Source organism: Dendrobates tinctorius, unplaced genomic scaffold (genome assembly GCF_039654945.1).
Source record: "Dendrobates tinctorius isolate UK_male_01 unplaced genomic scaffold, ASM3965494v1 ptg000089l, whole genome shotgun sequence".
NCBI lineage: Eukaryota > Metazoa > Chordata > Amphibia > Anura > Dendrobatidae > Dendrobates > Dendrobates tinctorius.
Window position 1 is genome coordinate 12,524,801 of NW_027361757.1, and position 243,228 is coordinate 12,768,028.

Below are 243,228 nucleotides of genomic sequence, written 5' to 3' on the forward strand. Positions count from 1 at the left end.
AACTGACAGTCTGCCCTCACACGGAGCATGATCTAACAAGATTGAGAGCGCCTTGTGTTCTGGATGTCATCATAATGACAACGGGTCACAATGGCAATGATCGGATCCCTACGATGAAGTCACATAGGTGCCGATTAGATGGGCAGAGGGGACTTCCTCTCTGCCTCCCTCTTAAATGCTGTGATCGCTAGCCTAATGTTCTGTTTCGCTTTCATCGAGAGCTCCTTTGACTGCATATTGTGGGTTCACAGCAACAGTTTCCAAATACAAAAGTCACACCTGGAATCAGCTTCAGACATTTTACCCACACAGCCTATTAGACCTTTTGACATAACTGTCCACTTACTTTTGGTACCTTTAAAAAGAAGCAACTACACAAGGCTCAGTGGTTAGTACTGCAGCCTTGCAGCACTGGGATCCTGGGTTCAAATCCCACCAAAGACAACATCTGCAAGGAGTTTGTATGTTCTCCCTGTGTTTGCGTGGTTTTCCTCCTACATTCCAAAGACATACTGATAAGGAATCTAGATTGTACCGATAATGTATGTAAAGCACTGTGGAATTATTGGCGCTAAATAAATGGGTAAAATAAAAATATATTAAGTACTGTAGCTGTAATTCCTAAAACCTTACTCCAATTAGGTTGTGAATATTCTCAAATTAAAAGCGGAGAGTCTGCACTTTATGCCTATATTAACTATATCTTGATTATGTTTTGGTAAACAGTTAAAATGCCAAAACTTGAGTTACTGTCAAAATATTTCTGGACCTACAGTTGTGTGAAAAAGTGTTTGCCACTTTATGATTTCTATTCGTTTGCATGTTTGGCACATGTGTTTCAGATTTACCTACAGGGACCAGAGTGAAAACTTAATCCCCCAAAACATAAATTTACTAGTTTATCACATATTTGGGAAGCAGTGTTCAAATTTCTTTAGCCACACCCAGGCCTGATTACTGCCACAACTTTTCTCAATCAAGAAATCACTTAAAAGGGACCTGCCTGACAAAGAAATTCTGGAACAAATGAGAAACAAAGTAATTGAAATCTATCAGTCTGGAAAAGGTTATAAAGCTATTTCTAAAGCTTTAGGACTCCATCGAACCACAGTGACAGCCATTATCCACAAATGGTGAAAACAGAACAGTGGTGAATCTTTCCAGGATTGGACAGCCTACCAAAATTACCCCAAGAGTGCAGCGACGACTCATACCAGAGGTCACAAAAGACGCCACAACAACATCCAAGAGAACTGCAGGCCTCACTTCCAGTCAGTGCTCATGACTCCACCATAAGAAAGACTGTGCAAAAATTGCCTGCATGGCAGAGTTTCAAGACAAAAACCACTGCTGAGCAATAAGAACAAATGCTCATCTCAATTTTGTCTGAAAACATGTTGATGGTCCTCAAGACTTTTGGAAGAATACTCTGCGGATTGACGAGACAAATGTTTAACTTTTTGGAAGGAGTATGTCACATTACCTTGTCTTAGGGCAATTCCACTGAGGTTTGATCAGCCTGTAATTTGCTTTTCTATTTTGATTTTGAGCATCATTCCAAATCCATTTTGATTTACATTGATAATTTTTTATGTTTTATTGCTCTCAACACATTCCACTATGTAATGAATAAAGATTTACAACTGGAATATTTCAGTAATATCTACGATGTGGCATTTTAGTGTTCCATTTTTTGAGCAGTGTAATATATACACATATACATATACACACACACGCACACACATACATACACACATATACACACTGCTCAAAAAATAAATGGAACACAAACAGAATATAACTACAAGTAAACCACACTTCAGTGAAATCAAACTGTCCACTTAGGAAGCAACACTGACAATCAATTTCACATGCTGTTGTGCAAATGGAATAGACAACAGATGGAAATTATTGGCAATTATCAAGACACCCTCAATAAAGGAGTGGTTCTGCAGGTGGGGACCACAGAACACATCTCAGTACCAATGCTTTCTGGCTGATGTTTTGGTCACTTTTGAATGTTGACTGTGCTTTCACACTCGTGGTAGCATGAGACACTCTACAACCCACACAAGTGGCTCAGGTAGTGCAGCTCATACAGGATGGCACATCAATGCGAACTGTGGCAAGAAGGTTTGCTGTGTGTCAGCGTAGTGACCAGAGGCTGGAGCCGCTACCAGGAGACAGGCCATTACACCAAGAGATGTGGAGGGGGCCGTAGGAGGGCAATAACCCAGCAGCTCTGGAAAAGATCAGTAGTTCTTTTTTAGGCCTTTTCTTCAGCAATGGTTTCTTCCTTGAACTTCGCCCATAAAGCTCTGCATGGTTTAGTGTGCTGCGTATGGTACTTAATGAAAGTCTTAGTTACTCACCGGTTAACGGTATTTTTCGGAGTCCATGACAGCACCACCTGAGAGAGGGGATCCGCCCATCAGGAACAGGAAACCTACAGATACAAAAGGGCAGAACCTCTCCCACACATCAGTTGGATTACAGAGCACAAGAGGACCTCCAAGGTTAATTCATGATTTATGTACAGTACTATTACCTAATTATTTATCACCAGTGGACATATACAAGGGGAAGAAGTGCACACCCAAATTAAACTAAAGGGAGGGACTATACGGGTGCTGTCTTGGACTCCGAAAGTCTTACTCACCGGTTAACGGTATTTTTCGGAGTCCATGACAGCACCACCTGAGAGAGGGGATCCGCCCTTTAGGAACAGGAAACCTACAGATACAAAAGGGTGGCACCTCTCCCACGCATCAGTTGGATTACAGAGCACAAGAGGACTTCCAAGGTTAATGCATGATTTATGTACAGTATTGTTTACAATTATAAACTTTTATCACCAGTGAGCATATACAAGAAATAGACGTGCACACCCCAATTAAACTAAAGGGAGGGAATATACGGGTGCTGTCATGGACTCCGAAAAATACCGTTAACCGGTGAGTAACTAAGACTTTATTCGGTCGTCCATGACAGCACCACCTGAGAGATTTACAGAGAGTAATATCAGCTTTAGGGAGGGACTACAGCCTGCAGCACCCTTATACCAAAAGAGAGGTCTGTGGAAGCACCCAGGTCTAGCCTATAATGACTATAAAAGGTGCTCGGAGAGGACCAAGTAGCCGCCTTACATATCTGGTCAATGGAGACTTCTGATCTTTCGGCCCATTGAGGTGTATGCTATTGAAATCGCCTCTCTAATCCATCTGGCTAGTGTATTTTTTGATGCTCTACAACCTTTTCTGGGGCCTTGATGAGAGATAAATAGGGCATTATCTTTCTTCCAGGGATTGGTGACTGTCAGATATTCTATGAGGCCTCTCCTGACATCCAGGGTGTGTAGTTTCTTTTCCTTCTCGTTAGTTGGATTAGGGAGGAAGGATGGAAGAACTATTTCCTGTGTCCTATGGAAACTAGAAACTACCTTCGGCAAGTACGCTGGATCAGGTCTAAGTATTACCCTATCCTCTTTGAACTGTAAATAAGGAGGACACCTAGATAAAGCCTGGATATCGCTTATTCTGGGGGCTGATGTTAGAGCTACCAGGAAGGCTACCTTGAGGGACAGGTTTTTAAGGGAAGCCGACGAGATAGGTTCGAATGGGGTCTTTGTCATAGCAGTAAGGACTAGGTTCAAGTCCCACGGCATGAATCTATCCTTCATTATTGGCCTGGATCTACCTGCCGCCTTAATGAATCTGCTTACCCAATAATTACCAGCGATGTTACAGCTAAACAGGGCCCCCAAGGCTGACACTTGTACTTTAAGGGTACTGGTAGAGAGCCCCATGTCCAGACCTTTTTGTAGGAATTCTAATATCTGCATTATAGGCGCTGAATCCCCAGCGACTACTCCTGAGTTCTGAAGGAATTTTTTCCAAATTCTGACAAATTTTTGTGGTAATGATTTTTCTACTCTTAAGTAGGGTGTTAATTAGGTCTGCGGAGAAGCCCTTCTCTTCTAATAACGACCGTTCAAACTCCACGCCGTCAGATGAAGGCCAGCCACCTGAGGATGGAAGACTGGGCCCTGGGACAGGAGATCCGGGATGTCCGGCAGAACCCAAGGATCGGATACAGACATGGTCCTGAGGCATGAGAACCATGCTCTCCTGGGCCAAAATGGAGCGATGACTATAACCCTCACTCTGTCTTTCCTGATTTTCCTCATCACCAGGGGTAGAAGAGATAGGGGAGGGAAGGCGTAGGCTAGTTTGAAGTCCCACTTTATCAGGAAGGCATCTACCGCCAGAGGATTCTCTCTGGGATTTAGGGAGCAGAATTGTTTCAATTGCCTGTTGTCTCTGGTGGCGAAGAGGTCTACCTCTGGATATCCCCACTTTTGAACAATCAGATTGAATATGGAGGTGTTTAGGGACCATTCCCCTTGCTTTAGCTGATTGCAGCTTAAAAAGTCTGCCGTGATGTTGTCTCTTCCTTTTATATGCAACGCTGTTAAAGATAGAAAGTATTGTTCTGCTAGATGGAACAACCGCTCTGCTACAATCATCAGGGGTCTGGAACGGGTCCCGCCTTGGTGATTGATATATGCCACGGTGACCTGATTGTCGGAGAACACTCGCACGTGATGGCCCTGTAGATACACAAGGAGCTTTTTAGCCGCCTGTTCTACTGCTGTCAATTCTTTTAGGTTAGATGACATTCCTAACTGATCATGTTGCCATTGGTCCTGGACTAATATTTCACCCATATGAGCTCCCCAACCGTAAGGACTAGCATCCGTGGTGACTATGCGGGTTACGTTATACTCCCAGGGTACCCCTTTAGACAAGTTATCCCTGTCTAACCACCACTCTAGGGACTCCCTTGTGTTACGGGACAAGGTTAGCTGACCCTCCAAGTAACCCCCAAGGACTTTTTGATGTAATAAGACCTCGCTCTGTAGTTTCCTTGCATGAAACTGGGCCCACTGGACTGCCGGGATACAGGCCGAAAGAGAGCCTAGAAGGGACATGGCTTTCCTGAGGGACATGGTGGGGTTATTGGAGGCGTTCAGGATTTGATAATGGAGGCGAACAAGCTTCTCCGGAGGCAGACGGCATTCCTGTTTTTCAGAATCCAGGGTTAGGCCCAAGAATTGTTGGACTTTCATTGGTTGCAACCGAGACTTTTTGACGTTCAGCAACCATCCTAACCGTTCTAGGGCAGACATTGTCTTTTGTAGCTGTTGTAAACAATGATTCGCCGTTTTACCTACAATAAGAAAATCATCCAGGTAGGGGATCACCAGAATGTTCGATTCACGTAGATGGGCCATGACCTCCGCTATTACTTTAGTAAACACTCGGGGAGCGACAGCCACTCCAAAGGGGAGGGCCGCATATTGGAAATGTCGAATTGACCCATCCAACTGAACCGCCACTCTGAGAAACCGCTGATGGCCTGCATGGATGGGTATATGGTAGTATGCGTCTTTTAGATCTAACACCACCATAAAGCAGTTTTGGAACAGCAATTTTATTGCAGATTTAATTGTTTCCATTTTAAACGGACGTATGACCAAAAACTTGTTGAGGGCCTTAAGGTTAATTATTGTACTAAAGGAGCTGTCTGGTTTGCGGACCAGGAACAGAGGGGAGTAGAATCCCTTCCCCCATTCTCCCTCTAGAACCTCTATCAGGACTTTCTTGGCGCACAGGTCATGAACCTCGGCCTCCAGGGCAGCTTGTTCTGAAGCAGACGACCTGAGTGGGGTGATTTTAAATTGATCAAGGGGAACCCTAGAAAACTAGTCGTAGTCCCACAGCTATTATCCACAATATCCAGCTGCTATTAGAGATCAGAGACCAGGATGGGTAGAAGGCAGCTAGTCTCCCTCCTACCGGGGCAACTAGTCATTGGGGCGGCTTTTTCGTATCCCGAGCTGGACCTTCCTGGCGCCCCCCTCCAAACATGAATCCTGTACCTTTCCTTTTTTTCTCATCCCATCTGCCCTGATCTCTGGACAGCCTTCTCCGGAAAAAACCTTTCCTGGTAAAGGGACGTCTGTAAGAGGGGTTCGGGAGACTGGGAAATTTCTTTTTGTCATCTCCAGCTTTCTCTAACAATTCATCCAAGACGGGGCCGAATAGGTACTCCCCCTCGCAGGGAATGGAACAGAGACGGGACCGGGCTTGAATATCTCCTGGCCAGCATTTTAACCAGAGCGCTCTTCGCGCTGCATTAGATAGACCCGCGGCTTTAGCCGCCATTCTTGCAAAGTCTGCAGAAGCATCGGCTAAAAACGCCGCGGCATTCTGAATGATCGGCAAACTTTTCCGAATAGATGATCTTGAAGCTCCGTCTTTTAGCTCGGAATCCAGCTGATCTAGCCAGACCATCATGGATCTGGCTGTACAGGTGGCAGCTACCGCTGGTCTTAATGCGCCTGCTGACATCTCCCATGTCCCTTTAAGAAAAGAATCCGCTTTTTTATCTAGCGGATCTTTCAAGGAGGCCATATCGTCGAATGGTATTGCGGGTTTTTTAGATGCTTTGGCTACTGCTGTGTCTAGTTTCGGGGCTTTATCCCATCTCTTAACTACCGGGTTATCAAAGGGGTATCTCCACTTAAAGGCTGGTGGCATGGAGCCCCTTTTTTCCGGTCTCTTCCATTCTCTGTCAATTAGGCTCTGAACCTTATCGTTTAATGGAAAAGCTCTGCGTTTTTTGGGGTCTAGACCCCTGAACATTATGTCCTGTGCTGAGAGTTCCCGTTTTTTGTCCGCTACCCCCATGGTGGACCGTATTGCTTTCACTAATCTGTCCATCTGGTCTAAGGGGAAGCAGAACCGGCTAGAGTCTTCATCCGAGGAAGACGACGAGGAGGCCGAGGAGTCCGAGGAGTTGTCACCTTTCCTAGGGGCGACTGAGGTCTCCGAGCCTGAACCACTAGCCTCTCTTCTCCTAGAAGGTTCTCTTTGAGGTAAGACTTTCATTTCTGCCCTGATCATCTCTCTCAGGTTTGAAGTGAAGTCAGGTGTCTCTTCCGCTACCTGCATAAACGGGGGAGAGTATAAGGGCCTGACAATCTACCCCTGGACTCCCTGTCTTTAATAACCCCTACCGTTTGCCGAATGCATGGTTGGCATAATTTTTTTAGGGTGGCCATCTGGTAGGGGGGAACTACAGAGGGCACATTCCCTGTGCTTCTGTTTTCCCGTAGCCTTCTTCCCCTGAAAAAAAGAAAACATAAGGGAACACTGCATCAGGGTACATTCACGGAGATCTCTTACCCATGCAGATAAAGCAGGTACCGGATCACGGAGGGAGGCAGGGGGATCCTTTCTGGAGGAACTTTCGCGGCTCTGGTCGCTAGTTCGTCTCTGTTTCTTCTGCTGGCCACTCGTATGGGGTTTTGTCGTGGCCTGTTTTTGCGGGCGCTCCTGCGCCTCGTCCTGCTGGTCTAAGGGGGCTTCCATTGTATCCATTGCTGAGGCCTTCAGAAGCACCCCAGCGGCGTCCCCATCTGCCTTATATGGCCTCCTGGTGTCCGGGTCAGCAGGTATCCTGCCATAGCACCACCCACCCGGCCTTTCGCGCTCCCTCCCCCATGCTCCGGCCCCCCTCGCCTTACCCGGGTCGCCGCGCGACCCCCGGACGGGCATGCACCCGCGGCGCGCGCCGGAGGCCGGCCGGCACCCGACTTCCGGTATCAGCGCTATCGCTCCGCCCCTTCCGCCGCGTCACTTCCGCCGCTCATCAGAGCCCTGCGGGAGCGCGCGCGAAGGAGCCGCGCAGCGCCTCCTGACCGGAATGCCCCCCAGCCACCCCGCGCACGCCGCCATGAGCCCGCCAGGGGCCAGCACTGACCGGGAGGACCGGGCCTGGGGAAGCGCAGCAGGACCGGGGCATACATACCAGGCGCTGGCGTTTTGGAGACGGCATCCACCGGACCCCTGCTCCACCTGCTCCGTCCACTGCCGTGGTGACCTACCCGGCCCCACCGTGGCGCTTCCAGGGACCCCGCACTGACCGAGGTAGGAGACCCCCTCGCTACCTGGGTCGGTCAGCCGGCCTGGGTACTCAACGACGACTCCATGACGGACGATCTGTAGAGAGTCCTGTCCTCTAGGAACAGGAAACCAACTGATGCGTGGGAGAGGTGCCACCCTTTTGTATCTGTAGGTTTCCTGTTCCTAAAGGGCGGATCCCCTCTCTCAGGTGGTGCTGTCATGGACGACCGAATAAAAATACCGTTAACCGGTGAGTAACTAAGACTTTATTCGGTCGTCCATGACAGCACCACCTGAGAGAATTACAGAACGTAATAACTACTTTAGGGAGGGACTACAGCCTGCAGTACCCTTACACCAAAAGGAGAGGTCTGCGGAAGCACCCAGGTCTAGCCTATAATGACTATAAAAGGTGCTCGGAAAGGACCAAGTAGCCGCCTTACATATCTGGTCAATGGAGACTTCTGATCTCTCAGCCTACGAGGTCGCCATGGCTCTGGTGGAATGCGCCCTCAGCTTCCCAGGTGCCGACCTGCCTTTTGAGGTGTATGCTATTGAAATCGCCTCTCTAATCCACCTGGCAAGTGTATTTTTTGACGCTCTAAAACCTTTCCTAGGGCCTTGATGGGAGACAAACAAGGCATTATCTTTCTTCCAGGGATCAGTAACTGCCAGATATTCTATGAGGCATCTCCTAACATCTAGGGTGTGTAGTTTCTCTTCCTTCTCGTTAGCTGGATTAGGGAGGAAGGATGGAAGGACTATTTCCTGTGTCCTATGAAAGCTAGAAACTACCTTGGGTAAGTACGCTGGATCAGGCCTAAGTATTACCCTATCGTCTTTAAACTGTATATAAGGAGGACGCCTAGATAATGCCTGGATGTCGCTTACTCTACGAGCTGACGTCAGAGCTACCAGGAAGGCTATTTTGAGGGACAGGTTTTTTATGGAGGCTGATGAGATAGGTTCAAATGGAGCTTCCGTCATAGCCGTGAGGACTAGGTTCAAGTCCCACGGCATGAATCTATCCTTCACTACTGGCCTGGATCTACCTGCTGCCTTAATGAATCTACTGACCCAGTAATTACCCGCGATGTTGCAGCTAAAGAGGGCCTCCAAGGCTGATACTTGTACTTTAAGGGTACTGGTGGAAAACCCCATGTCCAGACCTTTCTGTAGAAACTCTAAGATTTGAATTATAGGCGCTGAATTCCCCAGCGACTACTCCTGAGTTCTGAAGGAATTTTTTCCAAATTCTGACGTAAATTTTGGTAGCAATGATTTTTCTACTTTTAAGTAGGGTGTTAATCAGGTCTGGGGAGAAACCTTTATCTTTTAGCAGGGACCGCTCAAACTCCACGCCGTCAGATGTAGGCCAGCCACCTGAGGATAGAAAACTGGGCCCTGGGATAGGAGATCCGGGATGTCCGGAAGAACCCAAGCATCGGACACCGACATGGTCCTGAGGCATGAGAACCATGCCCTTCTGGGCCAAAATGAAGCGATAACTATAACCCTTGCTCTGTCTTTTCTGATTTTCCTCATCACCAGGGGTAGTAGAGATAGGGGAGGGAAGGCATAGGCTAGCCTGAAGTCCCACTTTATCAGAAAGGCATCTACCGCCAGAGGATTTTCTCTGGGATTTAGGGAGCAGAATTGTCTTAATTTCCGGTTTTCGTTGGTGGCGAAGAGATCCACCTCTGGTTGTCCCCACTTTTGTACAATCAGGTTGAAGATAGAGGTTTTTAGGGACCATTCTCCTTGCTTTAGCAGATTGCGGCTTAAGAAGTCTACCGTGATGTTTTCTTTCCCTTTTATATGTAGAGCTGTCAAAGATAGAAAATGCTGCTCTGCTAGATGGAACAAACGCTCTGCCACATTCATTAGAGGCTTGGAACGGGTCCCGCCTTGGTGGTTGATATAAGCCACGGTGACCTGATTGTCGGAGAACACTCGTACGTGATGGCCCTGTAGATACACAAGGAGCTTTTTAGCCACCTGCTCCACTGCTGTCAATTCTTTCAGGTTAGATGACATTTCCATCTGATGATGCTCCCATAGGCCCTGGAACAGAATCTCACCCATATGAGCCTCCCAACCGGAAGGGCTAGCATCCGTGGTAACTATGCGGGTTATGTTATACTCCCAGGGTACCCCTCTGGATAAATTATCCTTGTCTAGCCACCACTCTAGGGACTCCCTTGTGTTTCGGGACAAAGTTAGCTGACCCTCCAAGTAACCCCCAAGGACTCTTTGATGTAATAAAACCTCGCCCTGTAGTTTTCTTGCATGAAACTGGGCCCACTGGACTGCCGGGATACAGGACGAGAGAGAACCTAGAAGGGACATGGCTTTCCTGAGGGACATGGTGGGGTTTTTGGAAGCGTTCAGGACCTGGTAGTGGAGGCGAACAAGCTTCTCCGGAGGCAGACGGCATTCCTGTTTCTCAGGATCAAGGATTAGCCCCAAGAATTGCTGGACTCTCATCGGCTGCAACCGAGATTTTTTGATGTTCAGCAACCATCCTAACCGCTCTAGGGCAGACATTGCCCTCTGTAGCTGTTCCAAACAATGATCCGCCATTTTGCCAACAATAAGGAAGTCATCCAAGTAGGGGACTACTAGAATGTCTGATTCACGTAGATGGGCCATCACTTCCGCTACCACTTTAGTAAACACCCGGGGAGCGACTGCCACCCCAAAGGGGAGGGCCGCATATTGGAAATGCCGAACTGACCCATCTAACTGAACAGCCACAATGAGGAAACGCTGATGAGCTGCATGAATGGGTATATGGTAGTAGGCGTCTTTTAAATCTATCACCACCATAAAGCAGTTTTGAAACAGCAATTTTATTGTTGAATTGTTTCCATTTTGAATGGACGTATGACTAGAAACTCGTTGAGGGCCTTAAGATTTATTATAGTCCTAAAGGAGCTGTCTGGCTTGCGGACCAGGAACAGAGGGGAGTAGAAACCTTTCCCCCTTTCTTCCTCTGGAACGTCTGTTAGGACCTTCTTGCCGCATAGGTCACGAACTTCGGCTTCCAGGGCAGCTTGTTCTGATGTGGAAGACCTGAGTGGGGTGACCTTAAATCGATCTTGGGGAACCCAGGAGAATTCTAGTCGTAGTCCCGCAGCTATTACCCCCAGTATCCAGTTGCTATTAGAGATCAGCGACCAGGCTGGGTAGAAGGCAGCTAGTCTCCCTCCTACCGGGTCAACTAGTCATTGGGGCGGCTTTTTAGTGTCGCGTGCTGGACCATCCTGGCGCCCCCCTCCTCCAAACATAAATCCTGTACCTTTTCTTTTCTCATCCCATCTGCCCTGATCTCTGGACAGCCTTCTACAGAAATATCCTTTCCTGGTAAAGGGACGTCTATAAGAAGGGTTCGGCAGACTGGGGAATTTCTTTTTATCATCCCCAGCTTTTTCTAATATTTCGTCCAGAACGGGGCCGAATAATTATTCCCCCTCACACGGGATGGAACAGAGTTGAGATCTGGCCTGAATATCTCCCGACCAGCATTTTAACCAGAGCGCCCTTCGAGCTGCATTAGACAATCCCGCGGTCCTAGCCGCCATCCTTGCAAAGTCCGCCGAAGCATCGGTTAAAAAAGCATTGGCATTCTGGATGATCGGCAGAGTTTTACGAATGGATGCTCTCGAGGCTCCGTCTTTCAGCTGAGAATCCAGTTGATCTAGACAGACCATCATGGATCTGGCTGTACATGTGGCAGCTATCGCTGGTCTTAGGGCGCCCGCTGACATCTCCCATGTTCCCTTTAGAAAAGAATCCGCTTTTTCATCCAGCGGATCTTTTAAGGAGGCCATGTCATCAAAAGGTATGGAGGATTTTTTGGAGGCTTTGGCTACTGCCGTGTCCAGCTTAGGGGCCTTATCCCATCTGCTTACCACTGGGTCATCAAAAGGGTACCTCCGCATGAAGGCTGGTGGCAAGGTGCCCCTTTTTTCAGGCCTCTTCCATTCTCTATCAGACTCTGGACTTTATCATTTAATGGAAAAGCTCTGCGCTTCCTGGGACCTAGACCCCCGAACATCATGTCCTGTGCTGAGAGTTCCGGCTTTGTGTCTGCTACCCCCATGGTAGACATTATTGCTTTGACTAGCCTATCCATTTGGTCTAAGGGGAAGCAGAACCTTCTAGAGTCTTCATGCGAAGAAGACGAGGAGGAGGCCGGGGAGTCTGAGGAGTTATCTTTCCTAGGGGGGACCGAGGACTCAGAGTGAAAAACTAGCCTCTCTTCTCCTAGAAGATTCCCCTTGAGATCGGGCTTTCATCTCTGTCCTGATTATCTCCCTCAGGCTTGTAGTGAAGTCAGGCGTCTCCTCCGCTACCTGTATAAACGGGGGGAGAGTGTAAGGGCCAATCTACCCATGGGCTATCGTTCCCTACCAACCCCTACCGTCTGTCGCACGCATGGCTGACATAACTTTTTAGGGTGGCCATCTGGCAAGGGGCAACTACAGAGGGCACATTCCCTGTGCTTCTGTTTTCCCGTAGCTTTCCTCCCCTGCAAAAAAACATAAGGGAACACTGCATCAGGGCACATTCACGGAGATCTCTTACCCATGCAGATGAAGTAGGTACCGGATCACGGAGGGAGGCAGGGGGATCCTTTAGTCTGGAGGAACTTCAGAGGCTCTGTCTGCTCGTTCGTCTTTGCTTTTTTTGCTGGCCACTCGTATGAGGCTTTGCTGTGGCCTGTTTCTGCGGGCGCTCCTGCGCCTCGTCCTGCTGGTCTATGGGGGCTTCCGTCGTATCTATCGCTGGGCCTTCGTAAGCACCCCAGCAGCGTCCCCCCTGCCTTATAAGGCCTCCTGATGTCCGGGTCAGCAGGGTTCTGGCCGTGGCACCTCCCACCCGGGACCCTCCCCCAACCCCTGCCCCAGCTGCCACCCACCACCCAGGACAGGCGCGCATCTGCAGCGCACACCGGAAGCCGGCCAGCACCCGACTTCCGGTTTTGGCGTTCCCGGCCCCGCCCCTTCCGCCACGTCACTCCCGCCGCTCATCTGAGACAGCGGGAGCGCGTGGAAAGGAGCCGGCACGGTGCCCCCGGCCCGGAATGCCTCCAGCCCCCACATGTGCCGCCCCACACCGGCTGACCGGGCGCCAACGACGGCCCGGGCGAGGAGAGGACCGTACCCCGGGGGGAATGCACAGGAGGGGCCCTGGGCATACATACCTAGTGCTGGCACTCTGGAGACGGCTGTCCACCGGACCCCTTGCTCCACCCACTGCCGTGGCGACCTACCTGGCCCCACCGTGGCGCTTCCAGGGACCCCGCGCTGACCGAGGTAGAACCCCCCCGCTACCTGGGTCGGTCAGCCGGCCTGGGAATCCTCGACGATCCATGACAGACGATCTGTAGGAAGTCCTGTCCTCTAGGAACAGGAAAACCAACTGATGCGTGGGAGAGGCGCCGCCCTTTTGTATCTGTAGGTTTCCTGTTCCTGAAGGGCGGATCCCCCCTCTCAGTTGGTGATGTCATGGACGACCGAATAAACCCTGACCCGATACTGTTCAAGGTTGCCCTTCAGGTCTTTGAATGTTTGATGTGGTGTTTTTTTCCCCATCATTCGCACCGTCCAGGGAGGTTCTTGACGGTATCCTGCATGGCAAACTTCCTAACATTGAGCACTGTTGAAACTGGGATACCAAGGATGACCTTATACCCTTTGGTAGTCTTGTATTTGCTAATAGCAGTTCTGATGTCCTTAAACAGCTCCTTTGTCTTCACCATTGTTACAAAGGAACAGGGCTTACCATGTGACTTTTTAAAAACACTGAAGTCATCATTCATTGGCCAATTCATGACACATGGGCAATGACAATTAATCACAGGTGATTCTCATTTGTGATTTACCACAGATAAATTAGTATGGAAACACGTTTTGATTTAAGTGCCAATACCAGTTATCACTACCATTGTTTTTAGTTTTAAATTGTTTATCATTTGCTCTTTTGCATTTGAGTGCTCGATACAAAAAAAAATTGTTTCACTTGATTATTTTTTTTTTTTCAGGAGATATTCCACATTATGTACTTAATGGGTGCCAATAATGATAAGCAGCACTGTATACACACATTTATAATGTCCAATCCTAGCAATATCTTTGGCCGCTATAATTTTAAGAAACACAGAAGACTTTTTTTTTTCAGAAATGTATTTAGGGGAAGGATGCAGTGCACAACAATATAAAGATCGCCATTGGAACAGAAATAAGCATGTTTTAACCTGCTCATACATAGTTATCTAAATATAAAACACTTCACATTCCAGGACCCCAAAGACGTACAAAAAGATCATTTAAAAGGGTTATAAATAGGTAAATTTTGCCACAAAAATAGATTTGGAAGTACAAAAACTACAGGAACATTACTGTAGCTGGCGACAATGTCACGTTTATGAAGGTAAAGACCAAATGGGAAGATAAACTTAAATTGGCAGATGCATGGAAGAAAAATTTAAATTTTGGCACAATTTTAACACTGTTCCTTAGGCTGGTATATGGGAAGCTAAGGCACTGACTTGTTACTGGCTTTGCTGTTCTGTGACTACAGTAATACCTGCATTATTACATTGAATACATGTCACAATCACACACCAATGCCAGAGGGGAGAGGGCACTTTAGCAGAGTAAAATATATTTTTTTTAATGCTCCTTATTTCAGCAGCATAGTGTGACAACTTCTCCAGCACAATTCTGCTTTGTTACACTAGGATATATAAAAAAGGAGCACTGATCATTGGACTTTTGGCACCTGAACTTTGATACTAATAGTAAGGCCAAAAAGATATCATGAACCTATACCAACACAATACCCTCGCCTTTAAAAAGTAACATTCTAATTAAATTCATGAATATTTCACATGAAAATAAGCAACTTTGTAAAATATCTTCAGAGATATTTTCTTCTTTTTCCTGGACTGATCTTTCCCTCTTAGGCCGGTTTCACATTTGCGTTAAAGGCTGCAGCGTCGGCCTGCGCACGGCCGCCGCTAAGCCCCGCACCCTGCCGTGCCTCCGCCGGTAGCTCCGCCTCCGGGCGCATGACGCTGCATGCGTCCCCCATCTTTATCACCGAGGACGCAGGCAGTGCGCAGTATGTTTTGGCGGCGCCTGCGTCCTTTTGACGGTGCGCCGACCAGCGCCAAACGCAACCTGTTGCAATTTGGTTGCGCTCGGTGCACCGTCAAAAGGACGCAGGCGCCGCCAAACGCATACTGCGCACGGCCTGCGTCCTCAGTGATAAAGATAGGGGACGCATGACGCATGCAGAGTCATGCGCCCGGAGGCGGAGCTACCTGCGGAGGCGCGGCAGGGGGCGGGGCTTTGCGGTGGCCGTGCACAGGCCGACACTGCGGCCTTTAGCGCAAATGTGAAACCGGCCTTACGTGATGGTTAAAATCTGTATTCAGTAAAGACAAATTATCCCACTTCTGAGAGGACAGTTGGGGTTTTAAAAATTCAAAGAATCAAAAGGAGAAAGAGGCCAAAGAATGGAGAATGAGCTAGAAGCAAACACCAACATCCTGATGCATGTTCTCCTGAAAAGTCAGTTACAGTTCTCCACAGAACTTGGAGACCTGTCATTTTCTGTCTCCGTAATGGGGAAAATCTGTATTCAATTAAAGCAGATTTTTACTTGTGAATGAACTTTGTCAAATAGGTTATTACAAAAGTTACTCATTTTCACATGTACGCAAAAAATAAATATATCAAAAAGCAATGGTTACTCTAAGGCTGCACTCACACAAGGAAACCTGTCCAAACGTGTTAAAACTCAAATCAAAATAATTTTAATGCATCTTGTTAAGGTCTAAAAGCCATTAAAGTAGTTTAATTTGTTCACTTTTGCCTTAATATTTGGATACCAACAGTACCCACACAAATACAGCAGTAAAAGTTTACATACCCCGGCAAAATTTTTGCTTTCTTGGCCTTTTTCAGAGAATATGAATTAAAAACTTTCTCCACTCATGGTTAGGCTAAGTGCACACGTTGCAGAAAATTTCTGCTCAAAAACCTGAATCCCTTCCCAGAAACCGCACCTATTTTTCCACGGCGGTTTTTGCGCGGTTTAGCGTTTTTTCCGCAGCGGTTTCAAACCGCATGGAAGCCAAAACTGCGGAAAAATCCGCAAAATTAATGAGCATGCTGCGTTTTTTACCGCGATGCGGTTTTTTCGCGGTAAAGAACGCATCAATGTGCAAAATGCATAGAAATGACTGGGAAGCTTATTTTTAGCGGTTTTATAGTGAAAACCGCGGTAAAAACCGCTAAAAAAACGCTGTGTGTGAACACAGTCTTAGTGGTTGGGCGAAGCCATTTATTGTCAGACTACTGTGTTTTCATTTTTAAGCCATGACAGCCCAAAACATCCAAATGACCCTGTTCAAAAATTCACATACCCTGGTGCTTTTGGCCTGATAACATGCACAGAAGTTGACACAAATGGGTTTGAATGGCTACTAAAGGTAACATCCCCACGTGTGGCCTGTATGCTTGTAATCAATGTGTGTGCATAAAAGCGTAGTGAGTTTCTGGGATCCAGACAGACTCTTTGCTTCGTTCATCCAGCCACTCACGTTTCTAGATTGTGAGTCATTAGGAAAACAAAAGGATTGGCAACGGATCTACGGGAAAAGTTAGTCGAACTGTATAAAACAGGAAAAGGATACAAAAAGATATCCAAGGAATTGATAATGCCAGTCAACAGCGTTCAAACTGTGATTAAAAAACGGAAAATCAGGGGCTCTGAAAAACAAAACCACGGTCAGGTAGACCAACAAAAATTTCATCCACAGCTGCCAGGAAAATTGTTTGGGATGCAAAAAAACCCCACAAATAACATCATAACATCAGCTGAAATACGGGACTCTGAAAACTAGCAGTGTGGCTGTTTTAAGATGCACAATAAGGCAGCACTTGAAGAAAAATGGGCTGCAGAAGTTGGCAGAAGAAAGTGCAAATGCCACAAAGTATCTTGCATACAATACACAAAACAGCAGAGACAAGCCTCAAAACTTCTGGAACAAGGTAATTTGGAGTGATGAGACCAAAATTAAACTTTCTGGCCACAACCATAAACGTTACATTTGGAGAGAGGTCAACAAGGCCTATGATGAAATGAACACCATTCCTACTGTAAAGCACAGAGGTGGATTGCTGGTGTTTTGGGGATGTGTGAGCTACAAAAGGCACAGTAAACTTGGTCAAACTTGAATGAAAGATGAATGCAGCACATTATCAGCAAATACTGGAGGCAAATTTGAAATCATCAGCCCAGAAGCTGCGCATGGGACGTATGTGGACGTTCCAACAAAATGATCCAAAACACAAAGCCAAGTCGACCTGTCAATGGCTACAGCCATCAGTCTCCTGACCTCAATCTCATTAAGCCACTCTGGGGAGATCTCAAGCAGACAATTCATGCTATACAGCCCAGGAATTTATAGGAATTGGAGGCTTTTTGCTAAGAAGAGTGGGCAGCGTTACCATTTGAGAAAACAAAGAACCTCATCCACAACTACCACAAAAGCCTTCAAGCTGTCATTGGTGTTAGAGGGGGCAATACACGATATTAAGAAATGGGGTATGTGAACTTTTGATCAGGGTCATTTGGATGTTTTGGTTTGTCACTATGATTTAAAAAGAGAAAACACAGTAAGTCTGACTATAAATGGCTTCACCCAACCACTAACCACGAGTGGAGAAAAAGGTTTGGTGTTACCATTCATATTCTCTGAAAAATAGCCAAAAACGCAAATCTAGTATGTAAACTTTTGAGCACAACTGTATAGCAATGAGAAAAGGTGCTTCTATATCAGTATAGTTACATATCTGATCTGTGGGGAAATTCCTGGACAGATGAAGTTTCAGCTCAAGGGTAAAAGTAGCAAAAAGTGTTAGAAGTCATTTTAACCCAGCCAACAAATATGTCACAGTACAAGTAACGTTTACCATGGATCTGCAAGAAATACAGTTGATGCATATGGATTTGTGTCTGAACTTTCAAACGATATGCAGCAATTTGTAGTAAACCACGTTTTTTTTTTCCTCCATGACACACTATTACCCTTGCCTGATAGGAGTATATGGATGTAGCGCTTAAGGAGAAGAACATGTCTATTTATTTGAAATGTTACTGAATCTCTTTAATGGACCTCTGTGTGTCCCCCATGAGTTCTAAGGGAGTACTAATAATACTTAGAGTGGAAGAGGCTTACTTAATGTAACTAAAAATGTTATTTAAAAAGGGAACCTGTCACCAAGTTTTTCCCCATGTAAAAGTAGGGCCAGCACCTCTAAGCCCTCATATACAGCACACCAGAATGCAGTATGCAAGTCCCCAATGTGCTGTACACAACACAAATGAGTTTCTAATATACCGTACTCACCTATGGCCAAATAGAAGGTGCTGGTCTTGATCCGGGGTCTCCTCTCTTCTTGCTTCAAGTGGATGACACATCCTACGCGACCCACAAAGAGTCCTCACTCGTGCTCATGCGCAGTTGTACTTCTCTGTCCTGCAGTGAGCAAAGCAAAGTATTGTAATGCGCATATGCAGGCAAAGGCCAAGAAGCGCCATTGTAGGTGCATGAATACTTTGCTCAACCCTCGGCAGGGGAGAAAAGAGAAGTACAACTGCGCAGGAGCGCAATGGAGGACACATCAACCACACAATGCAAGAAGGACAATAGTGAACGCAATAAGAACACCAGCAACACCTATCAGACCAGACCGTAGTTGAGTATAATAAAAGCTATTTTTTGTCTTATGCAGACTGCATTGGGGACTTCTATATAGCATTCTAGAATGTTATGTAGGGCTTACAGATACTGGCACAACTTTGTATGGGAAAAAACCTGGTGACAGGTGCCCACTAATTATTCAATAAGTAAAAAAAAAGTTATGCATTTTTCTAATATTGCAAAATACTTCATTACTGTATTTTGCTTCCTTTTCTTCGCCACACTATGCACAATGCTGTTTCAAGACCCAATTATTTATTCTTTTTAGAAGCTCCTTACAAGTGCTGCTTGGTAAGATCCATAAACCATGTTCAGGATACAGGAAATTCTCAGTCAGAGTAAGCGGGTGTGGAGAAGAGAAGCTCAGGCATGGAGAGTCCTTATTCACAGACTGAATATAGTATAGGGATCTTACAGAGCAGCAGATGAAAGCATCTTCTAAAGGAGTTTGAACTGGGAATTGAAATACAGGTCCAGCACAATGTTTGGGAGAGAAGGAAGCAAAATAAGGTAAAGTACATTGCAAAAGTTCATTACTTTGCAATGTACAGAGAATAATAAAAAACATGTATGGTTCTTCATTGTATTTAAAAGATCTTCAAAACTGTGAAAGCAAAGTTTACTGAATCATTTCTAACTGGTATCTGGATTTGGGATATTTTAAATCTACATTTAATTGCTAGCTTGCTTTAGTCAAATATTAAATGTAACAATTTTCAAGGAGAAATTAAAAAAAAAAAAAAAAAAAATCAGTATACTTCATGGCTGTATCACAAATTTTACCTACATGTCAAATTTTATAAAAAGGGGGAAAAAAAAAAAACCCACGAAACCCTGCACCAAACATGTGGTCAATAAACATTTCAGTAAGATTATTATTTTCTTGGGATCACCAGATCAGAGAGGTGAGGAGTTTGGGGCAGGTAAAGATCCACCTTCTGTCTTGGAATTGTGTTGCGTGGCTCCAGTTGTAATCAATGCATACTAGCAATTTGTGCAGATTTTCCACCTCTTAAGGATTTAATACAAACAATGAAGAGTGTCCTCCACAAATGATCCTTCTCCCCGAGATTTCTGGGACTACAACTTTACAGTTCATTGCTAGCAAACTGGGCAAAGCACAGTCTGGAAAGCTTTGTGGCTGAGACATGTTCCTATTTCACATAACGTAGGTTTGGATCATTCCAATTCAGACAGTTTACACGGCCTTCGGAATTCCTGCCCTCGCTCGTGGATCCATTTATTCGATACTGAAATATAAAGAAATTTGTGATTATAGATTACGATCAACCAAAGCAAAGTGTCACATTTTTATTTACAATTTTGTTTCTCCATAAATCAATAGAAACTATTTTTAATAGCTTATTACAAAAAAAATAAAACGCCTTTTTCCCCCCACACAAACTTTTTTTTTGTAACCCCTTAGCAACACACAACATACTAATACGTCAGCTCCAACCTCTGACAGCCACGAGTGAAACGACGCTCCGCCTGCGGCTGTTAGACGTTGACAGGAACATTTAACAAGCTAACTGCTACATTTACAGCGCATTGCCCGGGGCGGAGCACTGTTCTAACCACCCATTGGAACCCAAGTTACTCAATCACGGGATGCCGGTGGGTTGCCATGAAGGCCAAAGATCTGCTGAAGACCCGAATGTCTGTCATGACAGTGCGCCTATGAAAACTCATTTACATGCAAGAAAAACATGGATTTATGTGGAATAAGACATTGGGTCGCAGATATCAAGGTAACAGTTTCTACAACTTCCTAAGACCTATATGCCCATATTGACGGCTTAGGATTATCATAAAAGTACTGACCTAATGTAGGATGTTATTTTTATTTATTTATTTTTACTGACGAATTATGCAAAAACAAAACTCAAACAGCGGCAAAATAGTTTTTTTTCTCCCCACTTTTTTCACTGCTTTTGCAATTTTTTTAATCCAGATTTTAGTGAATGAAATGGTAAAAATGGAACGTGTCACTTAAAACTGCACCTTGTGCTACAAAAAAAAAAAACAAAACCAAGTGGCTATATTGATAGAAAAGTTTATATGTATAAAAAATGTGGAATTTGCTCCTAAGATCTTGTGGGGGCATCACAACACATTAGGAGACCCCAATCAGAGGACAATAAAACATCCGGACTCCTTATCTATGAACTGGTCCAATATTTATGTTTCTCCCTCTCCTATAATCCTAATTCTGCTTCACGTCACTTGTCTTGTCTATTGCATTATTTCTGTGCTGTATTGTGCATAAATATGTGACTCTTCAGATGTTGTATTAGTCTATGCCTGATGAAGAGACCTGAGTAGTCTCGAAAGCTTGCAATGTGTTACCATCTTTTCAGTTAGCCATTAAAAAGGTATCAACCACTGAGGACTCTCAATTCTGAATATTTTTCTATGTATATAAAAAAAAAAAATTAAAAAAATGAAACAGGTAATACAATGGTAAACGTTTAATAAGGTGTTTTATTTTTCAACTGGGACAACAAAAACACATACCTGCTGTCAATTAAAACAATACTCTCCAGACATATGTGGTCCATACTCACCCCATTTACTGCCAACTAAAACTGGGCACGCTGCATGCCTTGTGCTGTAATCTCCTTCTCCACTTTCAAAGAGGTTATACCAGAAAACTGCTGTTCCCTGGAAAGAAACATTTACTGGAAGGGTTATTATTTTGGATATGGCTCATACATGCAATAATTAAATTTAAAGCCTTATTTCAATCAATAATACATGTGAAAACGTGCAACTTTATCCTCTTCTTTCCTCAGCCAGGACTGATGAACATTTATGAAATGCTCAATTTTCAGGTAAAATCTGTATTCAGTGAACAACGATTATGACTTTACTGAGATAGCAGGAGATGACTGTTACTTCTGCTCTCTCAGTAATGTCGTAATCGGTCTACACTGAATAAAGTTTACCCGTAAATTTACTTTTTTTTTTTTTTTTTTTTTAAGTTATCATTCCTTGCAGATTTTTCTCATAATATAAACATTACAAAGTTTCTGATCCTCATGTGCACTATAGATTTATGAAATAAAAATGTGCTGTGATACTAAGATGCCTCGGTAGCATGAAATATAGCTTTTCCTTAACAATGATGTGTAATCCTTAGTGAAATGCACAGACACTAAAGTATTCATGGCCCAGTCAAAAACCGTATACCTTTTTAGGGTAGACTGCAGCTCCTACTTCTGGAAAGACTGTGGCGCCACCTGCCGCCACGTCACTCATCTGCAAAAGTCAAATATCGGATTTTAGAATACTTCAGTGCATTTTATGAACAGATAATACATATGGAAAGGTTTTACAGGTGAAAAGAAAATTTGAGAAAAAGACAAAACACAATGACCATATGTCCGCTTGGCTGTATCATGTGCTTGGGGATATACTTTAAAGCAAACCTGTCAGCTGTTTTGGACAAAATAAGATGCAGCCACCCCCTTTCAGGGCTTATCTACAGTATTCTATAGTGCCGTAGATAAGCCCCCGATCCGACCTGCAAGATAAGAAAAATAATTTATTATACTCACCCGGGGGGGGCGGTCCGGTCTGATGGGTGTCGCAGGTCTTGGGTCCGGCACCTCCCATCTTCTTATGATTGTCACTCTCCTGCTTGCTTCATGGTCCACGGCATAGCGCTCCTGAGCAGGCATAATTATCTGCCCTGTTGAGGGAAGAGCAAAGTACTGCATTGTGCAGGCACCAGGAAAGGTCAGAGGCCCAGCGCCTGCGCACTGCAGTACTTTGGTCTGCCCTCAACAGGGCAGAGAAGTACGCCTGCGCATGAGCTCGATGCCGGGGAGCGATGAAGCAACATGAGGGCGGCATTGCAAGAAGATGGGAGGTGCCGGACCTGGACTTATGACACCCACCGGACCGCCCCCCCCAGGTGAGTATAATAAAACTTATTTTTTTTATCTTTCAGGTCAGATCGGGGGCTTATCTACAGTGTTATAGAATGCTGTAGATAAGCCCTGAAAGGCAGTGGCTGCATCTTAAGACCCATTTAGCCGCGCCTATATATATATCCACAGGGCAATTATTGGCCTATTCACACAAGCAGAAAAGAAGAAATGTCCAGGTTTGAGAGCAATGTCTGCAGTTACTCTATGTGACTGCAGCTTTCTAAATTGTGAAAGTGTGCTCTGATTCGAAACCCCTATATCAGTAGTGCAAGAGGGTAGTAACATGACTGCATGAATGTGATATGGGGTCATGTGTTGACTAGACGTGTTCGAATTCTCTCAATTCACTTCTATTGAGAGAAGTTGGATGAGACAAGACGGCGCATGATCACAGATATAAATCACATCCATGTGGTCATGTAACAGCTCACACCGGCAATACTGAGAAATCGAGAGTGTGCACTGCGTGTGTTCACGATTCAGAAGTCTACATTCACACTGTATGACTGCAGATCTTGCACTCAATTTTAGACAACTCCTTAACCCCTTCATGACCTATGTTGACCTTAATGAGAAAATGGAAAATGGTCTTAGGAGCGCAGGAAAGAGACTCAGACAAGAGATGGGTTTAAACCACAATGCGTTTCGACGGAGGATCCGTCTTCATCAGGTGGAAGCCTATTTTGACCTTAATGACCTGGCCATTTTTTGCAATTCTGGCCAGTGTCCCTTTATGAGGTAATAACTCAGGAACTCTTCAACGCATCCTAGCGATTCAGAGATTGTTTTTTCGTGACATATTGGGCAAGTGGTAAATTTAGGTCGATAATTTTTGCGTTTATTTGTGAAAAACACTGAAATTGAGAAAATTTCGCAATTTTAAAATTTTTATTCTGTTAAACCAGAGAGTTATGTGACACAAAATAGTTAATAAATAACATTTCCCACATGTCTACTTTACATCAGCACAAATTTGGAAACAACATTTTTTTTGTTAGGAAGTTATAAGGGTTAAAAGTTGACCAGCGATTTCTCATTTTTACAACAAAATTTGCAAAACCATTTTTTTTTTTTTAGGGACCACCTTACATTTGAAGTCACTTTGAGGGGTCTATATGGCAGAAAATACCCTAAAGTGACACCATTCTAAAAACTGCACCCCTCAAGCTACTCAAAACTACATTCAAGAAGATTATTAACCCTTCAGGTGCTTCACAGGAACAAAAGCAACGTGGAAGAAAAAAATGGACATTTTAATTTTTCCAACACAAATTTTCTTTTAGCATCAGTTTTTTCATTTTCACATGGGTAACAGGATAAAATGGATACTAAAATTTGTTGGGCAATTTCTCCAACGTACACCGATACCTCATATGTGGTCATAAACCACTGTTTGGGCGCATGACAGGGCCTGGAAGGGAAGGAGCGCCATTTGACTTTTTGATTGGAAAATTAGCTCCAATCATTAGCGGACAGTACGTCGCGTTTGGAGAGCCCCCTGTGTGCCTAAACTTTGGAGCTCCCCAACAAGTGACCCCATTTTGGAAACTAGAACCCCCAAGGAGCTTGTAGTGAGCACTCTGAACCCCCAAGTGCGTCACAGAAGTTTATAAAGCAGAGCTGTGAAATTAAAAAGTTTTTTTTCCTCAAAAAGTGATTTGTAGCCCACCATTTTGTATTTTCACAAGGGTAACAGGATAAATTTGACCCCAAAAGTTGTTGTCCAGTTTGTCCGGAGTACACTGGTACTCCATATGTGGGGGGGAGACACCACTGTTTGGGCACACGTTGGGGCTTGGAAGGGAAGTAGTGACGTTTTGAAATGCCGACTTGATGGAATGGTCTGCGGGAGTCATGTTACGTTTGCAGAGCCCCTGATGTACCTAAACAGTGGAAACCCCCCACAAGTGACCCCATTGTGGAAACTAGCCACCCAAGGAACTAATCTAGATGCTTGGTGAGCACTTTGAACCCCCAAGTGCTTCACAGAAGTTTAGAAAGCAGAGCCATGAAAATAAAAAATATATTTTTTTTCCCCCCCACAAAAATAATTTTTTTAGCCCCCAATTTTTTATTTTCCCAAGGGTAACAGGAGAAATTAGACCCCAAAGTTGTGCAATTTTTCGTGAGTACGCTGAAACCCCATATGTGGGGGTAAACCACTGTTTGGGCACAAGTCGGGGCTCGAAATTGAGGGAGCACTGACTTTTTGGCTAAAATAAATGGTGGGGCCATGTCGCGTTTGGAGATCCCGTGATGTGCCTAAACAGTGGAAACCCCTCAATTCTATCTCCAACCCAAACCCCAACACACCCCTAACCCTAATGCCAACCCTAATCATAACCCTATCCCCAACACACCCCTAACCCTAATGCCAACCCTAATCATAACCCTAACCACAGCACAACCCTAACCACAAGCCTTACCGTAATCCCAACCCACCCCTAACCCTAATCCCAATCCTAATTACAACTCTAACCCTAATCTCAACCCTATTTCCATCCCTAAACATAACTCCAACCCTAACCCTAATTCCAACCCTAACTGTTATGATTGGGTCACCGAGGAGGATAGCAGGCCCAGGCTAAGCCACAGAAAACCAGAGAGGTTGGTAACTAAGCGGATTGCAGAACCCTGATCCTATCCACACAACTAGCAGTAGCCGAGGAGCGTGCCTACGATGATCCTAGATGCCTCGGCACAGCCAGAGAGCTAACTAAGCCTAAAGCAAGAAAGGGAAAATCTAAACTGCACCAGAGCAGACCCCAAAGGAATAGATAGCCCCCAAACATATTGTCGGTGAGACAAGATGAAAACACAAACGCAGGCAGGAAAATAGACTGAGCAAATGATGGGGCCCACACTGACTAGACAGAACAGGAAAGGAAAGACAATGTCTGCATTCACGCAAAAAACCCTGTAAAAAAAAAAGTCCAACACGTCTGATGCAAAAAATACTGAAGACACACAACTTCGCCCACTATATCAGCACTCTGTTTTTGTCCCTTATTAGATTGGCCTCTTTTTGCTCTGCTTTCAGAATATACCAAACAGGCACAAGCAGTAACATATGGATGGTGATTCAGCACAGCCCCAGCCAGAGCTGGCTGATCATAAAAAAACAGAGACAAAACCAGATCAAATGTAAACAGAATAGCAAATGAACACTTAGCTGAACATGCAGGGACAGAGCTGGAAACTAAGACATCAGGAGGCAGGAAGAAAATCACCAGCAGGGATAGAGGGAGTCGGCTGTCTTAAATCCCAATCTGAAACTCCAGATCTCCAACAGTCGTCCTCATTATCAGGTGGCAAGCCTCTGTTAATCAGATCAGCTCCATTACCTCCAATAACCACCAGAGTGAGCCCAGAAAGAGAACTCGCAACCCCTCTGTCAATTTGACCAGCTCCACTACCTTCAGTAGTAACCAGAGGGAGGCCAGAAAGCGAATTCACAACACCTAACCCCAATTCCAACCCTAACCCCAATTCCAACCCTAATAGAAAAATAAAAATATTTTCTTTATTTTATTATATGTCCCTACCTATGGGGGGTGATAAGGGGGGCAGTGATTTACTTTTTTTTTTATTTTGATCACTGTGAAAGTTATCATAGTGATCAAAATAAATGAATGAATCTGCAGCGTTGCATGTTCGACAGGCGCACTGCGCATGCGCCCACCATTTTCTAAGATGGGGGCACCCATGATCCGGGAAGGCCAGAGGGACGACAGATTACGACAGCGGCTGCCGATCGGCGCCGTCAGTTGGTGGAGGAGGGGGCGGTTCGATGTCTCCAGCCATGCACGATGCCATTTCAGCATAGGCCATGGCTGGATTGTAATATTTCACCAAATTTCATTGGTTAAATATTACAATCACTCTGATTGGCTGTTAAAAGTGAAACAGCCAATTAGAGCGATCGTAGGCATGTGGGGGCTAAGCCACGCCCCCTGGGGTTAACTATGAAGTGTCGTGTGTGCGGGTCGGGTGACCTTTCAGTGAGTCCGGTCACCCGACCCGCAGGAGGACAATTAATTCATGACGCCACAAGCATCCATGACGCCATGGGTCGCATTGGCACGACTTTTCAAGACGCCTATGTGGCGTCAATGGTCGGGAAGGGGTTAAACAATCAACTTTTCAACAGATATCTATCAGATGTGGGCTGTAATATAAAGGCAATAGTCACGCAACACAATTTTGTCAATTTGCAAGTAGTAACTGGGTTTAAAAAAAAAAAAAAAAAACCACACAAAGAGGCCCAAAAGGAGCATGCAGTATGGTGTCATGGCACATGTCATAACTGGCACTTGGCGAGCTAAATAATGGATAAACTGAGACTAGTAACTTACATAAAACAACCATGTGGCAATTCTGTTGCCTGTGCCAAGCTCTTTAAAAGCATCCGGTTCGTCTTTCTGTGGAACACACAAGAATAGGTTAGTGGACCATCAGCTTTTTAAGGAGTGTTACGAGCAACATGCACTCACTGTATCATTGGAAAATATGAAGAATGATTCAGCATCCAGGATGTACGAACATATGGTTTATACAGTCATTGGGTTACAATCTCCACAGTAATCAGGTTACGGACATTCAGATACATGCTCAGACAAAACACTTTATACATTAATTATGGATTAGCATCAATGCACTACGTCCAAACAGAAGAAATCTAAATTCCGACTGATCTATTGTTCACAAAATCTAATCCCATGCTAGAAAACCACCCGGAGTTCAATCAAGAAAAAATTAATGGCTACAAATGCATTTTTCCCAATGCAACAACCATAAAGGCTTTGTAAGCATTTTGAGTATTATTTATCCATTTTGTTCTTGGTGGTTTTATAAATTGCTCTACAGAGACAGATTAAATGACCAATATTAAGAATTACGCTGACACACAAGTATGGTGGCATCACTGAAACCAGCAGTTCCATCGGCTTCAGCTCAGCAGTGAATACTACAAGTTATAGCAGTAATAAGAGCCCGCAGATGGAAGTGCAGCTTGCAGGACCCCAGAGCGTTACTTGCCCGTGCAAAGTCAAAGTGGGGTTCATATTGTCCTCCCATGCCATAATTTGCCACCTGAAAGATAAAGAAAACAATACATGGGAATATTTATCTGTTCTCTAAAAGATACACTTACCCTTCCAAAATCAAAGTGGGGCTCATATTGGCCTCCAACGCCATAGTTGGCCACCTATGAGAAGAACACAGTGACTAATGAGAATGGATAGACATTTTTGTTACAGTCCCCACGTTGAATCTTTAGGAACAGTTCTGAACATGGAATTCAGCAGGAGGCGACTATAAGTAACATGCAGAACGGTGAAAGGTCTTTTACAGGTTAGTCAGAGATATGGGGGGCCTTGGATCTTCAGCAATCACAGAACTGTCCATAGCCATCAAATTGATCCTCTACCCTAAATCTGATTAGGTGTGAAACAAACCTGAGAGAAATATCAGAAAGTAGTTTATATGTCCCCCACCCACCAATAAATATGCAATTTCCCACCATATACTAATACTGGCTCTATTGTTCATAGAAGCGATTCTATTGAAAGCAGAACCAAGTAGTAATTGTTAGGGATGAACAAACCAGTTTGGGGTTTACACAAGACATCTAGGGTCCAATGCCGAACACAAACTTTCCCGGAAGTCAAATGCCAGGAAAATTGTTCAGGATGCAAAGAAAAACCCAAAAATAACAGCTGAAATACTGGACTCTCTGAAAACAAGTGGTCTGGCTGTTTCAAGATGCACAATAAGGAGGCACTTGAAAAATGGGCTGCATGGTCAAGTCGCCAGGAGAAAGCCAAATGACCCTGATCAAACGTTCACATACCCCATTTCTTAATACCGTGTATTGCCCCCTCTAACATCAATGACAGCTTGAAGTCAATTGTGATAGTTGTGGATGAGGTTCAGAGGGTAAAGCTGCCCACTCTTCTAGGCAAAAAGCCTCCAGTTCCTGTAAATTCTTGTGCTGTCTAGCATGAACTGCGCACTTGAGATCTTCCCAGAGTGTTTCAAGGATAATGACGTCAGGAGACTGATGGCCCCTCCAGAACCTCCACTTTGTTCTGCTGTAACCACTGACAGGTCGATTTGGCCTTGTGTTTTGGATCATTGTCATGTTGGAACGTCCAAGTACGTCCCATGCGCAACTTCCATGCTGATTGCAAATTTGCTTCCAATATTTGCTGATAACGTGCTGCATTCATCTTTCCTTCAACTTTGACCAAGTTTCCTGTGCCTTTGTAGCTCACACATCCCCAGAACATCAGCGATCCACCTCCGTGCTTTACAGTAGGAATGGTGAACCTTTCATCATAGGCCTTGTTGACCTCTCTCCAAATGTAACGTTTATGGTTGTGGCCAAAAAGTTCAATTTTGGTCTCATCACGCCAAATTACCTTGTTCCAGAAATTTTGAGGCTTCTCTCTGTGCTGTTTTGTGTATTGTAGGCAAGATACTTTGTGGCATTTGCGCAGTAATGGCTTTCTTCTAGCGACTCGACCATACAGCCCATTTTTCTTCAAGTGCCTCCTTATAGTACATCTTGAAATAGCCACACCGCTAGTTTTCAGAGAGTCCAGTATTTCAGCTGATGTTATTTGTGGGTTTTTCTTTGCATCCCGAACAATTTGACTGGCATTTGTCACAGGTGCCATCAGGCCAAAATCACCAGGGTATGTAAACTTTTGATCAGGGTCATTTGGATGTTTTGGATTGTCATTAGGATTTAAAAAGAGAAAACACAGTAGTTTGACAAATGGCTTCACCCAACCACTAACCATGAGTGGAGAAAAAGTTTTGGTGTTATTCATATTCTCTGAAAACTGGCCAAGAATGCAAAAATTCACAGGGGTATGTAAACTTTTGAGCACAACTGTAGAACAAACAATGCGGTGGAGTATAACAATAGCTGGATGCGGCTGGTAAACTTCTTTAGTCAGCCAAAGGTACGTCCAAATCCTGTGGGCCCCATGCCTGGTTCATTTTAATTAATGTGAGTAACGCCCATTCAGACTCTTCCTCTTTCACCTCCACTTGACCTCTGCCTCCTGGTTCCAGATTATAAATCTTTTATTCCATGTTATTTTAAGTCATTTCACTATCCACATTTATTTGATTGGCAATTTTCCTGCTCTTACCCCCATTTTGCTTCCCCCTAGCCCTTACTAAGACCATTTTACAGCACTAACGTTCGAGTACCCATAGATTTCTACTGGGTTCTTAGTCAAATTCTGATACCTGAACAAAACTTTGGACTACAGTTCGTCCAAACCCAAACATGCACTGGTCCAATCATCCTTAGTAATTGTACAACTATGCATATGAAGGGACAGCACAGAAATCTTTCTAATGATCATTTCACACCTAGGCCTGCAACAATGACACGGGGCATCCTCTACATAGAGAGGAAAGGTGGCGAACCTTTACTGTGCGAGCACAGAGACAAAAATCTGCAGTTACACTGAAAAACTGCGAAAAAAAAAAGAATTAGTCTTACCGGTAATTCGGTTTCTAGGAACCTTCCACGACAGCAGGATCGGAGGATGTCTCCCCGCCCTAATAGGGGACAGGAAATGCACAAGAGGTTAAATAACCCTCCCCTTCCTATTACCTCCAGTGTTTTTTCTGTACACGCTAGCATGTATAGTTACCACCAAGGTGCAGGAATCATCCGGTAGAGCATCAGGTAGGGAGGGAAATTAGTGCTGTCGTGGAAGGTTCCTAGAAACCGAATTACCGGTAAGACCAATTCTATTTTCTCTAGTCACCTTCCACGACAGTAGTATCGGAGAAATACAAAACAACTAATTTCTTAGGGAGGGACAACAGCCTGCAGAACACGTCTGCCAAACGTTAAATGCCTGTTGAAGTTTAGTCTATAGTGTCTGGTGAATGTGTGGACAGACGACCAGGTGGCGGCTCTGCATATCTGCTCTGTAGATGCGTCCCCTCTTCCTGCCCACGAAGTTGCTACAGAACGAGTAGAGTGGGCTTTTAATGATGTAGGAGGGGAAACGTTCTGTGACGAGTAGGCGAGGCTGATCACTTGCTTGATCCAATTGGCGATTGTATTTTTTGCCGCCTTTTTGCCTCTATTTCGGCCTGAAATCTGAACGAATAGGTTCTGATCAATCCTCCAACTTGCCGTCTGCTGTAGGTAGAAGAGGACTACTCTGCGTACATTGAGGGTATGGAACCCTTCTTTCGCGTTGGTGGGACTTGGACAGAAGGAGGGTAATACGATGTCCTGGCTCCTATGAAAGTTCGAGACTACCTTAGGCATAAAGGAGGGATCTAATCTTAGGATGATGCTATCCTCCATGATGGTTAAGTATGGCTCCTGTATCGAAAGGGCCTGCGGTAGTGATTGCCACCAGGAACACAGTTTTTAGTGTCAAGTTTTTCAACGTCGTGGAAGCCAGAGGTTCAAACGGTTCAGCCGTCAAGCTTTTGAGAACCAGGTTCAAGTCCCAGGGGGGAATCTGGCTACGGAGTCTGGGACAGATCCTAGACGCCGAGGTCATGAAGCGTTTAATCCATCGATGGCTCGCCAAGTCCTGATCGTAGAATGAGCTAAGGGCTGACACTTGTACCTTTAAGGTACTGGGTGTGAGACCCAGATCTAGGCCATCCTGGAGGAACTCTAAAGATCTGTGCAATCTTGGGACGGAAGGGATCCGGAAGATTTGGGAAGCACCAGGACGAGAACTTCTTCCAAACTTTCCCGTAAATGGCGTTCGTCACTGGTTTCCTACTTCTTTGTAGGGTTTGGATTACCTTGATGGATAAGCCCTTGGCTTTTAGAATTCTGGCTTCAGTAGCCAGGCCGCCAGGTTCAGCTTGCACGGATCTGGGCGCAGTAGAGGGCCCTGGCGAAGGAGATTGTCCCTCTGGGGCAGGAGTATTGGACCATCCTGAGCCATGTTTTGCAGGGCTCCGTACCAGCTCCTTCCCGGCCACAAGGGAGCCATGAAGACTGTAGTGACTCGTTCTGCCTGTACCTTCTGTAGTGTTCTCGCTATCATAGGGATTGGAGGGAAGGCGTAGGCTAGGTTGAAGTGCCACGGGTGGGAGAAGGCGTCTACTTCCCACGCTCCGTCGGCGGGGCTGAGGGAGAAATATGTTCCCACCTTCGCATTCTGACCACTGGCAAACAGGTCCACCTCGGGATATCCCCATCTTGAGACCAGCGATGAAAATACTGACTGGTCCAGGCTCCATTCCCCAGGATGAACGTCCCTCCTGCTGAGGAAGTCCGCTTCCACATTGTCTACTGCCCTTAGATGCACTGCCGATATGGACAGTAGATGTTTCTCTGACCAGGAGAAGATCTTCGCAGCCAACCGCTTTAGGTTGAAGAATTTTGTGCCTCCCTGGTGGTGGATGTAGGACACCGTAGTCATATTGTCTGAGTACACACGTACGTGATGGTTTTGGACGAGGGTCGCTGCTGCCTTTAGTGCCTCCTCTACTGCTATTAGTTCCCTTGTATTTGAGGAGCTGGAACTGACTTCTGGGCCCCATAACCCCTGGAAGTGTGATTTTCCCACTGTCGCGCCCCAGCCTCGCTGACGGGCATCCGTGGTGATGATCTTCAGGGGCAGCTGATCCCAGCTGACCCCCCGCTGAAGGTTCTGGCAGTTCAGCCACCATAGAAGAGAGGCTTTCACATGACCTGGAAGAGTTCTCCTGGTCAATATATTCTGGTGCTTCCTTGGACCATGCAGTCCTACGTTCTTCGGTGTTCGAGTATGGGCTTGGGCCCAGGAGACAGCCTGGATACATGCAGTCAATGATCCCAGCATGGACATTGAGTCTCTCAGGGTCAGTGCTCTTTGGTCCCTGAACTTGGAGATCCTCTAAACCAGGTCGAGTTGCCGTTCCCTGGGTAAAAAGGATGTTCGCTCTCCTGAGTCCAGGAGAATCCCTAGGAACTTTTTCCTTGTTGAGGGATGAAGGTTTGACTTCTCTAGGTTGGGGAGACAACCCAAGGATTTCAGAATCTCTAGAGATTTGTCTACGTCCTGGTTCAGGCGAGGCCTGGATGGAACTACTATTAGAAGGTCGTCCAGATATGGGACGATGCAGATCCCCTGTTGGCGAATGAAGATTATTGCCTCCGCCATCACCTTGGTAAATACCCGAGGGGCCGATGATACTTCAAACAGCAGGACGTTGAATTGGTAGTGCCTGACCTGGGACCCCTGAGATACCGCAAACCTGAGGAATCTTCTGTGGTCTGGATGGATCGGGACGTGATAATAGGCGTCCCTTAGGTCTATTGTAGCCATCACCCAATTCTGTCATATAAGAGGGATTGCAGTCTTGACCGACTCCATCTTGAATCGCCTGTATTTCACCACTTGGTTCAACGGTTTCAAGTTTATAATGACCCTGTGTTTCCCTGAGGGTTTTACCACTACGAAAATAGTGGCCTTTACCCATTTCTTGTTGTGGAACCGGGGAGATTGCTCTTGCTTGCAGGAGTGTTTTTATATCTGACAGCAAGGATCTTTGGAGGTGCGCTTGCAGGGAGGTTATTCTCAGGCATTGAGGGGGAGGACTCTCGAATTCCTATCTCAGTCCGTCGCAAATAGTATGAAGAACCCACTGGTTTGATGTTATGGACTGCCATTGCTCAATGAAATTCGAGAGTCGGCCCCCGACCGGAATGCCGTCATTGCTTCTGTGGGGTTTTGTTGTTGCTGGGACTCGGAGGCCAGAATATTTCTGCCTCTTCCTCCCTTCGGATAGATCCACCTGTCAGTTTTACCCTTCCCTTTGAACTCTCTCTGGGAGGGTTGGTCACGGGTGGGGGAGGAACAAAAAAGAAAAAAAACTGTCTTCTAGGTTTCCGCTGTTCCGGTAGTGACTTCTTTTTATCTGTGGCCTTCTCCAGGATATCATCCAGGGCTGGGCCAAATACGTACTTAACCTGGAAGGGAATTGCACAAAGTTTTGACTTTGATGTGATGTCTCCTCCCCACGATTTCAGCCACAGCATCCTTCTGGCTGAGTTGGAGAGGACTGCCGATTTTGCTGCTACCCGAATGGACTCTGCAGAGGCATCGGCTAGGAACCCTGTTGCTTTTTGCAATAGCGGCAGGGAATCGAGGATCTGTTCCCTGGAGGTTCCTTGAGAGAGGTGGTCCTCCAGTGTACGCAGCCAGCGAAATAAGGACCTTGCCACACATGTAGAGGCTATATTAGCCTTGAGCAGGGTTGTGGAGGCATCCCATGATTTCCCAAGTAGGCTTTCTGTTTTACGATCCATAGGATCCTTGAGTTGAGACGAGTCTTCGAAGGGAAGAGCCGTCCTTTTCGTCACTATGGATACCTGCATGTCTACTTTGGGGATCTCCCATAGGGAGCAATCCCCCTCCAAAGTAAATCTGTTCCTCATATCTGATGGGGTAGTGAGCCTTTTTTCAGGAAAGGCCCATTCTTGCATAACTAAATTTCAGATGTTCTCATGGATGGGGAACCCCTTTTGGTCTTTGGGTCTCAATCCCCCAAACATTTCATCCTGAACCGAGTATTCTACCTCCGTCTCCTCTAATCCCATGGTGCCCCTTACCATGCTAACCAAGTCCCCCATGTCTCCCGATGAAAAGTAATATTTTTTTGTTATCGGGCCTCGGGGCAGAAGTGGAACTCTCGTTTTCCCATGCATCCTCAGAGGCAGCAATTTCACCCGAATCTGAGTCCGACTCCTGCCAGGGTCTTAAAAAGCCGAGGCTCCACAGCGTCTTCCGTGCTCCTCCCCTGGTCCACAGGTGGGGGTAATCGTGCTTACCCCTCCTCACGGCTACTTCCCAGCTGTCCACTGTCATCCTGGGGACGTCACTCCGCCCCCTCGAACTCCCAGCCACCGCCCGATGCTGCCCCTGTATCATCTTAGCCCCCCTCAGTGCCCATCACTTCAGGTAAGTGGGCAGGTGGGCGGTGAACAGGCTGCGAGTGGGCTGCGACAGGCGGGTGGATAGCGTCAGGCAGGTGGTCGGGCAAAGAGGCGCAGCTCTCACCTTCCCCGAGACGCCGCTCGCGTTCCCTGGAGGCCGCCATGCTGCCGCCCTGAAACCTGAAGTACGGTGCCGTGTCACTTCTGATGCACCGCCGTTATGGGGAGGAGGACGCCGGGGAACTCCATGAGGACCCCAGCTGCACATCGCCGCCTTACTTAACCCTGCGGAGGGGGCGCAGAAAAGGCGGGTACGGGGTCCCGAGTTGCGCCTGCAGGCGGAGACGGGAGCGGCCAGATCCAAGGAGGGAGGAACGGATTCCCTGACCATCGGCCGCCCGGCTCCAGGTAAGAGATGGGGTGCTCCGGTCGCCGGCCATGGCAGCACCATCGGACTTCTCATGCCCCCATAGTGGACAGGAAAAACACTGGAGGTAATAGGAAGGGGAGGGTTATTTAACCTCTTGTGCATTTCCTGTCCCCTATTAGGGCGGGGAGACATCCTCCGATATTGCTGTCGTGGAAGGTGACTAGAGAAAGCATCCTTAAAAATGAGGAAGATAAAAGACCATTTAGCATTTTTAGTTTGTTCTTAACCCCATTGTTTGGTTAGAACATGCACCACATGTCGCATACGTAATGAACGCCAAGATATACACAGTACAAAATCTTGTGTGTGCACCTGCAGTTACAAGACTGTGTGTGAATGTGTTTGTGGCAATTTCTGAACAAACACATTGCACAACAGAGGGATAATTGGGAACAATATCTGATTGAACAGCTGCAGGAAGCTTGCACAAGCCAAGGGTACATTTTTTTTTTTTTTTTTACAATTTTTCTTCTTTATCACAGTAAATCTCTTTAAACATTTTCATCAACATACCTGTAGTTCCTCCGCAGTGGACATATCTAGACCTGTTAATTCTTGTATTCTTGAATTAATGCGAGCAATGACAGGATCCTCATAGCTGGACAGCCAAGCACTGGTGTAAATGGAAGCACAGGGGCACGGATTAGTGTTCTAGTCAGATAAAAGAGCTGTACAACTTGTCTCTAAAGTTTAGCCTCATTGAACATGCACAGCGCTAGCGTTTTAGACAGGTCAGCAGTGCTGCTCTGCATACACAGGACAGTATACGAATAGTCTGGTTACTACGCGTTAGAGAACAGTGAACCGCAGCACGCATGGCCGAACCATGGGATGCCAAGAGCCTACAATAATGGAAGCATACAGTATCCATGGGACGATCTCCCAATGAGCAGCTAACAATTATGGCTTATTGCAGTAAACCTAATGATCTAAACAGAAGTTGATAAAAGTGATACATCCCGCCACAATGAAGTTTGTATTTTGTATTCAATTGCTTATGCTTATTACCGGCCTCAAAAAAAAAAAAGAAAGTGCAATACATGTGGTTACATACATGTGCTGGTTAAAAAGCAACCGTGCACAACCTGTACAGACCCAACTATCAGGACACAGACATTCTGGTCTTGGTTTTCATCTTTCATGAATAACATCCTGCGGACTAGTTATCCTAGGGCATTCTCCCCTTTACTACAATATAAATAAACAAATAAATTTTAAACAATATATCACTCATCTGTTTCTAGGACTCGCACAAACCAGAATTAAGATATTCATGTACATGGCCAACCACCTTGTTGCCCCTCTTCTAGAGCGCCAAACAGAAGATGACATCTCAATTTTCCTGGTAAATGGGAGGCACAGAATTTGAACCCCAGCTTAGAGACATTTCGGGCTGATACGGTCACAAGTTTTATTCTGGCCCTGAGAACTTTACAGTACGATCATTGACCAAGAAAGGTTGTGCGTCCCTAGTTCAGAGGGTTTTGACAGACTAATGTCTTCTACATTGAAAAGTTAAAACATTTCCCAATTTAAGTAATTGTTGAAGCACATTTCAGAAAAACCCTCTGTGCCGGCAGCCTTACTGCTGGTGCTCCCAGAGCTTTGAGCGACCGGGCTATGTTGACGTCGTGAGTCGCTGAGCTCTCCAATTGGCTGCAGTGCTATCAATGCGATCTCAGCACTGCAGACAAACACCAGGTGCAGCTCCAAAGATCGCGCTGGACCCGGGAAAGGTGAGCAAAGGGGTTCGTTTATTAACCCAAACTGCACAGGTTGTGAAGGGATTTTAAAATCAGAAAACCCCTTTGACCTTCATTGCACATGGAGGAAAACTTGCCAACTGTCAGATTTTCACACATTATTCCGGCAAACCCTGCATTCCAGGGCTAAGAGGTGCAGGGTGGATGTAGTGGGCACACCAGGACATCGGCTGGCCCAGGTGCGGGGATCATCAGAGATAAAGAGCTACCTGTGTCTCCATTATTTGGCCAGATTTTCTTTTCACTTTTATTCTTTATTGATTAGAAATTAAAAAAAAGTAAAAAGGTGTTTTGATTAATTCAAGGCGAGATCAAGAATACTATGAGAAGTTGATACAGAAAGAACAGAATAGTAGAAAATAGTTGAATTTATATTTTACAAAATTTATTTTTATTTGCTGGAAGTGCAATACCTTATTAATTCTGGATCGATTAACTGCCATCTATATAGAACTAAAATGTCTGTGTCCTTACACAGCCAAACCAGAGACCACTGTGTAGACAGCACAGTTCCCCTCCCCCCTTCTTCCCTGTTTTTCTGCATAGACCAAGGTTACAGAATGGACCAAGATAAAAATATCCTTTTGTACAGTCATAAAAATACAGTGATCCTTCTGGAAAGTCAGAATTCCTCAAGTGCCAGCAGTTCTGTCTTTTCTGCACATGACACATCAGAGGCTGCCCTGGCACATTAAGAATAAGCTTGGTGGATATTGGATATAAGCCATCGTGAATTGCCACGTAATTGCAGAAAGCACAGTAAGTTGCAAACAAGGGTGTATTTGTCATTCACAGACTTGGCTGTCGTCAGGAATGTCAAAAAAAAAAAAAATGGAAATAAAAAAACCTCTGTAAGAAACTACATGCAGATCATTACTTTGTATGATACAGCACACATTCCTATGACTTCAGAGCAATGCCTGCAATAAGATTGGCCATTACATCATCACACGGCAGAAGGCTCTGGAGAATATCACGCAAGATGCTCTGACAAGTTTATAAAATATGGAAACTGAATGTAATCAATGTTATACGGTCCTAATGGCGGCTCCCTTGACGACCCCTGACGAAGTTGCAAAGATGCTTTTTCTGCTCGGCTTCTTCTACTCCCACCCGTACCCCGTTTGCATCTTAGGATAAGTACTCTTATTTATGACAAAGCACGTCTGATATAGGCTTATACTTCCTTATGGTTCCATCCATTTAGCTCTACAGCTGTTGTAATATCTACAGTTTCACTTTAGTGGCACATTTGTTAATAGATGATCTAGGGCACACAAGTAAAGCTCTGGCCTGCAGGGTGGGAATATTTGGCCCGATGTATGGCGGGTCCCCAGAGTATATTTGGACCATGATGCAGGGCGGGTCCCACACCAGGCTATGTCAGCATCCTGGACCCCGCACAGTTGAAACTGACGCCCAATCATTCCCCCTCTGTGTTTGACACCTCAGCACAGTGGGTGCCATAAAGTCATTGCAACATGCCCACTGTACAGAGGATCTGAAGACACCATCAAGAGACCGGTGCTGCACTTTATGTACATGCTCAGCAGTGATTTCAGTGCTGTGGAGTAGAGGTCAGGGAAATTGAGTTGTCGCAGGTTTGGCTTATGGACTCCTCACAGCTTACTGCTCCATACAGTCTAATGCAGGGCTGTATGTGGGGTCCATTATACAGTATGGAGCACTATGTGGGACCATTATACTACACAGTACTATATAAGGACATTATACTGTATGAGGCACTATGTGGGGCAATGCAGGGCTCCGTTATACTGTATGGAGGACTATGTGGGACCCATTATGTTGTATGGAGGACTAGGTGGGGTTCATTATACTATATGGAGCACTTTTTGTTCCAATTATACTGTACGTAGGGCTGTGTGGGGTTACAGTTAAGAACCTTACTGTGATGGTGTCTCCATACAGTGTCTGTGGAGGAATTCACTGTGGGGGTATCGTACTATGTTTTTTTTTTATTCTTTGTTATTACATATTTAAATTTAGACCATGTGCTTTTTACTACTCTTACATAACATTTTAAATTATAATATTTTATTCTAAGATCTATTAAAGTGTACTTTGTTCGTTGGACAACCCTTTTAAGTTTTTTTCCCATATGAAAAAGTTTCACAGAAGTAAAATCACAATGAGATACAGAACAGAAACTATAAGACAGACACATGCCACATTCAATAACTGAACATACCAGGAATTGTATAACAGTAATATCTGCATATCTATAATGGAGATATCTAGTAAGGATATATCTAGATCCTGATGTCCATCAAGCTGAACGGTAATATAGCACAGGCAAGGGATGGATTACTATAGTGTAATGGTAAAGACACCTATGGAATATACCATAAACACCATAGTAGGAATGGCACAATAAAAGCGCATGTAGTCATACATCCATTGGGAAGTCAAACAATTACCTGTAGCCATAGTAGCAGGGTATTTAGTCTTGCGTACACGCACCTTGGTGTGCGTTTCACCGCCTATGGAGCGGTGTTGGGAGGTAGATGCTATATTGATATTACCGATATAATTCCTGGTATGTTCAATTATTGAATGTGGCATGTGTGTTTTCTAGCGTCTGTTCTCCATGTCTCATTGTGATTTTACTTCTGTGTCAAATTATATTGATTGTTCATTATAAATATCTACATAGATTTGTTATATTATATTATCGTTGATCATTTCTTCCTTCACCATCGCTATTGGTTTTTATGGTTTATATATGAAGGGATCATTGCATTTTCTTTATAGCCTTATTGGGGGGCACAGATTACCATAGGGTGTATGCTGCTGCTGCTGCTAGGAGGTTGACACTATGCAAAAACAAGAAAATTGGCTCCTCCGCGGCAGTATACACCCACCGACAGATACCAAGTACCTCAGTTTGTGCTTAGTGTCTGTAGGAGGCGGACCGGGATCTCCCCAGATCCGCAGTTAACATTTTTTCCCCTTAGGCTTTCTAGTAGAACATTTTAATTCTTTGTCTTTTGTTTTTCAGATTCAAGTCGGGAAACAGGGTGTAAGTTTCACCCTGCTTTCCCATATCAGGCAGCTGAGCGAGCAGTGTGGCGTACCCCACATCGCAACTCTCAGTACCGCTGGTAGGACTTTTTCCCTATCAACTTCTGGTGCTATGGGTTGTGGACAGGTGGCTGGTCCTTGCCAAATCCCCCTCCTCACCCCTCTCTCGGGACAGGGCTGAGAGGAAGACGGCGATCGCAAGTAGTGCATCCTTCCCATCCAACAAGAGGTTAACGCCGTCTTCTGCAGGATGCGGGTAACAGAGGACATTTCCCAGCGGCTTGCCTTATGCTCGTGGGCCCCTGTGATCATCCTCTTCACGGACGTCAGGTAAGATTCTGAACGATCCCTTTAGCCCCGCATGTCTCAGGAAGCAGAAATGGATTTTTAAATTTCCCGCCCCTCCTCCTCCACTAGTCGCGCACCTCACAATCTCAGCCGCGCTCCTTTGATACAGGGGCAGGAGCTGATGATCAGTCACCGGGGGTCTACCTAGACATAAGGGGGTCCTTTTTTCATAGTGGGGTAGCGCAGACTTACTTTTAATCAGCGGCGCCGCCGCGGGCATCAGTATACAAGTTTGGGCACGGAGGGAGACCGCTTCACTTTCGTTTTCAGTTGCGCTCCTCCCCTCTCTGAACACGCTCTTTTTCTCATTGGGCGCGCTTTTACTCGCGCCCATTCCAGCCCATCACGGGATGTCTCTTTTTAGGGAAGGCAACCCCCTTTTTTACCGCGCCCCTCCGCTGCCTTTGCCCAATCACGTCCCGGCGCCAGGGCCTGCCCACCGAGTTCTCTGCCAGCTTCCTCCTGCAATTTCACTGGCTTCCTGCGCTGCTTGGGGGACACTCTCAGGGTCCTGCTGCTCGTCTGAATTTCGGTAGGTTCGACGCTTAATGGCAAATTGGCTCCCCTCTGCAGTTCCTTTCTGTTTGCTGCGGTCATAAGGCTTAACTTACCTATGCTCAACCCTTCAACGGCGCTTTCCTTCAAGCCTACCGTTACCCACTATGCCTGTGCACGCTGTAAAAAGAAGTGGGCGTCGGGTCAGTCGTCTCCCCTCTGTCCGTCCTGCAGTCATTCAACTATGTCGGCCTCGCAGGAGCACACCAATGCCCGGGATGAGGGTACTTCTCTCCCAGAGTGGGCTGTTGCAATGTCTCAGTCGGTCTCTGATCTGACTAAAGTCTCTCAGTCCCTGGTCCAGGTCCTAGAACGTTTGCCTCAGCTATCTACAGCCACCTGTGCACCGACCGCCTCACATGGTGAGTCGTCCGCACCTGACCGCGACCTACAGAGGGACAGGCCGAGTAGGATTTCTAGAAAGCACATTCTGTCTGGCTCGTCTTCCAGTTCGCTAGGCCCATCTGCTTCTCCCAGGTGTCCTTCTACTTCAGAGGATGACTCTAGGTCAGACGACGAACTCCAATCGGGATCTAGTTCAGAAGCAGATAACATATCTAAAACACGGGATATGGTCGATAGTCTCCTTTCTGCCATCTTCCAAACCCTGGAAATTAAGCAGGACAAGCCCCCGCCTCAGGAATGTGCAGTTCCATTTAAACGAGATAGGCCTCCATCCTGAACCTTTCCAAACCACAAAGAGTTTGATACTACACTAACCAAACATTGGGAGCACCCTGAGCAACGCTTCTCAGGCTGCAGGTACTTAGATGTCCTGTACCCCTTTGATGTAGATTTACTCACAAAATGGACCAAAGCCCCTGAAGTGGATCCTCCAGTCTCTCGCATAGCCTCTAAGACGTTTCTATCCCTCCCGGATGGGGCATCACTTAAGGATCCAACAGACAGGCAAATAGAATCTCTAGCGAAATCAATTTTTGAGGCATTTGGCGCATCCCTCTGTCCGATTTTCGTGTCTGCCTGGGTGGCAAAAGTCATCTCGGCTTGGGCAAAAATTCTTCGCAGGGGCATCTTAGCGGCAGCTCCTCAGGACGAGTTGGCAGATCTCGCAGATCAAATTAATCATGCGGATAAATACCTTTTGGCCACCTCCTTGGATGCGGCAGTGTGTGTAGCAAGGGCTAACAGCAACATAGTAGCCGTACGCCGAGTCCTTTGGCTAAAGTCATGGAATGCGGATACCACCTCTAAAAAGTCACTTACCAATCTGCCTTTCCATGGCTCTAGGCTCTTTGGAGCCAAGCTGGATCAATTAATATCAGATGCTACCGGTGGTAAAAGCACTTCCCTTCCCCAGTCTCTACCAAAACGCTTTTTCAACAGAAAGGGTTTCCGGCCATTTAGGCCTTTTCGTCCCTTCTCATCCACAGACAGATCTGCCCGGCAAGATCGTCCTTCCGCCTCTAGGGAACGAGTGCAGAAAAAAACCATCTTACAAACCCGCTCCCCGCTGGAGATCTAGAGGACAATACCACAGGTCTTCAGGCGCCCGTTACGGTAGGTTTTCCTCCAAGTGACGGGTCGCCCCCACCTGGAAGTTCTTTCAGGGTGGGAGGCAGGCTTTCCTTTTTCGTGAACGCTTGGGTCAGGGAAATCATCGCGTCCGGATACAAGATCGAATTTGCTTCCCCACCAAACAGACGTTTTTTCCTGTCTCGACCTCCAAGACAGTGGTCTCACATTCCAGGGTTCTATCAAGCCGTTTCCTCCCATCTTTCCGCTGGAGTGATTGTTCCCGTTCCCACAAACGAACGGTTTTCAGGGTTCTACTCAAATCTCTTCATAGTTCCGAAGAAAGACTATACCTTTTGGCCGATCCTGAACCTCAAATTGCTCAACCGCCACGTGAAGGTTCTCCACTTCAAAATGGAGTCTCTTCGGTCGGTGATAGCCTCAATGAAACCCGGAGAATTTCTCTGCTCTGTGGACATACGGGATGCCCATCTTCACATCCCTGTTTGTTTACAACATCAGAAATATCTTCGTTTTGCGATCCAGGGAAATCACTACCAGTTCACGGCTCTTCCCTTCGGCCTGGCCTCCGCCCCCCGTGTTTTCACGAAGGTGATGGCGACAGTCATGGCCATCCTTCGCTTCAGGGGGATCCTCATCATCCCTTATCTGAACGATCTCTTGATCAAGGGCTCGTCCAGCCTAGACTGTCTTCAGATAACCCTGGATACTCGATACTCTGCAGTCTCAGATGGATAGTCAAAAGGAGAAGTCCATTTTGAGCCCCACTCAGCGTCTGACCTTTCTGGGCATGAATTCGACACGAATCAAGCCCGTGTGTTTCTTCCGAGGGAAAAATATGCGGCTCTTTCCAAGGGAATTCGAACTCTAAAACGTCCAACGCCCGTTCCCCTTCGTTCCTGCATGAAGGTCCTGGGGAAGATGGTAGCTTCCATGGAAGCCGTGCCCTTCGCACAATTTCATCTTCGCCCCCTCCAGCTGGCTCTTCTCTCAGCCTGGGACAAGACCACGCGGTCTTTGGACTGCCCCATTCTCCTCCCTCTCAGGGTGAGGCAATCCCTGACTTGGTGGGCAATGCCACAGTCAGTCCTTCAAGGGAGGTCTTTTCTCCCGCTTCAGTGGCAAGTTATCACCACCGATGCCAGCCTCCTGGGATGGGGAGCGGTGTTCCATCAGAAAACGGCCCAAGGCCGCTGGAACCCACAGGAGGCTCTGCTCCCTATCAATCTTTTGGAGATCAGAGCCATTTTCCTGGCAGCCTCTCCTCGTCGGCAAGCCGGTCCGCATTCAGTCGGACAACGCCACGGCTGTGGCATACATAAACCATCAGGGGGCACACGCAATCAAGTAATGGCAGAAGTGGCCAAGATACTGCGCTGGGCAGAACGTTACGTTTCAGCAATCTCCACCGTTCACATTCCAGGGGTGGAGAATTGGGCAGCTGACTTTGAGTCGTCAAGGCCTAGCATCAAGCGAATGGGCCCTTCATCCCTGTCTTCGATCAGATATGCCACCGCTGGGGCTCTCCGGATGTCGATCTCATGGCATCGCGGATGAATCACAAAGTTCCGCACTTCGTAGCCAGGTCCAGGGACCCTCTAGCCGTCGCTTGCGACGCTCTAGTAATTCCGTGGGCCCAGTTCCAACTTCCTTACCTGTCCTGCCTCTTGCCTTGATCGCAAGAGTGGTCAAGAAGATCAAATCAGAAGGCGTACCAGTGATTCTAGTGGCTCCAGACTGGCCAAGACGGCCTTGGTACGCGGAGCTGGTGAACATGATCGTGGACGCTCCCTGGAGGCTTCCAGACCATCCAGATCTTCTCTCGCAAGGCCCCCTTTACCACGAGAATTCTCAGTCTCTGAGTTTGACGGCATGGCCATTGAGGCAACGATCCTAAGAGAATCAGGCTTGTCCGACCAGGTTATTCAGACTATGATCAAAGCCAGAAAACCGGCCTCTTCCCGCATTTACCATAGGAACTGGAAGGCTTTTTTCCATTGGTGCGACAATAAAAAAAGTTTTTCCGATGGCTTTTTCCATTCCATCCGTACTTGGTTTTCTCCAGTCCGGATTAGATGCGGGTCTGTCCCTCAGTACTCTCAAGGGCCAGGTTTCAACCCTGTCTATCCTCTTCCAAAAAGAGCTCGCTTCCTTATCGCAGGTTAAGACATTTCTCCAAGGGGTCGCCCATGTGGCTCCGCCTTGTCATTCGCCAATAGATCTGTGGGATCTTAATCTCATCCTTAGCGCTCTCCAAAAGGCGCCGTTCGAGCCTATCCAGGACATTCCTTTATCCATTCTCTCATGGAAGGTAACTTTTTTGATTGCCATTACATCTATCAGAAGAGTTTGCGTTGGCGGCCTTGTCATGTCATCCCCTTACCTGGTTCTCCATCAGGATAAGGTCGTCCTCAGGCCCGTTCCTTTTCTTCCTAAAGTGGTATCCTCTTTCCATATCAATGCGGATATCGTTCTCCCATCTTTTTGTCCTGCTCCTTCTCACCCTCTTGAGAAGTCCCTCCACAAACTGGATGTAGTCAGAGCCTTGCGGGTCTCTCTCGACAGGACCGCTTCATTTCGTCAATCCGATTCCTTGCTGGTCATCTCTGAAGGTCGCCGGAAAGGGCTTCCGGCATCCAAATCCACGATCGCTCGCTGGATTCGTTCTACCATTCTGGAAGCGTACCGACTTCAGGAAAAACGGCCCCCTCCGGGAGTGAGCGCTCACTCCACCCGGGCTGTGGCTGCTTCGTGGGCCACTCGTCACCAGGCTTCGGCTTTACAAATTTGCAGGGCCGCGACCTGGTCGTCCTTACACACTTTTGCGAGGTTCTACAGGGTTCATACCCAGGCCTCGTCTGATGCAGTTGTTGGTAGGAAGGTTCTGCAGGCGGCGGTGGCGCACCGACCAACCTAAGCCCTTCCTGTTCTTTCGTTCCTTATTGCTGTTCCCGCCCTTGGGACTGCTTTGGAACGTCCCATGGTAATCTGTGTCTCCCCAAAAAGGCGATAAAGATAGATAGATTTTTGGTTCTTACCGTAAAATCTTTCTTGGAGCCTTCATTGGGGGACACAGCACCCTCCCTGTTTAAGTTGTACCGTGTTGGGCTTTGAGCCCCTTGTTGGGTTGGTACGTGTTTTTAAAGTTCCGTGGCTTCTCCTACTGCTTTCTCACTAACTGAGGCACTTGGTATCTGTCGGTGGGTGTATACTGCCGGGGAGGAGCCAATTTTCTTGTTTTTGCATAGTGTCAGCCTCCTAGCAGCATACACCCCATGGTAATCTGTGTCCACCAATGAAGGCTCCAAGAAAGATTTTACGGTAAGAACCAAAAATCTATCCTTTTTGTGAGGAATTCTATTGGTTCTATTTCCATGTGTATGGTCAACCTACAGCTCCCTTCCCTCTACACCAAACTTCAAACATGCAATTTATTTTAGTAAAACATGGATTGACATGTGGTTGCCAGATTTATTTGGCATCACTTATCTTTAGACATAAACAATAGTCCCATCTGATCTGTGTCCTGTTTTGCATAGTTTAATCAGACACCTTTATTAACTGCGAGAAACTTTGGCAACACAATTCATATAATAGCAATATGAACTAGAAAAAAAAAACCTCATATCTAGAACTGAATACTAAACATAAATTTAGCTCTATGTCTACATGAACTCAGGACAAGATAAATATACAAACTAAAGTAATTTACGTTAGTTTGGGGATGTAAAATAATTTCTGTAAGGTAGTATTAGGAATTTAAGAAAGACCTAGTGCTTTCCAAAAATATCAATTACATATACAGTGGGGAAAATAAGTATTTGATACGACGATTTTGCAAGTTTGCCACCTACAAAACAGTGGAAAGGTCTAATTTTTATTGTAGATACATTACATATGAGACAATTTAAAAAAAAAAAAAAAATTGTAAGATTTTTACATAATGCATTTGCTTTTTTTATTGCATGAAATAAGCATTTTTGATTCAATAGAAAAACCAGACCTTAATATTTGGTACAGAAACCACTGTTTGCAATTACAGAGGTCAGATGTTTCCTGTAGTTCTTCACCAAGTTTGCACACACTGCAGCAGGGATTTTGGCCCACTCCTCAATACAGATCTTTCAGGTTTTGGGACTGTTAAAAACATTGCATTTCAGCTCCCTCCAAAAATTTTCTATTAGGTTCAAGTCTGGAGACCTGCCATGCTACTCCAGGACATTGAAATGCTTCTTATGGAGCCATTCCTTAGTTCCCTGGCTGTGTGTTTCAGATCAGGCTGGAAGACCCAACCACGACCCATCTTCAATGCTCTTACTGAGGGAAGGAAGTTGTTGGCCAAAATGTCATGCTACATGATCCCATCCTTCCTCCCTTCAATACCGTACAGTCATCCTGTCCCCTTTGCAGACAAGCACCCCCAAAGTATGAGGGTACCCCCACCATGCTTCACGGCTGGGGCAGTGTTCTTGGGAATGTGCTCATCCCTCTTCGTCCAAACATGACAAGTGGAGTTTATACCAAAAGTTCTATGTGACCCTGTATTGACCCTCTTCACCTACAGTACAGACCAAATGTTTGGACACACCTCATTCAAAGAGTTTTCTTTATTTTCATGACTGTGAAAATTGTAGATTCACTCTGAAGGCATCAAAACTATGAATTAACACATGTGGAATTATATAATTAGCAAAAAAGTGTGAAACAACTGAAAATATGTCTTATATTCTAGGTTCTTCAAAGTAGCCACCTTTGCTTTGATTACTGCTTTGCACACTCTTGGCATTCTCTTGATGAGCTCTTTATGTCTCTTCATTCTGGTTGGACTCAATCCATCTTGCTCTGGAAGCTTTCGACGGACTGCCATCTTCTGTGATCATTTAGAATATTAGCCAAGCTTCCGCAGAACGCTAACAGTCTATTCTAGACCTGGAATGTGCTTTACATCTATAAGGTCTTGCTTAAACTGAAACTTTACCAGTGTGTATCTAATACAGATTCAAACTCTTGCCTTTTGTCCCTTGACTAGATTATCTCTATGGGGTGTTACCTCTTGCCGGGTAACACCCTTTACTGTTCTAAAGATTTCCGTCCCTAGGATCCTAGTGTACAGTGTGCATTACTGTAAAGGGCAGTTTCAAATTTGTTCCTGAATTATTAAATATATTTGGCATCTCTAAAGTCTTAATAGTTTCCTTTATAGGACATATGACCCAATTTGAGGAACAAACCATGGACCTCACTCAGATTTAAGTTTATTCTGCCCCCATGTTGTGACATCCTTTCTCCTGTCTCATTATAGGGACTCATTCCCAACAAGATGCATGGTATCTGTTACATCCTATCATTCTTATGGTAGTTCAAGTCTTTTTTGCCATTTATTGTGTTATTCGGCATCTGGGCTATAGGGGTGTGATTGCTTCGTACCTCAAACCCATTATGGATTAGATATCATAGTTGTCACCTGTAAATGCATCTTCTAATATTCTTTGCCTTACACCAGTGCTCAATCCAATATACTAGCCTTGGTTTCCAATGTCATTACCTTCATTTAGCGGATATGTATATATCTGCTGGTCACGTTGGACAAACCATTACATAGTCTTGGCTTGACTGGGAATCCATAACATCGCTGGATTCCCCACCCCCACATTGTGATACCCTAGCTTTACTGAGTCCATACCATTGTCACTGGACCTCCCCTTTGTTCATGCTATTGCTTCAGGTGCTGAGCCATGATTTTATTTTTTTTAAAAAACCATTATATTGCCATCGGACTTAATTGTCTATAGAAACATATATTCTGACTTTCCTTTGCCCCAATGAGGTTTTTCTATCACTATAGCATAGTTCTTAGTTTCTTCATGCATGATCACTCACCCTGCCATTCGCACTGAGGAGAGTGGCCATTCTTGGATGTGATGTATTTATGCCTTCGGTCTCCGATGCCGGACACCAGCCTTAACCTCATTTTTTTGCAGCGGCAGCATATGGGGGCATATTCTATGGGGCAGCACATGGGGGCATAATCTATGGAGCAGCACATGGGGGCATAATCTATGGAGCATCTTATGGGGGCATAATCTATGGAGCATCTTATGGGGGCATAATCTATGGAGCATCTTATGGAGCCATAACCTTTATGGGGCATATTATTCTATGGAACATCTTGTGGGGGCCTTACTAACCTTTGTGCAGCATTATATGGGGTGTATTTTGTATAGAGCATCTTATGGGGCCATCATGAACTGTATAGAGCATCATATGGGGCTCCTGATTCAATATGGATATTCAAAAACATTTAACCTACTGATGTTTCAATTAGTTTTACTTTTATTGGTATCTATTTTTATCTTTGAAATTTACCAGTAGCTGCTGCATTTTCCACCCTAGGCTTATTGACTCGCGTATAAGTTCTCCCAGTTTTTTGTAGCAAAATTGGGGGGAGTGGGGGTCGGCTTATACACGAGTATATATGGTAGCTAGACATATAGGAGCGTAGCGGTATCTTATGGTTAGTACTCATATGAAGATATAGGCTCTTGGACAAACCGTTACAAACACAGTGGCCCAGAAATTAGTATTTGATAACTAGGCTACAGGAACTAAAGTGTACCGCCAGTGCAAAACAAAAATGTCAGTGCTCTTAGATCCTCATAGAAACTTTATTAAATCATTCCTGTCAATGCTCAGATGTTCGTCCTCTAGACCGCTCCTTCCTAATGTACTAACAGGAAGTCATTACAGATCTGCAGCCCGGATACTGTCATGGCTTCTACATGCCATCTACCTCAGAATACACTTCTCTTTCCTTACAGGGGTTATCCAAGACATTGTTTATTTACCTAATAGGGCCAAGTACTTGCAAGCAGCTAGTAGTTGCCAACTACCTGCCTGCTCTGCCCGGCACTGATCTCTGGCGACTCAGAGCAGTCACAGACAAGTTTGCAGCTTCTTCTCTTCCTTGGTCGACAAGAGCGTCAGTGCTGACATAATGCAAATTAACAGCTGGGTAACCTAACTGCAGGGAGCCAAATGTCAATCAGCATGACATCGGCACCGACGACAGAATAATACAGAAGAGGAAGAGCTGCTGCTCTGTGGACGTGAGGTCAAATGAAGTCTGTAACAGCTCTGAAGTCAGCAGAGATAGATGCCAGGCCAAAGATGAAGGTAATTAGCAACTAACAGCCTGTAAGTCCTTAGCCTTATACAGAGGAAGAAGAAAAGTCCCAGACAACCCATTTAAATTTATCAGTTCCTTGATTAAAGAAGAAATGTTCCTTTTTGTAACATGACAAAAGTTTGGATATCTGTTGTCCCCCAAGAATCGACTCTACATTCCCACAGGGCTTTCCCTTACCTCTTAGAAACTCTGTATTGTGCAGTGGTCAACTGTCCTGTCAGAGGGTCATGCACTGTAGCCCGTCTCAGCTACAAAAAGAGAAAGGACTATGGTTTAATTTGGGAGCAGGCATGATACGTGCCGTGCTGGGGTTCTGATTGGTCTGGGTGAATTCAGTCTTGACTAAGCAGCCATTCTTATAAATTCAGTAATACTATCCAGCAGCAATGATTCAATCTACAACTACACGTCCTTTCACTTTTTAATCAGACACCGGAAATGATCACTTCGTGGTGCAGAGTTGTAGACCAATCCTTTTAATATCAAAAGTTTACTTTTCATTTTTTAATAAAGGTTACTGAGAATGTGTTTGGGATAACCATAAAGCAGGCTGTATGATGAAAGCCTTCTAATAATTAACAATATAGTAGCATGTCACCAGAACAGAAGAGATTCCAACTACAAGGTTGGATAACTCTGCACCAGCTGTGACGCAAGATCAAACTGATCTATCTGGAAAGCAATCCTGATACTTCAGTTCCTTTGCACAGAAAACAGCACCTAAGCCCAAGAAATGGATTGTAACATAGGGATATGAAACACTTATGACTTACCTTTTACTAATTCTGTAGTGAGCAGTTTCCAGGATTCCTGTGATAGGGTTGGAGATGGTGGCTCGCCTCAACTGTGAAGCCAACCAATCACAAGAGTTGTAAAAACAAACTAAAATTCACCCAACCAATCAGAAGCCCTTTGGATGCAAGTCATGTTGTAAGCACAGGAAACGTTAATGTCCCATATTTTATATCTCCATTAAGGCTTGTATTTTTGCCATTGACCTATGCGAGGTGAAATACCAATAACCACTTACTACAACTGCACTCAGCGAATGAGTCTTCTGTGAGGGACCAGAACCACGAGACATTTTGGAGACTGCAGACCGAAGAGGCCTGGTCACCACAATTTATAATTATTTTGAAACCCCACATCAGTATGGCAAAAGGTTTCCACAATCACCAAAAATGGGAGATGTAAAAATCATGACCAAAGCTCCTTATTTAAAAGGAACCTGTTAGACGCATGCTGCCCAAACCACAAGCCGCATGAATCAGAACCTGTCTGCACAATTGCAGCTACGTGTCCTTCTCTGGAACACCACAGCATTTCAAAACACACAGCAGGAGACTGTAGGGAGAGACTGACTGCCTTCTCCCCAGTACGCTACATTTGATTGACAGGTCGCTCCCACGTGTATACATAGGGAGAGATCCGGTCAGTCAACTGAAACGGTGTGGGGAGAAGTCTGCTGGGGTTTGCACTGGACTAGTCTCATCTATCCCTATGGTCCCCGGCCAACTTTTCAAACTAGGTTCTCTCTGAAACACCAAAGCATTTCACGGAAAGACATACCTGGCTCCGAGTCATGCTGCTCGTGGTTCAGGCAGCACAAATATAGCCTCGAGTTCCCTTTAAAATAATAGGAAGACAGGAATTTATAGCAACTAATAGGTCAAATGCCACAAATTAGTTTCCCAATTAAAATAATTAGCACCTGAAATCTAGTTTTAGGGATATTGCCACACACAATGGTAATTGGATGATGCAATGGCTGCCACACTGCTGTTTTCCACTTCCCATTCTACTACACTGATGTGAATGGGAGAAGAAAAGCCACATAGTCATAATGTGACCGGGGTGAGAAAAATAGTGCAGTGGTCAAACAAGCTCCAGTGTGTGAACAGACTCTTGCAGTATCTAATGGGTTATAGCAAGTATAATTATGCGTCCTCTGTGCCATCCACTCTTCTTCTTCAAAAAAAAAAAAAAAAAATTAGCAATCAAAGAATTAAAATAAAAAAGCGCCTTTGGAACAAATCAGCAAAAAGTCATTTCAAACAGGTGAGTCACAGAAACAGACTATTACAGCCTCCACGTCACCTGTGGGTGAAGTTGCCATGTTGCTGACTTAATAGAATTATTAATTTCTATGAAAAAAACAAAACCCAAAACTAAATTTTGGTGCTAGGTGATGAAGCACAAAGGTGCAACAAATGCCTACAAGCAAATACCACAGTGAAATAGAAAGTGGTTCAGAGAGAAGCAATGACGACTCACTCGGGGTTTTGCAAGCTGCTTCACTTTCTCAATCTCCAGATCTGAAATGATATCGTGGTATCGCACAATGTGAGGTTTGTCCCATTCATCTTCTAGCTTTGTAGGAGACAGAATGTAGACTGGACTCTTATTTCCATTGTCGTATCGGCAGAACAGCTTCTTCTGTCTGCGGGGAGTCTGGGCAAGGGAGATAAAAATGAGGATTATGTGACATATTTCACACAAAAGGCGTGCAAGGGAAATTAGACGTTACACATATACATCTCCAAGTGTACCCCATATATAGAGCACTTACCATTTTAACACCCTCTCCACGGCACAGCATCTCATACTTCTGCCTCTCCGGTAAATGATCCTTGGGGCGACCCTTCTTTGTTTTTGGCACTACAGGTTCAGAATCAGAGGTGCTTGACTTATTGTCCTCCTTTGTCATGATATATTCAAAATATCTTAGATTTCCATTTCCTCTTTGATGTTCAGGATCTATAATGAAGAGCGTGGGATCAGTTAGTGCTGCAAACCTGCAGTGTACAACTACATTGAGTACCAGATAAGTTGACCTCTATTTGACAATTTCTCATAGCAGTTTCTGGAAGATATACTGTTGTGGCCAAAAGTATTGACACCCCTGCAATTCTGTCAGATAATACTCAGTTTCTTCCTGAAAATGATTGCAAACACATTCTTTGGTATTATCTTCTTTTAATTTGTCTTAAATTAAAAAACAAAGAATTGTCCTAAAGCCAAATTGGATATAATTCCACACCAAACATAAAAAAGAGGGTGGACAAAAGTAATGGCACTGTTCGAAAAATCATGTGATGCTTCTCTAATTTGTGTAATTAACAGCACCTGTAACTTACCTGTGGCACCTAACAGGTGTTGGCAATAACTAAATCACACTTGCAGCCAGATGACATGGATTAAAGTTGACTCAACCTCTGTCCTGTGTCCTTGTGTGTACCACATTGAGCATGGAGAAAAGAAAGAAGATCAAAGAACTGTCTGAGGACTTGAGAAACCAAATTGTGAGGAAGCATGAGCAATCTCAAGGCTACAAGTCCATCTCCAAAGACCTGAATGTTCCTGTGTCTACCATGCGCAGTGTCATCAAGAAGTCTAAAGCCCATGGCACTGTGGCTAACCTCCGTAGATGTGGACGGAAAAGAAAACTTGACAAGCGATTTCAACGCAAGATTGTGCGGATGTTGGATAAAGAACCTCGACTAACATCCAAACAAGTTCAAGCTGCCCTGCAGTCCGAGGGTACAACGATGTCAACCCGTACTATCCGTCAGCGTCTGAATGAAAAGGGACTGTATGGTAGGAGACCCAGGAAGGCCCCACTTCTTACCCAGAGACATAAAAAAGCCAGGCTGGAGTTTGCCAAAACTTTACCTCAAAAAGCCTAAAACGTTTTGGAAGAATGTTCTCTGGTCAGATGAGACAAAAGTAGAGCTTTTTGGGCAAAGGCATCAACAGAGTTTACAGGAGAAAAAAAGAGGCATGCAAAGAAAATAACACGGTCCCTACAGTCAAACATGGCGGAGGTTCCCTGATGTTTTGGGGTTGCTTTGCTGCCTCTGGCACTGGACTGCTTGACCGTGTGCATGGCATTATGAAGTCTGAAGACTACCAACAAATTTTGCAGCATAATGTAGGGCCCAGTGTGAGAAAGCTGGGTCTCCCTCAGAGGTCATGGGTCTTCCAGCAGGACAATGACCCAAAACACACTTCAAAAAGCACTAGAAAATGGTTTGAGAGAAAGCACTGGAGACTTCTAAAGGTGGCCAGCAATGAGTCCAGACCTGAATCCCATAGAACACCTGTGGAGAGATCTAAAAATGGCAGTTTGGAGAAGGCACCCTTCAAATATCAGGGACCTGGAGCAGTTTGCCAAAGAAGAATGGTCTAAAATTCCAGCAGAGCATTGTAAGAAACTCATTGATGGTTACCGGAAGCGGTTGGTCGCAGTTATTTTGGCTAAAGGTTGTGCAACCAAGTATTAGGCTGAGGTTGCCAATACTTTTGTCTGGCCCATTTTTGGAGTTTTGTGTGAAATTATCAATGTTTGCTTTTTGCGTCATTCTCCTTTGTGTTTTTTTTCATTTAAGACAAAATAAATGAAGATAATAATACCAAAGAATTTGTGTTTGCAATCATTTTCAGGAAGAAACTGAGTATTATCTGACAGAATTGCAGGGGTGTCAATACTTTTGGCCACAACTGTATGACAACCAATACGACCAGCAATTTGGAGTCATGTTCACATTGTCACAACTACACACAAGACTTGTGCCAAAAACATCCCTGGGTGTCCTGTATTGGCTTTTTTTTTTTTTTTTTTAAGAAAAAAAGGGGTTCGCTTGGAATCTAAAAAAAAAAACAAAAGAAAAAAAACAAGACCAGAAAACCCACACCCTAACATAACGATTATAAATTACTTCCTAAATGCCTATAATTAGCAAGCAACATATGTTTTGTCTGTGGAGGTAATCACTATAGCATTAAAATTCCTGCAGTCTTGTTACACTGACAAACCTAGAGCATCCTTAGAACAGGCGCCTGCCACCATGTACAGCAGAAAGTCCTCTGTCGTGATCTGCGATAACCTACTGTATGTAACATGTATAATTTATCTACAGACTGTCTAGCAATCTCCAGATCACAGCAGCTTCTTACCTCAGCAGTATGAGAAGATTCTCAGCATGGGGGACAGGAGTGTGAGCAGCCTCTTCTACAAATATTTGATCGAATACTATAGATACCAGGAATGCTGAGGTAAGAAGAGGCTGCTCACACTGCTGTCCACCCCATTTGATCTACTACTGTAGATACCATTGGTACTGAGATAAGAAGAGGATGCTCACACTGGTGTCCACCCTGTCTCTGATCCAATACTGGAGATTCCAGGGATGCAGAGGTACGAAGAGGCTGCTCACACTGCCATTTTCCATGTCTATCTGATCGAATACTGAGGATACCAGAAAATGTATCTAAAAACATGCTTTACTTTTTTTCTATTGACATAAAATCCTTTAAGTTGCATAGTATACCATAGTCTAATACACCATGAGAGTCAATGATTGACATATGCAACTATAATATATACTGGTACATATAGCAGGTATATACAATCCTAGACAGGATCACAGACAAATGCCAACAAGAGTAATCAGTCAGCTTCCCCAGACTTATAACCGGCAAGTTTACTTTATTGTAGCATAGGATGTACTTCACTTCTATAGTTCTTATATGGATACACCAGTCACTGTTGTCTGACAACCCCCTATAGCAGCTACAGTGCGCTGGCTGTCAATTACCACTGTACACCTGAATAGAAACTGTAAGGTGACAGTACAAGACACCAACTCACAGAATTGGGACATACATTTGGGTTCTAATTGGGAGGGGGGGGGGCGCACAATTCATAAAGAGTTAGAATTGCAAGAAGAGACGTTAATTTAAATCAGTGGTTTTACTTGGAGATCTAATGCAGCATGTAGCTTCCTGAGTAATTTTGACACAAACCACAAGTTTTCTACCAAAATTCTGCATGCCTAAAATTACAAGTCTAGTTCCAACAAAGAGTGGATCTATGAATACATAATATGTGCCCATAAGAGGGATAAACTACTCCCCCATCCCCTCAACCAAAAGAGAAAAACAGAGCCCCTTCAATTAGTTAAAATTATTAGATCTGTGCTCATTTATTAGCAGCACAACATGAATGTATGGAGACATAACATCATCAAGAACGTGGCCAGCTTGTAATTAACGGTGACGGCTCATATTCCTGCAATGGAGCCGCTTTTCCCCACAGGTAGCACAAGTTATTATAAGAAGCTGTCGGATCAGAGCAGGGTTCATGTTAAATAGGATGAACTAGTTATGGATTTATCAGTTTATCCTCAGAGCTCACAAGGATTGTACGGCTCAAAAATCACACTGAAATATTTATATATTTTGAGGCCATGTTAAAATGAGCAGTTGCGTAATACTGCAGGATACAAGGGGCTAAAAATGCTTTCCCCTAGGTGCTGATCTTGGGGACTGCTGCTGTACCAGAGACATAAATAATTAAAAGGGTTAATCCCCATCTCCAAGATCCTATCCCAATATATAGTAGATAATATTTACTACTATCATAATCAACAACTACCTCCAATTATAGATGCATAGTTTTTCTGATTCGCCATTTCTCTTTCCTTATGTGCAGGCATTTCAGGACCTTAGGTATCCATGGTTACATCCACTAGCAACCAGCTAACTGTCGCTAGATAAGTCGTTGCATCCATGGATACCTGAGGTCCTGTAATCCCTGCACATGGGGTAAGATGGCAAATCAGAAAAACTATACTACATTTATAATTGGAGGTATATTACAACATTAACACACCTACTAAATAGTGGGATAGGATCTTGGAGATGGGAATACCTATAATGCCCTCCCTGCAGCAGTACATGCACAACCCCCCCCCAGCCAAAAATGTGTATAGATATATTAGTTCTATCCGCAGGACACCATGAACAGCTATTGAGGCTTACCTAGCTCCAGCAACCTTTTGGTTAACATTAAGGCCTTTTCCAAGTCTCCCTGTTGGTATACAGCGTAGCTGAGGTAATCTAGAACCAAGACCTTATCAATAGTGGATTTCTCTCCTGCATCCAGCTGCCGCAGAGCTTGCTCCATCCATAGCTCTGTGTGGTAATAGTCTGCTTCCGTATATGCAATTTTCCCCAATTCATAGCAGTCTTCAGCTGTCAGCGTTGCTTTGTTGTTTACACCTATAACCAACAGGTTAGAGACCCTTATAAAGTGAATTCTTTATTTTATAGGGTTTCTCTTCATTATTTTTAAAAAGGCAATCTTTCAAGAGATTTAGGGTTACCGACCTAATTATATTGCTGGATAGAATATCAAAGGGCATTCTGAAAACACCCCTTACCAGCTGGAAACGGATTTTGCAGTACAGAGAAAAATCAACTTCAATTTTTATGCAAATGATCCTACAATAGCACTGAGGGCGCAGAGGATCACGTGGCTGGCACAGCCCCCATGTACTTCATGGGTGTCAATTCAGCACAGCTAATTGCAGACATCATTCAAGCAAATGACTGTTGTGCTGGTAGAGAGTAATGCAGAGAAGGAGTAAATTTAACCCCTTCACGTCATGCGCATGCAGTGTTCCTCCCTTTCCCGGGACATATCAACTGTTTTAATCAGTTCACATGTGCCCCTTACAGCCACGGGTGGAATCACGATCCACCCGCGACTGTCAACACGTTCAATGCCGCTGTCAATCTTGGGCAGCGGCTTTTAATGTGATTGCGCCGGAAGCGCGATACTAATTCTGACTCATGTCACATGACCATGAGTTGCCGATGGGTTGGCATGACAACCCAGGGTCTGCAGCAGACCTCTGGTTGTCACTGCCGGAATGCTATGAGCACCGCCCGGTGTGGTCTGCGCTCATAGCAAAGGAGCATTTGGATGTATTAAAAATGTTCCTGTGCTGAGATAATCTTTAAATGTGCCCCTGATCTGTACTGTGTAATGGCTGCGTCTGACCGTACAGGGACATGGTCTGATCATACCACAGCTCCTGGGCAGAGGAGGAAGCAAAAGGGTATTCAGACAGGACAGCATGGGATCACAAATCATTTTACAGCCTGTTTTATTAAGCAATGTTTTACCTGAAAGAAAGATTCAGCTGTGATCCCATCCTGTCCTGTTTGTATACTCTTTTGCTTCCTCCCCTGCCCAGGAGCTGTGGTATGATCAGACCATGATCCTGTACTGTCAGACACAGACATTACACAGTACACAGCGGGGGCACATTTATAAGATTATGGGTCCCGTTACACTTAGCGATGCACCAGCGATCCCGACAACGATATGGATCGCTGGTGCATCGCTAAGTGGTCGTTAGTGAGCTGCCACACAGGCAGATCTCATCAGCGACATTGCAGAGGTCGGGGGTCGCTACATACCTGTCAGACGAGGCGATCCGGACGTCCTCCCGCCCACGTGTCGCTCGTCGGCGCCACAGGAAGCGCCCGACGAGAAATGGTCCAGGACGTTCTAGCGCGATCAACGATAACCAGCGGGGGAGCCGGTCGGAGGTAAGTATCACATGTAGCGATATCACTAGCAATATCGCTGCTACGTCACAAAATCGGTGACGTTACAGCGATATTGCTAGCGATATCACTATGTGTAACGGGCCCCTATCTCAACACAGGAACATTTTACTTAAACACATCAAATTGAGGAAATTATTATTCAAAGATCTATTGATTACAATAAACTTTGTGGGAAAACACCCTTTAAGTTTATTTTGTCAATGATGGAAAAATCTAATTGTAGTCAGGAAATTATGACCTCAAAGCACTTGACAACCTGCATTTCAAGGTCATTTAAAACCAGTGTAAATGTAGCTGTCACTACATTACCTGGCAAGTTTCCTCTGGAAATGGTTTCTGTGTCCAGGTTATAAGTGTCCTGTAAGCGAATCAAAGCCTTGGCCGCACCAGTCTGATCCTCATCATTAGGAAAGTACTGACGCTGGATTGTCAAGTTGGAAATGAATCCTTTCAAGAAAAATAATAGGTGGGGGTGTTGTTACTTATATGTTTTCTTTTTTGAAAATATGCAATAAAAATTTATTGAAGAAAAATAGGTGAAAAAATAAAAAGGGACAATGTCCTCAAAAATAGGAGCACAGAAAATAAATGGGAAATATTTAAATCAGTTTTACACACCCACTGCGAGCTAGCCATACCGTACAGAAATAAAAGGGCTAGGAGCAGGAGAACACCAATGTGGGTAAATAAGGATGTAAAAAGGGCAATAAATAACAAGAACAAGGCATTTAAGAAGCTAAAACAAGAAGGCAATATAAAAGCATTAAAAAGTTATAGAGGAAAAAATAAAATGTGTAAAAAACAAATACATAAATGTATTTTTTTTTTTTTTTTTTTTTTTTTTTTTACACATTTTATTTTTACACATTTTATTTTTTTCTCTATAACTTTTTAATGCTTCTTTCCTTAGCAAGGAGTCTCTCAGTTTCCACTTTTGCTAAATTTAGCAAAAGTGGATCTGAGAGACTCCTTGCTAAGGAAAGTAAAACAAACCCCAAACTATTCTTTAATTATATAAACAGAAAAAAGATTAAAATTGATGGTGTCGGCCCTTTAAAGAACAAGGAGGGTGAAATTATAGAGAGTGATGTGGGAAAAGCAAATGTTTTAAATACTTTTTTCTCAACAGTGCTCACACAGGAAAAGGATTTGCCAGGGGAAATGCAGAGTGATAATGTAAACTCCACATTAAGTATTACCTGCCTAACCCAGGAAGAAGTGCAGAACCGCCTTAGTAAGATTAAAATTGACAAATCACCAGGCCCTGATGGCATTCACCCTCGGGTATTAAGGGAGTTAAGGTACTGTCACACTTGACGATGTACCAGCGATCCCGACCAGCGATATGACGCGGTCAGGATCGCTGGTACATCGCTAAGTGGTCACTAGTGAGCTGCCACACAGGCAGATCTCACCAACGACATTGCAGGGGTCGGGGGTCGCTACTTACCTGTCAGACGAGGCGATCCCGACGTCCTCCCGCCCGCGTCGCTCGTCGTCACAGCAGGAAGCTGACGACGAGAAACGGTCCTGGACGTTCTCGCGCGATCAGCGATAACCAGCGGGAGAGCGGTCGGAGGTATCAGACATAGCGATATCACTATAACGTCACAAAAACCAGTGACGTTATAGCGATATCGCTTAGTGTGACAGGCCCTTTAAGTAATGTGATAGACAGACCTCTATTCCTTAAAGACTCTATAGAAACAGGGTCTGTTCCTTTTGATTGGCGGCAAGCAAATGTGGCACCAATATTCAAAAAGGGGTGTAAAAGGGAACCTGGAAACTATAGGCCGGTAAGCTTAACATCTGTTGTGGGTAAAATTTTTGAAGGGTTTCTAAGGGATACCATTATGGAATATCTCAATGTTAATAAATGTTTAACTCCATATCAACATGGATTTATGAAGGATCGCTCCTGTCAAACTAACCTGATCAGCTTCTTTGAGGATGTAAGCTCTCAAATGGACCAAGGAGAATCATTGGATGTCATTTATCTCGACTTCTCTAAAGCATTTGACACTGTCCCACATAAAAGATTGGTAAGCAAGATGAGAAAGCTTGGGCTAGGGGAAAATGTGTGTAGATGGGTAGGTAGCTGGCTTAGTGATAGAAAACAAAGAGTGGTTATTAATGGGGCATACTCAGATTGGGCCAGGGTTACTAGTGGGGTACCACAGGGTTCTGTATTGGGCCCCCTACTATTTAATATATTTATTAATGATCTAGTGGATGGCTTACACAGTAAAATATCAGTATTTGCAGATGATACAAAACTATGTGAGGTAGTTAACACAAAGGAGGACAGTTTGCAACTACAGACAGATTTGAGTAAATTTGAGAATTGTGCTGAAAAATGGCAAATGAGGTTTAGCACAGATAAGTGTAAGGTTATGCACATGGGAAGGAGAAACAGATGCTACAATTACTTACTAAATGGGAAACTGCTGGGGAAATCAGACATGGAAAAAGACTTCATCTTAGTCAATAAGAAGCTAAATTGGAGTGCCCAGTGTCAGGCATCTGCCACCAAAGCAAATAGGGTCATGGGATGCATTAGAAGAGGTCTGGGGACACGAGATGAAAACATAATTCTCCCTCTGTACAAATCACTTGTCAGACCACACTTGGAGTATTGTGTGCAATTTTGGATGCTGGTGCTCAAGAAAGACATTACTGAACTTGAAAGGGTTCAAAGGCGGGCTACTAAAATGATAAATGGAGTTGGTTCACTACAATACCCAGAAAGGTTATCAAAATTAGGTCTATTTACTCTAGAAAAGAGAAGACTTAGGGGAGGCCTAATATATATGTACAAGTATATCAGAGGGCAATACAGAGATCTCTCCAATGAACTGTTTGTACCAAGGACTGTGACAAGAACAAGGGGGCATTCTCTTAGTTTGGCAGACAGACAATTTCTGCACCAGCATAGAAGAGGGTTCTTCACGGTAAGAGCAGTGAGGTTCTGGAATTCAATTCCTGAGGAAGTGGTGATGGCCAACTCACTGAATGAATTTAAGAAAGGAATGGATGCTTTTCTTGTGAGTAACAGTATAGAAAGTTACGAATAACAGAATATTATAGGTAGATGGTTGACCCAGCTTAGGGAAAGGAATTTTTTTCCCTATGGAGAAAATTGGCTTCTACTCTGTGGGTTTTTTGCCTTCCCCAGGAACAACAATGCAGAACAGCTGCACTAAAAATAGGCTGAACTAGATGGACATAAGGTCTTCCTTCAGCCTTCAAAACTATGTTACTATGACATGGGTATTCCATTAATGTTTAATCAGTACCAAAGACATCCACTAAACAGAAAACAAACTATGTTATCTATGCCTTGTGAAGTCAGATGAAAGATAGCCCGTGTCATTTGTAGCTGAATCAGGTTCTCACCATCTGACATATCCTTCAGCACAAGATTCTCCAGTTCCAGCCACTCGGTATTGAGCCTCTTCATTAATTTGAAAGCGTTGACTGGGTGACCCAAGAAGTCCTCTGGGTCCTTTGTAGCAGCTTCTGACAGTGAATCAAATTTCTCTGCCCATCTTGGAAAAAATAAATAAATAAAATGTGATTTTTACAAGCTAGCAACTGCAGCAGAATCAGAGTTATTACCAGAGAGGAAATTTCATTAGCTTAAGCGCTAATAAAAAGGAAACAGAGGTCAGCAAACTCCATCCCAAAAGGTGCGTGCACGATGTACAAGACAAGTGCATTTAATTAATGAAAGGGATTAAACTAAACAAAGGAACAGTAATCCATCCTGCCAAAAGGAAGCATTTCTAGCCCATAGCAATGGAAGGAAAATATTTACAATGCAAACAAGTTATGCACAATAAAGGCAAAACTCCATTGTTTCTTTCCTTTTATTTCAGTGCGGGCGCAGTGCTATTAATGCAAGTTCCCTGCATCTAGCGTCATACTCGCCTGTCACGGTCTTCGGCTCTTCCCAGTGCTACTCCGCCATCTTATGACCCCAACTTCTGACTGACCAGAAGTCAGAGGCAACGGTCACACGCGCTCAGTGTAAGTCTATGAGAGCCTCATTGTGGCCTGGTTCTGGACCTCATAGATTTACATTGAATAGTGACCTCCAGCTCATCGAGCCAACACTAGAGCGATCCGGAAGATTACACAACAGAAGACTACTGGAGCTGCGTCGAGAGACAACAACTGGTGAGCAGAACACCAAGTGCAGGGACCTTACATTAGTAAGCACCACTCCAGAGCTGCAATAAAAAAAAAAAACTGATGGAGTGGTGCTTTAATAAGAAATCTAGTAGATTCATTATGACAAAATCATTCCAATCTCAGACCAGATATATGGCGTAACTAGTATATAACATGACCACTAAGGAAATCAAAGTCTCCACTTAAGACGCTTGTTATCTGAATGGTCATTTGGTTGGTCCACAGCTCCCTCCAAGTCCCCCAAACACGGGAGCGTTTTGCGGAGCATTCCTGTGTGGTCCATCAGAGACTCCTCCGGCAGTAGTTTATCTCCACCCCAAAAAGAAGGAGTTGCTGAAATTCAATGTGCTGGGTCCTTCCCTCCCCTGACCATCTTGGGAGGCACAATACACATTTGGAGAATGGCCAACACATCTGAAATAGTGTATGGTCTTCATGTACATCCACACGGCATGTAAATAAAAATCCCATGTGGAAACCTGCACGAGTTCCTTTGGGATTTGTTGCAGACTTTAAATTTGCGATTTGTACAGTCAAGTAATCGCGGAATATCGTCAGGATTGTGCTCCAAACCTTACATGTCTCCACTGAATGAACGATTCAGTGGGTGAAGATATAAACCAATTTATAGTCGTTAAAGGTAAGTGCACACGTTGCGGATTGTGCTGCGGATTTGGCAAAATCCGCAGGTAAACCCACAGGTCAAAAGATCTGCGGTTTATCTGCGGCTTGACACCTGTACAATCGAGAAGGTGTGAAACCGCTGCGGATTCCGCACAAAGAATTGACATGCTGCGGATTTGAAACCGCAGCAAATCCACACGGAAAAATCCGCAGCATGTGCACGTTTTTTGTTTTTCATTGATTTTAATGGTACTGTACAACGCGGCAGAAACTGCTGCGGATCCGCAGGGACAAATCCGCTGTGGATCCTCAGCGTGTGCACATACCCTAAAGAAAGCTAATTAATTTAAGTATTACGACTCTTTGGACCGCCACTACATCAGCCAACAGCTGCAGAGGCCCAATTAGTGCCACTTATTAGTACAACACGCTAAGGGGCCATTCCCATCTTTAGAGGTTGTCTATCAAGTGCTTGGGCTTTTTCCATCAGTCTTAAAAGAGAATGCTACATGTCCTGACACCACTTCATTGAGACAGGGCATTTCAATGCCCCATTTTATAGATTTGTAGCGCTTCCATGGGTTGCCCTCCCTCCAGTCAGCTGTTTATAATGCATCCTATTGATTAGTGATACCTTCCAAAGATTTGACAAACCCTTTAAATAGAATCCGTCAGCAGGGTTTTGCCAAGGAATCTGAAAGTTAGGCCCGAGAGCCTGATTTCAGTGATGTATCACTTTCTGGGCTGCTTGGTGCAATTTCCCCATTTTCTCAGCTGTATCCTGTAGATGTAGCAGTGCTATGAACGCTGTGCTGTCCTGATTGCACAGTGTGCACAGGAGGCTGCCAGTCACTAAACTGACCATCCGTGGTAAGGGCGGGGTTACACAGATTAGCGCTTCTAGCAAGCAGAGACCCCTAGTCCTGCAGTGATAATATTCTTCTGATAAAACACTCATTGAATGGAAACTGCTGCTGATAGATTCCTTCTAAAAAGGTCCATCCAGTGATACACTTCTTGCAGAGCATAGGCTCAACTTTAGTGAATGAATACTAGGATCCACATTATAAATAAATCAGACGTGAGCTTGGCATGGACTCACTGTTTAATCTGCTGCAATTTCAGCTCTTCAGCCTTTATGTACTCTTTTAGTGACGTTAAGAGATCCTTTTCGGTGTACAGCAAGTCGGTCATGTGACCTGCAATAAAAAGTGTAAAAGCTGAATATACCTGCATAGAATATATAACAGGATTTACCAGAAATTTTTATATACTTTAGTGATGTTTAAAAGTAAGTAAAACAAACGAGAATAGAGGATTCTACAAAGAAGGGTGAAAAAACACCCAACAAACATTTAATACATAATTAGCGTGATAGTGAAGGCGCAACACCCCTTTATAATACATTTCTAGTCAATTTTGGATGTTAAAAGTTGTATTGCATTAATGCAAATGAATAATATCCAAGTGCTCATGGTTTATTTTATTCAGATCCTGAACCACTTCCTCCATAAGGAAAACACAGAGGTGCTTAGACACAAGCTTACCAATTGAAGTAAAGAAGTCTTTATGTGCTTGGCACAAGGAAAATAGCACCAATAGTGGCAAAACCTTGAGGATCTGCATGGCCATTACTGGATGAGTGCCTGCAAAGAAAGTAAAAGGAGTAAAAAGGAGGTCGATTTGAACTTTTACACTTTTCACAGAATTTGTTAGTCCCCCAAGGGAACTAAACCTGCGATCACCTGATGGCGTTGCTGTATATAGTAAATCACGGTCTCCTATAAACACCAGTTGTTTTTTTTTTTTATTTAAAGTGATGACAGACACAGGAGTCTTCATCTTCAGCAGACCCCTGGCTGTCATGGTAACACATTGGCACGTAAGCGCTGATGATGGGATAGAACGGCACGCCAACCTGCCGTTGCGCTGTTAGTGCTGCTTGCACAGATCGCCCATAGCGGTTAGGGCATGTTCCCATGGTCAGTAAACACTGCGGGGTCCAGCTGTTACAGCACAGTGAGTGGGATTTCAAGAAATCCCATGCCCACTATGCATGTACCGGCACCCGCGGCTTACCTGCGGAGCCGGATATGCGGTGAATCTTTCCAGACCGCAGCATGTCTATTTTGCAAAGACACGAGTCTCCACAAGATAAATTTCACCTGTCCAATGTAATGGATGCGGTGATCCCGCATGGTTCTGAACATCTGCGTTCAAGAGTCGGCAGCGCTTTAGACGGAGCGGACATGTGCTGCCTAACACTGAACGTGTGCACCTACCCTTAGAGGCAGATGATGGCTGGCATTGGCTTGCATCAAAGGCACTGAGACTACTTATGACGGACATAGCACGTCACAAGCCATTAAGGAGGTTAGACGTCCCTCCCTATTTTACAAAAGGTTTTCTGGTTCCGGAAGACTGTTCTCCAGCTGTAAGTTTTTTTGTTTTTTTTTTTAATTAAATACAAAAACCTTGCACTTTACTCATAGTCACTGGTTCCAGCACTGAGTCTATCCTGTTGCCCCTAGTGTGTGATTGTCTGCAGTGGTGAAGTCTCGCTGATCGCACTGCAACCAGGAAACTCAACGTCTCTGCCCAAGTTGATGGCATGAACCCTTCAGAGTCACTGAGCTCACCAACTGGTTGCAGCGCCATCATCAGGACGTCAGTAATGCAGACAATGACATACACTAGGAGCAGTGGCAGCAACGGACCTGGGAAGGTGAAGTTAATCCCTTTATTTAACCATTTGCAGACAAACAGCAGTTGTGGAACAGGGGTTTTCTAAACACAAAAACCCTTTCAAAGCCAAAATTTACAGCCAGATACAATTGGTTTAAACCAACTGCAAGACATGTAAAATATACACATTCAGATAAAAAGTTATAGGTTCTATCCATAACATGCCAATATGTTTTACACAATAGGACAGTTTCCAAGAAAATAAAAAACATTATTCATGACTAGCACTTGGCAGAAATTCAAGCCCATAGCGAAAAAAAAAAAAAAGGATTCTCAGGAATATATCAAGGATAAGCCAAGAGCATTTGTTCTTTTAATGTAGACACTGATAGAAAAAGAAGAAAAAAAAGAAAACTCATGTATGTCACCTGAGCCTGACAGCAGCATAAGGTAAAGACATATAGCTGTAATCAGGGTTTCTATCGTTGAGTGCACTGGGTGCAGTAGTTAATCACAATTTTTTCTGATACAGATTTAGCAGAACTGAGTTTTTAAGCCCAGTGTTCTCCCGCCCACACCACAGCTTTCTGTGCACAATGTCCAGCGACTGAGCTGCTAATCGTTGCTGGGGTTGGACTAGGAGTCACAAGGTCAGTTGTCCTGCAATGAAAATCTCCTGCTGATATAACACTGACTGTACTCCCGCTTTTTTACCCTATGTCTGTCCTCTGCATAATATAGAGGATACTTCCTCTCTTGAATACCTTGTTGGCGTTCGCCATATGGCTACTGTTATTGTCTACCATGGTATGTTTGATTAACTGATAGATGGTTGTATTCTCATTTTTGAATACTAGATATTTTCTATGATTCTATATATTATCTGTTTACATATAATATATTCTTTGTTTGTAAAATGCTCAATAAAATAGATTGAACATAACACTGACTGTACTGAAACAGGCAACCACAGCCTAGTAAGTGACACATTGCTTTAATCAGGGTCTCCTCCCTTACAACACGCTGCTCTCAGTTTACATTGTGAACTACTTCCCTTTAAAAGAGCTATCAATTATAAAGTGGCCCATAGCTTAGCTAACTCCCTTCTGCTACTCCCTTCTGAGTAGTCTGGAAAGCTTGCAATGTATTACCATCTTTTCAGTTAGCCATTAAAAGGTATCAACTACTGAGGACTCTCAATCCTGAATATTTTTCTGCTACATTAGACACTGAGGATGATTTATGTGCATTTGACTTCTAATGGAGAACAAAAGCCGTCCTTCCCCACAAGCCCATTATATTTGATGGCTTAGTAAGGCTGTACCTGTATGCTTTATACCAGGAGGAGGAACACAAGAACTAGACTATCCAATCACTTCAGCCAGTGCTGAAAAAAGAAAAAAAAAAAAAAAATATAGCTGACTTTGTGCCATCCTCCCTGAGCTGTGCGATTATACTTTGGCCCTTGTTAATTAACAGCAAATCAATTAAAGCAGAGTTTCTAACAGTAATGATTTATTCAAGTGCCATTCGGACAGACAGGTGGTGCGATGTTTTTTGTTTTTTCTGTTCAGACAAAACCAGTGTTTAGAAAGTACTATATTTATATGCATTACTTTTATATATAGCAGGGCATATATTCCTTTTTGCCGTCTTCGGTGAGCAGCTCTCACAGACAGGTCGTGCTGGGGTGTCTTTTATAGATCTTCCTGCTATTAGGGAGGATAGCACATTGTATAGAATCAGCAAATCACAGCCTAGTAAGTGTCATCATTGTAATCAGGGTCTCTGCCCCTACATTATGCTGCTCTGCTGCTGACAGATTCCATTTAAAGGAGTTATCCACTAAACATTGCACAGATCTGTGGGATCACTGCGTACATGATTCCATCCAGCCACTGACCGTGGGGGTGCCACACTCCCACTGATCTGGATGGCCAATCCAAGCACAGGTCATCAGTACGACAAAAAAATATCTAATCATTACAGAATGGTAAAATTGCAAAGTACTTGTAAAAACCAGCAACTTTGTAATATACCTCTTGGTAACCTGGGCAAGGAGCACGTGTGTTCTCAAGTTCTGTGCCTTAGAGCCTTGCAAGTGCTGCTCTGAAGTGGGCTCCATCACTGGCTCCGACGCCTCTACGCTTCTCCCACGCTGCTTCCGGTAGAGGGCTCAGTTCACACCAACACTGTCTGACTCCGGAACACACTGACCCTGGCAAACGAAAATACAGGCGGTTGGGGAGCAGTGTGCTCCTGAAGATAGGAGACAAACCCTTTAGGAAATGTTCCCACATCTAAAAATTGCTATTTTTTATTTTTTTTGCAGAGGTCTAGACAAAAGTATGTGATGCAGCAATTTGCTCTGATTATCGTGTTTTTGTCACACTCTCCTTTTTATGCAGATTAAGGAGTTTTTTCGCTTTGTTTTTAAACACCGGCTACCCAGAGTAATATAAGCCCATGTTCCCACGTAGCTACCCAGAGTGATATAAGCCCATGTTCCCACATAGCGTGAACACTGATTTTTATTGCAGAGTGTGTCCTGTGTCTAAAGGCCATGTCACACTAAGCGAGATCGCTCGCGATATCGCTAAAGCGACATCGATTTTATGACAATCACAAAGCCAGAGCTGCGACATCAACAGTCATGCCATACCGTGCCATATAGTGACGACCAATCTGTGTTGAGGGGAGTGGAAAATGATGCGCTCAATTACGCCTATCTAGGTCGGGGTCTTTTAACAATACATGCTGTGTGACAGGTCCCAACGACCGCCGAGGTAGTTATACAGATCGCTGATGTGTCGTTTATGAGATCTTCCTGTTTGGAAGCTAACTAACGATCATATCGCGATGTTCTAACGATCTCTCCCAGGTCGTGTCGTTGTCGTGATCGCTGGTGCGATCGTTTAGTGTGACAGTACCTTAACAGGCCTTGAAAAGTGGATGTGATTTCAGGAATTCAGGCCTGCTGTTTGTTTAAAGATGCCGTTGAACAATGGTTTGTTTTTATCGTGCATCCCCCACCTGCACTACTGGCTTCTTTGGGGACCCAGAAAAAAACCCTGGTGACAAATTCCCTTTAATAATCACACTTTATTGTGCAATATCCAGAAGCCCAGATTAAACAATAGGGTGTAAGCTGATGACTGCTGGCTTGCATAGGTACATTTGTTAGGGTCTTCTATGCCTGATGGCCATGTATTCTAACTGCATTTCATGGCCAATAAGTGCACCATTACATAGAGCAGAGAAGTAGGTTATTTGCACCATGGCCAAGTAGCTGACAGTTTTCTTGGAGTATATAAATTTTGAACAAACTGTACCGGTAAATCCTCTGCTCTCGGATTTGGACACTGCCCAAGATTTTTTCTTACTTAAATCTGTAAAATGTCAGGCTTCCAAATATTTTAGGAACTCTGAAGTCTGTTTGCTACTATAATGGAAGGCTTCACAGATTATTTTCATCTGGAGCCAGACGCACCAATGCACATCAGCCAATGGTCTATTTACTACTCATCAATAAACTTCTGTACAAAGTACCTTAGACACTTCTAGCTATATTTTGTACTACCAAAAGGTTTTCCCCCCATCACCTCCAGCCCTCTCCTTTTCTATATGTTGTAATAGAAGCCCCCCCCCCCCCCCACTAATCTCTGCCTGGTGTCACTTTGAGGCCCAATGGCCGAAACTGCTGAGTACTGCTCAGTGGTGGCAGGCTCTACTGCCCACCTTATCGGAGGTGCGAGAACGGCCATCTTTGCTTTGGATAGTTTGATTGTCCGGGTGTATGATATTGTTGAGCCCAGGATAGGCCAGGTATTGCAAATCAATGGGTGTCCAACATGTAGCCCCCTCACTCATCAGCTGTTTCCAGCTTAATTCAATAAGAGTAGTGATGCGGTTTGACACTGGCCACTACCAAGAGAATAGAGCTCAGCTTTGTCAACTGCTTACATCCAGTCTCCGTCAGAGCAGATACAGCTGATGGTGTTCGTGTGAAGTGTGCCCCCCACACCAAATACAGATGACCGATCCTTAGGTTAGGTCCTCAGTATCATAAGCTCAGACAACCCCCCTTGGAGGTGATCAAACACTAAGAAACCTGAAGGCGGAACACTTGTTTTGCCAAAAGACATTTCTTTTGACTTCATTGTACAAGAACACAAATACTGCATATATTCTCAAAAGCGAGAGGGGAAAGGGCCACTGCCAGACTCAGTGGCAGTTTATTTTCTGTGGGAAAGTTTTCGGCATGTTAAAACTGAACAGGTCCTATTCTTTGCCTAGTATTCCACAGACGTACATAAAACATTAAAAATATACCACTTTGTGCTATGTTTTGATGAATCCGCACCAAGACCTTAACAGTGCCATAAATAACTGACAGTCCTGCCAGAGACCTTAATGTGGCAATATTGGCTAAGTGTGATACCATCACAGGACAGACATTTCAGTCCATATGCATCAACCACCATGTGGCCCTAATCTCATCGCAACAAAGCGACACTTACAATACTAATGACTAAATGGTCTGTGAATAAAAAGTGCTGATAGCGTCAGGATAGCAAAATGTGTCACTTTGCTTTTGACATAGTGGAATGATTTGCGCGTTGTACAACCCCAAATCCAAACAAAGCTGAGACGCTGCGCAAAAATATAAAGAAAAAAAAAAAAAAATGCACTGGTCTGGAAATCTTACAGCCATATTTTATTCACAACAAAACCAAAGATCACAGATCAGAAAGTAAACTGTAGACATTTTTTCATTTCATTTACAAATTGTTGGCAGCAACATTTCAAACGTCGAGACAGGGTCATGTCCACCATTGTGTATCATCCCGTCTTTGTAAATGTCAGGGGAGTAAAACAGATTGCTGGAGTTTTGGGAGAGGAATGTTGTCCCATCCTTGTCTGATGTAGGATTCCAGCAGCTCACCAGCTTGGGATTTTTATAGTTTCATAATGGGCCAAATGTTTCCTATTGGTGGAAGGTCTGGACTGCAGGTGACCAGTTCATCATCTGAAGGCTTCTTCTATGAAACCAGGCTGCTGTGATGGATGCAGTATGTGGTTTAGCGTTGTCTTGCTAAACATATGCAAGATTTTCCTGAAACAGACATTGCCTGAACGGGCGCTTCTGTTCTAAAACCTCTACATAACGCTGAGCATTGATGGTGCCTTCAAGATATGCAAGCTGCCAATGCATCTCATCAGAGATGGAGGCTTCTGAAGAGTGCGCCGTTAACAAGTTTGATGGTCCATCCCTCTGGAGTCTGCAGGACACAGAATCTCTTTTTGGTTCATCACTACAACAGTGTTCCCATTTAACCACAGTCCAATTTAAAGCTTTGGCCAGGTAAGACTGAAGCATTTCTGAATTGTGTTGCTATATAGCTGCTGCTTTACATGATAGAATTTTAACTCGGATCTGTAGATTGCACAGAACTATGCTCACAGAATGATATTTGCAAGCATTCCCGAGCACATGCAATGGATTTGCACAACTAACTCGTGAGTTTTTAATGCAGTGGTGCCGGCAGGGCTGTGGAGTTGGAGTGGGCGTCCATTTCAGTGGAGTTGGTATAAAATGGACTGTCTCCGACAATAGAGTGGGTACAGTAGTTCAGTGTAGGATGTGCTGGAAATGTTTTCATAAGAATTTGGGAAAGTTGAGACGTTCTATAAACGTCTGTTCTATTCCTGATCTTGGCTTTTAGTTGAAATGAATCTGTGCTGTACTCCATGTACATGCTCATTAGTGAGACAGTGCTGTGGATTCGGAAGTCAGGGAAATTGAGGATTTGGAGTCAGAGTTAGTGGTTTGGCTTAAGGGCCTGTCACACTAAGCGATATCTCTAGCAATATCGCTATAACTTGTGACGTTCGTCAGCTTCCTACGACGCTTCCTGTGGAGAGACGAGCATGGACGCGGGCAGGAGGACGCAGGATCGCCTAGTGTGACAGGTAAGTAGCGACCCCCGTTCCCAGCGATGTCGCTGGTGAGATCTGCCTGTGTGGCAGCTCACTAGCGACCACTTAGCGATGCACCAGCGATCCTGACCGCGTCATATCGCTGGTGCATCGCTAAGTGTGACAGTACCTTTACAGACTCCACAACCATGGTTGCCCGAGGGCCTGTAGATCACAAGCATCCAATATGGACTGTTGAAATTGGATGGATATCTCCAGAATCCCTGAATATCAAATCTAACATCAAAACATTCAGAGTCTTTGCAATTTTACATTGAAGAAAAAAATTTCTGAAACTGTTCCACAGTTTTTAGACGCAGATTTTCAGATTTGTGAACCTCTGACCATCTTTGCTTCTGAGAGACTCTGCCTCTCTAACATGCTCTTTTTATACACATTTACTACTTGGTTGTAAATGGTCCCTCCTTTTCTTTTTCATTAGTACCATTTTTTTCCAGTCTTTTGATTACTCTTTCCAACCTTTTTTTGAGAAGTGTTGCTGCCATCATTTCCTAAAAGACATTTTTCCATTTCACTAGAAAAAAAAATAACTCCTAACTTTCAAGTTCTGATCTATGCTCTAGGATGGCTAGAAGACATTCCCAAACCATTGCATTTGTGTTCTCTACATTTTAAAGTATAAAATTTGGGGGGAGAAATAAGAGTTGTAAAAAAAATATAAATAAATTACTGTACAATAAAATAAAAAAATATCTCACATGCAGAATGACAGGGAAAGCCATGTTTACAGTAGCTATATGCTTTTGGCAAGGTTATAACCTCTTCCACAAAGAACATGGAAATCTGTATTCTAACAGCATTATGCACACTAACATTCAAAGTGACCTCCTGTCAGAATACAGGTTGTTGTAATCAGAAAAACAACAATATCTGCAGGTGCCCAGAAATACATAAAGACAAGACAAAGAATGCTTGGCTGGAGTCCTACAGTGTGTCAGATGTGGCTCACTACACAGAGGCAACATTTTCACATATCATCGGAAATATTTTAGTGTTGAAAAAGGTTTCCATTAAAAACTCTATGAAGAGTGTCAAAGGGGTTTACGCTTGTTGAATCTGGAGTTCAGTCGTGAACAGAGATATCTAAAGTATTATACAGTAAGTGTGATTACTTCTGTCTGGTTGTTGTGATGCCAATTTTCTGGCGATTTTACTAAACTGAAAGCAAATGGTTGTCAGCTATAAGGATGAAAACTGAACTTGACATTGTTTTATCCCTTTGTGTGTTAGTTTTCAGCAAAAGCCAAAAAGATTTCGCTATGGAATTCAACTGCTCTCTCAGAGTCAAGTGTCACGTATAATAAAGAAAGAAAGTGAAGGTTATGTAACAGCTGACAAACACAGAAATGGATGACCACAGAAAACTTCCTACAAAGTTGATCACATTATTAATGAAAAAAAAAATCAGTGTCTGATGTCCATCAAAGTGCTGTACAGATTCCGTACGAAATGAAAGAAGAATATGGGGTCAAAGTGAATCGCGAAACTGGTGCGACGGCTAAAACAGTAGGGTTGAATGCACAAGTTACAGTCAAGACGACTTTCATCTCAGCAAAGAACCGGAAGGTCCAACTTGAATTTGCCAAACACAGCCAACGGAAAGAGTAAGATTGGTCTAAAGTTTTGCGGTAAGATGAATCCAAGTTCAATCTCTTTGGTAGTGATGGCAAGCACTAATAGATATATATATATATCTATCTCTATCTCTCTCTATCTATATATACACACATAATGATGTAAGATACCAAACACCTACAGTGAAACATGGTGGTGGCAATGTCATGGTTTTGAGGTTGCTTTTCTGCATTGCATCTGCCCTCTGCATAGAATTGCTGGAAATATGAATGCTACCATGTACAAGGATATACTGGAGAGTGTAATGCTACCACATGGTAATGCCAAAGTAGAAAGGGGCTGGAAATTTCAGCAAGAAAATAATTTTAAAAACACATCCAATTAAGTAAAAAAAAAATTGGTTAGTAAAGAAAAAATGTTCGCCTGTTGCAATGGCCAAGCCAATCACCTGATTTATACCCTATAGAGCACCTTTAGGATGAGTTAGGGTGACAAGACGGGGACCGAACCTATAGCAATAAACATGAATGGTTTGCAGATTTGCAAATTGAATAGAGCAAGATCCCTCATGATGTCATGAATCCCCTTGTGGCTTCAATGCCCTATCGGTGTGGTGCAGTAATTAAACTAAGAGGTTATGCTACAAAATACTAAGTTATGACATTGTAAACAATGAATTACTCTCTATGTTGTGATCAATAAATAGTATATAAAAAACTTCTGGCAGTCAGTTTTCTTTAATTAAATGACCATACCTATATTCTAAAGCATGTTGGTTAAAATTAAGGTCTTGCCTCAAGACAACTTCATGCATTTTCTATTCATCGCCAGGAAAATGGCATCACAACAACCAGACAGAAGCAATCACACAAAAGGAAAAAAAAAAGTTAAGCTTTTGGTCTTCATTATATATGCAATAAATGGATTGTCTGGTCATAAATTGTTGCTGGGTTAAGCGCCAACAGTCAAGATACATAGGGAACTTTTATCCTCATTGGATTAGAATGGCAGTGTCTAATTCAACCATGCCTTCATTAATTGCCGGATGTGGCAAGACATTGAGGCCGATGTGCAGTACCCTGCAGAAGTCGGAGCAGCTCTGCAGCTACAATTAAAGGGAATCTGTCACCCCATTTTTCGAGTATCAGCTGCCGGCACCGCCATCAGGGGCTTATCTACAGCATTCTGTAATGCTGTAGATAAGCCCCCCCCCCCCCCCGATGTAACCTGAAAGATAAGAAAAATGAGTTAGATTATACTCACCGGGGGGCGATCCGGTCTTGGTCCGATGCCTCCCATCTTCTAACGGTGACGTCCTCTTTGCTGCCTGTCGTGGCTCCTGCGCAGGCGCACTGCTTTGCCCTGTTGAGGGCAGAGCAGAATACTGCAGTGCACAGGCGCCGGATCTCTCCCGGCGCCTGCACACTGCAGGACTCTGCTCTGCCCTCAACAGGGCAGAGCAGTGCGCCTGCGCAGGAGCCACGACAGGCAGTAAAGAAGAGGATGTCACCGTTAGAAGATGGGAGGTGCCGGACCGGACGGCGACACCCATCGGACCGGACCGAACGCCGGGGTGAGTATAATCTGACTCATTTTTCTTCTTTCAGGTTACATCGGGGGGGGGGGCTTATCTACAGCATTATAGAATGCTGTAGATAAGCCCCTGATGGCGGTGCCGGCAGCTGATACTCGAAAAATGGGGTGACAGATTCCCATTAAGCAGTTCCATCCGGCGGCCACCGCCGACAGCGAGAGCAGCTGGATATCAGACCCTGACTGATCAGACATTGATGACCCATTATAAGGACAGGTCATCAAGGATAAAATAGTGGCAAAACTAAGATTAAAAATATTGATGGAACTGCCTCTTTAAACCCTTAACAACCGCTGATGTACTACTGCGTCAGCAACCGGTATCCCCCGCTTTGAGGTTGGCCCACCTCAAAGCCGCAACGTCAGCTGTTCTCAACAGCTGACATGTGCCCGCAATAGGAGCGAGTTAAAAACTAGTTAAATCCCGCTGTCTCCTCTCCTCCGGACCGTGGGTACCATCCGCAATTGTTCTGCTTACTTTTCGCATGGTGTGCACAGCCACATGCGGGAAGCAAGCGGAACAATGCATTCCTATGGGTGCGGGATCGCCGCGATTCCGCAAAGTTAATGAGCATGCTGCGTTTTTTACCGCAAAGCGATTCCGTCACAGTAAAAACCGCAGCATTAGCACAGCATTGCTGAATCCCATAGGAATGCATGGGATGCTTATTTTTCGTGGCAAAACCGCCGCGGAAACGCGAAAAAAAAAACGCCACGTGTGAACTCAGCCTTACAAGTATGTCATTTTGGGTCTGCAGACATTTTTTGAAGAAATCCAAGACAATATGGGACTTACATGATGTGCAACGGAGTCTCATTTATAAAATGACACCTGGATATCTGCAACCTGATGTCTTATTCCAGAGAAAGACACTTTTTTCACAAAATGTAAATGAGCCATTAAGATCTATGGGCCGGACATAGATCTGAGTGAAAATCTGCCTCCAGGGCTTATTTTAAAACGGAAGTGAGCACTCCTAGTGCGAGACATGTAATGACCGACAGACTGCTCTCTTGACCTACATGTCTCATACTGGTAACACCCCCTTTTCAGTTAAAATAATCTCTGGAGACAGGTTATCAGGGGAGATCCATATCCAACTCAGAGCTCTTAATAGCTCATTTACATTTTAAGAAAAATGAGAATTTCTCTGGAATAACACAATAGATCGTGGCCATCAAGGAATCATTTTATTTGACTATGATCTGCATGCCCATATAGACAGCTTAAAAGGTTTGATCTTACTGATAGATTCCCTTTAATGCACAATCTAGACTGATGGCATGAAATTGATAATTTACCAGTAATTGGCTTTTCCAGACCCACAACAGCACCATGGAGAGAGAGAGGACCCACCCCAAGGACTTGAAACCTACAGATTTAAATGGCATATTCCCTCTATGCACATTAGTGAATGACGCAGTTTAGTTTATTAAACACAAATATACATGTTTAGCAATATAGATATACTCATGTATAATTTACCACCATTTCTCCATATGCATACAAGTCCTTTTTTTGAGACACTGACTCAAATGTGTAACACCACCACAAAAAAAAAAAAAAATGTAAGCGATCTAAGGCTAGTTTCACACTAGCATTTTTGCGCTGCGCCTCGTGCGCATACCAAACGCATGCAAAACACGCATCATGCAAAATTTTAGGCAAACATGTTAAAAGGTGTGAAGCTGAAGTTGGTTTCTTAAACTTCAGCATCGTTTAAAAAGTAAGGATTATAAGATCATCTCCAAAGAGCTTGATGTTCCCGTTACTATAGTTGAACATATTATTCAGAAATTTAACCCCTTAATGACCGTCAACACGTCTTTTAACTGACCTGAGATATAAGAGAATAGCCTCCACATACCGGTGACAATCCAGCAGCTGTCGACTGTACACTATAGCTGACAACTTTCTGTATCACAAATGATCAGTGTTGACACCGTTCATATCTGTTTAACCCCTTAGATGCTGCTGTCCATAATAAATATATCATATAAATGGTTATAAGAGTGTGGGGGCTTCCTCTTTACCAGCTTTTCCAATCTCTGCTCTGAATCCACTCCTGTGTCTCCATTCAATGTCAGCAAGCAGTTAATCCTGAATGCTATCTCTGTGTTTTCAACTCTGCAAACTTATATCTGGTATATAGTTTTTTTCAACTTACTCTGCTTGTCCCCTTATGTTGTGAGGTCAAGAAACTTTTCAAAGTGCTTTATGATCCATGTAGTGCTGGACATGTGTTTATTTGACCACAACATTTTATTGGGTCCTGGTGTCTTAATTTAGTGTGATTGATTAATGAGAAGAGAGAGAGCCCAAAAAAAAAAAAAAAAAAGTTCTAAGTCTTATCCTCCTATATATTCAGACATAGCTTGGGGATAGCATTTATGCAGGGGGCATTTATGCACACTTTATCCAAGTACAGTTTATCAAAGTACTGGCAGTTATAACATGGCAGTTAGACAAGGCAGGAGACAGGTAAGACATTTATATACATCTACTCCCTGTACATTAGGAGTACAACAAATATATACCATATGCATTTGTGTAATTTATATCCTGGCCGCTGCATTCACACACATCCACCGCCCTGGCATTAACTCTCTACACTCCATCCACATTGGCCCCTCGCTTCTTTCCTCTCCTATGTATAGCACTCATGCTCTTTTCACGTCGTTAAACTGCACAGATCCAGTCAGTCCCACCATTCAACATCAGAGACGCTCTCACAAATCACTTAACCATCTGCTCACTCTTTCTATCCTCCTTCTCCTAGTCGCAGGAGACATTGCTCCCAACCCTGGTCCCCCATGTTATAGAAAGTCAAACCTCCCGACTGCTACACTCAGAAACCCCTCTAATCTTATTAATATTCCCTGCATGCCATCTGTCTCTCTTAATTGTGCACTTTGGAATTCTCGCTCAGTGTGTAACAAACTCTCCTTCATTCATGACTTTTTCCTTTCTAATTCTCTTAACCTCCTGGCTCTTACTGAAACCTGGATCCAGCAGTCAGACACTACCGCTGCTGCTGCTCTTTCATACGGGGGGCTTCACTTCTCTCATACCCCAAGATCAGACAATAGAGCTGGTGGAGGCATTGGTCTGCTCCTATCACCAAAATGTACCTTTCAGGTTATCCCTCAAGTACCCTCACTTGTCTTCCCTTCTTTTGAGGTCCATGCCGTCAGACTCTACACCCCCTTCTCCATGCGAGTGGCGGTGGTGTATCGTCCTCCCGGCCCCTCCCATCAGTTCCTGGATCATTTTGCCACTTGGCTTCCACATTTTCTCTCCTGTGACATCCCTACCCTCATCATGGGTGATTTCAACATCCCCATTGCTCTTCCCTTCTCCCCATCTGCTACTCACCTTTTATCTCTAACCTCCTCATTTGGCCTTTCGCAGCTTACTAATTCTCCAACGCATGAAGACGGAAACTCCCTCGACTTGGTCTTCTCTCGGCTTTGTGCAGTGGATGATTTTGCAAACTCCCCTCTCCCGCTCTCTGACCATAATCTTCTTTCATTCTCTATCAAGAACTGCCATGCTGCTCAGGTCACCCCCACTGTCCATACTTATAGAAACATACAGGCCATTAACACCCAGAAACTTATGAAGAACTTGCAGTCTTCATTGGCCCCTATCTCCTCCCTCTCCTGTCCTGATTCTGCATTGAAGCATTACAATGAAACACTTCAAAGTGCCCTGGATGAATTTGCACCCCCTATAAATAGAACACCACAACGCAGACGGCGACAACCCTGGCACACGGTGCAAACACGTTTCCTGCAGCGGTGCTCCAGGTGCGCCGAACGTCTGTGGAGAAAATCCAATCTACACGAAGATTTTATCCATTTTAAGTTTATGCTTAGAACATACAACACTGCCCTTCACCTCTCCAAACAAACCTATTTCAACACCCTCATCACCTCACTGTCCAATAACCCGAAACGTCTCTTTGACACTTTTCATTCTCTACTCAATCCAAGAGTACAGGCCCCAACCACGGAGCTCCGAGCTGACGATCTGGCCAATTACTTCAAAGAAAAAATTGACCAGATCCGACAGGAAATTATCTCCCAATCACCTCATACCATGCACTGTCCTCCCTCCCCCACTGCATCAAACTCACTCTCTGATTTTGAACCAGTCACAGAAGAAGAAGTAAGCAGGCTCCTTGCATCTTCTCGCCCAACTACTTGCACCAGTGACCCATTTCCGTCACAGCTCCTTCAGTCCCTTTCCCCTGCTGTCACCCCTCACCTAACTAAAATATTTAACCTCTCTCTCTCTTCTGGTATTTTTCCCTTCTCATTTAAGCATGCCATCATACATCCACTACTTAAAAAAACCATCCCTCGACCAAAACTGTGCCGCTAACTATAGACCTGTCTCTAATCTTCCCTTCATCTCGAAACTCCTGGAACGCCTGGTCCACTCCCGTCTTATCCGCTATCTCTCAGAAAACCCTCTTCTCGACCCTCTCCAATCCGGTTTCCGCTCTTTACACTCCACTGAAACTGCCCTCACTAAAGTCTCTAATGATCTGCTAACAGCTAAATCAAATGGTCACTACTCCACGCTAATTCTCTTGGATCTCTCTGCAGCATTCGACACTGTGGATCATCAGCTCCTCCTCACTATGCTCCGTTCCATTGGCCTCAAGGATACCATTCTCTCCTGGTTCTCCTCCTATCTCTCCGACCGCTCCTTTACTGTATCTTTTGCCAGTTCCTCCTCCTCTCATCTTCCCCTTACTGTTGGGGTCCCCCAAGGATCGGTTCTAGGTCCCCTCCTCTTCTCCTTGTACACTGCCCCTATTGGTCAAACAATCAGTAGATTTGATTTCCAGTACCATCTCTATGCTGATGACACCCAATTATACGCTTCTTCTCCTGACATCACGCCAGCCTTTCTAGAAAACACCGGCGATTGTCTAAACGCTGTGTCTAATATCATGTCCTCACTATATCTGAAACTGAACCTGTCAAAGACTGAACTCCTGGTGTTTCCTCCCTCTACTAATGTACCTATACCCGACATTGCCATTTCTGTGTGTGGTTCCACTATTACTCCCCAGCAACAGGCCCGCTGTCTTGGGGTCATACTTGATTCCGAGCTTTCCTTTGCCCCCCACATTCGATCACTGGCTCGCTCTTGTCATCTGCACCTCAAAAAGATTTCTAGAATTCGACCTTTTCTTACCTTTGACTCTGCAAAAACTCTTACTGTTTCTCTTATTCATTCTCGTCTCGACTATTGTAACTCTCTTCTAATCGGTCTCCCTCTTACCAAACTCTCCCCCCTCCAATCTGTCTTGAATGCTGCAGCCAGGATCATATTCCTCACCAATCGTTACACCGATGCCTCTACCTTGTGCCAGTCATTACACTGGCTACCCATCCACTCCAGAATTCAGTATAAACTTATTACCCTCACTCACAAAGCCCTCCATGGCTCAGCACCACCCTACATCTCCTCCCTTGTTTCAGTATACCACCCTACCCGCGCCCTCCGTTCTGCTGATGACCTGAGATTAGCATCCTCAATAGTCAGAACCTCCCACTCCCGTCTCCAAGACTTTACACGTGCCGCGCCAATTCTTTGGAATGCACTTCCCAGGTCAATACGATTAGTCCCCAATCCCCACAATTTTAAGCGTGTCCTGAAATCGCATTTATTCAGACTGGCCTACCACCCCAACACATTAACCTAATCTATCCCTGTGTGGCAGAGCCAAAAGTTTTACCATAACCAGGTTCCCCGCATCATGTTCCCACATGCTTTATGCCTCCATTAGCCCTCTGTGTCTGTACTGTTACACACTTAACATTATGACTGGTCCATACAATCAGGGTAACTGTTACCACCCACCTTTCGTGTCTCCCTCTTTCCTCATAGACTGTAAGCTTGCGAGCAGGGCCCTCACTCCTCTTGGTATTTGTTATAATCTACTGTATGTGATTATTGTTATGCTGTAATGTCTATTGTCTGTACAAATTCCCTCTGAAATGTAAAGTGCTGCGGAATATGTCGGCGCTATAAAAATAAAATTTATTATTATTATTATTTATCCCCATTGGCACCCTAAGATCATGATTGTGTGTGGTCCTGATGTTTGCAATGGTAATTCACGGCCAAATAGCAGCCTTAGAGGCTGCCGGCTACAGTAACCTGTTCAAAAGTTACCAACATTTAGGTGGTAATCACATTTTCATTCCTTATCATGCCACTTTGTATGAATTCCTGAAAAGAGCCTGAAGGGTTAATAAGCTACCTGATAGCAGTTTTCTGTATGTCAGGCGGTTTAAAATGGTATAACTTTTGGGGTTTTTCCAATATATAGGACCCTTAAAGTCACTTCAAACCTGGATAGGTCCCTAAAACAAAATACATTTTGTAAGTTTCTATGAAAAATTACTGCTACATTCTTAAACCGCCTAAAATGCTAAAAACATAAAATAACATTTTACAAATGGCGTTATTTAAAGTAGGCACGAGAGAAATGTTATTTATTTATTAATGTTTTTGTGTGGATGATTATCTGGATTAAAAGGAATAATGAAAGTTTGAAAATTGCATTTTTTTTTTACATTTTTGTCAAATTTCTGATATTTTTTATAATATAAATAAACACAAAACATATTGACCTAAATTTACCATTATCACAAAGTATAATGTGCCACGAAAAAACAATTTCAAAGTCACTGGGAAGCATTCTAGAGTTATTACTACATAAAGTGACACTGGTCAGATTTTAAAAATTTGGCCCAGTCACTAAGGGGTTAATGTCTAAGGGACCGTAGCAACCCTCCGTGGACTAGGTCACAAGAGCAAAATTGAAGCAACAGGTAATACAAATGGCAGCCAAAGAGCCAAGAGGTAAACACCAAGCTTAAGGTACATCACACCATCCACTGCTGTCTTGGTCAAAGTAAACTTCATAAAATACAAAGGAAAACCCACCTTATACGATTGAAACCAAATCATAAAAATTGAGACTGGCATTTGTAAATTCTATTTTGATTATGTCCTTTGAAGACAGGAGACAAAACTGGAGCTTTTTGTCAAGTCTAAAAACAGCTCTATGTTCACAGACAAAAATAAAGCATAGAATGAAATGAACATTATACCTACTGTTAAACATGGAGGCAGCTTAGATATGTCATGGGGCTGCTTTGCTGCATCTGGCAAAGGGGAGTCTTGAGTCTGTGCAGGGTACAATTAAATCTCAAGACTATCAAGGTATCCTGGAGTGAAATGTTCTGCCCAGTGTTAATAAACTAGGTCTGAATCATAGGTCATGGGATAATGGCCCAAAACAACAAGCATCCAAGATTGGTTAAGAGCAAAACATTGGATTCTCCTGAAGAGACCTTCCAGAAGCATTGATGTAAAATCCTACTGAACATCTGTGGAAGGAGCATAAACATGCAGTCTTGAGAAGGCACCCTTTAAACCTGAGATAGCTGGAGCAGTTTACTTACAAGGAGTGAGACAAAACACCTGTGATTACCCCCAAATATTATGCAAAAAAATTACATTTAAAAAGGTACCATCATTTTTGCCTAAGCCATTTTCATTATTTTTTTTTCTGTTGAGGCACAATTTAAAAGCAATGTCTGACTAACGAGTTGACATTCAGTAAATTTAATTTGAATATTACTTTTGACAGTTAAAAAGTTATTTCAGTTTTTTGTTTTGTTTTTTTTAAAATTTAACAGAAGCATTCCAGCAATTTTGTCCATGTCCAAAAGCTAACTAATTGATGTCTTGACAAGGGGCAGGGTGGAGTGCGAGGTGCCCGAATCACCAAGAGGTGCATGCCTCGCCACAAATTTTACTCCAGCCAGGCAAAAATTATGCTATTACTCTTCATGAGTCCTAGCTCCACCTAATTTGCAAGAGATGATCAAAAATGAGGCCAAAATTATTTTCTGCAGAACCCCAAACAAATCCTAGGTCTGCCCAATGACTCTTCTATACGTTGGATAACAGTCAGCCAAATGATTATTTGGCTGACAGCTCTGTCTTGGAGAGAGCTGGCTGACCGACAGGTCTTATTTCTGCACAGAACAGAATCGGGGGAGAAACTCAACAGGGCTTGATGACCCTCTTTCCCATCATCTGCGCGGGGAGATTAGATAGCCACTCCATACACATTAGATGATTGGGCAATCCTACTGAAATAGTCAGGTCTGGATGACTTATCAAAGTGTATACCACAATCTGAGACCCTACATACCTGGTATTTATGTGGAGTGATAAGCTGCCGTCAGGAGGCTCTGGTAGCCTCTTTTCTCCCTTATTCAGTCACATTTGTTGGATTTAGGGGTCTGCATATTGAAGATGTGTTGACCTCATCTACGTTACTATGCAGGGCTGTGGGGTCGGGGTCTATTTTGGTGGAGTCAGAATAAAATAGACCCGACGCCAACCCCCAAAAAAATATATATTAAAATTGGGTACAGCTGTACAATGCAGGATGTGCCTTAAATTTTTTCATAAGAATTTGCGAAAGTTATAAGATTTCCTACAAATGTCTGTTCTGTTCCTGATCTATGGATCCCGGCTTTTAGTGGAGATGAATCTGTGCTGCACTTCATGCACAGGCTCAGTAGTGACCAGGGCTGGGGAGTTGGAGTTGGGAGTCAGGTTCGGCTTACTGACTCCACAGCCCTGTTTCGATGCATACAAGTTTTATTCTGATTTTCCTTCAAATAAACCAGCATCTTCAAGGCTCACGTCACATCAGATGTAAAATTGGACGTCCTCTGCAAAATGCTCTTAAAGCTCCACCATCACTCATCAATGACGCACATGTATTTGACACAATACCACTAAATGTCAACGCAACGTTCCTCAAATCTTCATTGAAATCTGCCATATGGACCCTGACGGCGAGGGAGAGGATGAGGAGGCGCACTAGACACGAGGAGTGTGGCAGCTAGTCAGCCACCTCAGCACTGAACATCTGGAACATCACTTTCACATCCATAGAAAACAGAAATATCCCAGAAATCGTCAAAGAAAATATAATCATTAATTTGCAACAGCTTTTTAAAAAAAGAAAAAAATATATAAAAATTAAATTAGGTATTCACTTTGAGTTATAGACAGGATGTAACTAAGTATATAGAAAGCATTAATCCCCCTCCCCACCACACTCCATTCAGCATACCCCGGTTGACCATTACTGGAATGACACAAGTCACGTACTCATGGGGAGTCAGTGTTTCATCCCACCCCTTGTTGGTGGGGTGGGGGGGTGCTCACTGAAAATTTGGAATACGACGGAGCTTGAGTTTCACAGATGTGCAGGTTTTAGACAGCGGTCGTTTCTGCCAAAAAATTATATAATCGAGACAAGTCAATAATTTAATGGGGAAAAAAAAGACTCCTAAAATACACATATAACGCAACCCATCCCCATACTGAGTCAGGTGTCAGGCTGAAGGGTGCAGTGCGCAAAGAAAGCATTGTATAGAAGGAAAGGTATAGCAGAACACAAAAGCATAGGGTTATTACATAGTGGGGTCTCCACTAATAATAATAATGCAAACTCTGGGAATAAGAAATAAGCAAGTGATTAAAAATAACTATAAAAGTGAGAATGACTTGTAACTGGCAATACTCGAGACTACTGCAGAAATCTGGGACTTTCACCAAATAAGTAAAAGTCTTAAAACTTAGAGTAAATAAAGTGGAAGCAGCAGGGGGGGGATGCTGGAGAGGGATGGAAGGTGGAAGGCTCTGCCACGTATATACTCCCCTCCCCCCACTGGGGAATGTCATCCTGCACAGACCCCTCTTCTCAGACCCAGCAGCCCTATACTGTAGCTGCTCCAGCTGCTGCCGTCCAGCCTCCGAAAACTTCCCCTTTTCCCAAATAAATCACAAGAGGAAAATGTCATGATGACACTAGAAGTTTCTAGCAGGCTGCTGCTGCTGTTCACATTCCAAGGAGTAAAACAGCCAGCCTCGCCAGGGGTTAAATGCTTGGCAAGCCTTATTTTATGAGACATGGAGAAGAAGCGAGAGAGACAGCTTCTGCATTGTACAGTAACCCACCCCTGCAAGAGTGCAACTAACGGGGGGGGGGGGGGGCTGCAGAGAAGTCACCGGCATCTGCTGCAATAATGGGGGGCTGACAGGTCACCCCATAGGAGAACGTAGGCGTCCCCTAATGACAGCGAGAAGGTGGGACGCACATGTATAGATGTAGGTATATGGCACTATGTCTATACAGCAGGAGGGGGCCGTGCTGGACCTATATGGGGACACTAGACTGTGTTGGGACTAAATAGGGGGGTCCTGCACTGGGATTACACAGGGGGCCAGAACTGAGGGACCCCACACTGGGACAAAATGAGGGTCCCATGTTCACCCCAAGATGGGGATGGTCCAGTGTGGGGACCCTGCGCGGACTGGAGATCACACCTTACAGACTACATATCCTTGGAATAAAAAGGATCTAATTCAATAATCTCTGGGCTGATGATAGAACGTTACGATCCCTGTGATCTCATGTAAGGCCGTGTTCACACTGCAGCTGAGAACCACTACAGCCCCAGGCGCTGCGGGATTCCCACCGGTGACTGCAGTCAACGAATCCGCTTTTTCACCTACAAAACCGCTCAGACGATCGTATTGGCCCCACAGGGATGCAGGCGGCACAGCTGCTCCCCAGCAGGATGACGAAAAACAGTGGAAAAACCGCAGCAGGCATGTTCAGCCACAGTGTGAACACAGTCCAGTGAGGTGGCGGTTTCTGCTCATTACCATGCCTACCCGCGCACGTGAGCCCAGCACTGACTGACAGCACTGACCGGCTCCAATGTAGAAACTTAGTAAAAGTTTCCTCCCTCTACCTGTAGTTGGGAGTCCAGAGCCCTCAGTCCTGCGGCTGCCGCCCAGCGCTGTGTCCGCTTCTTCCTGAGTGTCAGCCGCAGGCCCCGGCCCGTGCTTTATAGGCTCCTGCCCCTCCGCCCGCTCCGCAGCTTCTCCGGCTCCCCCTCTCTCCGTTCTAGTACGTGAGACTCCTCACACTGACCCGCATATCCAGCGCAGGCGCAAAGCAGCTACACACCACGCATGCGCAAACTCGAGCTGCTCCGAGTATGTACGAAGCTGCTCGGCTCCGGGGCTGCACATAGCTGAGGCGCTAGAGAGACACTGGCTCCATAAGAAGAAAAAGTGGTCAGGAGCTGGAAACTGCACCTAATGTAACGGTGTATATGGAGACCTGCACTGAATTCATACATAAGCGGCAATGCAAAGAAAGTGGTGCAAAGTGAAAGTGGTGCTGTTGCTCATAGCAACGGTTCCTGCAGTCATTTTTCAGGCACCATTTTCAAAGTGAACTAAATGTGATGGGTTGTCATTGGAAGCCTGCACTTTATCCTTGCACTGCTTTCACTACACATTACCTATTGGGACTATCATTTTTAACTGATTAAATATTTTTTCTTAGCAAGACATTCGAATTTCTGGCCTCCTAAGCTCCTGTTCAGACAAGTGTAATTTCCATCCATGTGCTGACCATATGGAGAAGGATAGCTGACAGGACAAAGAACATGCAGGTCAGTGGTAAAAGTCACATGAATGTGATTACACCCGTGGGTCACGCACCACACGTTGCTCTACTCTGACCCCATTTTTCAAATCAGACTCGCCCCTGTCACCCCATTTTTTGCCTATCAACTGCCGGCACCGACATCAGGGGCTTATCTACAGCATTCTGTAACCTGAAAGATGTAACCTGAAAGATAAGAAAAACGAGTTATATTGTACTCCCCGGGGGCGGTACGGGTCCGGTCTTGGTCCAATGGGTGTCATGGTCCGGCGCCTCCCGTCTTCTAGCGATGACGTCCTCTTCTTTGCTTCCCGTCGCGGTTCCGGTGCAGGCGTACTTTACATGTCCTGTTGAGGGCAGAGTAAAGTACTGCAGTGCGCAGGCGCCGGACCTCTCTGACCTGGTCTGGTGCCTGCGCACTGCAGTACTCTGCTCTGCCCTCAACAGGACAGGTAAAGTACGCCTGCACCGAAGCCGCGACGGGAAGCAAAGAAGAGGACGTCATCGCTAGAAGATGGGATCGGACCAAAACCGGACCCGCACCGCCCCTGGGTGAGTATAATCTAACTCATTTTTCTTATCTTTCAGGTTACATCGGGGGCTTATCTACAGCATTACAGAATGCTGTAGATAAGTCCCTGATGGTGGTGCCAGCAGCTGATAGTCGAAAAATGGTGTGACAGATTCCCTTTATACTCAATGATTGCCTTAACAGACACAGATGACATATGGACTTAATCCGACAGGTACAGATCCATTTCACTTCTTAGGCTATGTGCACACGTTATGGAATTGCCGCGGAAATTTCCGTGGGAATTCCGTAATTCCATTCCGCAGGAAATATGCGAGAAAACCGCATTTTAATTCCCGCCTATTTCCCGCAGAAAAACTAGCGATTTGCAAGCGTAATTAGCTTGCAGAATTGCTAGCGATTTCCAAGCGACCTGTAGCATCGCTTGGAAAACTGATTGACAGGTTGGTCACACTCATACCAAAAAGTTAAACCGCACCCTATAAGCATCAAAAGTCTTTAAGACAGATTTGTAGAGGCGCACGTCAAAACCAGGGAGCCCATCCTGGAGCAAGTTCCATAACAATAGATAAAAAAGACAGCGCCTCAGACAATGGTGAAAAAAAGGCTTACATTTTATTCTGCCTCCTGTGGCGACGTTTCGGACCGAAACGTCGCCACAGGAGGCAGAATAAAATGTAAGCCTTTTTTTCACCATTGTCTGAGGCGCTGTCTTTTTTATCTAGGTTATTCACACTCGCCAAACATAGTGTTTGACGAGTGTGGCCAACTTTTTACTATTGAGGCTGCCTAAGCGGCATCAGTAGTAAAAGATATAATGCTAAAAATAATTTTAAAAAATCGTGTTTTTCTCACCTTCTGGCGTCCCACGCAGCGTTCCCGATCATCGCGATGCTCCTGGCAGGTCCCATTCCCAGCGATGCATTGCGACAATGACCTTTGATGACGTCGCGGTCTCGCAATGCATCACTGGGGCGGAATCGCCGCGATCCCGCAAAATTAATGAGCATGCTCCGTATTTTTCCGCGATGCGATTCCGCTGCGGGAAAATCCGCAGCATTAGCACAGCATTGCGGAATCCCATAGGATTGCATGGGATATTTATTTTTTGCATTTTTCGCAGCAAAATCGCGCGTTTAAAAGCGCCTCAAAAAAAACGCTACGTGTGAACACAGCCTAAGGGTATGTTCCCTCAGTCAGTAATCGACAATGCTTTGGACACAGCACATGTCTGCTCCGTCCAAAGTGCTGCTGGCTTTGGAACGCAGGTGAATCCTCTGTGTTCATTGAACCGTGCAGAATCACCGCACCCTATACGTTGGACGGGGGAAATTTATCTTGCAGGGACTCGCGTCTCTGAAGCGATGGCCGGGGGACCACCACAATGCAGAGAGACTACAGTACACAAATGAGGTGCAAACAACAAAGGGTTAAAATATTTACAGGCAAGGAATGCAGTGTTAGAAAAGTGTAAACAGGGGTATGCAATGACAAAACAATTTACAAAAGTGATATTCCCTAGCAGGGCCGTACAAATGGCACGGTACACCAACTATGACAGATCAGTGTATTCTTTCAAAAGGCCAAACAATACAGTAAAGTACAGTGGCTGCTACACTAACTATAACCTATCTGGCCGCTGCTACTTCGGCCGCACGGCTACTGTGCTCTGTCTATTGAAGCCTATCCTAAGCCCTAAACATGTGCGCACACGGGGTTAACACTCACAGTAAAGTTGGTGTCTCAGTTCAATAAGTTCTAAGCTGCACATTTTTCTCCTCATGTCAGTCTCCTGCAGACTTCCAGCTCCAAACACTCACTGGGAAAACAGCCCCTCCCCTCTACATAGCAGGAAGAGCAAACTAAAGCAGTCTTTTGAAGGGTAGAATCGAATGTACCATTGCATCAGCCAAGGGGGTGCTGTCTCTTAAAGGGGCAGCGTGTCTCTGCTGTCCATAGCAATGTCAGCCCCTTACATGCCTCCCTACTTAACCCCTTAATCCCATATGACGTACTATCCCGTCCATGTGCCCTGGGACTTAATCCCCAGGGACGGGATAGTACGTCATAGCGATCAGCGGCGCCCACTTGGTGAGCGTCGCTGATCGCGGCCGGGTGTCAGCTGATTATCACTTATCACAGCTGACACCCGACACAATGTGTCAGGGGCGGTCACGGACCGCCCCGACACGTTAACCCCTTGCACACCGCGATCAAACACGATCGCGGTGTACCGGGGGTTAAAGGGAAGCATCGGCAGGGAGGGGGCTCCCTCCGTGCTTCCCTGAGCCCCCCACGGCAGCGCAACGTGCAGCACTGCTGCGGGGGGCTCATTCCCTGCAGGCTTCCGAATCCAAGATGGTGACGGGGACCTTCGGGGGCCTGCAGGGATCCGGCTTCCTCAGTGCCTGCAAAGCACAGGCACGAGGAAGCCTGCTGATCTGTCACAGTGATCTGTGATGTGATAGATCAGCGATCTGTCACAGGACAGTGATGTCCCACCTGGGACAATGTAATAAAGTTTAAAAAAAAAAAAGGTGTTAAAATAAATTAGAAAAAAAAATATTCCCCCAAAAATTAATTTTTTGGAAATAAGAAAAAAACAAGGCCGGAGTCACACTGGCGAGGAATACGGGCGAGTGAGAGTCGCAAAAAGCACGCATTAGACACGGACAAATGATTTTCTATGGGGTCACTCGCACCAGGCGTATATTTCTTATCCGTATCCTACGCTCCGTGCCAATTGTCAGCGTACTACGCCCGTAGTACGCCAATGCAAGTCAATGGGTGCGCAAAAAATACGGATTACACACGGAACACACGTGTGACCTGCGAGCAATACGCAGGTCTTTTGGCTGGTGACAGGAAGCCTAGACATGCAAATGAGCTCAAAAACCGCTCCAGACATCCAGGAAGTACGCCTCCATGGAGTACAGCAGCATGGCGTCCACATACATTAATGTTGAGATGCTAATTGTGCTGGTGCAGGAGGGTCCCGAAATATGGGACCCACGCGATGCAAATTATGCGAACCGGACACGAAAGGAGGCGTCATGGAGGCGCATCTGTCGCCAGATGTACCATGACTTTGGTGACAGACCACGTGATGAGCAGCATAAAATTCGTAAGTGCAACCATAAAAAGATCATTAACCTTAGCTCACGCTAAAAAATGATTCTACAATCAGCACCCCCCTTCCTGTGCATGTAATTTTAGTAGCCTCATGAGACCGTTAAATGTGGATGTGACACGTGGCTTTACACAGCCATAATTAGGGGTTAGGCCACAAGCTCCTCATCCTCCTAGCCAATAAAATTAGTTTAAGTGTAGCTAATGAGACCCTGTGTATCGGCCCAATTACATATGCCACCATGGGTAGAAAGCACACCCCAGAAGGCCCCATGCCTAGACTACTGTTAGAAAATGTGACCTCTCAAATATGTGATTTTGACAATCTCTCCTGTCACATTGCAGTGGAAGATGTGATGAAACGCTGGCGAAGCATCCGGGACCAGTTCCGCCAGGAACGCCAGCAGCGGTCCAGGAGTGGGGATGCTGGACATGTGAAAAGAAAATATATATACTATGACCGGCTGAACTTCCTCGCCCCAATTCTGGATCTGAGACCGTAAGTACATGCCTTACACCACATTACACAAATACTTTACAGGGACAAAAATATTGTATTTTTGCCTCTGTTCTATTTCATAACAGAACTAAATCCAACCTTACGGATCGAGGAACGGCCTCAGAGGCAGAGCCCATTATAGATCCTGTAGGGGATGAGGTGGCTGGCCCATCTTCTCCCCCTACAAGAAGGATGGCTGAAGATGAGGCATCACAAGACCACTCAATGGCTGACCTACACACCACACCACCAGGACGGTCTGCTGCTGCCACCTCACCCATCCTGGAAGAGCCGGGCAACTTGAGCAGAAGTCCAACTGCCCAGATCAGGTCCTCCCCACAGGCTGCTCTAGCATCAAGGCGAACAAGAAGAAGGCGCCAGGTCACTATTCAAGATAGCAGGACCAATGTGGACACAAGGGTGCTCAATTATTTGTCCAGAGTAACTACAGATGATGGGGAGGAGGCCTATGCACGTAGCCTCACCCTTTATCTCCGTGCCCTTACCCGTGAGGTCAGGCTCCGTATTAGGGGATGTATTCAGATCCTGCTTGATGCAAGCACCCCCCCCAATACCCCATATGAGGTTTTTGAATTTCTGGAGAGGTGGCAGCTCTCACCACGAAATTTAATGCGCATGAGACCATCCACACAGATGCTTGCTCAAGCAGGGTCTGAACAGCCCCTAATACGTGGGCCAACACTTCAACCCCTTCCTCCCCCTACCCAACCGTCTATTCCGCAGCCCCAAATGTCTTCCTCAAGCCAACCCCACCAATATGGCCACTTGTACCCACCCAGTGTTGGAGGCTGGTCCCAACCTGGTTGGGGACGATCTGGCTATCTTGGTGGGTATGAGCCACGGGCCTACCAGAGCCAACAAGAAGCCCCTCACCATCATCATTACTCTGGCCAGTATCCCCAACAGTCCCAGGAGGCTGGACAAATCCAGCATCATGGGCAACAGTATGGCCCCACACAGGGCGATGTTGGCCACAATGTCCAGCAGCACCCACAGGCTGGTCTTCCACGTTCCCCTTCCCCAACATATGAGGATTTATGATTCTGATGGGTGGAGATGTCCTGTGAGATGTAACTGGTGCTCCTAATCTAATTGAAAAAAACAGGTGTTCTCCTTCACCAACATTTAGAACATAATTTAACATTCACATTTTTAAACTATGTTTTCCAAACATGAAACAATTCATCATGACAGGCAACGCTACCTCCCGCCTTTCAGACAGATATTACATGTGTGTAGAACAGAGAATATTTAAATGCGCTATGCTGTAAAATGAAAGGATGAAAATACACTACTCACTTGCTAACGCCTAAGAAAGGCGTGCTCGCCTTAGTTAAGTAGTCACCTTTTTTGTTAGCAATCTCTAGTACAAAATTTCAAGGCGACTAGCATTCAGAATATCACGCTCTCTCTATGTCTTAACAAGTGAGTTTTGTATTTTCATCCTTTCCAGTATAGCATGCTTAAATATTGTCTGTTCTACAGACAGGTAATATCTGTGTGAAAGCTGTGAGATAGCCTTGCCTGTCATGGTGGAATCTTTCTATGATTGGATAACATTATGAGGAAATGTGAGTGTTATCTTGTTGCCTTTATTTTGGTGATGGAACTCACCTTTTGTTGGCAAATCTAGGTTAATCTAGTCATGCAGCAATGTTGTTTTTGGCTAATGTTTGTTGCTGTTTTGTTATGTAATGTTCATTTTACAACAAGTTAAAGAAGGCACAAAGGGTCATTTTGGCCATTGCCAAATTTGTCTTATGGCAAAATTATGTTTGCCTTTAAGCGAAAAAAAAAAAAAAAAGGCAAAACTAAAAATTTGTCTACTCTAGTTAACGTCTCTGTGTGATTTTTCACAATCCCACACAACATACTAACAGACACCAACCAATGCAATGAAACACTCATAGAATCATAAAGGCTTGAGTAATATATATTTAGACACACTTAAAGCAACAAATTATAACATAGACACAGCATGCTCTTGCCAAGAAGTTGCCCCCTCAGGTGAGATAAAGTAATTAGTGAAAATATCACGCACTTTTAGGCCAGAGAGCGGTCTACGTTGAGGGTTCATAGGTGGTCTCACCCTGCGCACATTGTCCGGCCTACGCACAACACCATCAGAGGAGGAGCAATCATGTATCCTGGTGAAGTTATGCAGAACAACACAGGCTTTCACAACTTCATTCACATTTTGCTCACTCAACTGAATGGCAGACTGGAGTACCCGCCATTTGGCACAAAGAATCCCAAAGGAACACTCCACCAGTCGCCTAGCACGTGATAGGCGCAAGTTAAAAATTCTGCGCCTGTGGTCAAGGTTGCACCGGGGATATGGCCTCATGACATTGCGCGATAACTGAAAGGCCTCATCTGCCACAAGGACATAAGGGACTGATTGTTCGGGGGAGCCTGGTAGCTGGCGTGGTGGTGGTAGATCCAACTGGTTGCTGCGTAGCCGCCGAGCCATTATGGAAGTATTGAAGACTCTAGAGTCTCCCGTCCTTCCATTGGCCCCCAATGTCAACAATTATAAACTTGTATTGAGGGTCTACCAGAGCCAACAATACAACAGAAAAGTATTGTTTATAATTGAAGAATTGGGAGCCTGAGTTCGGCGGCTTACGCACCCTGATATGTTTGCCATCCAGGGCCCCAATACAATTTGGAAACTGGCAGTCCTCCTCAAAGTCTCTTGATATCCTTAACCAGTCTTCCATCCTGGGCTCGGGCATGACCACTTGATGGAGTCTTGTCCAGATTTGTGCACATGTAGACCTCACTATGCCTGAAATGGTTGACTTTCCAATGAGAAACTCATGGTGGAGGGTGGCATAAGACAGGCCAGTGGACAGGAAGCTGTAGAACAACAGAAATAGTAAAGTTTAGAATGTGTAAAGTAAAAAAAATCAGTTACATGCCGACCAAACTTGTTAGGAAATGAGAGAGAAGAACACACACATATTTGGTGGCACAATGACTAAGTGATATGCAGGACATATTACATCTAACATTCTGCTGTGTCCGGTGAAACATATTTGGAGTAAGATGAGGGCATTAAACTTTGTCCAAGAAGGCCAAAAAACATAAATTAGCACACACATTATGAACATAGAGAATGTGGTTGTGTAGTACATACCGTATTGTGAGTAGAAGTCGCTCCTCTGCAGATATGGCTTTGCGCATCCTTGTGTCCTGAAAGGTTATCCCAGGGTGCACTGTCTCCAAGAGTCGTTCAAATGTGGAAATGCTCATGCGACAGTACTGGTAAAATTTCTCCGGATGCTCCCGCAGAGAAGAATAGAGGCGGTGAAAATGACCTCTTGTAAGTCGTTGCCTCAAAAGTGGATGGACCCACATGCATCTCCTCCTCCGCGGATCCACTATCACAGGATATGGTTGACCAAAGCGCCGTGACAAAAGCCAGGTAAAGAGAACCTGCTCAGTTGTATTGAATCGCAGACCCTCTGCCATGCTGCACAAAGAACACCAACACACCTCGTGAAAGCAAGGTGACAAATGTACAGAATGTAGGCATCCACCTGTTTCTGAGTGTCTAAATAGGGTGCAGGCTAATGATTTAAATTGATTGCAGGCCTCAAAACCGTTAAATGTCCATTTTGCAAGGCTGCGAGAAAATCTCGCCATATGGATTGCATACGGATGCCACACGGATTACATACGGATGCACACATGCGCAAAATACGCGACCTCACCTTGCTTACGGATGACCTACGGAGCACTATTTAGTGGTCATTCATCCGTATTACGCAAGTAAACTACGGACCGTATTTTGCGCAGGTTAGTGTGACTCCAGCTTAACAGTACACATATTTGGTATCGCCGCATCCGTAACGACCTGCCCCATAAAACTATTCCATTAGTTAACCCCTTTAGCGAACCCCTTAAAAAATAAAAATAAAAAACGAAGCAAAAAAAAATTAATTTATTATCATACCGCCGAACAAAAAGTGTAATAACGCGCGATCAAAAAGACGCATATAAATATGCATGGTACCACTGAAAACGGCATCTTGTCCCGCAAAAAACGAGCCACCATACAGCATCATCAGCGAAAAAATAAAAAAGTTATAGCTCGCAGAATAAAGCGATGCAAAAATAATTATTTTTTATATAAAATAGTTTTCATTGCATAAAACCAAAAAAACGACTAAATGACGTATCACTGTAACCGTACTGACCCGAAGAATAAAGCCGCTTTATCAATTTTATCGCACGCGGAACGGTGTAAACGCACCCCTCCAAAAGAAATTCATGAAACGCTGGTTTTTGTTCATTCTGCGTCCCAAAAATCGGAATAAAAAGCGATAAAAAAATGTGACGTGCCCAAAAATGGTACCAATAAAAACGTCAACTCGTCCTGCAAAAAATAAGACCTCACATGACTCAGTGGGTCAAAATACGGAAAAATTATAGCTCTCAATATGTGGTGATGCAAAAACTATTTTTACAATAAAAAGCGTCTTTTAGCGTGTGACAGCTGCCAAACGTAAAAACCCGCCATAAATAGTAAATCAAACCCCCCGTTATCACCCCCTTAGTTAGGGAAAAATAATAAAATTAAAAGAAAATGTATTTATTTCCATTTTCCCATTAGGGTTAGGGCTAGGGTTAGGGCCAGGGCTAGGGCTAGGGTTAGGGCTGAGATTAGGGTTAGGGGTGTGTTGGGGCTAGGGTTGGAGTTAGAATTGAGGGGTTTCCACTGTTTGGGCACATCAGGTGCTCTCCAAATGCAACATGGCATCTGATCTCTATTCCAGCCAATTCTGAGTTGAAAAAGTCAAATGGTGGTCCTTCCCTTCCAAGCTCTGCCATGCGCCCAAACAGTGTTTTACCCCCACATATGGGCTATCAGCCTACACAGGACAAATTGCAAAACAATTTCTCCTGTTACCCTTAGGAAAATAAAAAATTGGGGGCAAAAATATCATTTTTGCGGAAAAAAAAGATTTTTTTATTTTCACGCCCGGGCGTTATAAACTTCTGTGAATCACTTGGGGGTTCAAAGTGCTCACCACACATCTAGATAAGTTCTGTGGGGGGTCTAGTTTACAAAATGGGGTCACTTGTGGGGAGTTTCAATAGTTTAGGTACATCAGGGGCTCTCCAAACGCACATGACACCCGCAGACCATTCCATCAAAGTCTGCTTTCCAAAACGTCACTACTTCCCTTCCGAGCCCCGACGTGTGCCCATAGAGTAGTTTTCTCCCACATATGGGGTATCAGCGTACTCAGGACAAATTGGACAACAACTTTTGGGGTCCAATTTCTCCTGTTACCCTTGGGAAAATAAAAAAATTGGGGACTAAAAGTTCATGTTTGTGGAAAAAATACGATTTTTTTTTTTTTCACGCCCGGGCGTTATAAACTTCTGTGAAGCACTGGAGGGGTCAAAGTGCTCACCACACATCTAGATAAGTTCCTTGGGGGGTCTAGTTTCCAAAATGGTGTCATTTGTGGGGAGTTTCCACTGTTTTGGTACATCAGGGGCTCTCAAAACACGACATGGTGTCCAATCTCAATTCCAGCCAAAAATGTCAAATGGCGCTGCTTCCCTTCCGAGCTCTGCTATGCGCCCAAATAGTGGTCTACCCCCACATATGGGGTATCAGCGTACTCAGTACAAATTGCACAATAACTTTTAGGGTCCTGTTAGCCTTGGAAAAATAAGAATTGAGGGTGAAAAGATCATTTTTGTGGAAAAAATATGATTTTATAATTGTACGGCTGTATGTTATAAACTTCTGTGAAGACCTTGGGGATTCAAAGTTCCAACCACACATCTAGATAAGTTCCTTGGGGGGTCTAGTTTCCAAAATGGTGTCATTTGTGGGGGGTTTCCACTGTTTTGGTACATCAGGGGTTTTCCAATCGCGACATGGAGTCCGATCTCAATTCCAGCCAAAAACGTCAAATGGTGCTGCTTCCCTTCCGAGCTCTGCCATGCGCCCAAATAGTGGTTTACCCCCACATGTGGGGTATCAGCGTACTCAGGACAAATTTAACAACTTTTAGGGTCCTGTTACCCTTGGGAAAATAAAAATTGGGGGTGAAAAGATCATTTTTGTGAAAAAAATATGATTTTTTAATTGTACCGCTGTACGTTATAAACTTCTGTGAAGCCCTTGTGGGTTCAAAGTTCCCACCACATATCTAGATAAGTTCCTTGTGGGGGTCTAGTTTCCAAAATGGGGTCACTTGTGGGGGGTTTCCACTGTTTAGGTACATCAGGGGCTCTCCAAATGTGACATGGCGTCCGATCTGAATTCCAGCCAATTTTGCATTGAAAAAGTCAAACGGCGCTCCTTCCCTTCTGAGCTCAGCCATGCGCCGAAACAGTGGTTCCCCCCCACATATCAGGTATCAGCGTACTCAGGACAAATTGCACAATAAATTTTGCAGTCCAATTTTTCCTGTTACCCTTGGTAAAAAAAAAAAATTGAACCTGAAGTATTTTTTTGTGAAAAAAAGTTAAATGTTCATTTTTTTTTTAAATATTCAAAAAATTCCTGTGACACACCTAAAGGGTTAATAAACTTCTTGAATGTGGTTTTGAGCACCTTAAGGGGTGCAGTTTTTAGAATGGTGTCACTTTTGGGTATTTTCTATCATATAGACCCCTCAAAGTGGCTTCAAATGTGATGTGGTCCGTAAAAATAAAATGGTGTTGCAAAAATGAGAAATCGCTGGTCAATTTTTAACCCTTATAACTTTCTAACAAAAAAAAATTTTGGTTCCAAAATTGTGCTGATGTAAAGTAAACATGTGGGAAATGTTACTTATCAAGTTTTTTTGTGTGCCGTATCTGTTCGATTTAAGGGCATAAAAATTCAAAGTTGGAAAATTGCGACATTTTCAAAATTTTCGCCAAATTTCCGTTTTTTTCACAAATAAACGCAAGTTATTTGAATGAAATTTTACCACTATCATTAAGTACAATATGTCACGAGAAAACAATGTCAGAATCACTGGGATCCATGGAAGCGTTTCAGGGTTATTACCTCATAAAGGGACAGTGGTCAGAATTGTAAAAATTGGCCCAGTCATGAACGTGCAAACCACCCTTGGGGCTTAAGGGGTTAAAGACGGTTGTCCTCGGCCATCACAGCATCAAGGTTGCAGTGAAATGAAGAAGCTTGCAAAGCGGGAACAGCACCTATAGAGGAGGCAACAAAATCGGTAAAACAGACAGAGAACACTGTTCTATGTTTCGAGCTGGTGGAACCCCTGCTGTAGACTTCTGGGATCTCCGGAGTTTTTGACTATCTTCCAGAGGAACACTTGCTGCAGGAGTTGTAGTAGGTTCTTTTCGGGATTCGTCGTCACGTGGCGGTAGTGGTACATCCAGAAGATTACCTTCTCTGTGCGCCTGAGGACCCCCCACGGTGTCAGGACCGGTCCACCATTCATCATTGATTTCATTAGCAGGCAAGACAAGTTTAGGAAGTGGGGCAGTGCCTTAAGGCGGCAATGGTACAGAATGGTCCTCAGACCGGCATGGCCGGAGCATATTTCTGTGGAGCACTCTAGGGGCGGACGCCCCATTCTCATCCTGCACCTTGTAGACCGGACCGTCAGCATACACTCGCTCAATGACTTTGTAAGGCTGTACTTCCCATCTCTCGCTTAGGGTATGTGCAAACATAGTTTTTTGTCTCTGCGGATTTTGTAGAGAAAACCGCAGGTAAATCTGCAGGACAAAGACCTGCGGTTTATCTGCGTTTTTTCTGCGGTTTTGCCCTGCGGTTTTACACCTCATAATGGATGAGGTGTAAAATTGCAGCGTTTCTGCACCAAACAATTGACATGCTGCGTTTTGAAAACCGCAGCAAAATCGCGCGGAAAAAAACGCAGCATGTGCAGCTTTTTTTTATTTCCATAGGAAATAAAGGTCCTGTACAACGCAGCAGAATCTGCTGCGTTTCTGCAGAGCCAAAAACGCTGCAGAAACGCAACAGGAACCGCAAAGTGTGCACATACCCTTAGTTTACCCTTAGGGCGTTTCTCCCTGACTAATACTCAGTCCCCGGGCCGGAGTGGTATCTCTTGAATCGGTTTATGGCCGGTATGTTCTTTGTCCTGTAGCTGCTGACTCACCAACCGCCGAATTGTTTGCAGTCGTTTCCGATGTTCTTTCACCCATGAAGTGATGCTTCGCTCCATCAGCTCCTCTGGCTGTTCCAACTTCAATTCAATGATCTCTCGTCCAGCTCTTCCAAACAGCAGCAGATAGAGGGTGTAACCCATGGTGGAATGGACTCGATTGTTGTAGGTCCAGACCAACTCTGGCAGGAAATCTGGCCAGCATGCCTTCTTGCCCTCTTCCAATGTCCTCAGCATTTGAAGTAAGGTTCGGTTGAAGCGTTCACATGCTCCGTTGCCTTCAGGATGGTAAGGGGTGGTCCGGGACCGCTCAATGCCATACAAACGATACAGTTCTTTCATCACCTTGCCTTGGAAACATGCACCTTGGTCAGAGTGGATGTGCTTTGGGCACCCATACACTCTGATGAAGTCTTGACAGATGGCCCGTGCCACCGACTCGGCAGTCTGATCTCTAGTCGGGGTGACTACTGTGAACTTGGAGAAATGGTCGGTCATCACCAAACAGTACTGTGGACCCCGGGCTGAGTGTCCCATGAGGAGACAGTCGATCATCAAGACTTCTAGCGGTTCCTTAGTATGTATGGTCTGGATGGGTGCCCTTTGTTCAGTACTTTTAATGAGTTCGCATACCCGACATTGCTGGCAAACCGCTTCTACCATGGACTCCAACCGGGGGCAGTACACATGCCGCTGTAACCACTGGTAGGTCTTTGTGGACCCGAAGTGGGCTCCGAATTCGTGGGCATCTTTAGCCACTTCTTGGGCCAATCCTCCTGGGATGACCACCTGCAACCTTACTTCAGTAACTTTCGGCTGTTGCCTCTTGCGATATAGCACGATTCTCGCACCTCCAGCCTATCCCACTGGTGTTAGACACTCTTCATCTCAGCGTCCAGACTATCTCTCTCTTGTTTGCATGGCTTCCGCTTCTGCGCTACCCAGCATTTCATCTGTCTTAGCCCTCCGTCTTCATCTTGAACATTTCCCCACTCTTCATTGGTTCTCCCCAGAGATCGGTGTAGTGCGCAGACCTCCCTACTTGACTGGACCGCCACCACTGGGGTCTTGAACTTACGGAAGTCTGAGGTTTCTTCCTCTTCAAGATGTTAATCGAGATCCCCCACTGGAGTTTCCACCATCACACATGACAGGCCATCAGCATTTGCATTTTCAGTAGCAGAGCGATAACGGATGGTAAAGTCAAACTTGGCCAGGCGAGCCACCCACCATTGTTCTAAGGCCCCCAATTTAGCATTCTCAAGGTGGGCCAGGGGATTATTGTCCGTTCGAACTTGAATCTTGGTCCCTGCCAGGAAGCCCGCAAACTTCTCTGTCATGGCCCACACGAGGGACAGGAGCTCTAACCTTAAAGAGCTGTAATTATGGGGGTTTCTTTCATTGTCTCGCAGGGACCTACTGGCATACCTGATGACTCTCTCATGTCCATCCTGTATTTGGGAAAGTACTGCACCGAGTCCATGAAGGCTACCGTCTGTGTACAACAGGAACGGTTGATCAAAATCTACATTGGCCAAAATCGGGGCTGAAGTAAGATCATTCTTTATAGCCTGGAAGGCCTCTTCTCGCCTCTAGTCCCAGGTGATGCACTGGGTCTTCGGTAATCTGGCGGTCTCCCTCAGCAGTTCATTAAGAGGACCCGCCACCTTTGCGAAATCTTTAACAAACCGTCGGTAGTACCCGGCGAGTCCAAGGAAGGCCTGGAGTTCCCGCAGAGTTCGAGGAACTGGCCACTTCTGGATAGCAGCCACTTTTTCTGGTGAAGGCAGAACTCTCTCTTGTGACACTATGTGGCCCAGGTACTCGATCTCTCTCTTGAAGAGGTGGCACTTCTTTGGCTTCACCTTCAGGTTATGAGCCCGCAGTCTTCCGAGTACCTGTCCAAGCCGGCCAAGATGGTCTTCGAACGAGGCAGAGAACACAATGATGTCATCCAGGTAGATCAGGGTAGCCTCAAAGTTTAAGTCTCCCAAACACTTTTTTATCAGCCATTGAAACATGCCCTTAGCATTGGAGAGCCCGAAGGGCATCCAGTTAAACTCGAACAATCCCATAGGGAGGATGAAGGCAGTTTTTTCCTTGTCTTTCTCGGCCACGGCCACTTGCCGTTATCCGCTTGCTAGATCCAAGGTGGAGAAGTACTTGGCTTTCCCCAACGCTGTCAAGGATTCCTCAATGCCGGGTAACGGATATGAGTCTCGCACAGTGCAAACATTGAGTTTCCTGTAATCTACACAGAATCAGATGGTCCCATCCTTCTTCTTGACAAGCACCACCGGTGCCGCCCAAGGGCTCTGACTACTCTGCACGACTCCTGAATCCAGCATCTGCCTCAATAATGTCTTCACCTCTTGGTACATCTTGGGTGGGATTTGCCGGTATCGTTCTCGAATTGGACGAGCGTCCCCGGTCGGTATCTCATGTGTGATCGCTTCGGTACAGCCAAAATCTTCGGAGTGATGGGCGAATGCGGCCTGATTTTCCCACAGCATAGCTTCTATCGCCCGCACACGCTCAGGGCCAAGAGCCTTCAAATCCACTTCCATTTGGTCAAGGATGATCCGCCCATTCCACTCTGGGGATGGCTTCTCTTCGGGCCCCACAGCGACTGCCAGGGTCCACCCCACACCTTCGATCGGCAATAAAGACATCTCCTTCTGACTAACATCTTCGCCCTTGTGTAGGTGCACCCGGGCCAGATCTGTCCCCCGGGGCAAGGTGACTTCCCCGGGGCCCATGTTCAAATCTTATGGGGGCATGTCCTCGCTGGACCACAGCTATCGTACGAGCTATTATGACTTCTTGGTCCGCTCCTCCGCCTACCACAGGCTGAACTATCACCTCCTGTTACGCGTCAGGTTTCTGTATCTGCTCTGCAGGAATCCAGAGCCTCACATTCTGCGGTCTCCTGCTGTCTATCTATCGCAGAGGAGATTACTTTGCAGCAGATCGCTCCAGAGACTAAGTTCCTCTGTTCTACTGGGCATGCTCACGAGACGATCTCCCATTGGAGATCGGGAGTCATGTGCCCAGGTCCTGCTCCAGATTTCATTGGTCCATCTCGGAGATCTGGAAGCTTCCGGAAGGTCCCGGCTATAAAAAGCGCGCATGACCGTTCGGCCATGCGCTAGTATAGACTTTACTTGCTAGATGTATGAATGGTGATGGATGTATGATTCCTCTCCCTCTGATAATACTCATGTGGATAGGGAACTAGAGAGATAGTCAGCGCCAGTTAGTGGCAAGCCATAATTCACTGTGCACACCGCACCTCTACACTAGCGTCCGATTGTGTCACGTCTCACGGCACTATTGTATAGCGGCTGTGGTTACCGCTGCGCTGCAGTCAGCAGCACTTACCAGTGTCCGCGGTAGTGACGCCGTACACACGGTAGGTCTAGACGGACACCGACCTCAGCATTGGGTCCGTGTCCTGTGACCGTATACCGCGCGTGCAATTTAGCTGAGACCTGTGAGGCTAACAGGCTCGGCGTTCATGTTTATGTTACAGCGCCTCTGTGAGCTAACAGAGTCCACTCAGTGCACATCGGGTGGCATTTAACCCGTGCGCGTTATACCGCCATATAGCGTGTCTGCCATTACTCAGCAGCAGTAATAACACCTTCTGCACGGTGGACCCCGAGAGGCGAACGCACTTTATTATTTATTTATTTAGTGTGTTCCGCCGTTCCTAACATTATACTAGCGCCAGGGTCTGGCTAGTAATGGCAGATCAGCAGCAACTCCTACAGTACATTTGGCAGCTAGAGGGCCGGTTGGCTACTCTTGAGAGTGCTATCTCAGCTGCAAAGTCTACTGAGGCTGCTGTACAGGCAATCGCAGAGGCGGTTTCACGTATGTCCACGTCCTCCCCTGCACCGACAGTTTACCACCTCCCGTTGCCCGATAAATTTTCTGGCGATTGTGCCTCCTGTAGGGGTTTCGTAAGCCAGTGCTCTATCCAGCTGGAGTTACTGGCTGCGCGATTCCCTACGGAATGGGCTAAGGTGGGGTTTATTGTTTCCCTACTGTCGGGCTGGGCGTTGGAGTGGGCCACGCCACTTTGGGAGCGTGGTGACCTAGAGGTTCGGACCGCTGCTCAGTTCTTAACATCTATCAAGCAGGTCTTCCTGAGACCACGGGTCACGCACGATACCTCTCTTCAGCTACTTGCATTAACTCAGGGATCTCTCTCGGTTAGCCAGTATGCCGTTCATTTTCGGACACTGGCTTCCGAGCTGGAGTGGTCTGATAAAGCCCTCATCCCTGTGTTTTGGAGAGGTTTAGCGGAGCATATTAAGGATGCTCTGTCTACCAGAGAGGTGCCTGTAAGTCTGGAGGAGCTGATTGCCATTGCCACCCGCATTGATCTCCATTTTTCGGAGCGCGGGCTGGTGCGGGCTCAAACCAGACGGAAGGTTACTTCGGCTTCCAATCTTTTTGAACCTCCAGAATTACCCGAGCCAGAGTGTTCACTCCCAGAGCCCATGGAGGTGTTGCGCGCCAGTCTCGAGGCGCGTCCGGCACTAAGCTCCACTCGCGGTTACCACTGTTAGCACTCGGTTCCCCAGGATAACGGGGCCCCACAATGGACAAACATGGTGCCGCCGAGCAGGACCTTTGTCCCCCCTTGCCTTCAGCCGAAGGTTCTCGCGTGGGCACACGCGTCCAGGGCGGGTGGTCACTGTGGCTACATGCAGACCACAAAACTCCTGGCAGGGTCTTATTGGTGGCCGCACAGGGCTCAGGACACTAAAAAGTATATTCGGGCATGTGCCTCTTGTGCTCGGAATGGCTTCCTTAAACAGAGTGTGATGACGCCCGCCGACACACTGCGGCGTTCGACTTCTGCTCCTGGCGATTTTTCCGCTCCTGTTGTCTCCAACGTGTCCCTTCTTAAACCTGGCGATCTTGCTGCCTCTGATACCTTCCACGTGTCCCGGTTTTCCGCGTCACCTGCCGGGACATCAGACTTGCCTTTGGACGAGTCTGAGGCCTATGCCTCTGATGGGCACAAGGTGGTGGATTGGTAGGCTCAGAGGGGAGGTGGCCCTAGGAGGGGGGGTAATGTTAGGCATCAGGTTTCTGCATCTGCTCTGCAGGAATCCAGAGCCTCACATTCTGCGGTCTTCTGCTGTCTATCTACTGCAGAGGAGATTACTTTGCAGCAGATCGCTCCAGAGACTAAGTTCCACTGTTCTCCTACTGGGCATGCTCACGAGACGATCTCCCATTGGAGATCAGGAGTCATGTGCCCAGGTCCTGCTCCAGATCTCATTGGTCCATCTCGGAGATCTGGAAGCTACCGGAAGGTCCCGGCTATAAAAAGCGCGCATGACCATTCGGCCATGCGCTAGTATAGACTTTACTTGCTAGATGTGTGAATGGTGATGGATGGATGATTCTGGTGACTGGCTTATTATGATTCCCCTCCCTCTGATATTACGCATGTGGATAGGGGAACCAGAGAGATAGTCAGCGCCAGTCAGTGGCAAGCCATAGGTCACTGTGCACACCGCACCTCTACACTAGCGTCCGATTGTGTCACGTCTCACGGCACTATCGTATAGCGGCTGTGGTTACCGCTGCGCTGCAGTCAGCAGCACTTACCGGTGTCCGCAGTAGCGGCGCCGCACACACAGTATGTCTAGACGGACACGACCTCAGCCTTGGGTCCGTGTCCTGTGACCGTATACTGTGCGTGCAAGTTAGCTGAGACCTGTGAGGCTAACAGGATCGGCGTTCATGTTCATGTTTATGTTACAGCACCTCTGTGAGCTAACAGAGTCCGCTCAGTGCACATCGGGTGGCGTTTAACCCGTGCGTGTTATACCGCCATATAGCGCATCTGCCATTACTCAGCAGCAGTGATATCATCTTCTGCACGGTGGATCCCGAGTGGCGAACGCACTTTATTATTTATTTAGTGCGTTCCGCTGTTCCTAACACCTCCAGCACGTCAAGGTTGCGATGAGTCCCCAGTGGAAGGTGTAATATACTTTCTTGCTCGGGAGGCAGGATTACAGACTCCTTCCCAGGGGCCCTGATGACCCTTACCACCTGATAAGATGGCACACTCTTCTGCGTCCCACAGACACAGATCAATCGCTGAAGGGCTTCTTGAGTAGGCTTGCGTGTGGCAGCCTTCTTCGAATAACTGGGTCCCCGTTTGGTGAACATTACCTGATTGAGTTCTCGTAGGATATTCATTCCCAGTACTACAGGCACATCTTCTTTGATGGGATCAGGGACTAGCAGGATCCCTTTCTTTCCTACTTCTTGCCCACAGATTCGAATATTCATCCACACAACCCCTGTGACCAGGATCGGCTGTTGATTGGCAGCAAACCACCAGATCAATGTCTCCTTCTCTGGCTTTGCCGGGCCTTGAAAATGCTGTTTGAAATATGATTATGGCATTGTTGTCACTTGTGAACCGGTATCTATCAAGCAATCCACTGGAACGCCCTCAAATTCAGCACGCAGGATGGGAATCCCAGCAATCAGGTGTTCATTATGATAAGGAGCGGCCTCTCTTCTTGCTTCCCCCACAGAATGCCGCATTACTGCGTGGGTTGGTAGTTTAACGGCGGCTGTTGCTGGCTTTGAGCATAATTCCGCCAGTCCCTGGCAAGGTGCCCTTGTCCTCCACATTCCCAGCATTGAATGCCTCCTCTTCGCCGAGGGGAACCCTGAGCCTGTCTTCATGCCTCTGATGCCTGGTGGGGAGAGCTTGCACCCACTGACCCCTTAAAGATCGGGCCGAAGGATGGTTATATGAGTGCGTTGAGACAGACTGTTGTTCTCCCATTCCTTGCACCATCCGGGTTAATTTGTCTTGCATACTGACAAGAGACTGCTGCAAGTCGTGCACTACCTGGACCAGCGCCTCCTGATGATTTGGGTCTCCTCTGGTATTGGCACCCTGGACACGCATCACACCAGACGCGTAACTGTCTTCTTGGCTTTGGGCCACTGCTTCTGACAGGATTTGACGGAATGAAAGAGTCGGATCTACATGGACCCTTTCTGACAGTGCTCTCCTCAAGGATGTGTTGCGCAGTCCCAGAGCCCATGCCACTGAGCCCATCAGTCTCTTTCCTTTGCACTTCTGCCAACACTTCTTGCAGTGCTGTCGCATACTGAGAGATCCCTTTTTCTTCCTGCTGCAGTCTAGAGAAAAATTTGGCGCGGAGGTGTCCCGCGCTAGCAGTCTCGCCGTAGATCTCTTCCAAGAATTTCACTAACTCCTTCAGGTAGTACGGGTGGGTTCCGGCTGTAGACAGATGTTTTTACGGGCCTCTCCCTCCAAGGCAGTCCATGCAATGTCCATTTCAAGGTCTGTGCTGATGTTATAAATCTTCAGGGTGCTTTGCAGCCGGGACACCCAATCAGACAGGGGCATATTATTGCCATCAAATTTTGAAAGCACACTAAATATGGTGTCCATAGGGAGTGTCCTTGCAGGGGTTCCACCAATGCCCACTGCATCCCCACTAACACTAGCATTCTTGCCGGTGATAGTCACCCTGCTTGCAGCGCCACTTGAAGCGATGGCCGGGGGACCACCACAATGCAGGGAGACTACAGTACACAAGATGAGGTGCAAACAACAAAGGGTTAAATTATTTACAGGCAAGGAATGCAGTGTTAGGAAAGTGTAAACAGGGGTATGCAATGACAAAACAATTTACAAAAGTGATATTTTCTAGCTGGGCCGTACAAATGGCACGGTGCACCAACTATTACAGATCAGTGTATTCTTTCAAAAGGCCAAACAATACAATAAAGTACAGTGGCTGCTACACTAACTATAACCTATCTGGCCGCTGCTACTTCTGCCGCACGGTTACCGTGCTCTGTCTATTGCAGCCTATCCTAAGCCCTAAACATGTGCGCACACGGGGTTAACACTCACGGTAAAGTTGGTGTCTCAGTTCCCTCCTGGGGGCCCCCTGCAGATCTCTGGAAGATGACGGGACATCCTCCCTGGAAGCTCTGTGCAATGTGGTCCTGTCCTTGTGTGACGATTCCAAACCTGTTCCTAGAAACAGTGAACTCCCTCCCTCTTCTGAATTCCTTCCTTGTAGATTTTCGTGGCTCCTCGCAGTATCACAGGAAAATCACCTTCGTTATCCCCAGAAGGGTATACACAATCCCACAGATTCAGTCAGTTCTAAGCTGCACGTTTTTCTCCTCACGTCAGTCTCCTGCAGACTTCTAGCACCAAACACTCACTGGGAAAACAGCCCCTCCCCTCTCCATAGCTGGAAGAGCAAACTAAAGCAGTCTATTGAAGGGTAGAATTGAATGTACCATTGCATCAGCTAAGGGGGTGCTGTCTCTTAAAGGGGCTGCGTGTCTCTGCTGTCCATAGCAATGTCAGCTCCTTACATCTCCACAACATAAATAGACATGCTGCGGTCTGGAAAGACGCGCCGCATGTCCGTCTCTGCAGGGAAGCCGTGGGAATCTCAGCATGCACAGTGGATATGGGATTTGTTAAAATCCCATCCACTATGCTGTAACATCTGTACGCTGTGGATGTACGCAGCGTCCAACCTGCAGCGTTCACTGACCTTAGGCACATATCCTCAGGTCACATTCACACGTTCAGTATTTAGTCAGTTTTTTACATCAGTATTTGTAAGCCAAAACTATAGTGGGTGAATAATACGGAAGTGGTGGCGTGTTTCTATTATACTTTTTCTCTAATTGGGGGCGGACATTGGCAGCTTGGGGCCCCTGTTCAAGAAATGTGTCTGGTCCCCCTCTTTTTATGGAGACAAAGCTAAAGCTACTTATCGAGAGAGATTATTAACTATAATCTCCGCCACCCAATAATATAAATTATTCAGTCTGTGACTCTCCCCAATTACCTGTAAGGCTATGCGCACACGGAAAATGGGCAAGGTTTTACTGTACAAGCAAAGTGAATGAGATCCCTGAACAGGGCTGCCACTAGAAATTTAGGGGCCCCATACTGGCAAAATTCTTGGGGCCCCCTTGAGACTCTGCCCAGGCTCCACCCCTCAAACTGTCCACAGTCCCACCTCTCTCTCTTGGAAAAACTCCAATTCTCACCAATCACACATTAACAGTTCCCATCAACAGATCACACATATAGCCAGCAGCTTTTGTTTTGGCCAAAAGACTTTTTAAGCCACCACCACGACATGGTAGCCTCTTTTGGGCCTGGCCGCATTCTGTGGTAATGCTCCCTCCAGGCATTTCAAGTGCGCAGTCGCCGGCATGTGACAATGACGTCATACGCCAGTGACATGCGCGCTGAAATCAGCTACCCAGCTACCAGCCTCGGATTGGCTGACAGCCTTTAACTGTTGCCATTCGGCCCCACACGGCAATAGAGTTTAACTGAACCTTTGTCTTCAACGCAGGTTCAGTTTCTGCACCGGCAGAATCCTGCTGCTAGGGCCCGGTGAGCGGATGAGACGAGGCCTGATGCGGACCTCCTCTGCTCATCCGGCTCCACACACCAGTAAGGGCAGTAATGCCCTTATGGCAGCCCTGCACACAGCTATGAGGTGCCTGTACCGCCATATAGTGCACAGTTACACAGTTGTAAGGTGCCTGTACACCATATAGTGCAGTCACACAGCTGTGAGGGGCCTGCAACCCAATATAGTACACAGTCACATAGCAATGAGGGGCCTGTACCGGCATATAGTGCACAGTCACACAGCTATGAGGGGCCTGTACCACCATATAGTGCACAGTCACACAGCTATGAGGGATCTCTAGTCCTGTGCTGCCATATAGTGCACAGTCACCACTGTCTAGGAGCGGGCTGCGAACTTCAGAGGAGTTGGAGCTGTTTGGGTGGAAACTTTCCTGCAGCTCGTTCCTGGTGCCTCAGTGTTAGTGCTGCAGCAGTGCGGGACACGTGACCTCCGGGGGTCCAACCTGAAAGATGTGTGTGACCACCATCCCCGACACCACGAGGCTGCCTGTGTGCTGCTGCCTACTGCTCCTTGTGGCTAGGACCAGAGGTAAGTCTGGCAGTCCTGGGTGGGCACGGCTCTGAGACAGCTGAGCCACTATGTATAGCTGTGCGCCTGCCTGCTGACTGCGCCTGCTCCCAGTCCCGCGTGGCGCACGCACACCGCTCTGCTCCGGAATGAGGAAGTGAAGCAGAGCAGCGTGTGACATCAAGTGAGGGCGACGCTGGAACATGGTGCATGTGGGGGTGGGGGGAGTGGAGAATCCTGAATAAAATGTAGGGGTTCGGGCCCCCCTAATCACCGTGCCCCATACACCTGTAAGGACTGTCATGCCCTGATGGCGGCCCTGTCCCTGAAGTCTTATGCACACATTTATTTCTTGTAGATTTGCAGCAGATTGAAATCTGCATAATGTCAATTTTTGCTGCGTATTTCACCCATATTAATGAGTGGGGGGAAAATACGCACCAAAAGCATAGCAAAAACGTGGCCAAAAAATTATTAATGTTTTACGCAGCATTCTTCCTGCCAACACATTAGGACATGCAGCAGAATTTTCTCCTGCAACTCCTGAACGTGTGCACATAGCCTTAGTCCTTGTCCTGTGTTCCCCCCATTCATTATAAGTACTTGATAGCATCATAATGAATTTGGGGGTGAGTGAAGACGCCGTAAGGTACTGAACATGATCCGCCACTTCCCAATTCATTACAAGTCATTACAAGTCCCTGACAGCATCTTCTCCCTCCGTTCAGTTCTTTATAAAGGGTTCTATGCACCTTACCCCCTCCTCTCCCAATGCCCAATTAATTTTAAGTCCCCGATAGCATCACAATGAATTGTAAGATGTAGGAGGACGCTATCATTGACTTATCAACCTCCTTCACCACCCAATTAATTTTACGTTCATATCTTACGTCCTCCTCCCTCTTCCCTGTTCATAAGTCCAATATAAGTCCCCCTTCTATCCCAATCCCCCACACCCCATCATTGCCCTCTCTACCACCCCAACTTATTCATTTTTGCATTCTCATTTTTGGCTACCCTTATTCCAATAATTTTTAAAATTTTCCGTCATATGGCTGTGTGAGGGCTTGTTTTTGCAGGACGAGTTGTACTGTACAGTACTTTTGAACAACACCATTGGTTTTTCCATATAGTGTACTGGAAAACGGGAAATAAATTCCAAGTGCAATGAAATTGCAAAAAAAAGTGCAATTCCGCAATTGTTTTCTTTTATTTTTACAATGTTCACTAAATGCTAAAACTGACCTGCCATTATGATTTTTCAGGTCATTACGAGTTTACAGATACCAAACATATAAAAAAGCTCAATTTTCCAAGACCCGTAGCATCTCCATTTTTTGGGATCTTATTTTTTGCATGCCAAACTGACATTTTTATAGATGCCATTTTGGTGTTCATATATGATATTTTGATCGCATGTGATTGCACTTTATTGCAATGTTGCGGCGACCATAAAAAACTTAATTCTGGTGTTTTGATTTTTGTTACACCATTTACAATACATTCATTCAAGCTGTCTGGCTTGAGTGGGGAAAGTTTGAAAGTTCAATATGATTTCCTATTGATCAGCCTTTGTGACTTTCCACGCTCAAGCCAGACGACTTGAATGAGTATATAGAAAATACAGGGTAATACTGTGGGGATGGGGAGTCTTGTGCACCTTGGGAGAAAGTTTTCATCTTACAATCAATAACTAATTTTTGTAAGTTTTCATGGACCTACACATTCATGTTAAACAATCTATGGTTTTATAATGTTTCATTCATTATCTCAGGTCATATACTAAATTAAAAACACATGTGACATGCACAAATGTGAACAAGTCGGTCAGACAGTGTTCACACCACCCACTGACTGAAACACAAAAAGAAAACACAGAATGACAAATGTGCAGAAATACCCTGCAGTAACAAATATAACAGTAATCAGCAAGTGCTGGTAAAAAGATGGAAACAAATACAGGGTATTTAGTCGATATGTTTATTTGCAAGAAAATGTATACCAAGCTGCTCCACCACGTCAAGGTAACCCTTAATGGAACAGTCCCTATCTAATGTATTTAAAACCTGAACATGTGAACAGTGTCTAAATGAACAGGACCCAGACAGGCGCTTCATAGTATGGGCACGTGGTGTAAGGCAGCTTTTTATGTGCATGCCACACAAGAGAGGGGTGGGGTCTCTCAAACCAAGCATAAGCAAGGAGAAAATGGATTAAAAACACATGTGACATGCACAAATGTGAACAAGTCGATCGGACAGTGTTCACACCACCCACTGACTGAAACACAAAAAGAAAACACAGAATGACAAATGTGCAGAAATACCCTGCAGTAACAAATATGACAGTAATCAGCAAGTGCTGGTAAAAAGATGGCAACAAATACAGGGTAGTCGATACGTTTATTTGCAAAAAAATGTATACCAAGCTGCTCCACCACGTCAAGGTAACCCTTAGGCTACTTTCACACATCCGGTGTGTGGGGTCCGGCGGCGTGCGGCGAAAAGCCGGGCCGCCGGATCCGGCCTGCAGCGGTGACACCGGATGTGTATGCGGCGAGAGATACGGCTCGGACATTATTTAAAGGAGCCGCAGGACGAGGTGGACAGAGGCAGCCGATGATAGACAGCTGCTGAAAGGGAGGTGAGGGGAGGGGAGGATAGGAGAGGGGAGAGGGGAGAGGGGGGTGGAGAGAGAGAGACATGGGGGGTTAACACTTAGTGTCCAGGCGAGAGAATCTCTCTCTTGCCGGGCACTTGTGGGGTTAACCCCACAGAGATCTCTCTCACCCAGACACTGTGAGTGTTAACCCCACGAGTGCCCGGCGAGAGAGACCTCTCACAAGTGTCCGGGTGACAGAGAGAGATCTCTCTCGCCGGGCACTTGTGGGGTTAACATTCACAGAGTCCGGGCATGCGCTGTGGAAAAAGCCGGTCCGGCGCTGACAAAAAACGTTGCAGGGAATGTTTTTTGCAGATGCCGGACGGCTAATTTATGCCGTGTCCGGCAACAACCGGACACGACGCATAACCATCCGGCACGATGCAGCGACCATGAAAGCTTATGGGACAAAACCGGATCCGGTGCTGGATCCGGTTATTAAAAATTTCGCCGGATCGTGCCGGATTACAAAAACCGGATGTGTGAAAGAGGCCTTAATGGAACAGTCCCTAGCTAATGTATTTAAAACCTGAACATGTGAACAGTGTCTAAATGAACAGGACCCAGACAGGCGCTTCATAGTATGGGCACGTGGTGTAAGGCAGCTTTTTATGTGCATGTCACACAAGAGAGGGGTGGGGTCTCTCAAACCAAGCATAAGCAAGGAGAAAATGGATTGTTTTTATCTTACAATCAATAACTAATTTTTGTAAGTTTTCATGGACCTACACATTCATGTTAAACAATCAATGGTTTTATAATGTTTCATTCATTATCTCAGGTCATATACTGTATATATCTATAAAAATGACTGTATGTGTGTATGTATCGGCCACACCCACTCCACAAAGCCACCAATCGCTAAGCATCTTTCATTTCACCAGAGCAGTTTAAAGGGAATCTGTCACCCTATTTTTCACCTATCAGCTGCCGGAACCGACATCAGGGCTTATCTACAGCATTCTGTAATGCTGTAGATAAGCCCCCGATGTAATCTGAAAGATAAGAAAAATGAGTTATATTATACTCACCCAGGGGCGGTCCGGGTCCGCTTCGGGTCCGATGTAATGTATTCTGCTCTGCCCTCAACAGGGCAGAGCAGTGCGCCTGCGCAGGAGCCGTGACGGGAAGGAAAGAAGAAGGCGTCACCGTTAGAAGAAGGGAGGCGCCGGACCGCAACACCCATCGGACCCGGACCGCCCCTGGGTGAGTATAATATAACTCATTTTTCTTATCTTTCAGGTTACATCGGGGGCTTATCTACAGCATTACAGAATGCTGTAGATAAGCCCCTGATGTCGGTGCCGGCAGCTGATAGGCGAAAAATAGGGTGACAGATACCCTTTAAAAGAAGTTGAGCTGTGATTGGTTGCTATGAGCAACAGTTTTCCTTGTAGACAGTTGTGGTAACTGAGGCCTGTTATTCTTATCATTTCTATGGTGTTATCGTCCTTCTGTAAAGCTGGAAATTACACAGTTTATTACCATGCCAATACAGACTACCCTCTGACACAAACTGCAGGGGGAGCCCAGTATCACCCAGGATAGGATTAGATACACGGCTCAGCAGACAGTATGACACAGGATAGGATTTGATACACAGCTCAGAAGACAGTATCACACAGGATAGGATTAGATACACAGCACAGCAGTCAGTATCACAGGATAGGATTAGATACACAGCTCAGCAGACTATCACACAGGATAGGATTAGATATACAGCACAGCAGACTGTATCACATATTATAGGATTAGATGCACGGCTCAGCAGACAGTATCACACAGGATAGGATTAGAGACACGGCTCAGCAGACAGTATCACACAGGATAGGATTAGCTATACAGCTCAGCAGTCAGTATCACACAGGATTGGATTAGATACAGAGCTAAGGAGACAGTATCCCAAAGGATAGGGATAGATACACAGCTCAGCAAACGGTATCACACAGGACAGAATTAGATATACAGCTCACAGATGGTATCACACAGGATAGAATTAGATACACAGCTCAGCAACAGGATGTACCAAAGGAAGAGGATATTTTCATTCCAATTCCAAGAATTCCACTCATTCCATCTGATTTGCCTTTTAATTTTAAGCGCCTCCAGTTTCCACTTTGACTGGCATTTGCAATGTCCATTAATAGGGCTCAGGGACAGTACTTGAAAGTAGTAAGGATTGATTTGCAATCTCCATGCTTTTCTCATGGTCAACTTTACGTGGTCTGTTCAAGAGTTGGAACTGCCAAAAATCTGTTCATCTTTGCACCGAAAGGAAAAAACAAAAATGTTGTTTATCAAAAGGCTCTTGAATAAGTTGAAAATAAAATACTATCAATACTTAGGTAATCATTTAGTTAATTCGTGTTGCAAATCTGTAGTGTTGAAAATATGATGTGAAATGTTTTTATGTGCAATATAATCATTATAAATTGTTATAATTAATCACAGTTAGTTACTATGCCCAGGCCACGTCGGGCTCTTCAGCTAGTATATATATATATATATATATATATATATATATATATATATATATATATATACACTTTGTTTTTCTTACAGATGTTTATTGTAAACATTGTAAATGGTTAATTCAACATTGTAACAATCCATGTGAATGATATTCAAAGATAATTGATTACTTAATTCCCACCTGAATGCTCTAACATCTGATTTGTCAGTAGACACCCAAGGGTATATATAATGCCCTGGAGTCATTGTATATGGCATATTTGTATTTTGCCTGATGAAGGAGCAAGTTCTGCTCCAAAACACGTAGCAATAAAATTTTAAAAATATTTTTTCATTACTTGGATTTTTCTCTCATGGTTGGACACTGAGGATTCTGGGCAGCGCTCCATGTATCACCTGCAAACACATTTTTTTCTACCGACTATGTTCTGGACCCCAATGGGATCTTGCAGGTGGATATGCCGGTAACACAACTCTCATCCAGTTTTAACCAGTGATGTGCCTTAGCTGCACATCTTCCATAGGTGAGCACAATTTTAATTGTTAATAGCGCTCCTACCTTGCTGATCCGCACGAGGTGCAATTTTCTCCTTCTTCTTGAAGGCAGAGTCATGAAAGTGTCTGAAGTTAATATTTGAAGGAGGTAGCGGATCACAACAAAAGGCCTAGGCAACCTGATAGTCAAGACAAAGATCAGAATACCAGACAAGGAGCACAGAGCAAGCACACACCTCATGGGCAAAGCTACAATTGGTCAGGAAATAACTATCACATTGGTGTTGAGACTATAGGCGCTAACCAGGTTCCTAGAACTAGGAGCACCCTAGTCTATTCTTGTTCCCCGGATTACTCCTAAAGGTGGAGATGCCGGGTTCATGTTCCTTGCTATGCTCCTGTATGAACCCTTATCTTCCCCTAACTTGCCCAGGGTAGTGGGAAGCTGAAGATTATAGGAACAGACTAACCAGACAAACAAGGAAAGACAGATAGGGATAAATGAAAATACCAACCATACAAAATTCACACACCAAATAACAAAGTGGGACACAGGAGTTTAAGAAAGGAAAAACAAAATAGATAAGGATGTGCACACAGAAAAACTGCCAAGCAACAATCTCCAACTCCAACCACAAACTACACCTCCAACTCCAGAACCAGGAAGTAAGAACACTGGCAATGCCTAAGTGCCAGAGGCTGCATATATAGCAGAGGGGAATGTCCAACACTGAACAGCTGAGACAATCCAAGTAGGAAAGTTCCAGTAGCTTCAACTGAACAGGTTAACCCTTGCACTGCTAGCAAGGAAAAGTACTGCACTTCTAACCAGTGCAGGAGTTCAGGAAACCAGACACTGCAGTCTTCTGGCCTCTCTCTGTCACAGTTTTCCTGTGACAATAACTATGGATAACAGACAACTGGATGAAGCCCCGGCACACCCTGGTCCTGATTGGACAGCTAAACTGTCACTTTAGATGCTGACAGCTCAGCGCGTCCCAGCATCCAATTGAACAGATGAGTTGTGCATCACCACACTGTTAGTTCAGCACGCCCCATTTCTAGATTGGACGGTAGAACTGTCTTTCACTGCGTCCAGACACTCAGATAGGAGGAATCGTGACAGAATACTTTTGAATACATCAGCATTTTAAAATGTGCATAATCAAATATATAGTTTCCTGGGTTAATAATAACAATCTATCCATAAAAATCAGATGCTACACAGATGATTTATATGGAATAAAATTGTTTTTTGCTCACCCGTAAACTTGTCTAGGCGATTCTCATTGGACACTCAGAAGAGATGAGTGCATGCTGAGAAAGTTTTTTTATATGGACTGAGTGTATGAAAACAGTCATACGAACAGCCCAAATTGAATTACATCGGTCGGTGTACAGTCCAATTTTTACTTGAAAAGCACAGGTACATATGATACATTCATCAAAACTCTCATTTATCAAGTGAAATTATTTTAATCAGGCATAAAAATCAGTATACTTGGCATTACATCATCTTTTGTAAACAGGACATGTAGTTCCAAGACCAATAGCAGTCTATGCACACAAAGCGATCTATTACTGTTTGTTCTGTGCACATAAGAAAAGAGGAAACAAGTAGCTGATTGGCAGGGTTTTAATACTACAAGTTGGATGGTTTATGCCTTCCTCTCGTCTTCTGTACCTGTTGAAATAAACATGAACAGTTAGCTGATCACGGATAGTTATCGTATCTATATGTTCACATTAACCCCTTCACGACGTTTGAAGTACCTGCATGTCATGGTCGGATAGGGATTCCCGACCGATGACATAAAAGTCATGGCGATCGTGTGCGGCATAGGAGCTGTGCCCGTAAGAACGCTCCCGGAAGCTCGGCTTATGTGACAGTGGAGCCCTGGCTCTCACAGCCAAGAGCAGTACCTGTACCACCCCCGGCTACTTAACCCCCTAAAGGCCATGGGAGATATCAATCACAACATTTAGGAGGCTGGGAGAGGCTCTCTAGTCTGGGGGACTAGTCTTTTGGGACTCTTACCCCCATCATCCGACACCTGCTGCCTCTAATAACAGTGACAGTAGGTGTGGATGATTGGGATATTCCATAGCCCCCACCTGCTGTTGTTCGGACTTTAATATAACGCTGATCATTTTCCTCTGCTCGCTGGCAGAGCAGGGGAGAATGATGACAGCCGGCTTCAGCACCAGCCGCAGGGGAACAGCGCTTACTGTAGCGCTTCTTCCCCAGCGGCTGTCTGTGTGGTACTGATGCGGCACACAGTTGCCACACGTAGTACACACACGGACACAGATATCTGCGTTACCGTTTTTTTCTGGTACCGGAAATAAAGGGACGTGTGAAAAAGGCCTAAAGCAAAGAGCTCGTAACCATGTTCTCCTGAGGAAGAAACCACCCATGACAGACTGCAGAGGTGGCTGGCAAATTAGTCAACAAGTAATCAACTATAGAGACAAAAATCTCTCAGTTAATAAGAAGTAAATTGTGAAGTTTCTTGTTTTTACTGACACTTTCCAACTGCACCCATTTAGCAAGATGTGCTAATCCCTTTAATGATTTGTGAAGGTCCTAATTAATAGACCCCTACATTGTGTTATGTCTCATTAGCATAGCAGAAGATAAACAGTAGCAGAAGAAAATATATTTGACTTGCACAACTTATATGAAGTTTGCATGTGTTTCCTATGGGCTTTCATTGGGTACCTTGGATTCTTTCGACATCTCCAAAATATAAAGCTACAGTGATGGATTCCCCAACTGCTGTCTCTCTGACTCCATCAGAAAGATGCTCTTCTCATTCTGCAAAACTGTGAATATGGTTTTGAAAGAAATATAATTTACCTGAAATTGGGGTAATTAGAATGTGAAAATTACACACTTATTCTACTACATGCAAACTCTCTCTACCTTATGGCTCGTTCAGACGACCGTGTTTTCGGACCGCGCGCTGTCTGTGGAAAAAACAGGCCTCACTCTGAGCAATGTTGTTCAATGGGGGAGTGAGGAAGAGCGTTTCTTTTCACTGAGCGATTCTGTTACAATAATCGCAGCATGCACTACTTTCTTTAGTAAATTGGATAAGACTCTTCTTTTAAGTCTATGGGTGCGCAAAAGAAAATATGGATGCCATACGGACTCAGAGTACAACATTTGATTTTTACGGGCGGCTACATAGAAAACTGTAAATGGTCTCGTAGATGATTAATAACTGCTGAAAAAAAAAACGATTGCACACGAATGACGAGAACAAAACAGTTACACTTTTCAGGATGAAACTCTGAATGATTTTTTTTTATATGCTCACGTGAACCTACTGTCCACATGGTGCAGCTAAATTTTTCCAAACTATTGTGACCAATTTTACCCTCTCCTAGGGCACTTTCACCCAAGGGTGATGCTGCAGCATATAATGCTGTCAGTTTGGCTCTGAAGGGCACAAAAGATAAGCTGGTGCTACCCATATGTGAACCTGGCATAAAGTTGAGGAGGAAACCAGCTCATTTTTTTTATTTTAGGCTTTTATATAGCACCATTAATTCCAGACCTCATCCTCACTGTCCTCATTGGGGCTGAGTACCTAAATTCCCTACCAGTATGTCTTTGGAGCAGGTGAAGAACCTGGAATACCCAGAGGGTAGTATGATAGTATGATAGGGTAGGTTCACTTGCAAGAGTTTTTTGAGCCAAAAAAGCTGTCAAAATGCTCAAATGACGCGCAGGCATCTTCCAGGGAGATTATTAGCCATTCCATTGACTTCTATTGTGAAGTATGGCGCAGCTTCATAGCAGAAAAGACCCTCCAAAGCCTGAGCGTTCAATAAAGCGGCTTTACAGAAGACTCATCCAAGCATTTTCTGTGTTGACCCGCTAAAAAACCCCTGAAATAATTGTGTCGTGAACATAGCCTTAGCCGACACAGGCTTTTCTAATTCCTCTTCCACACATATCTTCTTGCGTTTGTAAACGTCACAAAGCTTACAAACATTTCGGTGGCACTTTTCTTCTATTACATGCCCCTTGTTTTTCACATCCAATAGTGAGTTGCATTGGAAAAGTTCTGAAGAATTGCCACTCCTACAGCATTTTAAAGACATCGAAAATCTTTAAAAAAACGCGCAGCAGAAAATGCCATGAAGAGCACTGTTTCTACAGCGTTGGATATCATAATTAGGCTACTTGCACACTAGCGTCGTGTGACGTACGTCGCAATGCGCCGTTTTGGAGAAAAAACGTATCCTGCAAAGTTGCCCGCAGGATGCGTTTTTTCTCCATAGACTTGCATTAGCGACGCACTGCGACGTATGGCCACACGTCGCATCCATCGTGCGACGGATGCGTCGTGTTTTGGCGGCCGCGACGCACACAAAAACGTTACATGTAACTTTTTTTGAGCGTCATGTCCGCCATTTTCGACCGCGCATGCGCGGCCAAAACTCTGCCCCCTCCTCCCTGGACATTACAATGGGGCAGCGGATGTGTTGGAAAACTGTATCCACTGCCCCCGTTATGCAAAACGTTCACAATGTGCGACGGTACGTCGGCCCAACGCATTGCGACGGGCCCGTACCGACGCTAGTGTGAAAGTAGCCTTAGTACTTTTAGCTAACATCTGGGTGAGTTTTTGTAAGGAAAAAAAAGGAAAGTCAAAGGAAAACACCATGAAAAACGAGTTTCTGGAATTATCCATTGAGTGCTAAACCACCATGAAACGGCGAGAAGCCTGGAAACCATTTATAGTATATGGAATATCTGCACATTTCATTCTCTAATAAGTATGGGATGGTTGTACTGTAAAGTGTGACTTTTCCAGTCAGAGGAGAGGGCTGTGGGATTGTACTGCAGTGACGCAGGTGCTCAGGACAGGACACACAGCCGTCTCTCTCCCTCTGACTGCCTGGAACACTATGCCAATACTTCACACATAAGAACTATATTTCCCATGATGCATTTTCACTAACACTGCTGAGTGACAGGGGTGCCGAGAGCGTTTGTGGGAAATGTAGTCTTTATCCGATAGCTTTTCTCTTCATTTCGAACTCAACCTGCGCGCCCGGAGACTCCATTTCCCATAGTTCCCTTTTGTCGTCCGATTCGTGCTGAAGGTTGATAGTTCCAAGTGAAAGTAAGTAAGTGCTGCAGAATCCGGGGCCGTTCAGGATCTCTGCACTCTTTGTATTTCTATGCTGTTGTTTTGTCGGTCTTGATGGTCAATAATGTGTCCCAGCAATCTCATGGACTCCTGCAGCAACTATGGAGAATTCATATGCTGCCTTATAACCAGATTTACCAACGTTGTCATTACAGACGTCGTTCTAGGAGCTCCTACAGTGTTGCATATTGTGCAGAATGTATGCTGCATCAGGAGTGAGAACTATGCGCCAAATCACCAGACATGTTAGTGTCTTAGTTTTCTAGTATTTTGCACAAAGAAATGGCGTTCTGTCGTGAATTTGCGCTTTTTTTTTAAGACACTTTTCATCGAAGGTTGCAACAAAGTCTAAAACCAGAGTATTTGTGGCACGTAGTAAGTGTAGTTTGGTTTTTTTGGGGAACCAGAACAGAAGGAAACTTCTCAGCTTCCCCAGGTCCAAGTTGCTACCATTATCTATTGCTATCCTTATATCTTTACACCCTTCCTCACAAGCCCTTTTTATGATCTTATTGATGATTGCATATACCAAAAAGCTATTGTATAACTGTGGTGGATGCGATATGCTAATTAATGGGTGACTAGTTGGGGCGTTATTTTCCCCCAGACTTGTCATCCCGTTAATCATGTTATCACCGCCATTGTGCGCGTCAGTGTGCATCACCGCTAGTTCTTTGCAAATCTCTGCCTCCCTGACAATGCGCTGTAAGCTGGGTGTACGGCTGGTTTCACACTTGCGTTTTTTTGCGGTTTTTTAGTGCAAAAAAACCGCATGTGTTTTCCCCCCTATCTTTTACATGGGTGCGCATAGGTGCGCATACACATGCGTTTGTACGCGTTTGTATGCGCATGCGTTTTTTTGCAGTGTGCGCTCGGGCGCACAAAATGCATCCTGTTGCATTTTGTGTGTGTCCGACTTGCCCCCAAAAAACGCATGCGCACGCAATTCGTTTTTTTACAGCCAAACACCCATTATAGTCTATGGGTGCGCATACGTGCGCATGGTAATGCGCACGTATGCGCAAAAAACGCATGCTTTTTAAAAAATGCACCCAAACCCGCAAAAAACGCACACAAACGCATGATGCGTTTTTTATGTGCGTTTGCACTGCGCACGGTGCGCAGCGCAAAAAAACTCAAGTGTGAAAGTAGCCTACGCTCCATGTCTTCAGCTTTGCACTGCACAAGCCCAGGGAGGTGTAGCTGACGCGGGGTCGTCCTGCCATTACCTCCGGCTCTCGCTGCTGTCTGTGTTCCACCTCACCGCTGTCTCCATGAGCATGCGCAGAGCTCCGATGAAGCTGGAGTACACCACACCAGGCATGCTGCGCATTGTCAGGAAGGCAGAAATTTACAAAGAGCCAGTGGTGACGCTACTCTTCCAAATTATGTTACTGATTTCCACAAGAGTTTGATTAGTGGGACGATTAGTCTGGGAAAACAACGCCCTCACGATTAGTCACCCACTAATTAGCATTTCGCCCTCACAGTTATGAAATAGCTTTTTTCATATGTAGTCATCAATAAGACAATAAAAAGGGCTGGTTAGGAACGATATAAAGATGGCAATAAATACAGTGGGTACAGAAAGTATTCAGACCCCTTTAAATTTTTCACTCTTTGTTTCATTGCAGCCATTTGGTAAATTCAAAAAAGTTCTTTTTTTTCTCATTAATGTACACTCTGCACCCCATCTTGACTGAAAAAAACAGAAATATAGAAATTTTTGCACATTTAATAAAAAAGTAAAAACTGAAATATCACATAGTCATAAATATTCAGACCCTTTGCTCAGTATTGAGTAGAAGCACCCTTTTGAGCTAGTATAGCCATGAGTCTTATTGGGAATGATGCAACAATTTTTTCACACCTGGGTTGGGGATCCTCTGCCATTCTTCCTTGCAGATCCTCACCAGTTCCGTCAGGTTGGATGATGAACGTTGGTGGACAGCCATTTTCAGGTCTTTCCAGAGATGCTCAATTGATTTAGGTGAGGGCTCTGGCTGGGCCAGTCAAGAATGGTCACAGAGTTGTTCTGAAGCCACTCCTTTGTTATTTTAGCTGTGTGTTTAGAGTCATTGTCTTGTTGGAAGGTGAACCTTCGGCCAAGTCTGAAGTCCAGAGCACTCTGGAAGAGGTTTTCATGTCTCCTTCCATTGAAACCAGTCGTCCTGTCCCTGCAGCTGAAAAACACCCCCGTAGCATGATGCTGCCACCACCATGTTTCACTGTTGGGATTGTAATGGGCAGGTGATGAGTAGTGTCTGGTTTTCTCCACACATACCGCTTAGAATTATCACCCAAAATTTCTATCTTTGTCTCAGCAGACCAGACAATCTTATTTCTCATAGTCTGGGAGTCCTTCATGTGTTTTTTAGCAAACTCTATGCCGGCTTTCATGTGTCTTGAAATGAGGCTTCTGTTGGGCCACTCTGCCATAAAGGCTCAACTGGTGGAGGGCTGCAGTGCACTTTGTGGAACTTTCTCCCATCTCCCTACTGCATCTGTGGAGCTCAGCCACAGTGATCTTGGGGTTCTTCTTTACCGCTCTCACCAAGGCTCTTCTCAATTTGACGGGATGACCAGGTCTAGGAAGACTTCTGCACAGAGAAACACAGTACAACAAACGTGAAAAAACACTCCGCTGTAAAAAAACCCTTCTAACAATAAGCAGCAAGTGCTAGTAAAAAGATGACAAAAAACAGCGCATTTAGTTGACACGTCTTTTGCAAAAAATGTATGCTAAGCCGCCCTACCAAACGCCAAGGTATATCCTTCAGAGAAGTCCTAACCAATGTATTTAAAACCTGACCCTGGTAAGCTGAATTCGGACTGTAAGACGTACCCTCATTTGACACATTATTTTTTTCCCTATTCTCCTTCTGAAAATTTGGGGTGCATATTATGGTCCAGTGTGTCTTATAGTCCAAAAAATACAGTACTTCCTGCCCGATGGAGTCCATTTACCGAGTGTCCCATGACGAACTCTCATGTAGAACAGATACACCCGCAGACAGGCACAGACACCCCCAGACAGACCCGCACATATTCTTCACTCACACATATTCTCCGCTCACACACTCTTCCTCCTCCCTATCCTCAGCGTTTTTGGCATGCAAATTCGCAGCTAATTCGCAGACCTTTTTACACCTGCGGTTTTGCTGCAGATTTGATTGACTCAATGCAAGTCAATGGGTGCAGAAATGCTGCAGATCTGCAAAAAGAATTGACATGCTGCGGAAAATAAAACGCTGCAAATCAGTGCGGAATTTTCCGCAGCATGTGCACAGAAATTCTGGATTCCCATTGATTAACATTGCTTGAGCTACCCTTTGCAAATTTGGTGCAAATCTGGCAGAAAAAACGCTGTGGATCCGCAACAAAATCTGTAACGTGTGCACATAGCCTTACAAGGATATTTAAACTCTCTATGTTTCTTATGCACTTACTGTATAAGTGTTAGGAGTCAGATTTCTGCCCTGACTATGCAGGAATCTAGACCCTCACATTCTGCAGTCTCCTGCTCTTTGTCCACTGCAGAAGAGATTGCAGAGGGGATTGCTTTGCAGCAACTCTCTCCGGAGGCTAAGTCCTTCATTCTGTTCTCTGAGCATGCTCCTGGGACGATCTCCCATTGGAGTTCAGGAGTCAGGTGCTCAGGTCCTGCTCCTGATTCCATTGGTTCTGCTCAGGGTTCTGGAGACTTCCGGAAGGTCCCATTCGCTATTAAAAGTACGCATGGCTGTTCCGCCTTGTGCTAGTATAGTCTTACTTGCTGCTATGTGGTTGGTGATGGATGCATGATCTGGTGAATGACTCATTGGAAACCCCTACCCTCTGATAATACGCATGTGTGAGGGAATGTGTTTTAGCCAGTAATTGCGCCAGCGCGCCTTGCTCCACAGCAACACTTGCTAGAGCCTGTCACTGTGCCTGTGTTTTTAGCGGTGCCTCTCTGCGGCATCTTCCTCGCCGCGCTGCAGTTGCAGCCTATTAGTGTGTCCACGGTTGCGACGCTTCGCACACAAGTACTACGGTAGGTCCTTCGGAGATAGTGACTGTATATTTAACTACTCTGGTGACCAACTACCGTGTGTGTGTGCCGCTGAGTTTCTGTGCTGTTAATAGGCTCAGCGTTACTTTATTCATGATTGGTTATAGCAGCTCTGTGCCTACAACAGAGACTGCTTGTTGCACCTGGGTGATATTGAACCCTGTGCACATTACCGCCATAGTGCTCTGCTACCCCCTAGCAGTGGTTCTACACCTACTGCACGGTGGACCCCGAGTGGCGAAGGCACTTTATATTTTTTATTTAGTGCCTTCCGCCACTCCTAACAATAAGATGTATGTGCCCTCTGGATCTATGTTCTGCGTTTTTGCCATAGTGGAAATAAATCTGCACTAGCAAAATCCACACCAAAACATGCTGGTTTTATTGCAGAGATGCCACAGATCTGCCACAGCTTTCACCCTGTGCATCGCAGTGGAAATTGACAATATGTTGGTTCCAGATATGCAGCTCCGGTCAATTTCTTCAATATATGGATGGAATTTCATACATTACTTGCATTGTGGGTGCCACTTTTCAGTTTTTGAATTTCCACAAAAATTTAAAATAACCAATAAATTTCGTTCAGCTTCACAATTGTGTCCCACTTGTTGTTGATTCTTCAGCAAAAATTAACATTTGGTATCTTTATGTTTGAAGCATGATATGTGGGAAAAGGTTGAAAGTTTCAGGGGGCCGAATACTTTCTCAAGGCACTGTAACAATGATCTCGCCTCCGAGTCTAAATGTTGCATGAATCTTTATCATGTATACCGAAAGTGTCTAAATATTTGCTTCCTTGATTCATGTTTTTCCTTTGCTAGATGTTCCGCCAAACTCTTATCATAAATGTCAATTGATTATTTGTAAAGTGGCACTAGAGTCAAGACAACGTGTACAGGTCATTACTGATCGTGTCTTGATTGAGTTTCTTGATGACCCCACAAATGAATTGTTTTGATTGCTGCTGGATCTTTCCCATGTAGAAAGTATTCTGTGGGGATCATATTGGCGAAGGAGACTGGAGATGTGGTGGCTTTTCCTGTGATGCTTTAATCTGCTTGGGAATGGATTCCATTTTCTTGCTCATCGAAAAATATGAAGTTGTGCCCAGATTGGCAAAAAGGATTCTGCCTGTGTTAGTGACGGAGTGACCTGGTATTAGGGTATGTGCACACGCTGCGGATTAGGTGCGGATTCATCCCCGCGGATTTTGTAAAATCCGCAGGTCAAAAGACCTGCGGTTTTACCTGCGGATTGCTCTGCGGTTTTGCCCTGCGGTTTTTCATCTCCTCGATGGAGGAGATGGCAAACCGCAGCGGAATCCGCAGAAAGAATTGACATGTCAATTCTTTCTGCGGATTAAAAACCGCAGATAATCCGCGCGGAAAATTCCGCACCGTCTGCATTGCGGTTTTTGATTCCCATAGGGAATGAAAACCGCTGCGGAACCGCAGCAAAATCCACAGCGTGTGCACACAGCCTTAGACTTTTCCACAGATGGGAACATCTGATTTTCATTTGTGCGCTGAATAATCTAGACCATTACTACACGGCTTGGCGAGCAGAGCGTTGGAAATTACAAGTGAATAGTTCATATTAGTGAGTTTTAACTATGGACACAGATAATTGGAATCTCAACGAATGCCGTGTGACTGGAGGACAATGGGCACTGACTAAATATTCTGTGGAGGCTTCTCTTGTAGGTCACACGTAAGGTCAGCACTTGTAAAATCTGCCAGAGTCTGTTCATGTCTGCAGTTTGGTTTTCTGTTCCTCTGATCTGTCATAGGACCTGAAAACAAAAAAAATTACTTTTTTTTTTTTTAGACAATATTTGTATACCGTATGTTTTTTTTTTTTTTTTTTTCTTAAATTTATACTGTAATCTTTCACCATGGATTCCCTTGGATTACAGTAAGATGTCAAGCAGCTGTAAAAATGGGTTGGGGCAGATATATGTTTAATGGGATCCTGTCCCCAGGAAAATGCAGTCCAATCTGCGGTTTCATGTAATAGATCAGGAGGACCGAAGTAGATTAATAGATAGTTTTGTCAGAAAAGATTCAGTATATAACCTATGTTTTAATCATTTATTCCTTCTCTTTCTGGGAGTTTTGTCCAGTGGGCAGTCCTATCAGTGATTGACAGTTCTCTCTATGCACACTTATAAAAAGAAAGCTGCCAATCACTGATAGGACCGTCCACTGGACTCAAAACCCCAGAAAGAAATGATGAAAACTCGGGTTATACTGAATGTTTTCTCACCAAACAATATATCAGTCTGCTCTGCTACCCCTGCAGAATGGACTGCCTTGGCATGGCGACAGATTCCCTTTAAGATATATAACCTGGTGCAAATTCCTGTCATAAAACTAGTAACAATTTGTAATTTTTAAAGGTAATCTATCACCAGGTTTTTGCCATCTACTGTAATCGCAGCATAATATAGAGACAGAGACCCTGAGCGATGTGTCACTTACTGGGCTGCTTGCTGTAGTTTTGATAAAATCACTGTTTTATCAGCAGGAGATTATCACTAGAGGATTAGTGAAGCTGCTGCCATGTGGTCCTTCATATCCATGAGCGCTGAATAACCCACCCTACCACTTATTGGCAGCTTTTTGCCTATGTACAATGTACGCAGAAACCGACCAATCAGTATAGTGGGTGGGGTTATACAGCAATCAGCATTCACAACACTGCTAGATCTGCAGCAGAGAAAACAGTGATTTTATGAAAACTGCAGCAAACAGCCTAGTAAGTGACACAACGCTATAATTATAGTCTCTGTCCTTACATACTGTTGTTCTCAGATGTGATAGCAAAAACTTGATGACAGATTCCCTTTAAAGGGAATCTGTCACCCCATTTTTCGAGTATCAGCAGCCCGCACCGCCATCAGGGGCTTATCTACAGCATTCTGTAATGCTGTAGATAAGCCCCTGATGTAACCTGAAAGATAAGAAAAACGAGTTATATTATAGTCACCAGGGGGCGGTCCGTTCTTGGTCCAATGGGTGTTGTTATCCTGTGCCTCCCATCTTCTAACGGTGACGTCTTCTTCTTTGCTGCCTGTCGTGACTCCTGCACAGGCGCACTGCTCTGCCCTGTTGAATACAAAATACTGCAGTGCGCAGGAGCCGCGACGGGAAGGAAAGAAGAAGACGTCACCATTAGAAGAAGGGAGGTGCCGGACCGGACCGTGACACCCATCGGACCAAAACCAGACCCGGACCACCCCCCGGTGAGTATAATCTAACTAATTTTTCTTCTCTTTCAGGCTACATCAGGGGCTTATCTACAGCATTACAGAATGCCGTAGATAAACCCCTGATGGCGGTGGCCGCAGCTTATAGTCCAAAAATGGGGTGACAGATTCCTTTTAATGTTCAGTTATAGTAAAGTTTTGGTAGTTAAAGAATTTGTGCCAAGCAGGGAAATTGTCCCTTATTCAACTTCCTGATCACTGAGGATCAGACCATTTGGACCCCCATAAATCCCGAAAATGAGTCTGTGTACAGCCCTGTCTGAGTGGAGCCAAGATTGAGCATGCACACCTATCCTCCATTCATTCTAATTGTCAAAGTCAAGTAAGAAATAATTATTTACCATTTGAAGACCGCGCCTCTCCAGTGCTTTCTTCCGATCCTGCAGTGATAATGTATGTTCCATCTTGCAAACACTTGAGAGCTGCAGCCAATTACAGGTCTCAGTAGTTTTTTTTTTTTTTTTTTGGGGGGGGGGGATTTTTTTGTTTTTTTTTTCTAGGTGCAGGTTATACTCTCATTGTTGATATATGTGTATATTTTTATCATCCCATGCTCGCTCATGCGGGTTTTGAATATATATATATATATATATATATATATATATATATATATATATATATATATATTGACCATTATGCCTTTCTGTGCCTCCTACATATGCTGGCCACTATGGCTCTATGGATGGTCATTAGCTATATATACATAACATTAGCATATGAATGCATGTTTATTCTCTATCTTTTTGGGCATTGTTCATGTCTCTCTTTCTGTGTGCCTACCCTGTTATCGCGTGTGCGTTCTCTTATACACAACAACAAGAGTTGCTGTTTCAGACCGGCCTGATGTACTGCGCATGCGTGCTTGAACCATCCATACGTAATCACTCAATAAGCGCGTTTTAGTGGTACTCTCACGATACCGCGGCGGGACGGCCACCGTCCGGTCTGATGTACTGCGCACGCGCACCTGAACCATCCACATGAAATCCTGTGAGAAGCGTGCTCTAGCAATACTCTCGCAATACCGCGGCAGGACGGCCAGCGTCTGGGGATGAAACATGTCCGGGGCCACCTCCTTCAATACTCACACACCGGATAGTGATTATGACACTAATTGGATGATATTTAAGATGCGTTCTTTGGGTAAGCAAGCACACTTCCCCTGACGAAGCTGCTTTAAGCAAGCGATACGCGTGGGGTCACACTCCACACCCTTGCTCCATGTCCTCCCTGCCGCTTTAGCCGATTTTGGCTTTCCACAGGCATATTTTCCTGCAGCCTCCTATTTTTTTTTCTTTCTCCAACAGGAGTTTGGTGGGCGGCTGTTATTCCACCCTCTTGGGTTAGGCAGGTCTCCAGGGCTCGGTTAACACTCTTCACATGCAGTGAGTATGCGATATTTGTCTTATCGGCTCTGCTGGCCATTACACTTCGGTGCCTTTGCCCCTGGCCCGCCACATGGTTTGTAGTGGACAGGATTTCAGTCCATTGATGGATTTTGTGCAATTGCCCATAGTCCATCTTGACAGGCTTTTATTGCTTGCAGTGGTTTGTTATTGGCATAAGGGGACTTATATTCCTATTTTAGGTTACATGTGTTATTTGGATACAGGAGTGTGCTATTGGGACATTGATTGTCTTGTTTTAATTGTGTGTTTTGTCTTTTCCAAATAAAGCATTTTTTACATATGCATTTCTCATAGATTTATTAGGTGTGCATACCACTTTTTTGCTTGGTCTGTTCTCTTATTATTCTCAGTAGTCACGGGCCAAACATACAGATGTCACTCTTCAGGCTTGTGATTCGCTGCACGTGAAAGTTGCATGGGACATAATAAGAGTGGTCTTGCTGGATCAGCGGAAGAATCCACCTGTAAATAATGAACTTTTTATCATTCCGTACTCTTCGATATGTTTTCTACAATCTCAAAAAAACCTCATCGCTAATTATTATGCAATGACTGTCATGTCTGGTGAAATTCAAATTTTGGGATAAAAATTGATCCTTACCATTGTTCATTATGTTATCAATATTTTGCAAAGATCTCGTATCACACTTCTGAACTGCATACTTATTTTTTTTGCAATGACTTTCACAAAATTTGGAGAAAATGTCAGTAAAAGCACAGTCTGTATTATACAAATACTGCTGTCCTCTTAAGTATGTTCATGCATCTTAATTTTCTTTAATGTTCATATTGCAGCGGATTTTGCTCCAAAATCTACGTAAAAAGCACTTCTAATAATGCTGAATAAGCTTTCTACAGGTTTTCAATGAGAAACCTACATTGCTATTCATACATCAAGAAGGTTTTAAAAGAAAGCTGTGGGGGTAAAAATGGCGTTACTACTTTGATGTGGATTCCTTGCCGAAAGTGAACCTGAAGCCTAAAGGCTGCATTTAAAATAATGAAAAAGTGTAAAAAAAAAAAAAAAAACCAAACAAAAAAACCCTCTTAATTTGTTGTGTGGTTTTTTTTTTTTTTTTTTTTTTCCTTGAAAACCATGTCTGATTTTTCATTAGGCAAATGTGTGAGTTAGGTTATTGTGCGTAGTCCTCCCATTACTGTGCTTGCTTGGCTGACTTGGATCGGATGATTATGGCCAACTTTAGGCTGCATTCATATGTATATTTGTTATCCTGGTTTATGATGCCATTTTTTGTTGTTACGGGGAACATGACCACTTATACTTGCTACCCTAACAATGGGCAGCGTTTATCAGACACTGATAAACTGTATGATCTCAGCCAGGTATGGCTGACTGAAACGCTACGGTGTTCCAAAGAAGGACATGCATTACAAGAAGGTGACTAGTCGGACAGGTGGGTCCCAGCAGGCTTCTCCCCGCCCGCTGCCCTGGAGTGAGGAGTCTCTCCCTGCATGCCTGTATAGGGAGAGTCCTGTCTGTTACTGGCAGCGGGAGGGGAAAAGCCACTGGAGATCCGCCTTTGCCACTAGTCTTTCATGCAGCTTGGTCCTATACTTTTAGGCTATGTTCCCATGATGAGTATTAGGTGAGTTGTTGATATTGCAGACTTTTCTGCACCTATTAGCTAAATTAGTTTACTTGCGTTTTTTTTTCCATTGTGTTTTTCAGTGCATTTTTTTTTTTTTTACATCCAGTATGTTTTTTTTTGTCTCTTTTTTTGGAATGTCATGTTTTGAACAAATTTGCTTTGTTTTTAATACTTCCTGATATTTGGCTTTGACAAAACTCTATTGATATAGACGTGTGTAAATAACATGCGTTTTTGAAGTTTCTGCAGGGGAAATGCGCTAATAACATATGTGGGTTTTTTTTTTTACCTGCGGATTTACTGCATCTATTGCAAATCTATGGGAAAAATCTGCACATAAGGAGGCCGTAATGGCACAGCGAATATAAAAAAAAAAACAAAAAAAAAACAAACAAACAAAAAAAAACTTAGAGTAGTACTGCCCCATATGAGAATGGCGGGGTGGCTCAAATAACCAATTTTTTTGCTAAATGTCTCGTTTTGAAACACAGTTAGAAATCAGTATGTGCATATGCACTTCATGTATTGTGTTCTGACCATAAGCAGCGCTGGCTTCTCCCTTTTTTTTTAATTTGATATTGGTTTGTGGCTGATCACCACTGTTGCCAAGTGCGCTGGGTTATGTTCGCCGTTCTTTCTGTGTTCATTGTGATTGATCTAGGCTGCTGTGCACACACAGCAGCCCTGCCCTAGTCTCAGTTTGATTGTGCACCTGTGTCTGGGCCTGTATCACCCTTCATCTGTGGTGCTGGTCAGGCATGTGTGGAGGTTAGATCTGAAATATCCATGTCTGGACCTGTCAACCTTTATCTGCGCTTGCCTTTTCTGGCTCCATGGGAGTGATTCAGAAACGCTTCAGGTACAGTTTGCATTTAATGTGGTCTTGCTTTTAATACATTTAGGAGGCCGCAATGGCACAGCGAATATAAAAAAAAAAACAACCGTAGAGTAGGACTGCCCCATATGAGAATACCTTGGCGGGGTGGCTCAAATAATCAATTTTTTGCTATATGTCTCACTTTGAAATATAGTTAGAAATCAATATCTGCATATGCACTTCATGTATTGTGCTCTGACCATAAGCAGCGCTGGCTTCTCCCCTTTTTTTTATTTAATAACATATGTGGGGTTTTTTTACCTGCGGATTTACTGCATCAACGTACCCACAAGAGAAATTGACATGTTGCAGACTTGAAACACGCACCGCAGGTCAGATGACACTTTCTATAAATCACATCCACTTTGCTGGAACTGTAAGAAAAAATGTAATGAAAATTCATCATGGGAACAGTGCCTTATAGTACATTCATTATCCAAGCAAACCTGACACATTCAGCCGGACCTACAGGCTCTGACTATGATTTCAGCCAGGCATGTTTGAATCTGAAACACTGCAACTGTTCAAAGAAAAACAGGCTTTAAAAGTCGCTGGGACTAGTCTGATAGTCGGGTTCCCGGCAGCATCTCCCCTCCCGCTGTCAATGACTGACAGGTCTCCCCCTATTCACACACAGGGAGAAACCCAACACTCCAGGGCAGCGGGCGTGTAGAAGCAGCCTGGTACTCACCTGTCTGACTAGTCTCCTGTGCAGCTTGGTCCCCATCTGCTTTAATTTTTTTTTTTTTTTTTTTTTTTTTTTCTTTGGAACAACGCAGCAATTCAGAGTCACACTCCTGGCCGAGATCATGCATTCAATGGCGGATACACGCTGCCCATGGGTCGAGCAGCACCTATCAGCAGTGAGGTTCCGGAAAGCTGGATGAAAATTACTGTTGATATATCTGCTAAAAAACGTTCACATTTTGTAATCTCAGTTTTGCCTTTGTTGCTTTTAGGTATTTCCCTGCGGTAGTGATAAATAGATGCAGAAGATGCTTAGTGCTGCTGTTAGCCATACAGCCCGTACTGTCCGATGTTGCTCCTCCTATGTAAAACAGACACGGTACGTCATCTTCCTTGGTGCTAACCCTCAATGAGTTTTTATGATATCTTCTTTAGGACATTTTGCATTTCTTGTGACCACATTAATAATTGGAAATGAAATAGTTCTGCAGCTAATATTGTCAGTGTGTCATGTTCTGTTTGTAAGTTGGATCATTTTTCTATACATCTAGAGGATGAAAACCCAAATATATATAGCTATACAAAAAACCTGACCAGCACCTCCTAAGTGTGACTAGGTGCAAGCTGCAGTGACTTCAAAACATAAATGAAAAAGGCACAGCAGCACCCTGTGAATGCCAAGACATATGATGTCAATGGAAACAACAACTTCCAAACGCTCTGGCCCTCAGCAAGATGTACTACAAAAGCGAAGGTTCTTAGCACATGATTTGGCCAATTCATGTGTGCCCGTCAACCGCAGCAAGGTGACACTTCTCTTGACGGGTCCTGTCTAAACCCTTCCATATCCTACTGTATATGCCACTTTCTGGTTAAAAAAAACCTACTATAATGGACAAACGTCTCTCCTGGGCTGCAAGCCTACAATTTGAATGGGCAAGTAGAACTGGTTGAGAACACATGCAGGTTAACGGGAGGAGTGCAAGGGTCACATTTCACTTTTCTGATTGCCTGTTCTGTTCAGAGAAACAAACGGAATTCAATGTCAAAATGGAAATCTAGAATACCTAATGCAAAGAGAAGCAGAGGGGTCCCAGAGATGATTATGGAGGCAGTGTGGGTACCGGTGTCGTTATGCCCCAGTGTTTCAGAACAGTAGAAAAAGTTTTTGTTTTCTTTTGTTCTAAAACCTGACTCGTAGCTGAACCCAGACAGACCCCAGCCCTCTGCTTCTATTTGCACCATTTAAAGAACGGATCTATTTCGCACATGAATTACTTTTGATCCTGTAAACAGAAAAGACAGATTTAATTGTACAAACGGAAATGTGAACATAGCTTTACACGTAGCTCAATTGGAAGTTTGATAAACGCATCAGGTTATGTTGACACTTTTCCATTAGGAGCCTGCACTGCAATTTCCATCCAGCGGGAGATGTGTGTGTTGAAAGAAAGATCAGTCGTGATGAAGTTCAGCATCTGATCGTGGCAGTTTAACTCCTTGAACTCTGCAATTTATCATAGTGGTTAGACACTGTCTCCCCATTGCCCACCCATTACATAGTTGTGAGGTGCCAGTTGGTTGTACACTAGGAGGAATAAAGAAAAAAAAAAATAGCATACTTAGTTACCCACTGTTTATCTTGGATACCTGCGTGCTGGCGCTGGGAACTGGTATCCAAGGTAAATATTGGGTAACTAAGTGACGCGCGCGCTTAGTTACCCGATATTTACCTTAGATACCAGCGTCTTAGTGCGAGCACGCAGGTATCTAAGGTACACAGCAGGTAACTAAGTGATGCGTGCGCTTAGTTACCCGATATTTACCTTAGATACCAGCGTCTTAGTGCGAGCACGCAGGTATCTAAGGTACACAGCAGGTAACTAAGTGATGCGTGCGCTTAGTTACCCGATATAAACATTAGATACCAGCGTCCTCGCTGGTCCTGATCGCTGGTGAAGCTGCCTGTTTGGCAGCTCACCAGCGATCATGTAGCAAGGCACCAGCGATCCTGACAAGGTTGTATCGTTGTCGGGATCGCTGGTGCGTCGCTGTGTGACGGGGCCTTAAGACGCCTAAAGTTAAAGATGACACATTTCCTTTATATTCTTTTTTTTTTTTTGCTAAAAAAAAGTCATTTTTTTACATTTTAAAAATTTACAAAAAAAACAAAATGGGCACATGCGAAAGTTTGGGCACACTGCATGATTAGTATCTAGTAGCATCCTATTTTGCAAACATCATAGCTTATAAACACTTTCTGTAGTCAGCCAAGAGTCCTTCAGTTTGAGCCATTTTCATCCATTCTTCCTTGGACAATTCTACCAGTTCTGTGAGATTCCTGGGTCGTAGGGATGCACTTCTATTTTGATGTATAGCCACAGATTTTCAATGATGTTCAGATCATGGGACTGTGAATCAATTGTGGATTTTAACGTGTGTTTAGGCTCATTATCCATTTGTAGAAGCCATCCTCCTTTCAGCTTTATTTTACAGAGGGTGTTATGTTGAGTAGGAGTAGTGCAGCTGATGGTCTGCTCCCTGACACTCTAAATGGTTAAATGTATTTGACGTTTATGCATATTATAAGAGGGTGACACTCACTGGGAATGCAGTTAGCTTAGATAGGGTTAACTGTAAGGGCCGGCCCAGTTTGAGAGGGGGAACTGAGAGTTTGTTTCAGGTACCTGAAGTGACAGAGTTAGTGAGTGGTGAGCAGTGACAAGCAACAGGCTCAGGACAGGGGCTGCTGGTAACAGCATGAGCCCAGAATCTCTGGGCGGTGGATTTCCAGAGAACCCCTCTGCACGAGTCCCCTTTTGCCAACCTGGGAACCACGAGATTGATGTCGGGCCCAGGGGCATACTCTTTCTGTGTAGCTGCAGGAGAAAGTGGCCTCAAACACTAAGAGGTGGAGTGGAATCCAGATGTACTGCTAGAAAAGGAGAAGATTCCCTAGAGCCAGAGAAGAGAGTAAAATGAATGTACTACCTATACCGAGAATAAAAGGCTGAAGTTGTCAGGTACCTGTGGGAAAGATGTCAATCTGTTGGGCCTTATCCTCTATACCTGCCTGTAAATACTGCCAATCACCAAGTAAAGTTTAGTTGTTTTTATGAACCTCGTGGCTACTGGATTGATTGCTGCCCTGATTCCAGAAGAGGGATTCCTGGAGTCAGAAGAGGCCTGGGCCCTGAAGTAAGTGTGATGCACTCCGGGACTGGGACACATGCTGTATGTAGGATGTGAAAGTGAGTGAGAACAGAAGCTCGCCCACGACTACTTCACTTGGGTATCTTAGATTTGCATCAAGAATTTGTTGAAATTTCATTGAATCCGTTCTCCCCCACCCGTGAAATGTTCCCCCATCTTATTTGCTGCAACACAACCCCAAAGCATGATTGATTCACCCTGAAATTCTGTGCCCTTATTTCTCAACACATAACTTTGATCATTGTGGCCAAGCTTTTCTATTTTAACCCCTTTCTGACATCAGAAATACTATTCCATCCATGTGACCTGACACAATTTGACCATGGACAGAATTATACATCTAAGCGATCGGCTGCGCTCACGGGGGGAGCTGCCATGGTGAGCCGAATGTTGTCATGACGACATCCGAGTCACCAGAGCTAAGTAAACTTGCTGATCATGTGCAATGCATGATCAGCAAGTCTCTCCCTGTCAGTCCAGCGCTGACAGCTTATATGGCATGCAGATGCTGCTCAATCTGCATGCCATAGAAGCGATCAGCCTGCAAAAAATGATAGTCTCACTATGGGACAAACTAAAAAAGTTAGTGAAAAGTAATAATGTTTTTTTAAATAATAGTAAAAATATTAAAATAATAAACTCCATATATATTCTATCTCTAAATAAATATTTGAATGAAAAAAAAACAATAGTACACATATTTGGTATTGCAACGTCCATAACGAACCGACCTATTAAACTGTCTCATTAGTTAACCCCTTTAGTGAACTCCATGCTTACCATCATACAGCCGAACAAAAAGTGGAATAACGCGCGATCAAAAAGACGGATATAAATACACATAGTACCGATGAAAACGTCATCTGGTCCCGCAAAGAACAAGCCGCCATACAGCTTCCTCCATCAGCTGAAAAATAAAAAAGTTGTAGCTCTCAGAATAAAGCGATGCAAAAACAATTATTTTTTCTATAAAATAGTTTTTATTGTATAAAAGCGCTAAAACATTAAAACAATATACACATGAGGTATTGCTGTCATCGTTCTGACCCGAAGAATAAAACTGCCTTATCAATTTTACCACACACCTGGAATGGTAGTAACCCCCCCCCCCCAAAAAAAAAAAAAAAAAAAAAAATGAATTGCAGGTTTTTACTCATTTTGCCTCCCAAAAATCAGAATAGAAAGCGATCAAAAAATAACATGTGCCCGAAAATTATACCAATAAAAACGTCAGCTTGTCCTGCAAAAAACAAGCCCTCACATGACTCTGTGGGCCAAAATATGGAAAAATTATAGCTCTCAAAATGTGGTGATGCAAAAACTATTTTTTACAAATAAAAGTGTCTTTTAGTGTGTGACAGCAGCCAAACAGAAAAACATCCGTTTCTCTAGTCCCCTTCCACCACAGCCACCTTGGAGGTTGTCTCCCTGCCCTAATAGGGGACAGGAACACAAAGAGGTTAAATAACCCTCCCCTTCCTGCTACCTCAGTGTTTTTCCTGTCCCCTATCGGGGCATGAAGGGGTAACAAGGGGCTGCCGTGGCCAGCGAGCGGAGCCCCTATATACGTACAGAGCTGGGCAGCCGAGGTCGGGGGGTTCGCCTCTCCTCATCCATGCGCTGCTCCCGTCTCCACCGTGGTGTGACTCGGGACATGGCCGCCCCTCCCATGCCCTCTGGGGTAAAGCGGTACGGTGCCTGCCGGGGTCCTGCACAGCTCCCCGGCTTCCTCCTTCCTCCCAGCGCCACATTGGAGCCAGGGCGCGCGGGTCAGAGGGGGCAGGCAGTCGACCGGAAGTGGCAGTGAAGCGCACTTCCGGTTTGCGCCCTAGGAAGGGGAAACGTGCGCCGGCTCCAGGGGAGACCCGGGAAACGATCACAGTGGCGGCGGGGGTCGAGCATATCCTCCCCAAGGACGAGGGAGGACCACCAGGAATGAACGCCCCAATCACCCTTAAAAGGGTGCAGCAGCTCCAGGTAAGAGCAGAATGGACGGTGAGAAGCCCTCAACTGCAGCATCTGCGGAGCCCAGTGTCCCCCCCTCCTACAGTGAGTAGCGGGGCCGGTCCCTTGCCTGTCAGACGAACTGGTGGCACAGGTCTGAGTAAGCTTTCTCTTCTCTTGCAGGAAGACAAAGCCTCGGCCCCTAAAAACCACCGCAAGTGTGGTATATGTGGTGCCAGGTTCCCTTCTGATTACAGAAAGAAGTTATGCCAGCCATGTATGCAAAATATACTGCGTACTGAGCAACCCTCCCTGTTTGACAGCATAAAGACTCTCATTAGACAGGAGGTTCAGACCTCCATAGCAGCCCTAACCCCGGCCCAGGGCCCTGCCCCAAAAAAGAGGAAAAGGGCACCTATAGAAGCCGACTCAGACTCAGGAGAGGTCCGTTCCTCGGGGTCGGAGGAGATTTGGGAAGATGAGGGCTCCACGGCCACCTCCAGTCATGAAACATCAAATACTATTTCTCCTCAGAGGATATGAAGGAGTTAGTTTCCATGGTAAGAAATACCATGGGATTGGAGGAGGAGGTTAGGCTCTCAGTCCAGGATGAGATGTTTGGAGGGTTGAAACACAGAGGTAGAAAGGGTTTCCCGGTTCATGAGGTTATACAGGATTTAATAACTCAGGAGTGGTCCTCCCCCGAGAAAGCACTTACAGTGCCCTCTGAGCTAAAAAATCGGTTCCCCCTAGAAGGAGATAGTTCCATTTGGGAGATCCCTAAGATAGACGTCCAAGTGTCTAAAGTCACTAAGAAGATGTCCTTGCCCTTTGAGGATGCCTCCCAATTGAAGGATCCGATGGATTGCAAAAAAGAGAGCCATCTTAAAAAGTCCTGGGAAGCCTCTACGAGCCTGCTCAAAGCAAATATTGCATCCACCTGCGTAGCCATTTCGTTGTTTTTCTGGCTACGTACGTTGGAAGACCACCTGTCGGGGGGAACTCCAAGGGAGCAAATCTTAGACTCCCTGTCAATCCTCCAAAAGGCAACAGGCTATTTAGCTGACACTTCGGGAGAAACGGTACGGGTGGCAGCAAGGTCCCTAGTCCTCTCAAACGCGGCCAGGAGACCCTTGTGGCTGAAGTCATGGGGAGGCGACATCACTTCCAAAACGGCCACGTGTTCGGGCCGGTCCTCGATGACATCCTTGAGAAGGCTTCTGACAAGAATAGGTCACTGCCCAGTCACTGCCGGAACAAAAACCCACAAAAAGTTTTTTTTCGTCCCTCAAGGGAACAGACTTCTCAAAGGGCGTTCAGAGGGAAGGGCAAAATGGGTCGATGGAGCTAACCGAAAGGGGGTAAAGGAAGAAACATCCTTGTGCCGAAACAGCAGCAGCCCCCGGAAAAGCAGTGACTCCCGGGTAGGGGGTCAACTCACACAGTTTTTCGCCCAATGGCAGGCCACGACCTCGAACCAGTGGGTCCTGCACACTATACAATTTGGGCTAAAACTGGAGTTCGAGCACCCCCCCCCCCCCCCCCCGCATGCCCTAAGGATTACCCCAGCGCATTCCCCAAGTCTGCAAAAAGTTCTGTGGCTTCAGTTAGAAGAACTGCTACGGGAACAAGTGGTCTCGTATGTACCTCCTCAGGAGGAGGGCAGGGGACATTATTCTTGCCTGTTCCTGATAAAGGAATCCTCAGGAAAGCACAGGCTCATTATAAATCTAAAACCCCTGAACCACTTCATCAGGTACCGTAGATTCAAGATGGAGTCAGTAAGATCAGCGATTCCTCTTATCGGACGAGGCTGGCAGATGGCGACAATAGACCTAAGGGATGCATATTACCACATACCCATTCATCCGGACCACCAGAAGTTTCTGAGGTTTGCGGTCACCCACGACCGAGGAATCAGCCACCTTCAGTTCAACGCCCTGCCGTTTGGGGTATCCCCAGCACCAAGGGTGTTCACGAAAATCATGAAAGAGGCTGTCATCTTCATTCGCCTTCAGGGGATATGCATTGTACCGTATCTGGACGATCTGCTTATCGTCTCCCCATCAATAAACCGGCTGAACCAGGATGTATCAAGGACCCTACAGATTCTTGAAACTCTAGGGTGGATACCAAATCTCCAGAAGTCAGCCCTCTGTCCTTCCCCGAGGAAAAAAATCCTGGGGATCCTCTTGGATTCAGAGAACAGGACGTCCTTTCTTCCTGAAGATCGTCAAAAAGACCTTCGGCAGAAAATAATCTGGTTCGGAGACCAAAGGGCGCCGACGCTGAGGGACGCCATGTCCATCCTGGGCTCTCTGACAGCGTGCATTCAGGCGGTGTCCTGGGCACAAGCTCACACGCGAGTCCTCCAGTCGTATGTCCTGACAAATATGAAAAAATATCCAAACAACCTGTCAAAAAGGGTTCTACTTCCAGGACATGTAAAATCGGCCCTCTGGTGGTGGCTGAGCTACCGAAACCTGAGGCGAGGAGAAAGCTGGGATCAGCTTCCTCTAAAAATACTATGCACCGATGCCAGCCTGAGGGGCTGGGGAGCCGTGGTCGAAGATTCATACTTCCAGGGACAATGGCCCCAGAACATAAAGGCTGGATCTTCAAACCTAAGGGAGCTGACGGCAGTGGAAGAGTCACTGAAGGCCGCAGCAGCCCTTGTCAAGAACCATCATGTCCGGATTACTCCGACGTGACCATGGTGGCATATCTCAGGCATCAAAGGGGCACAAGGTATGCCAGCCTAAAGAAAGTAGCAGCAAGGATCTTCCTCTGGGCAGAGAAGCACCTGTTATCCATTTCCGCGGTACACCTGAAGGGGTCGGAAAACATCCAGGCAGACTTCCTGAGCAGGAAGGACGTCCATCCAGGAGAATGGTGTCTGAACCAAGAGGTGTTCCAGGCTCTAGCCTCAAGATGGGGGGGATCCAGAAGTCGACCTGTTCGCGAATGCACAAAATACAAAGGCTACGACCTATTTCTCCCTCAGTCCCACGTACGGAGCCAGGGGGACGGATGCATTTGCCCATCCATGGGTCTTCAGACTGGCCTACGCCTTTCCACCAATCCCGATGCTGGCAAAGACCCTACAAAAGATCAGGGCAGACGGAGTCAAGACGATCCTGGTGGCTCCGATGTGGCCAGGACGAAGCTGGTACAGCGCTCTGTTGGACTTGGGCCAGGAAGGTCCCTTGCTATTACCCCAGAAGACCCACCTCCTTTTTCAAGGTCCATTGCTACACCCGGACCCAGCCAAGCTATCCTTAGCAGCCTGGTTATTGAGGCCAACATTCTGAAGGCCAAAGGGTTGTCGGATGAGGTAATCCGGACCCTTCAAAAGAGTAGAAAGCCGATAACGAATGCAATCTACGGGAAAATATGGAAAAGATTTTCCTCCTGGTGCCTCCCAAAGGTCCCTGACCCCGCCCATCCAAATATTGCCCAAATACTAGACTTCCTACAGAGGGTTAGATCTAGGGCTTACTCCGAGTACGTTAAAGGTACAGGTATCTGCCCTAAGTGCCTTTTTTGACCATGACCTAGCCAAACACCGCTGGGTCAAGCGGTTCATGATAGCAGCAGGCAGGATTCGCCCTTCGCTCCCTAGCTGGGTTCCCCCTGGGATCTTAATTTAGTGCTTAATAGCCTAACACAGGCCCCGTTTGAGCCCCTGTCAGAAGTTCCATTAAAAATGCTCACACTCAAAACAGTGTTTCTTGTGGCGATCACATCAGCTAGACGGGTGGGGGAGCTACAGGCCCTTTCAGTACAGGAACCCTTATCTCCTACTCAATTCAGACAGTATAGTACTATGCCTAGACCCCTCCTTTATGCCCAAGGTGGTGTCAGACTTTCATAGAAGCCAGGATATCGTGTTGCCCTCATTCTGCCCAAATCCTTCTAACCCGAAGGAAGCGAAATTTCATACCCTGGTTGTTCGCAGGGTAGTTCTCCGTTACCTCGAAGCAACCAAGGATTGGAGAATTGATCAGAACCTGTTCCTTCAGTATTCAGGAAGAAATAAAGGGAAGAAGGCAGCAAAGAACACGATAGCGGGCTGGATCAAGCAGCCCATCTCTCTGGCATATTCTGCAAGACATCTCTTTCCTCCGGAGTCGTTAAAGGCCCACTCCACTCGATCAGTCACTACGTCCTGGGCAGCAAGGGGAAATACGTCTTCGGAGCAGATATGCAGAGCGGCCACCTGGTCCTCTTTGCACACCTTTACTAGACACTATAGACTAGATTTCAATAGGGATCTGACGTTCGGCAGACGCGTCTTGCAAGCCGTAGTCCCTCCCTAAAAAGTTAACGTTGGCATGACTCCAAGGTGGCTGTCGTGGAAGGTGACTAGAGAAAATAGAATTAGACTTACCGGTAATTCGGTTTCTAGGAACTTTCCACGACAGCACTAATTTCCCTCCCTATATGATATATTTACCTGATGATTCCTGCTCTACTGGCGGTAACTATTCATGCTAGTATGTTCAGAAAAAAACACTGAGGTAGGAGGAAGGGGAGGTTTATTTAACCTCTTTGTGTTCCTGTCGTGGAAGGTTCCTAGAAACAGAATTACCAGTAAGTCTAATTCTATTTTTCAACCTGGACGGTGCCAAGATGCGACCATCCACGCAGCGTTAGAAACCGGGGGTGACATCATAGAGGTTACCTCCGGTCACTGAGCTCCGTTCCCAGCTGGGCTGAGCTGCAGTGAGATCCGGCGTCACTTATAAAATTCACATACCAGGAAACAGTAGATTAGATCTAAAAAGGGGGCACTTATTGGGAATTGCTACTGTTAAGGCACATCTAGATAAGTTCCTTGGGGGTTCTAGTTTCCAAAATGGGGTCACTTGTGGGGGGTTTCCACTGTTTAGGCACATCAGAGGCTCTGCAAACGTGACATGACACCCGCAGACCATTCCATCAAAGTCTGCATTCCAAAATGTCACTACTTCCATTCCAAGCCCCGACGTGTGTCCAAACAGTAGTTTTCTTCCACCTATGGGGTATCAGCGTACTCAGGACAAATTGGACAACTTTTGGGGTCCAATTTCGCCTGTTACCCTTGGGAAAATTAAAAAAATGGGGACCCAAAAATAAATCATGTTTGTGGAAAAAAAATATCATTTTTTAATTTTATGGCTCTATGTTCTAAACTTCTGTGAAGCCCTAAGGGTTCAAAGTGCTCACCATACATCTAGATAAGTTCCTTTTGGGGGGTCTAGTTTCCAAAATGGTGTCAGTTGTGGGGGGTTTCTACTGTTTAGACACATCAGGGGCTCTCCAAACGCGACATGGCGTCCAATCTCAATTCCAGCCAATTTTGTGTTGAAAAAGTCAACGGGGCTCCTTCCCTTCCAAGCACTGCCATGCACCCAAACAGTGGTTCCCCCCCCCACATATGGCGTATCAGTGTACTCAGGACAAACTGCACAATAACTTTTGGGGTCCAATTTCTCCTGTTACCCTTGCAAAAAAAAAAAATTGGATCTGAAGTAAATTTTGTTGTGAAAAAAAAAAGTTAAATGTTTTTAAAAAAAAAAAAAAAATTGTGAAGCACCAAAAGGGTTAATAAACTTCTTGAATGTGGTTTTAAGCACCTTAAGGGGTGCAGTTTTTATAATGGTGTCACTTTTGGGTATTTTCTATCATATAATTTCTAAAAAAGAAAAAAAAAATGGTGGTGTAAAAATGAGAAATCGCTGTTTAACTCTTAACCCTTATAACTTCCTAACAAAAAAAAAATTTGGTTCCAAAATTGTGCTGATGTAAAGTAGACATGTGGATAATGTTACTTAAGTATTTTGTGTGAAATATCTGTGATTTAAGGGCATGCCAATTCAAAGTTGGAAAATTGTGAAATTTTAAAAATTTTTCACAAATAAGCGCAAGTCACATCAAAGAAATTTTACCACTATCATGAAGTACAATATGTCATGAGAAAACATTGTCAGAATTGCCAGGATCCATGGAACCATTCCAGAGATATTACCTCATAAATGGACAGTGGTCATTAACATGCAAACCACCCTTGGGGGTAAAGGGGTTAACTTGATCGGCCTAAAATGCATCAGGCTTGTTTAGATGTTCTTTTAAATACTTCTGATGCAGGAGAGGTTTTCTTCTGATGATTCTTCCATGAAGGCCATATTTGTGCAGGTGTCTTTGAACAGTAGAACAATGTACCACAACTCCAGAGTCTGCTTAATCTTTCTGAAGGTCTTTTGCAGCTAAGTGGGGGTTATGATTTGCACGAGCAGCTAATACTGAAATTTTGCTTGGTCTTCTAAACCTTATCTTGTCATCAACTGTTTCTGTTAACTGCCAATTCTTAATTACATTTTGAACTGAGGAAAGGGCAACCTGAAAACTCTTTGCTACCTTCTTATAGCCTTCTCCTGCTTTGAATGTCTCCACCATTTTCAGAGTGCTGGGCAGCTGCTTAGAAGAACTCATAGTTGTCATTTTTGGCACAAGGTTAGAGGAGACTGGGTTTTCATAATCTGGCCTTTCCTAAAGATGAAAGTGAACAAGCCATAACCCAAATAGGCTAATTAAGGTCTAGGAACCTTTCTGGTGGTCCCAAAATTCTTCCATTTAAGGATTATGTAGGCCACTGTGCTCTTAGGAACCTTGAGTACTGCAGAAATTCTCTTGTAACCTCGGCCAGATCTGTGCCTTGCCGCAATTCTGTCTCTGAGCTCCTTGGCCAGTTCCTTTTGACCTCCATGATTCTCATTTGGTCTGACATGCACTGTGAGCTCTTATATAGACAGGTGTGTGCCTTTACAAATCAAGTCCTGTCAGTTTAATTACAAAGCTGGACTTCAATGAAGGAGTAGAACCATCTCAAGGAAGATCACAAGGAAATGGACAACATGTGACTTAGATATGTGTGTCTGAGCAAAGGGTCTAAATACTTGATCAATATATTCTCATTAAACAATTAGAACAGTTTTCCTAGTATCTGTGTTAGGCGTCGGGTTCCGGGCACTGCACAGCAGGAATCCTGAGCCTTGCATTCGGCGGTCTCCCATTCCTCTCCGGCCGCACAGGAAGCTGCTCAGCAGACTCGTCGATCCAGGTGCTTTGCCCAGACCAGCTCTGTAGGCTTGGTTGCTGCTGCCACCTCTGCTTCACCTATAGCAACGCATGCTGGTCAGCCGTGAGCTACTCCAGGGACTAAGTCCTCCTTTCGGTCCACTGAGCATGCCCGTGGGACGATCTCATTGGAGATTGGAGGTCACATGCTCAGGTCCTTCTCCAGCTCGGAATGGACCATCAGGAGGGTCAGGCAGGTCCCGGAAGGACGCTGCTATAAAAGAGCCGCATGGCCGCACGGCCATGCGCTAGTATAGACTGTTATTATGTGTGTGAGTGACGATGGATGTATGAGACTGGTGACTGACTCATTATGACTCCCCTCCCTCTGATATTACGAATGTGGTTAGGGTTTAGAGGTTAGAGTCAGTGCCAGTCAGTGGCTTGTGTATATACGCCACAGTGCGGTCCACTCCTTAGCACACTAGCGTCCGATGGTGTCGCCCACTGTAGGGCACTGTCGTACCGCGCCAGGTAGCACTACACGCCAGAGCGGCGCAGTTCCAGTGCTTTCCTCCCCTCTCTGGGTGGTTAGTGGCGTCCGCCGAAGCGGTCCTGTGTGTACTTGGCGCCATCACACTATGTCCTTTTGCTAGCACCGCAGCCACGGTGTAGAACACTGATGATCTAGAGCAGTGTTTCTCAACTCCAGTCCTCAAGACCAAACCAACAGGTCAAGTTGTCAGGATATCCTTAGCATTGCATAGGTGATTTCAACACCTGCTCAAGCATTAATTCAATCACCTGTGCAATACTAAGGAAATCCTGAAAACATGACCTGTTGGTGGGTCTTGAGGACTGGAGTTGAGAAACACTGGTCTAGAGGGACTCGAGTCCTGTGTCTCGGGCTCAGAGTTCTGTGACCTGAATCAGCGCTCACTCTGCTGAGTCCTGTGAGTTTAACAGGCTCCGGCGTCTGTCCTTATGGCTCTGTGAAGCAACAGAGTTCGCTTGCATTCACACTGGGTGAAGTTAACCCACGTTTGAGCTAGCGTTCATTATCCATCTCTTTCCGCCATTGCTCAGCAGCAGGTTCCATCTCTGCACGCTGGACCCCGGGCTGCGAGCGCACCTCTTATCTCTTTATTACTTGGTGCAATCCGCAGGCCCTAACATTATACTAGCGCCAGGGTCTGGCTAGTAATGGCGGATGAACAGCGACTGCTGCAGTACATCCAGCAGGTCGGCGGCTCTCAAGCGTTCAGCCTCAGCTGCGGATGTTACTGCGGTCGCTGTTCAGGCAGCCACGGAGGCTATCTCCCATGTGACCACTGCCATTCCTGCCCCGACTTTGTCCCGCCTCCCGCTGCCCGAGACGTTTTCGGGCGATAGTGCTTTTTGTAGGGGTTTCGTGAGCCAGTGCTCTATACAACTGGAGCTGCTGGCAGCACGATTCCCCTCCGAGCGGGCTAAAGTGGGATTTATTATCTCCCTCTTGTCAGGCAGGGCTTTGGAGTGGGCCACACCGCTCTAGGAGCGAGGTGATCATGTGGTGCAGAGTGCCTCGCAGTTCTTGGGCACTCTGAAGCAGGTCTTCTTGGGACCGTGAGTCACCCATTACACAGCGCTCCGGCTGCTGGCATTGTCACAGGGCTCGTCCATGGTCAGCCACTTTGCCATCCAGTTCCGTACGCTGGTCCTCATACCGGCATTCTGGAGAGGTTTGGCTGACCATGTGATGGACGCTCTGGTCACCAGGGAGATTCCCGCTACACTGGAGGAGCTTATCACCATCTCCACCCGTATAGACCTTCGCTTTGCTGAGCGAAGGTTGGAGCGGCCCCAGTGTAGGCAGATGTTTAGGTTGGCACCCAGTTTTTCTAAACCTCTGGAACCTCCCGATCGGGCATCCGAGCAACAGGGGGCTTCCCGTAAGGGATCCAGTCTAGATCCATGAGTTATGAAAATTCCCTTTAATATACATTGTATAGCCTCCCATTTGATAGCTTCTGGTGTGGGGTCATTAAAATGATCTATTGGAAAGGTATCAATAGCTCTCTTAATGTCTGCCATAGTTCATCTTTCATGAGATTATGTATCATTCAGCCTCTATGTGTATCCCCCACCCCCTCCCTTCTCGTGCACCTCCAGGTTTCCGTATTCCGTATACTCTGCTGACAACTGGTTCACAACAGAACTTGCTAAGATCTTCACACGACGTGATCTGTTTACCAAGGGACTCATGAAATTCACTGACCACGCTGAAGGTTACAGAGCTTCGAAAGCTTCCTTCCAAAATGTCACTAGAGACTTGGGGCTACAACACAGGGAAGAGATAGACCTCCTAGTCAAATACCTGGGAGAAGAGTCGGTCAAACACACAGGATCAGAGACATTAATATAAACCACCCTCAAATCGGCCTTAAAGAGATCTGGAAGAGGCTAGATGAGTGTTACCGCTCTGCAGAGGTCATAGAGAGAGCCTTGTTCAAAAGAATTGATGACTTTCCTTAAACATCTAACAAAGGTCTCCCAAAACTAAGAGAGCTAGGTGACCTGCTACAAGAGGTCCTAGTTGCCAAATGTGAAGGTGACCTACAAGGACTTGCATATCTTGACACAGCCAAAGGTCTTAACCCTATAGTCCAAAAGTTGCCCTACAATCTACAGGAGAAGTGCTTCCACGTACAAATACAAACACAGTGTTTCATTCCCTCCCTTCTCCGTTTTTGTAGACTTTATACACGAACAAACGACAATCAGAAATGATCCCAGCTTTGACTTTGCAATGTCATATGCCGCACCACCATCTGCAAACCCATGCAGAACATCTGTGGCAGTGCACAAGACTAATGTTTCTTCTCCAAGTTCCAAATACAGGTCTGCTGGCTGCTTTCAGAGACAAAGGTACAAGATCCTGACAAGCAGTGCCAGCTTCATAAGAAGCCTCATCCTCTCCTGAAATGCAGAGCCTTCAGAGGAAAATCTATGCCAGATCGCAGAAGCTTCCTGAAAGAGAACGGTATCTGCTACAATTGCTGCTCATCTACCGCTCATCTCGCCAAGGATTGTAAGGTTAGTGTAAAATGCACAGAATGTGGCACCACAGATCATAACACTGCCCTACACCCTGGCCCAGCTCCATGGAGTGCACAAAACACGCCAGCTGACAGTGAGCATGGCGGGGAGGAAAAGAGCACTGATGCAGCTACTCCAGAGATCACTTCACAATTTACTGATGTCTGTAAAGGGACAATAGACAGTAGGTCTTGTTCTAAAATATGCCTCGTCAGAGTGTACACAAAGGGTCATAGAGACAAAGCTGTGAGACTGTATGCTAACTTGGATGATCAAAGTAATCGATCCCTGGCTAGATCAACATTCTTTGACCTATTCAACATCAAAGGACCAAGCACTCCTTACTCATTAAAGACATGTGCAGGTACTGTGACAACAGCAGGTAGGAAAGCCACTGACTACCAAATTGAGTCCTTAGATGGACAATTCTGCCTACCACTACCTACAATCATCAAGTGTAATCAGATCCCAGACAACAGATCTGAAATCCCTACGCCAGATGTGGCAATCCATCATGCTCACTCGAAACGCATAGCACACCTTATACTGGAACTCGACCCTCAGGCACAGATAATACTGCTGTTTGGAAGAGATATCCTACAAGTTCATAAAGTGAGAACTCGCATCAATGGACTCAACAATGCTCCCTATGCCCAAAAGCTAGATCTAGGATGGGTCATAATAGAAAACGTATGCTTGGGACATATGCACGTCCCATCTTCTGTGACAAGTATGCTAACAAATACATTGGAGAAAGGGCGCCCATCTCTGTTTCAACCTTGCAACAATGAGTTCCATATCAAGGAACTACCAAACCGCATCCAACTACCGAATCATTTAATAGACTTTACTCATGACAGCAGTATGGTGTCAGGAAGCTATGAGGATCAGTTGGGATGCACAGTCTTCCGGAGAACTAAGCAAGACAACCAAATAGCAATGTCGGTAGAGGACAAGTTGTTCTTGGAGGTAATGGAAGATGAGACCAACAGCTGGGTCGCACCTCTTCCCTTCAGAACCCACAGACCACGTCTACCAAACAACAGAGATCAGGCATTCAAACGTTTCTTCTCTCTCAAACATAATCTGCAAAGGAAACCAGAGATGAGAGATCACTTCTCCTTCATGTCAAAGATATTTGAGAACTGCCATGCAGAACTAGCTCCCACTCTCAAAGACTCTGAAGAATGCTGGTTCCTACCCATGTTTGGAGTATACCACCCTAAGAAACCGGGCCAGATTAGAGTGGTGTTTGACTCCAGTGCTAAGTTTGATGTCTCCCTGAATGATGTTCTACTGAAGGGACCAGACCTCAATAACAAACTGCTGGGAGTACTTATGCGCTTCCGTTAGGATTCCATTGCTTTCATCGCAGACATCCAGCAAATGTTCCATTGTTTCCTTGTGAGAGCGAGAGACAGGAACTTCTTAAGATTCTTCTGGTACAGAGACAATGATCCTACTAAAGAGGTCACAGAGTATCGCATGTAAGTGCACATCTTCGGCGATAGTCCTCCTGCAGTCGCCATTTATGGACTCAAAAGGTCAGCCCAAGAAGGAGAAACAGAGTATGGATCAGATGTCAGACAATTCATAGAAAAAGACTTTTATGTTGATGACTGTCTGAAAGCCATGCCTTCAAATGAGACTGCCATCAGTCTTCTCAAGAGAGCCAAGAGATGCTTGCTTGCTCCAACCTCAGGCTTCACTAAATAGCCTCAAACAGCCAAGAACTCATGAAAGCATTCCCTTCACAAGACTTGTGTAACGGTTTCAGAGACCTGGACCAGGGGTCAGACCCCACACCAATGCAACGCAGCCTCGGGCTTCTCTGAAATCTACAGTCACACTTTCACCTTTCAGGTCAGCCAGGAAGAAAAGCCTTTCACATGCAGATGTGTCCTGTCTACCATCAACAGTCTGTACGATCCCTTGGGTTTTGCAGCTCCTGTTACTATACAAGGCAAAGCTATACCGAGAGACTTAACTAAGGAGACTTCTGACTGGTATGCTCCTCTGCCACCTGACAAGAGAATCCAGTGGGAAGCATGAAAAAGCTCTTTATCAGCTCTCTCCAACCCAAATGTGCCAAGGCCATACACCCCTGTGCCGTCTACAGAGATACAGAGCCAAAGACTGTGTGTATTTGCAGATGCTTCTGTCAAAGCAAATGCTGCTATTGCCTATCTCAAAACTGTGGACTCCAAATGTCAGAGCCACATCGGATTCGTTATGGGGAAGGCCAAACTTGCTCCACAACCAGAGCACACCATACCAAGGTTAGAACTTTGTGCTGCAGTCCTAGCCATTGAGTTAGCAGAGTTCATCGCATCTAAGCTGGATATCAACCTGACACAGGCCAAGTTCTACTCAGACAGCAAAGTAGTCCTGGGATACATCCACAATGAAACCAGGCGGTTCTACGTTTATGTCAACAACAGAGTGCTACAAATTAGGAGATCAGTTCATCCAAAACAGTGGCATTACATCCCCACGGACCAAAACCCAGCAGATCATGCAACTAGAGCAGTTGACGCAAGTCGACTAGAGAGCACAACATGGCTCTCAGGACCAAAACTATTGTACACTGAGGAACCTTGCCCAGACACCTTTGAACTTGTGAGAGAGGACTCAGGTGCTGAAATCCACCCTCACGTGTCTACACTTCATACATTGACTCCAGCTACTCCTCTCGCCCAGAAAACAGGACTATCCCGTGCCCCTCCAGGAGGATTCGACGCCAAAGACCTCTACAAGCGCCAATGTAGGCAGGTACAAAGTCTCGCCAATACATTCTGGGACAGGTGGCACAAACAGTATTTGTATACCCTGCAGCCACGGACGAAGGGGCAATCTACCAGGCCTAATCTGAGGATTGGTGACCTCGTCCTTGTGAAAGACTGTCAGGCCCATCGAAACCAGTGGCCACTTGGTCTAGTGACTGCTACATTCCCAAGTAAAGATGGCAGTGTCCGCAAAGTCGAACTCAGGATGGCAAAAAGATGGACCTAAGACTGTCATGATCCAGTGTTGGATCTGGCGGTATTTAAAGCACAAAGTGAACTTTTTTTACTTTGGTTGAGTTCAAAGGTGTTTTGACTGTCCCCGGTGGTAGTTAGCGGTATCGCACCTTAGGTTTAGGTTAATGTTCACTTAATTAGGGATCAGGTGTGACTCCCTATAAAGGTGTGCTTAGGGGGTTCACTCACCGCTGGTGATATTTCTTTCTGAGTTGTTGGAGAGCCTGGTGGAAGGATGGAGCGGGATAGGAGTCCTGCGCAGTCAGCCAGAGAGGATGAGTGCCAGCTAATGGTGTCTGCAGGAAGGACTGGCATGGCTTGGAGTCGCCCCAGTTTAAATTCGCCCCACTGGAGGCGGTGTATCCAGGGTCACGTGTGTTATGGGTTCGCCTTGCGACATCATCTGCGTCCGGACACACGTGACCATGACATAGACATTCTCCAGACCAGTGACTGAGCTGGTCCTATTGTTGTCTTCAGAGGATAGGAATGGTGGCATCCGTTCCTATGCCAGACTGGGAGTGTTCTGTCCGACATAATTAATGACTCTTGACTGTCTATTTTGATAACATATATTCAGTGACAATGCTCAGTTTGCTATATATTTTGATGTTCACTGTTTCGGCTCCATCTAGTGGCCAAAGTAATAACTACAGTGTTATTTCTATTTGGTTTCGTTCTTGATTTCCCTCCAATTCCCAATGCATCCTGGGTAGATATGCAAGGGATTGTAGTTAGTTCAGCCCATTTTCCCTCCAGTCCACCATTTTCCTTCTGCTTGCATACTAGAAGCACCTCATCCCTCTTCTCCCCCTGCGTCAGCAAGTAATCACGCTCCCCACATCTAGTCCCTATCCTAGATCACCCTCCTTAGTTAGCTCTCCCCTGGTTAGCTATTAGCGCAGGTAATCCATGTAATGTTTATTATGTATTCCTATGTACCCATACTGACTTGTATTATGTTTTCTTGTAGTTTCACTGCGCTAATATACCATCACGTTCAATAAAGCACAGATTCAACCTACAGTCTTCTTATTGGACCCCCGGTATAGCGGATTAGCTGCCTGTATAAGCTACATGAATCCAAGTTCATTAGTAAGGACAGAACAGGCATAGTGACAAGAGAGGAGAATAAAAAAGGAATGTAAACCAAACCAGAATGTATCAAAATGGCAAGGTCCATTTCTATCATCCCTGACCCAACTTCACTCTGAAAGCGCCGCTCCCAGAAAAAAAAAGAGAGATAACGTCCTGCACAGATTAAATGGTTATCTTCTCACGGGACAGCCGGGGAACCACCACCCCCTGCTTGGCTTGATCTCGAAGAGGCTGGTTGCCACTGCTCTCTGGGAGGTAAGGGTTTCGGGTAATTCAATAACTGCCAATCCGGAAGTCGCACCATAGGTATTTCAGATGTTCCTAGAAATTTCGGAAGATCACCCAGTTCACAGAAGACTGCTGTCTTCCCTCCTTTTCTGGCAATGAGTTTGAAGGGATAACCCCAGCGATACTGGATATCCCTGTCTTTAAGTGAGCTCACCAAAGGCTTCAGAGCCCGGCGGAGTTGTAATGTTCTGTGTGCTAGGTAAGGCAGTACAATAAGAGTGGTACCCTTATATGAGAGTGGGCCTTTATCACTGATTCCCCTCAGGATTGCCTCTTTTTCCTTGAAGAAATGAATCCTATAATGTTCCTAGGTCTAATTGGATCGGTGGATTTGGGCCCAAGAGCTCTATGTATCCGATTAATTTCAACACTGTCTTGTGCTTTATTCTGCAATATATCACTGAAGGATTTTTGGGCCCATTTTTCAAGCTGTGCAGACTCCACTTCCGCACTAAGGCCACGAATGCATAAGTTATTGTGCCTGTGTCTATTTTCAGTGTCCTCTAGATGAGTGAGAATATCAGTTATCTGCAGAGAGTGATCCTGCAACACCTGTTGATGTGCGTCCAGCTGCTGATAAAACTGCTACTGCATGGCCTTCATGTCTGCCATGCGTTGTCCCACATGTTATATCTCCGTTTTTAAGACAAACATGCCTTATGAGAAGCCTCTAATTTGCTCAGCAAAGCATCCATCTCCCGCCTAGTTGGGATGGCCTTTATGTGTGCCTTCCAGTCCCATTCCTCACCTGCTAATGGCGCCGATGTGGCAGGCTCATGCCCTGAGTAGAAGCTGGGGGGGGGGTGATGATGATGGGCATTCCCCATAGTGTCCTGGAGGTTGCTCCTGTCTTGGTGAAGGGGGTGAGGTGTCTTTATGAGCGGTGCCTCCCCGGCCGGCTCCCGCTCCCTTCCCCTGCCCGGTACCTGTTGATTCACCACCGCCCTGAGTCTCCATCTCGGTCTCCTGCTGCGTATGAGGAGCGCTGGCAGGCACCATCTTGGAAGCAATGTCCCCTGCTTGCTTGAACACAGAGAGCTCAAAAAAGTGGGTAATGTCGCCTGTTTCCTTTTCCAAGAGTGCTGTTGCTGATGAGGATCTCTTTCTACATACCATTCCGGAGTTTTGCTTCTAATTGTATGTCTCTATAGGTTCTTTCTGCTGAAAGAACATTGGAGCTCTGTCTCTCTGCTTCCTACACAGCCATACGCAAGCCACGCCCCCCAGTTTTTCTTTTTTAATTTGCAAAAATTTCTATTTTTTTTTTTTTTTTTTTTTTTTTTCAGTCAAGATGGGGAGCAGAGTGTACATTAACGAAAAAAAAAAACTAAATAACTTTTTGAATTTACCAAATGGATGCAATGAAACAGAGTGAACAATTTAAAGGGGTCTGAATACTTTGTGTACCCACTGTGTGTGTGTGTGTGTGTGTATATATACCATATGTATTCGAGTATAAGCCGACCAGAGTATAAGCCGAGGCCCCTAATTTTGACACGGGAAAACTGGGTAAGCTTATTGACTCGAGTATAAGCCGGGCATGAGTTGTCCCTTCATACGTGTCCTAGTATGTGTGGCTCTCCCCCCTCCCAGTATGTATGGCTTGGCTCCATGTCCTCCTCAATGCACCCCCCCTGTCCTCAGTGCACCCCCCCCGTCCTCAGTGCACCTGTCACGATGACCCGTCCTGTGTGACGCGACCAGCAGGCCGGTAACTAAAACAACAGGACAAAGGGAAGGGAAACGGTTACCACGGTGGGCCCTGCGATTGGGACAGGGGACGTGGAGACCTCCTGCACTCCCCTGAGTCAGTGTCCCTAACGCTCCTAACGTTCCCTATGCCGGTTCCGCACCGGGCGCCGATCAGGAACCTGTCGCCCTAGCACACCCTACACGTATCCCTTGCTAGGGAACTGGGTAGCGCAGGCAGGCACTGGCCCCACCGCTGTATTAATAAACACTATGGAAAAACACGAACAGGGAGACAACACTTAGCTTTACTCTGTTGCACTTGCTCCTGGCAACAGAGTCCACCACCAGAATGCAGCTCTCCTCCTGAATCGCTGCCACCAAGCTCTGTCAGAGCTACAAGGAAATCCCATATGACTCCTTTCACACCAGACTAAGACCGTGCTACAAGGATCGCTCTCCAGCTCCTTCCTCCACCCAGGATGGTTAAAATGAACACTATTACCAACACTGATTGCAACACCTGTGACTCTTTTATAGCAGAGCCAGCAAGCACACCTGCATAAGAAACGTGCACTTAACTAAAGAAACTAGAGTGCAATGACACTCACCACCACCGGGGCAAACTTGGAACAAACGACACCACAGTGCAATAATCCTAATGGCCACCGGGGGCAAAAACCAACCCCAAGTACAGCTTAAGAAAAAAAAGGTTGCCTGTGCTTTTTATAAGTCCTGATCCAGCATGGAACATGACAGCGTCCCTCCCATCCTGCTTAGTCATACTCGCCCTCCTGTGCTATCGCTGAACATCCCCTGCATCCTCTGTTGTCCCCTGCATCCTCCGTTGTCCCAAGGCTGACAGCTTCTTCCTGCATTGAGCGGTCACATGGTACTGCTCACTAAGATTCATAAATATAGACGCCACGCCTATGGGAGTGGAGTCACGTCCATATTCATGACCTTAATGAACGGTACCATGTGACCGCTCAATGCAGGAAGAAGCTGTCAGCCCTGGGACAACGAAGGATGCAGGGGACGTTCAGCTATTGCACAGGAGGGTGAGTATGATGTCCCAGCCACCTGCTCCTACCGCCGCTCCCCCTCCCCCGCTAGTTTCTGCACAATGACTCGTGCTGAAAATCTCTGCTTATTCACGAGTATACACTGTGTGTGTGTGTATATGTGTGTGTATGTGTGTGTGTGTATATATATATATATATATATATATATATATATATATATATATATATATAATCTCCTCCGATACAAAGGAAATATGTCATCTTTTACTTTAGCACTTTTAGAGATTATTTCATCTTCAACTTGCTTAACCATTGCAAAGATCTCAATCTGAGCATGTGCCGCCATTTTCCCGGAGGACACCGCATTGGGGGGGGCAGTTCTGGGCTTTCACAAAAATGCCGGCGGTGCCCCTCCAGCACCACAGAGAACCACAGCCATTTTCAACCACAGCGGCGCACATAGGAACACCCCCCTCATCCCAGCCTGTGGCCTGCAGCAATGCCCCACTCTTGCCTCCTCCAGCAGCAGCCCTGGGACCCCGCTTCACCGCAGCCACCACCCCTAGGTAAGCAATAGGATGCATCGATTATAAGAGGCATCACCATTTTATTAAAAATAAGGTTTTTTTTCCTATTTTTTTTCTTCAAAATTTGGGTTGCTTCTTATAATCCGATGCATCTTATAATCTGCAAAATACGGTACATAACCCAGCATACTGTATGGTAATAAAGGTATTACATGTAGATTTAAACTTAGCTGTGGCCATGAACGGAGACTAGCACCATGTCCTTCCACCACAACTCACGTTTACCTCGTTCTTCTGGACACACCCCTAAAGGGAAGAAGCGTTGACGAAACGCGCGTCAAGGGGTATACTAATTTGGTCTGTTAACAGGGAAATATATATTTTTCACCATGATTTATGCATTGCTATCTTGTTTGGTTTTACAAGCATGCAGTATTTCTGCTACAGATTGAAGTGGTACTTTTGGCTTTACATCTTAGCACTGAGCACCTTATGTAATGGCCCCTAAAGCATCAATCTTGGGGTACCACAGGGCTCTGTCCTGGGCCCTGTATTGTTCAACATCTTTATCAACGATTTAGATGAAGGAATTGAGGGTAAACTGATTAAATTTGCTGATGACACAAAGCTAGGAGGGATAGCTAATACTAGAGAAGAGAGAGAGAGGATTCAAAAAGATATAAATAAACTGGAGAAGTGGGCAGCAACTAACAGAATGGTTTTTAACAGGGAAAAATGCAAAGTACTACATCTGGGCAATAAAAATGAAAAAAGCATATACAGAATGGGAGGAATAGGGCTAAGGAACAGCACATGTGAAAAAGACTTGGGTATACTAATAGATCACAGACTGAATATGAGTCAACAATGTGATGCAGCAGCAAAAAAGGCAATTGCAATTCTAGGATGTGTTAACAGAAGCATACAGTCTAGATCACGTGAAGTCATTATTTCCCTCTACTCCTCTTTGGTCAGACATCATCTGGAACATTGTGTCCAGTTTTGGGCACCACATTTTAAAAAAGACATCAACAAACTGGAGCAAGTTCAGAAAAGAGCAACCAGAATGGTGACCGGTCTGCAAACCCTGTCTTATGAGGAAAGGTTGCAGGATTTGGGATTATTTAGTTTGCAAAAGAGAAGACTTAATAGCTCTCTACAAATATCTAAAGGGATGTCACAATGTAGAAGGATCAACTTTATTCTCATTTGCACAAGGAAAGACTAGAAGCAATGGAATGAAACTGAATGGGAGGAGACACAGATTAGATATTAGAAAAACTTTTTGACAGAGTGATCAATGAGTGGAACAAGCTGTCACGAGAAGTGGTGAGTTCTCCTTCAATGGAAGTCTTCAAGCAGAGGCTGGACAGACATCTGACTGGGATGATTTAGCGAATCCTGCTTTGAGCAGGGGGTTGGACCAGATGGCCCAGGAGGTCCCTTCCAACTCTACGATTCTATGAATCTCTTTTTTATTCAGTATTAAACTGGGAATTCCAACACTATTCAGCATTTCTTCATTCTAGCATACTAATGTGGGTTTACAGCATTTCAGTATAATTTGTGTGCTTTTCCAACAATTTATCTTCCTACCTGGCATTTCTTCATGTAATGTTAAGAGCTGGCACAGGGATAGGAAACAAAGGGTGGTTATTAATGGAGCACACTCGGACTGGGTCACGGTTAACAGTGGGTTACCACAGGGGTCAATATTGGGCACGCTTCTTTTTAACGTATTTATTAATGACCTTGTAGGGGGCATAGAGAGTAGAATTTCAGTATTTGCAGATGACACTAAACTCTGCAGGGTAATCAATACAGAGGAGGACAATTTTATATTACAGGAAGATTTACGTAAACTAGAAGCTTGGGCTGATAAATGGCAAATGAGCTTTAATGGGGATAAATGTAAGGTCATATACTTGGGTAGAAGAAATAAGATGTATAATTATGTGTTTAATTGTAAAACATGGGACAAAACGGTCACTGAAAAAGACCTGGGTGTATGGGTGGACGACAAAATCACATTTAGTAGCCAGTGTCAGGCAGCTGCTGCAAAGGCAAATAAAATAATGGGATGCATTAAAAGAGGCAGAGATGCTCATGAGGAGAACATAATTTTACCTCTATATAAGTCACTAGTGCGACCACACTTAGAATACTGTGTACAGTTCTGGTCTCCGGCGTATAAGAAAGACATAGCTGAACTGGAGTGGTTGCAGAGAAGAGCGACCAAGGTTATTAGGGAACTGGGGGGTCTGCAATACCAAGATAGGTTATTACACTTGGGGTTATTTAGTTTGGATGAACGAAGGCTTAGGGGTGATCTTATTACAATGTATAAATATATGAGAGGACAGTACAAAGACCTTTCTAATGATCTTTTTACTCTTAGACCTGTGACGGGGACAAGAGGATATCCTCTACGTCTCACAAGGTCTTGCAATGAAATATTAAGTTAAGGGTACTATCATTTCTGTCCAAGCCTATTTCATGAGTTTTATTTTTTTAATTCTGTGGAAGCATGGTTGAAAAGCAATGTCTGACTTTCATTTGTTCATTTTCATAGATTTTTTATTTATTACTTTTGTCAGATTCAAGTTATTTATGTGATCATTGTGGGTTTTTCTGTCATTAAACGAGGGGTACCAACAATGTTGACCACGTGTGTACTACAATGGGGAAAAAAGTATTTGATATACTGCATATTTTGCAAGTTTTCCCACCTACAAAGAATGGAGAGATCTGTATTTTTTTATCATAGGTACACTTCAACTGTGAGACACAATCTAAAAATACAAAATCAGAAAATTACATTATATGATTTTGAAATAATTAAATTTCATTTTATTGCATGAAATAAGTATTTGATCACCTGCCAACCAGCAAGAATTCTGCCTCACAGACTGCTAGTTTTTCTTTGAGAAGCCCTCCTACTCTGCACTCATTACCTGTATAAAAGTCACCTGTTCACACACTCAATCACACTCCAACATCTCCACCATTGCCAAGACCAAAGAGCTGTCTAAGGACACCAGGGACAAAATTGTAGACCTGCACGAGGCTGGGATAGACTACAGGATAATAGGCAAGCAGCTTGATGAGAATGCAACAATTCGTGGGGTAAGGATGATGCTGAGAAAGGTCAGGAACCAGCCCAGAACTACATGGAAGTATCTGGTTGATGGCCTGAAGAAAGCTGCAACCACAGTCTCAAACATTACCGTTAGTAACACACTACTCCATCATGGATTAAAATCAGGGCATGCAAGGTCACGTCAGCACATGTCCAGACCCATTTGAAGTTTCACAGCGACCATCTGGATAATCCAGATGAGGCATGGGAAAAGGTCATGTGGTGAGATGATACCAAAAAGTTCTATTTTGGTCTCAACTCCACTTTAGTTTAAACCCAAGAACACTGTCCCAACCGTGAAGCATGGTGGGGGAAACATTATGCTTTGGGGGTGCTTTTCTACAATGGGGACAGGAAGACTGCACCGTATTGAAGGGTGAATGGATGGGGTCATATATTGCAAGATTTCGGCCAACAATCTCCTTCCCTCAGTAAGGGCATTGATATGGCTCATGACTGGGTCTTCCAGCATGACAATGACCCCAAACACATAGCCAGGGCAACTAAGGAGTGGCTCTATAAGACACATTTCAAGGTCTTGACGTGGCCTAGCCAGTCTCCAGAACAGAACTCAATAGAAAATCTTTGGAGGGAGCTAAAACTCAATATTGGCCAGCGACAGCTCTGAAATCTGAAAGATCTGGAGAAGATCTGTTTGGAGAAGTGGGCCAAAATCACTTTTGCAGTGTGTGCAAACTTGGTCAAGAACTACAGGAAATGTCTGACCTCTGTAATTGCAAACAAATGTTTCTGTACCAAATATTAAGTTTTGTTTTTCTATTGTATCAAATACTTCATGCAATAAAATGCAAATTAATTATGTAAAAATCATACAATGGGATTTTTATTTTTTTTTATTTTATTTTTTTAAGATTTTGTCTCGCACAGTTGAAATGTACCTACGATAAAAATTGCAGACCTATCCATTCTCTGTAGGTGGAAAAACTTGCAAAATCTTCAGTGTATCAAATACTTATTTTCCCCACTGTACATATTGGGATAGGATCTTGGAAATGAGAATGCTCCTTTGAGGCGCTATCAGTGTACTCCTTTGCTAGTAGGTATGTTAGAGCACACTATTGTCAGCTTTCTATTTTTTTGTCTTTTGTATTGACGTTATCTCCACTTTTACTGGTTTTGCAATTAATATTTGTTCAATCAAAAGTTGGTTATAGTGTATATGTTTGTATGCTTAAAAATGGACATGTCCCGCACTTCCAAAAATCATATGTTGATGTAATGGCACTAAGGAAAAATACACATAACTGAACATGAGGGTCTTAGTTTATCATTCTGATCAGACTATATAAAGCTCACTGCCCTGTCAAAAAGGATTTCTCAGTGGGTCCTAACTTTTTATGGCTTTAAAGGAGCGGCGCTGTGCGCTAATCACCATCGCAGCAGCATTCCACCAGCAGAATGGGTGACCTGGTGCCTCACAGCACCCATGCTGCAAGACTGAGTCCTTTATATGCATTTGTGTAAAGGGTCCTTTTCTTCCTCTTTTTGGATTTTGTGCTTTTACAGGCCCTTATATTATTGGTTAGAGCTTCATAGGTTTATTTTAGAACATAATTGCAGAGTGTAAGGGTGTGTCTGTAAATGACAATATGGATGATCAAAGTAATCGATCCCTGGCTAGATCAACATTCTTTGACCTATTCAACATCAAAGGACCAAGCACTCCTTACTCATTAAAGACATGTGCAGGTACTGTGACAACAGTAGGTAGGAAAGCCACTGACTACCAAATTGAGTCCTTAGATGGACAATTCTGCCTACCACTACCTACAATCATCAAGTGTAATCAGATCCCAGACAACAGATCTGAAATCCCTACGCCAGATGTGGCAATCCATCATGCTCACTCGAAACGCATAGCACACCTTATACTGGAACTCGACCCTCAGGCACAGATAATACTGCTGTTTGGAAGAGATATCCTACAAGTTCATAAAGTGAGAACTCACATCAATGGACTCAACAATGCTCCCTATGCCCAAAAGCTAGATCTAGGATGGGTCATAATAGAAAACGTATGCTTGGGACATATGCACGTCCCATCTTCTGTGACAAGTATGCTAACAAATACATTGGAGAAAGGGCGCCCATCTCTGTTTCAACCTTGCAACAATGAGTTCCATATCAAGGAACTACCAAACCGCATCCAACTACCGAATCATTTAATAGACTTTACTCATGACAGCAGTATGGTGTCAGGATGCTATGAGGATCAGTTGGGATGCACAGTCTTCCGGAGAACTAAGCAAGACAACCAAATAGCAATGTCGGTAGAGGACAAGTTGTTCTTGGAGGTAATGGAAGATGAGACCAACAGCTGGGTCGCACCTCTTCCCTTCAGAACCCACAGACCACGTCTACCAAACAACAGAGATCAGGCATTCAAACGTTTCTTCTCTCTCAAACATAATCTGCAAAGGAAACCAGAGATGAGAGATCACTTCTCCTTCATGTCAAAGATATTTGAGAACTGCCATGCAGAACTAGCTCCCACTCTCAAAGACTCTGAAGAATGCTGGTTCCTACCCATGTTTGGAGTATACCACCCTAAGAAACCGGGCCAGATTAGAGTGGTGTTTGACTCCAGTGCTAAGTTTGATGTCTCCCTGAATGATGTTCTACTGAAAGGACCAGACCTCAATAACAAACTGCTGGGAGTACTTATGCGCTTCCGTTAGGATTCCATTGCTTTCATCACAGACATCCAGCAAATGTTCCATTGTTTCCTTGTGAGAGCGAGAGACAGGAACTTCTTAAGATTCTTCTGGTACAGAGACAATGATCCTACTAAAGAGGTCACAGAGTATCGCATGTAAGTGCACATCTTCGGCGATAGTCCTCCTGCAGTCGCCATTTATGGACTCAAAAGGTCAGCCCAAGAAGGAGAAACAGAGTATGGATCAGATGTCAGACAATTCATAGAAAAAGACTTTTATGTTGATGACTGTCTGAAAGCCATGCCTTCAAATGAGACTGCCATCAGTCTTCTCAAGAGAGCCAAGAGATGCTTGCTTGCTCCAACCTCAGGCTTCACTAAATAGCCTCAAACAGCCAAGAACTCATGAAAGCATTCCCTTCACAAGACTTGTGTAACGGTCTCAGAGACCTGGACCAGGGGTCAGACCCCACACCAATGCAACGCAGCCTCGGGCTTCTCTGAAATCTACAGTCACACTTTCACCTTTCAGGTCAGCCAGGAAGAAAAGCCTTTCACATGCAGATGTGTCCTGTCTACCATCAACAGTCTGTACGATCCCTTGGGTTTTGCAGCTCCTGTTACTATACAAGGCAAAGCTATACCGAGAGACTTAACTAAGGAGACTTCTGACTGGGATGTTCCTCTGCCACCTGACAAGAGAATCCAGTGGGAAGCATGAAAGAGCTCTTTATCAGCTCTCTCCAACCTAAATGTTCCAAGGCCATACACCCCTGTGCCGTCTACAGAGATACAGAGCCAAAGACTGTGTGTATTTGCAGATGCTTCTGTCAAAGCAAATGCTGCTATTGCCTATCTCAAAACTGTGGACTCCAAATGTCAGAGCCACATCGGATTCGTTATGGGGAAGGCCAAACTTGCTCCACAACCAGAGCACACCATACCAAGGTTAGAACTTTGTGCTGCAGTCCTAGCCATTGAGTTAGCAGAGTTCATCGCATCTAAGCTGGATATCAACCTGACACAGGCCAAGTTCTACTCAGACAGCAAAGTAGTCCTGGGATACATCCACAATGAAACAAGGCGGTTCTACGTTTGTCAACAACAGAGTGCTACAAATTAGGAGATCAGTTCATCCAAAACAGTGGCATTACATCCCCACGGACCAAAACCCAGCAGATCATGCAACTAGAGCAGTTGACGCAAGTCGACTAGAGAGCACAACATGGCTCTCAGGACCAAAACTATTGTACACTGAGGAACCTTGCCCAGACACCTTTGAACTTGTGAGAGAGGACTCAGGTGCTGAAATCCACCCTCACGTGTCTACACTTCATACATTGACTCCAGCTACTCTCCTCGCCCAGAAAACAGGACTATCCCGTGCCCCTCCAGGAGGATTCGACGCCAAAGACCTCTACAAGCGCCAATGTAGGCAGGTACAAAGTCTCGCCAATACATTCTGGGACAGGTGGCACAAACAGTATTTGTATACCCTGCAGCCACGGATGAAGGGGCAATCTACCAGGCCTAATCTGAGGATTGGTGACCTCGTCCTTGTGAAAGACTGTCAGGCCCATCGAAACCAGTGGCCACTTGGTCTAGTGACTGCTACATTCCCAAGTAAAGATGGCAATGTCCGCAAAGTCGAACTCAGGATGGCAAAAAGATGGACCTAAGACATTCTCCAGACCAGTGACTGAGCTGGTCCTATTGTTGTCTTCAGAGGATAGGAATGGTGGCATCCGTTCCTATGCCAGACGGGGAGTGTTCTGTCCGACATAATTAATGACTCTTGACTGTCTATTTTGATAACATATATTCAGTGACAATGCTCAGTTTGCTATATATTTTGATGTTCACTGTTTCGGCTCCATCTAGTGGCCAAAGTAATAACTACAGTGTTATTTCTATTTGGTTTCGTTCTTGATTTCCCTCCAATTCCCAATGCATCCTGGGTAGATATGCAAGGGATTGTAGTTAGTTCAGCCCATTTTCCCTCCAGTCCACCATTTTCCTTCTGCTTGCATACTAGAAGCACCTCATCCCTCTTCTCCCCCTGCGTCAGCAAGTAATCACGCTCCCCACATCTAGTCCCTATCCTAGATCACCCTCCTTAGTTAGCTCTCCCCTGGTTAGCTATTAGCGCAGGTAATCCATGTAATGTTTATTATGTATTCCTATGTACCCATACTGACTTGTATTATGTTTTCTTGTAGTTTCACTGCGCTAATATACCATCACGTTCAATAAAGCACAGATTCAACCTACAGTCTTCTTATTGGACCCCCGGTATAGCGGATTAGCTGCCTGTATAAGCTACATGAATCCAAGTTCATTAGTAAGGACAGAACAGGCATAGTGACAAGAGAGGAGAATAAAAAAGGAATGTAAACCAAACCAGAATGTATCAAAATGGCAAGGTCCATTTCTATCATCCCTGACCCAACTTCACTCTGAAAGCGCCGCTCCCAGAAAAAAAAAGAGAGATAACGTCCTGCACAGATTAAATGGTTATCTTCTCACGGGACAGCCGGGGAACCACCACCCCCTGCTTGGCTTGATCTCGAAGAGGCTGGTTGCCACTGCTCTCTGGGAGGTAAGGGTTTCGGGTAATTCAATAACTGCCAATCCGGAAGTCGCACCATAGGTATTTCAGATGTTCCTAGAAATTTCGGAAGATCACCCAGTTCACAGAAGACTGCTGTCTTCCCTCCTTTTCTGGCAATGAGTTTGAAGGGATAACCCCAGCGATACTGGATATCCCTGTCTTTAAGTGAGCTCACCAAAGGCTTCAGAGCCCGGCGGAGTTGTAATGTTCTGTGTGCTAGGTAAGACAGTACAATAAGAGTGGTACCCTTATATGAGAGTGGGCCTTTATCACTGATTCCCCTCAGGATTGCCTCTTTTTCCTTGAAGAAATGAATCCTATAATGTTCCTAGGTCTAATTGGATCGGTGGATTTGGGCCCAAGAGCTCTATGTATCCGATTAATTTCAACACTGTCTTGTGCTTTATTCTGCAATATATCACTGAAGGATTTTTGGGCCCATTTTTCAAGCTGTGCAGACTCCACTTCCGCACTAAGGCCACGAATGCATAAGTTATTGTGCCTGTGTCTATTTTCAGTGTCCTCTAGATGAGTGAGAATATCAGTTATCTGCAGAGAGTGATCCTGCAACACCTGTTGATGTGCGTCCAGCTGCTGATAAAACTGCTACTGCATGGCCTTCATGTCTGCCATGCGTTGTCCCACATGTTATATCTCCGTTTTTAAGACAAACATGCCTTATGAGAAGCCTCTAATTTGCTCAGCAAAGCATCCATCTCCCGCCTAGTTGGGATGGCCTTTATGTGTGCCTTCCAGTCCCATTCCTCACCTGTTAATGGCACCGATGTGGCAGGCTCATGCCCTGAGTAGAAGCTGGGGGGGGGTGATGATGATGGGCATTCCCCATAGTGTCCTGGAGGTTGCTCCTGTCTTGGTGAAGGGGGTGAGGTGTCTTTATGAGCGGTGCCTCCCCGGCCGGCTCCCGCTCCCTTCCCCTGCCCGGTACCTGTTGATTCACCACCGCCCTGAGTCTCCATCTCGGTCTCCTGCTGCGTATGAGGAGCGCTGGCAGGCACCATCTTGGAAGCAATGTCCCCTGCTTGCTTGAACACAGAGAGCTCAAAAAAGTGGGTAATGTCGCCTGTTTCCTTTTCCAAGAGTGCTGTTGCTGATGAGGATCTCTTTCTACATACCATTCCGGAGTTTTGCTTCTAATTGTATGTCTCTATAGGTTCCTTCTGCTGAAAGAACATTGGAGCTCTGTCTCTCTGCTTCCTACACAGCCATACGCAAGCCACGCCCCCCCAGTTTTTCTTTTTTAATTTGCAAAAATTTCTTTTTTTTTTTTTTTTTTTTTCAGTCAAGATGGGGAGCAAAGTGTACATTAACGAAAAAAAAAAAAATAACTTTTTGAATTGACCAAATGGATGCAATGAAACAAAGAGTGAACAATTTAAAGGGGTCTGAATACTTTGTGTACGCACTGTGTGTGTGTGTGTGTATATATATATACCATATGTACTCGAGTATAAGCCGACCCGAGTATAAGCCGAGGCCCCTAATTTTGACACGGGAAAACTGGGTAAGCTTATTGACTCGAGTATAAGCCGGGCATGAGTTGTCCCTTCATACGTGTCCTAGTATGTGTGGCTCTCCCCCCTCCCAGTATGTATGGCTTGGCTCCATGTCCTCCTCAATGCACCCCCCTGTCCTCAGTGCACCCCCCCGTCCTCAGTGCACCTGTCACGATGACCCGTCCTGTGTGACGCGACCAGCAGGCCGGTAACTAAAACAACAGGACGCGGCACGTGATACTGTCCTGTGTGCCACGGCTCGCAGGCTGGTAACTAAAACAACAAGACAAAGGGAAGGGAAACGGTTACCACGGTGGGCCCTGCGATTGGGACAGGGGACGTGGAGACCTCCTGCACTCCCCTGAGTCAGTGTCCCTAACGCTCCTAACGTTCCCTATGCCGGTTCCGCACCGGGCGCCGATCAGGAACCTGTCGCCCTAGCACACCCTACACGTATCCCTTGCTAGGGAACTGGGTGGCACAGGCACTGGCCCCACCGCTGTACTAATAAACACTATGGAAAAACACGAACAGGGAGACACCACTTAGCTTTACTCTGTTGCACTTGCTCCTGGCAACAGAGTCCACCACCAGAATGCAGCTCTCCTCCTGAATCGCTGCCACCAAGCTCTGTCAGAGCTACAAGGAAATCCCATATGACTCCTTTCACACCAGACTAAGACCGTGCTACAAGGATCGCTCTCCAGCTCCTTCCTCCACCCAGGATGGTTAAAATGAACACTATCACCAACACTGATTGCAACACCTGTGACTCTTTTATAGCAGAGCCAGCAATCACACCTGCATAAGAAACGTGCACTTAACTAAAGAAACTAGAGTGCAATGACACTCACCACCACCGGGGCAAACTTAGAACAAACGACACCACAGTGCAATAATCCTAATGGCCACCGGGGGCAAAAACCAACCCCAAGTACAGCTTAAGAAAAAAAAGGTTGCCTGTGCTTTTTATAAGTCCTGATCCAGCATGGATCATGACCGCGTCCCTCCCGTCCTGCTTAGTCATACTCGCCCTCCTGTGCTATCGCTGAACATCCCCTGCATCCTCTGTTGTCCCCTGCATCCTCCGTTGTCCCAAGGCTGACAGCTTCTTCCTGTATTGAGCGGTCACATGGTACTGCTCACTAAGATTCATAAATATAGACGCCACGCCTATGGGAGTGGAGTCACGTCCATATTCATGACCTTAATGAACGGTACCATGTGACCGCTCAATGCAGGAAGAAGCTGTCAGCCCTGGGACAACGGAGGATGCAGGGGACGTTCAGCTATTGCACAGGAGGGTGAGTATGATGTCCCAGCCACCTGCTCCTACCGCCGCTCCCCCTCCCCCGCTAGTTTCTGGACAATGACTCGTGCTGAAAATCTCTGCTTATTCACGAGTATACACTGTGTGTGTGTGTATATGTGTGTGTATATATATATATATATATATATATATATACACACTCACTGGCCACTTTATTAGGTACACCTGTCCAACTGTGTGTTAAGACTTAATTTCTAATCAGCCAATCACATGGCGGCAACTCAGTGCATTTAGGCATGTAGACATGGTCAAGACAATCTCCTGCAGTTCAAACCGAGCATCAGTATGGGGAAGAAAGGTGATTTGAGTGCCTTTGAACGTGGCATGATTGTTGGTGCCAGAAGGGCTGGTCTGAGTATTTCAGAAACTGCTGATCTACTGGGATTTTCACGCACAACCATCTCTAGGGTTTACAGAGAATGGTCCGAAAAAGAAAAAAAATCCAGTGAGCGGCAGTTCTGTGGCCGGAAATGCCTTGTTGATGCCAGAGGTCAGAGGAGAATGGGCATACTGGTTCGAGCTGATAGAAAGGCAACAGTGACTCAAATTGCCACCCGTTACAACCAAGGTAGGCAGAAGAGCATCTCTGAACGCACAGTGCGTCGAACTTTGAGGCAGATGGGCTACAGCAGCAGAAGACCACACTGGGTACCACTCCTCTCAGCTAAGAACAGGAAACTGAGGCTACAATTTGCACAAGCTCATCGAAATTGGACAGTAGAAGATTGGAAAAATGTTGCCTGGTCTGATGAGTCTCGATTTCTGCTGCGGCATTCGGATGGTAGGGTCAGAATTTGGCGTAAACAACATGAAAGCATGGATCCATCCAGCCTTGTATCAACGGTTCAGGCTGGTGGTGGTGGTGTCATGGTGTGGGGAATTTTTTCTTGGCACTCTTTGGGCCCCTTGGTACCAATTGAGCATCGTTGCAACGCCACAGCCTACCTGAGTATTGTTGCTGACCATGTCCATCCCTTTATGACCACAATGTACCCAACATCTGATGGCTACTTTCAGCAGGATAATGCGCCATGTCATAAAGCTCGAATCATCTCAGATTGGTTTCTTGAACATGACAATGAGTTCACTGTACTCAAATGGCCTCCTCAGTCACCAGATCTCAATCCAATAGAGCATCTTTGGGATGTGGTGGAACGGGAGATTCGCATCAGGGATGTGCAGCCGACAAATCTGCGCCAACTGTGTGATGCCATCATGTCAATATGGTCCAAAATCTCTGAGGAATGCTTCCAGCACCTTGTTGAATCTCTGCCACGAAGAATTGAGGCAGTTCTGAAGGCAAAAGGGGGTCCAACCCGTTACTAGCATGGTGTACCTAATAAAGTGGCCAGTGAGTGTGTGTATATATATATATATATATATATATATATATATATATATATATATCTCCTATGTCATCTTTTACTTTAGCACTTTTAGAGATCATTTCATCTTCAACTTGCTTAACCATTGCAAAGATCTCAATCTGAGCATGTGCCGCCATTTTCCCGGAGGACACCGCATTGGGGGGGGGCAGTTCTGGGCTTTCACAAAAATGCCGGCGGTGCCACTCCAGCACCACAGAGAACCACAGCCATTTTCAACCACAGCGGTGCACATAGGAACACCCCCCTCATCCCAGCCTGTGGCCTGCAGCAATGCCCCACTCTTGCCTCCTCCAGCAGCAGCCTTGGGACCCCGCTTCACCGCAGCCACCACCCCTAGGTAAGCAATAGGATGCATCGTTATAAGAGGCATCACCATTTTATTAAAAATAAGGTTTTTTTTCCTATTTTTTTTCTTCAAAATTTGGGTTGCTTCTTATAATCCGATGCATCTTATAATCTGCAAAATACGGTACATAACCCAGCATACTGTATGGTAATAAAGGTATTACATGTAGATTTAAACTTAGCTGTGGCCATGAACGGAGACTAGCACCATGTCCTTCCACCACAACTCATGTTTACCTCGTTCTTCTGGACACACCCCTAAAGGGAAGAAGCGTTGACGAAACGCGCGTCAAGGGGTATACTAATTTGGTCTGTTAACAGGGAAATATATATTTTCCACCATGATTTATGCATTGCTATCTTGTTTGGTTTTACAAGCATGCAGTATTTCTGCTACAGATTGAAGTGGTACTTTTGGCTTTACATCTTAGCACTGAGCACCTTATGTAATGGCCCCTAAAGCATCAATCTTGGGGTACCACAGGGCTCTGTCCTGGGCCCTGTATTGTTCAACATCTTTATCAACGATTTAGATGAAGGAATTGAGGGTAAACTGATTAAATTTGCTGATGACACAAAGCTAGGAGGGATAGCTAATACTAGAGAAGAGAGAGAGAGGATTCAAAAAGATATAAATAAACTGGAGAAGTGGGCAGCAACTAACAGAATGGTTTTTAACAGGGAAAAATGCAAAGTACTACATCTGGGCAATAAAAATGAAAAAAGCATATACAGAATGGGAGGAATAGGGCTAAGGAACAGCACATGTGAAAAAGACTTGGGTATACTAATAGATCACAGACTGAATATGAGTCAACAATGTGATGCAGCAGCAAAAAAGGCAATTGCAATTCTAGGATGTGTTAACAGAAGCATACAGTCTAGATCACGTGAAGTCATTATTTCCCTCTACTCCTCTTTGGTCAGACATCATCTGGAATATTGTGTCCAGTTTTGGGCACCACATTTTAAAAAAGACATCAACAAACTGGAGCAAGTTCAGAAAAGAGCAACCAGAATGGTGACCGGTCTGCAAACCCTGTCTTATGAGGAAAGGTTGCAGGATTTGGGATTATTTAGTTTGCAAAAGAGAAGACTGAGAGGAGACTTAATAGCTGTCTACAAATATCTAAAGGGCTGTCACATTGTAGAAGGATCAACTTTATTCTCATTTGCACAAGGAAAGACTAGAAGCAATGGAATGAAACTGAATGGGAGGAGACACAGATTAGATATTAGAAAAACTTTTTGACAGAGTGATCAATGAGTGGAACAAGCTGTCACGAGAAGTGGTGAGTTCTCCTTCAATGGAAGTCTTCAAGCAGAGGCTGGACAGACATCTGACTGGGATGATTTAGCGAATCCTGCTTTGAGCAGGGGGTTGGACCAGATGGCCCAGGAGGTCCCTTCCAACTCTACGATTCTATGAATCTCTTTTTTATTCAGTATTAAACTGGGAATTCCAACACTATTCAGCATTTCTTCATTCTAGCATACTAATGTGGGTTTACAGCATTTCAGTATAATTTGTGTGCTTTTCCAACAATTTATCTTCCTACCTGGCATTTCTTCATGTAATGTTAAGAGCTGGCACAGGGATAGGAAACAAAGGGTGGTTATTAATGGAGCACACTCAGACTGGGTCACGGTTAACAGTGGGTTACCACAGGGGTCAATGTTGGGCACGCTTCTTTTTAACGTATTTATTAATGACCTTGTAGGGGGCATAGAGAGTAGAATTTCAGTATTTGCAGATGACACTAAACTCTGCAGGGTAATCAATACAGAGGAGGACAATTTTATATTACAGGAAGATTTACGTAAACTAGAAGCTTGGGCTGATAAATGGCAAATGAGCTTTAATGGGGATAAATGTAAGGTCATATACTTGGGTAGAAGAAATAAGATGTATAATTATGTGTTTAATTGTAAAACATGGGACAAAACGGTCACTGAAAAAGACCTGGGTGTATGGGTGGACGACAAAATCACATTTAGTAGCCAGTGTCAGGCAGCTGCTGCAAAGGCAAATAAAATAATGGGATGCATTAAAAGAGGCAGAGATGCTCATGAGGAGAACATAATTTTACCTCTATATAAGTCACTAGTGCGACCACACTTAGAATACTGTGTACATTTCTGGTCTCCGGCGTATAAGAAAGACATAGCTGAACTGGAGCGGTTGCAGAGAAGAGCGACCAAGGTTATTAGGGAATTGGGGGGTCTGCAATACCAAGATGGGTTATTTAGTTTGGATAAACGAAGGCTTAGGGGTGATCTTATTACAATGTATAAATATATGAGAGGACAGTACAAAGACCTTTCTAATGATCTTTTTACTCTTAGACCTGTGACGGGGACAAGAGGATATCCTCTACGTCTCACAAGGTCTTGCAATGAAATATTAAGTTAAGGGTACTATCATTTCTGTCCAAGCCTATTTCATGAGTTTTATTTTTTTAATTCTGTGGAAGCATGGTTGAAAAGCAATGTCTGACTTTCATTTGTTCATTTTCATAGATTTTTTATTTATTACTTTTGTCAGATTCAAGTTATTTATGTGATCATTGTGGGTTTTTCTGTCATTAAACGAGGGGTACCAACAATGTTGACCACGTGTGTACTACAATGGGGAAAAAAGTATTTGATATACTGCATATTTTGCAAGTTTTCCCACCTACAAAGAATGGAGAGATCTGTATTTTTTTTTATCATAGGTACACTTCAACTGTGAGACACAATCTAAAAATACAAAATCAGAAAATCACATTATATGATTTTGAAATAATTAAATTTCATTTTATTGCATGAAATAAGTATTTGATCACCTGCCAACCAGCAAGAATTCTGCCTCACAGACTGCTAGTTTTTCTTTGAGAAGCCCTCCTACTCTGCACTCATTACCTGTATAAAAGTCACCTGTTCACACACTCAATCACACTCCAACATCTCCACCATTGCCAAGACCAAAGAGCTGTCTAAGGACACCAGGGACAAAATTGTAGACCTGCACGAGGCTGGGATAGACTACAGGATAATAGGCAAGCAGCTTGATGAGAATGCAACAATTCGTGGGGTAAGGATGATTCTTAGAAAGGTCAGGAACCAGCCCAGAACTACATGGAAGTATCTGGTTGATGGCCTGAAGAAAGCTGCAACCACAGTCTCAAACATTACCGTTAGTAACACACTACTCCATCATGGATTAAAATCAGGGCATGCAAGGTCACGTCAGCACATGTCCAGACCCATTTGAAGTTCCACAGCGACCATCTGGATAATCCAGATGAGGCATGGGAAAAGGTCATGTGGTGAGATGATACCAAAAAGTTCTATTTTGGTCTCAACTCCACTTTAGTTTAAACCCAAGAACACTGTCCCAACCGTGAAGCATGGTGGGGGAAACATTATGCTTTGGGGGTGCTTTTCTACAATGGGGACAGGAAGACTGCACCGTATTGAAGGGTGAATGGATGGGGTCATGTATTGCAAGATTTCGGCCAACAATCTCCTTCCCTCAGTAAGGGCATTGATGATGGCTCATGACTGGGTCTTCCAGCATGACAATGACCCCAAACATATAGCCAGGGCAACTAAGGAGTGGCTCTATAAGACACATTTCAAGGTCTTGGCGTGGCCTAGCCAGTCTCCAGAACAGAACTCAATAGAAAATCTTTGGAGGGAGCTAAAACTCAATATTGGCCAGCGACAGCTCTGAAATCTGAAAGATCTGGAGAAGATCTGTATGGAGAAGTGGGCCAAAATCACTTTTGCAGTGTGTGCAAACTTGGTCAAGAACTACAGGAAATGTCTGACCTCTGTAATTGCAAACAAATGTTTCTGTACCAAATATTAAGTTTTGTTTTTCTATTGTATCAAATACTTCATGCAATAAAATGCAAATTAATTATGTAAAAATCATACAATGGGATTTTTATTTTTTTTTATTTTATTTTTTTAAGATTTTGTCTCGCACAGTTGAAATGTACCTACGATAAAAATTGCAGACCTATCCATTCTTTGTAGGTGGAAAAACTTGCAAAATCTTCAGTGTATCAAATACTTATTTTCCCCACTGTACATATTGGGATAGGATCTTGGAAATGAGAATGCTCCTTTGAGGCGCTATCAGTGTACTCCTTTGCTAGTAGGTATGTTAGAGCACACTATTGTCAGCTTTCTATTTTTTGTCTTTTGTATTGACGTTATCTCCACTTTTACTGGTTTTGCAATAAATATTTGTTCAAACAAAAGTTGGTTATAGTGTATATGTTTGTATGCTTAAAAATGGACATGTCCCGCACTTCCAAAAATCATATGTTGATGTAATGGCACTAAGGAAAAATACACATAACTGAACATGAGGGTCTTAGTTTATCATTCTGATCAGACTATATAAAGCTCACTGCCCTGTCAAAAAGGATTTCTCAGTGGGTCCTAACTTTTTATGGCTTTAAAGGAGCGGCGCTGTGCGCTAATCACCATCGCAGCAGCATTCCACCAGCAGAATGGGTGACCTGGTGCCTCACAGCACCCATGCTGCAAGACTGAGTCCTTTATATGCATTTGTGTAAAGGGTCCTTTTCTTCCTCTTTTTGGATTTTGTGCTTTTACAGGCCCTTATATTATTGGTTAGAGCTTCCTAGGCTTATTTTAGAACATAATTGCAGAGTGTAAGGGTGTGTCTGTAAATGACAATATGTAAAGGACAACCCCACTTCCCGTCCTATGGTCAGCTGCACTTTGGCCGTGGGATGTGACATTAGTTTTATAAGTCTGCAACTAAAACTGACATAGGAGTCAGAATATATAATATGTTTCACTAGGCTTTTTGAAAAGCACATAGGTGGATTAAAATAAGAAAAAGTGGAATGGGGTGAAGCATTTATTTGTTCATTGCTGTGAAAATCCACTTGTAAGAAAACCCATAATGATAGCAGCAGGACATGAAGAAGTACTACTTCAAGACGCTCTGCTACTTCTCAGTATGTACAAATATTTGAGCACATTTTATGATGTAGGGTGTAACCTTGTGCCTTCCCTCTGCCTTCCAGTGGAAAGAGCTGCGGAAAGTAATTTCGGGAGCCGGTTGGTTGAGTACAGTGGTTTTTGGCAGGAGATATAGACAACATATTTTAGGTAGTTTGAGGTTCCTGATTTGCCTGATGTAAAAGGTCTGTGGTATGTAAACAATAATCAGAGGAACATATCAGAATAAAATTTTGAACTGATTTAAATCTGTTTTCCGTGTTTAGAAGCACAGATGCTGAAGAAATAGCATTCCGACGCTTAATACAATGATACGTTGGCTTCTAGAATTGATAATCTAATATTTGGAATTTCACAAAATACTGCTTTAGTACAGACCATACATGTGGCACTTTAGTCTCCAAAACAAACTTTGAGATCCAGGAGTGAAATAGGACAATATGGATCAGACATCAAGCTGATGTACATGGACACTTGGGCCTCTAGAAAAGTAGATAATTGACATTTCGGATCTGGACATACTGGCGTGTCAAATTCTAAAACTGTAATATGAACATTGTACATGACATTTAGCCATCCTTCCCAGGCCACCATGATTATTGCACGTAAAGAATACAGAGTTTGCTGATCAGACTTATTTTACTTTTGCAACTCATGCCCACCCTCTGTAGATGCACAAATTCTGACTCCAGACTAGACCCCCTAAATTAATTTTCACTTCAGACAAGAATCCTAAGTGAATTTGTTCTTCAAACTAGACACTCAAATTCAATCCCATCTAAAACTTCTCTAATTTAATAAGACCCCAGTCCCTCTATATTAGTATAGATGAAAGAGCAGACCATAACTAATTAGACCACATACCAGATCCTTAAATTAATTAAGCAGTAAATTAATTCAGACTTCAAGCCAGACTTATTTAGACGTCAGACCAAACCCCACAGTAAAAAGGATAATCCCAAACAAATCAATTTATCCACTGGTTTTGGAGGTTTTGAGTGATGGGACTTCAAGACCCTAAAAATCATACACTTAAGTAGAGGGAAGGTGGCTGTCATGCCACGCCTTTTTTTTTTTTTTTCTTGTGCTTAGGTTCTGCTATTCTGGCTGCTGGTATGTTTTGCATATTACAGATGTCATTTGTCTTAACTATCACCTTTCCAGCGCGGCTTTATATTCTTTTTCCCTGCTGGCATTTGCTTCTGGTGATATTCATATTTGGATGTTCAGCCATTCTGCTGTAGTTTTAAGCCAGTCAGTGAATTTCCAGCTAGGGTTTGTTTATATCTTTTGCTGTTCCTGTTCTTTGCTCTGCACCTATCTTCTGTTTCATTTTAGGAAGTAGACAGCATATTATCTATCAGTACTGGTACTGTCGTGGTTCCACACCTTAGTGTGTCTGGGATACAGTTACTGACAGCTCAGCAGTCCAATCTAGTACAAGAACGTGCCAAAGCTGTCAGTACATTGATTTACAGCTCAGTCGTCCAGTCTGGCGTTGGGGATGTGCTGAGCTGTCAATGTGTTGATGGTCTAATCTGAGACTGGGAGGCTCTGGCGGTCTCCAGGTGTTCATTGTCCCAGGTGATTGCCAGGATACTTAACTAGGCTATTATTACTAGACCTCTGCCAGACATGCATTCAGCTACTTTGTGGTTTGTCTCTCTGTGCCTTGCGTTCTGTTTGTAGATCTTTCGTTGCCTGACCTTGGACCTCATTCTGACCATGCGTCTGTTTAATCCCTTCTGCTCTGATCCGCTATCCTCCTGGTATTTTGACCACAAAACATTACCTGTCTATGCCTTTATCTCTTCCTTCTGTTTATGATGTACCCTCTTGGCTTCTGACCTTGGACTCCTTGACTATCCTGACTCACAACCGAGAGGAGCACCGAGAGATGGCTGCTCTGGCATGAGGCTCCTGAGTTTTTTTGTTTTTTCCCCGTTTAATTGTTAATTCTCCCTTTGGTTCACTCACCATTGCGTAGCTACAGGATTCGGCAGAGCTGGGAGTAGTGTGGAGACTGCGACCAGCTGGGACCGGTGTCTTTCTGTCCTCGTGGAGCTCCGTGTCTGGTTTCAGCTGGGAGAGAGTGAAGCTGCTGGCTGCCTGCCAACTTTCCTACAACTGGTACCCATTTCCAGCAAGCAGTTGATCCCAGGATAGGAAAACTGGTGGAGTGTGCGGTGCTGGAGATGTTCTGGAGATCTTGTGGTCCAGGTGGAGCTGAAGGGGTGAGCTGGGCAGGTTTGGACTGACTGTTGGCATGTCCCCTGATGTCCCTGCCTTGTTGCACCCATGCCCTCCCCCCCAGCAGTGCTGGGCGCACCCTTTATGGAAAGTTGTACTTTTAACTCTGCTAAGCTGTGACTGTTCAGTCTTTATAGCTACAAGCTGAGTGTAATCATGGCCACTGCACTCTGTAAACCTACTCTTATGATTTCAAGGGGCGATTTATTATTCTGGAATCATCCGCAATTTCTCATGGACTCCACTTCTTGGAGCATGATTGCTAATTCAACAATTGAGTACATAAAATCCATTACTTCTGTGAAACCTGTGGAGGTGTACTGCAAGAGAGGTAGGAAAGGAGGCGTCCTGGCGCGCCTTCGGAGGAGAGGGTTCAGAACAGCTCTTCCTTCACTCCACTTGGCTAATGTCCGTTCCTTATCTAACAAAATGGAGGATCTGAGCTTACTTTGTAACATGAGATCTGATATGGCCAATTCAGCTGCTCTTTGTTTTACTGAGACCTGGTTGAATGAGACCATCCCTGATTGTAGTCTGGATCTACCTGGTTTTGTTATCTACAGAGCTGACCGTGATTGTGTAGCTTCAGGTAAACAAAGGGGGGGTGGGGTATGTCTCTACATCAACACTAGCTGGTGCTGTGATGTTAACATACTGGGAAAAGGTTGCTCTCCAGATCTAGAGTACCTTGCACTCAATTGTAGACCATTTTACTCTCCAAGAGAGTTTTCATCTATGGTTCTGGTTGCAGTATATATTCCCCCTCAAGCATCTGTTAAAGCTGCTATTGGTGAATTAGCTTGCAAAATATCAGAATGGGAGAAAGGATCTCCAGAAGCATTTGTGATCGTAATGGGGGACTTTAACAAAGGAAAACTCAACCTGGATCTCCCCAAATTTACTCAACATATAAACTGCTTCACGAGAGAGAACAATACGCTTGATCACCGCTATACAGTCATAACAGGGGCCTACAGGGCAGTGAGGAGAGCAGCAGTGGGCTTTTCAGATCATTGTCTAATTCATTTAATTCCAGCCTACAGGCAAAGGTTGAAAACATCCAAACCTACAGTTTATACAAAGAAGACATGGTCTGAGGAGGCAAAATTGCAACTACAAGCATGCTTTGAATGCACGGACTGGGAGGTATTCCAGGAAACATGCTCGGGTGTGGATGAATGGGTTGATGCAGTGTCCTCATATATCCGTTTTTGTGAAGACACGTTTATTCCATCCAAATCTGTCCACTTTCGGGGAAACAACAAGCCGTGGTTTACAAATAAAGTCAGGTTGATCCGTAAGAGAAAAGAGGAGGCTTATAAAGCAGGCGATATTACTGAATTCAAGAAACTTAGGAACTCGCTATCTAAAGAGATCAAGTTACCCAAACACGAGTATGCAAAGATTCTGGAGGAAAGGTTCTCTTAAGAAGATACTAGATCTGCATGGAGAGGATTAAGAGAGGTCACCAATTATAAAAGCCACCCCACTATAGTGATCCCCAGCAGAAGTCTGGCAGCAGAGTTAAATGAATTCTACTGCAGATTTGAGGCAAGCTCTACACACAGTGGCTATTCTTCTCTAAGCTCCTCAGTCTGTTCATATAAAGATCATTCATTGTGCAACACCCAAGTAGTGATCTCCGAGGCAGAGGTGATACGCATCCTGAAGGGACTTAAGGTCAAAAAGGCACCTGGCCCTGATGGTGTATCTCCAATGTGTCTGAAAGTATGTGCTACCCAGCTTGCCCCTATACTGACAAATATATACAATGTGTCACTGAAAGAGTGCGTTGTACCTCAGTGTTGGAAAAGTTCCACAATTATCCCTGTCCCCAAGAAAGTGGGATCCTCTGAGTTGAACGACTATAGACCAGTAGCACTCACATCTGTAGCTATGAAAGTCTTCGAAAGAATTATGATGTCCCACCTGATAAAATTCACGCAGAAGCTATGGGACCCGCTTCAGTTTGCCTATAAGGAGAATCGTTCGGCAAACGACACTGTCAATCTGGCACTGCAGTACATTTTGGATCATACAGATGAACTGCACTCATATGTCCGGATTCTTTTCATGGACTTTAGCTCAGCGTTCAATACCATTAATCCGAATTTACTTCATAAGAAAATGGTAGCTCTTGGAGTCCCTCTCAACTTATGCTTGTGGATTTATAACTTCCTGACAGCCAGGATACAGAGTGTAAAAGTTGGACCATTCACTTCGGACACCTTGGTCACAAACATCGGGGCACCTCAGGGGTGTGTTTTGTCCCTGTTACTGTTTTCTCTCTATACGAATGATTGTATCTCTTCAGCAGACTCAGTAAAAATCTTGAAATTTGCCGATGATATGACACTGATTGGTCTCATCAGGGGAGATGCTGAAGACTTGTATCGGAGTGAGGTGGAAAGAATATGTGACTGGTGTAAAGCCAATAATCTTGTACTCAACACTAAAAAAACTGCTGAGATGGTTGTGGATTTTAGGAAAGATCAACATGAGATACTTCCAATCTACATCCATGACGAAGTGGTTCTTAGGGTCACAGAGACCAAATTCCTTGGTGTTATCATCTCTCATGATCTTAAATGGGGGAAAAACGTGGATGCTGTTATAAGAAAAGCACAACAGAGGATGTTCTTCCTGCGTCAGCTGAAAAGATATGGTTTGTCTAAGAATCTGCTGATCTTATTCTTTAATGCTGTCATCAGATCTGTGATTTGTTCCTCTCTGATAGTCTGGTATGGGGGAGCCACTGCGCATGACAAACTCTGCTTACAAAGGACTTTCAGAACAGCAGAGAGAATTATAGGTTCCCCCCTGCCTAAAATCCAGGATCTTTATAAGAGTATTCGATCCCACGCATTGAAAATTTCATCCGATCCCTCTCACCCGGGACACTCCTCATTCCAACTACTCCCTTCAGGACGTCGCTTCAGAGTCCCCAAATGCAGCACCAACCGCCATATGAACAGCTTCTATCCACTCTCTGTTCCACAATTAAATCGTCATGTGTAGACTACTGTATCTGTCTTGTTAGATGTTACTTGTTGTATCTGTTATATATTATGTTGCCTCTTTGCCACAAAGAATTTCTTGTATATATGTAATATGTACTTGGCGATAATAAATTTGATTGATTGATTGAACCTTGCCATGAGAAGTGACTCAGCTTTACAAGTACGTACTTTATACTTTATTTCGTATTTAGTGGTTTTACTCACTCTGGGATCTTTTACCTAGTTTTAGCACACTTCGCTTTTGTAGGTAATTCACACTGAGCTTTGTCCTCTGGTACTTTAAGAGGCACGTGAAGCGCTTTACGGCCTTTTAGGCAGCATAGGTCCAAGTTGCTATCTTCTAGTTTATGGTTAGGGCTACTTCTTCTCACACAGGAACTATGAGTGACTACGGCGTCAGGATCTTTAGTCTGTACAGGAACCAGCAAGGTCAGTTGCAGTACTTAGCTTTACCTAATATCTGGGTGAGTTCCTACACTAGCATAATAGTGGCATGCTCAGCCTCTGCAGGAGTGCTGTAAATGGCCGAGTATGGTGCTCAGCTTATTCCAGGTATTCCCAATGGAAATAAATGAGTCAGAGGTGTGTACACTCAACTTTATTCAAGATGGGTCTCCAGAGCCTTGTTCTCACGGTTCCAGAGTCCTAATCTCATGCTCCAGCAGTTGGACACCCAGCAATTATCATCTTATTTTTTATTCTGTTGATAGTCTGTTGTTAGTATGCGAATAGCTCTTTAAAGGGCATCTGTCAGTAGGATCAACCCTCCTAAGGCCTGTTTCACACATCATTTTTTTTCTGTCAGTTGTAATCCGCCAAAATGGCGGAAAATGGATCCGCTTGCGTACGGACATCAACATGTGACACCTGACCGTTTTTTTTTACGGATCCGGCGAAGGAAGAAATTTCAAGGAACCGCTGTCAGAGAGAGAGAGAGAATTTTTCAGCTGCCAGAACAGAGTTTAGGGTTAAATTTGCGGCTGAGGCATGTCCTCCGGGCATGCGCAATGTAAAATGCGGATCCGGCCGAAAAAACGTTGCGTTGTCCGTCCAGGCATGTCAGCGGACGCCAAAATTTTGGCGGTTCCGCAAAAAAAAGGATCCAACGGATGGCCAATCCGTCAAGATCCGCAGGTAATGCAACTCAATGGGAAAAAAACGGATCCACCAAGCAAAATGGCGGATCCATGTTTTTTTTTACAAAACGGCGGATTTTGACTAATTGTAACAGACGGATGTGTGAAACAGGCCTAAGCCATCTACTGTATATGGGCATGCTGGTCATAGAAAGTTTAATAAATGATAGGTTGATATTTCTACACTGATGTCTAATTCTAGAGAATGACACATTTTTCTTACATTTAAATGAGCTATGAAATCTAAGAACCAGACACTGATCTCCCCTAGAATCTGCGTCCAGAGCTTATTTTACATGAAACCTTGCATTACTAGTGTGAACCAACTAATGACTGACAGTCTGCTCTCATAATCACACACAGCTGTACAGTGAGATCAGAATAAATACAGTACAGCAGAACAGCAGAGCTAACATAGTACTGCAGAACTAGCAGAACAGCAGAGCTAACACAGTACTGCAGAACTAGCAGAACAGCAGAGTTAACACAGTACTGCACAGCTAACAGAACTGCAGAGCTAACACAGTACTGCAGAACTAGGAGAACAGCAGAGCTAACATAGTATTGCAGAGCTAGCAGAACAGCAGAGCTAACACAGTACTGCACAGCTAACAGAACTGCAGAGCTAACACAGTACTGCAGAACTAGGAGAACAGCAGAGCTAACATAGTATTGCAGAGCTAGCAGAACAGCCAAGCTAACACAGTACTGCAGAGCTAGCAGAACAGCAGAGCTAACACAGTACTGCAGAACTAGAACAGCAGAGCTAACACAGTACTGCAGAGCTAGCAGAACAACAGAGCTAACACAGTACTGCAGAGCTAGCAGAACAGCAGAGCTAACACGGTACTGCAGACCTAGGAGAATAGCAGAGCTAACACACTACTGCAGAACTAGACCAGCAGAGCTAACACAGTACTGCAGAGCAAACAGAGCAGAAGAGCTAACACGGTACTGCATTAACATTATCCAATTGCTATGTAAATTAGGCACAATTGCTCCTTTGTCTTCTTTCTATTTTTCCTCATCCACCACCATCCACAGTGCTCTGACTGATAGGTAACTCTTGTCTGAGTAAACTTCCTCCCCTGTCCGAAAAGTTGCACAGGGTCCATTATGCCCCTTGTTGGTAGTCTGCTCAGAGAGGGAGAATGACTCACTGTGCGAGATTTTTGGAGAGGGGAGGTAGGTCTCTGAGATATGAATGACCAGTCAGTTAGGGAGCGTCGGAGAGCTGAAAGTGCAGGGCCAAGCCTAGTGCACTTGTGCTTCATTTGCATTACAATTGGATAGGGATAACTCTGGAACTGAAAAAAGAATTGCAGAAAAGAAGGTATAGATTTAATTTACATTACACTGACCTAACATAGATGTTGTAATGAGTGATTCACTACTAAAATTTAAGAAGGGACTGGATGCCTTTCTTGAAAAGTATAATGTTACAGGGTATATACACTAGTCTCCTTAATATTGCGTTGATCCAGGGAGCTAGTCTGATTGCCGTATGTGGAGTCGGGAAGGAATTTTTTTCCCCAATGTGAAGCTTACTGTTGCCACATGGGTTTTTTTTGCCTTCCTCTGGATCAACATGTTAGGGCAAGTTAGGATAGGATATGGGTTGAACTAGATGGACTTAAAGTCTCCCTTCAACCTTAATAACTATGTTACTATGTTACTATGTTACTAACATAGATGTGTTTGATAACTTAAATCAACTTGGCACTCAAACATGAAGCAATTTAACAGTTCCTTTATTGTGTGCATCCAGACAGCAAATAACTTGAACGTTTCCGGTCCTCAATTTGGACCTTCATCAGAACATTATTCTCGTGGCTGGTGGCTAGAACATATATACAAAAATAAACAAAAGGTTACAACTAAAGAAAATGACATCAATGATTTTCCAATCGCACACATGTGACAAGATGCTGTATAGCGTAAACAATATTGAAAAGAGTCGATGGTGGTAGAAATGTGGACTAAAGACTCCGGAAATCTGGTCTAAGTGTGCCCAGTGAGAGAAGATTCCGTGGACAGTAACCTGAAGTCCATGCTGTGATGGTAGTTAAGGAAAAAAATCAACGATAATGTGCACAATAACGAATACCTGTATGAGATTCAATTACTAGTGTAGTAAAGGATATAATGTATAATCGAAGATAAGATGAGGCTATGAATTGTCTGCAATCCCATATGTGGGGTAGTAACCACCGGGTGGTAGCGTGAATCCCTAAAGGAATACCTATGAAAAGGAGCTGTGCGGAGGAGCCCATATACTGATGGGCTAAGTGTCCAGGATGAGAATCCTGTGGTGCTGCAAAGGAAGACTACGTATCAACGAATACCTCATTATTAGACGTGCACAAAAACGTTGTCAATTCATCAAGGTGAAAAAGATGAATATAATGTATAGAAGGGCAACCGTACTATACCTGGATCTAATCGAGATTGTAAACTGAATGACAGAGCGCTTGGCAGTTAATAGCTGATGGAAGTGGATAGGCACTGAATAATAAATATAAAGAAATTGTAAAAAAAATTTTAAAGGAAGGCTTCAAAGTCGCAAAATTCTTATAAGGTATTAATACCGTGTGCAGGTATCATGAGGAAGCTATATGGCAGAGAAAGATGCTATTACCTGTGGAACAATTTGCAAATTGAATGGACTCAACAGGATCCCGTGGACCTTCAAAAATTGTGGCCGCGCTTATATTAATAGCAACTGTATTGCACGGGAATGGCGCTGAAAAAGAAATGGGTAAGGAGAAAAATTAGGAGAAGATAGGAGTCTGGCATACTGCCTCATCTCCTATTGTTTACCTTGTGCCGGGATGTGTTTGGTTTATGGTACAAAAACCTGCTGGTTCCCTTTTAAGGTTCCATTTAACAACAGGTTTCGTGTTTATTAGTGTAACAGCACCAATTGAATTCATCCAATGTTTGCCCCTAGACAAGATAAGCAATTCTAAGTCATTGAAGGTATTTATGAATTTATTATAGTATTGTATCTTATCACTCATTATTCTTTTTCATTTTCGAGAGAACCCCTTTAACGATCGCAATTGGCATAAAAAGTAATAAATAAAGTCATATTAAGCTCTTGTCAGCAGTAATCTATAAACTGGTAGTTAGAGGTTTATTTTCTCTGAACAGATAAATAAAATGGAAAAATATGTGAAAAGAAAATGAATAGTCATAAAGGTGTATTACAAGATGCTGGATTTGAATATTTCCATAAAATCAATGTAAGGCCTTATTGGGATCAGTGGGTGTCCTAGGAGTCTGTGACATATTAGAAGATTTAATGATAATAATGTAAAGGGAACCTGTCGTCAGTATTTCTCACTATATCCAGCTGCCTCCACCTTATATGTTTCTTAATTCAAGTCCCTACAACGCTTTTGTATCAGTAGTGCGGCACTCTTTAAAAAAAAAAAATTGTCTTAAAATTTAGTGGCACTGTGTGCAAATCTGTTCTTAGTGGTGCAATGAGTGCCTTTGCCGCTACCTTTCTGCTCTCATTTGCCACCCACTGCGTCTGCCTTTATTGATTTATCCTACAGATGGTATTCAGGCATTATCTATTCCAATCAAAGTTAGAGGGGCTGTGATTGTGTGCAGAGAGGTTTTGTCAAGTACATATTAGAATATTAGAGACGCACATTGAACCATTCGGCACAGATTTTACAAAGGCTACAGGGCACATAAAGGAGTTGTAAGGATGTACATTAAGATGCATGTACAGTGGCTTTGGTTTTCATTTTATTGTGAAGCAAATAACAAAAATATGACAAAATAACTGAAAATTTCAGTGTGCATAAGTATTCACCCCCTAAAGTCAGTACTTTGTAGAGTCTCCTTTTGCGGCAATTACACCTGGAAGTCCCTTTGGATAAGTCTCTGAGCTTTCCCCATCTTGCCACTGGGATTTTTGCCCATTCCTCAAGGCAAAACTGCTGCAGCTCCTTCAATTTCGATGGTTTCCTCTTGTGAACAGCAATCTTCAAACCTGACCACAGATTCTCTGTTGGATTAAGGAGTGAGCTTTGACTAGACCACTCCAAAACATTTACACATTTCCCCTTAAACCACTCGAGTGTTGGTTTAGCAATATTCTTTGGGTCATTGTCTTGTTGGAAGGTGAATCTCCACCTCAGTCTCAAATCACTGACAGACTGAAACAAGGTTTGCTCAAGATTATCCCTATATTTTATACCACCCTTCTTCCCCTCAACGCAAAACATTTTCCTTATCCCTGCTGCAGAAAAACATCACCACAGCATGATTCTGCCACCATCATGTTTCACTGTGGGAATAGTGTTCTTGAGCTGATCATAAGTTTGTTGCCTGGCGCCAGGCAATTTCACCACAGCACCTTCTTCCATACATTTTGGGAGTCTCCCACATCCCTTTTGGCATACTCAAAAAGAGCCTTACAATTTTTGCGTGCTAGTAAATGCTTTTCCGGGGCCACTTTCCCATAAAGGCCACCTTTGTGGAGTGTACATTTTATTGTGGTCGTATGGACAGATACTCCAGCTGTCTGCTTGTCTACTCTGCAGCTCCTTCAGCGTTACCTTTGGTCTCTGTGCTGCCTCCCTGATTAATACCCTAGTTGCCCGGGCTAAAAGTTTGGTGGGCGGCCCTCTCTTGACAGGTTTGTGGTGGTACCATGTTATTTACGGTTGATGATAATGGACTTGATGGTGCTCCGAGGATCATCAGAGATTGAATTGTTTTTTTTTTATAACCCAACCCTGACTTGTACTTCTCAAATTTTGTCCCTGACTTGCTTGGAGATCAGTCCTTGGTCTTCATGGTGGTATTTGGTTAGTGGTGCCTCTTGCTTAATGGGGTAAGGTTTCTCCTTGTGGAGAGTGACATGCCAGCTCTGGCTTGTCAAGGTAAGGAGGCTTATTCGCCGTGCAATGCTCCTCTGGGAAAATATAACATAGTAACATAGTTAGTAAGGCCGAAAAAAGACATTAGTCATTCCAGTTCAGCCTATAAAATTCTGTCAGATTAGATCCCCAGATCTACGTCCTTCTAAAGAACCTAACAATAACTGTAAGATACAATATTGTTACGCTCCAGGAAGACATCCATGCCTCTCTTGAACCCTTCGACTGAGTTCGCCATCACCACCTCCTCAGGCAGGGAATTCCAGATTCTCACTGCCCTAACTGTAAAGAATCCTCTTCTATGTTGGTGGAAAAACCTTTTCTCCTCCACACGCAGAGAATGTCCCCTTGTGACCGTCACCTTCCTTAGTATAAACAGATCTTCGGAGAGATATTTGTATTATCCCCTTATATACTTATACATGGTTATTAGATCGCCCCTCAGTCGTCTTTTTTCTAGACTAAATAATCCTGATTTTGCTAATCTCTCTGGGTATTGTAGTTCCCCCATCCCCTTTATTAATTTTGTTGCCCTCCTTTGTACCCGCTCTAGTTCCATTATATCCTTCCTGAGCAGAGCACCGGTGCCCAAAACTGTACACCGTACTCCATGTGCGGTCTAACCAGAGATTTGTACAGAGGCAGTATAATGCTCTCATCATGTGTATCCAGACCTCTTTTAATGCACCCCATGTCCTGTTTGCCTTGGCAGCCGCTGCCTGGCACTGGATGCTCCAGGTAAGTTTATCATTAACTAGGATCCCCAAGTCCTTCTCCATGTCAGATTTACCCAGTGGTTTACTGTTCAGTGGGTAATGGTGATATTAATTCCTTCTTCCCATGTGTATAACCTTACATCTATCATTGTTAAACTGCATCTGCCACCTTTCGGCCCAAGTTCCCAACTTATCCAGATACATCTGTAGCAGAATACTATCTTCTCTTGTATTGACTGCTTTACATAGTTTTGTATCATCTGCAAATATCGATATTTTACTGTCCAAACCTTCTACCAGATCGTTAATAAATATGTTGAAAGGAATAGGTCCCAACACTGACCCCTGCGGTACCCCACTGGTCACAGCGACCCAGTTAGAGAAAATACCATTTATAACACCCTCTGCTTTCTATCACTAAGCCAGTTACTTACCCATTTACACACATTTTCCCCCAGACCCAGCATTCTCATTTTGTGCACCAACCTCTTGTGTGGCACGGTATCAAACGCTTTGGAAAAATCAAGCTATACCACATCCAATGACTCACCTTGGTCCAGTCTATAGCTTACCTCTTCATAAAAACTGATTAGATTGGTTTGACAGGAGCGATTCCTCATAAACTCATGCTGATATGGCGTTAAACAGTTATTCTCATTGAGATAATCCAGAATAACATCTCTCAGAAACCCTTCAAATATTTTACCAACAATAGAGGTTAGACTTACTGGCCTATAATTTCCAGGTTCACTTTTAGAGCCCTTTTTGAATATTGGTACCACATTTGCTATACACCAGTCCTGTGGAACCGACCCTGTTGCTATAGAGTCTCTAAATATAAGAAATAATGGTTTGTCTATTACATTACTTAGTTCTCTTAGTACTCGTGGGTGTATGCCATCCGGACCCGGAGATTTATCTATTCTAATCTTAGTTAGCCGGTTTTGCACCTCTTCTTGGGTTAGATTGGTGACCCTTAATATAGGGTTTTCTTTGTCTCTCGGCATTTCACCTAGCATTTCATTTTCCACCGTGAATACCGTGGAGAAGAAGGTGTTTAATATATTAGCTTTTTCCTCATCATCTACAACCGGAACCTGAGCAAGGTTTTTTTTTTTCTTTTTTTGTCCAGGGTCGGGCCTCCCCCTCGTCACCACCCCATCATACTCACCTCCTCCAGCGGTGCCTGCGCTGCAGCTCCGATGGTCTTGCGCTGCGCCGATATCTGTTCTTCCTGTGTAAGTTCACGGTCACGTGGTACCGCTCATTAAGATCATGAATATGGTCGCCATTCCATTCTCATAGGCGTGGCATCCATATTCATGACCTTAATGAGCGGTACCACGTGACCGCGCGCTCAAACAGGAAGAACTAAAGATACCGGCGCCTGGCTAGACGAGAGACATGCAGCAGCAGGTAACGGACAAAGCCACAACTCAGGTGAGCCGGATGGAGAGTGAGCGGTGGGGGGGGGGCCTTGGAGTGAGCGGCGGGGGGGAGAATGAGCCGGGTGGAGAATGGGGGCGGGGGGGAAAATGAGCAGCAGGGGAGAATGAGCGGAGCCTGCACTGGGGAGATGGCTGCACTGCGAAGATGGCTGCACTGCGAAGATGGCTGCACTAGGGAGAATGGCAAAAATCGCTGATGTGAAAGTAGCCTAAAGCTGTGTGCACACGCTATGGATTCCGCAGACATTGTACAGTACAATGTTATCCAATGGGATTTCAAATCTGCAGTGCACATGCTGCAGATTTTTCCGCGCAGACTTGCTGCGGTTTCAAATCCGCAGCATGTCACTTCTTTGTGCGGAATCCGCAGCGGTTTTACATCTGCTCCATTGTCCAGGCGTCAAACCGCAGGGCAAAACCACAAATAAACCGCAAGTCTTTTGACCTGTGGATTTACTTGCAGATTTTCCCAAATCCGCGTGGAAAAATCCACAGCAGAATCTGCAGCGTGTGCACACAGCCTAAGTGTCTGCATTAGTCATACTCGCCAATGGGGGAGGTAGCACTAAAAGTGCCTAGGGCATCATAAACTCTAAATACGGCCCTGTCTACAAACAATATCAGGCATTATAGCAGGTGTTCCCAACCTGTATCTCTCAAGACCTGACAATGTTGTAGGTATATAAGTAAGAAGGGTTTGTTTTGAACAGTACAGCCATATTTTATAATAAATGAGGATATTCATGTAAAGATGCACAAATTTGTCACCAGCCGGTATCAGAGTATGTCAAGATACAAAGTGTGAGTTCATGGAATGTGTGGGAATAGACCAGAATCTGAGGAAAAATGTGGGAAGGGAGACCTGTGAAAAGTCAGATGAGTAAGATGATGTGATATACCTGCCTAAAACGATGAGTTTTTGGGGCACACTTAAAACTATGAACACTGGGAATTAATCTGATTTATTCCAGTTGAGCATTCTAGATAGTTCAGCATGAGAAATGTCTTGGGGCAGTAGTGGGAGGTACGGATTGGGGTAGGTTAGCAGAATAGAGAGCATAAAGATAAAGTGGTAGACAGAGAAAGAGGAGGTATAGTGTGGTGCAGCGCTGTGGAGCGCTTTGTGGGTGAGTGTAATAAGTTTACATTGTATTATATAGTGGATGGGCAACCAGTGCAGTGACTGGCACAGTGTGGAGACATCACTATAGCAGCTGGATAGAAATATGAGCCCTGCTGCTGTATTTAGGAAAGAATGGAGAGGGGAGAGTTTGGTGACAGCAAAACTGATTAGCAGTGGATGTCAGTTTTCCCTTTAAGATTGAATCAGGACAAAAGTATGAGTTATTGTGCATTTGAGATGTACTGTATACAGGTCATGTTCTACATTAATATTGTTGTTATGTACACTCACAGTTTCCTGTATGAACTTAAAGAAAATGATGATTCCTGTCGCCTTGCTTGGAATTCTGGATCTTTTTACCTTTTTCACAATCTTTCACCGCTTGTTCGAACATCTGGAAACCGCTTCTATGTACCAGCATACAGTTGTCCAGGTAAGTAAGATTTATTTTCACAGCTGTCTAGAGATTGTGGGCAAGAGATTGTGAAATTATTTATGTAATTTTTAAAGCGTAATTGGTGTCATGTTTGTGATATATTAAAGATGTAAATAAAAATTTTAACAATTCTTTCTGTGCAAACACAAAGAAAGTTTAAACAATGAATCTTTACAAGGGTCACATTGTCTGAGTCCATTCATTTCCTTCACAAATAGGCCACAGTGCTGTATGGACTGATTTAACACTGTGGGCACAATTTACATATTTAATTTATTGAAAATCTAAAGGTAGTAATGTAGCAGGCACCAACTGTACTTTAATGCAGTGCTAACCAAAATCAGTCTAAAACATATGTGACTTTATAAAAGAGGGAGGGAAGACATGTACAAAAGATTGGATGTATTTCCTAAATTTAAACAATATAAATATTTATTATGTAACAGACACAAAAACCTAGACAAGACCAAAAAAAAACCTACAATTTTTTTTGACAATCTGTTGCACAACATGGCGCAATTATTAAAATTGTTTTTTTTTTTTAACCAGACAATCCCTTTTGAATAAATCTGAAGGAAAAGCCATAAAATGGTGAAAAAATAGTATGCGACATAGTTTTGTGAAAAAGTGTTTACCCTTTTCCTGATTTCCTATTCTTTTGCATGTTTGTCACACTTAAATGTTTCATATCATCAAACAAATTTAAATATTAGACAAAGATAACACAAGTAATCACAAAATGCAGTTTATAAATAAAGGTCTTTATTATTCAGGGAAAAAGAAATCAAAACCTATGGGGCCATGTGTGAAAAGCGATTGTCTTCTTAAAACATAAATTAACCTTGGTTTATTATGTCTTTGGGAAGCTGACTTCAAATTCCCTAGCCACACCCAGGCTTGATTACTGCCACACCTCTTCTCAACCAAGAAACTACTTTAATAGCATCTGCCTGACAAAGTGAAGTAGACCAAAATATCCTCAAAAGCTAGACATAATGCCGCGATCCAAAGAAATTCTGGAACAAATGAGAAACAAAGAATTTGAGATCTACCAGTCTAGAAAAAGTTATAAAGCCATTTCTCAAGTTTTGAGAGTTCAGTGAACCACAGTGAAAGACATTTTTCACAAATGGTGAAAACATGGAACAGTTGTAAACCTTCCCAGGAGCGAGTGGAAGAGCAAAATTACCAAAAGAGTGCATCGACGACTCATCCAAGAGGTCCAAAAGTCCCCACAATAGCATCCAAAGAACAGCAGACCTCAGTTAAGGTCAGTGTTCATGACTCCACCATAATAGAGAGACTGGGCAGAAATTGCCTGCATTGCAGAGTTTCAAGAATAAAACCTTATGAGTAATAAGATTTTCTCAGTTTTGCCAGAAAGCATCTTGATGATCCCCAAGACTTTTGGGAGAATACTCTGTGGACTGACGAGACAAAAGTTGAACATTTTGGAAGGTGTATGTCCCATTACATCTGTCGTAGAATTAACACAGCATTTTAGAAAAGCATCATCATACCAACAGTAAAATATGGTGGTAGTAGTGTAATGGTCTAGGGCCGTTTTGCTGCTTCAGGATGACTTGCTGTTGTAAGTGGAACCATGAATTCTGTTGTCTACCAAAAATCCTAAAGGAGAATGTCCGGCCATCTGTTCGTGACCTCAAGCTGAAGCGCACTTGGGTTATGCAGCAGGACAATGATCCAAAATACACCCACAAATTCACCTCTGACTAGGCCACTTCAAAGTCTTTTTTTTTTCTTAAGCCATTCAAAGTCCTGACTGTAAACCGATTAAGATGCTGTGGCATGGCCGTAAAAAGGCGGTTCATGCTCTGAAGTCCTCCAATGTGGCTGAATTACAACAATTCTGCAAAGATGAATGAGCCAAAATTCCTCCGGAGCGTTGTAAAAGGATCATTGCCAGTTATCGTAAAGGCTTGATTGGAGTTGTTGCTCCTGAGGGTGACCCAACCATTTATTTATTAGGTTTAGGGGGCAGTCACTTTTTCACATAGGGCACTGTAGGTTTGGATTTCTTTTTCCCATAATTATAAAGACCTTCTTTTAAAAACTGCATTATTTGTTTACTTGTGTTATTTTTGTCTATTTATTTAAATTTGTTTGGTGAGCTGAAACATTTACGTGTGCCAAACATGCAAAAGGCAATTAGGAAGGGGGCAAACACTTCTTCACACAACTGTATGTAGCCGATTTATTTATGCCATTTAAAATGCCGCCATTACATTTCCTGTGTGATGATCTTTGTACCAAATGATATTCTCCTGTCTGCAAATGTTAATCATATGACATCACTTTTGGTCTCGATGACTGCAGACTCTTATCTCCTAGCAGCCCTAATGTTGTGCTTCCAGAAAAATAATTTAAGTAGGAGCAGGAAAGCTTAAAAGGCATCAGTCAGAAGAGTCAACCTTCCTAAACCATCTATATGTGCATGCAGGTGATAAAAAGTTGAATAAAATGATACCCTAATATCTCCAATTCAATGTCTTATAGACCGGACATAGGTTTCCCTGAGAGTCTGCCTCCAGATATTATTTTAAATGAAAGGGGGTGTTATCAGTGTGAGACATGTAATGACTGACAGTTTGCTCTCCTGGTCCACATGTCTCACATTGGTAACACCCCCTTGTGTCTGGCACATAGATGGTAGCAGCTCAGTTACATATTAAGAAAAACGTGGATTCTCTTTAATAAGACATCTGATTTCAGTGTGATATGTAATGACTATAATAACTAACAGTCCTATTTCTTGACTGGTGAGTGCGACTATAACTAACACAGGATATAAGTTCTGAACATTGTCTCATTACAAGCACATCTGCAGTTCTCGCTCTCACAATGCTTCAGTTTCCATCTCACTGGCAACCAGTGTAAAGGGAAGCAGAGCTGACAGCACAATGAGACGACTCCTGTGTTTTTATGATACAATGTTCTGCTGTCCTTCTCTCCTCCACAGTGGCTGCTTTTCAACTGGAAGCTGGAGAAGTTTTAATTGTAATCAGGAACAGCTCTTCAGCGGAGCTCTCGGCACAGTGAGAAGACAACTACAGATGTGTTTCTAAAGTTCATCTGTGCTGTGCTGTGTTAGTTAAAATTATACACTGCTCTGCTTTAAGATCAGGAGAGCAAATTGTCAGTCATTACATGGCTCACATTGGTAATGCCCCCTATCATATAAGATAAGCTCAGGAGGCAGATTCTCAGGGAGATCTATGTCCGGCCTATAGATCTTTACAGCTCATTTATTTATAATAAAAATGTGGATTTCTCTGGACTAAGACATCAGATCGGAGATATTTTGGTAGCATTTTATTCATATTCTTATGACTTACATGTCCATATAGACAACTTAGGAGGGCTGGTCTTACTGAAAGTTTCCCTTTAACCAATGGAGCCTAAAAATGTAAAGAGCTTGTCCCACTCTGATCAATAGGGTGGATGATAAATGTCTGAATGGACACCCACCAATAACACGAACAGGGCTCCTGCATCCCTGTTTAAATAGAGTGCTAGTCATACATATTTTATTCATAGTCTATGACAGGGGTGGGGCCATTTGGATATTTATACCATTCTTCGGGGTCCGTACAAACTCCGCCCATAAATTACATCCTGTCTCTGGCACTGGTGTCAGGAGGTAATCTTTCATTGCATGCCCTTCAGTGTTCATTAGTGAACACTGCGTGTGTGTGCTAACAGAGCAAGAAGAAATTAATGAGTTTGTGGCAATCAAAATACAGCTCCCTGCCAAAGCGCTGCGGTCCCTGAGAATCTGCCCGGGGGCCTGATAAAAGGTCATTGAGGGCCGTAAATAGCCCTGGGGCCTGAGGTTCCCCATCTCTTGTCTATGAGGTTGATGGAGGTAGCCATTCAACGGGGGACCAGGGACTTGTGGCAGGACCTCCTCTCCCCTTGGAATATTGGAGAATAGGGGTATGGGCTGGGTAGGTTTAGGAAGGTAGAATGAGCGTGCTAGAGAGAGGCTAGGGCCGTATTTGGTAGTGAGGCCTGTTAAGAAAAATAAGGGTTTGGGATTAAGCTAGCCAGAAAAACTGGGAGAGGTTATGGGTGTACAAAAAGAGGCAAGTGAAGGTGTTTTCAGTGCTACCCAATAATCTTTCCCTAGGACAGTGTTAGCCCATCTCTATTGGGGGAGTTGTTTTCCCAGTTATTCGTTGGTAAGTGAGGACCTGGCCACATGGCTGATCCTCATAAAGAAACAAACCATACTTGATCCTGATGCAAACGCAGTGAGGAAAAAATTAGATGGGAGTAATGAAGTTCACTCCTTATAGAAGATGACTTCTAGAAAAGAGTAAATATGGAGATAAATGGAAAAAAGGTGGTAATATTCACAGAGCTTGAGGTTCAATTTATTAAAGAATAACTAGGCTTTAATATATCTCTAAGGTCACTTGTGTCCACACGTAGTCCTGTTAAAGTTTTGAAAAAGAGAGTAACTTGCCTTTTATATGTGATTTTGTTTTTAATGCTGATGAAAAACTATAGCACATAAGTTACTTTATTGAGTGTCTTTTGCAATTAAAATATTAGATGCTTCAATTAATGGGGATATTTCACAACAAACTTTATCAACTATCTAGTGTATCAATGTATGATCACTGGGGCCTCCCTGCAGGGACCCCCCAAGTATGCTTCTGTTACAGAATAATTGTAATTGAGCTGTAGACCGCTATTTCCATCAGTCTTGCAGACCATAATGCACATGTAACAACTGCTTCATTCAAACACCCCCGGAATAGAGGCTCAATACCCTCCGGTAGTGATCAATGGGGTTCCCAGCACTCCTACATATAAGACCTATAAATGCATGATAACTGTTTGTCGTGGGATAACTCTTTTTAGGAATTATTATATTCACACATTGTAGTAATATCATTCTGCTGAATCTTAGATTTGCTGAAAACCCTTAGCACTTATGGAAAAGACAGGATAAACTTGGAAGATTCAGTTCTGATTGGCTGCTCAGATTCATCTATCACCCAATTTGCTCTGGATCTTGGTAAGTTCATTTTTGTATATATGAAACTTGAAGGGTTATTCTCCTGATGTTCTCGTATATAACTTAATTTAGCAACTTTGCAATTTACTTTTGTGATGAAACGTGAAGGATCCACACCATGACAATATTACGTCAGCAGGATCAACGTGACGTTCCGCATCCCCTGGAAACACGTAAGGTCAGCGTGGCACAGTTTTACACAGACATCCCCTGCCCACATGGGCCCAGGGAGGAATGGGGAGTTAGAGAAGATGGCCCACGCAGTCACGGACGTGGCACCACACTCGCCCACAACAGTTACAAGCTGAGAGGCCCCTTTCACTAACACCAGTGAAACAGAACCTTATCAGCCCAGTAGGTCTGCCACCAGTTCCTCGATCAGTATAAGACTGGTCCGTTAACAGGGTTATATCAGGCCAGGAGCCAGCCCCCAGTAGCATGTGAGATTAGGCCGAGAAATGGACTTATGGATTCATGATTCGAGATTAAATAGCAGCCCAAGGTTAAATTATATATTTAATCGCCTTAAGGGCACACAAGACAATACACTATATATACATAATGGTTATATATATGGTCAGATATGCAAATACAATAGTGGTAGGACAAAAGGTGTAAGCAAAACATATGGTTAATTGCCAGTTAGATGAAAGGCCTGACTTGCGAGGGAGGGGCTGCCAAATGGGAGGCTTGTGGTCCCCTTTGTGTGTGACATCTCTTCACATGATGTGTCCTCACGACCTCCCAGAGAAAAAAGCAATAGGCTATGCTTCACACAAGCATTTAACCCTCTGGGTCACTCCCCTCCTTCCCTCTGGGCTGAACCTAAATCCCCTCCCCTGGAGGTTTGGAGATAATTCTCACAAAACCTATAAAAGGTCATAACTCCTTTCTGGGTGGTCCTAAGGCAGAGATTCTGGTACCATCGGATCCAACCGGGCCCCTGCTACTCATAGAGACTAAACACAATTTTGCTGCTAGTGGCTGTTCTACTGTATGTATCTCCCTTTCAGTGTGTGCTAGCATGGCTCAAGACCCAGGCAGGCGCTTGCCCCTTTCTGGGGATCTCGGAAATATGCACAATGTACAGCTAGGACATATAGCAGTTCCATAACTCCTTTATATAATCCTGGCTGGCTGAACAAATGACTCAGGTCGCATGGCTTGGATCTACAGGGGGCCTTCCTGTAGAAGGTTGCATACCAGCTAGCTAGTGGGGGTGTGAATTCTTTTGTTTGAAGTTGACCAGGTGCCATAAAAACCCCTTCAGCATGTGCTGTGGTAACATAATTCTATGCCAAATAGTATACATATGATTGCCATGGAATTATGTCTCCAATATTCTTTACAACTTTCTATTAAAAATCCTGTGCTTTAAGGAACAGAGGGATTTTGAATTCTATAGTTTGCTGCTCATCTGCTGTCTATCAATGTTGGTCGGTCTCCTAGGCAAGAAGAGAAGCTCTTACAAGCTCCTTCCAGTAGAGCTTGTAAGCGTTGCTCTGAAGCTGATTCCGACCATCCTTAGTTTCCCTACTCTTTTCCAATGCTTACAGCATCAGACAGTGTTAAGTTCGGGCCAGGGGCACAGTGATGCTGCTAGTCTGAACTGTTAATTAAGCAGTACTGTACCACCCCTCAACAACGATACTGGAAGGCAGGAGAATGGTTCTTTCCTTTAGATAATGGGAACAGAACTCTAAACCTCTCTCCCAAGGTTTATGTGTTATCTTTATTTTTAAGGTGATATTTGTGCCTTATTTTAGTCTTTTTGGGAGATTCAAAGACCTTTTGATGTTTGCAAAAAGAAGCCACATATTGCCCAAATAATATGGTAATTATTTAAAGTTTTTTTTCTAGGCTCTATTGAAAAATCTGCTTTGGAACATGAATTGTCAGGAAAATTTACTGACCTAAGGAATGCTTTTCTGCATGTAGATGGAGAAGATGGATATCTATTAAGCAGGGTATGACTACTGAAACATTTTCTAATTACAGGAAAAGTAAGGTTTGAATAGTGTGTGTGTGTGTGTGTGTATATATAATATACACATACATACATACACAATGGGGAAAACAGTATTTAGTCAGTTACCAATTGTACAAGTTCTTCCACTTAAAAAGATGAGAGGCCTGTGACTGACATCTTAGGTAGAACACAACTATGAGAGTCAAAATGAGAAAACAAATCCATAAAACCAAGTTGTCTGATTTGGCAAGATTTATTTTTCAAATTATGGTGGAAAATAAGTATGTGGTCACCTAAAAACATGCAAGATGTCTGGCTCTCACAGACCTGTAACTTCTTCTTTAAGAGGCTCCTCTGTCCTCCACTCATTACCTGTAGTAATGGCTCCTGTTTGAACTTGTTATCAGTATAAAAGATACCTGTCTACAACCTCAAACAGTCACACTCCAAACTCCACTATGGTGAAGACCAAAGAGCTGTCGAAGAACACCAGAAACAAAAGTGCTCTATGGGCAAACTTACAAAATCAGCAAGGGATCAAATACTTATTCCCCAACCGTGGAAGTTTGTATGTATGTATTTGTGTATATATATATATATATATATATATATATATATATATATATATATATATATATATATATATATATATATATATATTTCTCCTATAATTGTTGTGTCAGGAGAAGTCCAAGAATTTGCACCATAGAATTAGTTATTGTTGAAAGTGGTCAGGGTGCACTATAAACAAAATTAGACCATATGACCTGACCAGTACAAAACTAGGCACACATCACTAGATATGACTGCATCACTGGCAGCTCTTATTGATCCTGACATCAGATAACTCCATAATTAAAAGGAATTTGTCAGCAGATTTTTTTTCCCTTTGTAATCTGAGGGCAGCATGAGGTAGCAACTGATACACTGAATTGAATGATGTGTCCCTCTTTTGGCTCTATGTGCTTTTGTTTACTTACATTGAAGGTTTTATCACTAGGAGAACATTGCTGGACTACAGCAGTGATTAAGCACTGGTCCGACTCCACCCCCTCCTCTGATAAGCAGCTCACTGTCAATAGACCCTAATTGGTTAAGATCGGTGTTGTTCATACCACCAAGTCAGTTGTCCCAGAAAGATGGCAGGGGAGGGGGAGCGGTGGATCAGTGGGTCACAGAGGCATGGGGCCAGCAGGGGGAGGGGAGGAAGAGTGGCGGAGCAGCAGGTTACAGAGGCATGGGGCTGGCGGGGGGGAGGGGTTGTGGCGGAGCAGCAGGTCACAGAGGCATGGGGCTGGTGGGGGGAGGGAGGGGGAGTGGCGGAGCAGCGAGTCACAGAGGCAGGAGCCAGCGGCTGTGGCTAAAGCCTGTGCCGCTGCTAAAGAGAAATAAATATTAATTTCTCTGTAATAGCGCACAGTGACAGCCGCAGCCGCCGGCTTCCAGAAGACATTCTACTCACCTTCCTGCGTGCCCTCGCTTCATCTCCTTCGTTCGCCAGCAGCATTTCCGGCTGAGCGATCACATGGCCCTACACAATAAGGTAATGAATATGCACGCCTCTCCACTCCCATAGGCGTGGAGTGAATATTCATTACCTTAATGAGCGGGGCCACGTGATTGCTTGGCAGGAAGAGCTGCTGGCGCCGGAACGAGATGCAGCGACTGCGCGCAGGCAAGTTAAGTAAAATATATATTTTTTTTTATAGGAACCATGCATACAAGGATAGGGGATAAGGAGCCATGCATACAAGGACAGGGATGGGGGAGCCATGTATACAAGGACAGGATGGTGAACTATCCATACCAGTCCGGGATGGATGAGGGGACAATGCATACCCGGCATATACTCGAGTTAATAAGATTACCCAGTTTTTCGTGGCAAAATTAGGTGCCTCTGCTTATACTCGGGTCGACTTATACTCGAGTGTATACGGTATTTTAGTTTTTGATATGGTGCTCCTTCTTTCTGGAGCTATGGACCAGGTGAGGAACAGATTAAGAATTTTGTTGTTCCGGCTGTTCTCTATATACAGTACCTTGCTAAAGTATTTGGCCCCCTCAAACTTTTCAAGCTTTTCCCACATATCATGCTTCAAACACAAAGATACCAATTGCAAATTTTTGTTGAAGAATCAACAACAAGTGGGACACAATTGTGAAGTTGAACGAAATTTATTGGTTATTTAAAATTTTGTGGTAAGTCAAAAACTGAAAAGTGGGGCGTGCAATATTATTCGGCCCCTTAACTTTCAGTGCAGCAAACTCACTCCAGAAGTTCATTGTGGATCTCTGAATGATCCAATGTTGTCCTAATTGACTAATGATGATAAATATAATCCACCTGTGTGTAATCAAGTCTCCGTATAGATGCACCTGCACTGTGATAGTCTCAGGGTTCTGTTTGAAGCACAGAGAGCATCATGAAGACCAAGGAACACAACAGGCAGGTCCGTGATACTGTTGTGGAGAAGTTTAAAGCTGGATTTGAATACAAAATGATTTCCAAAACTTTAAACATCCCAAGGAGCACTGTGCAAGCGATCATATTGAAATGGAAGAGTATCATACCACTGCAAATCTACCAAGACCCGGCCATCCCTCTAAACTTTCATCTCAAACAAGGAGAAGACTGATCAGAGATGCAGCCAAGAGGCCCATGATCACTCTGGATGAACTGCAGAGATCTACTGCTGAGGTGGGACAGTCTGTCCATAGGACAACAATCAGTCATACACTGCACAAATCTGGCCTTTATGGAAGAGTGGCAAGAAGAAAGCCATTTCTCAAAGATATCCATAAAAAGTGTTGTATAAAGCTTGCAACAAGCCACCTGGGACACACCAAACATGTGGAAGAAGGTGCTCTGATCAGATGAAAGCAAAATCGAACTTTTTGGCAACAATGCCAAACGATATGTTTGGCGTAAAGGCAACACAGCTCATCACCCTGAACACAACATCCCCACTGTCAAACATGGTGGTGGCTTTTCTTCCCTGTCCCTGCTTTTCTTCAGCAGGGACAGGGAAGATGGATAAAATTGATGGGAAGATGGATGGAGCCAAATACAGGACCATTCTTGAAGAAAACCTGTTGGAGTTTGCAAAAGACCTGAGACTGGGATGGAGATTTTTCTTCAACAAGACAATGATCCCAAACATAAAGCAAAATCTACAATGGAATGGTTCACAAATAAACGTATCCTCCGTGGGGGGCGGGGGGAAGGGGCGAAATATGATGCGGAGTGGCGCGGCTGGCGGGGATGGTTTTCCCGCTGAAATGAGGCACTGATGTATAATTTTGATTTTTGTTTAATTGTGGAGCCATGTTGTTTATAGGCTCAATTTTATGCAAATATCTGTGTTTTGAGATTTCTTCTTTTTATTTATTCTTACACAGGAAGAGTTTTACCCTTTAAATAATATCTGCTCTCAATGTAATTTTTTACTAGCTATATAAGATGTCATATTCTTTCTGTATTGATTCCTGAATGTTTAATAAAAAAGATCTGATTAAAAAAAAAACAAATAAACGTATCCAGGTGTTAGAATGGCCAAGTCAAAGTCCAATCGAGAATCTGTGGAAAGAGCTGAAAACTGCTGTTCACAAACGATCTCCATCAAACCACACTGAGCTCGAGCTGTTTGCCAAGGAAGAATGGGCAAGAATTTCAGTCTCTCGATGTACAAAACTGATCGAGACATACCCCAAGCGACTTGCAGCTGTAATCGCAGCAAAAGGTGGAGCAACAAAGTATTAAGTTAAAGGGGCCGAATAATATTGAACGCCCCTCTTTTTCAGTTTTTGAATTTCCACAAAAATTTAAAATAACCAATAAATTTCGTTCAACTTCACAATTGTGTCCCACTTGTTTTTGATTCTTCACCAAAAATTTACATTTTGTATCTTTATATTTGAAGCATATGTGGAAAAAGGTTGAAAAGTTCCCGGGGCCGAATACTTTCGCAAGGCACTGTATTATACCTAAGGACCACAGATGCTTTTTGATTGTTACTTGATTTTGCATGAAGAAGAAGAAGCACCAGCAGGTACCACCATGGCCATGTGTGTTACATCGAGTCATGGATTATCAGGTCATGCAGAGTAATCTGTTTTGTAGGTTAGCATACCTGTCTGATGAATAGTTTTACAAGTCCCAACTTGGGGGACAGTTGCGTGCCTCCAGGATATCTACGAATATATCATTCTTTCCTTAGGTCTAGAGGCTTGCTGTAACAGAAATATAGAACGACCTAGGGAAGAAATTTTGGGAGTGGTTGTACAATGGGTGTAGTAGTCTCCTGCCCAGACTTGTCTTTTTTTTCTCTGCTGCCTTCTGATATATAATGGTCAACGTCAGGTTTGACAGACATCGTCTACTGTAATGTAAAGGATATTGCCAGAGGCTGTACATTGCTTACTTTATTTTATTTTAAAGAGCAATCCAAAATGTATTACAACCTTTGCATTATACACATCTGGCGGAGCAGTGATCAACTGGAGTACAACCACACAGCCATGGTGAATCACCCCAGCTCCTATAGGGGCTGGCAGTGTTCATTTACCCATTATATCACCTGCCTGAATATAACAAAGACGTTTGTTAAATCAATGTCAATCATTGGGTGATCATTGGTGAAATAATGTCAAATTACATTAAGTAATGGTTTCAAACATGCATACTATTTCTTATACCGGTACCTCTGTTTTTATATCTATTGTTATGAGGTGTAAATTACAATTATCTATGGAAACGTCTGTGAGTATTACTTGTGGATTTTTTATTTATATATTTATTTGACCTTTCAATAAAAATATAACAGAGCGAATACAAGAAGAAATTGGAAACTTAAGACTATGATCAGCATCGTATCATCACACATTCTTCTTCCTTAGAAAAATCTTTAAATAATATGTAAACTAATTGAAACCTCACCACTCTGAATAAGAGAATCACTTACCTGTAGCCTTTTATATATGATTTTGTTTTTAAAGCTTATGGGGCACAGGTTACTTTATTGGGTTGAGCGTCTTTCACAATTAAAAAATGTTGGTGCTCTGCAGTGTTGCCAGCTCACACGGCGCCTATTGTGAGTTGTGGTGCTGCTTTCCCAGTGTATACACCTGTTTACATGGACAGACCGGCGACATGATAGGACCGCCAATCGATAAACTTTTACTGATCGGCGTCAGTGATGGTAACTAGTCAAGAGTATGTAAATCCGAAATAAATATCCACCCCTACCCCCGCCCACCACCCCTCTGTGCCAATGTCAGTGATGGGGTGCAGTCAGGCGGCCGTATTACTTGTGCAAGAATTGCAATCCTCGGACTGGCCATCGGCTCTCCAGTCCTGAGCGTGACACCTGCACATATGCTGTATTCTGAAATTCCTGGAAAACCCCTTTAGGCTGTGTGCACACGTAGCGATTTTTAAGTGTTTTTGCGAAAACGCTTAAAAATCGTGTACAGAACGCCCCCCATGCATTCCTATGGCATTCCGCACATGCTGTGCTAATGCTGCGCTTTTTTCCGCGGCGGAATCGCATCGCGGAAAAAATCGCAGCATGCTCATTCTTTTGTGCGGAATCGCAAAGAATTGCCGCGATTCCGCACCCATAGGAATGCATGAGAATCGCTTACTTCCCGCATGTGGCTATGCCCACCATGCGGGAAGTTAAGCGTCTCATGTGCGGTTGGTACCCACGGTGTGGAGGAGAGGAGACTGTCCTCCAGGCCCTGGGCACCATACCCCTGTAAAAAAAAGAATAAAAAATAAAAAATCGGGGTATATTTACTTTCCGATGTCCCGCGCTGCATTCCCGGCCTAGCGTTCCCAGTAATGCCTTGCGGCAAGGTCCTGTAATGACGTAGTCTCGCGTGACTCTAGCGGTCTCGCGGCGAGATCGCTATAGCAACGCGAGACTACGTCATCACAGGTCTCGCAAGGCATTACTGGGAACGCTGAGGCCGGGAATGCAGCGCGGGACGCCGGAAGGTAAATATACCCCAATTTTTTTTATTTTTTTTTAGCATTTTAACATTCTATCTTTTACTATTGATGCCGCATAGGCGGCCTCAATAGTAAAAACCTGGTCACACTTGTCAAACACTATGTTTGACGAGTGTGACCAACCTGTCAATCACTTTCCAAGCGATGCTTCAAATCGCTTGGAAAGTGCTTGAATAACGCACGCGAAAATCGTGGCAAAATCGCGATCATAATCGCGGTGAAATCGCGCGGAAAAAACGCGCAATTTCTGGGAAGGAGTCTGGTTTTTAGTGAGCGTTTTAAAATGCTACGTGTGCACATAGCCTTAATGTTTGCCGGGCTGTTACGTTTAGAGCACTGTAGCCTATCATTGAGCTCAGCGACTCGTGCTGCCATACTGTTTGAGCTCAGTGATAGGCTGCAGCGCTGTGAACGTGACGTCACCACTCTGGCATATACTTGATCACCAGAGCGCGGCGTTGGACCCGGGGAAGGTGAGTGCCTGCTGATTTTGTTCTATTTATTTTAGCAAGTATGTATTTGTACAAAAGGTTGAAAGGGTAAAAATGCTATTATTATAACGGTCCTTGGGGTTGCGACTCATGTCAATATATTTTAGCGATATGCCATCACTTATTTTAAGCTAAACCTCTTACATTTATTTTGGATTGTAGTGTGTGTAAGGGTGGACAGGAGAGGTGAAGGGGCTGCTTCCCCTCCAACACACAAACTTTCTAGAACCAACAGTGATGTACTACAGCTCCCACATCTGTATGAGATCACAAAACTGCACAGAAAAGGTCAAAAGGTAGATCAATACTTGTGTGGGAAGCAGAACCAACCCTGGTTTTCCATCTACTGCTCCTCTGTTCTAGGCACAATCTCTGCTACGTTGGCATGACTGTCATCAATACTGCAGCAAATCAGGAAAGCCAACCCAGAAGAACGTGTCCGGGAGTAACCGTGTGTGCCATGCTAATGGAATGATCTACTACCCGCATGTGAGTTGCAAAAATTGTTACTTCATTTATGGTTTCACCATCCAATTATATTATTCAATTATTAGATGTCTAAATAACCTTGCCCTTCACTATACTGGGCGCTAAATTGAGGAATCACATTCTTAATTTTGACTTAGTACCAAGTATATTTTGTTCTTAAACTTTCCGGCTTTTTGGAGAAAACCTAGTTTAAAGATTTGACGTCTCCTCGCAACACTGTAAGTGATTGACAAGTCTCTCAAGATGTACACACACTGAAGAGAACTATCAATCATCTACAGCTGGGGAGAAGCCAACTGGGCGCTGGATTTCTAAAGTATTATATCCGTGTGATGCTGAAGCATTTCAGAAAAAATGTACCTAGCTACAATTGTGCAGCCAGGCTCTGATTCATGTTGCCCGTGGTTTGGGCAGCATAAATCGACACAGGTTCCCTTTCAAAAACAGATTTTCTCAATAGAAACTAAAGCCAACATTTTTAACTTTTCTGTTAAGTGCAGACCATCAAGCTATCTCTAAGCCCCAAACTCCCCCTGCATTTGCCAAAGAATACCTTACAGTGAGTGAAATAAGTATTGATCACGTCATCAATTTTCTAAGCAAATATATTTCTAAAGGTGCTATCGACATGAAATTCTCCAAGATGTTGGTAACAAGTTATCCAATCCACACAGGCAAAGAAATCAAACCATGCATGTCCATAAATTATGTGTAATGAGCAGAAATGACACAGGGAAAAAGTATCGACCACGCTTGCTTAAATTTACTTAATACTTTGTACAAAAGTTGTCACAAATCATTAAGGGATTTGTGGCAGCTATGGGTCTGCTGGAATTTAAATGTCGTTTTTTTTTACTTTGGCCAAGCAAGAGTTAATGTGAGTCTCTTGCTGGCAGCTTTTATGCTGGTCAGCTGATGTTGGTTGGTAACCACTCCCACCTCCCTTTAAATAGTCACATGACCCATCAGCTGCTCGTTGGTTATAGAGCTATTTCAATGCAGACCAGCTAGGTGTGTGGATTTCTCCTGTGACTGTGGTATTTCCTCTATTGGAGGAGTCCTGTTTAACTGGTGCTATTTACTCTGCTGCTGTGGGTCTCAGCAGCAAATTCTGAGCCAAGCTGCATTTTTTCTGTCTGTCCCTTGTATGTTTATTTTCCCTGTGTAATATTACCTGCAGTGGCAAGGCTAACATCCCTGTTGGCCAGTGCACTAGCCAGGGTTAATAGAGATGACAGCCAGGGACTAGGCACATGACAGTGGCAGGGGGAAGAACCTGTATAGGGCATTAGGGGAGCTTAGGGACAGGCACAGGTTGGTCTCAGGATTTGTCCCATCCCCCTCTCTCTACCATTAGGACCTTTCTCTCCCTTTATCATCCCATTGTAAGTATATGTTGGGTCGTCCGCAGACATACCTCTGTCTGTTCGTGATAAAAGCCTTTGTTAGTGATGACAGCTTCAGGACACCTCCTGTTAGCATTGCATGCGACTAGTCTCCCCTAAGGTGTGATTTTGGCCCATTCTTCCACACAAACACTCAAATTCTGTAGGCTCCTTCTATGAACTTTGAGCTTTAGTTCCTTCCATAAAAATTCTATAGGATTCAGGTCAGATGTTTGGCTGTGCCATTCTAGCAGCTTTATTTTGTGTTTGGGATCATTGTTTTGCTGAAATGTCCACCCTCGTTTCATCTTCATCTTCCTTGTAGATTGAAGCAGATTTTAATCAATAATCTCTCCATACATTTGTCTATTCATCCTTCCTTCAATCCGCAGTTTGCCAGTGCCGTATGCTGAAAAACAGCCCCACACCATGATGTTCCCATCTTCAAACGTCACTGTTGGAATAGTGTTTCCTCCTTCGCCTCATTGGGGGACACAGGACTGTGGGTGTATGCTACTGCTGCTAGGAGGCTGACACTAAGTGAACAGAAAAAGTTAGCTCCTCCTCCGCAGTATACACTCTCACGCTGGTTCTAAGCGAACCAGTTCATGCATGGTGACCGTAGGAGGCACATGGGTTTTTCGGACCATATTTTTTTTCTTTTCCTCTTTTACCATGAAGAGGAGTTGGGGACGATGGACCCTATTGAAAGGGTCCGATCTCCCCAAACCAACAACAGGCGAGAGTGAGTGTAGAGTGTCGCCTCCACGTATCCTCTCCTGCGATGTTGGACACTATGCCGGACACAGTCCTGACCACCCTAAGGTAGAGAAACAGAGGCATAAAATGTAGTCCGTGCGGCCCCCACTGCATAACCAATGCTAAGACTGCGGTGATGGAAGGAGGCGGACAGTCCCTCTCCTCATTTCCCATAGAGGAAGACGGGTTAAGGGTGCCTGCACCGTCATTTATGCAGCTCCCCTCCCCTCTAACCTGGCAGATCTGCAATATGGTGTTCCATGGGGTTTTAGCAGAGAGCAGGGAAAGACGGGTGGGCTGGGAGGGCTCCTGAAGCATTCCATCCTTGGCAGCAGTATCCTCCGGCACACCCCCCCCCGTGTCTTCCGGCCGGTGCCGGAATTTTAGGCCCCGGCTTTGGCCTTCACTAGGTCGTGGCTGGATGTTCCGCCCCCAGGCGCGTCTTTTTCCGGCAGTCCCGCCCACGTGAATCCACCTTGACCACAGGCCACATCATTTAAACTGGCCAAGCGGCCTCATAGAGTGTTCAGCATTCACCCAGAGTTTGAGGGCATAATGCAGCGGCACAGGGAACGGCCAGACAAGCGTTTCTCAGGGTAGAAGCAAGATACTCATTTGCTTCTAATCTCCACAAGAAATGGGCAGAATCACCCCCAGTAGACCCACCCATGTCGCGTTTGGCTTCTAAAACCCTGCTATCTTTACCTAATGGTTCCTCTATCAAAGATCCCACGGACCACCTCATAGAGAGCCTTGCTCGTTCAGTTCTTGGAGCTTTGGGGTCCGCTCTCTCCCCTTCCTTCGCGGCAACATGTGTGGCTAAGGACATGGTGTCCTGGTCAGAGTCTTTAAATAGAGCCCTGCAGGGTACTGACCTGCCATCAGAAGTAATTGATCTTACGAATCAGATCGCCTTGGCCGGAGATTACTTGATTAATGTGTTCCTGGACGCGGCTAACTGCACGGCTTTTGCAGCCTCAAATGCTATTTCCATTAGCAGAGCTTTGTGGTTAAGGACATGGCGAGCAGATTCAACATCAAAGAAATAACTAACTTCTCCGCTTTACCAGAGCGGCTGATTATTCGGTGAGAGGCTAGATCAACTCATCGCAGACACCACAGATGGGAAAAGCAACTTTCTTCCCCAGCAAAGGGTTAAACGACCATTTTGTCACCAGCTGCAGGCACGTTTTCGGTCCTTTCACAACCCCGGGTGGTCCGCATCGACCAATCCTGCTGGTTCAGGTCGCTTCACTCAGGACAGAGATCGTCAAATTTCATACAGATCCAATCCGTTGGGGAAAAACCGTTCCCACCAGGCCAAATCTAAGGGATCTAGGTCCCACAGATTTTCAACCAAATGACTTGAGGCATTTTCTGGTGGACACGAGCAGAGTGGGCAGTCGTCTGCTCTGATTTCGCCAAGTCTGGCTCACCGTCGTGCATGACGCTTGGGTCAGAGAACTGGTGTCCTCTGGTTACAAAATAGAATTTGTCAACCAACCTCCGAAACGATTATTTCTTTCACATCGTCCCAAAGAGGAAGCGCGCGCTCGGGCCTTCTTCAAAGCCATCGAGTCAGGGATTCTATTCGAATCTGTTCATGGTCCAGAAGAAGGACGAGACTGCAAGACCTATTCTGGACCTAAAGCTCCTACACGGATTTGTCGGAAACAGGCATTTTCGAATGGAGTCCCTTCGCTCCGTCGTTTCATCAACAGAAAAGGGGGAATTTTTGGCCTCTATCGACATCCAAGACACTTACCTTCACAACCACATTTTTCCCTCACATCAAAGGTTCCTAGGCTTCTCTGTCCATGGCCTACATTACCAGTTCACAGCCCTGCCTTTTGGGCTAGCCACTGCCCCCAGGATGTTCACACAGGTCATGGCAGCCATCATGTCCATCCTGCATTCTTGGAGCATAGTCTTCTTTCCATAATTGGACGACCTCCTAGTCAAAGGACCGTCTTTTCGAGCTTGCGAGAAATGCGTCGATATCACGTTAGATACGCTTTCCCGCCTAGGGTGGCTAGTAAACTTGAAAAAGTCTTCCCCTGTTCCAGGTCAGAAGATTTCCTTCTTGGAAGTGATCTTCGACACCTTCCGAGGGTTGGTAAATCTCCCTCGAGACAAGGCCCTAGCCCTCCGTTAGGGAGTCTAGGCACTCTGCCAGCCAGTTCCTCCTACCGTCCGTTTCGGAATGAGAGTCCTGGGGAAAATGATGGCAGTGATGGAAGAAATTCCGTTTGCCCAGCTTCATCTTCGTCCCCTGCAGCATGCTCTCTTGGCATCTTGGGACAAGAGCCCGTTTTCTCTTGACCACCCATGCTGGCTGTCCGCCTAGGTCAGGCATGCTCTGAGGTGGTGGACGCGGAATTCTTCCCTTCTTCAGGGGAAATCCTTCCCCCCGGTCCATTGGCTGTTGGTCACCACAGACGCCAGTCTCTTCGGGTGGGGAGCTGTTTTTCATCATCACATAGCTCAAGGACCTTCCAATCAATCTCCTAGAAATCCGGAGAGTCGGCAGGGTCTTTTGTTTGGGGAGTGGTCTCTACATCCCGAGGTTTTACGACAAATTTGTCAACGTTGGATAACTACGGATGTGGATCTGATGGCCTCCAGGTTAAACGTCAAGTTGCCCGGATTTATTGCTCTGTCCCGGGATCCACAGGCCATCGCCGTGGATGCCTTAGTTCTACCGTGGAGCCAATTTCACCTCCTGTATGTGTTTCCTCCGTTACCACTGCTTCCGAAGGTCATCAGGAAGGTCAAGTCAGAGGGGGTCCCAGTAATCCTAGTTGCCCCAGACTGGCCTCGTCGGCCGTGGTACGCAGAGCTACTGCAACTACTTGCCGAGGCCCCCTGGTGGCTACCAGATCATCCGGACCTGCTTTCCCAAGGTCCAATCTACCACCAGAACTCAGGGGCCCTGTGTTTAACGGCCTGGCTGTTGAGTCCTGGATCCTCACCCAAGCCAGGTTATCCCAGTATCTGGTCACTACAATGATTAGCGCCTGGAAGCCCGCCTCGGCATGTATCTATCACCGCACCTGGAATGTCTTTTTTGCATGGTGCAGAGACCGCTGTCGCCCTCCCCTCACTTTCTCCATTCCCACCTTTCCAGAGTTTCTCCAAACCGGCCTGGACTCGGGTCTAGCACCGAGCTCCTTTTAAAGGACAGATTTCAGCTTTATCCATCCTATTTCAGCGCAGGATTGCTTCCAACCTGCAGGTAAAATCTTTCATTCAGGGGGTCTCCCATGTGGTACCCCCCTATAGAGCCCCCCTGGACACCTGGGACCTTAACCTGGTCCGGGGTGCTCTGCAGGAAGCTCCGTTCGAACCACTGCAGGATGTCTCATTAATATACCTCTCATAGAAGGTAGTTTTTATCGTTGCCATAACATCAATCAGGCGGGTTTTAGAGTTGGCTTCTGTGTCCTGTCGAGCGCTGTTTCTGACCTTCCACCGGGATAAGGTGGTTCTCAGGCCAGCCCCTCCTTTTCTGCCTAATGTCGTTTCCTCTTTTCACATCAACGAGGACATTGTCTTACCCTCATTTTGCCCAGCACCAGTACACCATGTGGAAAAGGCCCTTCATCCGTTGGATCTAGTGAGAGCTCTTGAAAGGATGCCGTCCGTGACACATACCTCCTGTCAGACAGACACGTTGTTCGTGCTCCCCGAGGGTCGTAGGAAGGGACTCGCTGCTTCAATGTCGATTATAGCCAGGTGGATTCGTTTGGCAATTCAGGAATCCTACCTTGTCAGGGGTGCACCTGTTCCAACAGTGATCAGGGCACACTCCACACAGGCGGTGGGCGCTTCGTGGGCCCTTCGGTACCAGGCATCAGCAGAACAGGCTTGCAAGGCTGCAACCTGGTCTAATCTACATACATTTTCAAAGCACTACAATATCCACACTCAGGCTTCAGCAGACGCAAGTTTGGGCAGAAGCAATCTCCAGGCAGCGGTAGCGCACCGACAGTTGGTACTTATGGCTTAAAACGTTGGGTCAGTTTACCATCCAGGGACTGCTTTAGGACGTCCCATGGGTCCTGTGTCCCCCAGTGAGGCGAAGGAGAAATAGGGATTTTTGTGGTACTCACCATAAAATCCTTTTCTCCAAGACGCTCATTGGGGGACACAGCACCCACCCTGTTAGCCTAATGGCTCTTTTTTGATTTCCTTTTGATAGGTGGGTTTCTTGACATGTTGATCCTTTTTTGTCTCCTACTGCTTTTGAACTGAACTGGTTCGTTTAGAGCCAGCATGAGGGTGTATACTGTGGAGGAGCTAACTTTTTTTATGTTCACTTAGTGTCAGCCTCCTAGCGGCAGTAGCATACACCCATGGTCCTGTGTCCCCCAATGAGCGTCTCGGAGAAAAGGATTTTATGGTGAGTACCACAAAAAATCCCTATTTTGGGTGATAAGGAGTGCCTTTTATGGCATCGAAAGAGTTCAATTTTGGTCTGACTATATTCTCCCAGTATTTTCACAAGCTTGTCTAAATGTTGTTGAGCATACTTTAAATGAGCTTGAACATGCTTTTTGTTCAGCAATTAAGTTTTCTGTGGTGAGCGTGAATACAGGCCATGGAGGTTGAGTGCATTACTTATAGCTCTGTTTGAAACAATCGTACCTGCTGATTCCAGGTCTTTCTGTAGCTCTCTACAGGTGATCCTAGACTCTTGGACAACTCTTCAGATAATTCTTTTTACTCCACTGTCTGAAATCTTATGTGGAGCTTCTGGTCGTGGCAAGTTTATGGTGAAATGATTTTCTTTCCACTTCCGTATTATGGCCCCAGCAGTGCTCACTGGAACTTTCAGTAGTTTAGAAATTCTTCTGTAATCAATGCCATGAGTATGTCCTGAGACAGCTCACTGGTTTTGCCCATCATGAGCTGTTGCTTGTGTGGCACCTTGTACAGACCAGCTGATATTATTTTTCACTAAGCGGTAGGATTGCTTTATAATTACTAATGGATGTCAGCTAGTGTCATGACTTTACATGGCTTTTCACACCTCTTTCCTAATGTGATCAATACATTTTCCCTGTGCCATTTCTCATTATTATACATAATGAATTTATGGACATCTATTGTTTGATTTCTTCGCCTGTGTGGATTGGATTAGTTGTTACCGACATCTGGTGAGAATTTCATGTCAATAGCACCTTTACTTAGAAATTTGGTGGCTAGTGCAATACTTATTTCACCAGCTATATATACTTCTTTATTTTATTCAGATTATTTTTATTAAACAGTTTACAGCTGATTTTAACCACAGGGAGCATCCCCGCAAATAAAACCCATACCTAAGCAGAAATACAATTAATACTCCTCTCCACCCTTCCAAACCACTAATGTAGAACACATTTTAACAAGTATAATACAGAATATCTTCTGTAAAGCATAGCGATATTCCCAAGTATGCAGGTACTACCACAAAAAAATTCCCACTGAGCCAGCGCATATACAAAAGTTGTTCGCTATCCAGCAAATGTCTATTTATGCTCTGTAGAGAAAGGAAGGTTATATTAGTGTAACGATGTAAATATGTTTTCCATTAACACAATCTTCTATGGTAATCCAGAGATAATCCATAATTCGTAATTCTTCTGGCATGGACCAGGCTGATGGGCGTCTTATCTTTTCTCGGCGCCTCCTCAATCCTTGCTGTTGGTGTCCTCCTGGCTTGATTGATGTGGATGCATGGATTGCATGAGTTACACACACAGAGATCTCGCTCTCCACTCCCTTTCTCTGATTAGCTATGATTGACATAAACATTACCACTAAAGGATTTCTTTTGTATTGTTTGTTTTGAAAATAAATGTATAGGATTTTATTTACATTTTTCATCAATGATCCTTCTGTTAACATAATACCCATAGTGGTTCTGGTCCCTTGTATCAGTTTCATGCAGCATTTAGTCTACTGTATTTTGCAAATGTATAGTCAAAGAGAATGGACGCCAGCTAACAAGGAAACGGCCACTCAGTGGACCTTTAAGAAATTTCTGCACAAGGTCCTTTACATGGGCTTGTTGCCCAAAGGCATACCAAGCTAGGAACGTAGGTCAGATCTTTATTACGCGAGTTAGTGATTAGACTGAATACTTGTAATCCACATTTCTTCTCTTTTATCTTCCTCTTTAGCTTGTGGATGATAGATCTTTTTTATCAATGTATTTTATAACATGGTAGGTGTCGCCAGTGGTTATTACACTTGTCTCCAGCAAAAACCGCTGCCTGCTTGTTCATCAGAAGACCTTCCCAGCTGGAATGTACACTGCGCTGGCGGGCTTCTGTGAGATTGGTAAGCAGTTACCTAATACCCACAATCAATAGTCATTTTATAGCTCAGATTCTTAGCTAATTGACACATTTATGGGACTGATTCCATTGTGCTAAATGCAAACGTGAATTTGCTATACGCACTTTTCTGTTGCCTTATTACATTAACTCAATATTACTGTTCTGTTGCCTTGTTACTTTAAATACTATGTATAGGTAATAATGAGTGAAGGTGCGTAATCGTCTTAACATAATTACTGATGGCTGTGTTCCTCAGTTTCCAGCACTGCTCTAGTCCCACGTAAGCGCTCTACAGCTTTGCCGACTCACACATAGTTACATTGGAAAAGTGACTTCCAATCCACACGTAACTCCTGTGTGAGTGGCTAGTCAGATTTCAGGTGACACAGACCAGTAGTGGACTGGAGCGGTGCTATAATCCGGGGAGGACTGGGATCAGTAACTGTAAGTTGAGTCTCTACAAATATAATTAGGAGGATCAGTGAATACAAATTGTGATGAGACTTATTCTTTAGGAAGGAAAATATGAGCTTTCTTGTGCATGTTCAGCCGGTTGCACAATCCATTGATGACATCCATCTGGGACTTCAATCTGAATTTCTTAAAAACGTGATTCAGATGTGCACCTGATGGAGCCTTTTATTACAATTAGACAATCGAGTTCAAATAGACGTCCCTTGTGCATCTTCTTAGAGGTGCAAAAGAACTTAGCTGACTCTGATCTTATGCCCCTCTGAAAAGATGAACATCACAGCAAAGGAGTACTAATGGAGTCCATATGAAGTCTGTCGTTCGCACTGCAATGACTGGCCATGTCAGGGGCACATCTGAATACCCCCACCCTTAGGGTATGTTTATATTTAAGCACATAGGCTGTGTAAAAGTACGCAGCAAATCGGTAGAAAAATTGGCAACAAAATCTGCATACGCATATTTGCCTTCAGATTTCGTTGTGTATTTGCCTCAAATTTCATGCTTTGTAGTGTCAAGTATTGACTAGTTGCGGATATTTTAAACTCCACCATCCATGAATTGGACCCTACATCTTAACAAGATGAAACCTTGTATTTAGAAGTGAAATATTGGTCTTAGTTTTAAGCAGATATTCTTCTAAAATCAAAATTCTCACTGTTGCTTGGCTTCTCCCAAAACCTAGGAGAGACTTTGGAGGAGACAGTTCGGAGGGAAGTAGCAGAAGAAGTTGGTTTGGTGGTGGATACTGTCAGATATTCTGGATCCCAGCACTGGCCACTTCCTACCAGTTCACTAATGCTGGCATGTCAGGCCACAGCTAAGGATGATGAGGTATCAACTATCTGTCTCAGGTCTCATTTCGACGTCCGATTTTCGCATATGAGTGCTATCCATGGTTTTCTTGGAGAGCACTTGTATGTGTCAGTCCATGGGGCTACTCACATGTCTGTAGTTTTTGAAAGACCAACATTTTTTTAAATCTGAGGATAGATTCAAAGTCGGCAATGCAAGTCTGTGGGTTCATGGAAAAATCCATGAATGGGTGGCATCCGAGTGCGGTGGAATTTTCACAAACTATCACAGTTTGTGTAGAACTTTTTTTTTTTTTTCAAAATGTATGAGAAAAAAGGGTCACACATAGACCACACTCTAATCAAAGTGCAATCAAAATAATCTGTCCGTTTTTTTGTATGTGAGAACAACAGACGTCTGAATAAGGCCTTATTTTTATGAAAATATGCCATTGGATGTATTCCTTGTGATTTTATTGGTGATGCATAGTGTGACCAGGGCTGTGGAGTCAGTAAGCCAAACCACCAACTGACTCCTCAACTTTCCTGACTTCTGACTCCACAGCAGTGCCTTACTACTGAGCATGTGCATAAAGTGCAGCACAGATTCATCTCCACTAAAAGCCTCAGATCCTTGGATCAGGAACAGAACAGACATTTATAGGACATTTCATAACTTTCACAAATTCTTATGGAAGCATTTACAGCACATCCTGCATTGTACTGCTGTACCCAATTTATTATATATGTTAGGAGTCTGAGTCGGTCCATTTTTCACCGACTCCACAGCCCTGAGTGTGACCACGTTTTTTATCCATTTCTACAACACTGCAAGTTTCCTTGAAAACCAGTCCCCAAAATGCGTAAAGGTGTTTTCTCAAGTTAGTAAAGTGCTTTAGTTAAAAGTTAGAGAGCATGAAAATAAGTAACTTTGTAACTGACTTGAGTTTTCTACTTAGGCTGGGGGGGGGGTCACACTTGTGAGTGCAGCGCAAGTCTCTCGCCTCAATAGCCAGCACTGCCGCCGGCGGTTCAGAGCGGAGTGTTCCGCTGCATAGAAAGGCATGCAGCTGCACACTCCGGTCCCGAGTGCTGGCGGCAGTGTCGGGTATTGAGGCGAGAGACTTGCGTGAGTTAGTTTCTCACGTTGCACTCGCAAGTGTGACCCCGGTCTTACTGTCATTCCCCTGCAATGAGAATTTTTATCTTACATAGTGTACAGCAAGTTTTCATGGAAATCGGTCACCTGTGCCTGCACAGACCCTGGCCTACTGTGTACAGTAGCTACATTCCAGTAGCGGGGTTAACTTCTGATATCTGTCTTCAGGCCATACATTTCTATACACCTGCCTTAAAATTCCTGACAAGCTGCGGTCTCAAATTTTGCAAAATCACTAGCCTGCAACATCAGCTTCTCCCAGAGCAGTTGTCATAATCATGGCTTTTACAAAGCTGCGTAATTGTTCAAGTACCCTGTTATCTCTGTGTAAATACAGTGATGTAAGTGTAGAATCAAAACAACCCACTGAGAACTATTAAGCTCAGCCCAAGTTCTGCTGTAGCACATTCAGCCCTACTATTACTACAGCTCTGCTACTCACCAGAACTGTCACTCAAGGAGGGGAGCACGCCCTGCCAGAAACCAGAAAGTGAGGAGACTGGGAAGCTGTGTTCTGCTCAAGAGACAACTTGAGAACAACCCTTTAATTTTAAATGGTAGCGTATTTGTGATTGACTGTCCCAGAAATTGTCAAACATGGTGGATTGCTGATGTGATCAATTTATCTCCAACAGCTCAATATCAACAAAGCTGAACTAGAAGAAGCCAGATGGTTCACCCTGGAAGAAGTGATTGAAGCTTTGGGAGTAAAGATGTTGCCTTCTAAATTACCAGATGGGACTTTGCCAGTCTGGGTTCCTCCAAAGTTTGCAATAGCTCATCAGCTTATACAAGAATGGGTACAAGAACAGAAATCCCTATATCATAGTTAACACTTTTGGATTCAAACAACTTTTAAAATTAAAGGTTCTATTTTTGGAACAGTGAACCACAAATTTTTTTATACATGTCAGAGCAGGTACTCACTCACTTCACGTCCTGCACTGGTTCTCCGCTGATGTGCCAGTGGCATCACATCAACAGTGTGCATTACCTCATCAGCCAAGCTGCTTATCTCAGCGTTTGACTTCAGAAGTGAGGTTAGCAATTGATGTCCTGTCACCGCTGCAGCCAAAACACTCAGGGCCCAATTCATTAAGACCGGCTATGTTCACGATAGTCTTGATGAAGGGGTGTGCTGGAGTCACATGATCCTGATTTATTAAGAGGCATATACCTCTTGGGCTGTGTGTCCACAATGCATTGTTGAATTTTTGACAAGGCGTATTTTTGCTTTTATAAAAACTCAGCATCTTACAGTTCCAGCAAAGTGGTTGGGATTTATAGAAATCTCCTGCCAACTGTGCTTCTTTTTCACTCAACGTAAACTGACCTGCGGTGCGCGTTTCAGATCCACAACATAATTTGTCTTGTGAGTACGCCGCGTTTTGTGCGATTTTCCCATAGACATACATTAGATGCGGAATATCCGCAGGTAAAAAAAAGTAAGTGCTTTTAGTGCATTTCAGCAGTGGAAACGCATAAAAAAAATGCATGCAATCCACACCTAAGAATATCAAATCTTTTTGTCAAAGTTGAATACCAGGAAGTATCAAAAACAAAGCAGCTTTATATAAAAGACATGACAACCCAAAGAGGGACAAAAATGCATTGTCAAAATCGCATGTGAAAAACTCATAAAAAAACTCAAGTAACTTAAAGTTTACTTAAAAAGGTGCAGAAATTCTACAACATCAAAAACTCACCAAAAGAGAGTGTGAATGTAGTCTTAATAAATCAGGAAAGTGTAATAAGTTTTGTGCACCCCCTATATGACTTGCCACCAATATTACTCCAGTTGAGGATTGGAGTAAGATTTTGGACTCCAGGAACGCCACAGCTAGTCATAAATGAGAGGAGCTGTGGCTTCCCACCCCAGCTACACCCACTTTGGTTGAGCTGAGCAAAACTGCTGTGAAAACACCGAAAGTTACAATTTTAGCACAGTTACATATTGCGCAAAAAATTTTGATTTTTAAAAGCAATTTACGGTGGATTTCTAGCAAACGCTTTGATGAATCGAGGCCTGAGACTAGACAAGTAGCAGAGAAACGGTACTGGACCCAGGGAGGATGAATACCTGCTCCATTTGTTATATGTTTGAGGTCCACTTTTCTTAAAATGGATAAACTCGTAGTCTTAATTGTCAGATTTTCTATACAGAGACTTTACATACATAAAAAGTGTTTGCCCCCTTCCTGATTTCCCGTTCTTTTGCATGTTTATAACACTTTAATATTTAAATTTGGGATCTGAAACATTTCAGAAAGATAACACAAAATGTAGTTTTTAAATGAAGGTCTTTATTATTAAGGGAAGAAGAAATCCAAACCTACAGGGCCATGTGAAAAATTGATTGCCCCCTAAATCTAATAACTATTTGGGCCACCCTTAGCAGTAACTGCAATCAAGCGTTTGTGATAACTGGCAATGCTCTGGAGGAATTTTGGCCCACTCATCTTTGCAGAATTGTTATAATTCAGACACATTGGAGGGTTTCAGAGCATGAACCGCCTTTTTAAGGTCATGCCACAGCATCTCATTTGGATTAAGGTCAGGATTTTGACTAGGCCACTCCAATGTCTTAATTTTGTTTTTCTTAAGCCATTCAGAGGTGGAATTGCTGGTGTGTTTTGGATCATTGTCCTGCTGCATAACCCAAGTGCGCTTCAGCTGGAGTTCATGAACAGATGGCTGGACCTTCTCCTTCTGGATTTTTTTTTATTTTTTCTTTAATTCGTTTATTAAACCATAAACAAGACAAACAACATACACACTTATATATGATGATAAGCGTTGCATAAAGCACATACACTTTCCACCGTATTGATATAAAACAAAATGCATATGTCAGTTTACACATAGAATAAAATGTAGTGTCAGGTAAACCATGCAAGCTTTTATATTACTATTCGATCAATAAAGTCTTTTTTACTTCCTAAACCAAACTATAACTACCAGTTCGCAGCCTCGTTCTACATAATCAGCTAATTATTATGTGATGTCTCCCTCCTACAAGGTAAGATGAGAGGAATTCCACCTCTCCCAAATCTTTTCGAATTTGCCCGGGCACCCTCTATTTCGATACAGCCTACGCTCATATGGAATAACCGCATTCACCAACTCAATCCAAGTCCTGAGGGAGGGACATGAGCTCCCCATCCAACGCAGTGCCAGAACCTTTCGTGCCATAAATAACGTTTCCCATAAAAAAATCCCGATATAATGACCCCAAGATTCATCATCCCACACCCCAAACAGGCAAACCAGTGGCTCAAGGGGAACAGGAGCTTGTACCAGGGAAGTTAATAATGATGTCACCTCCAATATTGTGCAATAATAGGGCATTGCCAAATCATGTGTATAAAGTCTGCATCCAATGAGTGACATCTCAAGCATTCCGATGATTGGAATCTGCCCATCCTGAATAGTCGGGTCGGGGTCAGATATGATTGATTTATAATATATAATTGTGTCATTCTGTTATTGGTAGACGGAGACACACCGATCAGAGATTCCAGAATTTCTCCCCATTCCTCTCCTTGTGCATCGGGGATGAGCCTCTCCCACTTCCTTTTAACTGAGTTTATGGCGGATTCCGCCCCTACCGATTGTACACATATATGCTAAGTGGAGATGAGACCCTGGGGACATTATGATTTAAGGATGCCTATCAAGGGCAGAGATGATATAGCTTTGTTTACCCCCATATTTTTCATATGTGATTGAAAGGCCGACCTCAATTATAGATAACGGAAAAATTGGGATCTTGGGACGTTACATTTGACCTGTAATTGTTCAAAAGACACCAAGGTTCCATGATCGTGCAAATCGCTTACCGAGGAAACATTGTGCAGAGTCCAGAACTCGGCAGACGGGTGTTCAAGCAATGCCGGAAAATAACCATTATTCCACAGGGACATTTCAGCCACTATGTCTCCAAATCCAATTACTCTCTTAATCTGCCTCCACACTGATCGTGCCAGGCGAAGCAGAGGCAGCAAACGGGGGACATTTATTTTTTCCAATTCTAAGAAGCCCAGTGGACAGCTAACTCGTGTGGCGTGGAGTAAGTGGCTTTCAGAGTTAGGGAGGTGATCATCAGGCATCCACTTGCAGATGGCTTTGGCCTGTCCAGAAAGATAATATAGAAAATAGTCTGGTAACGCTGCCCCACCTTCGTTTTTTGGTCTTTGCAGAGTGGAAAGCCTGACTTTGGGCCTAGCTTTTCCCCACATAAAGGATGTAATTTGAGAGTTCAAATTTGCAAAGAAGGATCGGGGTACTACCACGGCACTGTGCTGAAGAGAGTAGCAAGCTTAATTAGCAGTATCATTTTGATTAAATTAATACGTCCGGCTCCAGAAAGCGGGAGTTTGCTCCAAATTAGAAATTTAGCTTTAACCATTTCTAACAATGGGTATATGTTGAGCCGCAAATCCAACAAACTGCTTTGAGATATGTGAACACCTAGATATTTGAAACTGGGTACAATAGGTAATGAGGAGAGGGCCTCCAGCCGTGGCATCGGGGCATGGGAGAGGGCATCAGGGCAGAATTTTCCCAATTTATATATAAGCCGGAATATTTACTGAATTTGATAGTGGCTATTACCCGTGCCAATGTGTCCTCCGCGCTACCCATAAAAATCACCATGTCATCAGCGTATAAGCCTATGGTGTCTACTTGACCCGCTATTTCTATACCTTCAATATTAGGGGAAGATCTTATACGAATAGCCAATGCCTCGATCGCCAGGGCAAAAAGGGCTGGAGAAAGGGTCAACCCTGACAGGTTCCCCTATGTAATGAAAAGGACTCAGATATAGAACGGTTTACAATGACACGAGCCTTAGGTTTCATATATAATGTACTAACCCATTTTAGAAACCTGTCGCCAAACCCATATTTCTGTAAACATGCACATAGGAAGGGCCACTCAAGGGAGTCGAAAGCCTTGGCCGCATCCAGCGATTTCAATGCCCATTGATTATCTGGTACCGGGGAGCTATATTGGACCACCGACTGGACTTGTCTAATATTAATAGAAGTGCTTTTACCAGGCATGAAGCCAGTTTGATCAGGATGTATAAGTTCTAATATAATCGAATTCAACCTGGTAGCCAAAATTTTCGTAAAAATCTTATAGTCCACATTCACTAATGATATGGGGCGATAAGATCCACAGTCTAATGGGTCCTTCCCCTCTTTTTTAAGTACTATTATGTTAGCTTCATAGAAGGACTCTGGCATAGACCCTCCCTCCCAAATCCCTTGGAATACCATCAACAACGGTGGCGCTAATATCTCCCGGTGTTTCCTATATAATTCAATGGGAAACCCATCAGGTCCAGGGGCCTTCCCAGACGCCATGCCCGTTATGGCATTCTCTAACTCCTCCAGAGTAAATTGAGCATCCATAAAGGTCCACTGGGAAGGGCTTAGACTGGGAAATGTGATATCCGACAGGTATTCCAAACACCCCTGACTATCAACATCACTTCTAGAGTTGTACAGTGATCTATAATAGTTATGGAAGCAGCTCAGTATCTCTTCAGTTGAAGACACCAGAGTACCATCTAAGCTACGGATCTGACATATTGTGTTAGTAGTGTTGTGCTGACGTACCAAATAGGCCAAGAATTTACTTGCCTGGTTCCCCAGCTCAAAATAAGATTGACGGGCAAAAAATAATTTACGTTTGGACCTGGTGTCTGTGTTGAGTATATAATCTTTGAGCAGCCAGCCACTCCACCCTGTTGCCACTAGTCTGATCAGATATGTAGGTGGCCTCAGAGTCTCTCAATCGCTGCTCCACCTCATCATCCTCCCTCGATGTCACCCGTTTTATGTAAGAGATCGTAGAGGATAAGCAGCCCCTCAAGTATGCCTTAAGGGCATCCCAAAATAAGTTAACATTCCGGGGTTCAGGGTGGGATGAAATGAAGCAATGTAATTGATCGATCGTTCTATCGGGTGATTCTATCAACTTCAGCCAAAAGGGGTTTAATTTCCATGCCGTCTTGTTGCTGAGTGGTCCGTATTTAAGCTTAAGAACAACAGGGCTATGATCTGAAATCCCCCTACTGCCATGTTCTATACCATCTACCCACATTATTAGACCACTGAATCCAAATATGTAATCTATACGTAACAAGGAGCGCTTGGTGGATGAATGGCAAGTATATTCCCTCTTCTCGGGATGTCACGTTCTCCATAGATCCAGCCATCCACTGCCCTCCATGAACTATGATAGTTGGGATATAACCTGTGGGAGAGATTCCCCCTGCCCTTCATCACTCAATCTCAGCCTGTCAAGATGATTATTCATGACCTGGTTGAAATCCCCCATGCATATGACATCTGCGTCTGGATAGTTCAGGGCGAAACCCATCGCCTTCTGGAGAATAGACATATTGGCTGGAGGGGGATGGTAAATACATAGAATAACATTGTCTGGAATTAATAAGTGCATGCACAAATACAAAACGTCCCTCAGGATCCCTTCGGGCCTCCCATCTAACATCCTTATGTATCAATAGCAAGACCCCCCTTGAATAACTGGTATGAAATGAGTGGATATACCATTGTACCCACGGTTTCTGCACACACCGAGCAGTATCCCTGGTCAGGTGCGTCTCCACCAAGGCCACAATGTGCAGACGGCATTGCCTGATCTGCAAGAATACCTTGATTTTCTTTCGGGGGGTCTTAATGCCCCTCACATTCCAGGTCATACATATTATTTCAGACCCCATTTTTTGTCTATCTGAATATGGTGTATGCTAGTACCCGAGCAGAGATTGGAAACATCACACAAAAGACAGGGTTGCCACTGACTGAGACTACTACCTAAAAAACTATTAAAACTGAGACTATTAAAAGGAAAAAAAACAAAACATTAGTCTAGTAATATAGGAGCAGAGTCCTACGCCCCTATTGAAAAAAGAATAAGGGGATACCATCACTGAACTCAGTGTCCGATATTGTTGTTGAACTGGATACCCGCTGAGGAAGCCCCAACTGGGCCTCTAATTGAAGGATTCAAATTGGCAGCGAGTACATTAGGATTCCTTTGCAGGGGATCCCCCATGGGACCGCAGCCACTCAGTCGCTTCCGCTGGATCCGTAAAAAACATAGATGAGCCCCCGTGTACAACCTGGAGCTGGGCCAGGTAGATCATGGAATACACGATGTTCCCCTCTCTGAGCCGCCTCTTAATTTCGATGAATTGTGCCCGCTGCTTCTGAAGTTCCATGGAAAAATCCGGGAAAATGGAAATCACAGCATTATCAAAATTTGATGGGGCTTTTTTGCCGTGCGAAACACAGAATGGTGTCTCTGTCTTTACAGTTGAGGAGACGTGCCAAGAAGGGTCTAGGTGGGGCTCCTGGAGGAAGGGGTTTTGTAGGGACCCTATGCGCTCTTTCGACAGCAAATACTGGAGAAAATTCATCCCCCAGATCGGCCTTAAGCCAGCCTTCCAGAAATTGCTCAGGATGTTGACCCTCTGAACCCTCGAAGTCCAATGACACGGATGCTATTTCGACGCATCCCGTTCTCCAGATCGTCCGCTTTTTGCTTCCAGGCGTTCATAGAGCCTGCCACCTTTGTCAACTTGACCTCCATAGGTGCTATGGTGTCTTCTACCTGGGATACTCTAGTCTCCACTTCCGTAATGCGCCCCCGCATAGCTTGCATGTCCTGTCGGAGTCACCCCACCTCAGTGTACACGTCTATCTTCTCCATCAGAGACGTCCTAGTTAAGGAGATGGCTTGCATTAGCTGTTCAGACGTCTGTTTGAGGGTCAGTTCTTCCTGCTCATTCTCCTCGCCCCCAGGGGGGCGGCTTTTTCGCTGAGCTTGTGAAGGGTTATTTTTGGGAACCCGTACACCTTCAGAGGGGTCGGGTCTGGCATATTCTTTTAATTTTTCTGCTGCTGTTGATCCTTTAGTTCGACTCATAATCAGTGACAGTGCAGCGCAACAGAACAACCAAAGGTGCAGGCTCTGGGGACTTTCCCCCAATTATATGCACAGCAGGGCTTGTAAAGAGAGATATATCTCAGAAGCAGCTCCTATGTAGGGGGAGTCACATGAATCAGGAAGTGCAGTGTCTGGTGCTGCAACAGCAAGGTTTGTCACAGCCGGGGGGGGGGGGAATAGAGATCACAGCCCCCGCAGAGACAGCAGCAGTGGGGGGGGGGGTACAGAAGTCCCCACAAAAGTGGCGCCAGCGGCACAGTGAATCCATTAGTGAAAGGGAGGAACGCAGGGCCCAATTTTTCAGGGCACTCACCGCGAGTCCCTTGTGTCCTCAGGATGTGAGTCACCATCCAGTAGCACTGTGGCAATGGAAGCTGGACACCACAGCTCTTACTGATAGCGCGCGTCTTAAGATGGCTGCCGCCTCATGCAGGCCCTGCCGCCCGCTCCGGCCCCCCCGGCTTTCAGCTCACCAGAGCTACCTCACGTCTCCCAGCGGAGTCCATGGCATCCAGATGTCACGAATGCTGACAGGTGTGTTGCAACTATGAGGCCACAGACGCAGGATGGAAGCAGGATTTTCAGGAGCTCTCTGTGTGCTTCCTTCTTCCTCGGCTACATAGCCACGCCCCCTCCTTATGGATTTTTTTTGTAGACAGCAGAATTCATGGTTCCATTTACCAAAGCAAGTCTTCAAGGTCCTGAAGCCGCAAAATAGCCCCAGACCGTCACACTACTACCACCATATTTTACTGTTGGTATGATGTCAGATATAATGGGATATACACCTTCGAAAAAGTTCAACTTTTGTCTAGTCCGTCAACTGAGTCTTCTCCCAAAAGTCTTGGGGCTCATCAAGATGCTTTCTGGCAAAACTGAGACAAGCCTTTATGTTCTTACTGCTCAGCAGTGGTTTTCATCTTGGAACTCTCTGTAATGCAGGCCATTTTTCCCAGTCTCTTTCTTATGGTGAAGTCATGAACACTGACCTTAACTGAGGCAAGTGAGACTTGCAGTTCTTTGGATGGTGCTGTGGGGTCTATTGTGACCTTTTGGATGAGTCGACACTGCGCTCTTGGGGTAATTCAGGTTCACCACTGTTCCACGTTTTCGCCATTTGTGGTTAATGGCTTTCACTGTGGTTCTCCGTGGTTCTAACTGAGTCACAAAGCTTTAGAAATGGCTTTATAACCTTTTCCAGACTGCTAGCTCTCAATACTTTGTTTCTCATTTGTCCCAGAATTTTTTTTGAATCGCGCCATTTATGTCTGGCTTTTGGTCTACTTCACTGTTAAGCAGGTCCTATTTAAGTGATTGAGATCAGGTGTGGCAGCAATCAGGCCTGCGTATGGACAGGGAATTTAGATTGATAAACCACAGTTAATTTAGGTTTTAATGGCGGGTGCAATCACACAGGGCCCTGTAAGTTTGGTTAGCTTTTTAAAAATTTCAATTATAATTTAGATTTAAAAACTGAATTTTGTTTTATCTTTGTCTAATATTTAAATATGTTTGGTGATCCAATACATTTAAGTGTGACAGGCATGAAAAGAATAGGAAATTAGGAAGGAGGCAAACACTTTCACACAGTTGTATATTGCCATAGTGCCACTTTCTTTTCTGTATATGGCTTACGGGTTTTATTACAGAGTAAGTAGACAGACTTTCCTATGTGCCTATTTTTTTTTTTTCTTTTTAAGAAGTATTATAAAAGGAAACAATTGTATTAACTATCTCCTGTGGCCAGGACAGGATTCCTTTAGGCCACGTTCACACTACATGGTTATGCACTGGTTTCTTAGCACATACCGGTAATTGAAAGATGTATTTAACTTTTTTAAAATTCATATTTATAGACCAAGATGCAACCACTGAATGACCTACATAATTTAATTTGCTAAATTTTCGCAACCACTAACAGCATTAAATTTGGTGGAGCTCGGCTTTAGGCCATGTCACGACAATGGAGAATCTGTGCCATGAGATTCTACCATCAATACACAATTCTAGACAGCTACTCGGAACATAACCAAGATACTAAAGAACATGGCAATTCTAATCTCCACTTTTTTTTTTTAAACTTTATCCAATGAGGAAAATATCTGTGCATGCCAGGGGCAGAGTGGTACATGCCCTCATACATGTTAGCTGAAAGTCATCTGAACCAGATTTTGGTGGGTTCAGCCAATGTGTATCCTTACTCTTCCCTGATAGATGGTATCCCTTGAACTGTTGGACTAGCTTTTTTTTTTCTTTTTCTGATGATAGAATTCTATGTCTTAACCACTCTTTTGTATGTGCAAAAAAAATTAAAACCAAACAAGCCATCACACTTGGAGGTTGGGACCGTTTTTGGATCGGTCTCTTCTTGACAGTATGTTACTGTATTATTAATACAATTGTATCTGAATTTAGAAATCACCATTAGATTACTGGAACTTAATATGAAATACCTGGTCAGAGACCAGTTGTGTACCAGTGGTTGTATTGATGGGAACCCTGTTTATCTGAAAATTTTCCAATTTTTTATTTTTTTTTTGGAGGAGGTTGGGGGGGGGGGGGGGGGGAGTTTAAGCAGATTTCACAAGTTATGCTTTCATATACCGAATAATATATTGTACTGATGCTGCTATATTAAACAGTCATTATTTCACGTAAGAATTTTTTGTCACTATACAAAAATAAATGTAACTGTTCTGCTGAGATATTTCACAAATGTATTTTGTGCATGTTAACCCCTTCACCCCCAAGGGTGGTTTGCACGTTCATGACCGGGCCAATTTTTACAATTCTGACCACTGTACCTTTATGAGGTCATAACTCTGGAACGCTTCCATGGATCCCGGTGATTCTGACATTGTTTTCTCATGACATATTGTACTTCATGTTAGTGGTAAAATTTCATTCAAATAACTTGCGTTTATTTGTGAGAAAAACGGAAATTTGGCGAAAATTTTGAAAATTTCGCAATTTTCCAACTTTGAATTTTTATGCCCTTAAATCACAGAGATATAGCACACAAAAAACTTGATAACTAACATTTCCCACATGTTTACTTTACATCAGCACAATTTTGGAACCAAAATTTTTTTTTGTTAGGAAGTTATAAGGGTTAAAAGTTGACCAGCGATTTCTCATTTTTACAACACCATTTTATTTTTAGGACCACATCACATTTGAAGCCACTTTGAGGGGTCTATATGATAGAAAATACCCAAAAGTGACACCATTCTAAAAACTGCACCCCTTAAAGTGCTCAAAACCACATTCAAGAAGTTTATTAACCCTTTAGGTGCGTCACAGGAATTTTTTTGAATATTTAAAAAAAAAAATGAACATCTAACTTTTTTTCATAAAAAAAAACTTCAGGTTCAATTTTTTTTATTTTACCAAGGGTAACAGGAGAAATTGGACTGCAAAAGTTATTGTGCAATTTGTCCTGAGTACGCAGATACCTGATATGTGGGGGGGGAACCACTGTTTTGGTGCATGGCAGAGCTCAGAATGGAAGGAGCGCCGTTTGACTTTTTCAATGCAAAATTGGCTGGAATTCAGATTGGACGCCATGTCACGTTTGGAGAGTCCCTGATGTACCTAAACAGTGGAAACCCCCTACAAGTGACCCCATTTTGGAAACTAGACCCCCCAAGGAACTTATCTAGATATGTGGTGAGAACTTTGAACCCACAAGGGCTTTACAGAAGTTTATAACATAAAGCCATACAATTAAAAAATCATATTTTTTCCACAAAAATGATCTTTTCACCCTCAATTCATATTTTTCCAAGGGTAACAGGACCGTAAAAGTTATTGTGCAATTTGTCCTGAGTACGCTGATACCCCACATGTGGGGGTAAACCACTATTTGGGCGCATGGCAGAGCTCAGAAGGGAAGCAGCGCCATTTGACGTTTTTGGCTGGAATTGAGATCGGACACCATGTCGCGTTTGGAAAACTCCTGATGTACCAAAACAGTGGAAACCCCCCACAAATGACACCATTTTGGAAACTAGACCCCCTAAGGAACTTATCTAGATGTGTGGTGAGCACTTTGACCCCACCAGTGCTTCACAGAAGTTTATAATGCCCGGGCGTGAAAATAAAAAATTCGTATTTTTTCCACAAACATGATCTTTTAGTCACCATTTTTTTATTTTCCCAAGGGTACCAGGAGAAATTGGACCCCAAAAGTTGTTGTCCAATTTGTCCTGAGTATGCTGATACCCCATATGTGGGAGAAAACTACTGTATGGGCACACGTCGGGGCTCGGAAGGGAAGTAGTGACGTTTTGGAATGCAGACTTTGATGGAATGGTCTGCGGGTGTCATGTTGCCTTTGGAGAGCCCCTAATGTACCTAAACAGTGGAAACCCCCCACAAATGACCCCATTTTGAAAACTAGACCCACTAAGGAACTTATCTAGATGTGAGGTGAGCACTTTGAACCCCCCAGTGCTTCACAGAAGTTTATAACGCCCGGGCGTGAAAATAAAAAATTCGTATTTTTTCCACAAACATGATCAATTAGTCCCCAATTTTTTCATTTTCCCAAGGGTAACAGGAGAAATTGGACCCCCAAAAGTTGTTGTCCAATTTGTCATGAGTACGCTGATACCCCATATGTGGGAGAAAACTACTGTATGGGCACACGTCGGGGCTCGGAAGGGAAGTAGTGACGTTTTGGAATGCAGACTTTGATGGAATGGTCTGCGGGTGTCATGTGCGTTTGGAGAGCCCCTGATGTACCTAAACTATTGAAACTCCCCACAAGTGACCCCATTTTGGACACTAGACCCCCCCCACGGAACTTATCTAGATGTGTGGTGAGCACTTTGAACCCCCAAGTGCTTCACAGAAGTTTATAACACTCGGACGTGAAAATAAAAAAATCATTTTTTTCCACAAAAATGATATTTCTGCCCCCAATTTTTTATTTTCCTAAGGGTAACAGGAGAAATTGGACCCCAAAAATTGTTTTGCAATTTGTCCTGAGTAGGCTGATACCCTACATGTGGGGGTAAAACACTGTTTGGGCGCATGGCAGAGCTTGGAAGGGAAGGAGCACCATTTGACTTTTTCAACTCAGAATTGGCTGGAATTGAGATCAGACGCCATGTTGCATTTGGAGAGCCCCTGATGTGCCCAAACAGTGGAAACCCCCCAATTATAACTCCAACCCTAACCCCAACACACCCCTAACCCTAATCTGAGCCCTAACCCTAGCCCTAACCCTAACCCTAACGGGAAAATGGAGATAAATACTTTTTTTTAAATTTTATTATTTTTCCCTAACTAAGGGGGTGATATCGGGGGGTTTGATTTACTATTTATGGCGGTTTTTATATTTGGCAGCTGTCGCACGCTAAAAGACGCTTTTTATTGTAAAAATAGTTTATGCATCACCACATATTGAGAGCTATAATTTTTCCGTATTTTGACCCACCGAGTCATGTGAGGTCTTATTTTTTGCGGGACGAGTTGATGTTTTTATTGGTACCATTTTCGGGCACGTGACATTTTTTGATCGCTTTTTATTCCTATTTTTGGGACGCAGAATGAACAAAAACCAGCGTTTCATGAATTTCTTTTGGGGGGGGTGCGTTTACACCGTTCCGCGTGCGGTAAAATTGATAAAGCGGTTTTATTCTTCGGGTCAGTACGGTTACAGCGATACCTATTTAGGTCTTTTTTTATGTTTTTGTCGGTTTTATGCAATGAAAACTATTTTATATAAAAAATAATTATTTTTGCATCGCTTTATTCTGCGAGCTATAACTTTTTTTTATTTTTTCGCTGATGATGCTGTGTGGCGGCTCGTTTTTTGCGGGACAAGATGACGTTTTCAGCGGTACCATGGATATTTATATGCGTCTTTTTGATCGCGCGTTATTACACTTTTTGTTTGGCGGTATGATAATAAATTATTTTTTGCTTCGTTTTTTATTTTTATTTTTTAAGGGGTTCGCTAAAGGGGTTAACTAATGGGACAGTTTTATAGGGTGGGTCATTACGGACGCGGCGATACCTAATATGTGTACTTTTATTGTTTGTTTTTTTTTATTATTTCCAAAAAATGGATTTATTGGGGGAATATATATTTTTTTTTTCCTAATTTATTTGGCGATTTTTTTTAAAATTATTTTAACACTTGTTATTTTTTTTTTAACTTTATTAAATAGTCCCAGGTGGGACATCACTGTCCTGTGACAGATCGCTGATCTGTCACATCACAGATCACTGTGACAGATCAGCGATCTGACACAGGCACTGCAGAAGGCTTCCTCATGCCTGCGCTTTGCAGGCACTGAGGAAGCCAGCTTCCTCAGGCCCCCGTCGCCATCTTGGATTCGGGGGCCCGGAGGAAAGGAGCCCCCCGCAGCAGCGCTGCACATTGCGCTGCCGTGGGGGGCTCAGGGAAGCACGGAGGGAGCCCCCTCCCTGCCGATGCTTCCCTTTAACCCCCGGTACACCGCGATCATGTTTGATCGCGGTGTGCAAGGGGTTAACGTGTCGGGGGCGGTCCGTGACCGCCCCTGACACATTGTGCCGGGTGTCAGCTGTGATAATCAGCTGACACCCAGGCCACGATCAGCGGCGCTCACCACGTGGGCGCCGCTGATCGCGCCGACGTACTATCTCGTCCATGGGCATAGGGGCCCAGGTCCCATGGACGGGATAGTACGTCGGATGGCAGAAAGGGGTTAAAAAGGGGTTTTCCACTATTTGGACCATGCCTTCGCATTGGCCATCTTTACCTTTGTAAAATAAACATGGCTGTTGGCATTGGGGCTTGTGTGACGAGTTATTGGCGTTGCAGATTTTTGCTGTCAAAAATTCAGCATCCTTTACAGAAATCTCCTGCCCATTTTAATACGCAACATAACCAAACCTGCATCACAGGTTTCAAATCGGCAATATGTCAATTTCTCTTGCAAGTACGCCGAGTTTTATGTATAGATTTTTCACAGACATGCACTAGTGCTGAAAAGCCTCACGTAAAAATATGGACATGCATTTCCACATCAAAAATGCATGTAATCCAGACATGACTATCAATAAAAGATGTCAAAGCCAAAATACCACCAAGTGTCAAAAATAAAATAGCTGTGTTTAAAACAGAACATACCATAAAGAATGACAAAAAGTCGTAGTTACTCACCGGTTAACGGTATTTTTCGGAGTCCATGACAGCACCACCTGAGAGAGGGGATCCGCCCTTTCCGAACAGGAAACCTACAGATACAAAAAGGCGGCACCTCTCCCACGCATCAGTTGGATTACAGAGCACAAGAGGACCACAATGGTTAATAGCATAATTTATCTACAATACTTTACACGACTATTTAAATTACCCGTGTACCTATAAGGGGAAGAAGTGCACACCCAAATTTTAAACTAAAGGGAGGGAATATACGGGTGCTGTCATGGACTCCGAAAAATACCGTTAACCGGTGAGTAACTACGACTTTATTTGGTCGTCCATGACAGCACCACCTGAGAGAATTACGGAGAGTAATAACTACTTTAGGGAGGGACTACAGCCTGCAGTACCCTTAAACCAAAAGAGAGGTCTGTGGAAGCACCCAAGTCTAGCCTATAATGACTATAAAAGGTGCTCGGAGAGGACCAAGTAGCCGCCTTACATATCTGGTCGATGGAGACTTCTGATCTCTCGGCCCACGAGGTCGCCATGGCTCTGGTGGAATGCGCCCTCAGCTTCCCGGGTGGCGACCTGCCTTTTGAGGTGTATGCTATTGAAATCGCCTCTCTAATCCACCTAGCTAGTGTGCTTTTTGACACTCTACAACCTTTCCTAGGGCCTTGATGGGAGACAAACAGGGCGTTATCTTTTCTCCAGGGATCGGTAACTGCCAGATATTCTATGAGGCATCTCCTAACATCTAGGGTGTGTAGTTTCTCTTCCTTCTCATTAGCTGGATTAGGGAGGAAGGATGGAAGGACTATTTCCTGTGTCCTGTGAAAGCTAGAAACTACCTTGGGTAAGTACGCTGGATCAGGCCTAAGTATTACCCTATCGTCTTTAAACTGTATATAAGGAGGACGCCTAGATAATGCCTGGATGTCGCTTACCCTACGAGCTGAGGTTAGAGCTACCAGGAAGGCTACTTTAAGGGACAGGTTTTTTATGGAAGCTGATGAAATAGGTTCGAATGAAGCCTCTGTCATAGCCGTGAGGACTAGGTTTAAGTCCCACGGCATGAACCTATCTTTCACTATTGGCCTGGATCTACCTGCTGCTTTAATGAATCTACTGATCCAGTAATTACCCACATTGTTGCAGCTAAAGAGGGCCCCCAAGGCTGATACCTGTACTTTAAGGGTACTAGTGGAAAGCCCCATATCCAGACCTTTCTGAAGAAACTCTAAGATCTGGTTTATAGGTGCTGAACCCCCAGCGACTATTCCAGAGTTCTGAAGGAATCTCTTCCAAATCCGGACATAGATTTTGGTAGTGATGATTTTTCTACTTTTAAGTAGAGTGTTAATCAGGTCTGGGGAGAAGCCTTTTTCTCTTAGCAAAGTCTGTTCAAACTCCACGCCGTCAGATGTAGGCCAGCCACCTGAGGATGGAAGACTGGGCCCTGGGATAGGAGATCCGGGATGTCCGGAAGGACCCAAGGCTCGGACACCGACATGGTCCTGAGGCATGAGAACCATGCCCTCCTGGGCCAAAATGGAGCGATAACTATAACCCTCGCTCTGTCCCTCCTGATTTTTCTCATCACCAGGGGTAGTAGTGATAGGGGAGGGAAGGCGTATGCTAGCCTGAAGTCCCACTTTATCAGAAAGGCATCTACCACCAGGGGGTTCTCTCTGGGATTTAGGGAGCAGAACTGCCTTAATTTTCTGTTTTCCATGGTTGCGAAGAGATCTATCTCAGGTTGTCCCCATTTTTGTACAATCAGGTCGAAGATGGAAGTTTTTAGGGACCATTCTCCTTGTCTTAGTAGATTGCGGCTTAAGAAATCTGCTGTGATATTTTCTTTCCCTTTTATATGTAGCGCTGTTAAAGATAGAAAATGCTGCTCTGCTAGCTGGAACAACCGTTCTGCCACATTCATCTGGGGTTTGGAACGAGTCCCGCCTTGGTGGTTGATATAAGCCATGGTGACCTGATTGTCGGAGAACACCCGCACATGATGGCCCTGTAGATACACAAGTAGTCTCTTAGCTGCCTGTTCTACTGCTGTCAACTCTTTCAGGTTAGATGACATCTCTATCTGATGATGCTCCCATAGGCCCTGGACCAGAATCACCCATATGAGCCCCCCAACCGGAAGGGCTAGCATCCGTGATGAATATGCGGGATATGTCATACTCCCAGGGAACCCCTCTGGATAAATTATCCTTGTCTAGCCACCACTCTAGGGACTCCCTTGTGTTCCGGGACAAGGTTAGCTGGCCCTCTAAGTAACCTCCGAGCATTCTTTGATGTACTAAAACTTTGCCCTGTAGTGTTCTTGAATGGAATTGGGCCCACTGGACAGCGGGGATACAGGATGAAAGAGAACCCAGAAGGGACCTGGCTCTCCTGAGGGACATGGTAGGGTTATTGGAAGCGTTCAGGAACTGATAGTGTAGGCGAACAAGCTTCTCCGGAGGCAGACGGCATTTCTGTTTCTCAGAATCTAGGATCAAGCCCAAGAATTGTTGGACTCTCACCGGTTGTAACCGAGATTTTTTAATGTTAAGCAGCCAACCTAACCGCTCTAAGGCAGACATTGCCCTTTGTAGCTGTTCCATACAATGTTTCACCGTTTTCCCTACAATCAGGAAGTCATCTAAGTAGGGAACTACTAGAATGTCTGATTCACGTAGATGGGCCATAACCTCCGCTACCACTTTAGTAAATACTCGGGGAGCGACTGCTACCCCAAAGGGGAGGGCCGCATATTGGAAATGCTGAACTGACCCATCTAACTGAACCGCCACTCTGAGGAAGCGCTGATGAGCTGCATGAATGGGTATATGGTAGTAAGCATCTTTTAATTCTAACACTACCATAAAGCAATTTTTAAACAGCATTTTTATTGATGAATTAATTGTCTCCATCTTAAACGGGCGTATGACCAGGAATTCGTTGAGGGACTTAAGATTTATTATAGTCCTAAAGGAGCCGTCTAGCTTGCGGACCAGGAACAGAGGGGAGTAGAAACCTTTTCCCTTTTCTCCTTCTGGAACCATAGTTAGGACCTTCTTGCGGCAAAGATCATGAACCGCAGCCTCCAGGGCAGCTTGTTCTGATGTGGAAGTCCTGAGCGGGGTGACCTTAAATCGATCTTGGGGGACCCGGGTGAATTCTAGTCGTAGACCCGCAGCTATCACCCCCAGTATCCAGCTACTACTAGAAATCATAGACCAGGCTGGGTAGAAGGCAGCTAGTCTCCCCCCTACCGGAGCAGCTAGTCATTGGGGCGGCTTTTTAGTGTCACGGGCTGGACCTTCCTGGCGCCCCCCACCTCCGAACATAAAACCTGTACCTCTCCTTCTCTTGTCATCCCATTTGCCCTGGTCCCTGGACGGCCTTCTACAGAAATATCCTTTCCTAGTCAAGGTACGTCTATAAGAAGGGTTCGGCAGACTGAGGAACATCTTTTTATCATCCCCGGCTTTCTCTAAAAGTTCATCCAAAACGGGGCCAAACAGATATTCCCCCTCGCATGGAATGGAGCAGAGTCGTGACCTGGCCTGGATATCTCCTGGCCAGCATTTTAACCAGAGAGCCCTTCGTGCTGTGTTAGATAAACCCGCGGTCCTAGCCGCCATTCTCGCAGAGTCTGCTGAGGCATCAGCCAAAAAAGCAGCAGCACTTTGGATGATTGGTAGAGTTTTTCGAATGGATGCTCTTGAGGCTCCATCCTTCAGTTGGGAATCCAGTTGATCTAGCCAGACTATCATGGATCTGGCCGTACATGTGGCAGCTATCGCTGGTCTTAAAGCGCCTGCTGACATCTCCCATGTTCCCTTTAGAAAGGAATCCGCTTTTTTATCCAGCGGGTCTTTTAAGGAGGCCATGTCATCGAATGGTATGGAGGATTTTTTGGAGGCTTTGGCTACTGTCGCGTCCAGCTTAGGGACCTTATCCCATCTGTTTACCACTGGATCATCGAACAGGTACCTCCGCTTGAAGGCAGGTGGCAAGGAGCCCCTTTTTTCAGGTCTTTTTCATTCCCCATCTATCAGGTTCTGGACTTTGTCATTTAATGGAAAGGCCCTGCGCTTTCTGGGATCTAGCCCCCCGAACATCACGTCCTGTGCGGAAAAGTTCTGGTTTTGCGTCTGCTACCCCCATGGTGGACCTTATTGCTTTAACCAGCCTATCCATTTGATCTAAGGGGAAGCAGAATCGGCTTGAGTCTTCCTCTGAAGACGAAGTGGAGGCCGGGGAATCTGAGGAGTCATCGATCCTAGGGGCGGCCGAGGACTCTGAACCTGAGAGACTAAATTCTCATCCTTTAGAAGAATCCCTTTTAGATAGGTCCTTCATTTCCGACCTGATAATTTCCCTCAGGCTTGTGGTGAAGTCCGGCGTTTCTTCCGCTACCTGTATGGACGGGGGAGAGTGTAAGGGCCTGTCAATCTACCCCTGGGCCCCCGTCCCTATCCAACCCCTTCCGTTTGTCGCACGCATGGCTGACACAACTTTTTAGGGTGGCCATCTGGCAAGGGGCAACTACAGAGGGCACATTCCCTGTGCTTCTGTTTTCCCGTAGCTTTCCTCCCCTGCGAAAAAAACCCATAAGGGAACACTGCATCAGGGTACATTCACAGAGATCTCTTACCCATGCAGATGAGGCAGGTGCCGGATCATGGAGGGAGGCAGGAGGGTCCTTTATTCTGGAGGAACTTCTGTGGCTCTGTTCGCTCGGACGTTTGTTTCTTCTGCTGGCCACTCGCATGAGGCTTCACCGTGGCTTGTTTCTGTGGGCGCTCCTGCACCTCGTCCTGCTGCTCTATGGGGGCTTCTGTTGTCTCCATTGCTGGGCCTTCAGAAGCACCCCAGCAGCTTCACCTCCTGTCTTTTAAGGCCTCCCAGTGTCTGGGTCAGTAGGATTCTGGCACTGCACCTCCCACCCGCGACCCCCCCCCCCCCCCCCCCCCGCCTGTACCGGCCACCCCCTCCCCGACCCGGGCACCGCGCGCCACCCCGGACCGCCGTGCACACGCGGTGCACACTGGAAAGCCGGCCGGCACCCGACTTCCGGTTTCGGCGTTCCCGGCCCCGCCCATGCCCGCAGACCCACGCGCGCCAACCGGGCGCAACCGCTGCCTGGATAGGAGAGGGGGACCGGACCCCGGGGGAAAACGCACCAGGAGGGGCCCGGGGCATACATACCTGGTGCCCGCACTATGGAGGCAGCTGTCCACCGGACCCTGTGCTCCACCTGCTCCAACCACTGCCGTGGCGACCTACCCGACCCAACCGTGGCACTTCCAGGGACCCGAGCGTGACAGAGGTAGGAGAACCCCCCGCTACCTGGGTCGGTCAGCCGGCCTGGGAATCCCTCGACGACTCCATGACGGACGATCTGAAGGAAGTCCCGTCCTCTAGGAACAGGAAACCAACTGATGCGTGGGAGAGGTGCCGCCTTTTTGTATCTGTAGGTTTCCTGTTCCTAAAGGGCGGATCCCCTCTCTCAGGTGGTGCTGTCATGGACGACCGAATAAACTGCAGTGTAAGGAAAAAAAAAAAGATAAAAACATGTACAAAAACACAAGTAACCTAATTTACTATAAAAAAGTGCATTAATTTTGCAACATCAAAACTTAACTACTCATCATGGGAACGTAGTCTAATGGTTTTCTTCACTCATTTCCTTTGGATGGAAAAGACATTTGGATGTAGTCACTGTCAGAGCCGCAGCAGTAGCTCTCACTTGTTCCTGATGTCCGCTTTCTCTGAAAGAATTGTCACGTGAGCCCTGGCGTCGCCAAAATGGTACTGGCAGCGCGGGCTAGTACTGGTTATCTTAGAAGAGGATTACAGCAATTGACAAGGTACTGTCCTAGTGGTTGTCCGGCCTTAGCGTACAAGTCTGCAGTCACTTTATGCGACTGCAGACATGCGAATCCTCGCAGCGTGTGCACAGTGAGCTGGGAGGATTTTCCAGTGCCAGTGTTCGGCATGTGACCTCAATTATGTAATTTGCATATGTTCAGTCACGTGCTGACTACACTTGCATTGAGCGAGGCCAGAGACAACTAGTCTGACTGTGGCTGGAAGTACCGTTCTAAACTTCAATGCTAACCAGTAGCGTAGCTACCGGGGGGGTAGAGGGGGCGGTCACCCCGGGCCCTGCGCTCTGAGGGGGCCCACCGGAGCTATGCTACTGTAACTATCGGCGTGCACAGCGCGCCCATAGTTACATTCTGCGGCAGAGCAGGGAGAATCGATCTCCCTACTCTGTCACCCGGCCGCTATGGGCCCCTGAGAAGGCAGTGGGGGGCCCCAGTGCCAGCAGTGGGCTCCCACCTCACAGCCAGCAATGTTGTCCTGAATTAACCTGTGCACAGGACCTGTGATGAGGTCACAGGAGGGGCGGAGTCAGGGGGTCACATGATCAGGGTCTTCAGTGGCTGCAGGACTCTGCTGTGCTGGTTGTCATGCATTGGTGCTGGATAAGGTGAAGTTTATGTGTGGGGTCAGGAGGGGTTTACAGCCAGGTGGATGTAGCAGAGCTGTGTGTATGAGGTGTACAGAACGGAGCCGTGTCTGTAGAAGGTGTACGAAGCAGAGATATGCATGTATGAGGTGTACGGAGGAGCGGAGCCGCATATGTATGGGGTGAGCGGAGCAGTTTGTGTACAAGGTGTACGGAGCAGAAACGCGTGTGTACGAAGTGAAGCCGTGCGTTTACAAGGTGTATGGAGCGGATGGGGGGGGGTGCTGCCTTATACTATAGTCTGCCGATAGGGGATGGGGGTGCCTTATACTACAGTCTGCCTATGGGGGGGGGGGGGAAGTGCTGCCTTATATTACAGGCTGCCTATAGGGGGGGTTGCTGCCGCAATATTACATTCTAGAGGCCAAAATGTGGGCACTGTTTCCTAGGGCAATTGCACCCGGCATTACTATATTATAGAGGGATGCTTTAGAATTTAGAGGTCACACAGAACCACACAGTAGGTGCAGTAATAGGGACACATACCCCAATACTGAGCCGCTGCTTCTGTATCAGGTGCAGTAATAGGGGCACATACGGCAGCAGCGGCTCAGCATTGGGATATCAAGTGCAGTAATAGGGACACATACGGCAGCAGCAGCTCAGCATTGGGGTATCAGGTGCAGTTAGGCTAGTTTCACATTAGCGCTTTTGAGTGCAGCGACCGCCCGTGCACAGCCGCCGCTAAGCCCCGCCCATGCCGCGCCTCCGACGGTGGCTCCGCCTACCGGCGCATGACGCTGCATGCGTCCTGCGTCCCCTATCACTGGGGGCGCAGGCCGTGCGCAGTATGCGTTTGGCGGCGCATGCGTCCATTTCACGGTGCGCCGACCAGCGCCAAATGCAACCTGCTGCAGTTTGGTTGCGCTCGGCGCACCGTGAAAAGGACTCATGCGTCGCCAAACGCATACTGCGCACGGCCTGCGCCCCCAGTGATAAAGATAGGGGACGCAGGACGCATGCAGCATCATGCGCCGGTAGGCGGAGCTACCGGCGGAGGCGCGGCAGGGGGCGGGGCTTAGCAGCGGCCGTGCGCGGGCCGTCGCTGTGCTCAAAAGCGCTAATGTGAAACTAGCCTAATAGGGACACATATGGCAGCAGCGGCTCAGCATTGGTGTTTCAAGTGCAGTAAGGCTAGTTTCACATTAGCGTTTACGGCCGCAGTGTCGGGCTGCGCACGCCCGCCGCTAAGCCCCGCCTCCGCCGGTAGCTCCGCCTACGGGCGCATGACGCTGCATGCATCCTACGTCCCCTATATTTAGCACTGGGGATGCAGGCCGAGCGCAGGTATGCATTTGGCGGCACATGCGTCCTTTTGACGCTGCGCCGACCAGCGCCAAACGCAACCTGTAGCAATTTGGTGTGGTCGGTGCAGCGTCTAAAGGACGCATGCGCTGCCAAATGCATACCTGTGCTCGGCCTGCGTCCCCAGTGCTAAAGATAGGGGACGCAGGACGCATGCAGCGTCATGCGCCCGTAGGCAGAGCTACCGGCGGAGGCGCGGCAGGGGGCGGGGCTTAGCGGCAGCCGTGCGCAGCCCAACGCTGCGGCCATAAACACTAATGTGAAACTAGCCTAATAGGGACACATATGGCAGCAGCAGCTTAGCATTGGGGTATCAGGTGCAGTAATAGGGACACATACGGCAGCAGCGGCTCAGCATTGGTGTTTCAAGTGCAGTAATAGGGACACATGGCAGCAGCGGCTCAGTATTGGGGTATCAGGTGCAGTAATAGGGACACATGGCAGCAGCAGCTCAGCATTGGGGTATCAGGTGCAGTAATAGGGACACATGGCAGCAGCGGCTCAGCATTGGGGTATCAGGTGCAGTAATAGGGACACATACGGCAGCAGTGGTTCAGCATTGGGGTAGCAGCAGGATGAGGAGGTTGGGGATAGATGGTGATGGGGCTGGAATATGAGAAGTGAAACGTGTCTCTGTTGTATTCTCTGTAGCAGAGTCGTGGCTGGAGGAGTTGTCATGTCGGTCTGGGCCAGATGGAAGAGACGTGAAAAGTGAACGATTCCATCAGAAAGAACGTCAGCGGTAAGACACTATCTGTAACTGTGCAATAATCACTTGTATGTTTTGTACGACTGGTATTTACCACTGACAATGTAATATCCATGTTGGTCTTTATATTGAGATTTTCAGTAACAGTGCAGTCATCTCCTACATCACTGAGTTGTAATCAAAGTTACCTAGTTAGGGGCCCACTCAGAAGTTTCACCCCCCCTAAAGCAAAACCCTAGCTATGCCTCTGATGCTAACCATAACCAAGATTGTTTAACCTAAGTTCTTGATGCTGCTGTCTTCACAAGCTGTCATGTATATGCACAACTTCATTACGTTGCCAGTTTACCCTTCTAATATTGACCATATTTATTACAGAAGCAGCAGCACAGCCAGCTATGTAAAGGCGTTGTGGAGAGGCAGTCAAAAAAATTGTAGGAAATTTTTAATGGAGAATATTTAGTTGCTTCAATGTTGTATTCAGGAAGAAGATACAAAAAAAAGAAAGAAGCGAAAACATTTATAGAGCCTTTACAGTATTATTTATACACCAGGCCTTCTCTTTGGGCAGACACCCATGAGTACAACCTCATCCTCTGCACCCCTTGTTACACCTCTCCTGTTAGTTCTTACTGTAAATAGATTCTGCATTATGCAGGACGGGGTATACTCATCGGTAGAATTCAGCTGATGCTTTCAATCCTAAGCTTCAAACAGCATAGCTGGCAATTTACTGTACTAGAATGAATAAGTATGTTGCTGTCAAAGGAATGTTTATTACTGGCAGGAATCCACCAACTACAAATCTACTAACTCAAGAGTTATTTTATTAGGACTGAGCCCAGTAAACCTATTTATAAATAAATCATTATGAAAGTTAAGAATTGTATGATGTCGGCCTTTTCATTTCTTTTACATTGTTCCTAAAGGCTAACTTTCTTTGCAGTAATGTGATCCATTCTTGGCCAGAAATGCTTTTCCGGCACAGAAAATAGAGTGTGACGTTTCTGGAAATGTGAATTATTTTTATAATCTTGGACATGCCTTTTAAACAACTCTGGCACAATAATTGTTCATAAGTTGCCTTTTTAAATAAAGCCATTGGCAACATTTGCAAGGAGTTTGTATGTTCTCCCAGCGTGTGTGGGCTTACATAATTTACTATGGATTTTTTATCTGTATGCTACAATAGGAAAAATAAGCTTACTATGGGTCATGCAATAGTGGAGGAGGTATAAGAAAATAAAAAGTGTGTCCCAATGAGAATAGGGACTGATGTGAGCAATAATTTCCATAGAATGTTGGTGGTGTAGAAGAAACAGAAAACATATACAGTATACTACTTACCGGTAATGTGTTTTTTTCAGAACCCATGACCGCACCAACGAGAGAGGGGATCCGCCCTTAAAGGAAACCTTCAAGATAAAAAAGGCTGGTACCTCTCTCCACAGCAGATTGATATAGAGCACGAGAGGACTATCCAGGTTAGTATAATATATATACCCTAACCAGGGCCTCAAAAGGAACACGAGAAGATGTGAAAGATGAAGGCAACAGTGATTCCAGTGGTGATAGGAGCACTTGGAATGGTGACACCTAAGTTGGAAGAATGACTACAACAGATCCCTGGAGCAACATCTGAGCTCTCTGTCCAGAAAAGCGCAATGCTAAGAACAACTAAGATCCTGCACAGAATCCTCAAACTCCCAGGCCTCTGGTAGAGGACAACAAAGACCACCTCCAGTGGGGGGGAGAAGTATATATATCTTGCCATTTTTAACTTCCACCCAAGAGTATATAACAACTGACCAGAAGGTGATCATCTTAGTAACAGGAGGGAACATAGGGGTGCTGTCATGGGTTCCGAAAAAACATATTACCGGTAAGTAATATACGTGTTTTTCTGTTACCCATGACAGCACCAACCAAAGAATGTCATATTAGGCCAGTTCCACACTTAAGTTTTTTGTGTCAGTCAAAATCCGCCAAAATGGCGGAAAGCGGATCCGTTGCTAAACTGATGTGAACGGATGCCACCGGACCGTTTTTTTGACGGATCCGATGAATGAAGAATTTTAAAGGAACCGTAGCCCAGGGAGGAGGGAGAGAGACGGAATATTTTTTCCGTCTGCCAGAAATGATTTCAGGGTTAAATTTCCAGCTGACTTCCTTCCTCCGGGCATGCGCACTCTAAAATGCGGATCCTGCAGGAAAAACGTTGCATGGTCCGTCCGGGCATGTCGGCGGACACAAAAAACTTGGATCTGCAAAAAAACAGATCCAACGGATGGCCATCCGTCAAGATCCGCTGATAATGCATCTCAATGGGGAAAAAAACGGATCCACCCAAAAAAAATGGCGGATCAGTTTTTTTTTTTTTTTTTTTAAAAAGGCGGATTTTGACTGATGGTCAAAAACAGAAGTGTGAAACAGGCCTTAGGGCGAGACCACAGCCTGTAGAACCCTTCTCCCAAACGTGAGATCATAGGAGGCAGACAGTCTATAGTGTTTGTTAAAAGGTAGAAGGTGACAACCAAGTGGCTGCCTTACAGATTTGTTCGATGGACATCTCCACTCCTCCCTGATTTTCAACACCACTGGAATTAAGGCCCCGTCACACATAGTGGTCTCGCTAGCGAGATCGCTGCGGAGTCACAATTTTTGTGACACAACAGCGATCTCACCAGCGAGATCGCTGTGTGTGACAGCGATCGGCCCCCCTGCGTCCCTTGGATACCCGATGTGTACGTTAGTTACCAGCTTCCTGCATCAGCGCGCTGGTTACTAACCTGCACAGCGACGCCGGGCGCTTGGTGTCGCTGTGCTGATCGCTGGTGAAGCTGTCTGTTTGACAGCTCACCAGCGATCACATAGCGATTCACCAGTGATCCTGACACGTTGATATCGTTGTCAGGATCGCTGGTGAGTCTCTATGTGTGACTCCAGCCTTAGTCTTATCTGGGGAAAGGCATATTCAAGGCCAAAATCTCGTGTGTTCTTAAAGGTGGTCACTACTTGAGGGTTTTCTCTTGGTTTCAAGGAACAGAACTTCCTTAGCTTGCTGGTTCGCCAGGTTGCGAAAAGTGCATTGTATTCAAAGTGGCTCCTGATTCCTTCTATAGTTGCAGCCACCCTGAAAAACTTCAGAAATCATGCATGTATTGGCACATGATAATACGCATCCTTTATATCTACTGTAGGCCGGCCAAATAACATCCAGGAAAGAGCAGCTGTTCTGCTGACTGATTGACCCCATCTTGAATATGGTAATTCAGGTTGATTTTCATCCTGTATGAGCCACACTTTTTATTCTCCAGTTTCTCATAAAAAAAAAAAAAAAAAAAAAAAAATCAGTTTCTTCTCTTTTCCCCACTAAATGTTCTTTCCTAAGAGGTTTAACACCTGTCTCTAATGCCTATTGCTCTAGCAGAGACGCTCATGGTGTAGTCCTGACAAATCTCTCTGGTAGATGTTTTAGAAGCTCCAGCCTCAACCCTTATTTTACCACATTCAAGATCCAGGTGGTAGAGGAAAATTTCTACCAGGTTGGAAGGAACAGAGAGTCCCCCCTCCCCCCACCTGGGGAACAAAGGTTTTTTTTTTTTGTTTTTCCGCTATCCTTGGAGGGACCACCGATAAGGTATCCTTTACTCTTTCTGGGGCGATCATCCCATCCAATTTTTTTTTTTTTTTTTATAACTGTAGATTTTTATTAAAGTTTTTACAAAATTTTCAACAAATGGACGTGTGTCCAGACAGACTTATACAATCATGAGAGATTAGAGAAATTACATTGGCAGGGTAGTGAGAGAAACAGTAGAGGGAGAAACCCCCAATCGTTAATGGTTATCCATTAGTAGATCGTATAATGGAACATTGAGCACCAGCTATGCCAGGCCGAACTAGGCACCCATATTCTCAGATCCTACCCAAACTAGGATCATCTTAAAATAAAAAGACAAAACATAAATGCAGAATATCCTGAATAAACTAAGGATGAAGCTCATATAGACAGACAAAAGGACAAGGCACACATCAAGGATGGGAAGGGGAGGGATACAAGATCCAAACAGGTGACCAAATATTTAAGAGCTGGAGTAACCATTTGCCTGAGCCCAGAAGTAGTCCCACGGGACCCAGATGGAGTTAAAACCCATCTACTCTCGCTCCCAAGAGAGCCGTAAAATATTCCATCCTACGAATGTCATTAATTCTATTCAATAAATGCTATTATGAAGGAGAGGACTTCTTCCAGTTAAGTGCGATCAAACACCTCGCCGCCGTGATATGTAATAACTTAGCTGAATTTTTCCCATCCCCCTAGGGGAAATATTTAACAGATAAATAGTTGGGTCAAGTCCCACCTCCACATACAGACCCCTGGAGATTAACAGTCTTCCTCCCAAAAACCCGTGATCTCCGGACATGACCAGAAAAAATGATATTGAGTACCCTCATCGCCATCATTCGTTTGAGAGTAAAAGGTTCAGCTTGTGAAGGAGATCAGGGGTGTGGTACCAAAATATCAGAATTTTATACCGATTCTCCTTATAAAAGGGTGCAAATGGAGGATTTGGCTGCTTTTTCCCCCAAATAATTTGCCAACTTTGAGGTTATACACACCTACATGTCCAGATGGGAGTCTATATTAGGACGGAGGTTTTTAATTGTTCATCTTCTCAAGGAAGACCTACAATCTTACATATTTCTGAGATTAGACCTTAAGTCGAGGGTCCCTTCCTGCAAAATCAGTCAGCACAGAGACTCTTGGAAGACCGTAAAAGCGAGGAAGCAAAATGTTTGATATGTAGATACTGATAAACAGTTCAGATCAGGCCAAGTAATTTGTCCCATCTCAGCCCTCATCGCCAGCCGAAGGGTCCGTATATTTGCAAAAAAAAATAAAAATATCCTAGAATGGGTTTGATGAGGGGGGGAGGGGAGTAAAAAGAGAAGGCCCAGTCCCCAGGATGATCTATTCTGCACCAATCAAACAAGGAATTAGCCCTAATAAGTTTTCTAAAGTCTCTCACCATTCTAGTCAAATTTTGTGTGGAGGTTTATTTATTGATAGAGTGTCTGTCAAATAGCTCTGAGAAAGAACAGATAGAGACTTGAATAACACCATTCTAATACAGAAAAAGAGAATATATTGAGAGGTGCTGTTAAGAAATTTGGGGAACAATGGGGAAAATGGATCAAATGTACCCAGGTTATTTCTGAGGCTCTTGCTGGAGATGTGATACTTAATACATTTAGGTTAGAGTAGGATATAGAATCTTAAGAATGAATGCATTAGTGAATACTGCAGAAACAAACACATAGGGAAAGAAAAGACATACCAGACGAGGAGGGAGGGGGGAGAGTGAAAGTGTTAATTGGTTTACAATAAAATTTTAAGGTTATACCATGATACAATACAGCTATGAATATATCAGCGTCTTGAAAATGGATGGATTTACAGTGCTATGTAATACAAGAATGTAATATGCATTGCTGGCAAATTGTGATTGTCACAATGAAAATGGTTTTGATTAAAAAAAAAAAAAGTTTTAAGAAAGGGACATTAAAGTCACCTCCAACCAATAAGGCTGTCTGGAAAAGTTTTTGAATCAGGGAAAAAACCTTTTGCCAAAGCTTAATCTGACCGGTATTCGGAGCGTATACTCGTGCGTATGCTGAGTTTTTCAGCACATTTTTTGTGCTGAAAACACCCCCTTGCTTATACAAGAGTCAATTGTCCCAGAAAGCCGGCGGCGGAGGGGGAGCGGCCGAGCAGCGGGTGACAGAGGCAGGAGCCGGCAGCTGTGACTAAAGCCTGTGCCGCTGCTAAAGAGAAATGAATATTCATTTCTCTCATAGCACGCACAGTGACAGCTGCAGCCGCCGGCTTCCAGAAGACAGTCTACTCACCCTCCAGCGTGCCCTCGCAGCATCTTGTTGGGTGCAGGCTTCCAGCAGCTCTTCCTGTGCTGAGCGATGACGTGGCATTAAAGTAATGAATATGCACACGTCTCCACTCCCATAGGCGTGGAGGAATATTCCTTACCATAATGAGCGGTGCCACGTGATCGCTAGGCACAGGAAGAGCTGATGGAAGCCGGAACGAGGTGCTGTGAGGGAACGCTGGAGGGCGAGTAGGTTTTATTTATTTTTTTGTAATAGGGGGTATGCATACAAGGACGGGAGGGGAGACCACACATACCAGGACAGCTACGGAGGGGGGGGGGGGCACGCATTCCAGGACAGGGAGTCAATCAGCTTACCCAGTTTTTCATTGCAAAATTAGGTGCCTCAGCTTATACTCTGGTTGGCTTAAGGTGCAGTCACACTTAGCGATGCACCAGTGATCCCGACCGGCGATATGACGCGGTCAGGATCGCTAGTGCATCGCTAAGTGGTCGCTAGTGGGCTGCCACACAGGCAGATCTCACCAGCGACATTGCAGGGGTCGGGGGTCGTTACTTACCTGTCAGACGAGGCAATCCTGACGTCCTCCCGCCCGCGTCCACAAGTCGCTCGTCGGCGCCACAGGAAGCTGACGACGAGAAACGGTCCAAGACGTTCTCACGCGATCAGCGACACCTCCGACCAGCTCCCCGCTAGTTAAGTATCAGACAGCGATATCGCTAGCAATATCGCTGCTACGTCACAAAAACCATTGACGTTAGTGATATTGCTAGCGATATTGCCTAGTGTGACAGGCCTTTTATACTCAAGTATTTACGGTAGGTTGCATAGAATGATAGATCTACCCCTCAGAGAAGCCTCTAAAATTACAAATCTACCCCTAAGATCAATATAAGCTTTTTTCACTTGTAAATGGCAACCCGATGATATTAAGATAGCTACTTCCCCTCTCATTGTTGTTGAAAGCTGAGTTCAACACAGGGAAGGAGTTGAAGGCAAAGCTGAAAGTACCTGACTTATCAAAAGGAGTCTCTTGAAGGAAGGCAGCGTCAGCCCTCTGAGACTTCAATTCCTGGAGGGCGAGCCTCCTTTTTCTAGAGGAGTTAAGATCCCTAAAGTTCAATGAAATGATGCGCGTCATTTTGCAAAGGTAAGTTACTCACATATCCAAGGCCCCTAGAAACTATCAACTCTCCTTTAGCTTCTAAGAAGCAATGATGAACCTTCTCCATTTCCGTGATTTCTGGTCTAGAAGGGGACAGACAAGGACAACAAAACAGAAAAAAAAAAAATATTGGAAATAAACAAAAATTCCCAACTTTAAGCAATAAAGCTTCATAATTCCCAGGAATGGAAAGCTGGGTCTGTGGCTATACCTGTGGAGTAAAACCAACCCGCTAGGAAAAAGAAAAACCACAGCCACAGAAGAGACTATCAGGGAGGCGTAGACCAGTGCTTAATATATATATATATATATATATATATATATATATATATATATATATATATTATATACACACACACACACACCCTCTTACAAGGCAAGCCAGAGCTCCCCCAGCACGCAACAATATCTTGTGGGATTACCCGCCTACAGAGGATTTCAACTTCAAAATACTTAAACAGTAATCTAGAGATA

General features: G+C 44.7%; 2 protein-coding genes and 1 long non-coding RNA gene across 12 annotated transcripts; 1 reads left to right on the plus strand and 2 right to left on the minus strand.

Annotated features, from left to right (window-relative positions):
* Positions 1 to 15,775: 15,775 nt before the first annotated feature.
* Positions 15,776 to 106,371, minus strand: P4HA1 (prolyl 4-hydroxylase subunit alpha 1). Of its 7 annotated transcripts, none has more exons than XM_073585822.1 (15): positions 106,356 to 106,371; positions 64,219 to 64,317; positions 63,774 to 63,870; positions 61,250 to 61,401; positions 58,163 to 58,300; positions 56,255 to 56,494; positions 52,002 to 52,189; positions 51,707 to 51,883; positions 50,206 to 50,276; positions 35,558 to 35,657; positions 27,841 to 27,894; positions 27,044 to 27,109; positions 21,946 to 22,014; positions 21,321 to 21,417; positions 15,776 to 20,003 (listed from the first exon to the last, which is right to left on the minus strand). In XM_073585822.1, exons 2-15 carry the CDS (start codon positions 64,301 to 64,303, stop codon positions 19,933 to 19,935), a joined length of 1,605 nt encoding a protein of 534 aa, XP_073441923.1. In that variant the 5' UTR covers positions 64,304 to 64,317; positions 106,356 to 106,371; the 3' UTR covers positions 15,776 to 19,932. The 7 variants fall into 7 exon arrangements, with proteins under 7 accessions (XP_073441923.1, XP_073441920.1, XP_073441919.1 ...); XM_073585819.1 differs by lacking the exons at positions 27,841 to 27,894; positions 50,206 to 50,276; positions 106,356 to 106,371 and adding exons at positions 27,726 to 27,779; positions 49,610 to 49,680; positions 88,367 to 88,503; XM_073585818.1 differs by lacking the exons at positions 50,206 to 50,276; positions 106,356 to 106,371 and adding exons at positions 49,610 to 49,680; positions 88,367 to 88,503.
* Positions 106,372 to 119,138: 12,767 nt separating this feature from the next.
* On the plus strand, positions 119,139 to 214,190 carry NUDT13 (nudix hydrolase 13). 4 transcript variants are annotated; one of them, XM_073585824.1, is made up of 9 exons: positions 119,139 to 119,195; positions 131,400 to 131,506; positions 186,949 to 187,088; positions 192,031 to 192,138; positions 193,999 to 194,105; positions 200,975 to 201,100; positions 209,460 to 209,571; positions 210,727 to 210,875; positions 212,630 to 214,190. In XM_073585824.1, exons 2-9 carry the CDS (start codon positions 131,427 to 131,429, stop codon positions 212,825 to 212,827), a joined length of 1,020 nt encoding a protein of 339 aa, XP_073441925.1. In that variant the 5' UTR covers positions 119,139 to 119,195; positions 131,400 to 131,426; the 3' UTR covers positions 212,828 to 214,190. The 4 variants fall into 4 exon arrangements, with proteins under 4 accessions (XP_073441925.1, XP_073441926.1, XP_073441924.1 ...); XM_073585825.1 differs by lacking the exon at positions 119,139 to 119,195 and adding an exon at positions 122,996 to 123,258; XM_073585823.1 differs by lacking the exon at positions 119,139 to 119,195 and adding an exon at positions 127,703 to 127,929.
* On the minus strand, positions 180,307 to 184,576 carry LOC141098218 (uncharacterized). Its single transcript, XR_012234181.1, has 3 exons — positions 181,106 to 184,576; positions 180,900 to 180,972; positions 180,307 to 180,781 (listed from the first exon to the last, which is right to left on the minus strand). It is a non-coding gene; the product is annotated as an uncharacterized lncRNA (long non-coding RNA).
* Positions 214,191 to 243,228: the final 29,038 nt, after the last annotated feature.

Bases quoted from the DNA above. Each gene is read 5' to 3' on its own strand.
- P4HA1 (XM_073585819.1), bottom strand. From the start codon at position 88,421: ATGAGGAGAAAAATGTGCAGCTTAGAACTTATTGAACTGAGACACCAA. The intron at 58,301-61,249 runs GTGAGAACCTGA...TTTTCTTGAAAG, and splicing joins GCTGAAGGATATGTCAGATG to GATTCATTTCCAACTTGACA. The intron at 22,015-27,043 runs GTAAGTTACTAG...TGACTTTTGCAG, and splicing joins TTGCCACATGGTTGTTTTAT to ATGAGTGACGTGGCGGCAGG.
- NUDT13 (XM_073585824.1), top strand. From the start codon at position 131,427: ATGCAGAAGATGCTTAGTGCTGCTGTTAGCCATACAGCCCGTACTGTC. The intron at 194,106-200,974 runs GTATGACTACTG...CCTCTGTTCTAG, and splicing joins ATGGATATCTATTAAGCAGG to GCACAATCTCTGCTACGTTG. The intron at 209,572-210,726 runs GTAAGCAGTTAC...CCCAAAACCTAG, and splicing joins GGCGGGCTTCTGTGAGATTG to GAGAGACTTTGGAGGAGACA.